This window comes from Mus musculus, chromosome 14, assembly GCF_000001635.26.
Source record: "Mus musculus strain C57BL/6J chromosome 14, GRCm38.p6 C57BL/6J".
Taxonomy (NCBI): domain Eukaryota; kingdom Metazoa; phylum Chordata; class Mammalia; order Rodentia; family Muridae; genus Mus; species Mus musculus.
This window is the reverse complement of record NC_000080.6, coordinates 108,160,563-108,448,920: the sequence shown is the minus strand read 5'-3', so window position 1 is coordinate 108,448,920 and position 288,358 is coordinate 108,160,563.

Below are 288,358 nucleotides of genomic sequence, written 5' to 3'. Positions count from 1 at the left end.
CGGGTGGAGACAGGCAGATCTGTTCAGTTTCTTGGCTATCTAGTCTAGCTGAGTTACTGAGCTTCAGGTAAGGTGATAGACCACATCCCTAAAACTTAAGGTGGATAACATGACCATTTAGCCAAGGAGCAGTAGTAGGTTTTTCCTGTAGAACCTAAAACTTCTCTAGCAGTGGACTGCTGATCAGGTAGGTTTACAGCACCAGCTGCTTTACCTGTCAATATAAACACAAAGCAATTGGATACCCTTGGAAGTAAAGGATCACAGTTATGCCACAAGGTACATCTTGCTTGGCATTTTGTAATTGAAACTGACAGGATTTAGAGCTGAGGAGACTCTTGATGACTTTTTAAAGAGTATTAATCACAAGTTTCAGTTCTGTGAATGTTAGCCAATGTGCCTGTTCTTCCAGATCAGATTCATTTTGATTCCTCTATTTTCCCTGTGTTCATCCATAGGGTCAAAACATGACTTCTCAGTTTGAGGCAATAAGGAACAATTGAAAATAGTACATATTGCCTCTGTGACCTATGCATTCTCTCTAGCTAACAGCTCATAGGGATTTCAGAATTTATTCTAGGATTTTCATTTAATTATATATTGATTCTGGGGAAATGTTATGTCAAAATGGAAAGCACTTTTTACTTAAACTCCTTGAAATCATAATTGTAATAAGTTTTGAATATAAAAATTTCATTTTTTTTCTTTTTATATGTAGTTAATTTTAGTTGTGCCTCCCTTTACCCTTCTTCAGGCTGATCCTCCTCCTACTTTTTGTGTGTAGGCATTTCTACCATCACTTTCATTTCCCTTCAGTTCCATGTCCTTTGTGCTCTACTCTCCCTTCTATCTGAACACAACATTTTAAAATAACCTCTTTCTATAATGACGTTAATCTTCCTGCCATTTAAAACTAAATACACTCAAGATTTGTAGGGGAGATTATAATGGGGGGATTGGATTTTTTTTTTTTTTAGGGACCAAGTAACCTTAATCGATATTACATATTTTCCTCTAAATTTCATATTTTAGTTGTTCATTGCATATATGCACTGTATTTTACTACTTGATTCATCTGTTTTGATGGGTATCTAAGCTGGTTACCTTTCCTGGCAGTGGGGATATAGGAACAAAGGAGATGTATGTGCAGATGGCTCTTTGCTAAGGCAGAGTCTTTTTAGTGTGTGAAGGGTAGTGAGGTGTGTGCTAATACATAATTCCGGTTATAGCTCCACACAGATTTCTATAATGGCTACACATATATACACATGTAACAATAGTAAATCCAGATAATCCTTTTCCACATTATCATTCGAATTTCTTTTCATCTGTTTTCCTGAAAATATCCATTCTGATGAAAGACAGGAGTACAGAACTTTCTATATTACTTTTGAGTAGAACTAATTTTTCTAGGGTTTGCTTTGGACATATTTGTCAAACATAAAGGGACACAACTGGTCAATTTTTTTCTGGTGCCTGTGCTCAGTTTCTTGGTGGAATATCTTGTTTTACAGCAGTTTAGACTGTCTTGTTCATTATAGTTTCAGGCTTGGGTTGCGGGAATCTCTAGGAATTCCTAGAGACTTGGAATGGAGAAAGCTCTCAAGAGTGAATGTTGGGGATCCCTTTAGCTGAGATGCATAGCAGTGGGGATATGGAACCTGAAGAAGCCACCTCCCAAATAGCTAGGCAGGACCTCCCATGGAGGGATAAGGATACCAAACCACCCACAAAACTTTTAACCCAGCATTTGTCCTGTCTATAAGAAATGAAGCAACAAAGATGGAACAGAGGAGAAATGGCCAACCAATCATCTGTCCAATTCAAGACCCAGCTCATGGGTAAGAACTACTCTCTGACACTATTAATGATACTCAGTTATGCTGACATACAGGACCATAGTATAACAGTCTTCTGAGAAGCTCTACCCAGCAGCTCACTGAAACAGATGCAGATACACATAGCCAATCATTGGTCAGACATCCAGGACACCTATTGAAGAGTTGGGGGAATGATAGGAACCCTACAGGAAGACCAACAAAGTCAACTAAGGTGGACCCTTGGGAGCTCTCAGAGAGTGAGCCACACCAACCAAAGATCATACACAGGCTGGACCTAGCATCCCAAACATGCAGCAGATGTGTAGCCTAGTCTCCATGTGGCTCTCCCAACAGGTAGACTGTGGGCTGTCCTTAAAAGAGTTGCCTGACTGAGAGAGAAATCTGTTCGAAAATATGTTTCCTTGTCTCGCTTCAGTGGAAGAGAATGTACTTAACCCTGCAGGGACATGATGCTGAGGGGGAAGGGGTGAAGCCTTTCAGAGATAGGGCATGGGAATGGAAGGAGGAACTCTGTGTATATGTGGCAGGGGGAATCCAGGAGGCACAGCAGAGACTGGGATGAACATACATACATAAATACATACATACATAATAAGTATTATTTATGGCTAACTATATTGATATATCACATAAATTGCATTCCACAGGCATTTTGTTTATCCATGATCATTTGTGTTTACACATAAATACTTGGGTTTTTCTTTTTTGTTCAAACTGCCAGATTTTTTATGGAAGTTTAGTTTAGTCTGTACATTAGTTTTGGTAAAATATACATTCTAGTAATATAAATTATGCCATAAAAGTAGTGTCTATTAGGCAGTAGTAGAATTTGAGATGAAAGTAGAGTTCTTAAAACAGATTCTAATGGAATAAAGATTATTAGGAAATACTCCAAAAATGTATTTCTAAAAATTATTAGATAAAGAAATTTAAAAGTTACTAAATATGTATGACTAAAGGAAATCAAATTCAGAGGATGGAAACAATTTTTTAAAATGAGTAATAAAAGTTAAGCTTTAATTATAATCTCAAACAAAAACAAATCCAGAACCAAATCGTTCTCTATTAAACTGTGGAAATTCAGTGCAACCCCAGTGCAAATATATGCAGCCTTCTTTAGACAAAAGAAAATTATAAAATCTAATGTGGACTCAGAAGAGACCTTAGAGAAGCAAAATAGATCTGAACTCTTAACAATAGATATTGGATATGTATCAATATCTTATCTAATTATTTTAAAGAAATTTAATATTAAAGTATAATTACATAATATCCTCTTCCCAGTTCCTGCCTCTACCCCTCTTTTCTTGCTTTCAAAGTCAACTCGTTTTCATTAATTTTTGTTATAGTACAGAAAACAATAACCAACCCAAATATGGTGATGGTGAACCAATTTACAGTGGATATGTCTACATCATTACCCAGGCAATCAATTCAGGGATCATTGAAGGGGAGGTGGAAGATTATGAGAACCAAAGGAATGTGGAATTTTCTGTGAGTTTCTGTCTCCTACAAAAGACCAAAGCATTTTCCATTAAGTTTTTATCTAATTTGAATATAATTACCTTTTCTTTTTTTCTTTATAGATGATTATTTCTTTATCAAAAATTGGTGCAAATATTCATATTTGCAGTTAGGATACTTTTATTTATTTTAAAATAGATAAGAGTTGTAAATACTTCTTGAAAATATGGACCTCAGTGTTCTTACTGTTGTATGTTCTTCATTCAATTATAGTTGGGACATTGAAGCTTATATCACTATTGATGTATTTTTGGAAACTTAATGTTATTTATCTCTCACCAGGAGAAAAATTGGATTTTTCACAATAAAATGGTTGACAATCCCTGAAATGAATTTGAAGTCGCTCTGAAAGCCACACCACTGCAGCTGTTAGGTTTAACAGAAAGCTGAAGGAGCAGAAGTTCTGTTACCAGCATTGTTTCACGTGCTTGATTACAGTGATTTGGCTGAGGAACTAGGGCAGACTACTTTTCTTGATACTATCCAAACAAAATTACAGAGGAATCCACTCCAGCGTCAGTTTATAAAAATGTCTTTTTAGGAGAAAAAATCAAATGTGCAGAAACAGACTTCTGGCTATTACCATGGCAAGACACCTTGTGTTGTGGCAGAACTGTACACATTGTCTCTCTTAGCCTCATAGATGCAGTAATACATATATTTAAGTTCTTTCCAGAGGAATGTCAAAGAAATCAGCTAAAATATTCCATTCTTCTTGTAGTTTGACTTGATGAGAAAATGGTTTACCTTTTTACAAAAGTAGTTATGTTGATTATAAGCAAATCAAAATTATATTACTTTCATAAGTATTTTTTAAATCAGTAAATAACAATTGTCTACTGACTTTGCTTTCCTTTAGAATTTTTAAACTTTTCCTAATGAGCTGTACTACAAACATTAAATAAATATGTAAACTTCTATGACAGATATTCTTTGCATTAAATATTACTCGTTATATTTTAATATTTTTATAATACATAAATTGCTTTCTACTAAAATACATTCTTAATATTGCTATAAACAAAAAACATAGAAAGTGTCTTAGTTTGGGTTTTATTATTGTGAGCAGACACCATGACCAAGGCAACTCTTAGAAGGACAACATTTACTTGGGGCTGACTCACAATTGCAGAGGTTCAGTCCATCATCATCAAGCCAGGAACATGACAGCATCCAGTCAAGCATGGTGCAGGAGGATCTGCGAGTTCTACATCTTCATCTGAAGGCTGCTAGCAGAATACTGGCTTCCAGGAAGCTAGGATGAGGGTCTTAGAGCCCATACCCTCAGTGACACACTTCAAGTGTCTTTTATGGATCATTACTTTAATGAAAGGCATCCTACTCAAAATTTTTGATAAATTAAAGAATTAATTTCTTCTACATATCATGCAAATGTATTACATTTGGGACAGAATTAAATTTCTTTTTAGTCTTTTATATAATAGCTCATAATGCAGGCATCACTTCAGAGATCAGCTCTATTAAAGTTCACTCAAATCATCAACACTGCATGTGACAAATGGAAAAGGCATCTGTAGTTACATTTGAAACATTTTTATGACTTTTATCTTACTTATGAATGTCACATAAAAAAATAAGATAAACAACAATGGAGAACTTACTCTTTCCAGACAGTTATTATTTGAAAAAAATGAGATCTTTTTATTATTTATTTTTATTTTAATATATGCAGACACTTATGTGGCATCAGGAACCTTAAGGTCTTGTGAAACATCAATGGTCGCTATTGAGCCTTGTCTTAGGTCAAGACCTTACTGAAGATCCTTCTTTTCACTAGTGTCTAACATCTAATCAATAATTTTTTTTATGATGGAAACAAATTCCTCTGTGCCTATTATATTGAAGAATGGACACTAAGTGGAAAATATTCTCCGCTGGATGTTATCATAACCACAGATTTAATAGATGAAGGATGTATGCTAGTCACCACCTAGTCTGCGTAGTTTTATGTCAACTTGAACAAAGCTAGAGTCTTTTAAAACTCGAAATACCAATTGAGGAAATGCCTCCACCATGACCTGTGGGTTACCCTTTAACACATCTTCTTCCCTTATGATGGAATGTGTGCGTATGTGTGTGTGTAGGAGGACAAGGAATCAGCTCACTGTGGTCAAAGCCAGCCTGGGCTAATAGTCTTGGATACTATAAAATACATATGGAGCAAGTCATGATGCTCAAGTCACTAAGTAGCACCCTTCCATGGCCTCTGCATCAGTCACTGTTCCCACCTTGAAATACTGCTTTGGCTTCTTTGGGTAGAGGATTATGATGTGGAACTGTATGCTTTCAGGAGCCCCTTTCTCCAAATGTTTACTTGGTCATGAAATCTTCTCATAGCTATAAACACTCTAAGACAGAAATTTTTACCAGGAATGGGATATATGACAAATACGATTCAGTGTTTAAGGGAGTTTGTAGTAGAGTTTGAACTTTGGACCAGAGAAACCATTAAATGTTTAGAGAATAATGACATTGTGGGGACTTAGGAGATAATACTGGGAGAATTGTAAAAGATTGGAACCTACATTACAAAGTGAAAAGATAAGCAATCCCTCAAAGGCAATATCAGGATTATTTGTGTGAACTTTTTGTTGAGAATCTGTGGTGTCTGGTCAGAAGGAACAAAATAAATGGCTGTGATTAACAAGGGACCAAGACCAGTAAAATGAGACTTCTGCTTCACTAGGGTAATTGATACTAGTCATGTGATGATGACAATTGAGGAAGAGTTAAGGAGAGAAAAGTGTCACTGAGACAAAAATCTTTGGGAAATATCTTTACAGGGTCAGTATACAAAAGCTAGAGTTCAGATGGAGGCAAGTCTGCATCTCTCACCAGAGGACAAACATGATAAGAGTTTGGTAAGACACTCTTGGCAAACATGGTAAGAGTCATCCAGGAAGCACTGGGTTTGATATCATGAAGGGTAAACCAAAGGCACTGAGGCTTGGCATTGTGGACAGAGCAGAGACAGTAGAACAGTACACATGAGATATGATACAATATGGAAGATGACATTTTTGAAATAAAGATTAGAAGCCATTTTAAGAAATGGATGACCATGTCCTCAAAACTCTTCCCCACTTGGCTGTCCTGGAACTCACTTTGTAGACCAGGTTGGCCTCAAACTCAAAAATGCACCTGCCTCTGCCTCTCCAATGCTTGGATTAAAGGCATGTGCCACCACGCCCGGCTAAACCCAGACACTTTTGTGGATGCCAACATGTGCTTGCCGACAGGAGCCTGATATAGCTGTCTCCTGAAAGACTCTGCCAGTGACTGACAAATACAGAAGTGGATGCTCACAGCCATCCATGGGCATGAGCTCAGGGTCTCCAATGGAGGGACTAAAGTACCCAAGGAGCTGAAGGGGTTTGCAACCCCATGGTAGGAACAATATGAACTAACCAGTACCCCAAGAGCTCTCAGGGACTAAAACACAAACCAAGGAGCACACATGGAGGGACTTATGGCTCCAGCTGCATATATAGCAGAGGATGACCTTGTGGGACATCAATGAGAGGAAAGGTCATGTGAAGGATCGAAGCCCCATTGTAGGGAATGCCAGAACAGGGAAGCAAGAGTAGGTGGGTTAGTGAACAGGGGAAGTGGGGAAGGGATGGGGGGCTTAGAAGGGGAAAGGGGATAACATTTGAAATGTAAATAAAGACAATATCTAATAAAAAGAAATGTATAATCAATGTTTCTAAAGAGTCAAATTTATAGAACATTCATGTCATATTTACTCTCTCACTATAACAATTCTTTGGAGACTTTTATTGGAATAATTGTTCTGAGTTTTGGGACAGACAGAATATTGCTGAACTGAGAAGTCAATGTTACATTGGAGACCAGACACAGCAAATATCAAATGTTCAAAAAAACAAGTCTCTACAGGAAAATTACAGGAAAATTTGATGATATGTGTCTTCCTCAGCATAAAGGAAATGTGTTATTGTTACGGTTCTAAATTGGGTCAAGTTTAAATCACTAACAGGCAGGAAGGGGGAAGATATTTACTAATTATACCACGATTTCATATAAAAAAGCAGAGTATACTAGAATGTGAAATAGAAATGAATAGCTTACTTTAATGACAAAATAGTCTTCATTTTATTTCATAGTTTAAGGAGAATTTAATAAGTTCACGTAATGTAGGACACTTTCACCATCTGAGTGCATCATATGCCTGTGAGTGGTCATTCTGTTTCCACTACTATATCCATCATACAGGAATATAAACCTATAAAGAGTGGAGACATAGCTAGGTAGTTATATGGTTTTCAGGTTGTACTCTGGTAGCATCCAATGGGGAAAGCCTGTGGTAGAGAAATAAACTCATCTTCTGGTGATTACAGAGCAAAGTACAAAAGGCTAGATCCTACTGACACCTATCAGGACACGGTCTCTGTGATCTAATTTCCACAAATTATAGCCAAACTATTAAAGTTCACTACCTCTAATAACACCAAGGAATGAAAAACTATTAAGACACTCTGGATGAATTTAATACTAGATACATTTCCAGTCACATAGAGAGTTAATAGAAGCAACATTTCCCTGCCTGTGTATTTATGCCAAGTTATCAAAGTGTTTATCTCTTGGAGTATAAAGTCCTGTAGATTTTGCTTGTTTGTGCTTTGTGAGAGCTGTACTATCCTGGGATTTAACTAATGCTCTATGGCCTTATAGCATCAACAAGAATAAATGAATAACAATTTTAAACACAGTACATGAAAGGAATCATAATATTTAAGTAAATGAATTAGGCTAACTTTTCTGATTCAAAGTTTCTAGATGATTTGTTTTAAGAATAATCTAAGTAACCCAGGTGTGGTGGCACACCCCTTTAATCCCAGCACTTGGGAGTCAGAGGCAGGCGGATTTCTGAGTTCGAGGCCAGCCTGATCTACAGAGTGAGTTCCAGGACAGCCAGGGCTAACAAAGAAACCCTGTCTCAAAAAACAAACAAACAAACAAACAAACAAACAAACAATAAGTAAATAAATAAAATAATCTAAGTAAACTGCTGTATTCACAAGATATAATAGCTGAGAAGTCCTGAATAATTGATAGTCTCTCTCTGATGGTCATCTGATTCTTAAATGTTTACAAGTGTAGACTGAAGACATACAAATAAAGTTTGAAAATGTATCTTAATTTTTTAGTATTGTATATACTTTAAAATTAACCAGAAAGTCTATAATTCAATTACTCTCACTCATAAAATGTCTTATCAAATGATTATTAGATATCAATTTATATAATCCTATGGACTACAGGATTTAGAATGTCCTTTTGAAATACTTTCTTTCTTGTGATATTTTATGTACTTCCTTGTGTGTACCTTTGTATGTGTTTGTGTGTGTGCATGCCCACTCTCACTCATCTGTATCCTCCATTGCTTGCATATTGATATCTGGGAGAACATGGCGAATTCAGTTCTCTCCTTTCACCACAGAGGCCCAAGGGATTGACTCTGTTTTAGTCAGGATTTCTATTCCTGCACAAACATCATGACCAAGAAGCAGTTGGGGAGGAAAGGGTTTATTCTGCTTACACTTTCCACATTGCTGTTGATCACCAAAGGAAGTCAGGACTGGAACTCAAGCAGGTCAGAAAGCAGGATCTGATGCAGAGGCCATGGAGGGATGTTACTTACTGGCTTGCTCAGCTTGCTTTCTTATAGAGCCAAGACTACCAGCCCAGAGATGGCACCACCTACAAGGGGACCTCCCCACTTGATCACTAATTGAGAAAATGCCTTACAGCTGAATCTCATGGAGGCATTTCCCCAACTGAAGCTCCTTTCTCTGTGATAACTCCAGCCTGTGTCAAGTTGACACAAAACTAGCCAGTACAAATTTATTATATGGTTTGGTGACACACACAATTACTCATGGACACATCTTGCCAAATGTATGAGCCTGGCACAGCATTGCAACATAAATATGGATCATATCTTTAAAATGTTGTCAATAAGTACATGGTAAATAAGTAATTGAAATTCACTAGCAAACTTTATTATATGCTAATTTTCAAGGTAGTTATAAGTTGAGAACACTTGACAGTGATAATCATCTGCTTTTTTTCCCCTTACAGAATGAGTTACATCTCAACATGTTTTATAAGACTACAGTCTAGAAACACAAGCTGGAGCAGAGATACTGAGTTCCAAACTTATGCACAAAAAGAGAAAAACAAGTAAATCCAACAAAATTTATTTATGTGAAAAAAATAACGAAAAAAAGATTAGCGTAACTTAGTGAGACTTGTTTTTACATGTTGCTAGCCAGCTTCTTGCATATATTATTCAGAAAGACAGAGTACAGTAATAAAAGACAGAGGCAGCCATAATTCCTTTCTTTTAAATAATTCTGTTGGTTATTTATTTACATTTCAAATATTATGCCCCTTCTTGGTTTCCCCTCTGAAAATCCCCTATCCAACTCTACTCCGCCTTACTTTTATGAGGGTGCTCCTCCCCCCCTATGCTCCCACTCCTGTCTCACTGCCCTGGCATTCCCCTATGTTGGGGCACCAAGAATCCACAGGAACAAGGGCCTTCCCTCTCATTGATGTCCCATAGGATCATCCTCTGCTATATATGCTGCTGGAGCATGGGTTCCTCCATGTGTACACTTTGGTTGATGGTTTAGTACCTGGGAGCTCTTGGTCAGGGGTGAGGAGGGCGTTGTTGGTTGATATTGTTATTCTTCCTATGGGGTTTAGCCTTAATTCTTAAAGTTGGCAATAGCTAAATGACCATTTACAACTTGTGATGTCTGATGAGAATGAAAGCACCAAATAAGGCATATTGCTTATTGACAGTGTTTCTTTTAAAGATTTATTTCTTTTTATTCTGTGAATGTGTTTGCCTGCATATATATGTATGTACCATGTGTGTGCTTGGTTCATAGAAAGGCCAGAAAATTATGGAGCAACTCCAAGAACTGCACATGGAAAGTTGACATGGGTCTGGAAACACAAACCAAGTCCTCGGTAAGTCCTTCTAACTAACAACCTGTCTTTCTGTTCCCAAGAATGAAAGTGTTTGTAATGTATAAATAGCCAGCGTTTTGATTTAATAATCATAAATAACAAAGCAAAAGTAATGAGTTTTCTGTGTCCTTTCATTAATTTCCTGTGATTTGCCTTACAGGAAGCTAATTATAATATACTGTCATGGCTAATTTTGACGATATTATGGAATAATTTTAATTTATGATAATTTCTCAGAAACAGTTAAGACAATGATCCTCAACCTGTGTGTTGTGATCCATTTAGAAAGTGAAAAATGTCAAAACCTCCACAGGGTTTGCATATCAAATATCCTGTATATTGTATATCTACATTATGATTCATAATAGTACCAAAATTGCAGTTATGATATAGCAAAAAATAATATGGTTTGGAGTCAGGACAACATGAAGTTACCAGGATTAAGAAGGTTGAGAACCTCTGACATAAGTAAGCTGGATTTGTAATACTCTGACTTCCTATTAGTTTTTCTGATAATTCCATAGATTCTTCAGGTTAAAAAAAGTGATTTCATGCTATAAAGGCCAAAATTTTATTATATGTAACTTATTAGGATGCACACACAAACACACTTATACCAATATCCCTGTCAAGCTATCAGATCTGTGTGTTTGTGTGTGTGTCTGTATCTCACTGTATGTCTCAGTCTCTGTTTCTGCCTCTCACCCTCTCTTCTCTTCCTCCCCACCCCCTCTCTCCCTCCCTGTCACCTTTTCTCTCATTCTCCCTTTATGTCTCTCTATCTCTCTGTCTATCTGTTTCACATACTCTATTAGGATATGTTCCAAACCCTAATAAATCTCTAACCTGAGATTTGTTGCATGTTGTGACTTTGTGGAATTTCTTGGCTCCAGCATGTCAAAGTACCTTTTGCTACTTTATCCTAACAGTGACTAGAGATTTTTTTGTTAATATGTTGAAAATCTGTAACTGCAATTTAAAATAGATACAATTTCTATTAATGTCTCTTTAAATTCTTCTATTTTCCATGTGTAAAATATTACTGTCAAGGGAAGAAAACCCAAGCAGGTATTTAGATAGCTGTATTTTCTAGCTTTATTTTTCTCTCAAATGTACATTAACATCAATGTGTATGGAACCCACTAAAACTTACTTAGAGAAAACTCCTCATATTCCACATAACATGAAAAAATATATCCCCATATGAGAAAAACTAATTATAAACAGAATTCCCCACAGGCCTTATTAGCTGGATTTGAGTCTGAATCAACTCTTTGCTCTTTTTGCTCTCTATGGAGCTGCTTCAGTGGGGCGTTACATTTACATAATCAAAGCTTCCTATGGCTCCTTTATAAACTGAAAGTAGCTCAGTGGGAATGAATAAAAGTAAGAAACATATGAGCAGAGAAGCCAAAAACAGAGAAAACAAAGCTAAACCCTTAGACCTGACACTCACAAAGAAAAAACAAACACATTGCAGTCTGAATCCACCCTGCTCAGTACATGCGTCTTCCAATAAATGTTTCTGCCTTTGATCAACAGAGAAATTCTACAACTGCTTATATTTTTTAATGGGAGAAAATTAACCTTCAAACACGTATGTTATTCATCAAATAACAGAGCTAGTAGTTAAATCTATCAATACATTGTTTCATCAATACATTCTAGCAAAACTATTTTATGTATTTTTATTTTTATTTTCTTATGTGTTTTATTTCAATATACTGTGATCAAGCTTAGGATTTTGCAAAGTTATCTTAAAGTCTAGTGTGAGAAGGTAGTAATATGTCCGCATCTATTATACCATTCAATATTGTGTGCATATTGTCTGGGGTACTTGAGTATGAAGAGGAGAACATTTTTCAGTGAGTCTTATGGGGCAAGGACTAATTTTATTTCAGTTTCATTTTAGTGAAACTAAATATTAATATTTAATATTCTTTAATATTCTATCTATGCCATGACCACTCAGATTGTGACTAAAAGACCTAGATGGAACCAAAAAATAAGAATGAAAGAAGTGGTTTGTGTAGAAAGATTCAACTATGCAAATACATTGTTGTCTTAAGACTCAGTAAAACCACTTAGTTGATAAAGGCCTTTGCTTCAGCACAGAAAAATCTAATGCAACAACAATATATATATATATATATATATATATATATATATTTAGCTTTGCTTTCATTAAAAGAGGAAAGAAATTTATAATAATAAAGAAGATTGATATATACAGGATGGTTAGTGTTTGCAGGGTAAATACACAGAATAAAAGAGTTCCATTAACCTTCAGCATTTCACTTTTGCAGCATCAAAGGACACTTCCTCTGAGAGTTTGAGTCATGTTGATTTAGTGCCAGAGTAGCTGAGATTGATCTCAGCGTATTCTGCACCTTCATCATAAGCAGTAGAAATGCTCTTTGGAAAACTCCTCAATGTGTCTAAGATACTGTCAGTCCTCAGCTCTATTTTATTAACCTTTAATGAAATCAATGAATCATAAACTTCTGAAATTATTCTCACAATGAAACCATTGTGTAACTAAGGCTATTATGGGCCCATGCATTATCTTTATTAGCAAAGAGAAATATAAATTTGATTTTGTGTATCTCAGCATCTAAATATTTAATAGGCTCAAAGAAAGAGAGTTTATCTTTAAGACATCTGGGTATAAGATGTGACCCAATGTTCTATTTCCTTTTTTCCTTTAGGATTTCTTCTTTTCAAGTCTGCAAAATAAACTCCTTCTAATACAAATTATTGCCACTCCCTCAAAAGTTTGTTTAAATAAACCATACTTATGCTATAAAGTAGCAATAGTTTGTATATACTTGCTACTAGTTTCTTAACAAACGTTTAAAATAAACATAGGACCACCAGTTGATAATTCTGAAGGGTCTGTATCGACATTCAACTTATCCATGGTCAATTAGTTGTACAGATTTTGTTCACAGGAATGGGGTCTCTCTGTAAATTTGGGGAGAGCAACCAGTAGGCATGACAATAGCCTGTGTTGTTTGGGGATTTCCATGGGACTCATTGGCCAACAACTTGATTAAATGTAAACCAATATCAGTACTGGGAGCTTCATTTGAGATATCCACTTTGGGATGTGTCTCCAAATTATTTGATATTTTTATTTACTACACACACACACACACACACACACACACACACACACACACCCATATGTATGTGTGTGTGTGTGTGTGTGTGTTTATGTGTGTGTTTGTGTGTGTGTGTGTGTTCCAACAATCTTCTACTATATCAGGTTTCCAAATGACCTTTCACATGGACCTTCGTTTTGGATGTCCCTCCACATATCTTCTCTCTCCCCTCCATTTTCTGCTTCATGCTCATTTGATCCTCCCATTTCCTGCCAACATAGGTAAACACCAAACTGGCTCTACACATTTTGAGCCACAGTAATGACCTGCCTCTGCTAGTACAATATTGGTGCAATATCTGTGGGGCGGACCAACTAATAACTGATCTTATCTGAGACCCACTCTATGAGATGGAATCTATCGTCAATACTGCTTAGGTAACTAGACACCTGGGATCAGATAGACTAGAGCACTGAGGGGAGAACCAAATTACTACTCTACTACTGTTCTGCTAGAAAGACTATATGAGCCAGAAGACATGGAGTTCATGAAGGAAACAAGTCTAGATGGAAAGGGGCAGGTGCATGGATGAATTCAGAGAACAATCAGATAGCCCATCAGCAAGCACAGGCAAAGTAGACCCAAGTGCAAGTATCTAATTCAGATGTTATGCTACCTCTGGTGGATAACCAGTTCTAAATGAAAAGCTGGGCCTCATATCAAGGTGTTTGTCTGTTTGTTTGTTCTGCCTTGTAGGTCTTTTGCATTTATTTGAAGCTTCTAGTTTTGTGTTTCTATGGGATTCCTGTGTGTGTGTGTGTGTGTCTGGGTCTATATGTCTAGATGGAAAGGGGCAGGTGCATGGATGAATTCAGAGAACAATCAGACAGCCCATCAGCAAGCACAGGCAAAGTAGACCCAAGTGCAAGTATCTAATTCAGATGTTATGCTACCTCTAGTGGATAACCAGTTCTAAATGAAAAGCTAATTATTATTAAGCTAATAACTGATCATATCTGAGACCCACTCTATGAGATGGAATCTATCGTCAATACTGCTTAGGTAACTAGACACCGAGATCAGATAGACTAGAGCACTGAGGGGAGAACCAAATTACTACTCTACTACTGTTCTGCTAGAAAGACTATATGAGCCAGAAGACATGGAGTTCATGAAGGAAACAAATCTAGATGGAAAGTCTAGACTTTCTTCCTGTGCTTGCTGATGGGCTGTCTGATTGTTCTCTGAATTCATCCTTTATTTATTTATTTATTTATTTATGTCTAGTGCTTTTTGTTGGGGGAGAGGGGTTCTTTTCCAAAGTTTATTTGTTTTGTCTTATTTCACCCTGTTTGCTTTTTTCATTTTATTCTATTTTACTTTATTATTATTATTTCAGTGCCTATTTGCTTTCTAATGAAAGGGTGTAGGTTCAGATGATGGGCGCTTAGAAGAGTTGAGAGAAGAAAAATCCTAATCAGAATATTTTGAATGAAAAAACAATCATTGTTTTTTCAGAAAAAAAAAAAAAAAACCAAAATACGGATAGAAGGAATGATAGCAAAGTTAGAAATGTCAATAATAAAATATATGTGTTCACCGCTTTCTAAAAATAGCTGCAAAGATTTAGATGTTGTATGTTAGAAAGACATAGAAAACTCAACTACCAGACAAGGTGCATTATAAAATAAATCATTGATAAATATTTTTTCATACTAATTATTTCTTTATTATTAATTTATTTATTTTGTACTGGGGCTAGAATCCACAGTCTCCTGCACTTTAGACAAGATATCTACAACTGAGGTATGTCCCGAAACTGCTCCATTTTGGAACATCTAAAAGAGCTAAGCACAGGTTCTCTCTAAGGACTTACTCATAACTACTGGTCTTTCTTCCAGGCCCAGATTCTACCTTCTCAAAGTTATGATTAACACATTATTAATTAAAACAGTAGTTATTTCATAGGAAAATAATCCTGACAACTTTAAGCAAGTATGTTCCAAGCCCAAATATCAAATTCACACCTGGAAATTGGAAAATACATTTAAAATACACAAAATAAATTACAATGTTGATGATATGTTACACAATTGTGGATTTGAAAATGGCTTTATCATTCTATGTATAATGATTATATTGCCTAATCACAATTTGATTAACATCAAATGAATAATCTAAGTAAATGTACAATGGTGAGAATTTAACGTGTTTCAAAAGGTTCTTGACGCTGACACCACTGCATACACTAGCAAGATTTTGCTAAAAGGCCCCAGATGTAGCTGTCTCTTGTGAGACTATGCCGGGGCCTAGCAAACACAGAACTGGATGCTCACAGTCAGCTATTGGATAGATCACAGGGCCCCCAAAGGAGGAGTTAGAGAAAGTACCCAAGGAGCTAAAGGGATCTGCAACCCTGTAGGTGCAACAACATTATGAACTAACCAGTACCCCGGAGCTCTTGACTCTAGCTGCATATGTATCAAAAGATGGCCTAGTCGGCCATCACTGGAAAGAGAGGCCCATTGGACACACAAACTTTATATGCCTCAGTACAGGGGAACGCCAGGGCCAAAAAATGAGAATGGGTGGGTAGGGAAGTGCGGGGGAGGGTATGGGGGACTTTTGGGATAGCATTGGAAATGTCATTGAGGAAAATACGTAATAAAAAAAAAAGGTTCTTGAGTGTTTTCCTAATAACGTAGTGATTAATTTAAAACATATGCCAGTATAAATTAAATTATAATGTGTAAAATAAAAATGACAAGCTTTTATAACTTTAATAAAACTTTAAAAAATGTTTAACAGTGACAAACACATGTAATCACTGGATTTGTGTGTGTGTGTGTGTGTGTGCGTGCGTGCGTGCGTGCGTGCGTGCGTGCGTGCCTGCCTGCCTGCCTGCCTGCCTGCCTGCCTGCCTGCCTGCCTGCCTCTCTGCCTGCCTGTCTGTTTTCCTGTTTGTCTCTGCATGAGTTTCCTTGTGCATTGTAGTCTGACTATCCAGTGCCAATTTTCCTTTCTGAAAATAGAGGCTTGCATTGTAATGTTGAGCTGTGCCTTTTAAAAAAAAATTAAGGTATTAAAAATGATGACATATCCCTGGGTCAGAGTAACACAAATTTTTATTCCTCAATTAACAGAGAACATTTTATTTCAATGTCTTCTTGGATGTTTTAATATTAAATAAATATTTAAATATTTAATATTAAAAAAAAAACACTGAAGTAGATTTTTAAATAAAACATTATCAAGAAAGTTAGTTGGAGTTTTTGCTAGGTGGGACATCAATGAAAAAAAAAGACGAATTTCCTCCAAAAATGTGTACTCCGTTAGCACAATACGGGTGATTGAAAAAAAGGCGCAGTAGTAGAATAACATTACCAATAAATTGTTGCTTCCATGATGAATAAAAGTTTACACTGCTGGCATGACACAGAATATTCTCCTAAGTAGCACAATCCCTCCATCACAAGTATGTGAATAGACATTGTTATGAAATTGAATATGAGCGGCAACTCACATAGAAATAAATGATGTTTCCCGTTTCCTTCAACTGATAATTTGCTAAACAGATGGAAGTACAGCAAAGCTCAAAACAGAGGTTCATGCTGTTAATTAGTCTTGTTTATAACAATAACTGTTCTTGTAGTTTACTTGTAAAATAGAAGCAATGTGGGGTGGGTGGATATGGGGGACTTTTGGTATAGCATTGGAAATGTAAATGAGTTAAATACCTAATAAAAAATGGAAAAAAAAAAAAAAAAAACACATCAAAAAGTTTACTAACCACAAAAAAAAAAAAAAAAAAAAATAGAAGCAATGTTCCCTGGACAGACTACAAGAAAGCAAGAAAGCATTATTATTTATCCTGTCTCAAAGAAACTAGAGAATGAAGCTAACAAACAAATAATAAAATAAAGATGAAGTTCTTGCTGATTTTATTCTGTGTTACATTTGGTTTTTGAAATACACTGTGATGTTGGCTGTAGCAAAGCAGCCACCCTTACAACATTGAACTTACCCATGAAAGTTTAAGGAGGATGAGTTGATTAACTGTCTAAAAGTGAATTATAGATTAATTTTCAGTATATACCTCTCCAAAATTGTTTTAGAGGAAAGAATTTTTGTTTTTGCTTTTTTTTTGTTTTTTATTTTGTTTTTGTTTTTTCAAGGGTTTTGTTTGTTTGTTTGTTTTAAGATCAGAGAATGGTAGACATCATCTCTTCAATTATAGATGGCCTTCTTTCCTGGACTAGGAAATGAGTTGGCCATCAAAAGCATCTTCAGTACAAAGTTCAGCTTTTCTGTTTGCTTCTTCCTGTACATTTCGAAAAAGGAGTCTCTGTATGCCTGGAATGAAATGAAATAAAACTATGTCAGGACAACACAATCCTGCCAAGCTGTCAGAATGTTCTGTAGCTGACCTCATGAACTAGCACTTTGCTGCTTTCAGAACTTACAGGGAAAAGGAACAGGTATTGTTGCTTTGGCTTTGTGACTAAGTTTTTAATTTGAAATAATATCTAGTGGAACCAATAGGATACTGTTTCTGGACAGTACTGCTTTAGTATTATCTACACAATATAAGAATTTTAGTACATTTATGGTTTAAGGTAAGAAAATAATATTCCTAAAACAATATTGAGAAAACAGTATTCCAAAAATATGAGCTCATTGGAAATATAGGACAAATTTTAAAGTGAGTTCCTTCACAACGTCTTTCATAGTTACTGTTTTTTCTAAGTATTTTCTAAGCATTTGTTCTATGAAATATTCCTTTGATGTTTTTGATTTTTGTAAGTCTATGGGTAATGGAGATGCATTATAAACCTAAGTAGCAAAACTTCATTTCACATTTTTTTCCTGTATTTCTCCCCTCCACACTGCCCACTTACCTGTTTTTCCCATTCCTTACTTTAAAGCACTTTCCTTTCACACCTTTTATTTTTCTTTTCCCCTCCCTAGACCTTATTCACCCGTGGTTATTTTTATATTCTTGTTTTCTAGTGTTGTTATGGGTTATAGAATCACATGTGAAGACTTGAAGTTAGGAATAAATATTGTGCTGAAGAAAAGAAGGGGGGAAAAAGGCACCTCTGCAAGTGGTTACAGATACAGCTCTGAAATCCTACAATCTAGAACAAATTCTTGATAGTATTCAGGTTTTCTACTTGAAATAGACATACTCTTTAATCAATAGGCATCAGGCCTGAAAAGGTTTTTTGACAAAAGTCTGACTGAGGGCTGTTACTATTTTGATGCAAATAAAACTCAATTTCAATACAGTTGGAGAATTTCTGTGTCTACACATCAAGTCAGCTTCGTGTAGACAATCCTGCTGCTTCTGTTTTAGAGACAATGTGATTGATAAAGACAAAAGCAAGATCTCCACAGGAGTCACAAGTTTTTTGCTTTTATTGTCTCTACAATGTATTCTATTAGAGTCATTGTGTCCACTTTTTAATGATTAATAATTAGATCCTTTTATACAGTTATCCCAAAATGCCAATGAATATGTATTTCACTAAATCATTAATTTAAATGATAGCTCTAACTTAATATCTACAATAATGGTCTTTTTTGAAATTCATTGAGTCTGAATTTGTTTAATTGTGAATTCAGAAGAAATAAATCAATGCTTAACATTTAGATAAAATTTTACCAATTAGTATTCATTGGAAAAGTTTGAATTGACTTACTAATAACTAAATGATAGTACCAGGAGAAAGGAAGTGTGATTTTTTTTCTGTTTCTTTACACTGACACACACAGACAGACACACAGACACACAGACACACAGACACAGACACACAGACACACAGACACACAGGTGCAGACACACACGCTCACAGACACACACACACACACACACACACACACACACACACACACACACATTATGCTAGTTGGTTAACTTCCTGTGATTTGCTGTGATCCAAAAGCTACTTAAGTTAAATGAAGAGAGTAAATATTGCTGTTATAAGAGTAATTTATTTATTTCATTTTTCTATGTTTCTTTTTAAATGAGTGATCTCATAGATTGAATTGCCTCAACTCACACATTTAAAACATGAATTCATATATTATGCAGGAAGTACTTGATTTACATGCAGTATAGTCACACATGCACAGGTAACTTCCTATAGTTAAATTATGGAAACAGAAATGTCAAGGGCTGCAGCTCTGATGAAACATATGGGTATGTTTCCTTGCAGTGATTTTTTTCTTTTAACCAAAGCTCTTTTCCTGCCAATTTTTAAATGAATTGTTAACATTTCCCCAAATTAACATTTTAAAAAGTTGTTTTATTAATATATTTAAACATATTCTCTAGCCTTTAAGGTTCTCCAAATGCATGTATGAAATTATGCTTTGTGAAACTCAGCAAAGGCTTTAAAACATACATATTATACCGTAAGGATGGTTGTTCTTTTTCAAAATTTGAAATTCATTTCTCTAGCTTAAAAGTAAATTTTTTTTCATACTCATAACTGGCATTGCTCATTACTCTATAAAAATGCCAGAAAATTAGATGTAATGTGAACAAAATTTTCTGTTAAAATTGCAATAATTGTCAATGTTCACACAGATATTCATCATACAAAATTATATTGGATTTTACTCTCACAAAACATTTGTTTATGGAATTGACATATAAATTCTACCAAAATAATTTGATTCCAGGTAAATCCTGAACTAAATGTAGAATCCTAATTGAAAAACAAAGGGAGGAAGGAACAAAGAAAAAGAGGAAGGAAGGGAGGAGGGAGGGAAGGAGGAGAGAAAAGAGATCTCATGCTTTTTATGTATTAGAATTTTTCATAAATTTATAATTGAGAAAGGAACAAAATGGGTATAATGGAAGTTTTTACAACAATGTACTTTAACATTCTACTAATAAATACTAATAAAACATAATTCAATATACAAATGTATCATTAAAGATAGTATAAATATTTTATGTTAAAAACCTATGTTGAAACAAGTCTGTGTAAGATCCCTGTCTTTCAGCAGAACTGTGACTAGAATTTATTGCCATTTTTAACAATAATTTCTAAGATGTTTTGGAAGTGTAAATTTTTGTTTCCTAAAAGATGAAAAAGAATATCTCTTGGGAATTTTGTGTAATTTTGTTAAGATATGAGCCGTGTGACTGTGTGTGTGTGTGTGTGTGTGTGTGTATGTGAGAGAGAGTGAGGTAGGGGGGAAGTTGGAGAGAGACAGAAAGACAGACAGAGACAAAGGTAGAGAGAGACCCCGCGAGCTGTGGGTTTTCTAACTTTCAGGTTTCCCTGTTACATCATGGTCCTTGCTTATTTTTCTGACATCACATTCTCTTCATATGGCTCCATGAAAGATTTATTGCTATCTGTGCTTCACCCCCACAGTCTCTTATCTATTCTGATAGTATTCAAAACATTGACATATCAAGCCTGGAAAACTTGAAAGTAGAATTTTATATGCAACCTTTAAGGACTATTATTATTATTATTATTATTATTATTATTATTATTATTATTATTATTATTATTAAACGTACTAACTTTACATCATACTCACTGCCCCCCTCTTGACCACACCCTCCCACAATCCTTCCTCCAAGCCTCCCTCTACTTCTCCTATGAGCAGGTGGAGCCTCACTTGCAATTCCCCCACCCTGGCACCTCAAGCCTCTACAAGCACACATCCTCTCCCATGGAAACCAGATATATGACAGGAAGCAGACTTTGGGATAGTCCTTGCTCCAGTTGTTTGAAACCCACAAGAAGACCAAGATGTATATCTGTTATATGTGTACAAGAGGCCTAGGCCTAGCCTGTGTATGCTCTTTAGTTGGTGGTTCAGTATCTAAGAGAACCCAAGGGTCCAAATTATTTGAGTCTTTTGGTCTTCCTGTGAAATTTCTATTCGCTTTGGAGCTGCAATCCTTCCTCCTATTCTGCCATCACATTTTGTAAGCTCCATCCACTGTTTGGTTGGATTTGTCTACATCTGTCTGAGTCAAGTGCTGGATTGGAGACTCACAGAGGACACCTATGCTAGGCTCCTGTCTGCAAGCATAACAGAGTATCATTGATAGTGTCAGGGTCTGATGTTTTCCCATGGGCTGGGTCTCAAGTTGGGAGGGCGATTATTAGGCCATTCGCTAAGTTTCTTCTCCATTCCCCATCCTTGTACACCTTGTAGACAGGATTAAATTTGAACTGAAAAGTTTGTGAGTCTTTTGGTGTCTCTATCGCTCCACTAGGGTTTCTACTTGGCTATAAGTGATCCCAAGTTTCATATCCCCATTGCTGTGAGTCAGAGCAAAGGGGACCCTAATTGATTCTGGGGCATCTCACTTACCCCAGGTCTCTGTCTCGTTCTGGAGATGACACCCACCTCCCTATCACCATCAGTTTCAGATTTCAGATTTCCATTCATTCTCATAACAGGTCATTTCTCCTGTACCTTCTCACACTGGAATCTGAACCCTCTCCCATTACTTTCCCCATCCTCTGTCCCTCCCAGTCCCTTTCCCATCTGCCTCTTATGATTATTTTATTCCCCCTTCTAAGTGAGATTCAAGCATCTTATCTTGGTGCGTCCTTCTTGTTTAGCTTCTTTGGGTCTGTGGAGGATTGTGTATCCTGTATTTTATGGCTAATGTCCACTTATAAGTGAGTGAATACTATGCATGTACTTTAGAGAACATGTTACCACACTCAGGATGATATTCCATAGATCCATCTATTTGCCTGCAAAATTCACGATGTCTGTGTTTTTCAAAGCAGAATAGTATTCTATTGTGTAGATGTACCATATTTTCTGTATCCATTTTTCAGTGGGGAGACATCTCAGATTTTTCCAGTTTCTGGCTTTTACAAATAAAACTGCTATGAACATAATAGACCAAATGTTTCTGTGGGGTGGTGGAGCAGCTTTTGGGATATCAGCCCAGGAGTGGTAGAGCTGGATCTTGAGGTAGAACTATTCCCAATTTTCTGAAAAATTGCCAAGTTGATTTCCAAAGTTCATGTGCAAATTTATATTCCCATTAGCAATGGAGGAGTGTTTCCCTTACTGCACATCCTTGCCAGCATGTGCTGTCAACTGAATTTTTGATCTTAAGATTAGCAAATCATCTTTAACAACCCTACCTCTGCTATGGGGCTAATATCCAAAATTAATAAAGAACTGAAGAAGTCAGACATCCAAGACCTAAAATAACCCAACTGTAAAAATGGGGTACAGAGATAAACAGAGAATACTCAAATTTCCTCTAGGTATAAATACCATTTTCTGTCTCTGTGTCTCTGTCTCTCCGGCTCTTTGTCTCTGTCTCTGCCTCTCATATATATACATATAGATACATATAGATACACATATATGAGAAATGAGAGGATATATATATATGTGTGTGTGTGTGTTTGTGTGTGTGTGTGTATGGAGGGAGAGTGAGTATGATCAAGATATATTAAGATACAGATAGAGTATACACACACACACACACACATATATACACATGCATACATACATACATACATTCATCTATTCTCTGTTTTCTTGTTTGTGTTTGTCCTAAAGTTTTTCTGAATCTTAATCTAAAAACACCCTTAGTTTTCCCATTAGAAAAAAGTTAGCCTATCTATGATTTTTTTAGACATCCTTTTTATGGATTTTGAGCACATAGATCTTTGTGGCTGAGTGAATTCGATTTCATACGATTGTGTGTTAAACACATGTCCCATTCATATTTCTGCATACATTGTTAGTAAAAGTGTCAGTTTACTTTGTTTCTAAAGAGTTAGCCAAAAAGTGAAAGATATTGTAAGTGGAAACAGTGTCTCCGTGACACAAGAGATGTTTGTTATATTGCTTAGTGAAGTTAATGACTGCAAAGATCATTATCGAAAGGAACTGTTGAATGGACCAATTATCTACTATGAATTGATTAATTCCTTCTTTAAGTCAGGCTTTTTACATGATATAGTAGATAGTACTGCGCATAGCAGACATCAGAAAGCTTTTTCTCTGTGCCCAGAGGCATATAGAATAATGTTCCTGTGATTAATGTAATTAATAAAATTCATTTTCTCTGCAACATGTTTCTTAAATTTTTCTTCTTACACACTAAATCACAGCAGGCGAATTGAACAACAATCTCCGACACTGTCATGTTCTTTAGAACATTATTGCCAAATCTTTTAAACTTGTGTGTTCTTTCTAGCAATTAGTGCTTGTATCAGTTATCATTACTTATCTTTAAACAGTTGAATTGCCACTGTAATAGTAGTTACGGATTAGGATAATACTTCACAAACATTCTTTTTAAGGTCTTTGACACTTCACAATTCTCAGTTCTCCTTCCCTCTTTATCTTTATTCCCATACGAGAGCATTACCACCTGTTTGTAGAAAAATAAACCACTGAAAGTTTCATTTTTCCCCTCATGTCTAAATCGATGAGCCAGTATTTCAATCCTTCCTTATGTTTTCCTTCCTTATGTTCAAGTGAAAGAATTGCTTCATTTCCTATGGCTTACAGTATCTCTACTTATTCTTTCTTAAAAATATGTGCACATTTTGAGATCATCTGCCATACAAAGCGCATATGTCTCCAAAAGGACTGATCAATATAAGCCAAAAAAATTCTTTATACTTTTATTCATTTCCTAATTCATATCTATAAATTAACATTTTTATTTCTACTAGTTTATTCACTTACTTTATATCCCAATGAGACTTCCCTTTCCTCTTTTTCTCTAAGTCCTTTCCTCCAACCTTACTTTCCCCCATGTCCCCTCCTTTTCTCCTCAGAGAAATGGAGGCTTCCCAAGTATATCATCAACCTGCTCAGCATATAAAGTTGCAGGAGTACTAGGTACATCTTTTCTTATTAAGCCTAGACAGGGCAGTCCAGTTAGGAGAAAGGAAAGGGGTCCAAGGGCAGGCATCAGCATCAGTACAGCCTGAGCTCCACTTAGGGGGCTCATATGAAGACCATGGTGAGCATCTGTTATGTATGTGTAAGAGGCCTAGATCTGTCCCATGCATGCTCTTTTGTTGGTGGTTCAGTCTCTGTCAATCCCTATGTTTTTATGTTAGTTGATGCTGTAGGTTTTCCTGTGCTGTTCTTGATTCTTCTGGCTCATTTGATCCTTCTTCCTGCTCTTCCACAAGGTTCCCCAAGCTGTCTAATGTTTGCTTATGGATATCTGCATCTGTTTCCATAAGCTACAGGGTAAAGAGTATCAGAGGAGAGTTATGCTAGGTGGCTGCCTGTAAGTATAGTAGAGTATCATTAATTGTGTTAGGTGTAGGCTCTCATGACATGAGTCTCAAGTTGGACCAGTCCTTGATTAGTCATTCCCTCAATTCCTGTTTCATCTTTCTCCCTGTGTATCTTGTAGACAGGACAAAAAGTGGGTCAAAGTTTTGTTGGTGGTTTGGTGTCTTCACCCATCCATTCCAGATATGCTTAATATAGAATTTTTGGTAAAATTCATTTTCATTCTGAAATGTGTGTGTGTGTGTGTGTGTGTGTGTGTGTGTGTGTGTGTGTGTATCAAGTGCAGACAATTTCACATGCTTGTTTTATTTGTATATGCTTGGTATTATTATATATTGATGATGAAATATTCATTCCTGAGGCAATTTTTGATTTGGGGTTTTGATATTAGACTATCTCCCTAACTCTGATATTTCACTGGATGCACTTTTCAACTGGATTTGTAGATCTTCATGAACACAAGCATTTAAAGGTAGTTTATCCAATGCATATTAATGCAATAGTAATCTGATGCTTCCTAGTTTAGAGAAATCCTTGACAACCATAGATACATACTAACTTTTTTCACTGTGGGCCTTTATCCTTCCTTCCTTCCTTCCTTCCTTCCTTCCTTCCTTCCTTCCTTCCTTCCTTCCTTCCTTCCTTCCTTTCTTTCTTTTTTCCTTTTTGGATATTTTATTTATTTACATTTTAAATGCTATGCCCTTTCCTGATTTCCACTGTGGAAACCCCTATCCTGTTCCCCCTCCCCCTGCTTCCATGAGGAAGCTCACTCACCCATTCCCCACCCATTCCCCTACACTGGGGAATCAAGCCTTAACAGGACCAAGGGCCGCTCCTCCCATTGATGCCTGACAAGGACATCCTCTGCTACATATGAAGCTGGAGCCTTAGGTCACTCCATATATACTCTGTTTGGTGGTTTAGTCCTTGAAAGCTCTGGGGGATCTGTTTGGTTAATATTGTTGTTCATTTTACAGGGTTGCAAACCCCTTCATCTCCTTAAGTCCTTTCGTTAACTCCTCCATTGGAGACCTCATGTTCAGTACAATGGTTGGTATACTGATTTTTTATGCTTATTTATTTATTTTTATTTATTTTTATAATATTTTTATTACGTATTTTCCTCAATTACATTTCCAATGCTATCCCAAAAGTCCCCCACAGCCTCCCGCCCACTTCCCTACCCACCCATTCCCATTTTTTGGCCCTGGCGTCCCCCTGTACTGGGGCATATAAAGTTTGTGTGTCCAATGGGCCTCTCTTTCCAGTGATGGCCGACTAGGCCATCTTTTGATACATATGCAGCTAGAGTCAAGAGCTCCGGGGTACTGGTTAGTTCATAATGTTGTTGCACCTACAGGGTTGCAGATCTCTTTAGCTCCTTGGATACTTTTTCTAGCTCCTCCATTGGGGGCCCTGTGATCCATCCAATAGCTGACTGTGAGCATCCATTTCTGTGTTTCCTAAGCCCCAGCCTAGTCTCACATGAGACAGCTATATCAGGGTCCTTGCAGCAAACGCTTACTAGTGTATGCAATGGTGTCATCGTTTGGAGGCTAATTATGGGATGGATCCCTGGATATGACAGTCTCTAGATGGTCCATCCTTTTGTCTCAACTCCAAATTTTGTCTCTGTAACTCCTTCCATGGGTGATTGTTTCCAATTCTAAGAAGGGGCAAAGTGTCCACACTTTGGTCTTCGTTCTACTTCAGTTTCATGTGTTTTGCAAATTGTATCTTATATCTCGCTATACTAAGTTTCTGGGCTAATATCCACTTATCAGTGAGTACATATCATTTGAGTTCTTTTGTGATTGTGTTACCTCACTCAGGATGATGCCCTCTAGGTCCAACCATTTGCCTAGGAATTTCATAAATTCATTCTTTTTAATAGCTGAGTACTACTCCATTGTGTAAATGTACCACATTTTTTGTATCCATTCCTCTGTTGAGGGGCATCTGGGTTCGTTCCAGCTTCTGGCTATTATAAATAAGGCTGCTATGAACATAGTGGAGCATGCGTCCTTCTTACCGGTTGGGACATCTTCTGGATATATGCCCAGGAAAGGTATTGCGGGATCCTCCAGTAGTACTATGTCCAATTTTCTGAGGAACGGCCAGACTGATTTCTAGAGTGGTTGTACAAGCTTGCAATCCCATCAACAATGGAGGAGTGTTCCTATTTCTCCACATCCTCGCCAGCATCTGCTGTCACCTGAATTTTTGATCTTTAGCCATTCTGACTGGGTATACTAAATTTTTACTGGAAGCATATCACTTTTAAATTTTGAACTTATTCCTTCTGCTAGGTCTGCTCCAGGGACATCTTGTTCTGATTTAATGCATTTCTATTATGGTTAAGGGTGATAAATATATTCACATATATTATTTTAATGTTCTTTTGTGGTAAATCACATATCTTTAATGTTTTTGATCATTGACATTGTAATAATTGGATTTTAACATCATTTTATATGAACACACACTCACACATACATGTTCATACAATAAAACTTAAGAGTTTTATATACACGGGTTAACACTTTAAGCTTAAATTAAGAGTTGTGATTTCTAGAACTGCAAGGAGACATTTCTTCATATTGAAAGCACAATTTTATGATAATTTTCTCATGATATTTCATGAAAAGAAAATATGATAAATATTTTAGACTTCATAACAAATAAAATGAAATGAAAGTTAAATATTAAAGAAATTAAATGAATGTTTGAAAGCATACCACAATTATTTAATAAAATTCAATTGCACGGACATAATTCCAAAAGGATAAGGTAACTTTGTTCAATAAAAAGGGATATGAAAATTTTACATATATGCTCTTTCCCAGACACAATAAATATAGTAATATAATGTCTTAAAATGAAGAATATAAGAGAAATGGCCTATTTTCTTTGTACCAGTAAAAATTAGAAATGGAATGATTTACATCTTCAGTTAAATAGATGATAAAATAATTATACATTCAAATAATGTAATATCACACAAGTGTCAAATAAATAAATAAATATTAAGAATTGAAAGAGCATTGATGGAACTAGAAAAACAATCAATCTGAGTGCGATAACCCAGAACCTAAAGGAAAATATGACATGTTTTTCTTATATATGTGAATGTTATCTCTTTTTTTCCATTTTTTATTAGGTATTTAGCTCATTTACATTTCCAATGCTATACCAAAAGTTCCCCATACCCACCCACCTCCACTCCCCTACCCACCCACTCCCCCTTTTTGGCCCTGGCGTTCCCCTGCACTGGGGCATATAAAGTTTGCGTGTCCAATGGGCCTCTCTTTGCAGTGATGGCCGACTAGGACATCTTTTGATACATATGCAGCTACAGTCAAGAGCTCCGGGGTACTGGTTAGTTCATAATGTTGTTCCACCTATAGGGTTGCAGATCCCTTTAGCTCCTTGGTTACTTTCTCCAGCTCCTCCATTGGGAGCCCTGTGATCTATCCATTAGCTGACTGTGAGCATCCACTTCTGTGTTTGCTAGGCCCCGGCATAGTCTCACAAGAGACAGCTACATCTCGGTCCTTTCGATAAAATCTTGCTAGTGTATGCAATGGTGTCAGCGTTTGGATGCTGATTATGGGGTGGATCCCTGGATATGGCAGTCTCTACATGGTCCATCCTTTCATCTCAGCTCCAAACTTTGTCTCTGTAACTCCTTCCATGGGTGTTTTGTTCCCACTTCTAAGGAGGGGCATAGTGTCCACACTTCAGTCTTCATTTTTCTTGAGTTTCATGTGTTTAGGAAATTGTATTTTATATCTTGGGTATCCTAGGTTTTAGGCTAATATCTACTTATCAGTGAATACATATTGTGTGAGTTCCTTTGTGATTGTGTTACCTCACTCAGGATGACGCCCTCCAGGTTCATCCATTTGGCTAGGAATTTCATAAATTCATTCTTTTTAATAGCTGAGTAGTACTCCATTGTGTAGATGTACCACATTTTCTGTATCCATTCCTCTGTTGAGGGGCATCTGGGTTCTTTCCAGCTTCTGGCTATTATAAATAAGGCTGCTATGAAGATAGTGGAGCATGTGTCCTTCTTACCAGTTGGGGCATCTTCTGAATATATGCCCAGGAGAGGTATTGCTGGACCCTCCAGTAGTACTATGTCCAATTTTCTGAGGAACCGCCAGACTGATTTCCAGAGTGGTTGTACAAACCTGCAATCCCACCAACAATGGAGGAGTGTTCCTCTTTCTCCACATCCTCGCCAGCATCTGCTGTCATCTGAATTTTTGATCTTAGCCATTCTGACTGGTGTGAGGTGGAATCTCAGGGTTGGTTTGATTTGTATTTCCCTGATGATTAAGGATGTTGAACATTTTTTCAGGTGCTTCTCTGCCATTCGGTATTCCTCAGGTGAGAATTCTTTGTTCAGTTATCTCTTAATCCTTCAATAGGAATGGTACAGTTCATGTCACCATAGAAGTTAAGTACAGAGTAAGGGACCAGGCAAGTAGAAAAGAACAAATAGTATATATGGTTATGAAGATATGAAGAGATTGCATGTGGCAACATTGGAAAGAGAACATAGAGTATTAAACAAAAACGAAGGGAAAAAACAGGTAAGGGAAGGATTATGGGGAGAACATATAGCCAGAAGGGCCATTTGAAAAGTCATATAGAACCTAATATAGTACAAACTTATACATATACAGATGCATATATATGGAAGAAATCTGAATGGAATTACCAAATTATATTGGTAGCATAGCCCCAACAAGACATCTCTCCCTACAAAACTAAACAAAACAAAACAAGCCCAGTGAAAGAAATGAATTACATCCAAATGAGATGTTTGCCAAGCAGGCCCCAAAGAAGTATAAGCCACTCAGTTAATTGCCAAGACAATTGGTTGTTCTCCATAAAGTAATGCAATGCCCTATTGTTGAAAAACACGTGTATATGTCTCATATGACAGAACGAATTTAAGCAGGTGATTAACCATAGCTTTCACTCTAGTGTTCGTGAATAAGGTAAACACAACCTAGCAACAGGTCCTTCAAATTAAAGTGATGACCTTCCTGCAGGATACGCTGTAGCAATAATGGCAGAAACATTGTGAGAGTAATCAAACATCATTTCATTACATTTAAGACCAAGTCAATGGAATGGAACTTATGTATGACCCTGCCCAGGTAGCCAAGAACCTGAACATAGACAGATTATGACCTTGCGGAGAACCAATTATTATTATTTTGCTACAGGAATATAGAAATAAATAATTTCTAATAATATTATTCTATACATATTGTTCAATGTCTTGCTCAGTCATCATCAGAGAAGCTTCCTCCTTCAGTAGATAGGAACAGATGTAGATACTCACAATTCCACAATGTGCACAAATTGAGAAACCTTCGAAAACTCAGACCTAAGATGTCTTCATCAAATGTCTCCCCTCAAGACTCAGAGAGCATTGCAGAAGAGGACAAAGCAAAAACCAGTGGTGATGGAATAAACCAAGGATACAATGATTTTAAGACACAATAAGACTGATTCACATAGGAACTCAGACAATGGAAGCATACCTAATGCCTGCTTATGGGGTCCACACACTGAGAGAAGTACGGAAAATGACCCTGATCCTTAAATAAGAGGCTTTGTCCAATTAACAAATGCTCACAAAGAAAAAAGGCACCAAAGATGTCTTACTGAATAAACAAATCACAGTTAAGGACAGGCAGCATGTCCAACAAGATGGCCAATACATAATGAATGTAATAGTATACCCGCAGATGTTTGTCTCATAATTCTTTGTTTGTGCTTTTTTTTAAAAATTTACAACTTCTTTAATTATAACGTATCATTTGTGATTTTATACTTTTACAAGTGTGTGTGTGTGTGTGTGTGTGTGTGTGTGTGTGTGTGTGTATTTATGTATGTGTATCTCTGAATAAATGTGTTTCTTATGTCTTTGTTTTTCATATTCATTTTCTTTTTTAAATTGCGGTCCTTTTTAAAATTTACACATTTGTCATATAAAAGATCACATGAAGTGGGTGGTAAGATGGGGATAATCAGGGAAAACATGAGGAAATAGAAACCATGCCAGGCACATGCCTTTAATCCCATCACTTGGGAGGCAGAGGCAGGCAGATTTTTGAGTTTGAAGCCAGCCTTATCTACAGAGTGAGTTTCAGGACAGCCAGGGCTACACAGAGGAACCCTGTCTCAGAAAACCAAAAGCAAGAAAAAAAAAACCAGGAAAGAGAAACCATGATCAGAATATATTCACAAAAGAAAATATTTAATAACATTAAAAAACAAAATCCAAGGGTCAAAGCAGCTGCGATGTCATAGATTAATTAATTTCTCTCTACCGGAAAAGGAACTTATCATATATTCTAGTTTATGACTGTCAAAATCACTCTATAAAGCAAAATATGTATTTGTGAAATCTATATACTAGGAAAAAATAAGAATCTGTCTTCAAAATATGCTTGGATAAAAGACAACCTCTTGCCTGGAATGGTGGCGCACGCCTTTAATCCCAGCACTCTGGAGGCAGAGGCAGGCAGATTTCTGAGTTCGAGGCCAGCCTGGTCTACAGAGTGAGTTCCAGGACAGCCAGGGCTACACAGAGAAACCCTGTCTCAAAAAACCAAAAAAAAAAAAAAAAAAAAAAGACAACTTCTTGGACCATTAGCAGCAGCATTTAAAGGCCGCATATATGAAATAAAGCAACTCATTTCCCCCCAGCAGTAATCAATTGCCAATAGTTCCTCAGTGAAGGGAAGTATTTTGTGAATACTTCTCCCATTCTCACGTGAGCTTTGGCTGTTTGAGCTTGTCTGGGACACATGGTATTAACCATCATCTTAGAAAAAAAGAAACTTTCCTGGTGAAAAAAAGAAAGATGTACTGATTGTAGCTACAAATATAAATCATATCAGTATAATAGTATTAGATTCTTTCCTAGGATCTAGTTAGCAGTGAATTATGAAGAAGTTAATAATATGATGCATGAATTCCATACTGTGGGGCATATACAACAAGAAAATTGTTTTTGACTCCTATGATTTTCAAGCCACTACTGTAGCATTGGAAATATATTGCCAGGCCAGTAGTGATTGCAGTTCACAGGACAAACAGATAGATAAGACTAATGATTAGTACAGTAGAATATATCAAAACTTTTCAGCACAGTAAAACATAATCAAAAGGAATGAAGTTACCAAATGAATGCAAACTCAAGATTTGTATGTCCTAATTCTGTGGTATTATCTTCAACAAGACATTCTTACCATCAAGTTATGAAGAATGAAAAAGAGTATGGTGATAGCCACTAGTACTTGGGATGAGGGTATATCATATCCCACTCATGAACACTTTAAAGAAGCAACACAAACCTGTTATTAGGCTTTTATAGGATAGATTATAGTGCCAATGAGTGGTATTTGACTCCATTTTAGGGTAACTCCCACTAAGTATATTTTCATATTTATATATTTTAGAAAATATGTACAGTATTAGGTTTCTAAATAATTTATTATTTTGTGTAAGTTATATGCTCCAATATGTTCTCCTTGAGGTATTATTTGAAATATATCATTTATATATAATAGAAAATACTCGGCAAACTAATATTCTGATTCATAATGTAAATTCAAATGTCTAGCTGCTGAACACTTGTATATGCAGATTTTCGAAAGCAGGTCTTTTATACATAGATTACTATTAAAGCACATTATTAAATGCATAAATGTGACTTTCACAATTAAAATATTGTATAAAATTTTTCTCATTCAGCAGATATGTAATTTTCAGCCTCATTTCATTTTCCTTCTTGCTTAGTAGTATTTGTTGCTTCTTTATATTTTATTCAAATACTCTCCTTGTTTAGGTTTATTTTATGGCCTAAGCACTACAAATTTAAACAACTATTAGGAATAAAACACAGCTATATTATTCTTCCCTACAAGAATAACATATAAATATAATCTTATAAGTATATACTTATAAATAATAATGAATCACTTTTCTTTCATGAAATGTTCAAGTTAGTTTTTGAGATTATAATTATATTATCTCTCCCAACTTTAACCCCCCTCCACCCCTTCCTTCCATATACCCTTTATTACTCTCTTTAAAGTTCATGGTTTCTTTTTTCACTAACTGATATTGCATTCTAAATGTATCTATCCTATATCTATATATTTACACTTTATCTAAATATAACCTATTCAATCCATGTTATAGAAACAGTCAATATAAGCCCATCACTCCTATATTAAAATCTCAGCACACAACAGAAATCCAAGTAAATACCAAGCAATGAAGTTTTAATCCTAATACTTTGTATTGCCTCTATTCCTGCAAATTAATATGTGAAATACCCACTAAATTTGCTTGAGTATGGCATGCAAAGTAAACAGATAAAGCTATTTCTGAAAAAATCATACAAATTTCACATTTTTAAACGTACACCCATAATAAAATATGGATTTTGGAAATCATGAGGAAATACATGTAGAGAAACACAGTTATCACTTAAATCCTCTGAGTGAAATATTTACACTGCTCATGTTGAACACATAACCCTTAGTTTGAATGTATTTAAAGGCACAAGAGATTTACAAAATCTCTTTTTTCACTCACTGATATTGTAGAATGCTGAGTAGTGATGGATAAATAATAACTTCACTGTCTCAGGATAGATGATTTGTGAATTAAGATGTAGTAATAAAAATGTGTTCGATTATAATGACCCGTCAAGGCATCTTGTTGCTAAAATATCTAAGCCAGAAAGCAATGAATGATTATAGTCCAGTTCCATACTTAAAACTCTGGAATAGTCAATGGACAGAACATGTGTAGAATGACTGCAGGAAAACAATAAAAAGATACTCAGCACAATGAGACATGGGGAATTCTTCAAATAGTGGCTAAAAATTACAATTTTCACTGATGTAAAGCATGCAACCAACTCTATGTTCATGTTTATTAATATATACAAATAATAACAGGCTTAGCTCTACCAGAAAAGTAAATGTAACCAAATACAATATTGTTTATAGTGTAAAAACAAAATGAAATGGATAACTTATAAATATGTTTCTAACCTAATTTACTCATCTATTCTGCCATTTTTTTACCCTAAATACAATTACAGTTTCTCCTTTACATCTATCACATTTTTATTCTAACATTTACTTAGCTAGTCATGTGACTCAAATCATTGTTTGAGTCTTTATTCATTATTTGTGGTCTAGTATTCATTAGAGTACTGAAGTTTGCCTTAGACTATTCTTATTGTATTTTTTTTGATGACATCGTCTTTATTTTTGTTAAAAATGTAAATGCATGGTTTTAGTATAAGTTATACTAAATATTTATTAAAAATAAAAGCGTTCTCATTCTTATTTAAACCAATTTTTGTACAGGAATACTTAAAATGAAGAAAATTTATATATGCTTACAAAGTAATCCACAGAGTGATACAATTTTAAAATGTTACATGGTTATTTCATTAAAATTTTATTGGACATCAAAATTCCAGCATAATTTTTACAGACCTTGAAGGAGCAATATGCAATTTCATAAAAAAAAAAAATCCTCAGGAAAGCTAACTAATCCGGTATAATAAAAGAACATCTGGATGGCTTCTGCCGGGTCCTTGCTGCTGGGGCAGTCTCCTAATTGGTCTACTCTTGTGAACAGAGCACATTGCAATCCATCTTAGAGGGCCCGCTGCACTCAGAGCAGTTGGTAAGAACTGCCACCTCACCTCCACCCCCACCCCAAGTTCCAGAGCTGCTAATGGGAACCTGGTTGACTTGGATCCATCACCCACCAAAACCAGTGCCTTCCTGAATAGCACTCCCCTTCTGTCTCTTCCACCCCTTCTGCCCATTCCTTTCCACTGGGGCAGACTCATAGTTGGTCTGTTCCAGTAAAGACACCTTATCCCGATCCATGCTAGAGGACCCCCTGCACTCAGATCAGTTGGACCCACTGCACTCACAATAGTTGAGCAGTTGAGGAGACTCTACACTCAGAGCAGTTGAGGATCAACTTCACTCAGAACAGTTTAAGATCAGCTCCACCCAGGGCAGTTGGACAACATCTTGAATGCTCCATTGAAGACCAAACATTCTGAAGGCTTCCCAGAGGATCTACTGCAGCCAGGGCAATAAATCAGCTGCTTTTCTGCCCCTGTGAGAAGCCCCCCAGCAGGAAGGCCTCACAGGTGGTCTGATATAGCCAGGGCCATAAGCCTAACAGGAGACCTAAAGCAACCCAGGGACAAAAGAGGCAGATTCCAGTCACCCAGACCAACAAACACAAGCGATATCAATATGGCAAAAGGCAAGCACAGGACCATAAGCAACAGAAGCCAGAACCCAGTTCTCCCACCACAGCAAGCCCTGAGTACACCAACACATCTGAAAGTCAGGATCTGCCCTAAAATCCTATCTCATGAAGATAATAAAGTCCTTTAAGGAAGATGTCATTAACTCACGAAAGGAATACAGGAAAGCACAGGTAAACAGGTGAAGGAACTGAATAAAGTGATCCAAGATCTAAAAGTGGAAATGGAAACAAAGAAAACACAAATTATGGCAAACCTGGAAATGGAAAACCTAGGAAAGAGGTCAGGAATTACAGATATAAGTATCACCAACAGAATACAAGTGACAGAAGAAAGAATCTCAGGTATAAAAGATATGGTAGAAGAGATTGACACAACTGTCAAAGAAAATTCATAACATAAAAATCTCCTAATACAAAGCATCCAGAAAATTAAGGACACAACGAAAAGACCAATCTAAGAATAACTGGAATAGAGGAGAAGGAAGATTCCCAGCTCCAAGGACCTGAAAATGTCTTCAAGAAAATCATAGAGGAAAACTTCCCAACCTAAACCAAGAGATGGCCATAAAGGTACGAGATGCCTATAGAAAACTAAACAAATGGGATAGAAAAGAAAATCTTTTCTTTACATAATTATCAAAACAGAAAATGCACAGAACAAAGAAAGAATATTAAAAATTATAAGGGGAAAATGCCTTACATACAAAGATAGACCTATCAGAATTATACCAGACTTCTCAACAGAGACTATGAAAGGCAGAAGAGCATGGTCAGAGGTCATACAATCTCTAAGAGAATACAAATGTTAGCTCAAGCTACTATAACCACCAAAAATCTCAATCAACATAGTTGAAGAAACCAAAATATTCCAAATTCAAACAGTATCTATCTATGAACCCTGCCCTGTAGAGAATAATGCAAGGAAATCTCCAAAACAAGGAAGGTACCTGCACCAAAAAAAAAAAAAAAAAAAAGGACAAGATATTAAGCATCTTACAACAAGACAAGAGCAGAGAGCCACAAGTGCATAAATCCACCTACAAAAACAAACATATCAGGAACCAACAGTCATCTCTCTTTAATGTCTCTCAATATTAATGGACCCAACTCAATTATAAAAAGACATAAGCTAACACACTGGATATGCAAAAAAAAAAAAAAAAAAAAGATCCAGCATTTTGCTGCATACAAGAAACACAGCGCAATACCAAAGACAGGCACTATCTCAAAGTAAAAGGATGAGGAAAGATTTTTCAAGCAAGTGGTTCCAGGAAACAAGCAGGAGTTGCCATCCTAATATCCAATAAAATAGACTTTCAACAGAAAGTCATCAAGCATGATGAAGAAGAACACTTCATCTTCATCAAGTGGAAAATCCACAAAGAGAAAATCTCAATTCTGTAATCTATGCCCCAAATGCAAGAGCACCCGATTCATAAAAGAAACTTTACTAAAGCTCAAAACACACATTGAACCCCGCACAATAATAGTGGGAGATTTCACTAATAGATAGGTAACTGAAACAGAAATTAAACAGACATAGTGAAACTAAGAGAGGTAATGAACCAAATTAATTTAACAGATATCTACAGAACATTTCAATGTAAAACAAAAGAATACACCTTCTTCTCAGGATCTCATGGTATGTTTCTCCAAAATTGACCATATACTTGGTCACAAAGCAACCCTCAACTGATACAAGAAGATTGAAATAATTCCATTCATCCTATCAGATCATCATGGCCTAAGTCTGGTCTCCAATAACAGCAAAAAATACAGAAAGCTCATATAAATGTGGAAACTGAACAATTCGTTACACAACAATAACTTGGTCAGGGAAGAAAGAAAAAAAGAAAAAGAGAGAGAGAGAGAAAGTGCCACAGGCCCTCTGGTCCCTTGTGCCTGCATAGGAAAGAGTCTCTAGAGTAGATGGGCAAGATAAGATGTAGTGACAGACAGATACACGAGAGTCGTGTTGAATCTGAATGTAATTTTCCAGTCGAGCATCAGACTTTTATAATACAGAATAAATTGCAGAACAAGGCACATTGAATTTTTCCAGGTGCAAAAGGAGTGACTTCAAAAGGAACCAGATAAATGTATAACACTAGAAATTAGCACAGATGCAAGGGGAGTGACTACAAAGGGAATTTGTAGGGACCAGATAAATGTTTACATTAGAGATTAGCACTTTCTGCCAGGCAAGAGTTTTACACTTAGAGTTAATTGCCTCAGGGTAGTTAACTCTTGATATGCCTCAAGAATAATGTAGTGTCACTGACCCCAAAATTCTCTAGGCCTCGTTAATTCTTATCGATATCTGAAGACTGTCTATTTTCAGTATAGTATACTAATTTGCTCTTGGCATGGAATGTAGTCTGTAATAAGAATTTCTATCTCAGTGAGAATTTTAGTCTCTATCTGTAAACAGCTGAGTAAAATGGCAAGTTCTTAATTGTTTACTGAATGGGTAAAGCTCCTTGCTGCTATCTGGAGTCTAAGAACACTGGGAAAAGGCTTTAGCTATGTTAGAATACAATCTTAAAAGGCATTTACTATAAGGTAAAGCTATATAGAGTGCACGTGGATCCATACACTAGACTAAAGTGGATTTGGAAAATTAATTTTATGGGTTAGGGAAATAGCCAAAGATCCGGGAGTAAGTTTCCTTGAAACTTTTTTCTCATGAGAAAACTTTCAGACTTTCATCTGTTAAGCTGACTCCACCGGAGTCCCTGGCAAGAAAGAGAGAGAGAAAGAAAGAAAGAAAGAAAGAAAGAAAGAAAGAAAGAAAGAAAGAAAGAAAGAAAGAAGAAAGAAGGAAGGAAGGAAGGAAGGAAGGAAGGAAGGAAGGAAGGAAGGAAGGAAGGAAGGAAGGAAGGAAAGGAAGGAAGGAAGGAAGGAAGGAAGGAAGGAAGGAAGGAAGAAAGAGAGAGAGAGAAATTAAAGACTTCCTGGAATTCAATAAAAATGTTGACACATCATACACAAATTTATGGGACACAATGAAAGCAGCACTAAGAGGGAAGTTTATAGCACTAACTGACCTAGGGATGAAACTGGAGAAATCTTACACTAACAAATTAACAACACACTTGAGAAATATAGAACAAAAAGAAGCAAACTCTTGCAAGAGGAGAAAAAGGCAGAAAATACAATACAAAGAATCAGCAAAACCAAAATCAGGTTCTTTGAGAAATCAACAAGATAGATAAACCCCTAGCCAAACTAACTAAATGGCAGAGAGGCAGTATCCAAATTAACAAAGTCAGAAATGAAAATGGAGACATAACAACAGAAATGGAAGAAATTCAAAAAATTATCAGATCCTATTATAAAAGCGTTTCTATTTTCACATTTCAACAAAATGTGAAAATATAGATAAAATGTATGGTTTTCTAGACAGATGATACATAATAAAGTTAAATCAAGAGCAAGTAAAATATCTAAACAGGCCTATGTCACACAAGGAAGTAGAGGACATCATCAAGAATCTCTCAACCAAAAAATAAGCCCAGGCCAAGATGGACTTTGTGCAGAATTCTACCAGACCTTCAAAGAAGACCTGATACCAACTTTCTTCAAATTATTCCATAAAATAGAAGAGAAGGAATACTGTCTATTTCTTTCTATGAAGCCACAATTACTCTGATACCTAAACCAAACAAGGATCCAACCAAAAAAGATAACTTCAGACCAATCTCGCTTATGAATATCAATGCAAAAACCAAGAACACGTCAAAACCATCATTCACCATGATCAAGTAGGTTTCATCCCAGGGATACAAGGTTGGTTTAATGTAAGAAAATCCATTAACATAATCCACTATATAAACAAACTCAAAGAAAAAGATCACATGATTATCTCTTTAGATGTTGAAAAAATATTTGATAAATGCAACACCCCTTTGTGTTAAAAGAATTGGAGAGATCAGGAATTCAAGGCCCATACCTAAACATAACAAAAACAATTTACTGCAAACCAACAGCCAATATCAAATTAAATGGAGACACACTTGAAGCAAGCCCACTGAAATCAGTGACAAGATAAGGATACCCACTTTCCCCATATCTATTCAATATCATACCAAATTCTTAGCTAGAACAATAAGATAACAAAAAACAATGAAGGGAATACAGATTGGTAAGAAAGAAATAAAGATGTCACTATTTGTAAATGATATGACAGTATACATAAGCCAATCCAAAAATTCTACCACAGAACTTCTCTAGCTGATAAACAACTTCAGCAATGCGGCCAGATATAAAATTACCTCAAATAAATAAGTAGCCTTCCTTTATATAAATGATAAAAAGGCTAAGGAAGAAATTAGGGAAACAACTCCCTTCACAATAGCCAATAATAATAATAATTAAAAAATAGCTTGGGGTAACTGTAACCAAACATGTGAACGACCTGTATAATGATATCTTCAAGTATCTCCAGAAAGAAATCAAAGAAGATCTGAGAAAATGGAGAGATCTAACATGCTGATAGACTGGCAGAATTAACATAGTGAAAATGGCCATCCTACCAAAAAAAAATCAATGCAATCTCCATCAAAATCCCAACACAATTCTTCAAAGACCTAGAAAGAGCAATTCTCAAATTCATCTGGAAAGGCAAACAAACAAACAAAACAAACAAACAGAGAAGAATAGCGAAAACAATTCTTAACAATAAAAAAACAGCTGGGGGAATCACCATATCTTATCTCAAGCTATACTACAGAGCAATAGTGATAAAATCTACATGGTATTGGTACAGAGACAGACACATTGATCAATGGAACAGAATTGAAAATTCAGAAATAAAACCACAAAACAAACAAACAAACAAAAAAGAATAGCGAAAACAATTCTTAAAAATAAAAAACAGCTGGGGGAATCACCATATCTTATCTCAAGCTTTACTACAGAGCAATAGTGATAAAATCTACATGGTATTGGTACAGAGACAGACACATTGATCAATGGAACAGAATTGAAAATTCAGAAATAAAACCACAAAATAAGGTCACTTGATCCTTGACAAAGATGCCAAGAATTTACAATGGAGAAAAAGAAAACATCTTCAGTAAATGGTGCTGGTCTAATTGGCTGTGTGAATGTAGAACAATGAAAATAGACCCATATTTGTCACCTTGTACAAAGCTCCAGTCCAAGTGGATCAAGGACCTCAACATAAAATCAAATACACTGAATCCAATAGAAGAGAAATGGGGAAAGAGTCTTGAAGTCACTGGCACAGGGGGAAATTTACTAAACAGAACTCCAATGGCTCATGCTGTAAGATAAAGATTTGATAAATGGGACCTCAAGAAACTGGAAAGCATTTGTAAGGCAAAGGACATAGTCAATAAGACAAATAGGCAACCTACATATTGGGGAAAAAATCTTCACTAACCCTACATCTGATAGAGGCCTAATATCCAAAATATATAAAGAACTCAAAAAACCAAACAACCCATTCAGTAAATGGGGTATAGAACTAAACTGAGAATTCACAACTGATGAATCTCAAATGGTCTAGAAGTTTCTAAAGAAATGTTCAAAGTACTTAAAGATCTGAGAAATGCAAATCAAAATGACCCTACACCAATCAGAATGGGTAAGATCAAAACCTCAGGTGACAACACATGTTGGAGAAAGATGTGGAGAAAGAGGAATACTCCTCCATTGCTGGTGGAATTGCAAAATAGTATAACTACTCTGGAAATCAATCTGGAGGTTCCTCAGAAAATTAGAAATAGATCTACCTGAAGACCTAACTATACCACTCTTGGTAATATACCCAAAGATGCCCCATCAAGCTACAGGGGCACCTGTTCTACTTTGTTCACAGCAGCCTTATCTGTGATAGCTACAAGCTGGAAACAACCTAGATGTCCCACAACAGAAGAATGGATACAGAAAATGTGGTTCATTTACATATGGAATACTACTCAGCTATTAAGAACAAGGACATCCTGAGTTTTGCAGGCAAATGGATGGAACTAGAAAATATCATTGAGTGAGGTAACTCAAACTCAAGAAAACATGCATGGTCTGTACTCACAAATAAGTGGATATTTGACCAAAAAAAAAATATATATATACACATATATATATACATGTGCGTGTATATATGTGTGTGTGTGTATGTATATATATGTGTGTATATGTATATGTATGTATATATATATATATATATATATATATATATATATATATATATATATATATATATGGAATACCCAATATACAGTCCACAGAACTCAAAAAGGTCAACAAGCTGAAGTTCCTAAGTGAGGAAGCCTCAGTCCCAATTGAGAGAGAGAAGAAAGCAATCACAAGTAGGGAGGGAGGGAGGGATCTGGGAGGGAATGTGGACAGCGTAGGAGGGAGTAGGGGGGAGAGTAGTATTGGGTGAGGGAAAATGACTGAAGTGCTGATGGCCAGCAGAAACAATGGAATCAAGCAACTTCAGGAGATAGGATGTTGGGGGAAGGGGGCTCCAGAGTGCACCAGAGACTCTCAGGACTCAGAAGAAGAGACTTTAAATGAAATGTCCTACAGTAGGGAAAGGGAACTTTATAGATCCCACCTCCAGCTGGAAGACAGGGCATCAAGTGAGGAAGTGGGTTGCCATTCCATAGTCACAACTCTGACTCCTAATTGTTCCTGTCTGAAAGAACTACAGGGATGGAAATGGATAGGAAATGGAAAAGAAGTTCCAGCGACAGGCCCAAAGTGGGATCCATCTTGAGGGGAGGTCCCAAGGCCTGACAGTATTACTAAGGCTATAGAGTACTCACCAAAAGGGACCTGTCATGCCTGTACTCCAAAAGACCCAACAACTAGCTGAAAGAGTTAGATGATTTGCACCCAACTGACATACAGAAGCTGCTGATCCCTGTGGTTGAATTAGGGAAAAGCTGGAAGAAGCTGAGGAGGAGGGTGACCCTATAGTAGGACCAGCAGTCTCAATTAATCTGGATCCCTGAGATGTTTTAAACACTGGATCACCAAGAGGCAGCATACATCAGCTGATATGAGGCCCCCAACACACATATAGTAGAGGACTTCTGGGTCTGTGTTTATGCAGAGAAGATGCACCTAACTCTCAAGAGACTGGAGGCCCCAGGGATTTTAGAGGTCAGGTAGTGTGGGTGGTGGGGGCATCCACGTGGAGGTGGGGTGGGGCTGGGGAAAAGGTGTGGGACATGAAGCAGTTGGAGGGTGAATGGGGGGCAGGGGATTTAATATGAAGTGTAAAAAAATAAATTAATTAACTAATAAAAAGTTTTTAAAAACACAGAATGATTCATAAAACATAAAACAAAAGAACATCTGGATGTATAAGCTTTGCTGAGTTCAAGCTCTACTACAAAGCTATAGTAATATAAATTACTAGGAATTTGTAGCAAAACAGAGAAGTTGACAACAATTCCATAGAATATCTTTATTAAAAACGGGGTTAATAATATGTTTTGCAAACAGTCTTTGGTTGCAAACAGGCTGAAAGTGAAAATAATTTTTCTGAGTCATTTTATTTTTCCAGTATGCAGACACATTTACAGTATGGTATTATGGTTTTCCTTTCTCAGGAGCAAGTTTCAACAGTGTCTCCATCTATTGAACAGTGGAGATAGCCTCAGGCTCTGCTTTGACAAAAGATATGCAACAAATTGACTATCAGAGAAAATTGAGAACAGGCTTCTGGAAATCTTATATACCCTCCTTCAGGGAATTTTGTTGAGTCTCTGTTTTCAAACAAATATTTATTAAATAGTTAAGTCTCTAATAATAAATTTTAGCCATAAATCTTTCAATTAGCAAAATTGATGAGCAAAATAAAATACAGCACAAATTGGTGGATATGTATATCAAAAACTATAATATGACTTCTGCGATTCCCACACAAATATAAAACTGCTTTAGACTTAAGATTTTTAGTGAAATGTTTGGAAATAAAAAAATAAAAAACAACTGTCATTCTTCTATTGTGAATTTCAACCACCCATTTTAAAAGTGGGAAAATATTTTGAGGAGAAAGCAAAGACCACAGTAAATCAGATTGAATCTGTTTTTTTCCGTTACCAAAATATTTGTTAGATAATTACCACACATATTTCTGCTGGGTTAAAAAAATTGAAAATTTCAGAGAAACCAAAATTAAACCTGTATTAGATTGCATATATAAAAACAAACAAACAATAAAGAAATATCACCAAAGCATGTTTGACTGTTTGACTAGTTACTAAAATAGTCATTACTATCATCAAATTGCTTTCTTCTAAAACTATGAAACTATTTTCCCTACATAGATTAGGCAAACTGAAATTTCACTTAATTCCTAGAAAGCTTAAGATCATTTAGCTATTGTCACAAATCCTTGAGCTTAAGTACACCTAATTAAATTTATGCTAATAGAGCTTAATTCTGTTAATTGCACTCATGCTGCCCCTGATGCATTAACTACTGCCATCTGGCCTCTCAGTTTCTAGATCCTATCATTTCTGCTGTATCAGAGTACCCGCCCTAGTGCGTTTTCACCCTGCCCAGGCTTGCCACACACAGTTCAACACCTACTAATACAAAATGAGCCTCTCAATGTTTCAGAAATTAAAGCTCTTTTGGGAGAGATTCTTAGGAGCTGCTGTCCAGTGTCTACATAATATAAAGACTTCAATATTACAGCTATCATGCATCCTTACATATTTTCTTTAACCACACAAGGAAATAGATTTTTTTGCATTTTTAAGCAATATCATATTTGTCAAAGGCCAGATTTGACATCACACTGTAAACCAAAGCAGGTTTGGGGGGCATGACATTGACTATTGAGCACATGCTACTAGCAGTTTATGGGGACACCTCTGACAGTGATAGGTGATTTACAGGTTCATTAGTACTAACAGAACAAAATTTAATTAACTGGGGCTAGCAAGAATGCCCAGTGAGAAACTATGAACTCTTTTAACTAATTTTTTTAAAGATTTATTTATTTATTATATGTAAGTACACTGTAGCTTTCTTCAAACACCCCAGAAGAGGGCCTCAGATCTCATTACAGATGGTTGTGAGCCATCATGTGTTTGCTGGGATTTGAACTCATGACTTTCAGAAGAGCAGTAGGTGCTCTTAACCCCTGAGCCATCTCTCCAGACCCCTCTTTTAACTCAAGTGTACATATATGCAGACATACAGATACACATATGTTGGAAGGGACAAAGCACCAACAGTCACACTTGATTCTTTCAGCCTCTTTTACAACATTTTAGAGAAAAGCTCTTTATAAAATTATCTCATAGATAAAATGTTACATAAAAGGGCTATTACAGAAGAATGTAGATAATAAGTTCAAAGCAGTATTTTATTCTATAAGTTCATTATAAGTTCAAACCAACAGTTTCATATTGCCTTGATGTATCATAGTGCACATCTATGGTTTATCTTTGGACCTATTCTCTAATGAATGTTTTTCCTTGACCAAAAACTTGTTGCCGGGCGTGGAGGTGCATGCCTTTAATCCCAGCACTGGGGAGGCAGAGGCAGGCAGATTTCTGAGTTTGAGGCCAGCCTGGTCTACAAAGTGATTTCCAGGACAGCCAGAGCTATACAGAGAAACTGTGTCTAGAAAAACAAGACAAAACAAAACAAAACAAAAATTGTCCCAAGCCCAATTCTCTTCTTAGTGCAGTTTATGAAAGCTCATTGGATTCCTTATTATTACTTACTATTCTGTAGGGAAGGAGCACATTCTGGTATTGATTCTAAGTTTATTATATCTTTCTGGCAAAACAATTAAAATTATCTTTTTAAACTTTCTTCTTAAAATGATTTCATTCAAATTATGAATGCTATGAACTAATTAATTCATCTAAACAACATTAATACATGAAAGTTTATCTTCATGTTGATCTGCAGGAAATTTGCCTAATAGAGTGGGCCCATGTCCAGAAATCATCAGGTTATGTAATAATGGCAGAAAATGCACATCAACATTAGGGAGCAGGCTTGGGACAACAAAATCTCTGGGGCTTTGCCTCTCAAAAGTACAGCCATTACAACCATGCAAAACAGTAGGACTTCTCCAGGAAAATTACTTGCTTGCCATAGACTTTCCTAGGTTGTGTCTGCCACATTTGAGCCTCATTTGTATGTATAATCATTCGTCATTAATGAACTAATCAGTTTACAGCTCAAACACCAAGGTCTCCTTTGCAATATATTAGAGCAAAACAAGTCTTTCTTCGATTCCCTTTGGTGTACCTCTCTGTGTTCTCTGGTTGTAATTTTTTTCAATGCCAAGATAATTTTCCTCCTGGCTGAAGAAATGTACTTTTGTTTAAGAATAGTGATGTCTTTAATTTTAATTAGGGATTTCCACAGCAATGAAAGTTAGATGGTTCATTTAACATCGTTGAGCCCAGTTTTTAAAGAAACTATTTTGCATGTAGCCATTCCTAGATAGGGATTGTAAGCAAAAGAAAGTTTAGAATATCTGGAAGTTCAAGATTTCTAAAGCCATCTAATACACTGTAATTCGTCTAAATCTGTGTTAGTTATTCTCATGACTGTTGTGCAGAATGATACAAATAGTTATATAGAAAATGCTTCAAATTATAGTTCATGTAATTCTTATAGACACTCTTGTAGGTTAACCAAAATTCTCTCAAGTCATCTCTGTTATCAAAACTGACAGTAGTGAATACAGCTTCTGGTTCAATTCACGTTCTTATTTTCCCATTGTTAATTACTACATCTTCTCTGTATTTTTCTCAAGTACTGTGGGAAGCAAGCAAGAAATTTTACACTCTTTATAATCACAGAAGTTGCCATGGTAACTAAGCTTGATTCACTTTTACCAACAATTCATCATATGTTGCTGAAGATGCTAATATGAGTTGTTGTGAGACCTGCTGTTCTATACAGCAACTACCAGTTTGAATGTGGATTTCTCTTAAATGTTAGAACAACGCAAACCTAGTTTCTGTTATGTTTCTATTTTTAGAGCTATATTTAATATCAGGTTTGTATCAATTAGAATAGGAACTGAATAAACATATCAGTGCTACGTGACTTTATGGTACAATGTAGGGTAAAGGTAACTACAAAGATTAGTAGAAATTTCTAAGATGAAGAAAATCTGAAAGATGAAGAAATAATGAGGTTGATAGGATATATGTAAGGTGAAAAAAATAAAGAAAGAAACATGAAAATCCCAAAGCTCCTGTCTCTAGCTACAAATGTAGCAGAAGATGGCATGGTTGACCATCAGTAGGAATAGAGGCCTCATGGTCTTACAATCTTTATATGCCCTAGTACAGGGGAACACCAGGGCCAAGAACTGGGAGTGGGTGGGTACGGGAGCAGGGCAGGGAGAGGGTATAGGTGACTTTCAGGATAGCATTTGAAATGTAAATGAAGAAAATATCTAATAAAAATTGAAAAAAATCTAATAATTATTATAATAATAATAAAGAATCCTATCCAGGCAGAAAGAAAAGAAAAGAAAAGAAAAGAAAAGAAAAGAAAAGAAAAGAAAAGAAAATAAAAGAAGGAAAGAAGGAAAGAAGGAAGGAAAGAAAGAAAGAAAGATAGAAAGAAAGAAAGAGAAAGAGAGAGAGAGAGAGAGAGAGAAAGAAAGAAAGAAAGAAAGAAAGAAAGAAAGAAAGAAAGAAAGAAAGAAAGAAAGAAAGAAAGAAAGAAAGAGGGAAATCTAATACCTTGCTATGAACACAAGAAATCCCGGTGAATTTTACAAAACAATAATTAGTGAAATAATGACATCACCCCAAAAGAAAAGAAGTAGAGTAGAAACCACTGATGCAAGTAAGCAAAGACATGTGAGGCAGAAAGCAAAATAATAATAATAATAAAGGAGGCTGCTTCTTTCAAAACTTTTCTGCATTCCCATGCTCCCCAAAACACAACTCAGTCTCAAAATGTATTTCCTAATACCTAGGCATTTCTCTAATTAGATATAACTTAAATTATCCCATTTATTCTAATCTACATTCTGCCATTTGACTGATTACTTGTGCTCAGGGACCATGTGTGCGTCTCCTCACCTCTTCCAGGGCTAATCCCCATGCCTGGCTCTATCCCAGAACTATTTATGCCTCTTGAATGCTTCACCTTCTATTCTACCTTATTCTATAGGCAATAGGTTTTTAATTGACAGTTGATACATCCATACAATACATAGGATATTCTCTTTACACTTTCTGTTTATCTGGGATTATTTTTATTATTTGTATTACCAAGTAAATTTTTTTGTCATTTGTCAAAATTCAATACATCTGTGGATTAATATCTAAGTCCCCTGTTCTATTCCTTAGATCTATGTTTCTGATTTCTTTGAAAGCAACTTCTTACTTTCTGACTATTACTCTTTGGCATAATGAGTATTCAGATATTATTCACTCAATGTTCAGGATTACTTCATCTTTCTATGAATTTTAGGGTTTTTAATTGCATTTCATATTTCTCTGAAAAATACTATTTAGCTTTTCTGTGGATTGCAGCGAATTTGTAGGTAGCTTTCAGTAGTGTAGCCATGTTCATGACAACAGTTTCAAAATGTATGAAAATAAAGTATCTTAACATAAGCATTCTCTACTCCAGTATCACTCTTTGTTGATTTACAGATCCCCTCATGAAAGTGTTTTACCATCATGTTGGTTCAAAAATCGACCTAGAATATGAACTAAAGAAATATTAGGAAAAAAAAAACAGAGAAATCAAGTCAAATGGCATTCAGAATAGCACTCCAACAGCCACTAAATTAAGAATGGTTATTGACAAATGTGACAATAAAATTAAAAAAAAAAATTATCCACAGGTCAAGAAAGAGACAAATGGTGTACAGTTTGCTCTCTTGAACATAAACATCTCTAAATTGTTGGAACAAATACTGGATCATCTACCAGTAAGACATATTTAACAGGAATTGCTTACATTTATGTATTATTTCATTTAGTATAATAATAACTTGGAGGGTTATATAAAGATTATTATGTGGTATTCAAAACCTTATATATGGAAATCTGACTTCCTCTTCTTCTTCTTCTTCTTCTTCTTCTTCTTCTTCTTCTTCTTCTTCTTCTTCTTCTTCTTCTTCTTCTTCTTCTTCTTCTTCCTCTCCCTCCTCTTCCTCTACCTCCTTTTCCTCTTCCTCCTTCTCCTCTTCCTCCTCCTCTTCCTCCTCCTCTTCCTCCTCCTCCTCCTCTTCTTCTCTTCTTCTTCTTCTTCTTCTTCTTCTTCTTCTTCTTCTTCTTCTTCTTCTTCTTCTTCTTCTTCTTCTTCCTCTTCCTCCTCTTCCTCTACCTCCTCTTCCTCTTCCTCTCCTTCTCCTCTTCCTCCTCCTCTTCCTCCTCCTCCTCCTCTTCTTCTCTTCTTCTTCTTCTTCTTCTTCTTCTTCTTCTTCTTCTTCTTCTTCTTCTTCTTCTTCTTCTTCTTCTTCTTCTTCTTCTTCTTCCTTTTTTTTTTTTTGTTTTTTGAGACAGGGTTTCTCTGTGTAACCCTGGCTGTCCTAGGACCAGGCTATCCTCGAACTGACCTATCCACTCTATGTGTCCAATAGCAGGTAATTTTATGGGATTCATATAGCAAAAGCAATTTCATATATATATGTGTATATATGTATGTATATTTGTATAGATGTATATACATATATGTATGTGTGTATATACATATGTATATATGTGCATATATGTTAGTATTAATAGTTAATCACTTCATTTTAAGATATTGCACATACGTAGGTGTAGAAAGTTTGCTAATTGACAAGTACATTCAGAGAACAATGAAGCAACCTTTGAATCTTTGAATGTATTACTGAACAATTAAAAATATATCTACTGTGAGGGTATGCAAGTAGTTTGAAATTGTATTTAGGAAGCTGGGCTTAGGTATCCACTCATTGGGAATCAAATATATAAACTCAGTAGTCTTCCCACTGCTGCTTCTTTTTTTTTTATTAGGTATTTTCCTCGTTTACATTTTCAATGCTATCCCAAAGGTCCCCCATACCCACCCCCCCAATCCCCTACCCACCCACTCCCCCTTTTTGGCCCTGGTTTTCCCCTGTACTGGGGCATACAAAGTTTGCAAGTCCAATGGGCCTCTCTTTGCAGTGATGACCGACTAGGCCATCTTTTGATACATATGCAGCTAAAGACAAGAGCTCCCGGGTACTGGTTAGTTCATATTGTTGTTCCACCTATAGGGTTGCAGTTCCCTTTAGCTCCTTGGGTAATTTCTCTAGCTCCTCCATTAGGGGCCGTGTGACCCATGCAATAGCTGACTGTGATCATCCACTTCTGTGTTTGCTAGGCCCCGGCATAGTCTCACAAGAGAGAGCTATATCTGGGTCCTTTCAGCAAAATCTTGCTAGTGTATGCAATGGTGTCAGCATTTGGAAGCTGATTATGGGATGGATCCCTGCATATGGCAATCACTAGATGGTCCATCCTTTTGTCACAGCTCCAAATTTTGTCTCTGTAACTCCTTCTATGGGTGTTTTGTTCCCATTTCTAAGAAAGGGTAAAGTGTCCACACTTTGGTCTTCGTTCTTCTTGAATTTCATGCGTTTGGCAAGTTGTATCTTATATCTTGGGTATCCTAAGTTTCTTCTTATGCAGTCCTTAGAATCAAGTTCTTTGTATGCTGTAGGCCAGCTCTCTACCAAGGAGTCATTCTCCCAGCCACATCACCTACTAAACACAAAATTTGGTGAACAGCACTGTTTTAAAATTCTTCAAAAAGTGAGAAAAGAGTAGAATTTGACATAAAATGAAAGGGTAATAGAAAAAGTAATATATAAAATTTAAATTAATCAAAAGCTGTTGGCTTTGATCATTGCCATACATGTATTATTTTTAAAAGTATAGTCTGAGAATCATATGAAGGAAGACAGTAAACACATTTATGAAGAACAAAGGGCATTTGAAAGGGAGTGGGGAGAGACTCTTCTGTGGGGAGTTTTCTGCAGGGCTAGAAGATAACATCTGTCTAATATGCAGAAAAGTCAAACAGTCTGGCAGAGAATAGCAAAATGAATGAGTTTGCTAATGAGTACTAATTAACCTGTTTGGGTGGAAAATTTAGTTCAACTCAGTGGATCTACCACATGCTGCTATCTGACTAAATTTTAATACTGAATTGGGCTATTCCTGATTTATTTTTAACAAAGATTGAGTTTATAAGCATTTATGTAATGATATTTTATAAGGAGATATACAAGACGTTTTAAAACTAGCTATAGCTCCACAACGTTTAGAGAACCATATTTTAAATATAGATTATTAAATATTAAAAATAATTAACTACATGTATGTGTTTGTATTTATATATAGATATGTGCAGATGTGTTTAAGTGCCCATAAAGGTCACAAGAGGAATCTGGTCCTCTGGAAGTGGCTTTGCAGGCAGTTGTTTGTGCTCAGCACTGAGCTCAGATCCTCTGCAGAAGCAGGAGTGCTATAACTAAGGAAATATTTATCCTGCATCCATTGTAGATTTTTTATGAAGAGATTTAAGTTACTTTTGACTAAAATGTATGATCAAGTCAATAATGCAACTTGAACAACTGAAAATTGTTGATATCGCCCTAAAAAACTGAATTAGCAGTTTGCATATTTTGGGTCATTCTATGAATGGCATTCTGATTTTATGTAGCTATTGGTTTTAGCTACAAAGCTTTGGTTCCGTGCATATCACATGAGTGTACCAGGGAAGGAACTTTTTTTTGGATGCATAAATGAAGCACACACACAAACACACACACTTAGTTTTAAGTGCTTTGGCTACCTCAAAGCCTGGTCACTTCTAAACCTTCTTCTGCTACCCTAGTGGCTGCTTACCTAAGTCTCACATGGTTGGTTGACTTTATTTCCTGCCACTCCTGCATCACATTCTTCTACCCCATGTCATGCTGAATCTCCTCGTTCCCCTCTGTGTCCTCACCTGCACCTTTGGCATCTTTAGTGACCTATTAAAAACCAGTTGGGGACAAGGGCATTTAGCATTTTGGTATGCTGATTCCAATTGAATCAAAGCATTAGAACCCATCTCGAACCGTTGTACACACACATATTTGAATTTCTGCACTATTATTTATAAAGAATTTCAGAATAAAAAAGTTTCAAATTCCATAGTATGACATATTTATATTGGATGTAAATTAAACTCACCTACAAATAAGCACTATAGTAGTTATTAAGTATCTTTCTCAATATTTCTCAATATTTAACCAGATATTTTTGATTGCATTAAAGTATTAAGCAACCAATTTAAAAGATTTAACTTGGCTCTGTAAGCGTAATATATTTGTATATCAAACTATAATTGTTTAAGTCAATGTTCTGCTGTATTAGTACGAAACTCTTAAGGAGGAAAGCATTTTATTGGGGTCTTGCTTACAGTATCAGAGACTTAATTCATTATCATTTGGACAAGGAGTATGGCAACACACATTGAGCTGGAAAAGTAGCTGAGAGCTACATCATGTTCCCTAGGCTAGACAGTGACACAGGCCTAGCTTCTGCTTTAGAAACACCAAAACCCCCCAAGTAAAACACCTCCTCCAACAAAACAACACCTACCCCAAGAAGTGCACACATCTTAATCCTCCTAATCTTTTCAAAGAATTCCACTTCATCGTGATTAAGCATTCCAATATATGAGCCTATGGCACCATAGGCTTTTTAATGGTACCAAAACAGTGTGTAGGTGGATTAAATCTAATGTATAAATACAAGTTTTCTTTAATCTGTTTGTTTTCCTTATAAGAATCCTTTTAGTCTTTGTATTGCCCCAATATTATTTTACCAACATAAGAATACTGCTGATATATAACTATTTTGTTCCTTAGGACACATTCTGATCATATTCTATGCCTTTGGTTGTAAATATTATATTTCCTTTGCCAATCTATAATAGTTGAAACTGACGTTGTTGAAAATTTTATAGAGGAAACTTTTTTGTAAATTTTGCTAATTTTTCAGTTTTTAAAAATTAATTAATTTATTTTACACTCCATATTTTATTCCCCACTCCCAGACAACCCTCCTACTGCTCCACATCCCATACCTCCTCCCCACCTGGATGGGGATGGATTTTCCCACCCCCACCCCCACCCCACCAGTCCTCTAAACTCCACGGGACCTCCAGTCTCTTGAGGGTTAGTTGCCCCTTCTCTGACTGAACCCAGACCTGGCAGTCCTCTACTGTATATTTGTTGGGAGCCTCATATCAGCTGGTGTATCCTGCCTGTTTGGTGGTCCAGTGTCTGAGAGATCTCGAGGTTCCTTGAAGCCCCCATACAGTGATTTAAAAGATTTAGTTTCAGAGTTTATTATGTATTTTATTTTCAGATTTCTGATTCCGTATATTTCATATGCATTGCAGCAACAATTAGGAAAAAGATTTAGTTCAGGGAAATGAACTATCCATGTATATTGGAGAATGTTGACCTGAGCTAAGATGATGACCATAAAAATAGAGGACAGGCAGGTTTTAGGCTTTTAAGCATTGGGTAGGTGAGTGGACTGAGTACCATCAAACTTTTCCTTTTCCCAAGCTTATTCCTTGTGCATCTGGACAGCCTGAGGTTTCAATGGTGCTAAAGAATACGTAGGATGATTAATTTCATCATTTTACAATTTCATAGCAAGATTTCCTTCTTAGTGTTCCTTTGGGAAAGTTTCTGCAATTCATTTTATTTATTTGAAATATGTGTGGCTGTTAGATTTATAAGGGAATGTTTTCTGTTTTTTGTTTTTAAATAAAATTCTTGGTATTAGGTCTCCTTTGAACGTCTGGTAGAATTCTGTACTTAAATCATCTGGCCCGAAGCTACTATTGGTTGGAAAGTTTTCATGACTGCTTCTATTTTCTTAGGGGTTATGGGACAGTTTTTAATAGTTTATCTGATTTTGATTTAACTTAGATATATGGTATCTGTCTAGAAAGTTATCGATTTCATCTAGATTTTCTGTTTTTGATCAGTATAGGCTTTTGTAGTAGGATCTGATGATTTTTTGAATTTCTTCAATTTCTTTTTTTATGTTTCTTTGTTTTCATTTCTGGTTTTGTTAATTTGGATACTGTCTCTGTGCCCTTTAGTTAGTTTGACTAAGGGTTTATATATCTGGTTTTCTTAAAGAACAAGCTCTTGGTTTTATTGATTGTTTGTATAGCTCTCTTTGTTTCTATTTGGTTGATTTCAGTCCTGAGTTTGGCTATTTTCTGCCATCTACTCCTCTTCCAAGAGTTTGCTTCTGGTGAGTGGGTGAGGGAGTAGGGGGAGGAGACCACCCTCTCAGAGGAAAAGGGGAAGGAGATGGGGAGAGAAATTCTTGGAGGGGGGACTGGGGAGGGGTGATATTTGGAATAAATGTAAATAAATCAAACAATAAAAATTCTTGGCTCTGTTTGAAAGTCAAATATACTCTTGGTTCTATCTTTTTGTTCTAGGAGAAAGTATTATTAAAAACCAAATATGCTCAAACTTATCTTTCACATATAAGTGATAAAGTTTTTTTTTTGTTTTCTTGATGTTTAAGTAAGTTATTATTATTTTTTTAATGTACTGGAATATCACTTCCCTGAAAGAACACAATCAAGTGTGCAGTGTCTTTGTGCTACTGTTTTCCATCAAGTTTATGGAGTGGATTTGTTTCATCTGATGGCAAGTATAAAAGTCAAAAACTGTTCCCCTCAGTGCGGGCATGATTAGGACTATCAGGTGCAGAAGCATCTTACTTAGGCATTTGCAATTTAAATGTAGTGTAGTCCCACATACACTGATCATAAATCAATGCTTTATAGCAGCAAGACATTGCAGCATAATTTGATTGTCATGTCACATCCCTAAATGCCTCAGTGTTCAGACCCCACAGTGCTCATAAATAGCAAAGGTTGAAAGTCTTTATCTTTGCGCTTGAGTATGGATACTGTGTTAGAAGGGGTTTGAAGTTTTTCAGCCTCCGTGACATGAGATCTCTAGTATTTGAGGCTTTACATTCATCCACCACCATGGCTTTCTTGTTTTTTCTTACCTTCTCAAACTCCTCATTCCATCTCAGCCATTGCTAATGGAGCTGCCTCATGATATTCCCCCAATTCCTCTTTCCCCCTCCCTTTTCTCTTAGTGTTCATACCATACTACAGCCACTATTAGTAACTACGTACTAGTTGCCAGAGTGTCCTCTTCATGCTATGAGGTCAGAACACTCAACTAATATGTAAGAAAACCTTACTTAAAAGGAGCCCTATGTATTAAAACCAGAGCCACCATGACTGTCAGTGAAAAACTACACCAGTTGCAATGCCAAAAAGGCTTTAGTTGTTTGGAGATGGCACAGTAAAAGATCATGTGTATGTGTTCTGATTACAGAGTAGCTTCCAGTTCTGTCTCATACAGAACCTGCAGCATGCCCACTAAGAATATTATATAAAGAAAAGTCACAAGTCTTACACTAGACCAATCAGGGTACAACAGTTGAGCTGCCATCTTGATCTGAGAGAAAATACGTCAAAGACAGCAGCATCACCCAGAGTTCATCAATGCTTGCCTGGACGTGGGATTTTATAAGGCACATACCTAAACATAATCTTGCTGAAGGAGGAATTATTAGTTAGCAGCTACCCATAGGTTCTGCAGAGTCTCTGAGAAGAGATAATATGTGCAAAGTATCTGGGCTGCATGAGGCCACCTAACAGATAAGGAGATGCTGGTCCAGTTGTCCCTCACTGGGAGATGTCAAGCATAAAGGCATGTTTAGAAGTTTCCATATGAAGGACCAGCAATGCTATTCTGGACAGTTTTGTTTATTCCTTAAATGCAAACAGATTATGAGTCTGTAAATAAAGATTATGTATATGAATATGTACATATATACACACATATATAGACACATATACATAAACACATATACACACACATATTTATACACACACATTTATACACACACATATATATACACACTCATACACACACACACACACACACATATATATATGCTAAATATTCTTAAAATATTTAAAATAGTTTGCCAGCTTTTAGAGGAATTGGGGACTCATTATCGTGCCTCATAATTTCAGTATTTTCAAACATTCAAGGAAATTCCTTTCATTCATATCACCTAGTAATCAAAGCTTCTTCCCAACCTTAAACCTAGACTTGGTCACCATTGCTAAAACAGGCAATTCTTTTTGTGGTATGAATTTAGCCAACTTGCCTTAAAGTGGGAAAGAGGGTTCAGGACACTCTGACTCACAGTTGTATAAGCCAGTGAAGAGGAAGTTGGGAAGGAGAGACGAGTGGAAAAGGACTCCAACATAAGCTTCATCAAGCAGGAGCTGGCCTGCAATCCCCAAGTGTTGAAGAAAGAGAAAATAGAGAAAAGCTCAGAAGTATGTCAGTTGGCTGCCTTGGCAGGTCTCATAGAAAAGGTACTGTGATCCAGGGGACACCCAGTGAGCTCTCCAAGCTCTTGCCACTCAGGACAAAGAGTTGTATCAGGCACAGAGAAGTTAACAGAAACGGACCATATATTAATAAAAGGCATCCCTGGGAATGGAAGTGGGCTAGTGAGCTAGTAAATTATATACACACAAAAGGGTTGTGGTGAGAGTTTCATAAGCAACACAGTGCCTGCCTGCCTGTTGCTTCCCTGTCTTGGGTTTTTCTCACTCATACTCTGGTTCATGAAGGCTTTGTGGGAAAGTCTTTTCCAGTCCTGGGTCACGTGGCTTCCTTTGCACATTAACCCCATTCTTTTTCTCATTATACTATCTATTTGCATGTTGTAATACTTAGCACATTTCCATTTCTCCCTGTCTTTTGTAACCTGTTTTTAGAGATACTTAAATCATAACTCTAGTTGCCATTTATATGTTTGCTTTGTTGTCTTTTGTAATATTTTGTTTTGTCTTGTATTTTGGTTGTGTGGTCCTAGATCTAAGAATTCTTAACTATTTGCAATGCTAGCTTAGCGTACTCTCTCTGCTTTACACAGTTTGTTGTTGTTATTATAGTATCTGGCAAGCTGCTGCATGCGCTCCAGAGCACTTTCTGTTTGACACTAACTATGAGATTTGAATTAGTACTATTCTTTTGTCCTTTTCACATGTTTCTGTGGAACTTGAAAACTGGGTCAGTCTAAGTCCCACAGAAGTCTGGTGCCCTAAAGTATTACAGCTTACTTGACCTCTTTGCCTGCCTTCCTCTATGGGTTTTTTTTTTTTTTTTGGATTTGTTATACATGTCTACTTGGGTCTACAGTCTTTTCCTTTTGAGATTTCAGTTTTCACTTCATTAATTATTCAAGTTGATAGCATTCTAAGAAATGTTTTTTAAATCATATTCAATCCTAATTTCCAGTGGAATCAAGTTCTAAAAGAATTAAGCGTTGGAGCTTTCACTAGAGAATGAGAGACACATGGGGCTTCCTGTTGGTAAGTCTTTACCAGCACCTCAGGAAGAAAGAAAAACAAAACTTAAAACATCCATTTTCCTCTCTTTCCTCCCATAAGCCTTTTACATACATATTGGTTGCATCCAATTTCCAACATGTAAAAGAATATTTTGTCTGTCTGTGATTGCTCTTTCAGGATTTTGAACTCAAGCTACAGCAAAATAAAAAACAAACAAACAAACAAACAACAACAACAACAAAAAACAAAAAACAAATAACTATGGATCTGCCACTATTTCAATCTTCTGAAATACCTTTTCTTATAAAATAGTGAATAAAAAACACACAACAGCACTGAAATAATGCTGTCTTAGATTCTAATTTGTATTGATAATAAAATTATTCACAATGTTCAAATGATTGTATTCCAGTGTTCACATTTTGCACTATGAAGTTTTTACTATGTGAAAACAAAGCATCATTTTAATAATTATTAGTGCAAAAATGTTTAATTTGTTAGTGTGTGTATATGTGTGTTGACTTGCTTACTTACCCTAAATCTTTTAAACTACAACTTAGGAGTTGAAGTTTTTCATGCATTATTTAACATCAAACCTCAACAGAGCACAGCATAACAAAATAGATCTCCACATTGTAAAGTGAATAAAAACTGAAAGTAATGCAAGGGTGGTGTTAGGCTGAACACTCTGCCTTGATATGAAGAAGGATCCATGTCAAGCAAGGAGTGATAGGACGAAACATTCTCAGCACAGTCGACACACTTCTTCTTGAATGTTTTGTGTTAGAAACAGAAAAATATGATAAATATTTAGCATAGACAACATCTAAGATTAGCCTGAGTATTTGAAGGATCAGGCAACCCGGAAGTGATTGCTTTTACAGTCCTTCACCAGTCGAAGCCTTTTCTTGATGTGTAATAGGACTTAAAGCTATGTTATCATTCCAACACTGTATAACAACAACTTATGCAGCAAATGTGCTCCGCTACTGCTTCTTCTTTATTTCCTATACTAAATACATTTGGCCTTTCCTCCTTATCAGAGGACAGTTTCTAGATAAAGAAGAGAAAACAACCATTATTGTGTAGATAGAAATTTTATAGGCGTTTCAAAAACAATAATTCTTAATTGCTTTAATTTCATATATCTTAAATTTTACCTGCCAAAGATAGAGGTTATTTTACTGGCTTTTGTCTGAATTCCCATTTTACAAGTAAGCACTTATTTTTCAAAACCAATGTTATTATATTATCCTCTGTCTTACTTTGTACCTGATAGAGAACAAGCAGGAATATTTGATGTACGTTGACATGTTTACATGTTATAATATTTATTTCCTGAGTAAATACTTAACAGGTAATTAATATGCATTATAGTCTTTCTGCCCCCCCCCCTTTAAAAAATCCTAGGGGATGGCATAATTAAGTTGCATCTGAGGGAAAATATTTTAAAAATAATGCTTTGCTCAAAAACACTGCTTGGATGTGGCTAGGAGTTGTGAAAACAAACATCAGTGTTATGCAAGACATCTCACACTGCACTGCTCTTATTTACTTCCTTAGAAAGATTTTGTGTATTTATGTTGATTCAAACTGAAGAATCATAACTTTGTACTGGAAACTGTTTTGTTGGAAAAACCTGAGACAAATCATTCTGCTCTAAAAGCTACAAAATATGGAAAGAAAATTGTAAATTCGGTATAATAAAAGTATGGATATCATTAGTTGAGAAACCTGAGTGTTCATCTTTCTATTGTTAATGGACTCTGCACTTACTTATGCTGGTTTACATCTGTCATTAGTCAGGTCAAGGTTACATTAATATTAATGGGTATCTTTGAGATAATGGAGCAACTGTTCATGCCATCTGATGAGAATAAATGTTTTGGTCAAATTAAGGATGCTTTAATTTCTGTCAGATAGGTTTATTTCCCTAAGTCTATGTTTGAAAGTATAGCATTGAACACAGAAAAAAAAAAAAAAGTAGGGCCTACTTAGCCCCACACACCACAAAAAAAAAAAATAGTTTTTAAAGTTTTGAGGGATTCCAGAGGAATATTTTTGTTATATAGGACTTGGCTGATATTTTTTAATTTCTTTTATTTTTTTAATTTTTTAAAAATATTTTTTATTATTACATATTTTCCTCAATTACATTTAGAATGCTATCCCAAAAGTCCCCCATACCCTCCTCCCCCACTTCCCTACCCACCCATTCCCATTTTTTGGCCCTGGCATTCCCCTGTACTGGGGCATATAAAGTTTGCGTGTCCAATGGGCCTCTCTTTCCAGTGATGGCCGACTAGGCCATCTTTTGATACATATGCAGCTAGAGTCAAGAGCTCCGGGGTACTGGTTAGTTCATAATGTTGTTGCACCTACAGGGTTCCAGATCTCTTTAGCTCCTTGGATACTTTCTCTAGCTCCTCCATTGGGGGCCCTGTGATCCATCCAATAGCTGACTGTGAGTATCCACTTATGTGTTTGCTAGGCCCTGGCCTAGTCTCACAAGAGACAGCTATATCAGGGTCCTTTCAGCCAATGCTTGCTAGTGTATGCAATGGTGTCATCGTTTGGAAGCTAATTATGGGATGGATCTCTGGATATGTTAGTCTCTAGATGGTTCATCCTTTTGTCTCAGCTCCAAACTTTGTCTCTGTAACTCCTTCCATGGGTGATTGTTTTTAATTCTAAGAAGGTTAATGTCTTTTTTTAATTAGGTATTTTCTTCATTTACATTTCAAATGCTATCCCAAAAATCCCCCAGAGCGCCCCCCCCCCACTCCTCTACGGACTCACTCCCACTTCTTGGCCCTGGCATTCCCCATACTGAGGCATATAAAGTTTGCAAGACCAAGGGGCCTCTCTTCCCAATGATGGACAACTAGGCTATCTTCTGATACATATGCAGCTAGAGACACGAACTCCTGGGGCAGTGGTTAGTTCATATCCACCTATAGGATTGCAGACCCCTTTAGCTCCTTGGGTATTTTCTCTAGCTCCTCCACTGGGGTCCCTGTGATCCATCCAATAGCTGATTGTGAGCATCCACTTCTGTGTTTGCCAGGCCTGGCATAGCCTCACAAGAGACAGCTATATCAGAGTCCTTTCCGCAAAATCTTGCTGGTGTATGCAATGGTGTCAGCGTTTGGAGACTGATTATGGGATGGATCTCTGGGTATAGCAGTCTCTAGATGGTCCATCCTTTTGTCTCAGCTCCAAACTTTGTCTCTGTAACTCCTTCCATGAATATTTTGTTCGCAATTCTAAGAAGGGGCAAAGAGTCCACACTTTGGTCTTCATTCTTCTTGAATTTCATATGTTTTGCAAATTGTATCTTGTATCTTGGGTATTCTAAGTTTCTGGGCTAATATCCACTTATCAGTAAGTACATATCATGTGAGTTCTTTTGTGATTGTGTTACCTCACTCAGGATGATGCCTTCCAGGTCCATCCATTTGCCTAGGAATTTCATAAATTCATTATTTTTAATAGCTGAGTAGTACTCCATTGTGTAAATGTACCACATTTTCTGTATCCCATTCCTCTGCTGAAGGATTCAAGGGGATACAAATTGGAAAGGAAGAAGTCAAAATATCACTTTTTGCAGATGATATGGTAGTATAAATATATACGTGACCCTAAAAATTCTACCAGAGAACTCCTAAACCTGATAAACAGCTTCAGTGAAGCAGCTGATATAAAATTAGCTCAAACAACTCAATGGTCTTTCTCTACACAAAGGATAAACAGTCTGAGAAAGAAATTAGGAAAACAACACCCTTCTCAATAGTCACAAATAATATAAAATACCTTGGCGTGACTCTAACTAAGGAAGTGAAAGATCTGTGTGATAAGAACTTAAAGTCTCTGAAGAAAGACATTAAAGAAGATCTCAGAAGATGGAAAGATATTCCATGCTCATGGCTGAATATTTCTTAATTATTTCTCAAAGTATCTTATCAGGTATACTAAAGGTATAGGACACACTCAATATGGTGGAGAATATGTCAAATACCAGAAACAGGTTAAAGCATGGTGTACTTGAATTTTGTAACACAAAGAAATGAACTTGTTCTAATCTTACAATAAAATGGCTACCTTCCTTAAGATGGAGTCAGGCTGGTTCAAAATAACAACCTTCATTCACCCATAAAAACAATGAGAAAGTTGAAATGCTGAAAAAAAAAATGAGTTTTTTAGAATACAATGCTGGAAGCTAAAAATATAACAAGTAAAATCTATAGAAAGTATCCATCCTCAATAAAAGGACCATAACAAAACAGCAAGTTTGGCAATATTGTTTCTTTTATAGTCTAGTTTTCTACTCCCTAGCTTAAGTAGTAGTTTTAGAAGAGGCAACAAACACTGTCTGCAATGGTACAAATGAGAGCATTTTTTTTTTTCTGATCTATCTGATGGATCTCTAGAAGACTGACTTACAATGGTTGACTTGACCTTGTTTAAGTAAAGCATGCCCAGTCTTAAAGTACTACACTGGTGTGAATTCAAAACCAAACCAAAACAACAAGAATAACAAAAACAAATAAACAAACAAAAAATAAACAAAAAAATCATAGGCAAAGGTTTCAATAGGTCTTATAACTTAATGGGTTGCCATCTCTGAAAACATAGACAAAGAAGAAAAGTCTAGAAGGAAAGTCTGGTGAAAACAATGTTTTGATGGCATAAAAATTTTGAAGAGAGCTCACATAATTTGAGACAATTTATAATCTCCGATGAGGCTCAGGAATTAAGAATCTGGGCTTCTTAAAAATCATTCAGTGGAAAAAAGAAAGCATCTTCATCAAATGTTTTAGATCTAATTAGATGTTTGCATATAGAAGAATGTAAACAAATCTATATCTATCACCCTGCATACAAATCAAGTCCATGTGAATCAAAGTCTTCAACATAAAACCAGATGCACTATATGTAAGAGAAGGGAAAGTGGGGAATGGCCTTGAACATATTTACAGAGAAGACTACTTCCTAAACAGAATACCAACAGCTCAGGCACTAAGATAAACAATTGATAAATGTGACATTATGAAACTGAAAAGCTAAAAGAAAAAAAAAAAACATAAGCCTACAGAATGAAAAGGATCTTTATCAACCCTACATCTGACAGAGGACTGATATCCAAAACATACAAAAACTCAGGGAACCAGGCATCAACAAGCCAAATAACAATTAAAAACAACAAAACAAAACAAAACGGGTTATAGATCTAAATAGTAAATTCTCAACAGAGGCCTACAAAAGGCACTAAATTAAATGTTTAAAAGTCCTTAGTCTCCAAGTGAATAAAAATCAAAACAAATCTGAGATTTAATTTTATATGCTTCAGAATGGCTAAAATCAAAGACTCAAGGGACAATAAATGCTGGCTATGATGTGGACCAAGAGAAACTCTCCTCCATTGCTGGTGGGAGTGCAAACTTGTACAGACTCTTTGGAAATCAATGTGGCAGCTTCTCAGAAAGTTGGGAAAGGATAATATCTCAAGATCCAGCTATACCACTGCTGGGCATATATCCCAATGATGCTACACCATACCACAAGGACACCTGCTCAACTATGTTCATAGTCACTTTATTTATAGTAGGCAGACTCTGGAAACAGTAAAGATGTCCCTCAAGAGAAGAATGGTTAGGACCAAATCACCTGAAGGAGCTGAAGGTTTTAGCCCCATAGGTGTAACAACAACATGAGCCAACCAGTACCCCAGAGCTCCGAGGGACTAAATTGCCAACCTTAGAGTACACATGGAGGGACTCATGGCTCCAATCGCATATGTAGCAGAGGATGGCCTTGTTGGTCAACAATAGGAGGAGAGGCCCATGGTCCTGTGAAGGCTTGATGACCCAGTATAGGGGAATGCAAGGGCCAGGAAGCAGGAGTGGGTGGATTAGTGAGCGGGGAGAGGGGGAGAATATAGGTGTTTTTTGGAGGGGCAATCAGAAAAGAGGATAACATTTGAAGTGTAAATAAAGAAAATATTTATTAAAACTATTAAAAAAAAGAAAAGAAAATGAAAATGTGGCACATTTACCCAATGGAATATTATTCAGCTATTAAAAAGCTATTATTACTCAGCTATGACATCATGAAATTTGCAGGCAAGTAGAAGGAGTATTCTGACCTAGAATCAGAAAGAAACATATGCAGCAGAAGATGGCTTAATCGGCCATCATTGGAAGGAGAGGCCCTTGGTCTTGCAAAGATTATATGCCCTAGCACAGGGGAATGCCAGGGCCAGGAATCAGGACTGGGTAGGTTAGAGAGCAGGGCAGAGGGAGGGTATATAGGGGACTTTGGGCATAGCATTTGAAATGTAAATGAAGAAAATATCTAATAAAAAAGACACATATGGTATGTACTCATTTTAAAAGTAGATATTAACCATAAAATATATCATAATCATGCAACAAAACAGTCCCAAAGAAGCTAGACAACAAGAAGGCCCAAGTGGGGACTCTTTAATCTTACTGAGTACTGGAAATAGCCATTGGGGAAAAACAGAGGGAGGGAACTGCATTGGGCAAAAAATTTATAAAGAGGGAAGAAGGAGGGATGTAGTTGGGGGAGTATAAAAAGAGAAAGTTCTGAGGTTGAAGATTGGAATCTATGGGAAGCATCTCTGGGACTAGCTAGAAATCTATGTTAATGGAAATCCTAGCGATGAGAGTGATCCTAACTAAGACTCCTAGAAATAGTGGATTTGGAATCTGAAATGGCCATCACCAGTGAAAAGAGTTCCAATGAAAAGACTTCTAATGGAGGGATTGGGGCACCAACCCAGTGCTAATCCTGCACTTAAGATATTGTATAAACTTGTGATACCTGATAGTAAATTATTCATAGTAAATTAAGTATTTAAAGGAGACCCACAAAAGTACAGCCTCCACACACATATAGAATTTATGTTATTTCAAAAATATGCAATTCAGATAATCAGTCAACTACCATAGCTTCGTTAAGTTTATTAATCCTGTGATCGTGCCACAGACAATATTTCACAGCACTCCTCTCTACCCTCTGACTCTGACACTCTTCCCACCCTGTCTTTTGTTATGATCCTTAATTCTCAATACTCATGGTGTTAATACAGTTGACACTGGCCTAGATGAAGAGATGGTATCCCATCCTTATCTCTTAATGTACAGCTAATGTCAATTATTTTTTTTGGTGGAGGAAGAATAATTATTTAAGGATATGCCCAGTAATAGGTTTCTTTTGTGCCAGTTGATGGCCAAAACCACATCCTTAGATAAGCAAACTTAACTGAACATAGTATGTTATTTTAGAAAAAAAAAAGGGAAAATAAAAGAAATGAATTGGGGTAATTGATTTTTTGAGGGATGTTTGGAGAAGTAGAGGGATAAAGAGACAGTAGATATAATTATTATTTTGATTTACATGTAGGAATTCTCAAAAATAAGAAGTTTTAGAGTATATGGAGCCAAAGTGTTTCTAATTATGAAGCTGGCACACTTTGAGCAATAACGTAATTTAGTATTAGATTATACTTCTATGAATAAAATAAGGATTCACCACCTACAATGTTTGTGGACAGATGAAAAATAGAATAGAATGAACAGGCATTGTTGGCATCAGAATTCCCAGGGATTAATATATCATTCACATCAGGAAGAAGAAGTGCTTTCCTTTGTCTTATGTGAACTATGTGCATAAAGATGTGCCATCAAAGAACACAGAAGAGAAAGGAATAATGAGGGAATCCTACAGGGTTGAGGCACAGTAAGTAGTACCTCAAGCAAATGGTCTACTACAAAGCCATAGCTTATGTCATAGTCATACAGATCCCATAAACAAGAGACAGTGGAAAAGGTTGGTTTTCTTCTCCAGCTTTTTATGCCTTCTAGAAAGGAAAACATGGTATAATAAAGAGAAAACTCATAAAACTCTAGCTGAAGAACATTTTATAATATTCCTCAATTTGATGAAGACAAGCGTGGTAATCAAACTAAAAGCATATATTCATATGTGCTTCCATGTAAGTGTGAAAATACATGCATGTATACATTTTCAATGAGTAGAATTCTTAGAATAAGATTTTTTGTGCATGTGGTGACATTTTTGTATTTATAAGCTTTGACAATTTTAGCCATATTTCATAAAAGGTGAAGAGTAAAGAAAATTCTTCAGGTTTAATACTTTTATTTCCATTTTAACAGCCAGAAGAAGTTATAGAAGGAAGTTATGGAGGAAGAAAAGGCTCTCTATGCATATGTTCAACATCATTCAGTGCATTTATTTCCAGTTTTTAATGACTCTTACCAAAATAGTGTGAAATTTTGAATTCTATGTATTTCAATTTTTTATTTAGTTTCTTCCTTACAAAATCTAGGGATTAAAATATCTTATTTGTTTTCTCCTATCATTATTAAATAAACCTAAGGAGTATCGATTACTGGGATGATTGTGAAAACCTGCTTTATTTGTCTTGTTTTGAAAAAAGGACTCACTGTGTAGCCCTGGATAGCGTTGAAATCCCAGAAATTCATCTGCCTCTGTCTCTGAAGTGTTGGGATTAAAACCATACACCAGCATACTTAAAGTATCTAATCTATTATAGCACTATTTTTTTTCTTTCTGAATACAAAATTAGAGAGAAGAGAGAGAGAGAGGGAAGAGGAAAGGGAAAACATAGAGGGAGGGGAAAGAAAGACAAAAAGAAAGAAAGAAAGAAAGAAAGAAAGAAAGAAAGAAAGAAAGAAAGAAAGAAAGAAAGAAAGAAAGAAACAAAGAAAGAAAGAGAGAAAGAAAGCCAGAGAAGGAAGTTATGGAGGAAGAAAAGGCCCTCTATGCTTCATCTATGCTATGATGTTCAACATCATGCTGTTCCTCTTGTGATAATCATAATGAAGATACCTTAGTAGTCACTTTTATTGAAATAAAAGAAAATAATATATTAGTATAGAGGAGATATCCATGAACTCTTGAGATTAGTCTTTTGTTGCACTTGAAGTTAAGAAATCGAGTTAAATGAATTATGCTTTAAGATGGTCAAACATTCATTAAAAAAATCTAAATGAATCACAAACATATTATTTCTAAAATACACATAGTTTTCAAGAAAAGTTCTGAGGAACATAGAATGCTTTTGTAAGCTTTTATTCCATCTACCTCTTGGGTTAATCAAGCTGCTGCAAATGATTTTAAATTGAAGAGTTCTGTGACTTTAAACTCATGAAGGCCTTCGTAATCTTTCAAGAAATTAAATGAATGTCAAGGACTTTTAAAATCTTGATTGATTTATCAAAGGCTAGCAATACCTCTCACAAAATATTACCCTCATTCCCTTTAGGAGGGATGGGGATAAGCTCAGGCTGGAAAGTAAATTAATAAATATATTAATGAGAAAAAAGAGAAAAACTGAGAAAATTTCCATCATTTTAATGCTGTCTACATATGACTAATTGTATCTACAGTATTTGAACAAATTACCCTTACTCAGTTATCATGAAAGTAGGAATTTAATAATAGAAAAAAAGTACCTTTTCATATTAAAATTGAAATTCTATCCAGTGTTATATGTGGAAGGAATGAGAGCACAAATGGATTAGTAACATACAAATGATTAAGTAATTTTATTTTATGCAACACCTAGTCATTTCACAAGGACTCCACAAGGGTCTCTAGTATCTTTTCAGGCAAAAAATCAAACTTCTGCAATCTTACATTGTTTCTAATATGATAAAGTATTATTATACTATTTACACTTACGAGCTTATATAATTTTTGAAGCAATGTATTTGACATTATAGACAATATATTTAAAGTCCTGTGATCAATATATCTGGTTTTGTCTATCATGCTGATTTTTTATTCTCAATTATTATTTGTTGCTCTATCTGAACAACAGGTTTTCCCTCCTGTTCTACCTGGAGTCCCTCCTTCCCATCTCGCCTATTCACCCTCCTTCAATCTAGTGCTGCTCTGATTCACTTCAGTAAAAGGCAGGTCTGCAATGGTTATCTAATGGCTAAAGCAGAACAAGTTGCAGTAAGACTAAGTATCTTCTCTCTTATGAAAGCTGGAAAAGGCAATTCAGCAGAAGGAAAGGGTCCCCAAATCAGGCAAGAGTCAGATAGACCCTGATCCCATTGTTCGGAGTCGCACAAGATCCCCAAGCACAACTGTAACAAATGTACAGGGTCCTAGGTCAGTCACAGGCAAGCTCCCGTGTTGGTGGTTCAGTATCTGTGAGCCCCCTCCTGTAAATGATCCTTTTATTCCCTCAGATGATAGAACTAGAATAGAACCATACTCAAGCTGTACAAATGCATGGATTGGGCTGAGCCCTAGCTTTTCTTTCTCTACTTTATCCCTAGGCATGGGCATCAAAGCTTCTAGCCTCTATACAATCTAGTCTTCCAAGATGACTGATTCCACCAGGCATTTTTCAGCTTCTGACTGAATTGTTCTGATTTAGCAATATGTTCTAATCTTTTGGCTCCTTCCTATTCTCTAGCTCATACGGTCTTCATCTGTGTCTACATTGTTCTCTTTGCAAGCTTTCCTGGTAAAACTGCCATACACATACACCACACAGCTATCCCCTTTCTGTCTTTCACTGCTCTTAAGTACTCTATTTTGTGCTAGTCTTGGTGAATTGGGTATCCTGCCTCTGACTCATTCTGTCAAATCTTTTAATGATTTGTCACTTTTTCTGCCCTCAGTGAGACATCACTTTCAAACATGGTTGCTTCCTTCTAAAAATAACCCTAACCTTCATTGTTAGGTATTAAAGGTGTATACTAAGGGAGTGTCTGCATCCAATTCAAACCATTCCGAGTTCCAGGGTATGTCTACATTCTGGCCGGAGGGGTTAAAGAGCTGTCATTCCACTCAGATCACACAAACCTATATTGTCTATGAATGTGATATCTTGTCAGAGAAGTCATGTAGTTTGATTAAAATTCCTCTACAGTATTCCAAAGTGTCTGCTTAGTTCCCCCAGGGAATGGAAGCAGTATTTGAAAAGCACAAGGCCAGCTACCATTCTGAGATTAGCAATAGACATGGAGGACTGGAAAGAGAGGTAAAAATATGCAGTTAGCTTGCCTGCTTCATTACCCAAAGTGGCCTTTGGGTTTCCAGGGAGTTCTTGCTGGAGCTGTGGGCTTGCAGAATGCAATGGGTGGGGAGAGGAAAGTTGGTATGGAACTCTCTTATGATCTCCTGAAGAGACAGGCTGTCAAGAAAGGGAAGGTACAGCACTTGGTCTGCTTCAGAGCTGGGGTGAGATTGCTGTCTTGAATTTGGAAGAGAGGATGCAAAGGTAAATATTTACAGTTAGTCTACCTGTTTTTCTTCTTGACATTTACAACAGGATTTTACCCCTAATTTCTAGAGGGTAAATAAGAATAGTGACAATGTCTTTTTTATTGGGAGGGCGATTTACCTCACTAGCCAACATCTTCTAAAGAGGCAACCCATTCCCCCCTCCCCCACACACACACCTGTCCTCTCTCTCTCTCTCTCTCTCTCTCTCTCTCTCTCTCTCTCTCTCTCTCTCTCTCATGTACTCTATAATATTCACATATACACAATGTAATATGTGAGAGAGAACCTGTGAATGTGTTTGAGTGTGTGTATTTGAGAGAGTTTGTGTGTGAGTGTGTGTGTTTATTTTAGGAAGCTTCTATACTATTAAGTTTCCATACAAAATTTTGAAAAGACCTGCAGTTACTCTTTTCTGTATCACATCCTCTATTCTGTCTTCAAACTAAGACCTTTTAAATTTAAAGAAAACCTTTTCTCTTTTTTTTTCTACCATAATTTTTTTGTTATTTTATTTATTTACCTTTCAAATGTTATCCTCTTTCCTGGTTTCCTCTCTTAAAACCCCCTCCACCTATCCCCTCTCTCCTCCCCATCCTCACCAACCCACCCACTCCCACTTCCTGCCCCTCACATTCCCCTACACTGGGGCATAGAGCCTTCACCAAGGGCCTCTCCTCCCATTGCTGACCAACTAGGCCATCCTCTGCTACATATGCAGCTGGAGCCATGCATCCCACCCTGTGTACTCTTTGGTTGGTGATTTAGTCCTTGGGAGCTCTGGGGGTACTGGTTGTACATATTGTTGTTTCTCCTATGGGGCTGCAAAATCCCTTCAGCTCCTTGGGTCCTTTTTCTAGTTTCTTCATTGGGGGCCCTGTGCTCAGTCCAATGGTTATTCCCCTTTAACCTCTCCTTAATTGAAAGTCCCTAACCACCATGGCATTTTACTAATGTACTTATTCTATCAGATAAGAAATATGTCTACAAATGAGAAATTTGTGACTATTGTCTTTCATGTTCTGGGATACCTCACTCTCATTGTGAGATAAATTAATCTGTGCATTTCGTGATAATGTCAGAATAATATTCCATCATGTAATTGTACCCCACTTTCATTATTTATTCATCAGTTTATGGGCATCTAGTTTTCCCTATTTCAAAGCATTTATGAACTTGGAGTTCTGATGATATTTCTTGTAAGAGGACTTGTTTCACAGCACTCCTGGCAGGGCTTAGGGATAAGTGCAGAAGAGGGAGCAGAAAGATCGAAAAAGCCAGCAACAGCAGTTGACTAGAAGGAAACAGTGTTCCCTTCCACAGCAGGGTAGTTCCACATAAGAACTTATATCAGGTGTGATATCAGTCAAAATCTAAGACCAGGAAATGTTCAAACAGTGAAAGCAGAAATGAGCTTGCAGTCCCTAGGTTAAGTGCTTCTAGAAACTATTACTTTCTAGAAGAGGAAGAGGAAGAGGAAGAGGAAGAGGAAGGTTTTCTTTAAGTAATGGCACACAGCATGCTGAGTTTTCCTCAGCAAAGCCAACAAACCCAAGACTGTATGAGCTGCACAACTCTAAGTAAACTGTACAGGTTTAAGTAAAATTTTAAAAAATAGAAGACAATTTACATAGACGGGATGGGGAAGCAGTCCTTGGAGCAGTTGGTGGTAAATAGGATTAGAATATACTCTAAGATATTTTTAAGGAACAAAAATAATGTTACAAAAACTTACTGAGAGGCTGATGTTTGCTGATAGAAAGTAGAGAAGCAATAGATCTAGGGGAGAAGGGAGGTGGGTAGGAAATGAGAGTAGGTGAGGGAGCTGAAGGCTACCATCAAAATACACTGCAGGAGAGGAGAAGAGAGAAAACAAACGAGTACTAAATTGATAAGTATTTATTTCAAACCCTCTATGTTCTGTGCAATTTATTTCTTTTTAAATTTTCTTTAACATTGATTTTTGATTTAAATATTCAATTTAATAAATATTCAATTCAATGAAATCCATCTTGGTTGCCAGCTATAATATCATGGATATTTTAAATATTACATGCAGTATAATATATATTCAATATAATACAGTTACCTACCAACTGAACACTTAGTAAGACTATTCAGAATCATTTTTTGGACTTATTTGAAACCCGCCATGAATTGTATTTAACTCTAGCCATAACTCTGTGTAGGTAAACATTATTTTCTGTTTAAACTCTAACATGCATACTGATATAAAACTTCTCAAATTCCATTCAAACTGACACTTCACCACATGTAGTAACTGTTGTTCTGTAGTTTTCTGTGATATCAATTTATTTTGAAGGTTCTGCATATAGCTCTTGTGTTCTTTCTTCGTGGCTATATATTGCATTGGCTGAACACCTCCTAGACTCTTCTCTGTCGTGAGATGTCTGTCTTTCCATATGGTTCACCTTACCATATACACCATTACATTTCTTTATCTGTTCATTCACTGTTGGACACTGAGTTCAGTCCTTATGTCTTGGTTATTTCTATGTTTTTGCTGGGATGTTTTATATAGTTTTCATCCTGAATAGATTCAAACTATACACTATTTAAATTGGAGTGCCCTAGCTTGTCACTTTTCTATTATTTGTCCCACATATTTTTTCTAAAAAAGTTACAGTGTCTCTACAATTCACTATTTTTCTGATACATATATTATTTATCTAAGTATCCAGCACAAACGATAGAGTAGAGCAAGGTTAACTCTCACAGTTACCTTCACCTGATATACTGAAATAAACCGGAATGCAATTTCCGCAGACTATTTATAAGTGTTTTATATTCAGAATTTTGACTATAAATTTTCTTAGGGCTATTATGTCAAGCAGAGACAATATATATGTTTGCTTAAAAAAATAAGTATATACTCTGAGGTCTCAGCTACCAAAGCCTGAGTTTGCCATATTATGAGCAACAACAAACAAAAAAGCTTTCAGAAAACCAAATGCTTGCACTGCATAGATAGCAAAATTGCAAATGTGTTTTCTGACAATCATGTGGTTCAAAGAACTCTGTTTATTGCTTAGTTAGAGAATGACTTGAGGTTACATGGTTCACATGTTCACAAAGGCTAAAGAATTCCATTGTGTAGCTTAAAGTATAAACTATTTAAATCTGACCAGGACTGGCATTGACTATACATAAGCACATGAAGGGTGTGTGAGACTGTGGTCAGAGTCACCTAATATAAAAGCAGTACACTTTTCACATACTTTTCCATACAGATTAAATTCCATTTTAAGATAATTCCACCTAAGTATTATTAATGCCAAGGGAGATGTTTGCTTTTTACCATTACATAACTCCAATTTCTTGCTTCTAATTATCAAAATACAAGAAACAACACTAGCAAATAAAATATGTCATATGCAGTATTTATAAAATTTTAGTGCATTTCTTTATAAGATATGTTAGTTGTATAGTTTATATTAGTATCTTAATTAAAAGGAAAAACTTCTATTATCTATAATCTATTACATTTTGTAATACCTTCAAATACGGATTTAGAGGAAGTATGAACTATTGAGTATACAAATAAAAGCTAAAATTAAATACACCAATATGTTAAAATTATTTTCATTTCCTCTTCTGAGTTAAAAAAAATATAATCAGGTACTTAGGAGTATTTTCCCTTAGCAAGGTTAGTATAAAATATCCATATAATCAATTGACAGCCAATGTTTGCCATGGAACATTGAGAGATATGATATTTCTAATATTATATATCATTACCTTAAAACGTTGTCTCAGTCATACACAGCTTCTATTTGTTGCCCTTAAAATAATACATTTTCTTTGCTACTTTTAATTTAATCTAGTTGAATTACTTCAATTAAGGGAACTTCTACTGGACTGTTGATATAATCAATTGACAAGACACCATAATCAGATAGAATTAACAATTAATTTGAAAGCAGATTCTGCCTTTTACCTTAGTGTAAACTAATATAATTATTCATGTTTTATGTTGAATAGTATGTCCCTTGGGAGTAACTGGAATACTTATTTGTCTATACAAAAACGTAAAACTTTTATTTTATTTTGCTTTGTTAATGTGAAGATCCCATTTTTCACTAATTGAAATTTTTATATAAATTCACAGTGGAACAATAAGGTTCCTTTATTAGCCAATCAAGTAAAATACATGGGGAATAACTTCCAAAGAATTTAACATTCAAGAATTATAAAAGGAAACCATGCTAACACTGTAAGTGAGCAATATGCTGGTTACTTAGAGACCTTTGTTTTTTACTAGATAAATTGTGTCTTTCAGCACTAAGTATAAAAAAATATATATTTACAGCATCATGTTTGTATTTAGTATTAGACTTGCTGTTGAGTAAAATTTTCAATATATATCTACAAATTCTTGATTTTATTTACCATCAATATTTAAATGTTATCTGGCTCATAAGTTCAATTTGTGGGCTTTATTAGTCACAATCTTAAAATTATCTTCAGATAGATAGATACATATAAATTTTAAATTACATAATTATGTATCCACAGTTTACATGTTTATTAGTCAAAATCTTAAATCTTAATTTCTTTCTCATTCATTTCTTTTCAAAATTAAAAAAATATATGTAGTTCTTGTTTAAAATTAGTTCATGCTTGCATATATATATTGGCCATATATTTTGCAAAGCTGAATGTGTATTCATTGTAATAATATGACTTATGTATAAACATACTTAGAGACCTATGTTTCTTTTTTCTAGATAAATTGTGTCTTTCTGCAATGAGTATAAAAAATTATTTAATTTTTCACATAATGTATTGTAATATAATTCTTCCCCCACTCCTCCCAGGTCCTTACCACCTCCTGACCTATCCACTTTTAATATTTTTCTAAAACAAACAAACAAATAATAACATCAACCAAACTGAAAACTAATAAAAATCAAAGCAAGCCAAGAACAACAACAAAAAATTCCTCAGAATAAAATTACCACAAAAATTAACAAAAAGTCCCTACAAAAGTAACATAACATAAAACAAGCAAAAACACAAAAACAGAACAAAGCAAAAGGCTGTGCCCAGTGCCTACTGTGCATGTAGTTGCTATGGCTAGGAATGCTCCTTTGGAGATTTTCTTTTTTCCTTTTCCAGCTAGCATTCATTGCAAATCACTTCTTAGTTAGGGGCTAGAAATTTTGGCAACTCCCCAGTCTTGATGCTGGAATTCACCTGTTCTAAACTTCTGCAGGCCTTATGTATGTATGGTGGCTCCACAGCCTCTGGGATTTCATTATCTGGAAGATGCTGTTTCCGTGGGGTCATCGACTTTCTCTGACTCTGTAATCGTTCTAGTCCTCCTTCCACATAGATCCCGGAACATTGAATGGAGAGGCTTGAGATAGAAAACCCATTCATGTCTGAGTGCTTCTGTCTGTCACATCCTGCACATTGTCAATCTCTGGTCAGTTTTCTAGAAGTCAATTTACTGCTATGTTAAGAGAAAATATCTTCAAGTTATTTTAAAACTGAAGTCATCTGCTTAACATTATTTGGACAAATGAAGAGTCCAAAATTCAGAGGGTAAAGTTAACTTTTCAAAGATCACATAAATTTTAAACACTTCTTCTTATCAGTAATATACATCATTTTGTCTGGAAGGTACAGATTAAAAATATGGCTAAATAAAATTACAGGTTACGTAAAACAATGTTGCCTTAAAATTTTCACATACAGTCAGGCAGTGGTGGCACATGCCTTTAAGCCCAGCACTTGAGAGGCAGAGGCAGGAGGATTTCTGATTTTGAGGCCAGCCTGGTCTACAGAGTGAGCTCCAGGACAGCCAGGACAGCCAGGAAACCCTGTCACAGAAAAAAATTTTAAAAAATTAAAAAAAAAATTTCACATACAATATTCTCCTAAAATTTCCAAAATTATTATTTATTTATTTATTCATTTACACTTGGAATATTGCCCCCGTGCCCTGGTACCCCTTCTCTGAATCTCTCTCCCTACGCCCCTCTCACCTTTTCCTTTGAGGGAGTTGGACCCCCACCCCTACTCCATCTGGATATCCCCTACCCTGGAGAATCAAGTCTCTGCAGAATAAGCACATTGTTTCCCACTGAGGCCAGTCAAGGCAGCCAGCCCTGTTGCGGTTTCCACAGTCTGGCTGTTGCTTAGAGAAAGCCTCAGCTCCAGTTGCTGGAGGCCCCACATAGAGACTGAGCTGTATGTCTGCTACATATATACTTGGGGCCTTGGTTTGTGCTGTTTGATTAAAAAAGGCTGCACACTCCTATTATTTATCATTTCTTTTGGTTTTGAGATTATAGTTTAAGACACTAGAAATAATAAAACCTGATTTTCACTGTAGATGGAACTTCTATAAGAGGTATTTACCACCTAGAGAAAATTTCATTTCTTTTCAATTTCCATACAGATTAGATGCTTTATACAAGTTTTTTTTAAATCATTATATTTAACTTGTAATTAAAACTTCTATAATATAACATACTAGATTTCAGGTCTTCATTTCTTAAATGGTGATTGATTTCAGTTTATAAGGCTATTCCCATTTTAAGGAACTTTCTCATCCGGAAGACATTAAAACACACCATATACACCCCAGGTAGATATAATCATTCAATGATCAATTCAATTGTTTAAAATTTCCTATACACATTTAGTTCTTTGATATTTTCTTTCTTCTGCAGTATATGTTCTGAAAACTCTGTTACATACTGATCTTAAAAAAAATCTCTGACCTAGAAACAAATTTAAGGTATCAAAGAATAAATTCTCTTGTGTACACATCATTCCTAAGATTAAAGGCTATGAGCAAAAATATATATTTCATTTATAAGGCCCTCCAGCTTTCTCTATGTGTGGTATTCTCAAAGTCTTCACTGTCTTTAAATGGCTAAAAGAAAAGGAAACTAGCAGACTTGTTATACAGACCTGGGAATTTGCATAAGAAGCAAATCAGGTGCTTTTGTGGCATTGGAGTATAAAGCAGGCTCACTTTTAGCAAGATGTCTCCTTTGATCTGTTGTCACCTTTTATGTGGAAGATTGCACAGTAAGTAAGTAGGTCAGCTCTGGGGCACACATGGGAACTCTTCTTTGCTGTGTCTCACATGGATAAAAAGTTCTCCATTCTCAGTTTATATCCCCAAGTTTGAAAGTTATTTCTAACAAGATAATGAGGAAATAAAAACCTGCAACACATGTCATTTTGTGACTTGCTGTAATCACCACATACATTGTCTTTAAATATAACTTAAGACAACTAATAAAGATTATTTTTTTCCAGCTTAGTGAAGGTGACACATGACTGTAGTGCAGCACTCTGGAGGCAGAGACAGGCAGGTCCCCTTGAAATCAAGACCAGCTGGTCTACAGACTGAGTCAAGAGAGCAGGGTTGCACAGAGAAACCCTGACTCAAAAGCAAAAGGAAACAAAAGAAAACCTAAAAGCTAACAAACAAACAAAAAATTCTTTCTACTCTTTTGTGCTCTGCTTATATTCATTGTTCTCGCCAAACAGTATTGACATCATAGTGACATACAGTATCAATAAAATAAAATAAAGGTCATAACAGAAGAATTAAGCACAGGAGCAAAAATCTTACATTTTTTTCTCTTAAATATTTTGCAAGTCTGGAAGTGTTATATCAAGGATTAGGGTGGTCAGTTAATCAGCGTGTATATCCTGAGTATGAGAACTCTTACTGTCTTCCAAGATTCCTGGAGGGACCACTCAAGTGGCAACAGAATAAATGTAGAGTTTTTCCATTCCCATTTTGATATGAGGAATTTTTGCAGATTTATATTAATTTTTATTATCCTTAAGAGTGTGAAAAACCAAACTAAGAACAGCATCTAATTGTAACAGAGAGACACGTGTGTGTGTGTGTGTGTGTGTGTGTGTGTGTGTGTGTGTGTGTGAGAGAGAGAGAGAGAAAGAGAGAGCACTTACCAAATTATGAGTCACTCAAATAAAAAATAAAACTAAACTGTATTTGAAATATTATTAACTAAAGTCACAATAAAAAACTTTGAAAAATGAATTGCATCAAGTACAAAAGAAATATTTTCTATGCTTCTTTGCATTTATTTCATGAGTTTAACATCAATAATAATCAGTAGAGTTTTATATAATAATATCCAAACAAACTTAGAACTCCTGACTTTAGTTAAAATCATGTGTGGATAACTTCTTTTGCCTCCACTGTCAATAAAGAAAGGTATGATATAATTTTCACTCATGTAGTATCTTGATTAATTTTTATATCCACAAATATAGCAATGTATTACTTTAACATAGTTTTAAAATAGCATTTATTTATTTATTTATTTATTTATTTTGGTTTTTTGAGACAGGGTTTCTCTGTTTAGCCTTGGCTGTCCTGGTACTCACTCTGTAGACCAGGCTGGCCTCAAACTCAGAAATCCACCTGCCTCTTCCTCCTGAGTGCTGGGATTAAAGGCATGTGCCACCATAGTAATATTTTTAAGAGTAAAATCTCTAAGTATAATTAATTTCAGTTACTTCATTTAGGACACAATTGATTCTAAGTTCTACAATCCTAAATTAAAATTTAGACATTTTTTTCTCTCCTTTCAAAGTAAACTCAATTGCTTTATGTAATCTGAAACTGATTGAAAAATGCACAAATATCTAATGATTTTGAAGGCAAGCTTGTGTTATCATTTTATTTTTTAAAATATGTCATACATAAGCACAGAAGTTGCATCATTTCTGTATTAGGTTTTTTCTTTTCTTTCTTTCTTTCTTTCTTTCTTTCTTTCTTTCTTTCTTTCTTTCTTTCTTTCTTTCCTTTTCTCTTTCTCTTTTTTTCTGTGAAGAGACACCATGACTATGATATCTTTTGTAAAGAAAATCATATAGTTGGGTCTGGCTTACATTTCAGAGGTTTATAGTTAGTCTATTATCATCATTGCAGGAAGCAATGAGGCATGCAGGCAGACATGGAGCTGGAGGAGCTGAGCTTTCTACATGTTGATCTGTAGGCAACTGGGAGACTGTGGCATAGTGGTCAGGCTTGAGATTCTGAGGCCCCAAAGCTCATCCCCTAATGGCACACTTCCTCTAACCGGGCCACATTTCCTCCAACAATGCCACATCTTCAAATAGTACCGCTTCCTATGGCCCTATGAAGCAATTTTTAGTCAAACCACCACATTTTTTATGTCCCCTCTCCCCACTCTGACACCATTAGCATTCTCACTATGTCTCTAGTTTATAACCTTATCTATAATTCTTTCTACACACATGTATGTACATGCATACACCCTACTAACCCAGTTTAGTTTTGCTCGAATGTATATGTGTATAATACTGAGCCCTGGAGATTATATAACATTACAGTAAAGAGTGAGCTTTACTTTCTTTGTAGCATTTGGGTTTTTAGAGTTATTTTGGCTGGAGTTATCCAGCCCCAACAGTCATACCTATAAGACCACTTCTGCCCCTAACACTCAGGGGAACACAGCTGAGGTTGGTAGGAAAGATTGCAAGTACCAAACAATTGGAATTCTTGCCTGTCTCTAGATAGTGTCTTCTAGACATGACAGAATGCTGTACCAAGAGGCCTCAAAAATGTTACCATATTAAGTCATATGTAGAGGAATTTCATATTCATAACACCAATCTACACTCCAATGTGGGTAGGAAAAATTCCACATGCCCTACTACTAGATGAAGAAATCCAGACTCATTTTTGAGCTCATAATTTTTGTACCTTACTGACTGGACTTTGGATCCCTAAGAAAATTTATCAGTCAAAACAACTCTTGCTCTAATTTAAATGTATTTAGCTTTGTGTTATTTTCATCCATTTAATCTAAATATAAGGTAGGAAACAAATCTACTCACCTACACCATGCTACACTAAAGTGGGTAGCTCACAATCTCTCTGTATAAAAGAAAATTCTGCATGAAAAAAAATGAAACACAAGAATATTGAAACTGGTCTCTATATGATTTACTTTCTACCCACTGCCTTTCTTTCTCAATTTCTTTTATTAAATACTGACTGCATTAGCAACAAAGTTTTCAGCCCTTCAATAGAACTATGCAATTTAAATGTTAAGTCTCTGGTTTCTGTATGATTGGCACCTCTTAGGTGCAAAGCATATATTTATTAACTTTTAAAATTAGAAAAATCTGCTTGAGCCAATTAGTTACTGAGAAAGACATGAAATTTTCTTGGTCCTGACTCATAATTCTATACTTATTTTAGAAGTGTGCTTCTCATCTATATTTAAGAGGGCAACTGCTCTATAGGAATCTTTTACTTTTATTTTTTTCCCTAAGTATGGTGAAAGATTGCTTGGAGCAATTGCTTGGGGTTTGAGCCTCACCTCTTTCCTTTCACAAATAATATTATAAATAGGATGTACATTTTTGTACAAGATTTATAGTTTTATAACCCCACTAAAATCACTGGTATCTAACATATTAAATGCAGAGAAAAAAATGTTTCCTAGCCTTGGCAAAAATGGAAGAAAAACCTAAGAATCTTTTAAATTAGGGGAAAAATATTTCAGTTATATAACACAATGTTTTGTTTTTTTTTTAATATATAAGGGTGGAAAAATGATGTCTAAAACATTGCTTATGATTTAGGATAAAATTAACTTGAGTTAGGATAAACAGCATTAAAACAGCATGGAAAGACCTAAAAAGAGAATTTTACTGTTTTGGAATTCTCTAAAAACTACAAAAACTAAACATAGTGCATTTCACCAATGACCAAAAATATGACCAAAAATATTGAGGACATGTGATGAGCTGAACAGGGTAAACAGAGAGTTCAATGAAATATTTATTCTTTTTCCTTATTTTTTATTATTTGTTCTTGATGTATACATATGAGGTACTTGTATGAATGTCCAAGGATAGACATGCACGTATGAAAACTAGAGAACAATCTCACATGTCAAGCTCTATCTTCCAACATGTTAAATCTGTTGTTCATCACTGAACATACTAGACTATAAAATCCTGAGCCTCCATGGATTGCCCTGTATCTGCTTCTCATTTTGTGTATGAAAATGGAACTACAGAGTTTTGCTATAGATTGCTTTTGGTAGATTCTGATGATCCAGCCCACACTGTAAGAGTAGAACAAAATATACTTTATCTACTGAGCCACCTCTTTAGAATACCAGAGTTTTCTTAAACCTTCACCCCTGTATAGAAGTCAAATTTAAATAGCTTTATTTAAACTACAAGTATACATATAGTTTGATAGGTTCTTGGAATCTGGAAGTTTATTTTATACTCAGATCATCTATAAACAATGACTTCATTTATAGACGTTCAAATTACATTTTTTTTTACTATTTATTAGTAAAGAGAATATTTGCTAATGCAAATATTACTTACATACTAATTAGTTAACTCTTTGTTACTGGTATCCTTTTCAATAGTATAAAATGTAAAAATGTCTATCAAAGCAAAAGCAATTTATAGACTAAATGCAATTCACATTTTCAAAAACATTTTTTTACAGATCTTAGCTTTATGGAGGTATAAAAAGAAACACAGAGATATAAATAGATGATAGGTAGAAAGATAGATAGATGATAGATAGATAGATAGATAGATAGATAGATAGATAGATAGATAATAGATCAATCCTGAATTATAGAAGTCCTAGAAGTGTCACAATCCCTGATGTCAAATTGTACTGCAGAGCTACAGTAATAAAACTGTATAATTTTGGCACAAAACAAGCATGTTCCTTTACGGAATTTAATCAAAGCCCCAGATATAAATGGATACACCACTAACTAATATTTTTATAAAGAAGTCAGAAATACACACTCACACACATGCACACACACACACACACACACACACACACACACGACATCATCTTCAACAAATTGTGCTGGTCAAACTGGAATTCTGTATATAGAAGAATGCAAAAGGATCCATCCTTAATACCTTTCACAAAACACAATGACAAGTGGTTCAAAGAGCTCAATATTAAAACCATATACACTAAACATTGTAGAAGAGGAAACAACCTTAAACTCATTAAACTTAAAGTCATTAGCATAGGAATAGCCTTTCTGCATGAGACACTGATAGTTTAGGCAATAAGATAAACAATATATGGAATCTCGTGAAAATGTCATACTATTACATGCCAAAAGACAATATGGTTTGAAGAAATCAGCTATCTACAGAAGGGGAAAATATTTTTACCAACTGAGTATGTAATAGAGATCTAGTTTCCAAGATGTATAAAAACCTTAAAAGATAAATTAAGAACATGAATAACAAGATTTCAAAATGGAGTACAGATGTAAACAGAGAACTCTCATAAGAGGACACTCAAATGGATGACATCATTTTGAGAAAGTTCCAACATCACTAGCCATCATGGAAATGGAAATTAAAATTACATGAGATTTCATTTTATACCAGACAGAAAAGCCAAGCTCAATAAAAGAATTGACAATTCAAGCTGTCACTGATGTGGCACAGGAGAAACACTCATCAATTGTTGGTGGATGAGAAACGTGTACAGCCACTATGAAAACCATTGCATCAGTTCTTCAGAAAGATGTGAATCAAACTACCTCAAGATGCAGCTATATTACTCTTGGGCATTCGAAAGATGCTTTATTTTACAACAGAGATGTTTGCTCAACCATGTTAACTGTTGCTTCATTCATAATAGCAATAAATGAGAAATAAATTAGATGTCTCTGAAAGGATTGTTTATTAGAAAAAAGTGTTAGTTAAAAAAATATGATTTTGGCCAGCAGAGTCGCCTGACACCCGCAAGGGCCCACACAGGATTCCCCACGGGATCCTAAGACCTCTGGTGAGTGGAACACAGCGCAGGCCCCAATCCAATCACGAAGAACCTGAGACTGCGGTACATAGGGAAGCAGACTACCCGGGACTGACCTGGGGCACAAGCCCCTTCCTCTCCACTCAAGCCCCAGGCGACACCTTGCCAGAGGAGTCGCCTGACACCCGCAAGGGCCCACACAGGATTCCACAAGGGATCCTAAGACCTCTAGTGAGTGGAACACAACTTCTGCCAGGAGTCCGGTTCGAACACCAGATATCTGGGTACCTTCCCTGCAAGAAGAGAGCTTGCCTGCAGAGAATACTCTACCCACTGAGACTAAAGAGAGTACTAACCTCCCAGGTCTGCTTATAGAGGCTAACAGAGTCACCTGAAGAACAAGCTCTTAACAGAGACAACTATAACAGCTAGCTTCAGAGATTACCAGATGGCGAAAGGCAAACATAAGAATCCTACTAACAGAAATCAAGACCACTCACCATCATCAGAACGCAGCACTCCCACCCCACCTAGTCCTGGGCACCCCAACACAACCGAAAATCTAGACCCAGATTTAAAAACATTTCTCATGATGATGATAGAGGACATCAAGAAGGACTTTCATAAGTCACTTAAAGAATTACAGGAGAGCACTGCTAAAGAGTTACAGGCCCTTAAAGAAAAGCAGGAAAACACAGTCAAACAGGTAGAAGTCCTTAAAGAAAAACAGGAAAGCACATCCAAACAGGTAATGGAAATGAACAAAACCATACTAGAACTAAAAAGGGAAGTAGACACAGTAAAGAAAACCCAAAGCGAGGCAACACTAGAGATAGAAACCCTAGGAAAGAGATCTGGAACCATAGATGCAAGCATCAGCAACAGAATACAAGAAATGGAAGAGAGAATCTCAGGTGCAGATGATTCCATAGAGAACATCGACATAATAGTCAAAGAAAATACAAAATGCAAAAGGATCCTAACTCAAAACACCCAGGAAATCCAGGACACAATGAGAAGACCAAACCTACGGATAATAGGAATTGATGAGAATGAAGATTTTCAACTTAAAGGGCCAGCTAATATCTTCAACAAAATAATAGAAGAAAACTTCCCAAAAAAAGAAAGAGATGCCCATGATCATACAAGAAGCCTACAGAACTCCAAATAGACTGGACCAGAAAAGAAATTCCTCCCGACACATAATAATCAGAACAACAAATGCACTAAATAAAGATAGAATATTAAAAGCAGTAAGGGAGAAAGGTCAAGTAACATATAAAGGAAGGCCTATCAGAATTACACCAGACTTTTCAGCAGAGACTATGAAAGCCAGAAGAGCCTGGACAGATGTTATACAGACACTAAGAGAACACAAATGCCAGCCCAGGCTACTATACCCGGCCAAACTCTCAATTACCATAGATGGAGAAACCAAAGTATTCCACAACAAATCTGAATTCACACAATATCTTTCCACGAATCCAGCCCTTCAAAGGATAATAACAGAAAAGAAGCAATACAAGTACGGAAATCACGCTCTAGAACAAGCAAGAAAGTAATCCCTCAACAAACCAAAAAGAAGACAGCCACAAGAACAGAATGCCAACTCTAACAACAAAAATAAAAGGAAGCAACAATTACTTTTCCTTAATATCTCTTAATATCAATGGACTCAATTCCCCAATAAAAAGACATAGACTAACAGACTGGCTACACAAACAGGACCCAATATTCTGCTGCTTACAGGAAACCCATCTCAGGGAAAAAGACAGACACTACCTCAGAGTGAAAGGCTGGAAAACAATTTTCCAAGCAAATGGTCTGAAGAAACAAGCTGGAGTAGCCATTCTAATATCGGATAAAATCGACTTCCAACCCAAAGTTATCAAAAAAGACAAGGAGGGACACTTCATACTCATCAAAGGTAAAATCCTCCAAGAGGAACTCTCAATTCTGAATATCTACGCTCCAAATGCAAGGGCAGCCACATTCATTAAAGACACTTTAGTAAAGCTCAAAGCACACATTGCACCTCACACAATAATAGTGGGAGACTTCAACACACCACTTTCATCAATGGACAGATCATGGAAACAGAAACTAAACAGGGACACAGTGAAACTAACAGAAGTTATGAAACAAATGGACCTGACAGATATCTACAGAACATTTTATCCTAAAACAAAAGGATATACCTTCTTCTCAGCACCTCAAGGGACCTTCTCCAAAATTGACCATATAATTGGTCACAAAACAGGCCTCAACAGAAACAAAAATATTGAAATTGTCCCATGTATCCTATCAGACCACCATGGCCTAAGACTGATCTTCAATAACAACATAAATAAAGGAAAGCCAGCATTCACGTGGAAACTGAACAACACTTTTCTCAATGATACCTTGGTCAAGGAAGGAATAAAGAAAGAAATTAAAGATTTTTTAGAGTTTAATGAAAATGAAGCAACAATGTACCCAAACCTTTGGGACACAATGAAAGCATTTCTAAGAGGGAAACTCATAGCTCTGAGTGCCTCCAAGAAGAAATGGGAGAGAGCACATACTAGCAGCTTGACAACACATCTAAAAGCTCTAGAAAAAAAGGAAGCAAATTCACCCAAGAGGAGTAGACGGCAGGAAATAATCAAACTCAGGGGTGAAATCAACCAAGTGGAAAAAAGAAGAACTATTCAAAGAATTAACCAAATGAGGAGTTGGTTCTTTGAGAAAAATCAACAAAATAGATAAACCCTTAGCTAGACTCACTAAAGGGCACAGGGACAAAATCCTAATTAACAAAGTCAGAAATGAAAAGGGAGACATAATAACAGATCCTGAAGAAATCCAAAACACCATCAGATCCTTCTACAAAAGGTTATACTCAACAAAACTGGAAAACCTGGACGAAATGGACAGATTTCTGGACAGATACCAGGTACAAAAGTTGAGTTGGGATCAAGTTGACCATCTAGACAGTCCCATGTCACCTAAAGAAATAGAAGCAGTTATTGATAGTCTCCCAGCCTTAAAAAGCCCAGGACCAGACGGGTTTAGTGCAGAGTTCTATCAGACCTTCAAAGAAGATCTAATTCCAGTTCTGCACAAACTATTTCACAAAATAGAAGTAGAAGGTACTCTATCCAACTCATTTTATGAAGCCACTATTACTCTGATACCTAAACCACAGAAATACCCAACAAAGATAGAGAACTTCAGAACAATTTCTCTTATGAATATCGATGCAAAAATCCTCAAAATTCTTGCTAACCGAATCCAAGAACACATTAAAGCAATCATCCATCCTGACCTAGTAGGTTTTATTCCAGGAATGCAGGGATAGTTTAATATACGAAAATCCATCAATGTAATCCATTATATAAATAAACTCAAGGACAAAAACCACATGATCATCTCGTTAGATGCAGAAAAAGCATTTGACAAGAATCAACACCCATTCATGATAAAAGTTTTGGAAAGATCAGGAATTCAAGGCCCATACCTAAACATGATAAAAGCAATCTACAGCAAACCAGTAGCCAACATCAAAGTAAATGGAGAGAAGCTGGAAGCAATCGCACTAAAATCAGGGGCTAGACAAGGCTGCCCACTTTCTCCCTACCTTTTCAACATAGTACTTGAAGTATTAGCCAGAGCAATTTGACAACAAAAGGAGATCAAGGGGATACAAATTGGAAAAGAGGAAGTCAAAATATCACTTTTTGCAGATGATATGATAGTATATATAAGTGACCCTAAAAATTCTACCAGAGAACTCCTAAACCTGATAAACAGCTTCGGTGAAGTAGCTGGATATAAAATAAACTCAAACAAGTCAATGGCCTTTCTCTATACAAAGAATAAACAGGCTGAGAAAGAAATTAGGGAAACAACACCCTTCTCAATAGTCACAAATAATATAAAATATCTTGGCGTGACTCTAACTAAGGAGGTGAAAGATCTGTATGATAAAAACTTCAAATCTCTGAAGAAAGAAATTAAAGAAGATCTCAGAAGATGGAAAGATCTCCCATGCTCATGGATTGGCAGGATCAACTTTGTAAAAATGGCTATCTTGCCAAAAGCAATCTACAGACTCAATGCAATCCCCATCAAAATTCCAACTCAATTCTTCAACGAATTAGAAGGAGCAATTTGCAAATTCATCTGGAATAACAAAAAACCTAGGATTGCAAAAAGTCTTCTCAAGGATAAAAGAACTTCTGGCGGAATCACCATGCCAGACCTAAAGCTTTACTACAGAGCAATTGTGATAAAAACTGCATGGTACTGGTATAGAGACAGACAAGTAGACCAATGGAATAGAATTGAAGACCCAGAAATGAACCCACACACCTATGGTCACTTGATCTTCGACAAGAGAGCTAAAACCATCCAGTGGAAGAAAGACAACATGTTCAACAATTGGTGCTGGCACAACTGGTTGTTATCATGTAGAAGAATGCGTATCGATCAATACTTATCTCCTTCTACTAAGGTCAAATCTAAGTGGATCAAGGAACTTCACATAAAACCAGAGACACTGAAACTTATAGAGGAGAAAGTGGGGAAAAGCCTTGAAGATATGGGCACAGGGGAAAAATTCCTGAACAGAACAGCAATGGCTTGTGCTATAAGATCGAGAATTGACAAATGGGACCTAATGAAACTCCAAAGTTTCTGCAAGGCAAAAGACACAGTCAATAAGACAAAAAGACCACCAACAGATTGGGAAAGGATCTTTACCTATCCTAAATCAGGTAGGGGACTAAAATCCAACATATATAAAGAACTCAAGAAGGTAGACTTCAGAAAATCAAATAACCCCATTAAAAAATGGGGCTCAGAACTGAACAAAGAATTCTCCCCTGAGGAATACCAAATGGCAGAGAAGCTCCTGAAAAAATGTTCAACATCCTTAATCATCAGGGAAATGCAAATCAAAACAACCCTGAGATTCCACCTCACACCAGTCAGAATAGCTAAGATCAAAAATTCAGGTGACAGCAGATGCTGGCGTGGATGTGGAGAAAGAGGAACACTCCTCCATTGTTGGTGGTATTGCAGGCTTTTACAACCATTCAGGAAATCAGTCTGGCAGTTCCTCAGAAAATTGGACATAGTACTACCAGAGGATCCAGCAATACCTCTCCTGGGCATATATCCAGAAGATGCCCCAACTGGTAAGAAGGACACATGCTCCACTATCTTCATAGCAGCCTTATTTATAATAGCCAGAAGATGGAAGGAACCCAGATGCCCCTCAACAGAGGAATGGATACAGAAAATGTGGTACATCTACACAATGGAGTACTACTCAGCTATTAAAAAGAATGAATTTATGAAATTCCTAGCCAAATGAATGGACCTGGAGGGCATCATCCTGAGTGAGGTAACACATTCACAAAGGAACTCACACAATATGTACTCACTGATAAGTGGATATTAGCCCCAAACCTAGGATTCCCAAGATATAAGATACAATTTGCTAAACACATGAAACTCAAGAAGAATGAAGACTGAAGTGTGGACACTATGCCCCTCCTTAGAATTGGGAGCAAAACACCCATGGAAGGAGTTACAGAGACAAAGTTGGGAGCTTATATGAAAGGATGGACCATGTAGAGACTGCCATATCCAAGGATCCACCCCATAATCAGCATCCAAACGCTGACACCATTGCATACACTAGCAAGATTTTATCGAAAGGACCCAGATGTAGCTGTCTCTTGTGAGACTATGCCGGGGCCTAGCAAACACAGAAGTGGATGCTCACAATCAGCTAATGGATGGATCACAGGGCTCCCAATGGAGGAGCTAGAGAAAGAACCCAAGGAGCTAAAGGGATCTGCAACCCTATAGGTCGAACAACATTATGAACTAACCAGTACTCCGGAGCTCTTGACTCTAGCTGCATATGTATCAAAAGATGGCCTAGTCGGCCATCACTGGAAAGAGAGGCCCATTGGACATGCAAACTTTATATGCCCCAGTACAGGGGAACGCCAGGGCCAAAAAGGGGGAGTGGGTGGGTAGGGGAGTGGGGGTGGCAGGGTATGGGGGACTTTTGGTATAGCATTGGAAATGTAAATGAGCTAAATACCTAATAAAAAATGGAAAAAAAAAAAGCTCAAAAAAAATAATGATTTTGACCTCTCCTTCCACCTTCATCAGATCTGCAGATCTGAAAGAATATAGGTCAGAAGCCCTTCTTAAACCTATCTAACTGGCCTGTTGGGTTCTCTGGGCAGTTCAAGATGCTGTGAGCTGCTGGTTATCTCTGTGGACCCCCACTATTCTGCCTGTTTTCAGCTCACCTTCATCAGATTTACTGATCCAGAAACAGTCCAAGGATAACCATCATAGGCTTTCCATATCAGGATCATCAAGGTTAGGAGCCCTATCAATACCTGCTACAACAGGAAAGTTTAAGTACTGAAGCCACAGAGATGAATAAAGGCCTTTTAAAGAACATCATCATCATCATCATCATCAACAACAACAACAACAACAATATCCACAACAACAAACAGGACTATATGACACCTTCAAAGTATAAAGCAGCTGTAAGGAAAACACAAACTGAGAGAGCCTTGAGATGAGAAACCAAGTGAGAAGAACAGGAACAATAGATGCAGGCATCACCAACAGAATCCAGGAGATGGAAGTGAGAATCTCAGGCATAGAAGATACAGTAGAAGAAATTGCTACCACACTCAAAGAAAATGTTAAATATATATATATAAATCTGATACAAAACATCCAGGAAATCTGGGATACGATGGCAAAACCAAACCTACGAATAATAGAAGAAGTTGCTTCCATGAACAGAAAATATTTTCAACAAGATCATAGAAGAAAACCTTTCCAACCTAAAGAAAGAAATCCCTACAAAACATACAAGTAGCTTATAGGACATCAATTAGACTCGTCTAAGAAAGACTATCCTCTCACCACATAGTAACCAAAACACAAAATCTACAGAACAAAGAAAATTATTAAAAGTGGTAAGGGAAAAAGGCCACGCAGCATACAAAAGCAGACCTATTATAATTACACCCAGCTTCTCATCACATACTCTAAAAGCTAGAAGGTCAGGAGAGATATATTGAAACTTCTAAAAAACCACAGAAGTCAACCTAGACTACTAAACCTGGCAAAATTCTCAATCACCATAGATGGAGAAAACCATAACTGGCAAGGCAAATCTGAATCCAAATGCAAATAATAACAATCCACAAACTCAGCCATACAAAAAATACTAGAAGGAAAGCTTCAACCCAGTGAGGATATCTACATCTAAGAAAACACAGAAAATAAGTAATTCGATACCAGGCAGTGGTGGAACATGCCTTTGATTCCAGCTCTTTAATTTAATGCCTCTTGAGAGTCAGAAGCAGGCATATTTCTGAGTTCGAGGCTAGTCTGATCTACAGAGTAAGTTCCAGGACAGCCAGGGTTACACAGAGAAACCCTGTCTCAAAAACAACAACAACAACACAAAAACAATTTAAATAAATAAATAAATAAATAGATAAAATATTTAAAAATTCAATACCTGTATAAACAAGGAAAACACACACATACACAGAAACACACACACACACACACACATGCGCGCGCGCACACACACACACACACACACACACACACTCGAAAATCACCAACATGAAAATAACAAACAGCACCCATCATTCTGCTGCATAAAAGAAACACACCTCAGCCATAAAGATAGACATTACCTCAGAGAAAACATCTGGTAAAAAGATTTATAAACAAACAGACCAAAGAAGAAAGCTGGAGTAGCCATTCTAATATATAATAAAATAGACTTTTACCAAAATTAATCAAGAAAGACAGGGAAGGACACTTCATATTCATCAAAGTAAAAAGTCTACCAAGATGATATCTCAGTTCTGAACAACTATCACCAACTACAAATGTACCCATGGTTTTAAAGAAACATTTCTAAATCATTTAAATTGTACCTCAAAACCTACACATTAACAGTGGGAGAGTTTAATACCCTACTCTCACCAATTGACTAATCTCGAAAATAACTAAACAGTGAAATAATGAAACAAACATTCATAATGAATCAGATTGACCTAAAAGACACCTACAGAATATTTAATGTAAACACAAAAGAATATATGTTTTTCGCAGCACGTCATGGATTCTTCTCCAAAACTAACCATACAGTCAGTCACAAAGCAAGCCTCAACAGATAGAAGAAATTGAAATAAAGCCTTGTAAGATGACACACTCATGGATGCTAAGCAACTTTCTACTTTTTAAGATTTTTCCAGAAGTATATCAGGCAGTTAATATTTCCCGTTAATTTCTGGAAAATCAAGAGTTTGCAATTGGTCCCTATGGATCTGAACCTTTGTGAGCATCTTGTTGTTGTTGTTGTTGTTATTGCTGTTGTTGTTCACTGATTTTATAACCCAAATAAGTAAGTGAATCCCCTCTTTGCATTTTTATCTGAGAGAAATCTGCAGCCAGCAACATGGCAGAATTCTTTGTGTTTTCTTTAACATTTTCTCCAATGCATCTTTGTCAGAATCAGCCAACAAAGTGCCATCCATATAATGATAAATAATAGAGGAAATTGCCTACAAAGTATTTTTTATAGTTACTGCATAAAATATTGACATAAATTGGAATATTTAACATTCCCTTTGGAAGTAGTTCCCAATGGTATCTTTTCATTGGTTCAGATTAAGTACTGAGAAAACAAAACTTTCCCTATCCTGGTCATGAAAGGGTGTTGTGAAAAAACAGTCTTTCTAGTCAATCATTGTTATAGGCCACGACTTCAGTAACAAAGAAGGTAAGGCACACCCAGCTCTAAAGAACACATTGTTTGATGTACTCTGTTTATTGTTCTTAAATCTGTTATCATTCTCTGTTTTCCTGATTTCTTTTTTAGAAATACCAAAATTCTACTAGAGGATTCCTACAGCTGATAATTACCTTAAGCAAAGTGGCTGGATACAAAATTAACTAAAACAAACAAACAAACAAACAAATAAAAAACCCAGTAGCCCTTTATAATAATGATAAATGATAATGAAGTGGGCCTAGAAAGAAACTAGGGAAACTATACTCTTTACAATAGCCATAAATAATATAACATATCTTGCTGTAAATCTAACAAAATGATTGAAAGGCCTATATGATGTGTTTTTGAAGAAAATATCAGAAAACAAAGATTTCTTACGCTCCTGGATTGGTAGAATTAACAGTAAAAATGGCCAACTTACAAAAAACAATGTACAGATTCAATGCAATTTTCATCAAAATTCCAACACAAGTCTTTAAAGACCTTGACAGAGTAATTTTCAACTTCATACAGAAAAAGCAAAACCCAGGACAGCTAAAAACAATCCTGAACAATAAAAGAACTTCTGGAGGTGTCATTCATCCTTCCCTGAGCCCAAGCTATACTACAGAGCAATAGCAATAAAAACTACATGGCATTGTTAGAGGAATAGACAAGTTGATCAATGGGATGGAATTGAAGAGCATGAAATAAACTCACACAACCTATGGACAATAGATTTTTGACAAAAAAGCCAAACCATACAATGGAAAAAGGAAACTATCTTTCACAAATGGTGGTGGTCTAACTGGATATCTACATGTAGATTCATGCAAATAGTTCCACATCTACTACCCTGCACAAAACTCAAGTCTAAGTGGATCAAAGACCTCAACATAAAAGTAGATACACTAAATATAATTGAACAGAAAGTAGGAATGGCCTTGAACTTATTGGTACAGAAGACAACTTCCTGAACAGAATACCAATGGCACAAGCTCCAGGATCAACTATTGATAAACTATTCATGGGTCCTCATGAAACAGAAAGGCTTCTGTTAGGCAAAGGGCATTGTCGTCAAAACAAAACACCTGCCTACAGATTGGGAATGGAATACAGAGATAAACAGAATATTCTCAATAGAGGAATCTTGAGTGACCAAGAAATACTTAAAGAAATTTCAAAGTCCTTAGTCTCCAGGGAAATACAAATCAAAATGACTCTGAGATTCAATCTTACCCCTGTCAGAATAGCTAATATCAAAATTTCAAGTGAAAACACATGCTGGCATGGATGTGGAGCAAGAGGAACACTCCTCCATCGCTGTTGGGAGTACAAACTTTTACAACCTCTTTGGAAATCATTTTGAAGGTTTCTCAGACAACTATGAATAGTTCTACCTCAAGACTCAGCTATAACTCTCCCTGGGCATATATTCCCAAAAATGTCCTAATTTTAGGTCCCACAGGGACACCTGCTCAACTATGTTCATGGTAAGTTTTATTCATAGCTTTGCTTCCCATCAATGTAGCTCCCATATACAAATCTTCATAGCTTTGCTAAGAACAGATACATAATACTTTTCTAGAAGCTGCCTGGTAAAGGGAAATGTGATGTTTTACTGGATTAGATGTTTGAGAGGACACATAATGTTTAGAAAGAATAGAGTTTATTCAAGCAGGCAGTGGTCAATGTTCTTACCTTAACACACTTTGCGGTCCTTTGCTTGTCATCTTGGGCTTTGCTGAGGCTCTTGAATTGATTTGCCTTGCTTTCCTCACTGATTACCATTTGTCATGACTTGATAAAGAGTAACTTGCCAGGGAACTTATTACAGTATTCCTTCAGACTGCTTCTTTCTTCCACAGACTCACACAAATTTGTCTGAGCCTTGCAGTTTCTTCTAGATAAACCCCATGTTTGCTAATTGGACTGGACTGCTGCTACTGATTCATGTTTGATGTTTTGGTCTGGACTGCTGATATTCTGACAATAAAGACTAGGGTCTCCCCAAATAATCACTACTAAACAGTTCCACAAATCCTGCTTCTTATTAACCATTCTTTTCCCCTACCTCTCTGGTGGGTGGTGGGCTAAAAGGGAGATTGAATAGTGTTAGAACCATTACTAAAATAGATTTATAAATATCCAAGCCTACACACATCCAAAAGGACAAACATGCTATGCATTCATTTATAAGTACACATTAGCCATAAAATATAGGATAGCTGTTCTAAACTCAAAGAAGACCCAAAGAAGCTAAACAAAAAGGAAGGCACATGAAAGGAAGCTTTAATCTCACTTAGAAGGAGTAAAAATTTTTCACAGGAGAGAGATGTGGAAGGAAACTGGATGGTAGACAGGATAGGGAGGGGAATGAGTGGGGAGGTTAGGATCATATATATGGAGAGTCAGACAGATGGCCATGAGAACGAATGGAAATCTGCTGCTGGTGAGAGTGGGGATGCATCTTAAGGATGTGCAAAAGATCTGGGATAGGGAAAGCTCCCACGAATCAATCAGTGTGGCTTTAACTGAGACTAACAGCAGTGGAGATATGGAACGGGATGAGGCCACATGTTTTACCTAGGCAGGATCCGCAGTGGAGTGATAGGGATACCAACTCCCCTCACACACATACACACACCCCACACACACAAATACAAATTTCAACACCAAATTTTATCCTGTTTATAAGAAATGCAGGGAAGGTAGATGAAACACAGACCTATGGAATGGCCAAGAAATAGGTCCAAGTAGAGTCCCATAGCATGGGCAAGGACTAATCCCTAAATACTACTAATGATACTCTGGTATGCTTGCAGAGGGGAGCCTAGCATGGCTTTCCTCTGAGAAGCCCTACCCAACAGATGATTCAGACAGATGCCAAGAACCACAGACAAGCACTGGCTAGAGCTTGAGGACTTTTCTGAAAGACTTGGGGAAAGGATTGAAGGCCTTGAAGGGGATAGGAATTCAACAGGAAGACCAAAGTAATCAACTAGCCTGGACCCTTGGGGGCTCTTAGAGTCTGAACCACAGACCAAAGAACATACATGATCTAAACAGGCACCTGCATATATGTGGCCGATTCACAGCTTGGTCTTCATGTAGTTCCTAAATAGTTGGAGTATGGGTTATCTGTAAAGCTGTTGCCTAACTGTGGATTTTTTCCCCTAACTTGGCTAACCTTTCTGGTCTCAGTTGAGAAAAAGTGCCTTGCTCTGCAGAGACTTGAAGTGCCAAGGTTGGGCGATATGGGGCGCTCCATTCTCTCAGAGGGGAAGGGAAGGGAGAAAGAAGAGAAAGGCTGTGGGAGGGAAGACATGGAAGGGGAATAATGTTCAGGATATAAAGTGAATAAATAAAAATGTTTTTCTAGAAAATATTTGAGATTATATTAAAATAACTTCATTTCACCCTTTCTTTTTCATTCCTCTGAAACCTTCCATATAGTCTTTTTTTTCCTGTCTTTCATAGTCTTGCACACTTTTTCTTTAATTATTGTCACACATACATTTCTAAATACATAAATATAATAATCTCAATTAATATGATCTATATAAATGTAGAGCTGATCATTTAGTATTAGACCTGAGGACTATGTTTCCTGGTACTAGTAGACATTGTGAAAGTTTCAAAAGGAGGGATGCAACCAACATTCCTAGCCAGCTCTGACGCCTATGTAGCACAGCAAAGGTAGGGATGGCAACATAACCCTAAGTGTGTGGCAGTGGCTCACGACATTGTAAATAGCAGGTTCCTGTTGGATATAACATCTGCTCTCTAACAGACAAAGCATCCTGAGTAATGGAAACTCAGCTAACTAGTAAAGTCATGGCTCTTGACAGAGAGCCTAAAACTGTCAAGGTATTGGATAGGAGGAGAGCCTACAACTGTCAAGGTAGTGGACACCCCTTGCAATCCCACATCTACATTTAAATAGCTAGCCTTATACCTACAGTTAAGTGCAGTCCTCACCCTTCACCACCATCCTTATCTTTGCAACAGACTTAAACTATTGGAAAGCCTGAAGTATAGAAACTAAGCTATGGGAATAGAAAGTTAAGAATTATTTTTAAAATATTAGCATGTCTGTAAAGGAGTTCTAGAGTTATTAGAACTTTCGTCAAAGACTTTGAAACTTTTTGTTTATATGCTTCCCACCTTCAAAACTCAAGTCATTTTTATAAAATTATATATCACATAGAAGTGATTCTATAAATTTTGGAGTAAATGTTTTCACTAACTTGTTTTTGTTTCCTATTTTCACACTTTATATAACCTGCACGAAGCTTAAAACTTGCAAATGCTCAAGACTTTTCAATACAGGGAGTTTTTATTTCCTCTCGGTTATTTTAATAATGCTGAAATTCCATAAAATAAGATAAGCTTATAAAAAGTTATAAACAGACACTACCATATTATTTGGAAAGTTGTAAAGTATGCCTATCTTAGAAGAAAACTAGATACTCTACAAAAGGTACATGGCTTCCTTTTTCTTTGGATACTGTTCATGGTATATGTGTCACTATTTCCCAACTCATTAAAATATATAGAATCAAATAAGAAATTTATATTTGCTTCAACTTTGAAGATGTATTGGATGGGCTTATATGTCCAACTTCTTTGCAACAAACCAGAACTTTTCAGAATTTGGCTCTCTCTGTAATTTATGCAAAACTTCCATTTTTTACTTTCTTTCAACTTTCTATTTTGTGTTTTGTATGAAGGGCTGGGAAAAGCAAAGGGGACTTCCTTTTGATGTGAGGAAGGTATGTCAGCTACCACTTCTAAACTTCCTTTTATCATTTAGTAACCTGAGCTTATAATAGTGTTTATAGTAGGAGAACACTTGAACACTTGCAGTTAGTTGAAAACGAAGTAACAAGACATATTTGTTCAATATTGCTTGGATATTATTTTAATCTATGCTAAGAAAGATTGATGACATTGATGGACTTTTATTTGTGGTTAGATGACAGTTCTTGAAAGTTTCTGCTGTTAATGAAGAACAATTAAATAATTGCCAGAACTCAAATACTTGTTTGACCCATTTTAGTATTATGTGGCTAAAGAAAATTCAAACAACAACAAAAACAGTGTTATGTGTGAACAAATGAACTACATTCAGGGAGTCAGGTCTAGATCATTACAATCAGCAAAATAACTAGTCTAGCAAGGTTAGCATTCATTTTAACATTTTAGTAATTCACTGGGAATATAAAAGAGTGTAAGTACTAATATCTAACCTTCATTAAGAAACTAGGAAACAAGTATGGACTATAAAATTAAACAAAATTGTATACCAATATTCAGCCACATCATTAAGTAATCATTAAAGTAAATATTAAATGACCATTTAAATGCAAAGATGGATATGTCCTTGATTAGGTATTAATATTAATCTGAATAGGAGAACTTTTCAACAGACACACAAAAAAATAAAATTGACTTGAAAGTGAAATTATGAAAAAATATCATATAGAAGCTAAAAGCAAGAAAATTAGTATAATGTTACTATAAATAAAGATATTAAGGAAGGGTGACTGGTAGAAATATATTAGGATGTTTAATCATGATAAAATTTTGATGCCTCAGACAATTCATACTATGGTGTTAACTAGCAAAAGAAAATATGAAAATGTAAAGAAAAATTGAAACAAAATTATAAAAACAATGAATCATTGTTTTAGTACAAACTGATATACATCAGTTGGTTTATCTATGTATCCATCATAAGTTAACATACACTAAAATCACAGTAGACTAAAATAGTACAAAAATGTAATTTAAATTAACATTACTTATAAGAAGCCTATTATAAATGCTCCAATAAACAATATAATAAACACATAATAAAGTCATATTTGGCAAAAATTTTATGGTGATGGTAGAGATCTTTATTGTCAACAATTTAGAGGCAGAGGTACGCAGTTCTCTGAGTTTGATGTAGACTTGATCTACAGAGTGAGTTCCAGGAAAGCCAGAGCTAGACAAAAAAATCCTTTCAAAAAAGAAAACAGATAGATGGATGAATTGATAGATAGATGAATGGACAAATGGATGGTAGATTGGTAGATAGATATGGTAGATTGGTAGATAGGTAGAGACATACATACATACATGTAGATTATATATGTAAAGCCTCACTTTAAAAATATTATGTTTTCTCTGATAAAGACAAATGAATTAGAAATTAGTCAGAGTATGTAAAAAGCTTAGTAGATGCAAGACTGATTGTCATTAGTATTTCTACACTGAGTCTTCCTGCTCAGGTATCTGTACATATGGAAATTAATGACATAGGAGAACACTTCTATTCCCCTGGCTGAAATTCATGTAAAAGCATTATTACCTATTGTTGTTCTACAAGTATATTCTGTTTTTGCTATCAGTAGAAGCATTTTCTCATTTTTCAATAAGTAAATCACTTTCATATATAATTATTTCATGATAAGAAACTTCTAGAGCTAAAAAGATACATTACAAGAATAATGAAAAAGTTGCTTTGATTTTAGTTATTAATTTAAATGCAGTTATTTCCTCTGAAAGTAATATTCAATTCTACTTGCAATTATAAATTAAAGCTAAGGATATTTAATTTTATAAAATTTACTCTATTTATATATAATATTTTTATCGTATTACATTTCAGTAGTACTTTCTGTATGGTCTATAATTAGTGGAGAAATTTTGAGTATTCATATAAAATTATAATCTTGATCCATGTGGTAAGATCTTTAAACTCACAAATGTATTTTAATCACAAAAGCATTCTATCAGCTCACTCCGCACTACATTTTTTAGAAAGACCAATTGTGTATTTCAATATCTCATCAATTATGAAAGTCTCATTTAATTGCATAATTTCTATTATGATATTCCTCAACTCAATGCGAGTTTGAATGAAATGCAAATTTCCTCTTAATTCTCATGAAATGCTGTGTTTAATTATAATAGGAATGTAGGAAATTACTTTCATGGAAGAGACTAGCAGAGCCTAAGCACGTCAGGGCTTTGGCCATCCCAACTGAACAGGTTCAATATGACCACAATTAGCCAAGATTATTGCCACACACCAATCTAAACCCTTGTGGGCGAGATCACCATGACTTTTTTGATGGAAGAGATAAGTCAGGATATGTTCAATCAGTCTCAGGATGACCTCTTTAACAGCTTAATGATAAATATGATGAGGAATTAAAAAAAAACATATTTGGTTTGAAAAACACATGCTTTTTATATTTTGATAGTTTTAAGATGTAAATTTCACGTTAAAATAGCTATAATTTTTTAAATACATCTAAATCAAAATGCTATTGATAAAAATGATTTTGTGAGAAAAGATATATAAACAAGGGGAAGAAGAGAAAAATTTCAAGTCTGTGTGCTGGAAATGTAAAGGTACATTTTATAAGCAACACTGCTGACTACCAGCATGACTACATACATACATACATACATACATACATACTATACATACATACATACATACATACATACATACTATACATACATACATACATACATACATACATACTATACATACATACATACATACATACATACTATACATACATACATACATACATACATACATGCATACATACATACATACTATAAAAGATAGTTCTGAAGAGAAAAAGAGAGGTGGAAAAGGAGAGGAAGGAAGGGATATGAATAGAAACAACAGACAGAAACTTAGGATATTTTTACTTATTTTAGTAATACTTGAGTAAGTTACAAAAGTCCTAGTGTTACTGGATAGTTACAGTTAGAGGCTAGGATTGTCACATTTAGTTTTCATTATTTTGGTAACTGATGAGCTACTTAATAAAAAAAAGATTACAATACTAAGTAAGACATTCCAATAAAACTGAAATGTGACCAGCTATTATGTAAAACCTAGCAACTTGAACTTTAATTGATGATAAGAAGGCAAATTGGTATAAGCTTTTTTTTTTTAAATATTTTTTATTATTACGTATTTTCCTCAATTGCATTTAGAATGCTATCCCAAAAGTCCCCCATACCCTCCCCACTACTTCCCTACCAACCCATTCCCATATTTTGGCCCTGGCGTTCCCCTGTACTGGGGCATATAAAGTTTGCGTGTCCAATGGGGCCTCTCTTTCCAGTGATGGCTGACTAGGCCATCTTTTGATACATATGTTCTGGCGGTTCCTCAGAAAATTGACATAGTACTACCGGAGGATCCTGCAATACCTCTCTCCTGGGCATATATCCAGAAGATGTCCCAACCGGTAATAAGGACACATGCTCCACTATGTTCACAGCAGCCTTATTTATAATAGCCAGAAGCTGGAAAGAACTCAGATGCCCCTTAACAGAGGAATGATATAAGCTTTTTCTACATAAGATGATTACATCTTTTATGGGTAATATTTGTTTTTTTAAAAAATACTCTGTTTAGAAATTTTTGATTAACAGAGAAATTCCAAGTTTTCCTAGTCCTTCAACTTCACAGCCAAAGCTTTATTTATTTTTTTGCAATGATATCTATGAATTAAGTATAAAGGTAACTTTTCTTTATTTGTACTATTATGCATATGTTTTATACATAAAATCTTTGTCTTAGCCCTTAAAATAGCCAGTCGTAGATAATGTAAATAGAACAAAAATATTTTACTTCTCTGAAGACTGGGAAGGTCAAGGCCAAGCGCCACAGTTTTGGCTACAGGGAGAGCCTTGCATCTACTTTGACAATGGAATCTGTAGTTTTCCTTCTGCTATATGCGGGTATCTAGCTTATCCAGCACATGCTATTTGCTACAGATACTTCCCAGTGTGGTCTCTGGCATTTGTGTCAAAATTAGGTGGATATATGGTATGGGTCCATTTCTGAGTTGTCTATTTCAGACCCTGTCATTTTGGGTCAGTTCTAGGTGATTTTGTTTGTATGGTTCTTCTGAGTTTCTTGAGTCTAGATATGTGCTATATCCAGAGCTGTTCATTTCTGAAGGAGATTATATAGGCACTTTCTAGTCCTTTGTATTGACAGAAGAAGATATAGGTTTTATTTCTTTTAATTTTGTGAAAAATTCCATTGTAATTTTGATGAAGAGTGAATTGACACTGTAGTTTCTTATGCTAATGAAACAGGATACTCACATGAAGAAAAATTAAATTAGACCCACATCTCTTACTCAGTACATGGAGGACATATACATGTTATGTAATAAATGTATCAAAAGGCTTACTGGAAGTTTTCACTCCATAATAATTTAAAGAGTAATTTCAGAGACAACTTAAGGAAGAAGTTTCTTTAAAAAAACAACTCAATGGCAGAACCTTATAGTATGGAAAGAGAAGTGGAATTTATGTCATTAAAATGCTCTTTCGGAGCAAAGGAATGAAGTGACAAGAAACACTAGAGAATCTTGGGGAAACCTTGTGAGCTAAATAGTTTACAAAAGCAATATCTTAAATACACAGCTAAAAAAAATTCTAAATGAGCCAATCAATAAATGAGTAAATGAAGCAAATACTTGTCAAAATAAGAAATACTATGGTCTGTCTTTGTCCCTGAGGTTGGTTTCCACATGAAACTCAAGAATAAGGAAGAAACACAGTGTGGATACTTAGTTCCTCCTTGGAATGGGGAACAAAATACCCATGGAGAGAGTTTCAGACACAAAGTTTGGAGCTGACACAGAAGGAAGGACCATCCAGAGACTGCCCCATTTGGGAATCCCTCCTATAAACAGCCACCAAATCCAGACACTATTGCATATGCCAAGAAGATTTTGCTGACAGGACCCTGATATAGCTGTCTCTTGTGAGTCTATGCCAGTGCTTAGCAAATACAGAAGTGGATGCTTACAATCATCTATTGGATAGAACACAGGGCCCTCAATGGAGGAGCTAGAGAAAGTACCCAAGGAGCTCAAGGGGTTTGCAACCCTATAGGAGGAACAACAATATGAAATAACTAGTACCCCTAGAGATTGTGTCTGTAACTGCATATGTAGCAGAAGATGGCCTAGCCGGCCATCAATAAGATGAGAGGCCCTTGGTCTTGTGAAGATTATATGCCCCAGTACAGGGGAATGCCAAGGCCAGGAAGCTAGAGTGGGTAGGTTGGGGAGCAGGGTGGGGGGGAGGTATGGAGGACTTTTTGAATATCATTTGAAATGTAAATGAAGAAAAAATCTAATAAAAAAAGAAATACTATGGTCATTGTATATACTTAAAAATATGCAACATCATATCTAACAGGAAAACCAAATCTTAAAAGAGGTAGAATACATTCCAAACCAGTCAGAATGCCATATGGGATAACCAATATCAAATTATGATGACTTGTAAGAAAATAAAATCTTTGTACAGTGTTGGTCAGACTGTAAACTAGGTCAGCCACTATGAAAATTGGCATGTAAGTTTCCCTAAAATATGGATTATGTACATATGAATTATCATATATCTTACATATCACATTTGTGTTTATCATAAAGAGGCAATCTAAGGGAACAATAAAATAGGCATACTCATTCCAATAATGCTAAAAAAGAACAAGTGATAAAATTCTCTCATGTATTTCTCAACAGAAAAAAATGAAGAAGAAAAATGTGTGTCCATATGAAATGACTTTTACTCAACTGAGGCTCAAATTTTCTTTCTGGTCACATAATCAGTGTAGCAAGGATTCAAACATGTTTGGATATGGAAAATACTGAAATATTGTTGTATGCTATTCTACTTCATTGAAAATTTCTGAAGTTGGAAAGTTTCTGTCCTAAAAGAGCAAGGTCAAGCAGGTAAGAAAATTGAAAAATTGGTTAGCCTTAGACTTTTGCTGAGATAAAAATCTCAACAGAAGATTTGTAGGATAATTATATGAACTTTCTATACCTCAGAATATCTAAGTTTATTGAATATGGTTTAAAAAATCTGTAAAAATCTGCAACAGAATTGACTTACAACCTATAACATGTACATTGTAAGTACTTATAATATATATTAATATTCATTGGGGTTCAAGAGTCATCCTGCAAAGACTGATTAACCATGGCAACAGGTCAAGCTAGAGAGCTAAAAGCTGTAGGCTTGACATTTCTCAGTGTCAGCTTAGAGAGCCTAAGAACAGAAAACCCACAATGAGTTCACACATAGGTACTATCTGGTGGTTGACTCTCACTCATATAATCTTAGACATAACAGTTGATATTGCCCTTTAATTTAATGGGTCATACGTGAAGCTTATACTTGTTTAATTTCTTAGCAGACCTCATAACATACAGAATATAGCAGGGTATATGGTCAGCCTGACCTTGCTTTGAGTCAAGTTATTTTTCTACATCAATGTCTGGCAGGCATAATGCAGCAACAATATGAAGTAGCTGGCAGTAATAGAACAAAAATGACTACAGCTATGCTAGGGAGGCAAACTTCAACAAATTGATAATTATAATATGCACTATAATATTATTGTAGAGGAATTTTAATCCAGTAACATGGCTGCACTGGCAAGGAATCAAATCTAAAGTCATAAGCTGGCCAGAATTCAGACATACCCTGGATTATAACATGATCTGGCTGGAATAAGAATATGCCCTTAGTACACACCTTAAATCCCAAGCAAGGAAAAACTAGTTTCCAGAAGGAAGCAGCCATGTTTGAAAGTGATTCCAAATTGAGGGCCAGACAAAGTGACAAATCAGAGAAAGATTTGACAGACTGAGTCAGAGATAGGATATGTCCACCTCTTGGGAGAACAGTACAGGAAAGAGGGGCTACTGAACAGCAGTGCAGGAAGAGAGACTGAGCGGAGAGTCAGATCTGTTCAGTCAGTTGAATTAACTAAGTTGAGTCAGTCATCAGAGAGACAGTGCTGTAAGTGTGGTATAATGGAGCTGAGTTCTTTTGTGAATATGTGCAGTTCTGTGCAGGTCAGGCAAGGCAGTTGAAACCAGAGAATGAGAAGGAGCTAGGCGATTAGAACAAATTGACAGAGTTAGTTTGAGGCCAAGAGGTCAAGTTAGTTTGAGAGTAATTTATTGAGAATCTGAGAAGCCAGTTTAAATCAGCTTGGAAAGGAGATTGAGCCAGAAGAGCTGAGTTGAATCAGCCAGAGAGGGTTCAGAAAAAACTAGCGTAAGCTCATTCAGTAGTAAGCCTCTGAGATAACAGTTGCATCCTGTGAATGAAGTTATTTTCATATCTTATAATATAATATAAAATTTATAATAATCTTGAAATTCATAAAAAGTAACCTAACCATTCAGACAAAGCAAAGTCCATCATCTTACTTAGGATTTTAACTAACTATAATACATGGCAATATTTAAGGAAAATATTTAAATGGGGCAAGCTTACTGTTTCAGAGGTGTATCATTTTATCTTGCTCGGCAGACAGCCAAAAGAGTGACACTAGATCTGCTTTGAGCTTCCAATGCAAAATGGGTTTAGACCAACTTCAAAAGTCCCCATAGTCTATCACAGTATCAGCATTGTTTAAGAGTCTAAAGTTCTAAGTCTCTTTGGAGATTCAGAACAGTCTCTTACTGTAACCATTTTAAAGCCAAAATAAGAAAGCAGATCACATACTTACAAAGTATAATGACATAGAACATGATTCCATTCTAAAAACAGAAGAAAGGGTGCATCATTCAGAAACACTGAACCACAACAACAAAAAGACCAAAGCCAACTGGACAAACTCCAAACTCTGCATCAGCATGTCTGATCTCAATGTGTTCTTCAGATCTCCACCCCTTTTCAGCTTTGTTCACTATAACACACTTCCTCTTTGCATGGTTCCACTCTTTGTTTCTTCAGCAGGTATCTCCCAGCTCTGGTATCTTCATCATCTTGGAGTTTTCAAGGCAATCCAGGTTATACTTTTACAGCCACCCATAGTGGCCTCTCTAGGCCTCCATGCTGGAACACTCATGACACACTCCTGGTCTCAAGATTTAGTCGTGGAAGAAAATTCCGTAACCCCTTTCTTATATCCTTGACTCTAAAGGCAGAACCGCATAACCAAATCTTCCAAGTTCTGGGAAAACATGAGCCATAGTTGAAACCCATTTTTCTTCACTTTCTGTTTTTGATTGTTTCTTCTACTGACTAAGTTTAGCTGTTGTGGAACTTACTATAGACTAGGTTGTCCTTGAACTCAGAGCGTAACCAGCCTCAGCCTTTCCGGCACTCAATTAAAGATGTGAACTACAATGCACAACCTTAGACCTTGCAGTTTCCTTTTCCAAATTCTTTACTTTCTTTTACAGCTCATTTGGCTACACTTTTGCTCAGAGATCAAATCTCCCTTTATTCCAATTAGCATTCAGCTTTTATTTCATCTGTTTATGCTTCCTGGTGTTCATATTTTCCCAAAACTGTACATTTTGTATTTTCCCATGTTTGACTTCCTCTTTTTATTATAAATCTGCATGAAACTGTTCACTAATAACCATACAACACAGTCCACACCAGGCTTTTTGAAATCTCCTCAACAACTGCAATTAATTCAAAACTCTTTAACATCAGACAGACTTCAGAGAAGGACAAAAGTAGTCATATTTTTCACCAATATATCACAACAATAATCTCCAGGCCACATACTAATATTTTTTCATCTGAAATCACTTTGACCAAGACCCCACAGTACAAATCACCTCAGCACTACTGTCCTCAATGCTGCTACTAAGATGCCCCATTAGGTCCATCCAGAATACCAAAGTGTTGCTCCAAAGAAAAGTATGTTCTGGCCTATCACAGAAGTACCTCACTTCTGTATTAGGGTTTTATTGATGTGATGAGACTTCATGACCTTTGTAATTTAAATTAAGTTATCAAATACTGGAGAAATAATACTATACCTAGATGTAATATCCTACTAAATAAAACACCTGAGTTTTTGCCAAAGTGCATAGCCTTCCTTAAACATTATAGGCTATTGTCAATGTTATTGATTACCATTTGTTATGTGAGTGTAACAACTTATTTCCTAAGACATCACATACTTATATTGAACATGGAGAAATCAAGCTTGTATTCTACTAGAAGCTATACCCCAAAGTGACTGTAGTTCCTAGGTCTGGAAGGTAACATAAATCCTACAGGAGACAAAGTATCTATTAATCATTTTCACCTAGCTGTAAACACTGTAAACAATAATAGTAACCTACCTGAGTGATATAACTAGGGATATAAAAATTGGAACAAATATTATGTGAGTACCGAACCATCCTTTGGTTGTATTAAGGCTCATTTCAATAAATGGAATCCATATTTGAGAATGTTAGTAAGGTCAAAATCCTTAGGCTGGATAAGAAATAATTCCTAGTGATAAACTTACTATAATTATTCTGCTAAATTAACATAGTAGTAAAATGACAAAATGATATAACCATTGATCAGCACATGGTTGAACCCTAATCCGAGAAACTGCTTGTTGTAGTAACATGAAGACCGACAACTGAAGCACATAGAGAAATTGAGAGAATGTGGATCATTCAGCCTTAAATAAGAAGATGCCTACATCACATTCCTCTTGTCTTTCTATATATCTATCTATATAGAATGGAACGAGAATAGGAGCCAGAGATTTTAGATTTCTCCAAGAAAATAGAAATATTCATAAAAATGAGGGCTGATGAATATATAAACTCACCCAGACTTTGACAGCCTTCACCAGACTTGTGCAAGTTTTTGAGAAGTGGACACAAAGTCTTACCCATATGCAAGAAGATACTTGCTATTGGCCATGAGAGAGAAAAATTAGTTTTATTTAATGAAGTGACACTGGGTATGTCAACCAAACACTAGAGAGGCCTACAAACTTAGGGGTTTACATGATTTAAATCAGATCAATGATTTGCCTTTGTCTGTTGGCTTTCTATTTTGATGTTTCTAGTTCTTTTCTGATCTCTTATGCTTTTACTTTAAGTAATAGAAATTTATTACTATGGTTTAGCAGGAATGGGGAATGTAGGAATTATGTTATTCAGTTTTATTGAGTATGTTGTTTTCAATGTTATGAAGTCTATTGTTTTTATATGGTTTCTTATTCTGTGTCCATAAATGTTTAAGGGTACTCAAATTAAATATGCTGTTTCACAAAGTCCAGACCATGTTAGAACACATTGCATCTATTTCTAATTTTTACTTTCTATAAAGACATCAAAAATGATATTACTATAGTTTGTATATATTTTACTTTCTATCCTAGAATTTATAGATTTCAACTTGCTTTAACAGATATTTGAGGAATACAATTTCTTAATTTTACAATGTCAGGCATTATCTTTATGTACCATTTAACTTTCTACAGCATTTACTTTGTATACTCATAAGTTATCACTAGTACATTGTTTTTTTTTTTTTTTCATTTCTATCTTTCATCTAAGTATTTATACTGCTTTTTTTCTTTGATTTTTTTTTTTTAGTAAAACATACGTCATTTAACACATGGAATTTATGTTGATGTACAATCCTTGATTGAACCTGTATTGAACTAGAACCTTATTGAAAAGACGGACGTTGGTTCTTTTTCACAACACTGGCTTGTTTTAGATAATGCAGTCCTGTACACAGGGTTTTTCCTCAGAATTCTATTTGTTTCATTGACCTTTTTGTTTATGCTTATGTCAATATGAATTATTTGAAAATTTTAACATGTACCTAAAGATCCAACAGAGCAATCTCAGCTGGTATGTACTGTACCAAGATTGTCTTAACTATAGTTTGCATTTTCTATTTCAATATTTATTTTAGAATTAAAAAATTGCTCCCAGAAACACCTGCTGTGACTTTGTTCATATTTGTAGCATGTTTATATAAAAACTGGAGTTTTCAACTCTTGAATATAGGTATTTCAAACCAGTATAGAATGTAGAGGAAATATCAAGTCCTCATATTTTTAGTGGAAATTTTTTCTTTGTCTTTTTTTTTAATTTTATTTTTAATTAGGCATTTTCTTCATTTATATTTCAAATGCTATCCCAAAAGACCCCCAGACCCTCCCCTCCCACTCCCTCTTCTTGGCTCTGGAGTTCCCCCATACTGATGCATATAAAGTTTGCAAGACCAAGGGGCCTCTCTTCCCAATGATGGCCGACCAGGCCATCTTCTGATACATATGCAGCTAGAGACATGAGCTCCGGGGGTACTGATTAGTTCATATTGTTGTTCCACCTATAGGGTTGCAGATCCCTTTAGCTCCTTGGGTACTTTCTCTAGTTCCTCCATTGGGGGCCCTGTGTTCCATCCAATAGCTGACTGTGAGCATCCATTTCTGTGTTTGCCAGGCCCCTGCATAGCCTCACAAGAGACAGCTATATCTGGGTCCTTTCAGCAAAATCTTGCTGTTGTATGCAATGGTGTCAGCGTTTGGAGGATGATTATGGGATGGATCTCTGGGTATGGCAGTCTCTAGACCGTCCATTCTTTTATATCAGCTCCAAACTTTGTCTCTGTAACTCCTTATGTGGGTGTTTTGTTCCCAATTCTAGGAAGGGGCAAAGTGTCCACACTTTGGTCTTCGTTTTTCTTGAATTTCATGTGATTTGCAAATTGTATCTTTTATCTTGGGTATTCTACTCAGCTATTAAAAAGAATGAATTTATGAAATTCCTAGGCAAATGGATGGACCTGGAGGGCATCATCCTGAGTGAGGTAACCCAATCACAAAAGAAATCACATGATATATACTCACTGATAAGTGGATATTAGCCCAGAAACAGAATAACCAAGATACAAGATACAATTTGTAATTTTTTTTAACTTATACAAGATTATGATATTACCAAAATGTAAGTTTAAGTTGTAATTTTTGATGTGTATGCTTGTTTTCTAAAACTGAAATAATTCATGCAGTGACCTTGTATACACAACACCTACTGTTTTCTAATGTTCTAAGTTAATTGGAAATATGACTAAAATAAGGTATTTCAGTTTCCAAAGGGCAATCACAAATGTTTACGAATACTTTTGTGCACATCTGAACTATTTGTTTTCAAATGTGTATTATTATTTTGTGTTACTACACAAAATGAAACCAGATAGTGGAACAGTAGGTAATTTCATACTGGCGTGCATTGGTAGCCACTTTCAGCTTAATTCAAGTGGTGGGAATCTAAAACCAATAATAGCAATGATTCAGCCTTGGTTGGAGGCTTAAGGTCAAAAAATTTTCTGGAGAATTTCTGGGATGGCTTCACATAAAGGCATGAAAATATCTGGGATCAAATCATACAAAGACAGCTGAAGAATTATAGTGACACCAGACACTGAGAAATATGTAACAATTGGATATGATGCTTGGCTTCTGGTTTCTTCTACCATTTTTTTTTGTGTTGTTGTTTGCTTATTTGTTTTTTCATGTAAACCTCTAGCTGATTAGAAGATACAGTCTACATCCAGAGCTTGTTTTTCTCTCTTAAAGTTTTGGTCCATATTCTCAGAGATCTCATAGAAATGCCCAGAAGTGTGCTTCACTACTCATCCATACTGCTTCAATTCAATCAAAATGAAAGTCAAGATTTATAACCATACCTGTGTTATCTTTCTCCTTGAAACACTCTACATGGCACCTCACACCATGTTACCTCATTATCTCCTCTCTTCTCTTCCTCTCCATTTCCCCCCTCCCCTCCCTTCCCCCTATCCCCTCTTCTCCTTTCCTCTCCTTTCCTTTGGTTCTCTTGTCCTCTCCTGCCCTCTCCTGCCCTCTCATGTCCTCTCCTGCCCTCTCCTGCCCTCTCCTGCCCTCTCCTGCCCTCTTCTGTCCCCTCCTGTCCCCTCCTGCCCTCTCCTGTCCTCTCCTGTCCTCTCTTCTCCTTTCTTCTCCTCTCCCCTCCTCTACTTTCCTCCTCGCATCTATCTTATCTTCTCATCTATTTGTCATATCATCTGCATAAATATCTTTTGCATTTCTCCTGATTTTCTCCTGTTTCCTTTAACACAGGATTTTTTTCAAGTAATCTTCAGTGGCATCTCTTAAGTTTTTATGAGCTTTTTCAACTGTCCTTTGGTTAAATGCAATATGAAAGCCTTTATAACACAACATTAATCTCACCAATACATAAAATGCCAAGGAGAATTTCAAAAACAGTCATGTATCACATATTATTTCATGGGCAATCTTGTACTTTTAATTATCATTTGCTTATGTACAATACAGTTCCCTCCAAACTCTATCCTCAAACTAGAAAGTCTACCTGTAAATCTACTAATCATGAAATATAACTGATCAGATAGATTTTTATACTTGTAAAAAGAGATGGATTCAGAAAGAAATAAATGTATGTGTGCCTACATTGAATTTTGATATTTCTTTGGTCAGCCTCTATGATTTCAATTTTTTCAAGCATTTTCTATCTGCAGAGTAGAAATATAAGTCTTCCCTATGCACATTATCCTTTTATGAATTTAAAATAGAGAAATGTGCATACAAAACTGTAATTTGAAAAAGAGACTGAGAAAGAGAATGAGGGAGAGAGAGACAGGTTGGAGAGGAAGGGGGCGAGAGAGAGGTAGAGAGGGTGGAGAGATAGAACAGAGGGTGGAGAGGAAGAGAGATAACAGAGAGAGAGGGTGGAGAGGGAGAGTGAGCAGAGCAGAGAGAGGGAGGGTGGAGAGGGAGAGAGATAACAGAGAGAGAGATGTTAGGAGCAGGTGTGGCGGCAGTCCTAAAGGCGCCAGGGACTGTAGCTAAGTCGTATGACTTGCACCTGACTTCCTCATATAAGCCACAAACATCTTGAGAGCTGCACAGGTGTACCAGGATACAGGTGAATCCAATTTGGTGGAGATTTGCCCCTGCTGCCCTGATTAGCTGAAGCTGCGTGCCTGGTGAGGTGGCGTGGCCTGCTGTGCATGGATGGGAACTGAGAGTATAAAAGAGTGAGAGGCCCAGGGTTCGGGGGAGATATATAAACAAGGGAGATATAAACAAGAGAGATATAAACAAGAAGAATCAGGACTGAATAAACGTGTGCAGAAGGATCCTGTAGCAGCGTCGTTCTTCCTGGCCAGTTGAGCGCGCGCAACAAGTGGTGCCGAAACCCGGGAAAAGAAACATCTTCAGGCATGAGCGAAGACCCCCTGCTACAGGGAGGATTCAGAACTGCATCACGGGGAAGGAGTGGTTAATAAAGGTTCTCATAAAACAGACTGTTGAGAAGGATCCAGCGTGGATTCAGAACTCTTCAGCTGGGGAACGGTACTGATGAAGAGAAAGAAGAAAGATGAAGACTGAATAAACTGCTGTTAGAAGGACTGGTGGTCGCGTCGTTCTTGCTGGTCGAGAGCGGGCGCGACAATTGGTGGCCCGTACGGGGGCCCGACTCCCCCACCGAGTTCAGAACTTTCAGCAGTCAGTGGTTGCTGGCAGGGTAAGTTCACAGTGAGTGAAACTTGCGACCCCAGGAGTTTGGGAAGGACCTCGGATAAAATAGAGGTGAGCATAAAGTTGCCAGGAAGCAGGCACAAGGTAACGAAAGGTTCCCGGCTTTGGGACAAGTTAAGGTTCCCAGTTTGGGGACAAGTTAAGGAACTATGATAACCTCAGTGTAGTGATCAATAGATCCTCACTGTGTAGTTATGCTTTTTTCTTCCATTGACCCTTTGTGGGTAGGTCTGATAGTTTTGGTCTTGTTTGTTCTGATATATGGACTCTGTTACTGTTTGAAACTGTGTGTAGAGGCAGTCAAGACAGGTCAGAAAATCCTTACAGAGCAACAAGAAAGTATGTCGGAAGAGGAGAAGGGCTTAAAAAGAAAAAGGAAAAAGAAAGGAGACACAGTGTTATCAGGTGGACAGAAAGGACAAAATAAAAGAGCCGAGGTGGAGGAGGAAGGCGAATTAGCTTCTGCGCCTCCTCCCTATGCCTCCTCAGCAGCCACCTATAGGCGGACCTTCTGTCCGGAGATTTGGCATATTGACTCCCCAGATGAACACACAGGTGATTGAGGTTATGGTCTCATTACCACGAGGTATTGTGTCCATCTCCACTGGGGATCGACCGGATCAGGTGTTGATGTGGGCGAGAGGGTCTGTTTGTGTGTTTCCACAGGACCAGAGGGAACCTCTTTGGGTGCTGGAGAGATTGGTGAGACGCTGCAAGAATGAGGCTCCTGATTCAGTTGCCCCTGTGGATATGGTGGATGATCCCACAAGCACAAAGGATGGAGCCGAGATGAGAGATCCTTTCGGTATTCCAGAAGCCGATACCAGCTCGACATGACATTCAAATTTTTCCACGCTTTTTGATCCCTGAATTCCCCTTAAAGAGATAGCCCCGCTGGCCATCTATCCCTTGCTTCAGGGAAGATGAGCGGTGATGAGAGCCCTGGGATGTATGCTTGTTATAGTGTGTGTGTGTGTGTGTTTTGTGTTTGGCACATGTGTTAGGTGCAGAGTGTGCGGCCTGCACTTTCGCCATGGTAGCGTAGGCTTTTGCTGCAGTGGAGGCGGGACAATCTCCTCAGATTCGGTTTGCCGCTCTAAAAGAAATTATGCTGCGTTATGCCGTGGGGTGCGAGGCTAAGCACTGCACAGAGGATAGCTTGCTGTTGGCATCCTGTGGAAGGCATGTCTGATTGCATGAAGGTTCAGTGTCCTAGTTCCCTTCCCTCAGGAAAAACGACACGGGAGCTGGCCAAGACCTCTCTGGGTGATGAGCCTAAGGGATGGTTTTGTGTAGGGCCCCTATGCTTGCACACTGGGGATCAGACCTCTACCTTCACCCATGAGGCTTGCTTGCAGCAATTAAGATCTGGCCATAGGTTAATTAATATCCTGGCCTTTTGATGCACCTGCCGCAAGCAAAACACAATCTCCCCAGGAGTGGCTTGGCATGATTGAGAGGTAGTCAGTGATAAGACTCCCTGGGCATGTCACCAACCTAAGACAGGGATCAAACCAATGCTGTTTGTCACCCAAGGACGGGTAAGGGGCATGGCTGCTGGGGGCTATCTACAGACATTCTCTCTGCCAGAAAAGAAAAAAGGGGGAGATGTTAGGAGCAGGTGTGGCGGCAGTCCTAAAGGCGCCAGGGACTGTAGCTAAGTCGTATGACTTGCACCTGACTTCCTCATATAAGCCACAAACATCTTGAGAGCTGCACAGGTGTACCAGGATACAGGTGAATCCAATTTGGTGGAGATTTGCCCCTGCTGCCCTGATTAGCTGAAGCTGCGTGCCTGGTGAGGTGGCGTGGCCTGCTGTGCATGGATGGGAACTGAGAGTATAAAAGAGTGAGAGGCCCAGGGTTCGGGGGAGATATATAAACAAGGGAGATATAAACAAGAGAGATATAAACAAGAAGAATCAGGACTGAATAAACGTGTGCAGAAGGATCCTGTAGCAGCGTCGTTCTTCCTGGCCAGTTGAGCGCGCGCAACAGAGAGAGAGAGAGAGAGAGAGAGAGAGAGAGAGAGAGAGAGTTTAGAAAAATGGGGGCCAATCAAATGTCAACAAGCCAAAGCACATAACTTGCAACATTAAAATGAATATGCATTTTAAAGACTAGAAATCAGGCAAAAATCTGAGAAATGTTTGTTTTTTGTTGTTGCTGTTGTTTTTGGTTTTTGTTCTTTTTAGTGAAAAGAGGGAATGATTCTGGTATTCTAATATGGGAAGCTATTGTTATGAAGACAGCATAAGCAGACTGCCTCAGAGTTTATACTTAATATGTGCAGGCCATTGATTAAATACTTGTATTTTGTTGTCTCTTGTTGCTCCTAAGTTGAAAGCAAAGACAAAGAGGCACAAATTTTGTTAATGATTCATTATGTCATGCTACATTTGGATTAACTATGGATAACAACTAGTATTTGATTTTTTGGGGGTTAGAGTTATTAACCACAATTCACTTCCTATTAACATAAAATATACCAGACCGATATTCTGGATTGGTGGCAATAGAGAATCATATTTTACTGGTCAGGTTGCGAGTCAAAGTCCTGTTTTTATATGTGATATGGCTCTTATCCAACTACATGTTATCTCTCATAATTGTAGGTGTTGGGTTTTAGCAGATGCTCCACTATTCCCACAAACACAGATCTCAGTCCAACAGTGATGGTTTATTGAATGTGCACACCGTAAAGCTGATCAATAACTTTAGCTCACAATTGGAGGCTGAGCCATGGTGGTGAACATATTTCTCTGCCAGCTTATAAGAAAAAAACAACAACAAAACCACAAAGACATCATATGCAGGTGCAGGAAGTGCTGCCTGGTGGTTGGCTCTGACTCAAGCCATTTTAGACACAAAAATTCATACTGACATTTAAATTGGTAGATCCTGAGTATGGCTTTGTGGAATTTCTGAAGATTGACAAACTTTCCATAGAACATAAGATGTCTGTGATCAACATGACTGTCTTAGTCAGGGTTTCTATTCCTAGACAAATATCATGATCGAGAAGCAAGTTGGGGAGGAAAGGGTTTATTCAACTTACTCTTCCATACTGCTGGTCATCACCAAAGGAAGTCAGGACTGGAACTCAAGCAGGTCAGGAAGCAGGAGTTGATGCAGAGTCCATGGAGGGATGTTCTTTACTGGCTTGCCTCCCCTGGCTTGCTCAGCTTGCTCTCTTATAGAACCCAAGACTGCCAGCCCAGAGATAGCATCACCCACAAGAGGCCTTTCCCCCTTGATCACTAGTTGAGAAAATGCCTTAGAGTTGGATCTCATGGAGGCATTTCCTCAACTGAAGCTTTTTTCTCTGTGATAACTTCAGCTATGTCAAGTTGACACAAAACTAGCCAGTACAATGACCTTGATCCTAGTCAAATCATTATTATTTTTTACTGTTGCAATGATTGACAGGCATATTATAGCAAGAATATGAAATAGCTGGCAGGCATAGAACAAAATGACTACAAATATGCTGGTATTTGAAGGCAGACCTCAACAGTGCACATCCCATAAGATTTTTAATAATATAAATCAATAAATTCACTGTGTGCAACCTGTTTTAAATTGTATTCAATCTGTTGCCTAAAGACTTTTCTCCAATATGCACCCATTGGTACCATTTTTTTTTTTTAGACAAACGATGGACATAGTAGATAAGTCCATGAATTATCTACGTGTACCTCTAGAGCCTGTTTTACCTCTCTCAGCAATCAGCAGTTCAAAGACAGTTGACCACTACATTAACCTCCTGTCAGTTTCTCTAATGAATGGAGTATTTCTCCCTTAGAGATTTTACTTCTAATATTTCTTCTTCCATCTTATTTAATAGACATCTGTCTTTTTGCCCCCAATTCATCATTATAATTCTTTGCTATTTTTCACATTTTAGAATTTATAAGTAAACAAACTCTTCAAAGAGATTTTACACTGATCTTTAAGTTGATTTGAAATTCATATTCTATAAAAAATTAAAAGACGCTATAATGAGTATATGCACTCTGATTTATTGTAAATATATATCCTAACTTCAAGCTTGAGAATTTGTGACACTTTATTAGTTATATCCAAGTGTATTTAACATAGCTATAGATGATCATGAAACCATATTCTCTCAAACGATGGAGTTTTTTCATATATTATATATAAATTCATTACATGATTTATGTCTCAAAATGTATAAATTTATTAAACTTTCAATACGTATAATAGTCATGTTATATACTTATGTTGTTGAAGTAATATGTAATTTAATAGTGAAGTAATTTATTCTGTTCACAGTGTGAAAGTTTTTATTAGGTAAGTGAAATAATACTTAGCAAAACAAAGGAAGTCTGTTCTTTCATCAGCCTCTACATAAGTATATATGATTTTACTTTACAGTAAACTCTGAATACTTGTGTTTTGCTGATATCAACATTAAACAACTAACATTATTTTCTGAAATATATATATATGTATATATATATATTTCAAATTCTCAGATACACCTGGGATTTTTCTTATCTTTCTAGTCCCTTTATAGATATTTTAATTATACTTCATTAAATCTTAAAACATAGCACATTTCTTACTAAATTGCAAAATTTCAAGACCATTTAAGACTTAATTATGGGAGGATAAGGAACAGAGAATGATACACAAATCAATTAAAGAGGAAGAGAAAAAACAACCAAGAGATTTTCAACAAATAACTGTATAGAGGATTTTAATCCAACAACATTGGTACTCCAGGAAGTGATCACCTATGAAGACCCAGGTCTGTGCAGTCATCTAGAATGTAGACTCACCACACACATTTGATCTCTCAGGTTGGAATATTGGCAAACTCAGTACAGAACTCTAAGGTAAATTTAGTTTATAAAAAGAAGTAGCCATGTTTGAACGTGACAATGTCTGATTGAAGGCCATACAAAATGACAAATTAGGAAGGTGTTGACAGAATGAGTCAGAGATCTGATATGCCGGACTGCCACAAGAGTAGCACAGAAAAGAGAAGCTATTTAAAAGTGTCTCGGGGTGAAGGAGTCAGTGAGTTGGAGTGGAGTGGAGTTGAATTATTTTGTGAATTCAGGCAGCTCAGTGCAGGTCAGCTTGAAGAGGGGTTTGAACCAGAACTGCTAAGTTGAACCAGCCAACCAAAGTTCAGAAAGAACTACAAAGTGTAATCTTATTTAGCACTAAGACTCCCAGATAACAAGAAATCTGCTAAATAAAAGTTACTTTTGTATGACTGAATTACAGTTGATGTAATGCTAAAGAATACATTTATTTATACACACATCTATTGTTTAGCTCTGTAATATTATACATTTATTCTTTTTAGTATTGTGTAATTACTTAAGTCTGAAAAATTTAGTACAAATTTAGTTTTATTAATACGAGTTTGAGGAGGTCACTGTTAAAATGAGATATAATATGTATAGTTTTATGAAATGAAGGCTATCTGTTTACTTGAGTTAGAGAGTATACTCACAATAAATATTACTATATTAAGTAACAAAAACACTGTTACTGCTTACTGAATTTCTTGGTTGTTATTTATTCTTAAAGTAGTTCATAAGCTAATTAAGACAGGGATCAATCATTAACAACTTTAATTTATACTAAACAATAGACCCTTTTCGACATACTCTTTGATGAGCTATAAATTATATATATATATATACATACACATATAGACATATATACTTGACATTTAGCCACAGAAAAATTAATTGCTCTCAAGTTTCAATTAAGTTGACATATAATTTAAATTCAATTGCTTAATGTTGTTCTAAAATTTACAAAAAGAAGATATATAATCTAAAAAGACCATAATTTAGCAATATAGTGCTTTACTTTGCATAGAAACCAAAAAAAAAAAAAAAACCACACACACATTAGGTTCTTTTCTACTGGTGTATGAGAGTAATTATCAATTTCTTCTGATGCCAAAGTTCAGTGAGTATTGTCTAGTGTATTATTGACTATCATTAGTTTTAGTGTAGCTTTCCAGTGAAAGGCTGATAGCTGTGAGATTAAACATTTATCAATACCACCACAGCAATATACAATAAAGAACTGGCAAATCATATAATCCAATATTACATGTAAAATAAAACATATTATAAATTTATTTATTTTGCTTTAAAGTTACATTAACTTAGGTATGTGAAGCACATTCTGATAACAACAGCAAAACAACAAATTACTGTAGGCAACTACAAACATCAGCACATGTATATTAGAGGTGGTCTTAAATGGCTTATGAAATAATAAAACAACAAATTACTGTAGGCAACTACAAACATCAGCACATGTATATTAGAGGTGGTCTTAAATGGCTCATGAAATAATAAAACAAAGCATTGATATACCTAGACTTTATTCATAATAGTACTAAGGAGACCAAAGTAGTACATTGATGTTAAGCAACAAAGAAAAAAGTAAATTCTTTGGAAATTTCATAACCGAGTATCTGCTTCTTAAATAATAGCTAATGAGACTTAATTTAAATTAATTATGATTATTTTAGAGAACCATAGGACAATATATATATATATATATATATATATATATATATATATATATACACACACACACACACACACATACACACATACACACATACATATACATACTGATTATATAAACAATAATTTTCATAGCTATTTTTTTCTTTTTTTCCCCACTGTTCTATGTTATTTATTTATTTATTTATTTATTTATTTGGTATTTTCTTCATTTACATTTCTAATGCTATTCCAAAAGTTCCCCATACCCTCCCCGCCTTCCCTACCCACCCACTCCCACTTCTTAGCCCTGGTGTTCCCCTGTACTGAGACATAAAGTTTGCAAGACCAATGGGCCTCTCTGTCCAATGATGGCTGACTAGGCCATCTTATCAAAGTATGAGAAAGAGATTTAAGAAGGGAGCCACAAATGGAATTTGGAGACTTCAAGTCAAATAAAGTAAGGGACCTATGATAGAAACTCTGCTTCCTAGCAGCAAAATGGGATCACAAGGAAAACAGAGGTTTCCATGTGTACAGTCTTCTCCTGAAGTGTACTAATGCTCTTGGTTTGTGTTAAGCATGACCAGGGCTGTTGGCCTGGGTTAGCAAATAAGCTACAGTGAATTCCCCAAAACAACTCAGTAACTGAGAATAATAACACAAATTTATTGAAACTTACTAGGGCAACAATAAGTAGCATATGTAATTAAAGTTAGAAGATAACACTTAACATCAATTTATTAAAAACTCCTAGGTACTAACCTTAACAGAAGTAATAGGTAAAAGGAAGCTATGCTTTATATTTGCTTTTTGTGAATTTGTAGTATATACGCATGTATATGTGTATGTGTATGTGTATGTGTATGTGTATGTGTATGTGTATGTGTATGTGTATGTGTATGTGTATGTGTATGTGTATGTGTATGTATATATGTGTATGTATGAACATTTCCGTTCAAAATAACAATGAGGTAAGAATCATAGAAAAGTATCAGATACTATCTTAGAAAAGTGAATGTGTTTTTCTTTACTTATGTGGATGTATATTAAAACGGGGGTTGAGTTTTGATATGTTTGATCTGTAGTTTTGGTTGAGGTTTTTCTTTTATCATTTATTGTTTTAGAAAATAAATATTTGATATACAATGACTTAAAGAAGCGTACTATTTACTTAGAGATGTTTTTGAGTGGATTTTACTAAGAAGTAACCTGTTTTCTCATGGTAAACTCATTCAAAGATTTATTTATTTTTCAAGGTATTTAAGTAAAGGTATGCCAAGAGTGTTAAAGAAATATTTTTTCTTGAAAAGGATCAGTTAGATGAGTGACCTTTAATAGCTTCCTTTCAATTCTGTTTTAGGCCTTAATTCTGTCCTCCTACTAGAAGATTAATGCATATTTAGGGAGTTAAATGCATAAAGTTGGTCCTTTTGGCTGAGAAGTAAAAATAAAATGCATTCAGGTATTAGCATAAAAAGAAAAGAAAGAGCAGAAAAATCCATTAACATTAACAGGAGAATTTTTACTAACGTTGAGGCATATGCTTCGATCCCAATGGACTCATTTTAGTCAAATGTCACCACAGTTTAATCATCACCCTAGCACAGTGCAGAGTGGAGGAGAGTGCCTTGGATCTGAAATTACTGAACTTATCCACAGGTTCAGAGCTCTGGGCTTCTTTGTCAGAAAGGGGAATAATAGGATAAAACTAATCACTCACTTAAAATGTAGCTTCTATAATTGGCTCTACACAGCAAATAAACGTCTTAATTTTCTTCAAATAAGTACAATCTCTGTCAATTTTACAATAATCTATATACTGAGAATACTAACAATAATTCATGTTTTCATTTGACATGATTATTGTGCAAAATTTCAACATGGAATTTTATTTTAAATTGCCCAACATAATTTGTAATGTTTAAAACGGCAATTAATGCCTACAAATGAACTTCGGCAAACATCTCTTTGAGCAAGTCAAATTCTTAAGCATAAATAAATAATTAAATAGTAGAAAACGCAATTCTTATTTAAGGAATGAGATTAGACAATAAAAGATATATATAAGGCAAGAAGGTACACTATTTCTGTGACAATATCATGGATTCTGAATAAAGAAAATCATGAAATCTATCAGATTTTGCCAAACCAATTATGCAATGGACAGAAGGTTTAGTAAACCCCAGGGGAGTAAGTGCTTTTTTGATGAACTATGGTTTGGTCAGTCAGTTTTCTCTATTCACAGGATGATATGGAAGGCTGCAAAACTTAATACCAGTTATATACATGGTTATAGATCTATATTAGAATTTCCATCAATATGAACAAGATGAAGAATATTGTTTTACATGGCTCAGTTAAATGACAAGCCTAGGAGTTCACATCAAGAAATTATCACAAAAATACACCACCTATGTCCAACAATTCAGCCTAATAACATATATAATTGTTCATATTCTATTTGGTTTCTAACTCCTCAGTAAATATGTATTCTGCTCCGTTTGTTAATTACTATGTCTTAATATCAGACACTCTCCAAATGTGATGTTTCTTAAATTAGCCAAAAATAAACCTACTGGCATTTATTTCCAATTTACTATAGTATAAAACCGGAAACTAAAAATATCATTTTCTATATAACAATTTAATTAAAAGCATTCATCAAAAAATATTAAAAGGGAAATGTCTTCATAAAGCTTATGCAAAGATGACAATTTTTAATAAAATTGAGCCACTGTTGGGGGAGTTGAAAAATCAATGATTGATCTTTATGTGAAATGTCAGAAATATATTTTTAATGACTGGAAACCTATGTTGTTTATATAAAACATTTTTTCTGGAAAGTTTTAGAAACCTTTCTCTTTGTTAGTTTAGGAAGATATTTTTCTGTATTCTGCTCTCATTTATTTCCCTTTCTAATATCCTGCTGCACGGTGTGCTTGTTAGTGAGGAAAGACGTCTTTGTTAAACTCTTTCAGAGTTAGGAGGGTGGATCTGCCATCTAAACCCATATATAAAGCGTCTTCTTGCCCATATGTGGTGTGTAACACTGAGGGATCTTACAATTAGAACTCAGGGGAAGGGGACACTATACTATTATTTTATCAAACCATCTATACCTGTATTTTGGTTCTCTACTTTTAAACCTACTTTTGTTATCATTGATGGCAAATGTATGGGCATTCTTACCCCCTAAGCCTTTGTTTTTGATCAGTTTTCCTTCATTACAAGTGGATCTCTCGGAACTATTTCATAGCCACCCTAAATTTGTAAAGAAAACAGTCTTATTTCATTTCCAAGACTAAAGAGGAACTTGAATCCTCTACATATAATACTGTTAGATTCTTGGGCATATTTCATATACGTTAATGATATAATATTCATTCAGGTAACATACTCAAAGAATCCCCAAATGAAACATTTCTCTTCAAAAATGGTTTATATTAACTGTAGAGAAATTGAGAATTATGATGAAATTGTCATTTAGGCAGCACCTTTCCTAGTGCAGGATTGTGAAGCTCTTTACTATTACATAAATTGCATGTGCAACATTAGCAATTCAATACTTGGAACTATTATCAGTCTTGGGATAAATACTGCAAATGATTATGACTGAGACCTGTGCCTCCAGGCTATTGTTCTTATGAAGCTGCTGTTAGTTAGTGGAGCTTTCAAAACACAGTTTTTATGAATTTCCATATTCACTTTCATCCCACGGTTATCGATGTTGATTACTAATGCTTCCAGGATTAACACATTTCTGAGTTAAATAGACAAAGATGAAGTCGTCACTAATGTGTCTCTTACGTATGTGAAACCTTAGTTATTTACCTGGGATTCATTCCTCATTTCTATGCTCTAGAACATGATACATTAAATGTCTAGTATAAATCACCGAAAGAATTATTTTTATCTACACTGCAAGAATTTTTGTTTTTTTACTCTCTAGATATGGCGTACAGCAATCTTTACATATTTTGAATTTTTTGTTGTCTTGTTTTAAGCATGTAACTTTTTTATTGGACATTTTCTTTGTTTACATTTCAAATGTTATCCCCTTTCCTGGTTTCTTCCCCAGAACCCCCTATACCACCCTTTAGCCCTGCTTTTATGAGGGTGCTCCCTCACCCACCCACCCACTACTGCCTCCCTGCCCTCACATTCTCCTACACTGTAGCATCGAGTCTTCACTGGACCAAGGGACTATTCTTCCATTGATGACCGACAAAGCCCTCCTCTGCTACATATGCAGCTGGAGCCATGTGTCTCTCCATGTATACTCTTTATTTGGTGGTTTAGTACCTGGAAGCTCCTTGGGTCCTTTCTCTAGCTCCACCATCGGGGACCTTGTGCTCAGTTCAATGGTTGGCTGTGAGCATCCACCTCTGTATTTGTCAGGCTCTGGCAGAGCCTCTCAGAAGACAGCTATATCAGGTCCTGTCAGCATGCACGTCTTGGAATCCACAATAGTGTCTGCTTTTGGTGACTGTATGTGGGATGGTATGTGCTACACCTTCCACAACATTTATATGCAAGTCAGAGCACCTCTTTGCTGAGTTTGTTCTCTAATTCTACTTTCCATGTCCTTCTCATTTTATTTCTTTTGCTATGATAAATATTGTGATAAAAAAGCAACTTAAGGAAATATATTTAGTATAAAATTTTAACTTGAAGCTCATCTTTTCACTGAATTTGAAGGAATATAGACAAGAGCAAAGAGAGAATAGAGAACCATGCAACCCTAAATGGCTCATGCTATATCCCTCAATATACAAGACAATTCCACATGCCATGTTCAAAGGGTGTTTTTATCAGGACAATTGTCTCTTAAGAGCATTTTCCAAAGTGATGTCCATATAACTCATCAGCTATCAAGAGCATTTGCTGGTGATGGGGGAAGACATGGGTTTGGTTCTCAGTTCCCATATGGTAACTCACAACTACCTACAACTATAGATACTGAAATCAGATGCCACCATGATCACTAGGCACACATATGGTACACATTCATATATACAAGGAAATGCTCATAAACATAAACCAATACATTAGTTAATATTTAAGACTATTTTCTTGGCTGAAATGGATGTATTCTGTACATGTAAGCACATGCATCTGCACTCCTCGGTTATCTCTTTCTTATTCTGATGTCTTTGCTTTCTCATTATATTATATACTATATTTTATTATAATATTTTAGATAACTTTGTTTTATAATTAAAAAAAGAAAGGGAGTAAGTCTAGATGGGAAGAGAGGTAAGAAGCAACGGGTAGGAGTAGACAGACAAAAATATTATCAAGACTTATTGTGAGAAATAACTTTGAAAATACTGTAAATACTTTGAAAATAGAACTGTAATAACAGTTCTGTATGAATTTCAAAATTCTAATATCTGAACCAGGAACATTTCATTTTTATATAAATGTTTTATAAAAAGGAATATTGAGTTAAGGTCACATGACCTTTTTGTAACATTATCATTAGTAAGGAAATAAAGCAAACATAAAATGTTTAAATATTGGCTCAATTTTTATTTCCAATATCCACCTCAGCAAATTCATTTTTATTCAAAATATGCTTTTATAAATTTATGTTATAAATGTATCTTTTAAGGTAATTAATGATAATTTCAACAAATTTTCTTAGTTTTTTATTTCTTTTTAAAAATTTTTTTTTTTTTTGCCATAGACTATAATTGTTGGTTCTTCCTGGCTACTCATTTGTAGCCATCACTTTTTATAATGGATTATTTGGAATATTCTCACAAGCATTCTGCCTATTTAACTAGCATATTTTGCTGGATGCTGAAGGTAGAAGCATTTGTTGTTGGATTGGTTTTTGTATGTGTGCCTATGTGTCCTGTGTGCGTGTGTGTGTATGTGTGTGTGTGTGTGCCTGTGTGTGCCTGTGTGTGTGTGTGTGTGTGTGTGTGTGTGTGCCTGTGCGTGCCTATGTGTGTGTCTGTGTTGGTGTGTATTCCAGTATGGTGAAGAGCTAAGTAGGCCCAAGCTCAACGTCTCCATGTCAGTGCTTTACTCTATAGTAACCTATTTTTATTTTTTTACAGATTGTAGTTTGCTTGTGTAAAATGTAGGAGCTAACATCCGCTATAAGAGAATATGTTCAGCATATGTCTTTCTGGCATTAGGTTACCTCACTTGAGATTTTTTTTTCCCCTAAATCTATTTTTTTCACAGCAAGGTTTTTGATTTTATATCCAAATGCCTGTGTGATGTACCATTGTGTAATGTATCCTATTTTCTCTATCCATTCATTCATTGACAGACATCTAGATTCTTTCCAATATCTGACTATGAAGTATTAAACAGTAAATTTCACTGCAAAAAGCATGATTCCAAAAGATGGCAAATTCTGGCAAATTTTACTATATTTTAAATACTCTGCTCTCTTTTTTTTCAAGTACAAAGCATCTAAAGCTTCCTTCCTATCACTCTTTCCATTTGTACCTTTACCTGTTCAGCCATTTTCTGAAAAAGAAACACATAGATCAAGAAGTGACTTGCTACTTCCGAGGCACTGGTGACAGACTGACCCAAAACAAAGTGCCGTCCAACTGAGGGTCTAACATGCAGAAAATACCTGACTTGAAGTATTGTTGTGAGGATTAGAGCCAATACATAATAATATACTTAGCTCAACATGCAGCTGAAAGTGCACAAGATGTGCCTTTCTTGTGCCGTTGTTTGTTTTCTCTATATGCTCCTTCACCTTGAAAATTGCTCACAGTTTCATTGTCATTTGAAACTAATCTAATAATACATGTATATGTGAAGAGGATCCTCTTTAACAGCTGTCTCCATTTTAAGCACAACTAATCGGGAAAGATCATGAATAATGTTGCCAGTCAGAAAGCAGTCTGTTAACAGTGCTCCACATTGCCATGGTGCCAGATTGGTTTTATGTACTCAGCGTTGAGAAGACAGCTGTGAGGATTGCTGATTTTTTTTTTTTTGAGTTAGTATTTCTTTTTAAGGCAAGTTAATTTTCCCAAGGCTTAAGTATCTTTAAAATACAGTGTTCAAAAAGCATTTACTGTACTGAAGGCAAGAGCAAATACACCCTGTGTTCTTTTGTGTTCTTTTCAAAAGTTTTAAAGAAATTATTCTAGAATTCAACATATTGAAAAACATTATCTTGATTATTCGTTTAGTAAAGATTCAGACTTTACTATAGCTGTTCTTAACATAATGGAAAGGATAATACTATTATAAATAATAATAGTGTTACTTTTTAACAGTTTTTGAGATTATAATTTTATAACATCTCTCTCTCTCTCTGTCAACGTATAGCTGCTGTCACATGATAACATTGCTATCTACTTTGCTCCTGTATTATATTTTTTAATAGTTGGTGTTTTACTCAATAACATTGCATGTCTCTTAGTTCAAAATATTTAAAATAAGAAAAGAGAATTTGCACATATTTGGATATGTATTGCTTAGTGTTTCAAATTTTAATTGCTATAGAGGAATTTTAATCTAGTATGTGGATTCCCTGGCAGGAGATCACATCCAAAGACTGGCTAGGTCTATGTGATCTAGTTGGAATGACACACCTTTAATTCTTCTGACTGAGAAACAGACTTACCATTTAGTACACACCTTATTCCCAAAGAATGAACATAAAGTAAATTTGTAGAAGAAAGCAGCCATATTTGAAAGTAACTTCTAATTTATGGGAAGATAAAGTAATATATCAAATAAAGATTTGACAGGATAGAATTTGAACTACTCTCAACTGAACAACACAGGAACAAAGCTATTTAAGAGATACATACACAAGGAGAGTTGGGTCAATGAGGAGTCAGTATAGTGAGTGCAGTACGGTAGATCTGAGTTCATTTTTGGGATCATACAGTTCAATGTGAAACAGCAGAAACAGCTGAAGCCAGAAAATAAGAAGGCGACAGATTATGACAAATTGCAGGAGTTAGTTTGAGGCCAAGCAGAACAATACAGAAAGAAGCTGAGAGAAGCCAGAATGAGTCATTAAGCTTGAAGAGCATTTTGAGACAGAACAACTGACTTAAACCAGCCAGCCAGAGATCAGAAAGAACTAGAAATGATGAGCCTATTCAGCAGTAAGCCTCAGAGATGAGAATTATACCTGGCAAGTAAAAGATACCTTTACACATTGCTGTAATAAGAACAAGTTATTTCTATATTTACTTTCATATCTAGTTGTTTATTACTGCAACAACTGGTTGTAATGTATAGAATATATGTAACAAATTTTTTAAGAGTTAATTTTTTACTTTTTGATGCTTTTTATGAAAAGTGGATATAATGGTAACTTTTACAAATAGATACCTTATAGCATTTTAATTTCCCCATTTAATCTTAAAACACACAGCATACACAAAAATAAAGATGACAGATAAGATGTTACTTTTATTAATAGCACAAACTGATATGCATATCAATGTTGTTTTAGTCAGATTAGAAAAATTTTGTATTCTTGTCAATTCTTTCCGTGTGTTGTAGACTTACATTGTCTTTTTTTACATTTGCAAAACATATTTAGACTTTTATTAGCATATATCTTCTTGAAGTAGTAAGCATGCAATGCCATATAATTAGCATACAGCATGACATTGAACAGTGACACTTTAAATCTAATCATTATGCATAATAAAAATGTCATAATTGTTGAACACCAAATTAACGTTGCCTTCTTCTGCTTTATCTCACTGATCAACATTCTCCTTTCTACTTCTCTGAAATTGACCCATTATCTTTGAGATAAGAAGGTTATTCACAGGCACTTGGACTTTAGCTCCAGAGGAAAGGTAGTAGGTTGTAGAGCATTTGAGACACAGTACCGAGTGTCTTATATACATTTTCTACCATTGCAATAATATACCCTGAGAAAAGCAACTTGAGACTAAAAGGTTTATTTTGCCTCACTGTGCAAGGATTTAGCAAGTAATGACTAGGAAGTCTTGGTGGCAGATGCTTAATGTAGGTGGTCTCATCATCTAGAAACAGGAAGCAGACAGCAGTGTGTACTCATGTACAACTCTTTTTACCTTGTGATTTTTGTCTATGATCACAGCTCATGGAGTGCTCCTAACCACAACTGACAACTCTATGCATCTCAGTTCATCAAACTAGATAATCTCCCACATACATGGCACATGCAGAGCTGAGCATTTTACATCTTCATCCAAAGGCTGCTAGCAGAATACTGACTTCTAGGTGGCTAGGAGTAGGGTGTTAAAGCCTACACCCAGAGTGATACACCTACTCCAACAAGGCCACACCTCCAAATAGTGCCACTCCCTGGGCCAAGCATATACAAACCATCGTAGTCAGAGTCTCATCTAAAATTCAATGTGATCCCTTAATTGTAAGATTATTGATTTCCTATAATGCACAATAGCATGGACAAATATTTTTATTCCAAATAAGAATACTAGGATATCAAGGGATGATAAGATGATATAAAGCCTGAAATCCAGTGTGTAAAATGTGAGATTCTTTCTTTTTATTTCTATTATCTGTTTCCTGTAATAAAGTCTTTTAATCACCAAAGTCTGAATATTTCACACCATCCAGCCTTCCATGTATTGTGCATGTAGTCTTTCACTTGGGTCAGTGGTGAGTTTTTTCTACACAGTATCTATGTGTGACTAAGGCCATTTCCTTCAAGCTTAGACAGTCTCTCAAGGACATATGTGTAAGTGGAGAAACTTGACAGGGTATAATTCATATCTTAATTAAAAACAAAGACAGATGTCAGCAGACTCATCCATGATTATTCACAAGCAAAAAGTCAGCCAAAGTTAATTCCGCATTTTTTTTATCTGTACATGCCAAAGTTGTCTCAGCTTTTAGCACAGAAGGTTGTGCCTATCTTAGGGGTCCTCTTAGGATTTATGGACCTGTCATCAGTACATTAATACTAGCATTTCTGCCTTGTCTTAAGTTGACACACTTTTTTTTTAACATCAATAAAAGGCACTTTATCAACCATGGAGCAGAAAGCTGTGCCTGTCTTAGCTTGCTATCTGAAAACACAGCTCTTAACCATCATTGGTGTGTGAATAATCTTGTATTTGTGGCCTGTCTTAGGCATGTAACATTTTCAGATTACCATTAGCATTTCAGTACTAGCAGTATCAAAACCACTGAGGTTTGTATTTTTTAAACTTATAAACTCGGTATGCAGGGCTAACAAATCAAAAGAAGTAGTTTTATGCCACACACCTGTAACGTGACATTTTACTCTGGTCCAATTATACTGCTTCTCATTATACATTTTTGGAACGATACAAATCCATCGATAACATTCCAAATGGCTTCTAACTTTTATTTCTTGTACCTCATCTCCCATGATCTGCACTATGTTATTATAATGTGTCAATTCTTTGTCCTAGCTGTCTATCCAAATTCTCTTGTGTGTCCACGGAATGGCATTGGTTATATTTTCTTCAAGATGATTTACAAAACTACCTGTTCATACTTATTGTGACAAAGCTAATGGAAATGAAGAAGCACTGGCTATACGTGTTGTGAAAGCAACAACACCAGCAATGATGTGCCCAACCATATGTTTGCTCCTTGCCAGAGTGTGATTGAATTCTTTCAATGTTTGTAAGCCTTTTCCAGAATACTAGGGTTCAGATAAATTCACAGGAATCGTAATGAAGGCTGGTTGATATACTACCATTACAGATTGACCACCATAGAGTGTAGAAACACAATTGGACAAAAGACAGTTAAAACAAGGAACATTAAACTCATTATCAGAGCCAGTAACAAAATTAACATTCCCAATTAGTAAAAGATTGGGTGGGGTCAGACATGATGTTACATTTACCTTAACTGCAGAATCTGTTCCAATTTTATCTACAGCAAATATATCAAACCAGCTTCCAGTTTTTAAGTATGTCTCTAAAAATGTCCAGCGCCAGCTCTCCAAATGCCCACTGTCATTTCCTTTTGTTTCATATTGGATTGATTTCTTGGCAGGTCCATTTTTGAGTCAGAATAAATGGTCAATTTAAAGGAAAGAGGAGGGTCAGTATAACAACTTCTCCATTTGTTTGGCTTTTTGAAGACAGGTTCCACAATCTCTTGTATTCTGTCCTACAAGGTCTCAAAGCCTGAGGCAAGGCAGCTTCTCTAGTCTGGAATGTAGGCATTCCCATCTTAATGCTTTGCACTATAGTCTGAGAGATATTCTTCTTCCAAGTCTGAGGGGCCACAGAAACATATCCAGCATTGCTACTATTTCTAATAAAACAAATAGTTCTGACCTGTAGCAGTGTAATTCACCAATTTGGAATACTTTTTTTTTCTATTAGATATTTTCTTTATTTACATTTCAAATTTTATCCCCTTTCCTCATTTTCCTTCCAACCCCCCTATCCCATCCACCCTCCCCATGCTCACTAACCCACCCCCTCCTGCTTCTCTGTCCTGGCATTCCCCTACACTGGGGCATTGAGCCTTCACAGGGCCAAGCGCCTCTCTTCTCATTGATGTCTCACAAGGCCATCCTCTAGTACATATGGGGCTTGAGTCCCTCCTTGTGTACTCTTTGGTGGATTGAAATACTTTTTACTCTCAGAACAATAAAATTCTAATAGCTAAGTATTATTAGATGTCACAAGTACTTCTGACCACACAGAGGAGGTAGCAAAGGTGGGACAGAAATACATGCATGTTGCGGTAAATTTCCAACCCAAATAAGCCCGGGCAATGCAAACACAACTCAATTAAGATGAATACATGCTGTGTGCCTAGATTGGACATATCTAGCACTACACTACCTTCTTCCACATCTATGAAACCCATTATTATATCTTGTGGTTTCTCCAGGTCAGTTGCTTCTGCTCCACTTTCCTTCTTCCTCCTTCCCCATCATCCTCTCTTTTTCCTTTTGTCCTAAAACCTTCAGCTCCACCTTCCTCTTTTTCTCTACCCAATCACTGGCTCTAGACTCTATTTATAAATTAAGATGTGAAGAAGGTTTACAGGAAATCACCTAAGTGCTGACTAATTTTTTGTTTGCAGCCCCTCACAGAAGAACACAATTAATGTCAAATGCAATTAGCCCCAGAGCTATCCACAACACATGTTCAGTACAACTTTCCCATCACCATTGTCAGAGCACATAGCAAGATTCAGCATCATTCTCTGTCCCAGCATCAGTGTGTCTCACCATTCACTCAGGCAGCCACCGTGCTACTTTAGCATCCTTTGAAAAAAGCATAAACATGTTCTCTTCCCCATATTAATACCAGATCTGGACTGTGCCATATGTAAATAACTGGATCCTTTCACCTGGTCATAGGTGTGGTGAGTTGTAGGATGCCATAGACACTCAGCAGCAGAGAGTCCCTTGGCATCTAAGGTCAAAATAAGATTTTGTGGTAAAAGAATATACAACTCCCCATTTTTTAATTTTTTGCAATTGATATTTTAGAGCTCCATGAGCTCATTCCATAATTCCCCATAGATGAGAACATGAGAAATTATGCATATAATTTAGATAAAATAATATAGATTGAAACTTAGACTTAACTTATATTTAATTCATATTTTAAAAGAGACAATTAATATTTAATATAATTTTAATCTAAAATATGTAATTAATATTTAAAGCATAGAATTAATTATTATGTACAATAAGTACATACATGTATGTGTTATATATTATGTGTATATAATTTTATTTAAAGTATATACTTAATATTTAATGCATATGATTCATGTTTACTTTATATAGCATATATATATATTAATATCATATTCAATGTATGTAAATATTATTTTTACAATTTATATTTAATATGGATTATTTATATTTATATACATGCATGTGCAAATATATGTAGCTATAACAGAAATGCTTCAATGTTTATAGTTTCTAACTTGTATAATATATGTTAGTTTATATAATTTAAATGTGGGGTTAACTGCTGGATCAAAACAGGCAGGTGTATTAATCTTGAGTCCATTTGACCTGTGACAAACAGGTCCATGTCTTAGAACTCTTGATTCCCTGAAGCTTATGTAAACCTTAGTTTACAAAAGGATGTAAATTAGTATTTACCATGATATTGAAATCCATATTTTTAGAAAAATAGTTGGCAGGTGTCTGTTAGACAACAGGAGTAAACTCATGCCTTTGAGACGTAGTAAAAGCTATAGGTTTACAGCTATAGATACACTGATTGAACAGAGATGTGTTTAGCATATTGGGAAGCACATTCAAGTTTATATTCAGAAAACAACCAAAGGAAAATTAAGATTTTTAGCCTGGCAACTAAATTGTAAACTGCCAGTGTTCCATTAGCTTATCAGAACTTCACTGATTAATGTTAAAATCTGAACTTTGAAATAACAATAATGTGTGTATGTGTTTTGGGGGGGATATGAAACAATTCCTATTTTTAAAAAATCATTTCTTACATGTCTATAAATTGCATTTATATCACATAAAACAACTTTGTAGTCCTTCCAACACTTATAACTTGTATTACCGACTTTGTGTGTCTTTACTTGCATTTAGTATCTTTAAACATTTTTCGTATGAAACATTTCTCATTTCTACATCATCATCATCGAAGTACTTTTACATCATCTAGCCTTCATCACTTACATTTTCCATAAATATTTTTTTTTGTTTAGATCTTAACCTGCTGCTTTGATCATTATTCACCTGTGCTGGAGAAGATCTTTGCTCCCTCCACAGTTACCCAGTAAAGGAGGGGCATGGAAGGGGGGCGGGAGACTACTGGCTGCTGCTTAGGCACTAGTTCTTTAGCTTTTGGCAAAGTTTCCTCTCCATGCAGTATATTTTGATGATGGTCTCCCCTCCTATATCTCCTGCCCACATCCCCACTTTCTCAGTACTGGGGATACAGGTGGATGCTGTTGTTTTCTGAGTTAGTACTGCTAAGGATATGAATCCCAGCTTTCATACTTGTAATACACACACTAAAAAATTGTGCCGACTAAGAGATGTCCCCAGTCCTAGAGTTTTGCTAAAAGCACAAAGAAGAATTGGAAGTCATATTCCAAGAGAAGAATTCTACTTTCTGGATGAGTGCTTTCTTCGCTCTAACTTTGTCAAATAGTGAATGAAAAGTAGTGGGAGACACTAGAATACCATGGTTGGCTTTATCTCTCCTTCCCTGAGTGAGTAACTTTTCACACTCTGGCAGGCTGGGAAGCAAATGGCCTACATTTTATAATTCCTGCGATTTTAAGTAGCAAGAAGCATCTTGAAATGATCTTAATTGGTTGGAAATTGGATTAACTTCACTTTTGGTATATTCTTAGAAAATAAGAAATCTTCATTCTCCTGTTAGATTATGGATTGAATGAGCTGGGTTTTTTAACCTCAAACATCTACTAAATTTAGTTACTTAAAAGTTAATTTTGACTATTTGAAGACATTAACACTATTTAGAAGGGATTATAAAAATATTTTAAAATTAAAAATAAAAATATAGATAATCAAATCATGAGCAGGGGCTATAAACTGAAAGACATTTTTCAAAAGAAATAAATTGCTCACTAATCATTTACCATGGAAGGAATTACAGAGACAAAGTTTGGAGCTGTGACGAAAGGACCATCTAGAGACTGCCATATCCAGGGATCCATCCCATAATCAGCTTTCAAACACTGACACCGTTGCATACACTAGCAAGATTTTGCTGAAAGGACCCAGATATAGCTGTCTCTTGTGAGACTATGCCAGGGCCTAGCAAACACAGAAGTGGATGCTCACAGTCAGCTAATGGATGGATCACAGGGCTCCCAATGGAGGAGCTAGAGAAAGTAGCCAAGGAGCTAAAGGGATCTGCAACCCTATAGGTGGAACAACATTATGAACTAACCAGGACCCCGGAGCTCTTGACTCTAGTTGCATATGTATCAAAAGATGGCCTAGTCATCACTGGAAAGAGAGGCCCATTGGACACACAAACATTTTATGCCCCAGTACAGGGGAACGCCAGGGCCAAAAAAATGGGAATGGGTGGGTAGGGAAGGGGGGGGTATGGGGGACTTTTGGGATAGCATTGGAAATGTAATTGAGGAAAATACGTAATAAAAAATATTTAAAAAAAAAAAAACCCTTTACATGTTCTAAAAAAAAAAAAAAAAAAGAAAAGAAAAAAAAACTATGTTAAGATTCCAACTTGCTTCATTCAGAGTGATTACAATCAAAACACTGACATAAACAAAAGAGGCCACTAATAATGAAGGACGGGAGGAAAAGAAAACCTATATTATTACTGTCAAAACATAACCTAGGTAAAGCAATTGTGTATAAATCTTACAGAATGTCCATCAGAGTGCTACAGAGGAAGGTATGAATCAGTTTTTACTGGGACACTGTTGATAATATATACAATAAGGAAGCTAAGCAGAAGTCTATCAACAGATTAAAGTAAGGGGAACATAGTATATACATACCCAGTTTAGCCAAAAGGTAGAACTAACAGATTTTCTATTTATTGAAGATGGATATAATTAGAGATTCTTATTTTAAACTAATTAAGCCAAGCTGAGAAAAACAGATACTGCATAGTTTTGAGCACATGAAGTCTTTTGAATTTAAAAAAAAAATCAGTATATATATATTATATATATATGCATATGTTCATATATATTGAATACTTTTTATTCAATAGACATCATATGAGCTGCAATATCTGTTTTCTGTATATACATAAATATATAAAACAGGACAATTTTACCTCTTATAATAGTTACAAAGTATTCTATGAGGCCAAACTATTCTCAACTTCTCAAAATTATGAATTAGCTTTCATTTCATTTGCCATAAAATAAGGCAATGAAGAATATATTGGCATATATTGTTACCTTGTTGGCATCTATGTGTACTAAATATACTGATAGTGTGCTTTTAGTATAACAAATCTTGTCAACTCAATGTAGTTTTGGTTTTCCAACTTTTAAATTCAGTACTATATTGCAATGAAATACATTATTTTTTTCCTAGTGATAAAAAATATGGTATATTTCATGAAGAGTACAGGAGAAAAAGTCATAAAATTGTACAAAGATTTACATGTTCTATTTCATTTCTTTTTTTTTTTTTTTTTTTTTTTTTTCCATTTTTTATTAGGTATTTCGCTCATTTACATTTGCAATGCTATACCAAAAGTCCCCCATAGCCACCCACCCCCTCTCCCCTACCCACCCACTCCCCTTTTATGGCCCTGGCGTTCCCCTGTACTGGGGCATATAAAGTTTGCGTGTCCAATGGGCCTCTCTTTCCAGTGATGGCCGACTAGGCCATCTTTTGATGCATATGCAGCTAGAGTCAAGAGCTCCGGGGTACTGGTTAGTTCATAATGTTGTTCCACCTATAGTGTTGCAGATCCCTTTAGCTTCTTTGGTACTTTCTCTAGCTCCTTCATTGGAGGCCATGTGATCCATCCAATAGCCGACTGTGAGCATCCACTTATTTCATTTCTTAACTTGCTTATTTATTTAGTTTTTTGTTTGTTTAAAAGAACTTTTCTCATACTACATAAAGTGTTTGAAATATGTAATCACTCAATATATAATGCAAATGTTATGTAAATCATTTGTATCCACATATGTTAAAATGAATTGCAAATTAGTCTTATAAGAAACAAAATATTTAAATCTCCAGGCATATTTATTGACTACTTAAAAAAAAAACTTTGATTTTCAATCAAATTACTCATATACTTATATGAACTTGTCTTCTGTTTATATGTGATGTTATTACTAATTTTTAAAAATTTCATATAGGTCCATTTATAATTATCATATACATATATAAACTAAAATTTGTACTATATCATAACCTATGAAATAAAACTATTACAGATTAATAGATAAACTAATAGATGTTCAACAATCAAAAATATGAGTAAAGAATAAAATTAATTGACTTTCTTTTACACTTCTATACCAAATTATGTAAACATCTAAAAATATCATTTGATGAAGCATTCTTCATTAATATATTAGAATACTGTGGAGTTAAATATAACATTATTAAAATATGTCGAAAATGCCTATTATTTATACATTAAAAATCTTTTATAACTTTGTTAATGTAGACTGAAAAAATTACATAATAGAATCATGAATAGCTTTATTCTATTTAAATGCCCTTCTAATTTCAATAAAATATGTATTATGATACATTAGAAGTTTTTATCAGTCATTAATTTTAATCCATTGATTATAATTTGCGCTGCCCATATGGGCATGGATTTGGGTTCAACCATGGAGGCCTGAACCCCCTCCTTTCTAGGAGATATTAATTGTAAAAATTCTTCAGCTACAAAAGATACCTCAATGTCTATTTTCTTAGCCAGTCTAGGCTATGTATAGATATACCAGGACAGTCACAACTTTTATGTAATTGCAAGTTTCTGTTCAGAATACCATACTTCATAGCACTCCTCTGCCTCATCTAGCCTATCATCTACCCATTTTATGAAGTTCCTTGAATATGTCACTATGTGGTGAAGAAGGTTACATAGACGGCTTACTTGTGGCTGGGCACCAATAGTCACATATTCTTAATGCTTTGAACAGTTACTGATTTTTGCATTAATTATCACTTCCTGCTTAAAAGACACATCTCTAACAATGGTTGAGGGTATCAGAAATCTAGTCATAAAATTATAAATGTTTGAAAGCAGCTTAATGTTACTGCTTAGCAAAATAATACTGTCTTTCTTTGAACTTTTGGTTTCCTTAACCATGATTTTTGAACATGCTTATATTATAATACTATTTTCAGAAAGTAAGAGTGATTAAATGATTATCTTAGGGTCAGGCACCAGTTGCTTTCATATAATTTATTGGTTAGGGAAGCCACAGTGTCTCCCAATTCTTTATATCCTATTGCTTTTATTTATGATGAAAAAACTAGGTTCTAATGTCCTATTGCAGAATATTCTGTAAACTGTAGTTTCAAAAGGTAGCAGGAACCTCTCTCCTGTTTAGATTTCTTTTTATTTATTTTTTATCAAATAAATATTTTATTTATGTAAATCCCAAATGTTACCTTCTCTGATGCCCCATTCACAGAGTTCTTCCTCCCATTACCCCTCCCATTTGCCTCTGAGAGAGTGGCCCCCATATCCCCTCATATTTTGAGCATGAAGTCTCTATAGGATTAGGCACACCCTTTCCCACCGACGCCAGACAAGGCAGCCCCCCTGCGATGTAATGTGCTTGGGGCCTCAGACCAGCCTGTGTATGTTGTTTAGTTGGTGGCTCAATCTCTGGGATTTCCCACGGGTTGATTTGTTGATCTTCCTATGGTGATCTCATCCTTCCCCTAATTCTTCAGTAGGGGGGGCTCTACCTCAGTCCAATACTTTGCTGTGAATATCTGTATCTGTCTGTATAGAGCCCCTCAGAGGATAGCCATGCCAGGCTACTATCTGAAACCACAACATACCATCAGTAATAGTGTCAAGGATTGGGTACCAGCCCATGGGATGGATACAAAGTTAGGCTGACAATTGCTCAGTCTTTCAGTCTCTGTTCCATATTTGTAGGTGAATGTCTTTTAAAGACGACTAGGGGTCATGATTGACTAATGAAGATAGTCTTCTCAGTTTCCATATCCCCACTGTTGGTCATTTTGGCTGAGGTCACCCACGCTGTGTTCTAGAAACCACTCCCATCCCAGTTCTCTGAGACTTCCTAGAGGTTCCCCAACCCACAGCAGCTGCATATTTCCATTCATTCCCCTGGCTCTCTGGGCATCTCTCCTGACTCCCCTCATGCCTGATCCTGCCCCCATTCCCCCCCCCACTCTCCTACCCAAGTTCCTCTCTCCCACACTCTGCCTCCTGTGATTATTTTTTCTCCCTTATAAGTGGGATTTAAACATCCTCACATGGGCCATCCTCTTGTTTAACTTCTTAAGGTCTATGGGGTGTATGATGGGCAATCTGTACTTTTGGGGTTATTTTCACCAATCACTGAGTATATACAATACATGTCTTTTTTGGGTCTGGATTATCTCACTCAGGATGACACTAGATACCTAGTTCCATGCATTTGCCTGAAAAATTATTGATGTCCTCATTTTAATAGCTGAATAGCGTTCCAATGCAAAAATGAATCACATTCTCTATATTCACTCTTCAGTTGAGGGACATCTGTGTTGCTTCTAGATTCTGGCTATTATTAATAAGGCTTCTATGAAAATAGTGAAGTTTTTTTTTTCATCTTAGCCAATCTGATTGGTTGTAATATCAGGATATTTTTGATTTGCATTTCATTGATGTCTAAAAATTTTAAACATTTTTTTAAAAATGCTGTTCTGCAATCGGAGATTCCTCAGTTGAGATTTCTCTGTTTAGTTCTTTATACCATTTTTTAATAGGGTAATACTTTTTTAGTCTAACTTCTTGAGTTCTTTATAGATGCTGGATATTAGCCTTCTGTCAGATGTAAGGTAAGTGAAGATCATTTCTCAAACAATAAAAAACATATTCTGGAGGTATCACCATCCCTAATCATAATCTATATTGCAGAGCAACAAGAATAAAAATGATACGGTACAGAAATGGTACATAGACAGACAGGTTGATCAATGGGATAGCATAGAAGACCCAGGAATAAACTAAAATACCTATGTATTTTTGACTGGATTTTTAATAACGGTGTCAAAACCATACAGTGGAAAAAAAAACATACAGTAGAAAAAAAAGAAAAGATCTTTAGCAAAAGATGCTGGTCTTATTGGCAGTGTGCATGTAGAAGAATGAAAAATAGATCCATATTTTTATGTCTTTGTCATCTGCTGTGAGACAGTCTTTTAAATATGATGGAAAAATCTTCACTTATAAAACCTCAAGGTTATGACCTTCTAAATAGGTGAAATGTGATGGAGACATCAATTCACACACCAAAGTGAATGGGAGAAATCTCTTAAGTCCTATGCCAGATGAAGAACTATAAACAGTTATTGAGAGACAAAAGTCAAGGTAAGATCCTATGATGAGTTGCCCAATCCCATGGTTTGTCCTAAATATGTGTCAGCACCTAGTGTGTTAATGGGGTCCCAAGTGAAGGTCAAATTAACCAGGTCACAGGGGGTGCACAGCCAAGTCAGCCAAGGTACACTTTATTCAAAGTTTCAACTACTTTTAAAGGCAAAGGAGAGTAAAGATTTCCCATAGTTTCTAGTTCTCACCAGCTGCTGTTTCCCTAGCAATAGCTTATCTTGGTTCAAAGTGACCCAAGCCTTCTTACAGGCTGAGAAATCTGTCAGCAGTCCAACTCTTAGATGAATTGTCTAATTAAACTATACACAAAGTTACTTTCTCATGGGAAAATGATCCTGAAGGCCACTTCCTCAGACATGCAAGTTGATTGGCAAAACACCAGAATTCTCTGCTTGAGAAAGTATGCCTCCTTGGTCGCTCAATATGCTGAGGTTGACAGAAACATCCCAGGGTTCCTCACAGCTAACAAGTGGAATCAGTGTCCTCATGGAAGGAGTCTTTTCATGTCATTTCTCTACATCTAAGTGCATATAAACAGTACCAGAAGGATCCAATAAGTTAGATTTTCATATATATATATATATATATATATATATATATATATATATATATATATATATATATATAGTGTGTGTGTGTGTGTGTGTGCACATATGTCTATTATAATTACATATAAAAAAGAAGCATTACATTTGATGAGTGAGGAAAAAAGAGAATGAGAGGGAGAGAAGGGGTTAAACTGAGGGGCAAACATCCTAACTTCATTCACAATAGGCATGTTTCTGATTTTATTGTATTTTGAGGTGTTGTTTTATTTTTATTAGGGTGTATATGCGTGTACATTATTCACAGGATTAATGCACACCAGAGCCACATAATGACATTGGATCCCCTGGAACTTGAGCTCTGGTTAATTGTGAGCTTCAGTGCAGGTTTTGGAAACTTGACCTGGATCTTTTGGAAGAGCAACCAGTGCCTTTAACCTCTTACACATCTCTCAGCTCAATTTTGTTATTTTTAAGTTGATATTTTATTTGCCATACTTTAGTTTTAGTAACTTAATAACTATGAAAAATTGTTATTGTTGATCAATTAACATCACAAGAAGTAGAAGTATTTAAAAATTCCACATTAAATATTACTATAAATTAGAACTTTAATTATAAATGTAACACTTAAATATCTTTCCTAAGAATATACTTTCTCTGTAGAAAATGGTTTAATTATAATAATGTTCCAACCTTTCTTACTTTCAGAGAGAAGAAATGGTTTCTTTACAAAGATATTTTGTTATGACATTTTCACCTCTGTTTTTACCATGGTAATTGCTTTTCACCTAATACCATAATTTACACTGAATACTCTGTCATTTCCTATAGAGCAATTATGGCATACCTTATCTATGGTATTTTTTTTTCATATGCTACCACTAGCCTTTGTAACTATAGTGATTATGATATATACATGTGATATGAGATATGATTATATATATTTTTTCCTGGAGTTATGGTGATGTTACTTCTAGTTAGTAGTGATTATGCTTCCTTTCATAAACTTTTTATTATATAAAAATAGTTTTGTAATTCTTATGAATGTGCAAAAATCAGTCTATCTCATTAAAGAACGTTTGTGGCATGTATTATATAAACATAATTACTGTGTAATCACAACTTTTGTGTAGTAATATTATTTCCTATATATTAATGTATTATAGAGTTTGATATACTGAATATATGCTAAAATTAGCTCAATCTTTACAATTATACTTCTGTATATGTTTCAGGGCTGGCCATTTGGTATTGGACAACAAATTGGTATGCTTTATTCTGTGAAAGATTAGTCCTTCTGCTATCAGTACTCTTTACTCACTTGTGGCTTTTTTGTTTGTTTGTTTAGGGTTGGAGCTTGAATAGGTATAATAAAAATTAATAAGAGAAGCCATGAATTTTAAAGAGAGATAGGAAGTATATGGTAGCGTTTGGTATGTGAAAGGAAGGGGAACATGATAGGTGGCTATCAGGAAAATGCAAATAAAAATTATGCTGAGATTTCATCTAATTCCTGTCAGACTGGCCAAGATCAATACCACAAGCGACAGCCATGCTGGTAAGGATGTGGAGCAAGTGTATCACTCATCCATTACTGATGAGAATGCAAACGTTGTGGGAGTGCATACAGCCATGTGAATCAAGATGGCAGTTTCAACAGAACTATAGGAATTAATTTACCAGAAGACCCAGCTAGACAACGTTTTGGCATATACCTAAAGGACACTTCATTCTACCACAAGAACACTTTTTCAACCATGTTCACTAGAATTATGCTCATAAGAGCTTAAAATTGGAAACAAGCTAGTTGTTTACCTCAATGGTAAAATAGATATAGAATATGTGATAAATTTACACAATGAAGTATTACAACTGCTAAAAATAAAAATGACATCAGAAAACTTACAAGTAAATGGATGGAGCTAGAAAAGAAATCATTCTGAGTGAGGTAACCCAGACACAGATATATAATTATATTATTATATATAATAATTATATATATAATTATTCATTTATATGGGGAATTTAGCAGTCAAATCAGTATTAAACAAGGTATAATTCATAGAACCACAGAAGTTAAGTATAAACAAGTACTTTGTTCAACCATCATTAGAGAAGTTACCTCCTGCAGTAGATAGAAACAAATCCAGGTCCTCAGATCTTAGGGAACTGGGCAGAGACAGAGGTGAAGAGTGTAAGAGTCTGAGAGGATAGAGGATACTGAAAGAAATATTCACTCTAAATGAATAAAGAAAAGCTCTTATGTACTCAAAGACTGAAGCATGGATGCATGGATCCACACAAGGTTGTGTATGCATATATGTTTGTGTATATATGTATATGCATGTATGAGTATGTATATGTATATATATATATATATATATATATGTGTGTGTTGTAGCTTATTTTAGTATTTTTATGAGAATCCTGCATGTGTAAATGAGTGGGTTTACGATTCTTATGCCTTCTCTTGTGGCTTATTTCCTTCTGTTGGTTTGCCTTTTCTAAACTCATTGTGATGGCTTTTGTTCTATGTTAATTTACTTTGTTATGTTTTGTTGTTATCATTTAGAAGCCTGTTATTTCCCAATGAGAGACAGAAAGAGAGTGGTTGACATGGGAAAGAAGGAAGGGAGGAACTGGGAAGAGTATAGGTAGGAGAAACTAATCCATATAAATTTCATGAGAAAATAATCTATTCTTAATAAAAGAAAAATAATCTCAAGAGTAAAAGGAATAATTTTAAGATATGTTATTTTCATATTGTTCATATTTGTCAACACTTACATTCCAGAATAAACATCAACAAAACCATTAATACACAGATGGTATTTTTTTCCAAAGTGTAAATACCCCATGATCTTTTATTATTTTTATATTAGTATGTTTTAAATTTAAAGTACAAAATGAAACATAAAAATATATTTCCCCATCATAAAATAGTTTTTCAAAATTAACTATTTGTATTAATACTAAATTTTGAATATTTTTCTTATAGGGTTTTTACAAGATTTAAAACAGGTTACATCATTTGTTTTTCAAAATGGGTAGTCTGCTATCTGTGTTCTAGTTTTATTAGAAGTTAAATATCAAAAGAACAATTCTTAGTTGGTGATATGACTCAGTTGGTAAAGTAACTGCTTAGCAAGCATGAGGGCTTGAAGTCAAACCCAAACAAGCATTCATGTAATGGCAGGTGCTGTAGTGCCTGTCTATAACTTCAGAGAAAGAAAGATAGAGACAGCTGAATCTCGGGGGCATGGTAACCAGTCAGTCTAAGTGGGATTCAGACAAAAACTAGTTATCAATATTTGACCTCCACACCTACGCATGTGCATTAGCACACTCTTTAAACCGGTGCACATCCACATGCCCTACAAACACACACACATCTTTTTTTTCTTTCACTATGTTTACTGTTGGTTTTGAGCTCAAAATTAGTTCCTAAATTATTGTACCAAAATTATGAATATTAGTAATGAAACTAGATTTGAATTTTAAAGATTCAATATTATCAATATTAGAATTTAACCAAGGAATTCTACTGTCTTTTCTTGAAATTTTAGATATTCTTTTCAATTAAATTTATTTTAAGTTGGTTAAATATATATTAATGCATTTTGATAGTCAAAATCCTAAGGTGTTTTGTGGTTCATGGTTTTGATGGTGATGATATTGTTAATACATTTTCTCAGAATATAAGTGAATGACATAGTTTGATTCTCTTATCTGAGGGGTTATATTTGAGGACCCTCAATGGAAAAATAAAGTGAAGAGAATTGTATTTCCAGTGCCAACTTCAGTTATCCCATATAACTCTTTCTCTTTGTTTTTCATACACTGTTGCTGGCAATAATGGAATGCTCACAGTTCAACCATTTTTTATGACTGAATATTTGAAGCTCTGAATCCTCCCTATTTTAATGGAAATGCCAAGTTTCCATGGAATCTATCCACTGCCTTTCAGGTGCTATCAAATATTTTTTTCTGTTTCCTAACTTTTGATATTCTGCTCTAAGCTGCTTTTTAATCTCCTGTGAAAATGGTACAAAAATGCCTTCCAACCCTTTATCTTCTTCTCAAGGCAGTACTCCCTTAGCAACAAAACATATGTTTTGACTTGGATTTACAAACAAGAATAAAAGACCATAACCAAAAGGGAAAAAAAAGAGAATATAATAGTATAAAAGTGAATCTTGGCTGTGTAACTTTTATTCATATTATGCTATGCATTCTTGTGCTGTCTGAATATTAATAAATAGTATGATAGGCTTTGCAAGATTTAAAAAGTTACTTTAAATGCATGGATTTAGTTTTGTGTTATCAAATGTGTTCACAGCATGATTCTGATACTGAGAGAAAATGCAGCATTGGTCTTTATTCAAATATCTTAAAGTTCTCAGTACTCTGAGTTAATAGTATGGCATAATAGACTAGAGTAGAGTAGAGTAGAGTAGAGTAGAGTAGAGTAGAGTAGAGTAGAGAAGAGTAGGTACTAGTTACATCACATATGTAGAGTAAAACCCAAACCTAAGATGGATTAGGTGTCTTTAATGATATGAAAGTGGGATGACCTCTATTGTACTGGATAGCTTTTGTTCCTACTAGTTACAATCTGAGTAACAATTCCAAAACAAGTACCTGCATTTAGGTAAACAAAGCATGACTTTTTCTTGGATGACTCTTCCTATTTTAATAATTTCCACCTAGCGCCTAAAACAAAACAACCCATGAGTACCAGAATCCTTTAGGATTTGCTTGTGGTAAACTAATAAAATAAAATTCTTTGTAAAGCTTTATTTTATTCTCGCTTTATTTCATATGCCTTCTGAAGTGTTTAAGCTATGCAAGATTTAGCCAAATGTACCTCATGTTTGCCTGATGAGCACAATTTCCTTTAATTCAATTTAAACTATTGGAGAATCTAATTAACAGAAACAGGTATTTAAGAGAAGTTACATTCATGGACTGTGTAGGAAGAATGTCTGCATGGAATCCTAACAGCAATATTGAGGCAGAGCATATTCCTTGTTTACATCTGCTACTCAGAATCCTGTCAGCAATCTGGTGTGGTCCCATGATTAGTGTTATGAGCTTAAGATGTGCTCTATCTAAATGTGCTGCTGGCAAGTTTATTACTTGCTAATTGGGTTGCCTGTCCTGTTCTCTGAGACATATTATACACTCATTATCTGACACCAGGCTTATTTTCCATCTTCTACATAGAAAGAACACAAGGATAACATGGAAACTCCCCATAACCGTTCTTCTATGACCCTTTTTTACAAAATCTGTATACAAAAACAGAACACATAATTGAAACACCCCGATATTCTCAAGGTGTGTCCTTTTCCTTATTTCCCCCTGACATTTTGTTTTATTGTTTTATTTTTAATTTTTCTTGCTTGATTGCCCTCATCATCTTATCAGAAGAGATACTCTGCCAGATTTACTGAATGCTACATATGGTTATATTATGGTATTTATTTCATATCATATTCTTCCCTTTATGTAAGTAAACAGGTGTGTCTCTAGTTACCTAATAGTGACTGTGGGAATTTACATAATACACCAACCATGCTTTACTTACCAACTAATTTATGATTGCATATCCTAGACTTTTATATTTAAAACCAAGTGGTATTACTTATTTGTAAATGATTCTACACTATAATTTGTCCTACTAGGGCCATTCTTCTGCTCCAGGTGGCATCTAATGAGGCATCAGTCAGCTACGAGCTGAACGATGTTGGAATGCTCAGCTTGACCTCTGCACATGGTTCTCAAATTACGTGTTATTGAGTGGGGATGTAGTTTGCATTGCTGAGCAGAGATCGTTTTTCTTCCAATAGGTACTCCATGTAGCATAAGAATTCTGTGATCAAGGATGCTTTTCTACTGAATAACCACAGAAGTTAGGCAGCAAGATTGGTCAAATTCTGTTACTCCACCGTAACACAGAGTGAGCAAATATTCTAGGAATAGGATAACAATTTTCACTTATGGGAAAGGAAGTAGAAATTTTGTTTTTGATCTGAACTCCCAAAACTACTTTATAAAATCAAGCTATAAAGTATAGTGAATCACATTGGATCAGGCAGAGATCAGATTGTCCAGTCAACAAGTAGAAATAAATCTGGTTTCCAAAGGCTTTGGAGAGACTTTTTTTTTTTTTGCTTCAGTGTGTCTATATAAAATATTGGCTCAATAAAATATGCTTGCTTGGTCTTTAGTTTATAGAGTAATCAGAAATAATCTAATTAAAATCAGAATTATATCTAAGGGACAAAAAAGCTAAAAATTACATTTGAAAATAAATATTTTCTGATTTTTTTTCTAAGTTGGCACTTCCCTGTCATTATAAAAGGTTGTCTTTTCTGGTATCTAACTGATAATCAGGTTTAATAACATGGGTTGTTACTACTAATTTTGCACTCAGTAGGATGTTCTGTTAGCAAAATGATCCAACCTGTTTCCCATCTGTTCTTTGGAAACATTCACAGGCTTTCCTTTGCTGAAGTCCAAATCATGGAATAGATAGAATTAGGAAAAAAACGTGTAAATTTACTTTAAAACACCACTTCAGAAATATCTTTGGTGTCATATTAAAATAAGAGTTTCATGTTTGTTTTATTCAATGAACATTGCATTATAAGATGATGTGCAACTGTAATTAATATGGGTTTTAACCCCCCAAACACATGGTTATTAGTATAGTGAATTTAGCACTGTGAGCCACTTTGCTGTTACTACTGTCAGGACTACTTACTTTGCATCACTTAGCCCTCAGATATCAACAGGAAGAATGTAGAACCTTTTTCTAAAACACTCAAAGTAGCTGAGTCTGGTGGCTCTCATCCATGATCTTAGTATATATGAGACCGAAGCAGAAAAAATTCTGAGAATTTGATATCCAGTTAGGATATGCAATAACTTCCAGTTAGATTGAGTTAAAGAATAAAAATGTCTCAAAAAACAAAACAAAACAACAACAAAAACAAATAGGAAAAAACAAGGAAAATAAACAAACAAAATGACAAAACAAAATAAGAGAAAGTAAGGCAGATACATGGAGAGAAATCCTGAAAATAATTCCTCAAGTCTTAATTATTTATATAACAAACCAAATAAACAAACAAACCACCCAAAATTGCTGAAGTGTCTGTAACATGTTTGAGGGGGTGGTATTTTCAGTCAGTGTAACCCTTTGGATTTGTATTGTACATAAATCTGTATTCACCTTTTTGTTTCTCTCCTGAGAAATTACCAGGATTGTGAATATTTCACATTCTGCATCTATTCACCTGAGGAAAAAGTTCAGGCCATAGATAAATTACCTTTGTTAAATACTGAAAAGTTTTCCATGTGGTAGTGTAACATGCCTTTCATCCCAGTACTTGGGAGACATAGGCAGGCAGATATCTATTTTTAAGGTTAGCTTGGACTACTAAGTGAGGTCTAGGACAGCTAATGCTACATGGAAATCCTGTTTCAAAACAAATAAAACAAACAAAAATATTTAAAGTTGAAAGTCTGTGATACATATGAGTTGTCTGATCTTTCAAAATAACTGAATTGCTTTATAAGGTAAGTTTTTTTTATATTAAACTATTTTCTAAAAAAATGTTGGGGAAATTGGGAAAGGGGATAATATTTGAAATGTAAATAAATAAAATAACCAATAAAAATATAAAAATAAAAAACTGCTTTAACTGGCTTTGGTAGGATATAAAAATAGTGAAATGTGAGCTTATTTAATAACTTAGTCATTAACTTACAGTATAACATATTTTACTAGATAATTTTTAGATAATTATTGTATATGAATAACACCTTGTTGTACTCTAAGAAAAAATAGGACTGTGAAGATAATGTTCATTAGTAAATTTCTCATTTGTAATTCCTTACAAAGTAACTAAAAAAAAAAAAAAAGATTACCAGAAATGATCTGGTGAATGTTAAGTGAGTAGACACAATGTAACTAAGATATGCAAGAAGTACTGTGCATTACTAGAGCATATATTTTAGTGCCAGCTCTCACTGTGTTAAAGGACAATCTTTTGAAATGGCAGTCCAATCCAAGACTACATAGTAGACACTGCCACCCCCTAAAGTGATTATATATAAAATAATTTATCAAGCTATAATTATAATCAGTCCATTCAACAAAATAATCAATAGTACCCTCAATATTATTGTCAAAATCTTTATTCCTATAGAGCTAAAGAAACATTAAGATGAATGAGAAACATTACGAATTTAGATGTGGAATTGTCTTAGTTGGGGTTTCTATTTCTGTAAAGAGACACCATGATCATCTTATGAAGGAAAACATTTAGGCTGGCTTACAGTTTCAGACTTTACTCCAATCTGATCATGGCAGGAAGGCACACAGACAAGCATGTTACTGTAGAAGATATGAGAGTTCTCCATCTTGATTCACAGGCAGCAGAAAGAGACAGTGCCACTGTATGTGGCTTGAACATGTATGACATCAGAAAGCCCACTTCCTCAGTGAGACACCTCTTCCAACAAGGTCATATACCTCCTAATACTGACACTTTTTATGATGCAAGCATTCAAATATGTGAGGCTATGGGTCTTATATTTTCAAACTACCACAAAAATCATTATACTTATTCAATAAAATTCAATCAACAAAGTATGTTGTAGTATAGAATAATTTTTAATTATTTATAATTCATATTTCTAAATATATCTATATATCTATATTTCTAATTTCCCTCTATTTTCAGCTTATATTAAATACTCAAAGTCACTAAATTTATTAGAATTTATAATCTTGAACTGTATAAAAATAAAAGACAAATTAATAGTGATTCTTATAAGAATATTTTTAAAAATGTAATGAATAATATAGTGTGTTGCATATGTGTGTGTATGCACGTGCATTTGTTCATGCATGTGGGTGTATCTCATTTATATCTGTGCTGTATTAGCACATGTGTGCTTTGGTGCATCCAGTTGTGTGCAGATAGAGGGAAAAAGAGGGTACCAGTCTTTGGTTGGCCACTCCCACAAGTTCTGTGTCACTATCAGCCCAGCACATCCTTCAGGGTGGAAATATTGTACACGGAAGGTTTCATGGCTGTGTTGATATCCCAATCCCACTTTAGAGAGCCTTGCTGATTATACAAGATGGCTAGCTCAAGCTCCATATACCCCATTACTAGAAGATGTTGCTATGGGCACTCTCATAGATTCCAGGAAGTTTCCAGTGCAGTAGGTTTCTCCATATCCTCCATTTTTGACCCTCACTCCAATTCTAATTGTCTCTCCAAGTACTCTTTTCCTCCTTCCCTCCAAACTCTTGCTTAATCCTGCTCCCATAATCCTAAGTGTTCCCTGTTCACTCCCAAAATATTCTATTTTTCCCTTGGCAGGGAAAACCATGTGTCCTCTCTTGAACCTTTCTTGTTACCTGTGGGAAGCCACATGTGCCTTTGCAGAGTGGCAAAGACTACTGCTGGCCACCACGCATAAGTTTGGACAAACAACCAATGTGTACATATGCAGTAAAGTTTTTTGCAAAGACACTGACTGGCCCGGGCATGATAATGAGGCTTTGAGAGTATAACCAATCCGATGTGAAACATGCAAATGAGCTATGATAATGAGGCTCTGTGAGGTACAGAGAGAGAGAGAGTAGCCAATCAGATGAGGAACATGCAAATGAGGCTTTGTGGGGAGCGGGTGTGGCGGCAGTCCCAAAGGCGCCAGGGACTGCAGCTAAGTCATATGACTTGCACCTGACTTCCTCATACAAGACACAAACATCTTGAGTGCTGCGCAGGTGTACCAGGATACAGGTGAATCCAATTTGGTGGAGATTTGCCCCTGCTGCCCTGATTAGCTGAAGCTGCGTGCCTGGTGAGGTGGCGTAGCCTGCTGTGCGTGGATGGGAACTGAGAGTATAAAAGAGTGAGAGGCCCAGGGTTCGGGGAGATATAAAAACAAGGGAGATATAAAAACAAGGGAGATATAAACAGGGGAGATATAAACAGGGGAGATATAAACAAGGGAGATATAAACAAGGGAGAGATATAAACAAGGGAGATATAAACAAGGGAAATATAGAGAAAGAAGAAACAGGACTGAATAAACGTGTGCAGAAGGATCCTGTAGCAGCGTCGTTCTTCCTGGCCAGTTGAGCGCGCGCAAGAAGTGGTGCCGAAACCCGGGAAAAGAAACATCTTCAGGCACGAGCGAAGACCCCCTGCTACAGGGAGGATTCAGAACTGCATAACGGGGAAGAAGGGGTTAATAAAGGTTCCTGTAAAACAGACTGTTGAGAAGGATCCGGCGTGGATTCAGAACTCTTCAGCTGGGGAACGGTACTGATGAAGGGAAAGAAGAAAGATGAAGACTGAATAAACTGCTGTTAGAAGGACTGGTGGTCACGTCGTTCTTGCTGGTCGAGAGCGGGCGCGACAATTGGTGGCCCATACGGGGAACCGACTCCCCCACCGAGTTCAGAACTTTCAGCAGTCAGTGGTTGCCGGCAGGGTAAGTTCATGGTGAGTGAAACTTGCGACCCCAGGAGTTTGGGAAGGACCTCAGATAAAATAGAGGTGAGCATAAAGTTGCCAGGAAGTAGGCACAAAGTAACCCAGGAGTTTGGGAAGGACCTTGGATAAAATAGAGGCAAGTATAAAGTTGCCAGGAAGCAGGCACAAGGTAACGAAAGGTTCCCGGCTTTGGGACAAGTTAAGGAACTATGATAAGCTCAGTGTAGTGATCAATAGATCCTCGCTGTGTAGTTATGCTTTTTTCTCCCGTTGACCCTTTGTGGGTAGGTCTGATAGTTTTGGTCTTGTTTGTTCTGATATATGGACTCTGTTACTGTTTGAAACTGTGTGTAGAGGCAGTCAAGACAGGTCAGAAAATCCTTACAGAGCAACAAGAAAGTATGTCGGAAGAGGAGAAGGGCTTAAAAAGAAAAAGGAAAAAGAAGACACAGTAAAATCAGGTGGACAGAAAGGACAAAATAAAAGAGCCGAGGCGGAGGAGGAAGGCGAATTAGCTTCTATGCCTCCTCCCTATGCCTCCTCAGCAGCCACCTGTAGGTGGACCTTCTGTCTGGAGATTTGGAGAGGATCGAGTAGATCAGGTGTTGACGTGGGCGAGAGGGTCTGTTTGTGTGTTTCCACAGGACCAGATGGAACCTCTTTGGGTGCCGGAGAGATTGGTGAGACGCTGCAAGAATGAGGCTCCTGATCCAGTTGCCCCTGTGGATGTGGTGGATGATCCCACAAGCACAAACGATGGAGCCGAGATGGGAGATCCTTTCGGTATTCCAGAAGCCGATACCAGCTCGATGTGACATTCAAATTTTTCCACGCTTTTTGATCCCTGAATTCCCCTTAAAGAGATAGCCCCGCTGGCCATCTATCCCTTGCTCCAGGGAAGATGAGCGGGGATGAGAGCCCTGGGATGTATGCTTGTTATAGTGTGTGTGTGTTTTGTGTTTGGCACATGTGTTAGGTGCAGAGTGTGCGGCCCGCACTTTCGCCATGGTAGCGTAGGCTTTTGCTGCAGTGGAGGCGGGACAATCTCCTCAGATTCGGTTTGCCGCTCTAAAAGAAATTATGCTGCGTTATGCCGTGGGGTGCGAGGCTAAGCACTGCACAGAGGATAGCTTGCTGTTGGCATCCTGTGGAAGGCACGTCTGATTGCATGAAGGTTCAGTGTCCTAGTTCCCTTCCCCCAGGAAAAACGACAGAGCTGGCCAAGACCTCTCTGGGTGATGAGCCTAAGGGATGGTTTTGTGTAGGGCCCCTATGCTTGCACACTGGGGATCAGACCTCTACCTTCACCCATGAGGCTTGCTTGCAGCAATTAAGATCTGGCCATAGGTTAATTAACATCCTGGCCTTTTGATACACCTGCCACAAGCAAAAAACAATCTCCCCAGGAGTGGCTTGGCATGATTGAGAGGTAGTCAGTGATAAGAGTCCCTGGGCATGTCACCAACCTAAGACAGGGATCAAACCAATGCTGTTTGTCACCCAAGGACGGGTAAGGGGCATGGTTTCGAGGGGCTATCTACAGACATTCTCTCTGCCAAAAAAGAAAAAAGGGGGAATTGTGGGGAGCGGGTGTGGCGGCAGTCCCAAAGGCGCCAGGGACTGCAGCTAAGTCATATGACTTGGCGGCAGTCCCAAAGGCGCCAGGGACTGCAGCTAAGTCATATGACTTGCACCTGACTTCCTCATACAAGACACAAACATCTTGAGTGCTGCGCAGGTGTACCAGGATACAGGTGAATCCAATTTGGTGGAGATTTGCCCCTGCTGCCCTGATTAGCTGAAGCTGCGTGCCTGGTGAGGTGGCGTGGCCTGCTGTGCGTGGATGGGAACTGAGAGTATAAAAGAGTGAGAGGCCCAGGGTTCGGGGAGATATAAAAACAAGGGAGATATAAAAACAAGGGAGATATAAACAGGGGAGATATAAACAGGGGAGATATAAACAGGGGAGATATAAACAAGGGAGATATAAACAAGGGAGAGATATAAACAAGGGAGATATAAACAAGGGAAATATAGAGAAAGAAGAAACAGGACTGAATAAACGTGTGCAGAAGGATCCTGTAGCAGCGTCGTTCTTCCTGGCCAGTTGAGCGGGAGCAAGAAGGCTTAGTGCATAACCAATCCGGGTGTGAGACACGCCTCTCCTAGGCCTATATAAGCAGCACCAGTTCTGGGCTTGGGGTCTCTTCGCCTCTGCAATCAAGCTCTCCCAATAAACGTGTGCAGAAGGATCCTGTTGCAGCGTCCTTACTGCTGGCCAGTCCGGTGCACACAAGAGTTACCCTCTCTGGGTATGTGATCTGTAACATGATTATCTTTAATTTAAACAATAATTTTCACTTGTCAGTAATTTCATATTGATTTTGTCTTTCTAAATCTGGGTTACCTCACTCACAACGATCTTTTCTTTCCATTTCCTGCTAATTTGAGAATGTCGTTTTTAACAGGTGATTAATGCCCCACTGTATAATCGTTTCCCATTTTCTTTTCCTATTTTCCTAGGTTGATTCAATTTTCTGCCAATTATTCTTACACGCGTTCTCGCGACCGGCCAGGAAGAACACAACAAACCGGAATCTTCTGCGGCAAAGCTTTATTGCTTACATCTTCAAAGGGAGGAATGGGGTAATATTTGAAATATAAATAAAGAAAATATTATTCTATTTGTACGGAGTTAACTTTAAATCCCTACATCAGTTTCAGTCAAGTTCTTCAATAACTGTCAATAAATATTCTGCTAGTACAAAATTCTTGATCAAAAAAGCTAGAACTGGATCCTGAATTGTCATGTTTTTCTTTAAAATTCTCTCTTCTAATAGTAGCATCATAACCAAATAAGCAAGATACACTTTGAAAGCTGGCTCCTTTTAAAGTCAGAGTGTTTGGTTTGTTTCGTTTTTTTTTTTTTTTTTTTTGCTGTATGTGTTTTTATCAGGAAAATAGAAGTGTATAGGTTGAAATAGGTTAGAGTCAAATATTGAAGTGATATTTCAGTATAAACACAGTCCTAAGGAACAGAATAAGAAGTCAAGAAAAAAAAATCCAAAATTACATTCAACTGACTGTTTATAAAGAAGCCACGCACACACATGGAAAAGAGCATTCTCTTAAGAATATGATTGAAAAAAATCTACATATACGTAGAACTTTGCTTAACAATTATTGAACTATTAATTATAAATGGAATAATTACTTCAATGTCATACCCAGAATTTAAAAGTTTTAAAAAGCATAAGAAAATTGTTCATTATAGTAACATAGGAATAATTTTTTGTTCAGGATACTATCATAGGAATCAATGTTTAGTTATGAAATTAAAACCATAAACAGAAAAGAACCTAGTAAACTAAAACTAAGCTAGACTGATAATATTAAGACAGTACTGTATAATAGAAAATAAATTCCCCTACACTGGGGCACAGAGCCTTCACAGGACCAAGTGCCTCTCCTCCATTGATGACAGACTAGGCCATCCTCTGCTACATATGCAGCTGGAGCCATGAGTCCCACAATGTGTATTCTTTGGTTGGTGGTTTAGTCCCTGGAAGCTCTGGGAGTACTGGTTGTTTCATATCGCTGTTCCTTCTATGGGACTGCAAACCCCTTCAGCTCTTTGGGTCCTTCTTCTAGCTCCTCCATTGCGGACCCTGTGCTCAGTGCAATGGTTAGCTGCAAGCATCCACCTTTGTTTTTGTCAGGCACTGGCAGAGCCTCTCAGGAGACTGCTGTAACAGGCTTCTGTCAGCAAGCACTTGTTGGCATCCACAATAGTGTCTGGATTTGGTAATTATATATGGGATAGATCGTCAGGTTAGGTAGTCTCTGGATGGTCATAACGTCAGTCTCTGCTCCACACTTTGTCACTGTAACTACTTCCATGGGTATTCTGTTCCCCCTTCTAAGAAGGACCGAAGTATCTACACTTTGGTCTTCCTTCTCAAGATTCATGTGGTTTGTGAATTATATCTTGGGTATTCTGAGATTCTGGGCTAATATCCACTCTTGTTGATGTTCTTATGTCCACTATTAATTATTCTTTTTCAAACATAAATTGCATTTTGAATAAGTAAGATACATTGAATTATTCTTCTTTGACAGTTCTTTAGGTTATGAGTACCAGATTTCATTAACTAGAAAAAAACTAAAGAACTGCAAACATTCCAGCCTTCTTGTATCCTGATGATATGAGTAAGGAACATTCAGAAAATGGAGCGATCAGTCTACAAAATATCGCTTTAGACAAAGATAATTGCTGTTCAAGTCTGATTTCCTGAGGTCAATCCCTAGACTTCATGATGAATGGAGATAATTGATCAATAAATGTTGTCTTCTTAAAACTGTCATGTGCTCATCATACACAGATATAAACAGCAGCAATAATATAGACATTTCTAATAAGGGGAAGTTATGTGGAAATATAGTTATTTTACACATTATTAATATCTGGAATATATAGAAAACTAAGCAACTCATAGTGTGCTGGATTTTGTTCTCTTTTTCTCTATTTATGTTTATGTGAAATGTGTGTGTATAAACACATATAAAATAGGTAAATATCATGAGTACATGTATTTCCAGACAATGGTTACAAACATCCCATATTAATTTGACACATAATAAAACTCATCCACACTAATTGTGGGAAATTGATGGTCAAGGGATAAAGAGATGTTATCAAGAAGATAAATTGCAGATTTGTTTTCTTTTGTTTTTCTGATGTGAACCTCTGCAGGTTATAGTGTGTATTGTAATAGTCTCTATAAATCTATACATGTATTCATACAGTTATACCTGAAAGACATTTTCTTAGTGCCACCCACAATTTCTGGATCTTACAAGAGTTCTCCTTCCTATTCTGTATAAATCCCTGAGCCTCGGGGAGAGTAGTTTGATAAAATACATTAAATACACCCCATTAAGTGCTGAGTGCTCCAGAGCCTACCACTCTCTGCACACTGTGCAGCTGTGGTCTCTCCGTTATCACATATTTCAAGAGTAAGGTTCTGTGATGAGGGTTGGGCTATTATCTGATCTATTAGTATAACATTATGCCATTATTTTTTTAATTTTTATTATTTGGCAGGTTATTTTACAAATAATAGTAATAAGCTTTTCTTTCAGTCTCATGACTAATACACCCAGTCTTACAATCTAAACCAGTTTAACTGTGTTAGATATGGGTTGCAGTTCATGAAGTGAAACTATTTTCATTGATGCCTGCTGTGAAATATAATATCACTTTACTCTAATGGAGTGTCATTGAGAATATCAAACATATTCCAGAGATGACTCCATGCCCAAGAGTAGCCAGACATCACAAAAATGTACAACTTTTTTGTTTGTTTGTTTGTTTCATTGAGGTCTTTTGCTGTTATTTTGATATTCTTTTTCTTTTTCCTCTGAGAGAGAGAATATATAAGGTTGGTGAGTAAGGAAGTGGATAAGACCAAGGCTCTGGGAGTTGGTAGAAGAGGAAAGGTTATGATAACCATATATTGAATAAAATTTAAATAGAAAATTAAAATGAGCCAGGTGTGGTGGGGCATGCCTTTAATCGCAGCACTTGGGAGGCAGAGGCAGGCAGATTTCTGTGTTCGAGGTCAGCCTGGTCTACAGAGTGAGTTCCAGGACAGCAGAGGCTACACAGAGAAACCCTGTCTCGTAAAACCAAAAAGAAAGAAAGAAAGAAAGAAAGAAAGAAAGAAAGAAAGAAAGAAAGAAAGAAAGAAAGAAAGAAAGAAAGAAAGAAAGAAAGAAAAGAAAGAAAAGGAAAAGAAAATTAAAATGAAATAAAATGATAAAATGTTTAAAAAATTATTAAAGTAGTATAAATTAGTTCCATTGTTAACATCAATAGTATACATTTTCCTTAGGAAACTACAAATAAGCTACCCTTGGATTTACCCAAGCTAATACTCTTTACAACCAGCAAAAGTGAAATCAGACATAAATACTCCAGGTTTATTGAATGACTTTTCATAAAGGACAAACCAAGGAATCAACCCTGAGCTTAATCAGTAATGAATGGGTAATGTCAGTGGGAAAGACATTTTCTGGCTCTGTCGCTGTCAGTCTTGCTTTTATAAACACATACACACACACACACACACACACACACACACACACAAACACATGCACAAGTACACAGGTATGCATGCACATAACTCCTAGATTATAACCCCTTTGATTATCACAAGGTCTTTTACTAATATCACTCTCTGGAATTCTTAGCTGTTTCCCACATGCTAACTTCTACTGCTGCTTCTACTTCAGCTTTCAGGACCAGAAAACACAAGCTTTTGTCCTGTTTTCATCACCATCATAGCTACCTAGAGTTTACAAAGTCATTCTACCAACCTAACTCTGCTTTACTCTCTATACTTATTCTTGGAAAACGGGTCCCAGGGTCTCTATTGAAGTTTTGGGCCTCAGTGATTACGTCAAGAAGTAACATGTTTAAGAGCATTTTTACATGATATGCACTTTATATTAGTAAAACTTTCTTTGCTAAATGAAAAGAAAGAAAAAATTGATCTATAACATGTCTCAAAACATTTTTTCAATTTTAGAGTTAAAATATTTTATGCAGTATAATTTCGCTTTAAGAAGTAATTTGTTACTAGGTGATCCAATAGTTATTTTGCATTATCTGCTGAATGCAAAATCAATGTTTATGTAATAGGTACTCTCAGAAGAAGATATATGAATAGTACTGAAGTAGTTATATTAAACCTGAAGAATATTATCCCCTAAGTTTTAAAAGAAGCTTTCTAACATTTAGCAATAGTTAATTATAGCTGTGGAAAATGTTCACTATAATTCATTGTTACCGATAAAGGCATGCCAGTTGCACAATTAAAGAACAAAAAGCCAGGTCACAGTGTTCCACCTTGCCATTTTCTTGACTATAGGTATGTACTATAGATCCACACCCTCACATTGAACTTCGTGTTTCTGATTTTTATGCTTAAACCTTTTTAACTTAAATTATTCCAGTAGATTTCATCATGTATGACTTTTCTATCTTGTGATGTATTTAACATAATATAATAGAGGAATGTAATTTTGTTGACATTTCAACTGTTCCTTCAAATTGCTGTGACCCACGGGTCTTTAAAGATAATTTTCTTTAATGGCTCATCCCAAGCAAGCTAGGTTTCCTTTACTTTGTTACCATTAAAGAAGGCCAACACTTCACCTCTCATGTTTAAAAATGATACATTACTCAAAATGTTATGGATTTTAGAGCTCTTTTTCTGAGTTGGTTTAAAGTTAGTTAAACATTAATAAAGACATTAGTGCTACGGTTATACCAATGTAGACAGATTTGCTAAAAGGATACTTCAGTTCTTCACAGCATGAAAATCTATAGACAGAGAGATTCATCTAAGAATTTTTCACAAGCAATATTAGTGCAATTATGTTTAAAATTATATGTGGTTTTCCCTTTCTGAAATGTTCTCTGCACATTTGTTATAAGGTAAATGTCCATTTTTAAAAGAACCAGGTCATTTATTAGAAACACAAAAACTTTCCCTAATATACAATACATCTGTTCCTTTTTCTCTCTTGTCCTCCAACGTCAGATCTGTCAAATTCATAATTATGTCCCATGGTCACTATTGTTGAAAGAAAACAAATATTAGTCAGCTAATGGAATAAATGGAATAACTCTTATTCTTTTCAAAGCATTTTACTATATGTGAAAATTTCAATGGAAATATTTTTTAAAGTATTCTTTAACGTTTAAAGAAAAGTCGTTGAATTTAAAGAAATGAACATTTAATAATGTAGCATAAATTCCAAAACAAAAAGAAGATGGGAAAATTTAAACTGCAAATATTCTATAGTAACATAGAAATAGTAGGGAATATGTTTTAGCTCAATCAGCATCTTTTTTCCCAAGCTGAATACTCACTTTAAGATCTGTTAACTTTTAGCTTATATTTTATATTCTAGTGTATTATACAGCATTTTCAATTGTTTCATTTGTTCTCATTTTAAAATTTCTAAATCACTAAACTACCAGACACTTGGAATTTATGATTTTTGCATTTTATTTTCACCAGGTTTCTTCATACTTCATACACTTAATGCTGAGCAAGTGAAAGGATACATTGCTACCTGAAAATTGCTTATTGCTATCCTTGGGGTAACATCCTCGGCGATAATATTCACGAGGAACAAGTCACAATGTAAGGTTATTTATTGAATTTCTCATTTTAAAAGGATTAGAACTCAAAATTCAGAAAAATCATAACATATATCTCTATATATCTAGACATGGATATAGATACAGATATAGATAGATAGATATAGATATAGATATAGATATAGATTAGATTTAGATATAGATATAAATAAAGTTTTTCCTATATTTCTTTTCATTTCACTTCATTTAAATAACATGTTCTTTGGGTGCCTAAACCCATCAGAGAGGTTTCACTCAGAAACTAATGGAAACAGATGCAGAGACCCACAGCCAAACATTAAGTGAGGCTTCAGGTTTCCTGCAGAAGATGGGGAGGAAGGATTTTATAAGCCAGAAGGTCAAGAGTAACACAGAAAACCTACAGAATCAACTAACCTGGGCTCATAGAGGCTCACAGAGACTGAAGTACCAACCAGAGATCTTGCATCAGTCTGACATAATATATTACAGTTATGTAGCTTGATCTTTTAATGGACTCCTAACAGTGGAAAAAGGGCAGTCTCTGACAATGTGGCTTATTTCAGGGACTCTTTCCTCCTACTGGTTTGCCTTGCTCAGAATAAGTAGGAGAGGATGTGCCTAGTCGTTCTGAATCTTGATATGCCATGGTTGAAATCTTTGGGAGGCCTGCCCTTTTCTGAAGAGAAGTGAATTGGTAGGGGAGGCATAAGGAGAGGAGGAAAGGAAGGGAAAACTACAGTCAGGATAAATAAATAAATAAATAAATAAATAAATGGAAAAGAACTTATAATTCATTAAAACTTTTACCTGAGTGCAAGCATATAAATGCATAGATTTTCTTCCACTAACCCTGTTTCTCATAATTATTAAATTGTTCATCAGGGTCAGGTAAGAGCATGTAGAAAGCTGGTGTAATGCTACAAATGAGAATTGGCTCACTACTCCCACATTCTATAGAAATATGACAGCTGATAAGTTATGCAGAATACTTTATCCTTTCACATGGTAATCTTTCCTAGTTGGCTTATATAAAATACTTCCTGCTTCCTCCTCTAGTTTTATAATTCACACATCTCTTGTGGCAAATTTGAGACAATGCCAAGGTCCAAGCTTAGATTTTAACTCTGCAGTAACCCATTTACCTTGCCAAATATCATAAAACTCTATGACTTCACCCATGCTTAATCTACTCAGTCATCCAATACAGACATCTGTATTTTTGCACATGCATTAAGACTGATTTAAGGACATTCTAAACTTCTGCAAAAATTATGTATACAGTGCTGCCTCATCATTTTGTGATTATTTATGCTCATCACAAGTAGCTTTCTATATGACTTTATTATTGGAAGATTGACTAGCAAAGTAACTCAATGTACATATGGAAACATAAAGTGAAATGTAGCTTCCATTGGTTTTATGTCTTAACATTTATTCATTACACTATGAAAGTATATATTTTATTATATTCATATAAGCACAGCGTAAGATTGTAATTATTAAATAATAATCCTATTGCATATTTCTTGTAGAAGAATTCTGTGAGCACTGTATTGGTAGCCTTCATGCTGAAACAGCACATACAAATGAGTAATTTTCTAAAGTAAATTACATTATAAATGAAATGGATATATTCCCCTGTGGGTTTCTAAGATTTATAAAATGAATTATGGATTTTCTCTCAGGTGAGTCTCTATGGCGGGTCCACTCGAGAAAGAACAGGCCACAGAAGTGACAAAGCAGTTGGGACAGAGTCCTACAGGCCTACATCTTCACCCAGGGGGTGGGGCTGTTCTATAGCCCTCTGTGCACTGGTCCTGCCAGGTGAGAGCTTGCCTCCAGGGAGTGCTGACAGAGGCTTACAGACTCAGAGAAGGAACAATCTCCAGCCAGAGACAGCAAGAATATCTAACAGCAGAGATGACCAGATGGCTAAAGGCAAACATATGAATCTTACCAACAGAAACCAAGACCACTCGACATCATCAAAACGCAGTACTCCCAACACAGCAAGTACTGCATACCTCAACACACCAGAAAAGCAAGATTTGGATTTAAATCATATCTCATGATGCTGGTAGAAGACATAAATAACTCCCTGAAAGAAATACAGTAGAACACAGATAAACCAGGAGAACCTCTTAAAAAGGAAACACAAAAATCCCTTAAAGAATTATAAGAAAACACAACCAAACAGGTGAAAAAATTGAACAAAACCGTCCAGGATCTAAAAATGGAAGTAGAAACAATAGAGAAATCACAAAGGGAGACAACTCTGGAGATAGAAATACTAAGAAAGAAATTAGGGACCATATATGCAAGCATCACCACCAAAATACAAAAGATAGAAGAGAGAATCTCAGGTGTAGAAGATTCTATAGATAACATTGACCCAACAATCAAATAAAATGTAAAATGAAAAAAGATCCTAACCCCAAAACCCAGGATATCCAGGACATAAAGAGAAGACCAAACCTATGGATAATAGGTATAGGTGAGAAGAAAGATTTACACCTTAAATGGCCAGTAAATATCTTTAACAAATTAAAGAAGAAAACTTCCCTAACCAAAAAAAAGAGATGTGCATGAATATATAAGAAGCCTACAGAACTCTAAATAGTCTGAACCAGAAAAGAAATTCCTCCTGTCACATAATAATTAAAATACCAAATGCACAAAATAAAGAATATCAAAAGCAGTAAGGGAAAAAGGTCAAGTTACATATAAAGGCAGACCTATTAGAATTACACCAGACTTCTTACCAGAGACTATGAAAGCCAGAAGATCCTGAACAGATGTCAGACCCTAAGAGAACACAATACAAGGAGGGAAACTATACCCTAGGAAAATAATCTCTCAACAAATCTAAAAGAAGAAAGCCACATGAACAGAGTCCAACCTCTAACAACAAATATAACAGGAAGCAACAATTACTTTTCCTTAAAATCACTTAATAGCAATAGACTTAATTCCCCAATAAAAAAGATATAGACTAGCAGCCTGGTTTCGTAAACAGGACCCAACATTTTGCTGCATACAGGGAACCCACCTCAGTGACAAAGACACACACTACCTCAGAGTAAAAGTCTGGAAAACAATGTTCTAAGCAAATGTTCCCAAGAAACAAGCTGGAGTAGCCATTCAATATCAAATAAAATTGACTTTCAACCTAAAGTTATCAAAAAAAAAAAAAAACCAAAACAAGGAGCAACACTTCATAACACTTCATATTCACCAAAGGTAAAAATCTACCAAGATAAACTCTCAATTATGAACATGTATGATCTAAATGCAAGGGTATCCACATTCATAGAAAAAACTTTAATAAAGCTCAAAGCATACATAGTGCCACACACAATAATAGTAGCAGACTTCAACAACCCACTTACATCACTGGACAGATCATAGAAACAAAACCTGAACAGAGACACAGTGAAACTGACAGAAGTCATGAAACAAATGAATTTAGCAGATATCTATAGAACATTTTATCCTAAAACAAAAGGATATACCTTCTTCTCAGCACCTCCTGTTACCTTCTCCAGAATTGACCATATATAATTTGTCATAAAATAGGCTTCAACAGATAAAAGATTTAAATAATCCCATTCATCCTATCAAATCACAACAGACTAAGGCTGATCTTCAATAACAACATAAATATTAGGAAGTACACATATATATAGATGCTGAGCAACACTCTACTCAATGATAACTTGGTCAAGAAAGAAATAAAGAAATTAAAGATTTTTAGAATTTAATGAAAATGAACCTATAACATACCCAAACTTATGAGATACAATGAAAGCAGTCATAAGAGAAAAACTCATGGTTCTGAGTGAGTCCAAAAAGAAACTGGAGAGAGCTTATACTAGCAACTTAACAGCATATCTGAAAGCTCTAGAAAAGAAAAGAAAACAAAAGAAGAAGAAGCAAATTCACCCAAAAGGAGTAGACAACAAGAAATAATCAAACTCAGGGCTGAAATCAACCAAGTGGAAACAAAAAGAACTATACAAATAATCAACCAAACTAGGAGTTGGTTCTTTGAGAAAATTAACAAAATAGAAATATACTTAGCTAGATGAACTGGAGGGCACAGAGACAACATACTAATTAATAAAATCAGAAATGAAAAGAGAGACAAAACAACATAATTTGAGGTAGTCCAAAAAATCATCAGATCCTACTACAAAATCCTATACTCAACAAAACTGGAAAGCCTTAATGAAATGGACAATTATCTAGACAGATAGACACCAGGTGCCAAAGTTAAATCAAGATAAAATTAGCAATTTAAACTGTCCTGTATCCCCTAAAGAAATAGAAAAAAAAGTTATTAATAGTCTCCCAACCAAAAAATGTTCAGAACCAGATGGGTTTAGTGTAGAGTTCTATCATACCTCAAAGAAGACTTAATACCAATATTCCTCAAATTTTCCACAAAAGAGAAACAGAAGGTACTCTACCCCATTCATTCTATGAAGTCAAAAGGCCTCGGCTACCTACAAAACACAAAGGCCCAACAAAGAAAGAGAACTTCAGAACAATTTTCCATATCAATATTGATGCAAAAATACTCAATAAAATTCTTGACAACCAAATTCAAGAACACAGAAAAATGATGATCCATCATGATCAAGTAGGCTTCATCCCAGTGATGCAGGGATGGTTCAACATATGGAAATCAATCAATGTGATCCATTATATAGAAAAACTCAAAGAAAAAACACATGACCATATCATTAGATACTGAGAAAGCATTAGATAAAATCCAACACCCCTTCATGATGAAAATCTTGGAAAGATGAGGATTTCAAGGCCCATACCTACACATAATAAAAGCAGTATACAGCAAACCAGTAGCCAACATCAAACTAGTGGAAAGAAGCTGGAAGCAATCCCACTAAAATTAGGGACTAGAAAAGGCTGCCCACTCTTTCCCTACCTATTCAATATAGTACTTGAAATCCTAGCTAGAACAATTAGTCAACAGAAGAAGATCAAAGGAATACAAATTAGAAAGGAAGATGTCAAAATATTACTATTTGCAGATGATATAATATTATACACAGTGACCCTGAAAGTTCTACCAGGGAATTCCTAAAACTGATAAACAACTTCAGGAAAATAACTGGATATAAAATTCATTCAAACAAATCAGCGGCATTTCTTTACAGAAAGGATAAACAGGCTGAGAAAGAAATTAGGGAAACAGCACCCTTCACAATAGTCACAAATAATAAAATATCTAGGTATGACTGTAACTAAGCAATTGAAAGATCTGTATGATAAGAAGTTTAAGGCTCTGAAGAAATAATTTGAAGAAGACCTTAGAAGATGGAAAGATCACCCATGCTCATGGATTGGCAGGGTTAATATAGTAAAATTGGCTATCTTGCCGAAAGCAATCTACAGACTCAATGCAATCTTCATCAGAATTCCAACTCTTCACAGATTTAGAAAGAGCAATTTGCAAATTCATCTGGAATAACAAAAAACCTAGGGATAAAATTAACTATTTTTAACAATAAAAGAACTTTTGGTGGAATCACCATCCCTGACCTCAAGCTGTACTACAGAGCAATTGTGATAAAAACTGCATAGTTCTGGTACAGTGCCAGATAGGTAGATCAATGCAATAGAATTGAAGACCTAGAAATGAACTCACACATCTATGGTCACTTGATCTTTGACAAAGGAGTTAAAACCATCCAGTGGTTAAAACAAAAAAAAAAAAAAAAAAAACAAACAAAAAAAAAACAAAAAACAACAACAACAACAAAAAAAAAAAAAAACAAGACAGTATTTTCAACAAATGGTGCTGGCTCAACTGGCAATTAGCATGTAGAAGAATGTGAATAGATCCATTCTTATCTCCTTGTACAAAGCTCAAGTCTAAGTGGATCAAGGACCTCCACATACTACCAGAGACACTCAAACTTATAGAGCAGAAATTAGGGAAGAATCTCGAACATATGGGCACAGGGGAAAAAATTCCTGAACAGAACACCAATGGTTTGTGTTGTAAAATCAAGAATTGACAAATGGGAACTCACAAAATGCAAAAATCCTGTAAAACAAAGGACATTATCAATAAGATAAAAGGCAACCAAGAGATTGGTAATATATCATTTCCAATCCTTCATCCAACAGAAGTCTAATATGCACTATATACAAATAACAAGAAGTTAGACTTCAGAGGAAGAAATAACGCTTATAAAAATGGGGAACTGTATTAAAAAGAGAATTCCCAACTGAGGAAATTCGAATGGACAAGAAGCACCTAAAGACATTTTCAACAGTCTAAGTTATCAGGGAATTGGAAATCAAAACAATCCTGAGATTCCACCTCACCCCAGTCAGAATGGCTAAGATCAAAAATTCAGGGGACAGCAGATGCTGATGAGGATGTGGAGAAAGAGGAACACTCCTCCATTGTTGGTGGGATTGCAAGCTTGTACAACCACTCTGGAAATCAGTCTGGCAGTTCCTCAGAAAATTGGACATAGTAATACCAGAGGATCCTGCAATACCTCTCCTGGGCATATATCCAGAAGGTGTCTCAACCGGTGAGAAGGACACATGCTCCACTATGTACATAGCAGCCTTATTTATAATAGCCAGAAGCTAGAAAGAACCCAGATGCCCCTCAACAGAGGAATGGATACAGAAAATGTGGTACATTTACAGAATGGAGTACTACACAGCTATTAAAAACAAGGAATTCATGAAATTCTTAGACAAATGAATTTATCTGGAGGATATCATCCTGAGTGAGGTATCCCAATCACAAAAGAACACACATGATATGCACTCACTGATAAGTGGGTATTAGCCCAGAAGCTTAGGATATCCAAGATACAATTCACAAAACACATGAAACTTTAGAAGAAAGAAGACCAAAGTGTGAGTATTTTGATTTTTCTCAGAAGGGGAACAAATACCCATGGAAGGAGTTACAGAGAAAAAGTGTGGAGCAGATACTGAAACAATGACCATGCAGAGACTGCCCCACCTTGGATCCATCCCATATATAACCACCAAGCCCAGACACTATTGTGGATACCAACAAGAGCTTGCTGACAGAAGCCTGATATACATGTTTTCTGAGAGGCTCTGCCAGTGCCTAACAAATACAGAAGTTTTTGCTCACAGTCATCTATTGGATGGAGCACAGGGTCCCCAGGGAAGGAGCTACAGAAGGTACTCAAGGAGCTGAAGGGGTTTGCAGCCCCACAGGAAGAACAACAATATGAACTAAACAGTACCTCCAGAGTTCCCTGGGACTAAACCACCAACCAAATAAAACACATGGTGGGACTCATGGCTCTAGCTTCCTATGTAGCAGAGGATGGCCTAGTTACTCATCAATGGAAGGAGAGGTCCTTGGTCCTGTGAAGGTTCTATGCCCCAATAGAAGGTAATGCCAGGTCCAGGAAAAGGGAATGGGTGGTTTGGTGAGCACAGTGAGGTGGGAGGTTATAGGGGGTTTTCGTTGGGAAACCAGGAAAGGGAAACTTTTGAAATGTAAATAAAATATCTAATAATAAAAAAGAAAGCTTTCCCATTTTTGTTCACATACTGCAATATTTTTTATGCATATAAATATGACTAATTTTAAATTGTCTACATCATTATTTACTTATTTTTTGTTAGATATTTTTATACACATTTCAAATGCTATTGTTTACATCATTTTTGAGATATTTATTTTTAACATATAGAATGTGAACATGAATAAAATAATGATATTGAGAAAAAATAAAATGAATTATGACCTTATGATTATTTGTTTACAATCGATGAATTCCGATCATGACACCAGTGATCAATACCTGAATTCTTATGGCATATGTGTTCAGTCCCTCATATATTTCTTCCAAGGCATCAGGATCATCAATATCAAACTCTCTACAATATGAAAGTTTGCCATCCATATAGCAGCTCATAGTTCCAAAAAATTTTATTTTATTTTATTTATTTATTTATTTATTTATTTATTTTTTTGGAAATGGAGTTACACTTATTTTTTTTTTACTTTTTTTTTTCCATTTTTTATTAGGTATTTAGCTCATTTACATTTCCAATGCTATACCAAAAGTCCCCCATACCCACCCACCCCCAATCCCCTACCCACCCACTCCCCCTTTTTGGCCCTGGCGTTCCCCTGTACTGGGGCATATAAAGTTTGCGTGTCCAATGGGCCTCTCTTTCCAGTGATGGCCGACTAGGCCATCTTTTGATACATATGCAGCTAGAGTCAAGAGCTCCGGGGTATTGGTTAGTTCATAATGTTTTTCCGCCTATAGAGTTGCAGATCCCTTTAGCTCCTTGGCTACTTTCTCTAGCTCCTCCATTGGGAGCCCTGTGATCCATCCATTAGCTGACTGTGAGCATCCACTTCTGTGTTTGCTAGGCCCGGACATAGTCTCACAAGAGACAGCTACATCTGGGTCCTTTCAGCAAAATCTTGCTAGTGTATGCAATGGTGTCAGAGTTTGGATGCTGATTATGGGGTGGATCCCTGGATATGGAAGTCTCTACATGAACTATCCTTTCATCTCAGCTCCAAACTTTGTCTCTGTAACTCCTTCCAAGGGTGTTTTGTTCCCATTTCTAAGGAGGGGCATAGTGTCCACACTTCAGTCTTCATTTTTCTTGAGTTTCATGTGTTTAGGAAATTGTATCTTATATCTTGGGTATCCTAGGTTTTGGGCTAATATCCACTTATCAGTGAGTACATATTGTGTGAGTTCCTTTGTGAATGTGTTACCTCACTCAGCATGATGCCCTCCAGGTCCATCCATTTGGCTAGGAATTTCATAAATTCATTCTTTTTAATAGCTGAGTAGTACTCCATTGTGTAGATGTACCACATTTTCTGTATCCATTCCTCTGTTGAGGGGCATCTGGGTTCTTTCTAGCTTCTGGCTATTATAAATAAGGCTGCTATGAACATAGTGGAGCATGTGTCCTTCTTACCAGTTGGGGCATCTTTTGGATATATGCCCAGGAGAGGTATTGCTGGATCCTCCGGTAGTACTATGTCCAATTTTCTGAGGAACCACCAAACTGATTTCCAGAGTGGTTGTACAAGCCTGCAATCCCACCAAAAATGGAGGAGTGTTCCTCTTTCTCCACATCCACGCCAGCATCTGCTGTCACCTGAATTTTTGATCTTAGCCATTCTGACTGGTGTGAGGTGGAATCTCAGGGTTGTTTTGATTTGCATTTCCCTGATGATTAAGGATGTTGAACATTTTTTCAGGTGCTTCTCTGCCATTCGGTATTCCTCAGGTGAGAATTCTTTGTTCAGTTCTGAGCCCCATTTTTTAATGGGGTTATTTGATTTTCTGAAGTCCACCTTCTTGAGTTCTTTATATATGTTGGATATTAGTCCCCTATCTGATTTAGGATAGGTAAAGATCCTTTCCCAATCTGTTGGTGGTCTTTTTGTCTTATTGACCGTGTCTTTTGCCTTGCAGAAACTTTGGAGTTTCATTAGGTCCTATTTGTCAATTCTCGATCTTACAGCACAAGCCATTGCTGTTCTGTTCAGGAATTTTTCCCCTGTGCCCATATCTTCAAGGCTTTTCCCCACTTTCTCCTCTATAAGTTTCAGTGTCTCTGGTTTTATGTGAAGTTCCTTGATCCACTTAGATTTGACCTTAGTACAAGGAGATAAGTATGGATTGATGCGCATTCTTCTACAAGATAACAACCAGTTGTGCCAGCACCAATTGTTGAAAATGCTGTCTTTCTTCCACTGGATGGTTTTAGCTCCCTTGTCGAAGATCAAGTGACCATAGGTGTGTGGGTTCATTTCTGGGTCTTCAATTCTATTCCATTGGTCTACTGGTCTGTCTCTATACCAGTACCATGCAGTTTTTATCACAATTGCTCTGTATTAAAGCTTTAGGTCAGGCATGGTGATTCCACCAGAGGTTCTTTTATCCTTGAGAAGACTTTTTGCTATCCTAGGTTTTTTGTTATTCCAGATGAATTTGCAAATTGCTCCTTCTAATTCATTGAAGAATTGAGTTGGAATTTTGATGGGGATTGCATTGAATCTGTAGATTGCTTTTGGCAAGATAGCCATTTTTACAATGTTGATCCTGCCAATCCATGAGCATGGGAGATCTTTCCATCTTCTGAGATCTTCTTTCATTTCTTTCTTCAGAGATTTGAAGTTTTTATCATATAGATCTTTCACTTCCTTAGTTAGAGTCACGCCAAGGTATTTTATATTATTTGTGACTATTGAGAAGGGTGTTGTTTCCCTAATTTCTTTCTCAGCCTGTTTATTCTTTGTATAGAGAAAGGCCATTGACTTGTTTGAGTTTATTTCATATCCAGCTACTTCACTGAAGCTGTTTATCAGGTTTAGGAGTTCTCTAGTAGAAATTTTAGGGTCACTTATATATACTATCATATCATCTGCAAAAAGTGATATTTTGACTTCCTCTTTTCCAATTTGTATCCCCTTGATCTCCTTTTGTTGTCGAATTGTTCTGGCTAATACTTCAAGTACTATGTTGAAAAGGTAGGGAGAAATTGGGCAGCCTTGTCTAGTCCCTGATTTTAGTGGGATTGCTTCCAGCTTCTCTCCATTTACTTTGATGTTGGTACTGGTTTGCTGTAGATTGCTTTTATCATGTTTAGGTATGGGCCTTGAATTCCTGATCTTTCCATCACTTTTATCATGAATGGGTTTTGGTTCTTGTCAAATGCTTTTTCTGCATCTAACGAGATGATCATGTGGTTTTTGTCTTTGAGTTTTTTTATATAATGGATTACATTGATGGATTTTCGTATATTAAACCATCCCTGCATCCCTGGAATAAAACCTACTTGGTCAGGATGGATGATTGCTTTAATGTGTTCTTTGATTCGGTTAGCGAGAATTTTATTGAGGATTTTTGCATCGATATTCATAAGAGAAATTGGTCTGAAGTTCTCTATCTTTGTTGGGTCTTTCTGTGGTTTAGGTATCAGAGTAATAGTGGCTTCATAAAATGAGTTGGGTAGAGTACCTTCTACTTCTATTTTGTGAAATAGTTTGTGCAGAACTGGAGTTAGATCTTCTTTGAAGGTCTGATAGAACTCTGCACTAAACCCATCTGGTCCTGGGCTTTTTTTGGCTGGGAGACTATTGATAACTGCTTCTATTTCTTTAGGTGATATGGGACTGTTTAGATGGTCAACTTGATCCTGATTCAACTTTGTTACCTGGTATCTGTCCAGAAATTTGTCCATTTCGTCCAGGTTTTCCAGTTTTAAGTAGCCATATGAAGACTAAGTTTTTACTTCCTGAAATAAAGCAAGAACTTCTGGCTATCACAAGAGATAGTAACAAGTACCATTGTCAAGTAAGTTGAGAGTTGAAAATGTTCTTTGACTTATTTTGCTAGTGAATTGACACTGTGTCACTTAAGACTGCTCCAATATAGAAAACATAATTTATACTTTTATTTGATTGTTATTTTTATTTGCCATTTTATTTTTTTACATTTCAATTGTTATCCATCTTCCTGATTTCCCCTCCACAAACTCCTTATCCCATCCCCCTCCCACTGATTCTATGAGGGTGAACCCCACCCACCCACTCCTGACTCACTGTTCTAGCATTCCCCTATATTGGAGCATTGAATGTTGACATGCCCAACATCTGGGCTCCTTAGATGAAAGGGTGGACCATCTAGAGACTGCCATACCCGGGGATCCATCCCATAATCAGCCTCCAAACGCTGATACCATTGCATACACTAGCAAGATTTTACTGAAAGGGCCCAGATATAGCTGTCTCTTGTGAGGCTATGCCAGGGCCTAGCAAACACAGAAGTGGATACTCACAGTCAGCTATTAGATGGATCACAGGGCCCCCAATGGAGGAGCTAGAGAAAGTACCCAAGGAGCTGAGGGGGTCTGCAACCCTATAGGTGGAACGACAATATGAACTATCCGGCACCCCACCGCCAGAGCTCATGTTTCTAGGTGCATATTTATCAGAAGATGGCCTAGTCGGGCATCATTGAAAACAGAGGTCCATCGGTCTTGCAAACTTTATATGGCTCAGTACAGGGGAACGCCAGGGCCAAGAAGTGGGAGTTGAGGGGGGGGGAGTGGGGGAGGAGGGTATCGAGGGACTTTTGGGATAGCATTGGAAATGTAAATGAAGAAAATACCTAATTAAAAAATAACTGCATAGTACCCAAAGAACTAGGGACCCTGGCAGCAAAGTTATTGACTACAGCTATCTAGGCAGGTAGAGTGCCTTTTAGACATTAGGACAATGATGGTTACTTAATCCTATCACATTATATTAGATTTACCCAGATCACATAATCTAAGACAGACATTAAGCATTCTTAAATGGAGGTGCCTGCATTAGCAATGTTCTGAGAGAATTTTCTGAAGTGAATACACAGTACCAGGGGGAATTAAACTTAAAACTATCAGATCAAAATGTCATATATATTTTAAAAATCATCTTGCCCAATTTTCTTGAAATGACATTCTAGTGCACTCCCATGTCTATCTTCTATAATTTTAATACTTGTATCAAATATTATACAAATTTTGAGACACTAAGGACAGTATGGCAGAATAGTTGGCTGTGGAATCATTGATTTAAAAATCATATAATCATTTACTTTGTGGAAATAGAGGATGAGTAGGTTCACATGCATTGTAGGGTATCTTTTATGACATTAAGTATAAAATTCTTGTGGAATATCATATGGATCATGTTAAACTTATGTACTTCTATAATAGATATAACTTTGAAATATACTAATATCATACAATTTATTTATAGCGCCACTGCTGTCTTCCAAAATTGAAATGTCTCAACCAACTAAATAGAAAAGGTAGAAAAGGCTACAGACTAGGATAATGGGCTATATTCATATAAGATTCTATTTATAAATTTTTCCGAAAATACAACATAGCACATAACTCACCATGGCTCAATCCTATGGAAAAAATGAAAATGTTTTCATTCAGGTATTATTGCCACATCCAGAAGGAGGAGAACAGTTTGAGAATAGGTATTAGTAGCTGATGAATTAGAAGAGTAGAGCAAGAAAACTCCATTGATAATGCATTTTCTCTAATATGTTACATTGTATTTTTGTACAGAGAAATATTCACCACCATGTGAATGTCAGGACTTACCTAGGATCTTCTGGAAGACCAGCTACTGCTTTTAATGAATGAACCACCTCTCAGGTTCCATGTCATTACTATTATTTATTTTTCAATATATTGCTGGTTTTAATTTGAAAAGTGATAGTTAGGAAAGGGGTATCTGAATTTCATAATATTTTGCTAGACACCGAGCCTGTGCTTAATTTTTAGTGAAATTGGTGTTTCATTCCTAGACATGAGGTGCAAATGTTTTGTCAATTTTCCTAATTTCCCACTTGCATGGGAGACTTCTTTATTTGGCCAGGAGACTTCCAAAGGATCCTAAAACAATAAAGCCAGTGCGTTGAATCATCCAACATAACTAGATATTAAGATTCATTTAGGCATCTCAGATGCAGGAATGAAATAAATCACCCTGGAACTGAGGTGGGAGTTGTCTACCTGATGGCTAGTTTTTGTTTTGCTGAGAAAAATTATGCAGTTTTCTGGGGACCAAAAGGCACCAACAAGTCAGAATTGACTCAATGCCAGCTGCAAACCCTAGGTACTTCCATCGTGACATTCTGCAGTATCACAAACCGTATCACAATATGCTCTCTGGTATCACAGCAGCATTATTGTTTAAAGGTTAGTCATTGCTTTCTGATTGAATGTAAGTCAAACTTCATGGGTAATCATATATAGTCACTACTAATTGCCTTATCTGGCATCAGTGGAAGGGGAGGCCCTTGTTTCTATGAAGGCTTGATGCCTCAGCATAGAGGAATGCTAAGTTGCCAGGAATAGGAATAACATGGGAAATGTAAATCATTAAAATAATAATTAAAAAAATAAAAACTCATGGCTGGGAGATGATAGGTTCTACAAGAGAACTTACTTCTAGCACCATCTGAAGAGGTCATGTAGCACAAATGATTTCTGTATACTTACATTTGTAATTGATTTTATATTTATATTTATAATTTTAGAAGAGTGTTGCTTTCTCCATTGGATTTTTTTTTCAATAGATGACAGTGAACATAGAGACTTATAACTACTCATGGTGCTGATGGTCAGAGATGATGGAGTCTTTACCATAAAATAAGACATTATCTCTATTATCTGCCCCAAGGCCCAGGAACCACTGTGGAAGAAAAAATAAACAGAAGATAAGAACTGAATGGTCAGGAGGAGTGGTATCAAACCCCATGTTCTGAACATGACATGGCATATGTAACCCTGCACACACAGCAGCTGTTGGCTACATGCCCTGAAAAGTGTGCATAGGACTGTCCTTGAAGAGAAGACAGCCAAACTGTCAAAAAAGAAAAGAAAGAAAAATGAGGAAGGAAGGCAGTGATGCTGACTGTGGTAAACATCAGACATTAAATAAACGTGCGAACTTGTCCAGAAAGATAAAAAGATACAGATGTCACTGCAAATTCTGTTAATACGTGAAACTCATAGACCTCTTTTAATCTAAACAGAAAGATTACATGACTAGTTCTGATCAAAAATCATGAGCAAACACTCTGTATTTAAAGAGTACTGGTTTTTGTGAAGTTACTCTATCACATTTAGAATATATCAGAAGAGAATCATTAAAATAAGTTTGAAGAGGAGTGGGATGATGGTCCAGCACTGCAGGACACTTGCTGCTCTTGCAGAGACCCTGAGTTCATTTCCAAACACCCATGTAACAGCTCAATACTGTCTGTAACGCCAATTCGGTGATCGTCAATCCTTCCTCTGACCTCTGTGGACACTGTGCCCACACAGTACACATAAACACAGGGCAAACACCCATATAAAAATTTAAAATATTTTCTTCCCCCTACTAAGGGGGATTGAAGCATCCTCACTTGACCTTTCTGCTTGTTAAATTATTAAATTCTCTGGGTTATATCCTAGGTATTCCACACTTTTTGGCTAATATGCACTTATTAGTGAGTGCATATAATACATGTCATTTTGAGTCTGAGTTACCTCACTCAGGATGATATTTTCCAGTTCCATCTATTTGCCTGCAAAATTAGTGCACTCATTGTTTTTAATAACTGAGTCACATTCCACTGTGTAAATGTGCCACATTTTAGGAAGGCGACCCTAGAGGCAGACCAGCAGTCTCACCTCACCCGGACCCGTGGGAGCTTCCAGGCACTCAGCAACCAACCAGGCACCATATACAAGCTGATACAAGGACCCCAACCATATATAACCAAGGACTCACTGGTCTGGCCTCCTCAGTGGGTGAAGATATGTCTAGTTCTTGAGAGACTTGAATCCCCAAGGAAGTGGGAGGCATGGCAGTGAGGAGCATCCTCTCTTGGCAGGGGAGGAGGAAAGGAGGAATTCTGGGAGGGGGGCCAGGAGCTGGGCAATGGCTGGTTTGTATATAAATTGATTTTTAAAATTAAAACATTTTAAAATAATTTGGAGGAGACACAGATGGTTAAAATTCTTTCCTTCCAGTAGGCATGCATAAGGTGAAAATTAAAGCTCTATTGTCTGTAGTAATTATGTAGTTTCTTATAGAATAATTTAAAGTGAATGAAGCAAAATTAAGATACCTTTATACTGGACCAAGTATATGAAGACAGAGTAAAATATCTGGTAATACATTTTTAAAATCAGGACTATCAAATGCAAATAATATCTGAATTATTAAATTAAAAATAACATAGTATCTAATTTCCATAATGCACTGAGAAAAAGAATTGGTTAAGATTTCTTCAATGAAAATACTACATTTTGCTAAAACAATTACAAGTTAAAAAAGGGAAAATCAAAATATATGTGTGATTTAATTATCATTTATGTAGTCTGACTCCATGAAAAATATATTACATAGAGTAAAGTCATTAAAGGTTATATTAGATAATTCATTCTACATTAGGCCTATTAAGTGGGTTAATATATGGATGGTTGGGTTTAGCTTATGATTAATTTGGTTAGTGTAGCATGGCCTTTAGAGTATATAATAATAAAATAATAATAATTAATGTGCCTTTTTCACAGTAAGAATTACTTTGTTCTATTAAAACCTATATGTGGATAATGCTTCAGTAAAATAATGACATTACTAGCAACAATAAAGTAATATAAAATTGTGCAGTACTTTCTATATTATAGTGTTCTAAGATCCCAGGAGAAAATTATTGAATATCAACATTTAGTATGATAGAAAACTGGTCATAATTCACATTGATTATTAATAGATTTTTTCACATTTTGTGGTGCCAAGATCAAGTGTCTCTGTGCTTTTGGCTGAGTTTGGCTTAGCTCATAATCTCTTCATTCTTTATCCTTCTGTTAACAACAAATTGAGGTAAAAACTGATGCCTCTAAATTCATCTAGGTGCAGTTTCTTCCATTTTCTGTAGATCACTGTTCTCAGTTTTAGGATGTTGAATTATTTAAAACAAAATTCAAACAGAACAGATTCTAGGATCTACTGAAACCATGTCCTTTGCATTAAATGATTATTTAAACATGTAATTATTTTATAGGATTATTGTCTTCAAAACTCTTTAACAAACAATAAATTTTGGTTATACTAAGAAGTCATATTAAAGTATTCTCAAGGATAGTTTCAGCTAATTACTCCACCTACATCATCAATTTACTGACAAAGACTTTAGAGGACTATAGCTTCTGACTGACCTTCAATGTTCCTACCTCCTGTGGTGGATCAGTGATTGACCAAGCCCCTGTGAGTTCTAGCAAAATAGCCTATTTGGGATGAAAAAAAAAATACATTACTTCCTTTGAACTACTAAATTATAGTGTTCCTATATTAATTGAGTAATCAGACAATATACAACTTGGAGACGTAAAACAAAAAAAGAAAAAAACAAAAAAAACAAAAAAACCAAATCCTCAGTCTTTTCTCCAAGTCAATTACTACTGATAAATTCCAAAGAAACACTGATGTCCCATTAAGTTAAAAGTTTTTGAATGACTAGTTATTCTTGAGAAATAATCTTTATTTGCTGTGAAATTTTTTCCAGTACAAATACTGAAACATTTTACTATTTTTCAGGAAACCATCAGTGAATCACTTACCACTTACTCAGCAAAACGGAACAAATTGCCTAGGAAATTTAGTTTCCTTATGGCAACTTACTGAGCAGAGTCCTGGGGCTTAAACATCTAAAAAGGGAAACTTCATCCTTTATAGAAGATATGTTTCTAAAATTTGAAAAGGTTTTCTCCAATGGGCAATATTTCTACCTTATTTTTTTTTTATGGTTTAAATTTGTAAGTCTGTACATTGTGAGTATGTAGGGTAGTTCTAAAACTCAAATAATCCTATCTCCTCTCCAAATAGAGCTTGTTCCTCACAGAATGAATGTATCACTGAATAATAGTCCACTAACCTAATGGAATCACATCAGGAAAGCCATCTTCACATAAATTTTTAGCTTACTCTTTCCATGATGGCAAAGAGTTAAATAATATTATACTTTACATTAATTATTCAATGTAAAGAGAGTTACAATGTAAATTCACTGTGAAATTTTATGCAGAAACAAAATTGACCAAGGCTGAGACTAGATACCACTGATCATCCCTGAATATACTTCTCAGTACTGAGGGGTTTCCAAGTACTATTCTACGCACTCTCAACCCATGTAGAGCTTCTAGTCCTTGTTCATCAATCATGAGACAAGTAGGTAGTGGTCAAATGTAACAATCATGAATGACTACTTCAAGAGCATACTCAAGGCCATTTTGCTGAAAATGGCAATATTGAAATGTGTGCCAAGTTTTCCTATGCTGCATTCTATTATTTCAGTTACATTATGAGGATTCGGTAATGTGTCTGCATCTATATAATGGCATATGTGTATACATACAGTATTTATCAATTTTACTTAAAATTTACATAAGTGACTGAGAGATATTTTATAGATAATCATTATTCTGTATGAAATGAAGTTGAAACTGACACTGAAGATTTCATGACCCTGAATGGTTGATCATGTTTCCACACAGCTCCTGCCCAGTCACTATGTTTCTCTTTTCATATTTTCAAATGCAAGAGGTGTCTACATCTTTATCAGTGTAGTCAGGCATTGTTTATCTCCTTTAAGTCACAGATGCCAGGAAATCAAGAGGTTTCCAGGACCTAGTGGGCAAAGCATTAGACAAAATTCACAACACAGGGAGATAGAACCTGTAGAGACCAAATCTGATGGATAGGCACATCCCCTGTTTGAGGAATGGGAACCACCCACCTATCTCAAAAATTTTAACACGAAATTGTTCTTATCTAAAGAAAATTCAGGAACTGTGTGGAACAGAGGCTAAAAGAAATGCCATCCAGAGACTGCCTCTCCTAAGGATCCATCTCATTATGCAAACTCCAAATCCAGACACTATGGCTGATGTCAAGGAACTGTCAGAGCCTGACCAATACAGATGCAGATGCTCACAGCCAACCATCAGACTAAACACAAGAACCCCAAGGGAAGAGTTAGGCAAAAGACTGAAGGAGCTGAAGGAGATTGCAACCCCATTGGAAGAACAACAATATCAACTAACCAGAATCTGCCTAATCCCCCAGAGCTCCCAGGAACTAAACCACCAATCACAAATACACATGGGAGGGACCCATGGCTCCAGCTGTATATGTAGCAGAGAATGGCCTTATCTGACATCAATAGAAGGAGAGGCCCTTGATCTTGTGGAGGCTCAATACCTCAGCATATTAAGGTGGTAAGGCGGGTGTGGTTTGCTTGAGGGAGCACCATTATAGAGACAGTGGGAGGGAGGATGGGCAAGGGATCTTTCAGAGGAGAAACCAGGAAAGGGGGACAGCATTTGAAAAGTAAACAACAACACCAACAAAAAATAACCAATAGACAAAAAAAGAATTATAATCTAAAAAAATAAAACAAACAAACAAACAAACAAACAAAAACGTTGCCCCATTATGGGGAGGGTAAAGTGGAAGTGAGTGGGTGAGTAGGGGAGCATCCTCTTAGAGTCAAAGGAGAAAAGATATGGAATGGGGGATTTGTGGAGGGGAGACTGGGAAGGGGGACATTTGAATGTAAAAAAATAAAATAACCAATTTAAAAATGCTAACCCTTTACTGATAAAATTCACACAACTCACACATGTATTCTGATGGCCTCATCAATTTAATTATAACTTTACAGGATATCAGATTATACATTGATGTTTTTAGCAACATCCTTATTGATGCTGACATGTATATTCTGCAATCTATACAAACCATAAGAATGAATCAAAAGTTTTCTCTTATGGGACTAGTAATAAGAAAGCTGTGCAGATCTATGAAGGTGGGTTTTAACCCTGTAATTCATGGGGAATGGGAAAAGTCACTTCTAAATGTTGTCTTGTATTTCCAATAATGCACTATAATAATCCTGTACCCACAAATATCAAATGTTTATAATCACATGTGGATACACATGAATCTACACACACACACACACATACACACACACACACACACACACACACACACACTCACACACACAAACATAGTAGACTATTTTTATATATAAAATTGAATTCCCAGAGCTTGGCTTATACTAAACCTAAAGGTCTATGGAAAGACTATGGGAAAAATGCTATCACTAGACCTCTAAGCTGTGATGCTTATGACTCTTTAGCTTATGCAGAATAGAATATAAGGCATTCTCTGTACTGTAGTCCTAGAACCTATCCTAGTAGAGTCAGAGATGTCATAGTAGACATTACTCCTGTCCCTTTAATATGCCAGTATAAATTCTACCACATTCTAAATATTGACACTTAAATTCACACACACACACATATAATATATATATATATATAAAGTATATATAAAGCATATATATAAAGTGTATATATCCCTTCATTAAGTAACCTTATTTTTAAAGCAGACAGAGGCTTCTGAAGAAAACACTACCTAGCTTATAAGCTAGCAAAACCAGGTGATAGATCACTCATATGTAAGGCTCAGGGAACTTTGGAAGAGGGCAAAGAAAGAATTTTAAGGAAGAAATGATGGAGTAGTCTGCTGGAAAACTATGCTTTCTAGATATCACAGAAGAGATACATCCATGAAATATAAATAGTTTTTAAAACAAGACATGAATAAGCACCACATTAATTTAGGCAAAAATAGAACAGTGAAATTGCACAAAGCTTACCCTAAGGTGAAGGGTTGTATGCAATACAAATTACTGCGAGAACAGTAGTTTAGTATTTCCCAGAGACTTGTACTCTAAATAGTTACCCAATTCCAAATGGTCAGCCTTAAAAATTATATATACAAGTAATATCAAAGGGATAGACTAAATCTATGTATTTTCTCAGCTTAAGTATATACTGATAATAATATAAAAATAACTAGATATAGATTTAGATGCATGGGAAATGGAAGACGTTGCAGAAAAAGAGGCTGAAATGATGTAATTTTATTTTAAAAAGTAATTGAATAAATAATATAACTTACTTTATGTACAGTTACTAGAATGGGACAAACATTGATCAAGGGGTTGTGAGTAAACAGAGTCAAGTTAATTATAGTTCCTAGACCAAAATTAGTTTTAGTCAAATAACCAAACTGAACTATACTGGTAGTTATTATATAATATAACCTAGTCATCTACTACAATTTTTTCTTCATAAAATATGATAGATATAAATTTTATCTTGTGGAATTACTTTATTGGCTAAACATTTGTAATTCCAAGAAATACCATATTTTCCTGATTATATGATTATGAAAATTTAAAGTAATTCAAGTTGAGCTTGTTTCAATTTTATATATGATTAAGAATATTGATTGAATATTTCATTTTCTTTCAATTAAAAATATATTCTTCCCTCATATAGTGCATCCTAAACACAAAATTTCCTCTCTCTCCCTTCCTCCCAGCTTCCAACTTGCTATTTTTGTTCTCCCCGTTCACATTTCCTTTTTTTTTTCCTGAATTAAAAGAGCAATTCTTTATGGGAAAACAACCAAATGTGACAAAACAAGATATAATAAGACACCTCTTATTAAAGCTTGACAAGGTAAACCAATAGGAGGAAAAATGTCGCCAAAAGAGTCAGAATTACAACTGCTCCTATAGTTAGAAGTACCATAAACATACCAGGCTAATAACCATAACATATAAGCAGAGGAACTATGCAAGCCATTGCTGGTCCTATACTTGCTGTTTCAATCTCTGTACCCATGTGCGACCTACTTAGTTGATTCAGTGGGCCATGTTCTCATAGTGTAGTTCATCCAATATTTAGCCACACTATCTATTTCATCTTTATTCCTTAAACATTCTACATACATAACTCTATGTACATTCACGCCTAACTTTGATTTTATATAACAAGATCTAACTGACATCCCCTGGAAAAGTGAAAATACAAAATTATTTTCAATAATGTAGGCATGTCCTAAAATGTATGTAGGATTTTCTTAATATCATATGATGCTGATGTGGCCAAGGCATGAATATCCTCTTGTTCTGATTCATCAGTTTAAGTCTTTATCAATCATAGTGGAAGCTTGTATAAGATTTCATGACTAGATTTCTAAGAGATATTCCAAGTTCATTTTGACGTACAGCTGATATGTCAAGTTCACAGTTGCCTTACATTCATCATCTTCAAAATAAATTAAGCAGCATTTCTCGTGTTCCAACAGTACAGTATAGATCTCACCTGCATATATTCACAATAATCTAAGAATTACCTGAAATTAATAGTAAGCCATAGTGCTATTGCAGTTATAGCAGCATAGTCACTATGGCAAAGAATCGATTATAACAATGCAAATTAAGACTTGTTAAAAAGAGTTGCATTCTATGACCAGTTATTTAAGGCTACATGTTAGGATATAATCATTAAAATTAGTTTAAAGGAAGCTATCAATTGTCCCCCATTCCTCTATGCCATCATCATTAATGTAGGTATAATGAATATACAATGCAGAAATAATTTCAGTATTGGAAGGTAGAGAAAACAAAATCCTGTTATCTGTATATAAAATTGTCATTGTACTGATCAATATAGGGCTGATACTTTTAAATGACTTTGTACTTTAACTTTGATTCACAGATTTAGAATGTGCCAATGACCACCCATCTCCTCCTAAAAGACTGGTAATGATTTCTAGAAGATGTGGGGTCATGTTTCTCACTGTGTTGGTACTACAAAACTAGAGAAGGGAATTGGAAGGGAAAGAGAAGGAAGGCTCTAAGAGGGTAAAGGAATGAATGTAATCACAACATATTTTTTATGAAGCAAATTAGCTATGTGGATAGAGATTCATGTTTTACTTGCTTTTCCTTCCTTCTAAAATTCCATAGGAAAAATACTTTTAAAGAATGATTATTTTAATCTGAGATCAATTACACACATTCATTCATTCATTGTTCATCATTTCTTAGAACTTTTCCTTCATCATGTTTATTTTAATTAAATTGAACTCTTCTATCACTTATTTTGCAGACACTTCTTTTTATCTATAATGTATTAAGTTAAAGGATATATTTTAAGTAAACTTTTGCCTCCCTGGAAATATGAATATATAGTGCTCATAGCTCCTATAGTCATTTAAAGAGTTTTGAAAGGACATTAATATAGATGGTGGACAAATTTATTAAAAAATAAATTTCATTTTTATGCATTAAATTGATCCCTCCTACAGTAACACAATCAACATGCAATTAGATTTCAGAAAACTTTTTGAAAACAAATTATGTGCAAATAATTTCAAAGCATATTTAATATCTGACTAGATAGGATTGCATTATACTTACATTTGTAAAAATCAATTATTAATTAAAATAAAATATTGCACAGATCTGTCAAATTTATAATAATAGAAAGTTATTCAATATTTATTCTACAAATTATGGAAATTGAAGAGGAATTATCTGTAATGAATAATGATTTTTATATCTGTGTGCCTTAATTTTCATCCACTTTAATATAAGTAAAAATAATACTATTTACTTTTCATTTGGAGATTTTACTTTATGTTGTTAAGTGTATGTTTTGTTTGATTGACATTTTATGGTAAGTTCTCTCTATGTATTTTTACCTGTGTCTACAGTTTACTATGTAACCTAAGCTAGCCTTGAACTTACAATGATCTTTTGTTCTCTGCCTTGTGACTTCTGACATATAGACATTATTCACTACTATTGATATCAATCTAAATGTTTCAGTAATTAATATATCCTGTATAATGCTGTTTTTATTTTCAATGTTAATATTTAAAAGGTATAATTCACTTTATTGGCAGTATTTGTTTTGGCCCATTTGACTAAGTATTATTGAAACATACAGAGATCCATAAAATGTGTTTATATCCAAGCTGTTGTTGAACATATATAAACATGCTAAATAACATAAATGGTATTTATTTACCCAAACTTTTACACTGAATAAGTAAATTTGAAATTATTATTCTTTTATCACTTTGCATGAATTTAGTCACTAAACATTGAAAATAGCTCTTCAATTCAATGTATTTTCTTTCTTCAATAAAACTCTTATGAAAAAGCATTTATATAATTATGGACTTGCATATTTCTTTTGTAATATCCATCTTCCTCATTAGGATATCTACCTTTTGGTTATGATGTATAGAGGGCTTTATATCATAAAATAGGCCCATTGTCAAATCAAACAAGGAGAAATATCTTAGGATTTGTGAGTTGGACTATCATTGCCTTAATGTGCTAGATGAACAGGTTGTAGCATGGCACCAAATTTCTTATCCTTACACTTACCCTTGAGTTTTTAGTAGAAAAATTACAGCAAGCAAAAGCACTTTTTTTTCTGTTTGGGTAGGTGTAAATATTCGCATTTATTTCCATGGATGATAGGATGAGATGGGAGCTGCACCCAAATTGTGTGAATATACAGCTTGGGCAGAGCCCACAGTGTCTCTTTCTCTCTTCTAAATCTCCTTGGGCCATGCCTGGTAGGTTCTAGCCTCCATACAATCTAATCTTCCAATCAGACTGATTCAGTCTGGTCTTGTGGGGAGCGGGTGTGGCGGCAGTCCTAAAGGTGCCAGGGACTGCAGCTAAGTCATATGACTTGCACCTGACTTCCTCATATAAGACACAAACATCTTGAGTGCTGCGCAGGTGTACCAGGATACAGGTGAATCCAATTTGGTGGAGATTTGCCCCTGCTGCCCTGATTAGCTGAAGCTGCGTGCCTGGTGAGGTGGCGTGGCCTGCTGTGCGTGGATGGGAACTGAGAGTATATAAGAGTGAGAGGCCCGGGTTAGAGGGAGGATTATTATTCGAGAGAGGATTACTATTAGTGGGGAGATATAAAAACAAGGGAGATATAAACAGGGGAGATATAAAAACAAGGGAGATATAAAAACAAGGAGATATAAACAGGGGAGATATAAACAGGGGAGATATAAACAAGGGAGATATAAACAAGGGAGATATATGGAGAAAGAAGAAACAGGACTGAATAAATGTGTGCAGAAGGATCCTGTAGCAGCGTCGTTCTTCCTGGCCTGTTGAGCGCGCGCAACATGGTCTCTCTCAGTTTCTGACTGAATTATTCTGCCTGCCTCATACTAAGTTTGGCAATCTGTTCTAATCTTCTGGCTCCTTCTCATTGTTTGGCTTATTTTGTCTTTACCTGTGTAGCTTGTTCTCTCTCCAATCTGTCTTTATAATACTGTCCCAGCAGAATCGTCTCTGTAAAATGCCACACAGCACATGACACCTGTGTCTAGCCTCTTCTCTTTTCCCTTCTTGTACTGCTCTTAAGTTTCCTGTTTCCTGTGCTGTTCTCATGAGAGTTGGCCATATCCTATCTCTTATCTCATTCTGTCAAATCTTTCGTTATTTTCTCACCTTGTCTGCCTCTTAATTAGAGGACACTTTCAAACAAGACTGCTTCCTTCTACAAATTATCCTTACCTTCGTTAGTTAGAGATTAAAGGTGTATACTAAGTGCATGATTATACTCCAGCCAGATCATACTGTAATCCAGGGCGTGTCTATATTCTGGCTAGATCATATGGAACTAGAATGTTTTGGGATATAATCTCTTCTTGTCAGAGTGACATTTTTCTAGTTAAAAATTCCTTTCCAGATGTATGCCATGAGAAAAAGAAAGAAAGATTGATCCTGTAAATATAACAGATTATATGAGATATGGTTATAACTGTATGGGATGGAAATCCTGTTACCTTATTTCACAGAACCAGTAGGTAGAGGGAACCATGGTGTCCATAGGTATCACTGGCATTTAAAACTTAAAGACTATAGAGGAAAAAAAAAAAATAAAGCGCTGATACTCCAAATTCAGTATCAGGAAAGAAATTTGTTTTGGCATCAGACTGAATCAGCTTGAAAGTGGATTATTTAACCTTCTACGTGAGTCAATATTCTACCCAGGTCATCAATTAAACCTTTGTTAGATGCTGAGGTGAGCAATTAGCCCAATCATTCCTAGAGTTTTATTATATACAAGAAGATTAAATAGCCACATGTGTACTTGGGTTATTGGGGAAGTGGTGAGGGGGAAGCCATAATCAAAATATATTGAAAACAATCAATTTTTAATTAAGAATAAATAAATATATAAATATGCAGGTCTGCATTGAATCACTTGTTAGTACCTTTTATACAATAATACAGAAATACTTTCAATGAAACCCTGGTACCATTTTTGATTTTTAAAATTATATTTCCTAATTTTTATTTTTAATGTCTCATTTAAGACATTAATTTTGATTTTTCAATTTATTATTTTATTCATTTATTTTTTTCAAATGTTGCCACATTTCTGGTACATCCTCCATAAACCACCCACCCCATTCCCCCTCCCCTTTGCCTCTAAGAGGGTGTTCTCTCCCCTCCCACGCCCACCTCATTACTCAGAGTCCCTCTTCTCTGGGGCATCAAACTTCCACAGGACAAAGTGTATTCTTCCCTACCCAGGCCACACAAACCAATCCTCTGCTACATTGGACCAGCCCATGTATGCTCTTTTGGTTGATGGCTTAGTCCTCCAAGCTCTGAGGGTCTGGTTTATTGACACTGTTGTTCTTCCTTTGGAGTTGCCATTCCCTTCAGCTCCTTCAGTCCTCCCCCTTGATCACTCATATATTTAGGTGATTTTTATCCAGTGCTATTCTCTAGAGACTACATTCTTTTACATTCTATGTTTTAATGTTGATCTTATACATAGTGATTGATGCATGGCTTAGTGGTACCTTTATGGTTTAATGCTATTTGATATTTTGATCTGATCCAATACTAGGGTTTTTGAAATCCACCATATAAATATGCTGAAAGACAAAAACCACAGGTATGCATTAGATGTAGAAAAGACCTTTGACAAAATCTAGTACTCATCATGTTAAAAGTCCTAGTTATACTAGGAATAAAAATGAAAATAAGTCAACATAATAAGTATATTTTACAGTAAGACCACAGGCAACATCTTCATAAATGGAAAGAATTTAAAACTGTTTTGAATAAAATCAGGAACAAATAATGGTGTCCCACTCTGTCTATTCTTACGCAATGTTGTACTTGAAGTCTTAGCAAATGCAATAGATGAATCAGTCTACAGGTTCAGTGTAACCCTCATCAAAATTAGCACAATTCTTTACAGAACGTAAAAGGGAAATCTATATATTCATATGGACACACACATACACCTCAGGATAGTTAAAGCAATTCTGAATTTCTGAATAACAGAAGAACTGCTGAAAGTATCCACAAATTATACTACAAAGCTCTATTAATAAAAAGAGGATGGCATGTCATAAAACAGACTTTCAGATAGATGGATTTGAATAAAAGAGATAGACATAAACAACACATATAGCCACCTGATTTTTATTTCATTTTTTATTAGTTTTTTTTAATTTACAATTCAAATGTTATTCCCTTTCCTGTTTTCCCCTCTGACAGCCCTCCCACTATCACTTCCCCTCCCTGTGCTCACCAACCCACATACTCCTGCTTCCCGGCCCTGACATTACCTTATACTGGGGAATCGAGCCTTCACAGGACCTAGGGCCTATCCTCCCATTGACGACCAACTAGGCTGTCCTCTATGACATACCCAGCTGTAGCCATGATTCCCACCTGTGTACTCTTTGGTTGGTGGATTATTCCCAGGGAACTCTGGGGGTACTGGTTAGTCCATATTGTTTTTCCTCATATTGGGTTGCAAAACCTTCAGCTCCTTGAGTTCTTTCTCTAGCTCCTTTATTGGGGACCCTGTGCTCAGTCTAATGAATGACTGTGAGCATCCACTTCTGTATTTGTCAGGCTCTGGCAGAGCCTCTCAGGAGACAGTTATATCAGGCTCCTGTCAGCAAGCACTTGTTGGATTTGGTAATTTTACATGGGATGGATCCCCAGGTGGTGCAGTCTCTACATGGACATTCCTTCAGTATTTGCTCCACACCTCGTCTCTGTAACTCCTTCCATTGGTATTTTGTTCCCCCTTCTAAGAATGTTTGAAGTACCCACACTTTGATCTTCCTTCTTCTTGAGTTTCATGTGATTTGTGATTTGTATCTGGATAATCTGAGCTTTTGGGCTAATATTCACTTATCAGTGAGTGCATATCTTATGTGCTCTTTTGTGATTGGGTTACCTCACTCAGGATGATATCCTCCAGATCTATCCATTTGCCTGAGAATTTCATAAATTCATTGTTTTTAATAGCTGCATAGTAGTGTACTCTACTGAGTTAATGTACCAATTTTCTGCATCCATTTCTTTGTTGAGGGGCATCTGAGTACTTTCCAAATTCTGGCTATTATAAATAAGGGTGATATGAACATAGTGGAGCATGTGTCCTTATTACATGTTTGAACATATTCTGGGTATATGCCTATGTTGGTATTGCTGAGTCTTCAGATAGTAATATATCTAATTTTCTGAGGAAGCACCAAGCTCTGATTTCCACAGTGGTTGTACAAGCTTGCAGTCCCACCAGCAAAGGAGGTGTGTTCCTCTTTCTCTACATCCTCACCTACATCTGCTAACACCTGAGTTTTTTATCTTAGCCATTCTGAGTGGTGTTGAAGTGGTATCTCAGGGTTGTTTAAATTTGTATTTTCCTGATGACTAAGGATGTTGAACATTTTTTATGTGCTTCTCAGCCATTTGATATTCCTCAGTTGGGAATTTTTTGTTTGGATCTGTACCCCATTTTTAATAGGGTTATTTGTTCCTCTGGAGTTTAACTTCTTGAGTTCTTTGTATATATTACATATTTGCCCTCTATCAGTTATAGCCTTGGTAAATATCTTTTCCCAATTTGTTGGTTGCCATTTTGTTTTATTGACAGTGTCCTTTGCCTTATAGACGATTTGCAATTTTATGAGGTCCCATTTATCGATCCTTGATCTTATAGCATAAGCCATATGTGTTCATTTCAGGAATTTTTCCCAAGTGCCCATATGTTTGAGGCTCTTTCCTACATTCTCCTCTCCACTTAGACTTCAGCTTTGTACAAGGAGATAAGAATGGATTGATTAGAATTCTTCTACATGCTATCCTCCAGTTAACCCAGCACCATTTGTTGAAAATGCTGTCTTTTTTTTTCACTAGATAGTTTTAGCTCCTTTGTCAAAGATCATGTGACCATAGTTGTGTGGGTTCATTTATGGATTCTTTTCCATTGATCTGTCTGCCACTGTTCCAATGCCAGGCAGTTTTTATCACAATGGTTCTATAGTACAGCCTGAGGTCAGGAAAGGTTAATCTATCAGAAGTTTTTTTTTTTTTTTTTTTTTTATTGTTGAGAATAATTTTCACTATCCTAGGTTTTTTGTTATTCCAGATGAATTTGCAAATTGCTATTTCTAACTCTTAGAATAACTGAGTTGGAATTTTGATGGGGATTTCATTGAATCTGTAGATGGCTTTCTGCATGATGGCTATTATTACTATATTAATCCTGCCAATCCATGAGCATGGAAGATCTTTCCATCTTCTGAGAACTTCTTCCATTTCTTTCTTCAGAAACTTGAAGTTCTTATCATATAGATCTTTCACTTGCTTACATAGGGCCACACCAAGGTATTTTATATTATTTCTGAGTACTGTTAAGGGTGTTGTTTCCCTAATTTATTTCTCAGCCTGTTTATCCTTTGTGTAGAGGAAGGCCACTGATGTTTTTGAGCTAATTTTATATTCAGCCACTTTGCTGAAGTTGTTTATCAGGTTGAGAATTTCTCTGGTGGAATTTTTTGGGTCACTTATATACACTATCATATCATCTGCAAATAGTTATAGTTTGACTTTTTACTTTCCAATTTGTATCCCTTTGATTTCCTTTTGTTGTCTACTTGCTCTGGTTAGGACTTCAAGTGCTATATCGAATCAGTAGGAAGAAAGTGGGCAGCCTTGTCTAGTCCCTGATTTTAGTGGGATTTTTTCAGTTTTCTCTCCATTTAGTTTTTGGCTTCTTGTTTGCTATCTATTGCTTTTACTATGTTTAGTTTGGGCTTCAATTCCTGATCTTTCAAAGACTTTTATTATGAAGGGGTTTTGGATTTTGTCAAATGATTTTACAGCATCTAATAGGATGATCATATGATTTTTTTTTGAAGTTGTTTATATAGTGGATTACATTGATGAATTTTTGTATATTAAACCATCCCTGCATCCCTGGAATGAAGTCTACTTTATCATGATGGATGATTGTTTTAATGTGTTCTTGAATGCAGTTTGCAAGGATTTTATTGTGTAGTTTTTGCATTGATATTTGTAAGGGATATTGATCTGAAGTCTATTTGTTGGATTTTTGTGTGGTTAAGGTATCAGAGTAATTGTGGCTTCATATAACTAATTGAGTAGATGACCTTCTGTTTCTCTTTGGTGGAATAGTTTGAAGAGTATTAGTATTAGGTCTTCTTTGAAGTTTTGTTAGAACTCTGCATTAAAACCATCTTGTCCTAGGCTTCTTTTTGTTGGGAGACTAATAATAACTCTTTCAATTTCTTTATGGGATATGGAACAGTTTATATTATTAATCTGATTTTGATTTAACTTTGGTATCTGGTATCAGTCAAGCAAGTTGCCCATTTCATCCAGATTTTCCAGTTTTGTTGAGTATAGGTTTTTGTAGTAGAATCTGATGTTTTTTTTTTTTTTTTTTTTTGGATTTCCTCAGATTCTCTTCTTATATCTCCCTTTTCATTTCTGATTTTCATAATTAGGAAACTGTCTCTGTGCCCTCGAGTTAGTCTGGCTAAGGGTTTATCTATTTTGTTGATTTTCTCAAAGAACCAGCTCATGGTTTGGTTGATTCTTTGTATAGTTCTTTTTGTTTCCATTTTATTTCAGCCCTGAGTTTTATTATTTCTGGCGGTCTACTCCTCTTGTGTGAAATTGCTTCTTTTTGATCGATAGCTTTCAGGTGTGCTGTCAAGTTGCTAGTGTATGCTCTCTCCAGTTTCTTTTTTGGAGACACTCAAAGCTATGAGTTTTCCTCTTAGGACTGTTTTCATTGTGTCCCATGAGTTTTGGTATGTTGTGGCTTTATTTTTATTAAACTCTAAAACGTCTTAATTTCTTTCTTTAGTTTTTCCTAACCCAAGTTATCATTCAGTAGAGTGTTGTTAAGCTTCCATGTGTTTGTGGGCCTTCTATTATTTACTTTGTTATTGAAGATCAGCCTCAGTCTGTGTTGATCTGATAGGATGCATGGGATTATTTCAATCTTGTTGTAGTTGTTGAGGCCTGTTTTGTGACCAATTATATGGTCAATTTTGGAGAAGGTGCTGAAAAGAAGGTATATCCCTTTGTTTTAGGAAAAAAATCTTCTATTAAATCCATTTGATCCATTTGTTTTATAACTTCTGTTAGTTTCACTGTGTCTCTTTTAGTTTCCTATGGATGCCCTTGTATTTGGATCATAGATGTTCAGAATTGAGAGTTCATCTTGGTAGATTTACCTTTGATGAATATGAAGTATCCTTTATCTTTTTGATAACTTTAGGTTGAAAGTCGATATTTTATTTGATATTGGAATGGCTACTCCAACTTGTTTCTTCTGACCTTTTGCTTAGAAAATTGTTTCTAGACTTTTACTCTGAGGTAGTGTCTGTCTTTGTCACTGAGTTGGGTTCCCTGTATGTAGCAAAATCTTGGGTTCTGTTTTGTAACCAGTCTGTTAGTCTATGTCTTTTTATTGTGGAATTGAGTCCATTTATATTAAGAGATATTAAGGAAAAATATTTGCTTTTAATGGATTTTTGTTGTTAAAGTTGGAATTCTGTTCATGTGGTTATCTTCTTGTAGGTTTGTTAAAGGATTATTTTCTTGTTTTTTTCAAAGGTGCAGTTTCCCTCCTTGTGTGGGAGTTTTCCTTTTCTTATCCTTTGAAGGGCTGGATTTGTGGAAAGATATTTTGTAAATTTGGTTTTGTCATGGAATACCTTTGTTTCTCCATCTATGGTAATTGAAAGTTTTTCTGGGTATAGTAGCCTGGGCTGGCGTTTTTGTTTTCTTAGATTCTGTATGTCATCTTCCCAGTCTCTGGCAGTAGTCTGTTGTAGTTTTGATAGGTCTGCCTTTATATGTTACTTGACCTTTTTCTCTTACTGCTTTTAATATTGTTTCTTTGTTTTATACATTTGGTGTTTTGATTATTATGTGACAGGTGAAATTTCTTTCCTTGTCCAAACTATTTGGAGTTCTGTAGGCTAATTGTATGTTCATGTGCATCTTTTACTTTAGGTTAGGACAATTTTCTTTTATAATTTTGTTGAAGATATTTACTGGACTTTTAAAGTTGAAAATCTTCACTCTCTTCTATACCTATTATCCTTAGGTTTGGTCTTTTCATTGTGTCCTGGAGTTCCTGGATGTTTTGGGCTAGGATCTTTTCTCATTTTGCATTTTTTCTGTTGTGCCAATGTTTTCTATGGTGATCTTCTGCATCTGAGATTCTCTCTTCTGTCTCTTGTATTCTGTTGGTGATTCTTGCCTCTTTGGCTTATGACTTCTTTCCTAAGTTTTCTATCTCGAGGGTTGTCTCCCTTTGTGATTTCTTTATTGTTTCTACTTTCATTTTTAGATCCTGGATGATTTCTTTCAATTCCTTCATCTGTTTGGTTGTGTTTCCCTGTAAATCTTTAAGGGATTTTTGTGTTTCCTCTTTAAGTGTTTCTACCTGTTTACCTGTGTTCTGTATTCCTTTAAGGGAGTCATTTATGTCCTTCTTAAAGTCCTCCATCATTGTCATGAGAAGTATCTTTAGATCCATATCTTCCTTTTCCAGTGTGATGGTGTATCCAGGACTTGATATAGTGGGAGAATTAGATTCTGATGATGCCAAGTAACTTTGGTTTCTGTTGCTTATGTTCTTATGCTTGACTCCAGCCATCTTATTATCTCAAATTCTTCCTGCCCTTGCTATATCTGATTGGAGCTTGTCCTTCCTGTAACCCCAAGTCAGAACTTGCCAGAGTCCAGCTTTCTTTGTGATTCTGGGATCCTGTAATTCTGAGATTCTTGGTGTTTCAGAGTTCCTGAGGGTCAAACTCCCTCTGAGACCCTGAGATCCTGGTGTGACCAAGTTCCTGGCTTCCTGGGATACTTGAAGGTTAAGATCCTGGGCCTGCTGGAGCTCCTTGTAGTGGTACTTCCTCTGGGAACTGTGGGACTGTATGAAGTGTTTGCACCCAATTTTTAATACTTTTAAAATTCATTTTACAACTGGGTCACATCTGCCCTCCCTTCTCTCCTCCCAGTCTAACACTTACAAATTCCTCCCCTCATTTCCCCCTCCCCTCCTGCTCAGAGAAGAGGAATCCTCATTGTGAATCACCCAATCCCGAGGTGCCAGATTGTGCCAGTAGGACTTGGCACTTCCTCTCCTACTCTGGTCCAACCAGGCATTCCAAGTAGGGTAAAGAGAATGTAGAGGCAGGGAAAAGAAACCTAGGCAGTACCATCTCCACTTATTAGGGGCCTATAGGAAGACCAAGCTGCACATTTTCTATACATGTGTAGTGGGTCTAGGTCCAGGCTTTGTGAGACCCCATGGTCACAGGAAAATTGACTTTGTTCTCTTTGAACTGTCCTTGATCACTCCTGATTACTATTCCCCAAATTCCACATACTTTGCCTGATGTTTGGCTGTGGATCACTGCAATGGCCTCCATCTGCGGCTAGATGAAACCTCTCAGGAAACACTTGTGCTAGGTTGCTCTCTGCAAGCATAGCAGGTTATCATTAATAGTGTCAGGGGTTGTTTCTCTCACATGGGATAGTTCTCAAGTTGGGGCAGACATTGTTTGGCTGTTCCCTTAGTCTCCATATTTATCCCTGGATATCTTGTAGGCAAGACAAATTCTGGGTTGGAGATTTTGTCGGTGGAGTGATGTCCTCTTCCCTCCTTTGGACTTCCTTCCTGGCTACTTCAGTCTCCATATCTACTTCTGATAGGAATCTCGGGGTCACATTCATAGACTTCCCTGTATCTACCCTTTTTCCAGGCCTTGAGCTAGTCACTGTAGGTGTCCCCAGCCAACTCCCATTTTCATTCCTAACCCTCTCCCACATTCCTCACACCTCCTCACCATTCCTGTTCCCCTCCTCACCCCTTCACCTACCCAAGTTCCCTTTCTTCATCCTCCTGTGGTGAGCATCTTTTTCCCCTATGGTGTGATCCCTGAATCTTCCTTTGGAACCTCCTTATTACCCAGGTTCTTTGGGTCTGTGACTTATAGCCATAAAGTCCACTTACAATGTCCAATTATGTCCACTTATAAGAGAGTATGTATCACATGTGTCTCTCTGGCTCTGGTTACTTCACTCAGGAAGATATTCTTAAGTTCCATTCATTTACCTGAAAAATTCAACCACCTGTTTTTAATAACAAAGCTAGAAATACACACTGAAAATTTTGTTACATTTTCTTCTGAGATTGAAACCCTGCAAAGAATTTCCTTACAAAGAAAGGTAAACCACTCTAAGTAGACTCACAAAGTCCCTAAAATAGACCAGATTTGCTAGGCTCCTCCCTAGCACAGTAAGCAATAAAACTTAAGAGACCAAATCAGAATAGCAAACTGCAAAGACCCTGAAAATAGACCAGCATCTTGAAAGAAGCAGAAACCAACTTAGCTTCCTGGACACATTTTAGCCCAAAAGGGGGCCTTGCAGGCTGCTGGTAGAGAACTATTATCAACATTCCTACTTGGCTATGGCCTCTGGATGCTGAAATGCTGATATACAATGCAGAATGTTCTTGCTTGAGCAATAGTGGCTCGGGTGTCTCAGGTAACACCAACAGATTTTCTGTTGGGTTTAAGGCCAGTTCTACAAGTGTGAGATCATGTCTGATACTGTAAGCCATGACAACAGCCTGTGGCTGAGAAGATCATAGGTCCCAATCATGAAGCAAATTTTCTTCTTTGCTAGATAGATGCAATTTTGAAAACTGCCTTCTATGTGTGCATGTGTGTTACGCCCATAGATCACCATTGTTCTCAATCTCAACTTGGAACCACCAGTGAAGCCTCTGAGAACAAATGAATTTTGCAGCGGCAGAGAATCCGGGTTTTTAATCATAGGTGAAAAATCTATATTCACCACCTCTGAGGCTCAGATGTCACTGCAGAAAAGTATCAGAAAGATAATAAAAGCTGGTGGAAAAGGTCGAGTAATGTGTACTGTTTCTTCTGAAATTAAAACTTTCCATCTGCCGGGCATGGTGATGCATGCCTTTAATCCCAGCACTTGGGAGGCAGAGGCAGGCGGATTTTTGAGTTTGAGGCCAGCCTGGTCTACAAAGTAAGTTCCAGGACAGCCAGAGCTACACAGAGAAACCCTGTCTCGAAAACAAAAAAACACAAACAAACAAACAAACAAATACAACAACTTTCCATCCTAGAGGAAAGCTCCACAAGCAAGAAGGTTAAAAGAGAAAACAAAACAAAACAAAACTCAAAATATATTGGGAAAGTCAATGAAAATGACTAGATTCACCAGGCCTCATGAAAATAAATAAAAACTTTGTGCTGCACTCAGACAAGCCAAGTTGCAAAGGACACCCTGAGATAAGACTAGCAGCCTTGAAGTAGCAGAAATTAGTCAAAAAGAGAGGTGTAAAGCAGAGTCACTAGGAAAGGACACACTTCCATATTTTGTCCTGTCTGCATGGTATACACTGTGTAACAGGTTTCTAGATTGTGTCAGCTTGCACCAATCCTGGTATGGCCTTCAGTGATGAAGCTGTCTTTGAATCATGTCTGAACCTGTATGTAAATGCTTCAACCATATTACAGTAAGCAACCCCAATAATGATTCACAAGTTGGACTTTTGTGCTATTCACTCTTTGGTCCCCTATGACTTCCCTATTTGGGGTGAGTAATGTGACTCACAGCTGTTCAGTGTATAAAGAGTAAGAGACCTTGAAACATAAAGCCCTAAAAGAGACATCTGTATCCAATTTCCCCCCTCAGGGCTCATAGAACATTGTGGAAGAGGGAGTGTTAAGTGTTTAATTGGCGGGCAGAAGCCAAGGAATCAAGGCTTTCTAGACATAATAGTGCTGGCACACATATAACCTCACGGAAGTTGTGGAAGCATACCCAGAACATATGTAGTTCTGGGCCATATGGGGCCTCAGCATGTAGAATGACTGTGGACACAGTACTCTATCCCTACCTCAGAAGCTATTGGCAACTAATATCTACTGGAAAATGAAAAAAATATATTCTCCAGTAGAATATCATGGGGTATAAAACCACTCACAAGACTAGAGTATATCCCAAGCAATAGATAGCCAACACAAAATGAACTTAATGGCATTTTTAAAAGGTTTTTGGTTAGGACATTTTTTATTTTGTTTTTAAAAATCACATAATTGCTTCCCATTTCTGCTCTGCAGATTCACATGGAGAATACATGGAATCAAAATGCAACTTAACGGCCCCTTGTCACGATTATCAAAAGCAAAAGCTACAAGGGCAGACAGGAGACACCAATTCTCCCTTTGGCTCATCCAATTTGAGTAGAAAATGGGGAAGTTTGCTTGAGGAGATAGCCTGGTAGTCTTGTGCTCACCTATTAGAGCAGGGCTCAATTCCCAGCACCACAAATGCAGGTAAACAAAACACTCTTAACTTGGCTAGTCATACCTAAGAAACCACAGAGAACCAAAGCTTCCTTTGCAATGGTTGGGTGATTTCAAGTTTCCTTCATTGGAGAGACAATGTTTCAATACTACACACACAGGCACATACACACACACACACACACACACACACACACACACACACACACACACAAACACACACACCAATTAGAAAGATGCTAGATCCCTCTAGTTCATTCAGTTGGGTTTCAAAGTGTGACTGTGAAGCAGGGTCACAAAAATCTAAAATTTTTGTCATTTGTTTCTGTCATTTGTCCCCTGATAATATGCAGAACAAGGACAAGAGAGGAAAGACTCAGCATAACCCTTTCCAGTAAGCCTTTCTCACTGTGTTTAACACAGTGTTTAACCTACCTGACACTGTTTTAATGATAGAAAAACAGATTGAAGTCCAATAAATCTGTTAATCTCAAGATTAACAGTTTGTGAAAGTCAGTGTTGACCCATTGCCTGGTACCAGAAAGAGGAAGTATTCCTGTAAGAAATGTCATAAATAGAGGCTGTGGTGGGTGATGTTCATTGTCAGTTTGATTCGGATTCAATTAGAGCGTATTGACACATCCTATTGGCATATCTGTAGTGCCTTTTTAAAGGACTATTACTGAGGAGGGAAGGCCAAACATGAATGAGCATAGGGCACCCTCCTAGAAATAAAGAAGAGGAGAGGGGACCTATGCTGATAATGGATTTTCTGCTCTCTGCTTGCTGGCTCTCCTGACTTGAACTTGAACTTACCTTGAACTTGAACTTGAACTTAACTCATTCTGCTTCCCAGGAACTGAAGCTGAGCTTTGTCTGTGCTGCTATTTTAATAGCAAGTTTATCTGAATAATAATCTAGTCTAGAAATGCATAATTATGCCTTATTATTACATTGTAAAGAAACATAGTCAGGAGGAAAAATGGATAACTACTTAGGACTGATTTGAATCTCTGTGGAATGCAATCGATAGGTACAAATCGAACTAAATAATAACAACGATTATGGAGAGCAGATATATGTCCAATTGTAATAGTTTGAATAAGTGTATCCCCCTCAAGGATTTCATGTTTATATATTTGGTCCCCAATTCTTGGCAAATTTTGGGGAAACTTCAGGGGTTTGGCAGTGATAGAAGATTATGTCACTAGAGGTGAGATCTGAAAGTTAAAAAAATTTTGCCATTTAAATTTCTTGTTCTTTCTGCTTTCTGCTTGCAGTTCAAGACAAAAGTCACTATGGGCTCTAATACTCTGGAGCCATAAGCCAAATAAGCTTTCCTCTATAAATTCCCTAGGTCATGGTGATTTATTACTTCAATATAAAAGTAACTAGAACACCAACTGAGAGCCAACATTATTGTAGGCTATCTTCAATGCCCTTAATAGCAATTTATAATTGATCTTTGTATCTGATCTGTAGTTTTTAATGTTAGGGAGAGGTTTGAAATGTATAAAGTTAGGATAATATCAGCATCTATTAATTCAAAAGCTAAGAAGCATAACATCTTAGATAGCATCTGAAATTCACAGCAGATATTTGCCTCCATGACTTCAATCCATGTATTTCATATCCAAACCAATGTATTTGGCAAGTGATTTGATGCATGCCTTTTTTTTTTTTTTGTTCTGTGACTGTAAAAATTACATATAACCAACCTTGTAGGAGAATTCATAATTCTTATAGACGGAAATTGTTTTCATGGGGCATAGGCCCTTACACTTTGATCAGAATAAATTTAATATCTTTCCAATTTGAACAAGAATCATGTTTGTTTTTCTTATTTTCTTTTTCTTTTTTTGTTTTGTTTGTTTGTTTGTTTTTGTCAATACAAAACTTCAAGGTAAACTAGCAATATAGTTAAATTAGCAAAAAAAAAGCTGATGATGCTTTTTTCAAAAGGTAGAGACATGAAATAACAGTTATATATGAGAGAGGTTTAATAAATTAACACTGAAAACTTGAAAACTCTCCTTGCCATTTAAACACAAAGCTACCAGGCATCTCCAAACAATAATAACAAGTTAAGCCAGGTAAAATATTTCTTTTTTTTAGAAAGGCAGATATTAGTCGTAGAGATAAGGATATGTGGAGGAGGTATGGGATGTGGAACAGTCAAAGGGTAGATGGGGGAATAAAATCTGGAGTGTAAAAAAATAAATGAAAATAAAAGTCAGATATTGGGTTTATGAGAAATAATAAATGTAAATAAAATTTCAAATATATATCAGAGATAGCAGAGTAAAGGAATGTGGTCGGCATTGTGGTGGTGGTAGTTATGATAATAATGATGTCTGTGTGTCCATCCATTAGTCCATTAGTTTTTCTATCCTTCTATGGACACATAATACATATAAAATCTCTTGCTGGTTAGGACACCTTATGACTAAACATTATTAGAAGTGAGTTGTACTTTCCAGAATAGATCATTAGCAAATGAACAAATTATATTTCCTTTTTTTTGACCTAGTGACACCAAATAAGTACATGTTTCTGATTAGGAAAAACAGACTACAAAGAACTTGCATTAATACCATAAAGTCAGTAGAAAATTTTCAATATAAAATATTATTTTAGAGAAGCAATGTTTAGTGCTGAAATAATAATGTTACTTTATATTCACACACACACACACGTACACACACATGCATGCACACACACACACACGCGCGCACACACACACACACACACACACACACACACCAGAGTTCTGCTGAATCCATATTGTACTGCTCATCTGCTATGACAAGTCCCACCATTATGTGAAGATCTGTAAGCAGTTAAAGACTGCTTAGAGATTGGAGAATCTGTTTTACACAGGATGACCCAATAATTTGTTAAATAGCATTTTAGTGTTACAGACAACAATCATTTGTTATTAATCACTTCCTTTTATGCCTCTATATTGAAAATACCTAACAATGCTACTTAAGGAAGGCAACATTCATTAGGATCAGTGAATTATTAATGAAGTTTACTGCTAATTTGTCCGTTGTGCTTAAGCATAAAATCATGACAATGTGAGTGTATATTGAAGAGATCTGTTTACTTCTTCATTTCTCAAAATGCAGGGAAAAAGTACAAAAAAAGGGGCAGCATAGCACACGACCAAGAACTAAAACATATGACTTATTTTTTTGACAGTACTTTTCAAACTTTTCACAACTCTAAGTACTAACATCAGATCTGAACTCAACATTTCAAAGATGAACTTGTAATAAATATAAGATATATATATAGGCATAATAGTTTGAAATAAATATTCAAATTCATAATATTTGCCACTTGAAAATGATAGTTTATTCATTGTGTTTCATGTATGGGAGCATTTCTCTCTGAGAATATTTAAATTTAGTAAAACATAAATACCATGGTTTAATGTACAATGATGATTTGAAATCACTAAAAGTCATTGATAAAGATATTTATTACTTGGATATGCTTTTAGATGAGATGTTTTGTTAAATGTATATCACTGAAGTCATTAACAAGCTAAGGTATGTCTTATTGTGTAATATATATATTTGTGAAGACTGTGGCTTATTATATACCAAAGCTTAAAGGGTCACTAAGGTTGCAGATTAGGACATCAATTCATTGTTTACCTATTTGAACAGAGTGTGCTTTTACCAAAGTTGGCCATTTGGTAGGGCACTATTTTACCTGTAGAGTTTTTGACTGCACAGAAAAATAGCATAACCACAATTCATATTCGGTTAAAAAACAGCCTATGAAGAAAATTTATTTTTGAGCTTAAGGTATTTCTTTTTTAATTCCCTAATTCTTCTCTAAGTCTAATCCTTATAATAGTTCTTAGCACCCTCATATTGCATTTAATCCACCACTATCAACAGGAATTAAATAAATATTATTCTGGCATCAAAGAAGAAATTGCTTTGGTGGGAAAAAATAGTCTGAGATTAGCATTGCATAGGCAAAGGGATTGACGAGCCACTTAGTTCATTTTAGGATAAATGGACAACGCTGGATTTTCAGTCTATCTTCTTTCAAATGAATTGAACCATTATAACTATGCATATAAATACCTGAAAATTCATGAAGAGAATCTTATTCTGTAGCTCATGCCAGAAACTAAGCACTTTCCTAGCAGAGATTTTGTGCTATACTCTGTCACTGAAGAAGTTGTTAGGAAAGGTTAAAAGGATTTGTTTGGGTAAATCCATGGGTTAGAATTCTTTAACATAGTAATAGTATTTACTAGAAACTATGTTAAAATTGAATTATGTGAAATTGTACCCTATTATATACACAGGTCAAAAGAAATAAAAGAAAATTAATAATAATATTTAAACTACTTAACCTTATCAAAGATAGAGTTTAATTTCTTGAATTCTAACAATAAGTAGAATATAATAAATGAGAAAATACTATTTTATAAAATTCAGGTTGCAATAGTGAGTAACTAAAATAAATTGAAAGCACAACTACCTTGTGTATCCTTATGGTAAAACAACTATTTAGACAACTATCACCTTGTGGAGTAAAAATATGCATAGTAAAACATCTTCTTTGCAGATGATTGAATTAATGGTCACATTTTATATGGATGAAATTAAAACCAAAAATTCCCCATACTTTCTTTGGTCTTATTACAGTGGCCTCAATAAATTAGCACTGGTAGATATATAGAGATATACAGATTGTGTGTGTGAGTGTGTTTGTGTGTGTGTGTGTGTTGAGGGACAGAGAGATAGAGACAGAGAGACAGGTAGACACATACACACACACACACACACACACACACACACACACACACAGAGAGAGAGAGAGAGAGAGAGAGAGAGAGAGAGAGAGAGAGAGAGAGAGAAGCACAGAATTCACTTACATTATCATACTTGGTGCAAAAGTACCTGCCAGTGTGCAAAGTGCAAATGTGTTTGTTTGTTTGTTTGTTTTGTTTGGGGAGGTAAGACTTGTTTGGGTATTGGCATTTTTTTCTGACTACTAAGACAATGAATTACATTTAAGAGGTATATGAAGTAAATGTCCATGGCCCAGACTCTACCATCTTTTTAGAACGGTGCTAGAGTTGCTAACCATGCTCAAGAGTAAACGATATTACTCAATGAGAAGAAACAAGTCATGATTCTTCTGACTTGCTTCCATTCACACATTTTGTGGTCAGTTCCATTGCATTTCTAGTCAAAGGTAGTTTTATCTTCTATCTCAAACCATCTTCTCTTCCCTCTTTTTCTTTCTGAATTGGATTTGCTATACTTGCAGGAGTGCCTTGCTTAACAATAAGGAATGCACTGTTAAATAATTTTGAATTTGTGTGAGTTTAATTTAGTAAACAAAACTAGAGTCTTTATTCTTCTATACCCTTAGATTATTTGGCATCTAAGTTTGGTATTGTCAATTTCTACGAGCACTGTGATAAACATAATTATGAGGTGCTAAACTAGGTCTAAGGTGATATAACCAGGACACGCTTAACAATTCTGCACAGCGCTAGTGCTGACATTGCATAATTATTCTGCTCAGCAGTAATTGCATTTTAGACTTCAACCAAAAGTAGTGATGAAAGTATTGCATCAATACATGCTGAAATAGCAAAGTAGTGTTTTGATATAATTATGATGTGCCATATCTAATTTTACTAATATGTTTTATGTTGCTTGCAGCAGTGCAGATTTGAATCTACCACCATTAGCATTATCATACTCTGACACTTACATCAAATATGACTGTGACATCACTAACTGCAAAAATACTGGATTTATATTATAATCTTATGGAACTGTACAACATCGTGTATTAAACTTTGATTAAAGCATTTTTATAGGGCATGACTAGATTTATAAAATATATATCCCTATTAGAAGGTTAGCTTTACTGGAGTGAGGATTTCAGTAGTTTCCATCTATCTTGGTCATAGTCATATCAAAGGCATTTTAAAATGTGTTTGATGTTATTAAAAAAGAACACAGCTATTTCTTTTCTGGAGATTTTAAAATGATATCTATTCTAATATCATTGAAATAATGCACAATGATTGAAAATATTGATTCATAAAATGTTTATTCATAAATCTTTTCCCTTACAGATGGCTTTCATAGCACAAGGAAGATGCTATCCAGGTTACTGAGGGAGAAAAAGCATCAATGGTTTTAGATAGCATTCAATAATCCATGTGACAATACCATCCTGCCAAGTGTATTCAGAGACAAAATAGTGCAATGACTATCATGAAGTAACCATCCACTTTCTGATTGGATTTGAGGTCTGCGCCATAGACAGGAATTCATGTATTCTATAGTAAGATTGGTCATAAGTCCATGGCTGGGATGGTGATTGAAATTGGGTGAGCCAACTATTGCTTAGTTAAATGGTCGTTTTGTCAAAGTGCCCTCTCTGTATTCAGGTTTTCCATATAGGAAAATGGAATATCCCACAAAGGAATAGGAGCTATTCTCAACATTGCTGGTAGAAACTTCTTTTTATATCAGGCATCAGTCAAAGTGGAGTTGTATAACTGGTTAAAGTTGTGAAAATGAATGGCTTAGTGTTCAGCTGTAAATAGAACATCTTCCTTCAAGTGAACACTGCTAGGCTGTTCATGTTCTAATGAGTGGTCCTACACCCATGAAATATGTAATTAGATTTAGTGGATTGTTAATGAAGATAATTTATGTGGAAGGAGACTGAAGGAGCTGGAGGGAAAATTTGGGGTTCTGGAGATAACCGTAATTCATAGCACATGTGTATGAAACTGTCAATTATTAAAATTACATAAGTGTCAATGAAAACATCAAGTGACAATATTATATCACGTAGTGAACAAAGAGTTCAGAATTTTGAAATTAAAGAAATATAAACATAAACAAACTCATAATAAAAATTCATCTTTTTAAATAGAACATAAGACATTTCTAAACATACAAACATTCATATCATTCACGTGTGCCACTATCAATATATCCTGTTATGCTTTTAAAGTCCCAGCTACTTATAGCGGAAAAGCACATGAGCTTGGTTATATTGCATATGACCTAATATTCTTGTTATTATTTACTCCCTTAAAATCTACTAAATACTTTAGTTTTCATTTGTGTCTTTCAAACTTTGTGAAAGCTTTCATTCATTTCTTCAGTTTATAATGCTAAAATTCAACCACTTAATTATATTTTCTAGAACACTGCCAGGAATTTAAGTCTTACATTAAACTTCTTAAATTTCCCTTTGAGTATTTTTTCCTTTGAGTTTTTAACCTCTTTCACTCACTTCCCCAAATAAGATTTTTAGAGATTGATTGACAACTAGTAGTTTAAAAGTTTATTACAAAACTTTTGTAGTGATACTGTGTAAAATTGTTGTAAAATTGCATATATTCTCAAATTCATTTATATTTTTTATTTGAAACTTTCCAAAACAATTTTCATTTAAAAGTATATATCTAAGGCATAAAATAAAACTATACATATTTTTATTGATTACTTCATTTATTTACATTTCAAATGTTTCCCCCTTTCCCAGTTTCCTATCCAAAATGCTCCCATCCCATTTCCCCTCCCCCTGTCTCTAGGAGGTTGCTTCCCAACTTACCCACCCACTCCCACCTCACTACCCCAGCATACCCCTACACTGGAGCATCAAGCCTCCACAGGACCAAGGGCCTCCCTCCCATTGATGCCAGATAAATTACATTTATATCATCAAAATAATTGTGAAGCCGGGCGTGGTGGCCACGCCTTCAATCCCAGCACTCGGGAGGCAGAGGCAGGCAGATTTCTGAGTTCGAGGCCAGCCTGGTCTACAAAGAGAGTTCCAGGACAGCCATGGCTATACAGAGAAGCCCTGTCTCGAAAAACCATAATAATAATAATAATAATAATAATAATAATAATAATAATAATTGTACATAAAACCTTATATAGATCCAGTTACACAAAAAATATATTTATTTAAAATACTAAGTATATTGCTTATGTTTGTGCACTTCTTGGAAACTGGATTAAATGTCATCAAAAAGTCAGCATCACTGTTTAGGAAAAGTAGTGTGTATTATAAAAATCATACTTTCTTGTATTGTCTATTATGGATTTCAAATTATGATACATCATCTTTCCTATCTTTTATTTGATAAAGATTCTAACCATGTAAATCATTCTTGTTTTGTCTTAAAGATACTTCTGAATAAACCTCTGATTCTTGAATATTGTGAATATAGGCAACTGTTGCTACTATTGTTCTTGGTCCACATATAAGTTTAAAGAAATTATACTTTACAAAAATTATTATTATTGTATTGTTTAGGAAATTAACCTTTATTATCTCATATACATAAAAATGCCATAGACAGTTTTTAGAACTAAGTGGTTCTAAAATAATTAAAAAAATTGGTCATATATTAACTTCAAAGCTATAGCTTAATATGCGCACTCAAGCACATGAAGTTAATAAAACAAACATAATCAAGAAGAGCTGGAGAATAATATAAATATGGCTGTGCCACCTATCCATTTAAAGTGGTTATGGGGATCAAAATCATGTGGTTACTTTCTAAAGAAGGAACAACTTAGTTTAGCGTGCTCAGTGATAATTATTAATAGGAAAAGAGGGGTTGAGTGGACTAAGTTGTACCTTCTTACAAAAATTACATTTTACGAATAGAAATACTCGCTAATAGTATTGCATTTATATTTTGATATTATTTAATGCATGTTGATATTTGGTAGCATGCATATCTATTTTAAAGGTGCAAAGGTATACTTTTGTGTAAACTTTCATTTCAGCGTTGTGGGAATAAAAACAAACATTGCTTTGAAATATTAATATTCACTTATTAGTGAATACATACCATGCATGTCCTTTTGGGTCTGAGTTATCTCACTCAAGTTGATATTTTATAGTTCCATCCATTTGCCTGCCAAACTCAGAATGTCCTCATTCTTAATAGCTGAGTAGTATTCCATTGTGTAAATGTACCACAATTTTTGTATCCATCCTTCTCTTGTGGGACATCTGTTTTGTTTCTAGCTTTGGGCTATCAGAAACAAGGCTACTATGAACATAGTGGAAAGCATGCCCCTGTGGCATGGTGGGGCATCTTTTGGGTATATTCCCAAGAGTGGTATATCTGGGTCACCAAGTAGATCTATTTCCAATTTTCCGAGGCCCTCCAGATTGATTTCCAGAGTGGTTGTACCAGTTTGCAATCCCACCACCAATGGAGAAGTGTTCCTCTTTCTTTACATCTTTGCCAAATATTAAAAATATTAAAGAGAAAACTTGAAAGTTTTGCCTTTAGCAAACTTGTGTTTTGGAATTGAGGATTAATTTAAAATGTGTTTAACCTTTATTTGAATTGACAGGTATTGAGGTCTCTTGAGAAAGCAACTGCCCAATGAGCACAAAGCACATTTATTTGATCCCAAGCAGCAGGTAAAATGGGCTTGTGGCACATGTCTCTGTGTATCTAATCACAGTGCTTGCAGCTCGCTCTCAGCTTCATAACAAGTGGAGGGCAACCTATGGTAGACTGCCTTAAAGTACACACACACACGCACACACACACACACACACACACACGCACACACGCACACACGCACACACACACACACACACACATACACACATACACACACACACACACACGCACACACACACACACATACACACATACACACACACACGCACACACACACACATACACACATACACACACACACACATAATACATATATACTTAAGTATGAAACTTTATACGTATTTACATATGTACAAGGGGTATATAATAGTAAGATTGTAAAAATTTTAGTCACTCCCCATAACAGAAAAATGCTATTTCAAATGTTATAATGCATATTGAAGATTTATATTATTTTCTGCTCTAATAAAGTGTCACATTTTCATTTACATATAAACATTTTAATAGAAATTAATAAAACATTCATTTATTCCACCATTAACTATAATGTATTTCCATCAATATAGTGTCTGATACTGAGTTAGGAAAAATATCTGTAAGTGGTAAAAGAAAGATTAAAAGGTTTTGCAGCAAAATAATAAGCTAATACATTTAACAAACTGTAAAAGACATTTAAGTGCCACGCTGTCCTAAAATTGTGATCTCCAATTTTTTGTGTATAAATCTTCCTACCACATTTGTCCAAACTGCTCAAAATTTGCACAAAGAAATATGCAGTATTATTTATAAGCTAATGAGAAAATGATTTGCTATGTCAATTCAGGTGAAATCTCGGGAATTTTAATGCTTCGAAGGTAACTAATTTTGAGTTGCAAATACAGAGCTTAGTGAAAAAAAGTTTGTCTATTCCAAGTTGTATCTCTTTCAACCCGTGACAAAAATTTGAAAACCGCCCTCTGGTGACGTCTGAGGACTTCCTCTGCACCATCTGTGCTTTTGAATGTCAGCACTATAAGTGTCTGATACTGAGAACAAGCTCCACGGAGCTCACAGAAATAGGACTGGGAACTTAGATCGGATTCAGCCCACTGCTTGCATAGATGGTAAAAGAAACAGACTTTTACCATGAAAATGATCTTCCGCAGAGACTGTTAGACACTCATGGGTGCCTACAAATTTATGGGCAAAGTATTAAAATATTTTGAAGAAGAAATTATATGTAGCAAATTAAAACACAATCATTAACTTTTGCCATGAGATACTAAAGTGAATTAGGTAATCTGAAAAAGTGTAAGTAGTATCTCTTTGACGTTTTCAATGTATGTTTTAAAAAGTAACTTTAATTTTCCATACTTAATCTATATTTAGATATTGAAGAGTAAAAAAAAATTATAGAACTATATTCTGAACATTAGTCTTGAGAGAATAGTTAATAAATAAAAAAATATCTAACTGAAAGTTATTTTCTTCTGTTAGAATTCTAAGTCATTCTGCAAACAAACTTTGAAATATAATCCAGTTAAATTGAATTAGAAGTATTAAATAAATATACATGAACATATTTTTTAAGTTGCCTAAATATTTTAAAATAAAGAATTTCACACACACACGCATGCATGCACATGAGCACACATACATGAGCACACAGACACACACACACACAAACACACACACACAAGTCATTTAATACTATGTTATTTCTTCCAGTTGCAATGGTGGAAGTAATTCTCATGCTATTTTAAAACGTTAACTTTTAGTTTTTTTTTTTAATTAATACTTATTTTCTCTGTTGTAAAGTAACTAACAGTATATAAAATAAGTAAAATGTTGCTCATCATAGAGAAACTGTCACTTGATAAAATATTAGTGAACTTTGAGAATAAAATTTGCATTAAATAAACTAGTGGGCAACACTGCCTGACTAACTCACTGTAAGTTATGAGAGCAGCAAGGGACAGTGAAACAGATAGAAAAAATAATGAATGGCAGGGGTGGGAAAGGGATTGATGGAACTCCTGGGTCAATGGGTGAAAAATTGTACTCAGGTTTGATTAATATGTAGTGATCATCTGTAAACCTTACTACTTTCATTATACAGAATTTGACAAAAGATGAATTTCCTGATGTACTTTTTTTTTGCCAGAATTCAAAGGAGAACCCTCACCTTTATTTTTGAGAGGAGTTAAACTGTTTTGATGTCAAATTCGTGAATGGTGAGATTGTAACACTTCAGTCAGCTGCAGAGAAAGCAGCTGTGCCTTCTCAAAGGGTCATTGTATTCACTAGAGTTTCCTCCTTTTAAATTCGTTAACTATGAGTAATAAGTATAAATGTGTGTGTGCCCTCATGTGCATTCTTGTGCATGCGTGTGTGTATGCATGTGTGCATTGTGTGTGCACATGTGCATGTGTGCATGTATGTGCATTTGTGTATTTGCATGTGTGCCTGTATGCATGCATATGCATGTGTACATGTCTGTTCATATGTGAATGAATGTATACTTCTGTGGTTACATGTTCCTGTGTTCCTATGTTTGTGTTTTTGCATGTGTGTGTGTGTGTGCGCGCGCTATATGTGAACACGTGTGCATGGATATGTATGCGTATGTGTGTGTGTATGTGTAGTGTGATACACAACTTTAAAGGTTTATTGTTTGTTTATACTTCGTAATAGCATTTGTTATTTTAATTGCTATGAATTGAAAATTTATCTTGGGGTCACATTAGTCCTTCATAAATGCAAATATTCTAGAGTTAATTGCTAAATTTACAACTTACTAGAAAAATATTGGTGTGAAGTATGGAAAGTTTTCTGCCTATGTGTGTTTAGTACACATGTTTCTATGAGGTTTTATGTAAAAATATTTTCACTGTAGAATAGAGTTAAAGCATAAAAGGTTGACTATTTTCCCTCATTTTCATAATATTTACACTAACATATTTATTTAAATTCAATGTCTTGATAATCTACCTATAAACATAATTTCTCTAGATGCAGATAAATGGATTTTCATCATCATTATTTTTCTAGAGAAAATATTTGTATCAAATGTTGAAGAGAAGTTATAAAATGATCAATATGCCAGGCAGTGGTAGCACACACCTTTAATCCCAGCACTTTGGAGGCAGAGGCATGCAGATTTCTGTGTTTGAGGCCTGCCTGGTCTACAGAGTGAGTTCTAGCCAGGACTGCACAGAGAAACCCTGTCTCAAAACAACAACGACAACAACAACAACAACAAAGATCAATACTTTTTATTTTAAATAGTTTCTAATATTCACTTGCTGTGATGGTTTGAATATCCTTGGACCAGGGAGTGGCACCATCTGAAGGTGTGGCCTTGTTGGAATAGGTATGACCTGGTTGGAATGGGTGTGTCACTGTGGTTGTGGGTATAAGGTCCTCACCCTAGTTGCCTGGAAGTCAGTCTTCCACTAGCAGCCTTTGGATGAAGACATAGAACTCTCAGCTCCTTCTGCACCATGCCTGCCTGGATATTGCCATGCTCCCACCTTGATGATAATGGACTGAACCTCTGAACCTGTAAGCCAGCCCCAATTAAATGTTGATTTTTTTATAAGACTTGCCTTGGTCATGGTGTCTGTTCACAGCAGTAAAACCCTAAGACACTTGCCAATAATAGTCAATAACTACAGAGTCTTAGTTACATAAATACAATTACATTAAAATACTTGTACTGCTATATAGTCAAACATGTTAGAATTAAATATGAAAAGAATGAAGACTGACATTCAATTTCTCCAAGTATTTATTACACAGAGATTTTGAAATGAATTTAGTGAGTTCTCCTGGATATGCAAGTCACCATCAAAGCTTCCTTCAAGACTGTAAATCTAGGTCAAATAAAATCCACAGTGATTATTGACATGGTGTATGTTTTATGATGACATTGTTAGTCTAGGTACAATAAAGAAAAACATAATTAGAGTTCATGAAATCTCAGATTCATTAATAGACTATTAGAACTATGAATGCATATGTCTTTGTTACAGGGGCTCGTGTGGATTCTAAGAATATACTCTATACAAAATATTTGTGTTATTTTTAAACATAATAATACTGTAATTAAATTCTCATTAGACAAAACATTGGACTTGGATTCTGAAGAGGAGAGGAAGGGGCAGCTCCTGATACACTAATGCAAACAAATTAAGAATTCAATGATGTTTTTCAGACTCAGCCAATGGAAATTTGTAACTAATTGTGTGAGACCTGTAAAGACAAGAAGACTCTGGGGCTGAGCAGGTGGTTCAACAGATAAGAGTACTTGCTACTCCTCCAGAATATCTGGAGTCAGTTCTAAGTTCCCAAAGGGCAGCTCTTTATTATTGTCTGTAACTCGAGCTCCAAAGGGATCTAATGCCTCACTGGCCACTGAGAGCATGTAGTCCATAGATATGCAGAGAGTACCTAGCCAAATCACCCATATACAACGAAATAAAGTATTTAAGCCTTGAATGCATTAAAAAGAGGGTCCAAAGAGTTGTAATGCACAGAGATTGATTGTCTACCTGGATCAATGGTCATGAGAATCATGAACAGGAAAAAAACAGTGAAATAGCATTATTGATCACAAACAGATTAAACTGGGAGTGGTCAGGAGATAGCATGAAAGATAAGGGAAGAATGTTTCCTTCTTAAAGATTGTTTTGTGGCAATCCATCTTTCATGGGAATATTTGTGAAAAATATCATTAAATTCTTCCCTCTCATTTTCTCCAAGTATGTTGAATTATCTCTGAAAATTAAAATTATATAATTTTATAACTGACAAATATTTAATAGGGTGGAAACAAGACTAAATTTTAATCATCCAATAAATTTAGTTTCCATGTTATTTTAGTTTACATGTAGTATGGTGGTGTAAGAAATACATATATGAAAAATAACAAATAATTTGTATGTTTTACTTTCAGGGGTTTATACCATTGTCAGCCTGCTATTCATTAACCAATGTATTTTCCTACCATCGAGAATCACTAAGGCATCCGTATGCATAGAGTTCTTATGTATTCATATCCTGCCAGTCATTTTTCAGTTTTGACATTTCTGTATTACTTCCAAATCCATTATTATACTGCTTTATGTTGTTTAGAATCTAATATGTTTCATTTGATAAACTTTCAAGCTGAGTTTCTGATATTGTAGACTTGTTCTTACAAATGTTCCCATTTATAGATTATCTTAATTTTATAAATTAACTGAAACATGTCTACATAATTCTGACAATGAACCCCCAATATTTTATTATTTTCATGAAGAAAAATGTATAAAAATGTATGTTTAAATGTACTTTAAGCAAATGTTACAGTCATGTCCATATTTGCTCATAACGTTTAGCAAGTTGTCTTTTGGTTGTTTTTATTCTTGATATTATTATGTTTATGATATCTACTCAAGTATTTATATCTTATTAATCACTATTAATCTTGCTTGAAGATTTCCTCTCGCTTATAACATCATTAGACAAATGTAAATATCCTTATTCCATTTAAGTTAAGTTATCATATTCATATTTTTATTTTACAAATGAAATCCTATAATGTATAATGTTATAAAATAAAGAGGTTTCTTCTCTGTTCTAAAACATTTATAAAAACTTTGAGAGTATGTGAAAAAGTAATGTATTTTGAATGACATAATTTATCTCTTTGTAGCTTGACACAATTTTACCACAAAGTTTTTGGTATTCTATAATTTGCTATGTACATCTGGATAACCTCAGACTTGCTCCTGACTCCCAAGGGTTAGAACTTGAGGCATTTTTCCCATAACTCATTTTCATTTTTTCTATAAAAGTTTGTAATACTTGCTTTTGTACTAGTTTCTTTGTATAAAGGAAAATATTTAATATATACTAAATTTGTATATATAAATATAATTAAATATAAATATATATTATATAATATAATATTGGATATGGCATTGCCATCTACATATGTGTGTGTGCACATGCAAGGTACATTACTTATAGCATCATATCTAATATAATCATACATTACTGAAATAAATTTATGTCATATTACTGATTAAATTTCTGCATGATTCTGTTTGGCCTTTTGTTCAAATTATTTATTATTTTGGAAATATCTGGCCTATAAAAATTAACTTTAATTTGCTTCTATATAAAATTATCAGTCTATACTTTGTGTATATTGAAATATACTTCTGTACATCTGTTTTGTGAGGTTGGTCTGTATATTTATTTATCTATCTATCTATCTATTTATTTATTTATTTATTTATTCACATCCCAAATGCTGTCTCCCAATCTATTCTCACAAGGTTCCTCTCCCATTCCTCCTCCCCTTCTTTCATGAGAGGACTACCCACTTAGGGATCCCCCTACCATAGTGCAACATGTCTCTGCAGGATTAGGCGTACCCTTTCCCACTGAGGCCAGATATGGCAATCCTCTGCTACATATGTGCTGGGGGCTTAAGACCTTCATGTTCTTTGTTTGGTAGATCAGTCTCCAGCAGCTCCCAGGGGTCCAGATTATTTGACACTGTTGGTCTTCCTGTGGGGTCGCCACTGCCTCAGGGCATTCAATCCTTACCTTAACACTTTGATAGTGATTCCTGTCCTCTGTTCAGTGTTTGACTGTGGGTATCTGCATCTGTCTCAGTCAGCTGTTCAGTAAAGCCTCTCAGATGGCAGCTATGTTATACTCCTGTCTGCAAGCACAACATAGCATCACTAATAGTCTCAAGGACTAATGCCTACCAATGGGAGGGTTCTCAAGTTAGACCAGTCACTCATAGGCCATTAGTTCACTCTTTGCCCCATCTTGGTCTCTGCATTTCTTTTGACTGGACCAATTTTGTGTTAAAACTTTTGTGGGTGGGATGGTGTCCTTATTGGCCACTCAGGCTTCTGCCTGGATACTGGAAGTGGTTGCTTTAGGTTACATATACCCACTATTGATCATTTCAGCATAGGTCACCTGCTTTGACTCTTAGAAGCCTCTGTCATCCTAGGTCTCTGGGACTTCCTAGAGATTCTCCCCACCCTTCACCTCTGGCAGGTGTATATTCCCCTCCCTCTCTCTTCTTCCCTCTCATAAGCATGTTCCCCTCTCTCTCTACCTCCCGGGACTATTTTGTTCCCACTTCTAAATGTTATTCAAGCGTCCCTACTTGGACCTTCCCTCTTATTTAGCTTCTGTATTGTGGGTAGTCTGTAATTTTTGGTGAATATCTATTTATCAGTAAGTACATACTATGCATGTACTTTGGGGTCTTGGATAACTCACTCAGGATGGCATTTTCTAGTTCCATCCTGCAAAATTCATGATGTCTTTGTTTTTAACAGCTGCATAGCATTCCATTATGTAAATGAATGACATTTTCCGTATTCATTCTTTAGTCGATGGTCATCTGGTTTGCTTGTGGTTTCTTGCTATTAGGAATAAGATGCTATGAATATGGTGAAGCATGCGCCCTTATGGCATGGTGGAGCATCTTTTAGGTATATGCTCAGGAACAGCATAGCTGTGTCCTCAGGTAGAACTATTTCCAATTTTCTGAAAAATCACTGGATTGATTTCCAGAATGTCTGTACTTGTTTGCACTCCCACCAAAAATACAAAAATGGAGAAGTGTTTGTCTTTCTCCACATCCTCACCAGCAAGTGCTATTGCTTGGGTTTTTCATTTTTGCCATTCTGATTATTATAGGGTGGAATCTCAGGGTCCTTTTGATGTGCATTTCCCTGATGACTAAGGAAGTTGAACAGTACTTTAGATATTTTTCTGCCGTTTAAAAACCATCTGTTGAGAATTCCCTGATTATTATTATTTTTTGCCATACTTTAAATTGGGTTGTTTGGTTTTTTGAAGTGTACCTTCTTGAGTTCTTTATACCTCTATCAGATATAGGGTTGTTGAAGATACTTTTTCCAATCTATAAGCTGTTGATTCTTCCTATTGACGGTGTCATTTGCTTTTGCTTTTCAGTTTCATGAGGTCCATTTTATACATTGTTGATCTTAGAGACTGAGCCGTGGGTGTTCTATTCAGGAAACTGTCTCCTGTGCCAATGTGTCCAAGGCTATCTTCTATTTTCTCTTCTATTAGATTTGGGTAAGACAATCATTCATCTTCCTACCAAATCTTGACTTGTTCCACAGTTATTACAATAAATCTTTCAACTTCCCATTAATTTATAGTTATTTCCTACTATTCAAAAATCCATTCCGGTCTTAGGTCCATAAACAATAAAGTGGGGTTCACAGTATGCTAGTCTCCTGATAAGGTAATAGTTGTCAGTTAATTTAGAAACATTAGGGAGTCAATGCATGTTTTACAATCCAAGTAAAAAATCCTTTTCCACTTATTAACAGATATGCCACTCCAGCTTTCAAGTATTATGATCAGTATAATGTTATCAATTTAATCACCACCAAGTGTGTGAAATTCACAATGAAACTATGATTATGCTTCTTTTCATTGTTTTTTCAACACTCACTTAAACATGAACATTATTGTATATTTTCTATTTTATCTAATTTATATCTCTTAATTTTGAGCACATTTTACCCAGGTTCCTAAAACTTATCATGCATATTTAACAAAAGGGACTAAATCTTCAGGTATTCTTTTGTTTATGGTAAAAAGCCATCTTACCCATCTCTTTAAAATATTAAATTCTCTGGTTTTTAAATCTCAACTGTTATTTTCTTCCCATTTTCATATTGAGATGGTAAGTAGGACTCTTGTGCTTCTTCATCGTTGTCATAGGAAAGCTTTCCCTTTTACTGTTTGCTGTCAACCAAGTTTGAGTAACAATAGATTGTTTTAATTGGATATTTTATTTATTTACGTTTCAAATTTACCCCTTATATGGTTTCCCATCTGCAAACCCCATTTCCTCCTCCTTTTCCCTGCTTCTATGAGGGTGCTCCCCCAACCACCTACCTACCCTTGCCTCACCACCCTAGCATTCCTCTTTACTGGGGTAACAAGCATTCACAGGACCAAGGGCCTCCTCTCCCATTGATGCCAGATAAGGCCTCTTAAGCTCATTTAGCCCTTCCCCTAACTCCTCCATTGCAATCCTTGTGCTCAGTCCAATGGTTGGCTGCTATTCTTATGCTGCTAAGTATTTGACACAGCGAGAGGCTGTCTCATTTTACAACAATTCATTTCTGACTCATTTTTCTACATATGCTTTCAGTGCAATGGCATGCAGCCTGAACAGATTAAAGATAATGCCATCAATAACAGCAATACTTATTCCTGTTCACTTCTTTTGCCACCCTCAAGTCATCTGCTCGGTGTCACATCTACATGCTGTGCCCTTGATGTTCCCTTGTCCTCATTTTGGCTTAGCTTCCATTTTCTATTTGTAACAGTTTCCTTATTTGACCTTATATTATACCTGATTTGGGTTTCTGCATAAAGTTCATATGACCAGCTGATCTCAGGTCAAGATAATGATCTCTCTATCCCAAAGTATGATATGTCTGAAGACTCTTGGTGGACTGCTGATGGTAGTAGGAAAGCTCTCTTTTTAGAAACTATTAATTTATCATTACTGGACTTCATAACTTCTCTGAATATAGGTGCTACATCCCAGAACAAAGTGATTCATTAGCATACCTGATTGAACTTTTTCATCTCCTTTATGTATTGTGTGCTTCACATATTAGTTCCATCATTTAGATTCTTTCAATATTAATCTTAAAAATAACACTAAGGATAATCCTTTTCTTGCAATTAAGAAATTGAACAGATCCTGTTTCCACTATTAATGATACTCTGTTATGCTTGAAGAGTGAAGTCCAACATGGCTGTCCTTTAAGCAGCTCTACCAGCAGCTGACTGAGATGGATGCAGATATTTACAGCCAAATGTGGGAAAAAGGTAAGAGACCCCTATTGAAGAGTTATGAAGGATTGAAGGAGATGAAGGGATGGCAACCCCATGGGAAGACCAAAGGTATCAAGTAACCTGGACTCATGGGAGCTCCCAGAGACTAAGCCACCAACCAAAGAGCAGACATGGGTTAGGCCTTGGCCCACAGCTCATATGCAAAACAAGGGCGGCCTTGTTCAGTCTCAGTGGTAGAGGATGCACCTAATCATTTAGAGACTTGATGCTTCAAGTAAAGGCGATCTGGAGTACTTGGTGAGCTGTGGGTAAGAAGGGTGGGGTAAAGAGCACACTCTCAGAAGCAAAGGGAAGGGAGATGGGGTGAAGAACTCTTGGGGTAAAGAACTTTGGAGGGGGAACCAGGAAAGGTGGCAATATTTGTATGTAAATAAATAAAACAATTATATATATATATATATATATATATATATATATATAATTATTTATATATAAACAATATATAATGATATATAGTTGTTTATATATAAACAATATATAATGATATATACATATATATATATATATATATATATATATATATATATATATATATATACAAATAGATATAGATATATTTAATCGTTTCTAACATTGCCATAAGCAAGGCACGAATTAAACAGCATGGTAGTGACAAAAAAAGATGATCAGATTAACATAATCTTTCTTGTAATATATAGAAAAATTCAGGTATCTGTGCTTTGAAGTGGCCAAGTTTCTGTCCTTGCTCTATTTACCTTGAAAAGCAATCAGTGTAGAATCTTGTTATAGAATGATGAAACCTTGCATAGTTTTAAGTAAAAATGGTGAGAGAAAAATCTCTCTTTTTAATAGAACAGTTACTTTCAAGTTGTTAGATTAAATGTCTAAATTTCCAAACTATGAAGTTCTGTCCATTCCAAATAGAAAGAAGTACTGTGGACATTTAATCTCTGACTATCATTCAATTTTGGATGAGCAGGAAAATCATAAAGCTAATATCTTCTTTAATTTTGATGACCACAGGACATCAGAAATTCTTCTGAAATTGAGGACTAAAAAACATATCATCTTTATTCAGAAATCATATGTTTTTTCCAAGTCTTTATGTTCAGAAGCAAGTGTCCAAGATCATTCTAGACATTAGGATTGCATCCTTTGTCTTTTAAATCATCCGTGTGTGGGTCATTAGAAATGACACATGTATTTTAGTAATGTATGTATTGAAGGCCTTTTGTTTATTTTTCTACTATCCTTCCAATTAACATTTTAGTTTATAGTGTGATATGAGCAAGTGGCTGTGAAAGCAATAATCTCAGTATAGCAAAGTATATTATGGCACCTTGAGAGATCACTCTGCACAATCTGATAAAGATGACATTTTGTTTCTTAGATCTGTCACATAGCTTTTGATGCAGATCACTGTACTTTAGGATGTAGTAAAATTAATGTCTTATTTTTTGGAATTATTAATTTGTAATTTTTTTGTGAAGTAACACAGAATTCCAGGTATATTCTCCAATCTTTGAGGAGAATCCTCAAAATTCTCCAAGACACAACATCCAAACACAACAAAATGAAATACAATAAGACAAGGCAAAAGCCCTCAGACCAAAACTGGATAAGGAAATCCAATAGGAGGAAAAAAATCCAAAAGCAGGAAGAAAAGTCAGTGACACACCTTGTTCCATCATTAGGAGTTCACAAAAATACAAATAAGAACCACATGTAAGCAGAGGACCTGCTGTAGACCTTGCCAGCCAAATGGTGCTATTTCAGACTTTGTGAGTCCGTATGTGCCCGCTTAGTTGTTTCAGTGGCTCATGTCCTCTTGGTGTTTTCCATCCTGTCTGACTCCTACAATCTTTCCACTCCCTCTTCCATGAGATTCCCTGAAATCCTAGACTTTCTTTCTGTACAATGACTTGCTTTCTGTCTGAGCATTCACTCCCATCTGATGCTGGAGGAAGCCTCTCTGTTGATGACCAGACAAAGTACCTGCCTCTGAGTATAAAAGAATATAGTGAAGAACAATTTCAATGACTTAAAAAAAAAAAAAAAAAAAAACAACTTGTGTTTGATTTCAGAGGGCTTGTACCTCAGGCCTCTGAAATATCAAGTTTTTGGTTCTTGACCATCAAAGCATGGTGGCACATGTGCTCCCATTTGTGGAGAAGGCCTCAAATTAAATTAGACATGGGTTGGCACCTCCAACAAGTTCTATGCAACCATTGCCCCACAATATCTTGTAGTCAGGACAGATTGTAGATCCGAGGTTTTGAGGCTGGTTTGGTCTACATTTTTTCTTATTAGCATGCAGACTAAATTCTCATAAGAAAGAACCCAATTACCAGGGTGCAAACTCCTTTCAGCCACCAGCCCTTCCTGTCCATTAAAATTATGTTTATATGTAGGGTTTGGCACTGGGGCTCACTGTCATTTTACAGAGAACAACCTTATATCCTGGCATCAGCATGGTATTTTTTGGGGGATTTCCATGGGATCCCTTTGGCTAACAACTTAAACAAATGCAATCTATCCTGCTACTAGAAGCTATGCCTTGCTCTAAGAGATGGCCAGTTGAAATTCCATATTACCTATTACTAGGAGTCCTCAATAGGTTCACCCTCATAGAAACCTCAAGATATTTCCACTTCTCTAGCTTTCCAGACAGACATACAAATGCCTTTGAAATCCAGTTGTCTTTCTACATCATTTCTTCTTCCATTTAATCTCTTCTATGCACACTCCTATTCCTGTCACCACATAGCCTGAGTCCACATACAAAATCAATTCTATTTTTCCTTTCCAGAGAGATCCCTGTGTCCTCCCACTTTTCTTTACCTTACCTCGCTGGATCTACAGACTCTATCTTGGTTTTCATGTACTTAACGAGATGACATCCTCTTATAAGTGAATACTGCCAATGGTTGGCTTTGGCATCCATGCAGTAAGTAAATTGATGCAGGTAGCTGTTGGGGGTCAGTGCTTAGAGTCTCTTGTAGGCATGAATCCAGAGGCAGTCAAAGATTAGAGAATTTACTCAGCATAATTTTTTTCTGAGGTAACAAAGCTTAATTTAATGGGCCTGGCACTTTCTATGGCCAGTAGAAAATTATGTACTCTTTTAACTCCTTGGGGCTGGTGAGAAAGAGAAGGACATAGAGAAAATTTGCACACACACACACACACACACACACACACACACACACACACACACACACTGGGATGAATGAAAGGAAAAGCAGAGTTCAGTATCTTCATACACAAAGATATAATATGCATACAGACCTACAGAGAGGCATACACACTTTAACACATAGAATAGTTAGAACAAAGCTCCAGCAAGCAGGCTCCAAGTATTCCACACATTCATGCAATACAATGAATATAATGTTCTAACCGCCATTTGCACAAACTTTACACATATACACATGGTTGTTGGGCAGGAGAAATAGAATAGTCACCCATTCTTTATTCTTTGTTTCATAGCTTATATTTCTTATCAAAAATCTTTCAAGTTGTATATAATTTCAATATGATTATGTTTTAGTTTTTTTCTAGTGCATGATTATGAAAAACAACGTGTTTTCCAATACCTTCACAAGAAATAACATTATGTAGCACAGCTAAAGAAAACAAATTATTTCCCCAAGCCCACGTACATTCGTAACCAAGCAACTTGTTATAGATTAACACAGTGTAAGCAAGCAAGGTAGCTTTTTCAGCCAGTTTCTCTCTCTGGCAGGCAGCAATTTGTGTTTACAAAGAAATGAGTAATTATTTTAGTATTTACTTTAAAGTAATCTTGTAAGAATCTTAAAGAGAATCAGAAATCTAAACTTTTATATAAAAACCAGTCATGTCTAACGTAAATCCTCGCAATGCTTATCTATGCATCAGTAATTCTTAATAAATCTTATCAGGAAGCTGAGGGTAAAAATGGTTATAAGAAATCAATTATCATCATCCCAGCCTTAGTAAGAGTCATTTCAGACAGTGCTGCCATTGTTCTCATTCCGTGACCACAAAGGGACCCTAGCTTAACTAATAAGATGTGCCTTTTGAACCTCATATTTTTCCCTAAGACTTTTTTACATCAGAGCCAGTATTAAAAATCATCTCAACCTAGCTTTACTAGCAACCTTATTTTTCCAAATGTTTTTATGTGTGGTGGTCATTGTTGACAATCTACATCTCTAAGTGCTTCTTTAGGGTGAAGATAGAAATATTAATCTGCTCCAGCAGCAATGGCTGAAAGAGATCAAGCATATTCACTATGAATGCCAGATATACTGCCTGGGGAGGTACTGGAAGTCCTTAAGGTTTTCATATGATTCTTAGACTAAGAGGGATGTGAGAGCAGCAAGCAAAGCAGAACTCCATAACGGCATGAAGTCCAGAAGACACATAGTCCTGGGAGCCATGCAATACCAAGGCCAACCAATGTGGCTGTGTTATCCTGTGGACTGCATTCCATGATTCTAAAGCCATTTGTCATTCCTCCTACATTGCCCTGGACAGAACACAAATTATGTTTGTTTTCATAGATCTTGGGTAACTCACTCATGATTTTTCTGTTTTTATAGTTCCATCCATTTGCCTGCAGATTTTATGATGTCATGCCCTTTTAACAGTCAAGTAATACTCCATTGTGTAAATGTGCTTTTTTTTATCCATTTATTTTGTTTTGTTTCTTTGTTTCTTTGTTTGTTTCAGGAACATCTAGGTTGTTTCCAGTTGCTGTACAGTGAATAAAGGAACAGCCAACTTAATTGAACAAATGTCCTTATGGTAGGATAGAACATTCTCTGAGTGTATGCCCAAGAGTGGTAAACTGGGTCTTGAAGTAGAATGATTCTCAATTTACAGAGAAACTGAAAGGAAATAAAACTTGAGACCTGTGATTCATGTAATGTATGTCAAATAGCCCAAAGAGTTGTTTGTAAGCTTTGAAACCTAGGGCTGAGAACATAGCAGAACACACCAGGACATGCCCGGGCAGGCCCATCGCCTCCCTATCTCCCACCCCTGTGACCTAAGTTAAATGTTAACTGGCTGCTGATGTTTAAATGGACCAGTCATGTGAAACAGCACCAATTCCTCCCCCAGTCCCACTCCTTTTCTATAAAAACCCCTAGCTTCCAAGCCTCGTGGTCGAATCCACTGTCTCCTGTGTGAGATACGTTTTCGACCCAGAGCTCAGCCATTAAAATACCTGGTGTTGTTACATCAAGGTGTTGTGTTCTATTCGTGATTCTTGGGTGCATGACCAATCAGGAATTGAGTGGGGGTTTCCCTACTAGGTTCTTTCAAAACTATTGTATTCAATCCCTAATAGTTGTTCAAGTTTGTACTCCCACCACCAATGGAGAAGTGCTCTCCTTGATTCACATCTATAGCACCGTGAGCTGTCACTTGTATTAATAATTGTATCCACCTGAGAGTTATAAGAATAAGATGAAATCTAAAAGTAATTTTGTTTTCTATTTCGCTAATAGCTAGGGTCTTGATGTTGATCATTTCTTTAAGTGTTTCTCAGTCATTTAAGATTCTTCTAAAGGGAATTCTCTGTTTTGAGCTGTACCTCATTTTTAGTTGTGCTCTTTGTTTATTTAATATGTAATGTATTGAATAATTCATATATTCTAGATATTAGATCTCTCAGATGTGGAGTTGCTGAAGATAATTTATCATTATGTAGGCAGTCTTTTTGTCTGTTTGACAGTGTCCTTTGCTTTTCATAAGCATTTTAAGTTTTTGAAACCTCATCTACTAATTTCTGATATTAGTGGCTGTGTTATGCATGGTCTGTTTAGAAAGTTGCCTCCTGTGTCAATGTGTTCAACACTATTCATCACTTTCTCTTCTATCAAGTTCAGTGTGTCTAGATATTTCTTAATGTCCTTGACCAACTGTGACATGAACTATGTACAGGGAAATGAATATGGATCTATTTCTATTCCTCTACATAAAGATGTCCAGTTTAACCAGCATCATTTGATTAATATGCTTTTTTTTCCCAGTGTTTATTTCTGGCTTCTTTATTTAAAAGCGTCCATAGGTGTGACAAGAAATATTAGAAAGGAAAGGAACTGTCTCTTTCCTGCCTTTGTGCCTCCATCTCTCTGCCCTGGCAGACTTGCTGGCCCTGTACTGGCAGGCAATGGCCAACCTGTTTTATTTCATGGAGACTCTCACTCAGAACTCCACAATCTCTCCACCCAGCTCGCTAGGTTCCAACTGGCGAGTTGCTACAGCATCAGCCCTGTGCTTCAAATCTTCCATGGCCTTTGTGGTACATATCAGGCAAACTCAAGCTTTGCCACCTTAACTTTCTCTCTTGAACCCAGAAAATGTAACAGAAACTTAGTTCAGAAACAGTAATAACTGAATCTCTGGGCGCAACAACTAAAACCTAATCTTGTAAGCCTCATTAAAATCTGATTCACTTGGTGGCAAATCTTTGTGGATCCGCCATGAAACCAGGAAACTCTAGCAGCTTCAGCTTACCCTAACACTCTCCTGCTTCTTCTCCACATTCATCCAACCCAGAAATCCTACCTACTCACCCGTTGATTGGCTCCTTCATTCATTAGGGGATTGGTTCTCAAGAAGCGACCTGAGTGAGCATGTGACTCATTCCTCTCCTGGAGAGCAGAAATAACATATAAATACAAGCAGCACAGAACCATCCGCAACACTTAGGTGTGTGAATTTATGTTTGGGTCTTCAACTTGATCCCATTGATCACCATGTCTATTTTTATGCCAATACCATGTAGTTTTTACTATAGTCCAACTTGAAATGACGGATCAGGTGACACCTCCCTTAAATTGGTTATTACTCAAAACTGCTTTAGCTATTCCTAGATTTTTGTATTTTTCATATGAACACCTGGAAAGGATTTTCCACAGGGACTGCACCAAATCTGTTTGTATATAGAAGGATTACTGATTTATTTTATTTAATCTTATATTCATCAAATTTGCGGGAAGTATTTCTCAGCTGTAAGAGTTTTCTAATCAATTTGGGGGATTGTTTATAGTTCATATACATCCCAATTAATATCTCCTTAATCTACTTTCATTGTCTTATCACTTTAGCTAAAACTTCAAGTACTATATAAAATAGATATGGAGAGACTGTACAACCTTGTCTTATTTGTTAGTTTGCTTTGATTTGATCTCCATTTAACTGATGTAGCTGTAGGCTTGCTCTCAATTGCTTTATTATGGTTATGTATGTTCTTTATTTCTTTATATGTTCAACACCTTTATCATGAATGGATATTGTATTTTATCAGAAAACTTTCTGCATTCAATGATATTATTATTTCTGTTTTCTGGGGTTTCTTTTTGTTTGATTTTTGTCTTTGTTTTGTTTATATAGCAGAATATATTTACTGATTTCCATATAGTGATCATTGAACCATCCCTGTATCTTTGGATGTACCTACCTGATCTTGGAATTGTTTTGGAAGTATTTGTTATTCATTTTTATTGTCATTGAGTCTTATTTGTTTTGGGGGTCTATTGTAACTATCACCTCATAATATGACTTGTAGAATTTATTAATATTTGTTTGTGTTTTGCTGGATTTCTTTAAGTCATTTATCACTACAATATTCAGGTACTGTAAAAGTAGGATAGCAGGACTCTGGTAGAGACATATTACCCTGCTATTATTGATTATGGTGTTCTTTTGCTGACATCTAGGAATCTGGGTTTGGAATGATTATAGACTCAGGTGGTATTTGACAAATTTTACATTGCTGGGTAGCTGTTTTATTCTTTGGTTTCCACTTCCTCTCTGGATTTTCAGAGGAAGTTTCACTGTGTGTTGCTTGTTTTCCTGGCCTGTTCATCTGGTTTATTCATAGAGAATGCCTGCTGATGTTATAGACTGGATTGCTGTAAAGAGTAAAGTGAGAGAATAGGCTGATGAGGGGGTGAAATGTTTCATGGGATTCACAATAGATGTGTGTGGGTATGGCTGGGGTATATAGCTGATGATCTGTTGCTAGGGATGTCTCTGAGTGATTGGCTCTGGGCTCACTATTCTTGTAGCAATGCTACTTACTCAGTAATGTTTGGTACACCATACCTATTCTTCTCATTAATTTAAAGGGAATATCTTGCCCCTTACATGGTTAAATACCTGAAAGATTATACACATATTAGGCTTTAAATTTTTATATGTTTTAGCTCGTTCCAAGAAGTGTTGTTCTGTGTGATTAGTTTATATAAAATTAGCACTTCAGCCTTACTAGATGAACAAGTATAATCAACAGTGTGGGGGACTTTTGGAATAGCATTGGAAATGTAAATGAAGAAAATACCTAATAAAAAATAAAGCAATTAATTTTAAAAAAGGTATATTCCAGTTACGTGGTTGCTGAAAGCTGTTACCATTTTGGGATTGTGGCTTTAGTATGGCTGTTACATAACATCCAAGGGTTTTATTAACATTTTATCATCTAAATATGAACCAACTATAATAGTCCCATTATAAGTATATAGTAAAATAACCCAGTTCATAATCAACTTCATCCTTCCCAGTATAGGTTGATACAAAATACTGGAATACTTCCATGTTATGAGTGTCTTCCCTGCCCTATCTCACAACACCTTCACAGGAACATGATAGTGTTTGATGGTAATACTATTACTGAAGCCACAGACATAAACTACCACAACAATGTTTAGTAAGGAAGTGAAATAGAATTGCTTTTGTGCTCTTCATCATTCATATATTTTTAAAGATTTATTTTATATTTAATGTATTTGAGTGCTTTTCCATATGGCTCATTTTTCTTCTGTGTATCTGCAGGGTACAAAATGATTTATGTGTTAGGAGGTTTCAATCTCTCTCTTTCTCTGTGTGTGTGTGTGTGTTTATAATTTTGAATGAAATGATAAAATGTTATTAATGAATAAAAATTCTATATAGCAATATAAAATAATTTTGCTATAAATTATAAATGTTGTATTACTTTTAATTAATTATGCATTAAACTTTTTGAGGTGATATTTTAAATCTACAACCATGTCATAAATTTGAAGAGTTAAACCAGATACCAAGCACCTTTCGCCTACTTATATCATTCATGTATGTCTGACTTTTCCAGACACACACACACACACACACACACACACACACTCACACAGAGTGACAACTCTGAACACATAAAATATTCCAGGCATGTTTCTATCTGAATCATGCCTTCCTTTCAGATAGGAGGAAGTTAAGAATGGGAAGTGAACAAAAAGATGTAGGCCTCATAAAATCTGTTCTAAATTAGCTTTGAAGTTATCTTCATTCATTTTCTCAATGGACAGAATTGCTTCCTTTTTCCACTCTTTAGTAGGACTTTTTGAACCTTATTTATTATTAGCCACTTTCAGGAGTTCTGTGCCACCTTTGCTTAAGTAAATCATGCATGAAAGACAAATTGTACATCGAAGGTTTTGTTGCTGGGTAGTTTTCCAGTTTTCTCTTTCTGTGGCTTCAGAATACCTTTCCACACTGAATAGACTAGAAAGTAAGGATGAATGTTTCATTCAGACACCAGCTCCACTTCTCTATGTTCAATGAGCTGTTTGGATGTTGTCTTCTGCAATGGAGTCCTTTGTTAGTTTTTTGCAGAGCAAGCCTTTGTTCTAAAATCAGCCTGTGTGGTTCATGGAGGTCCACAGAACCCAACAACTAGAATGAATACAGAGCTGGTTCACCACTGGAAGCTTTGCCTGGCTAAAAAACATGACCAGTTTAGACATCATATCCTCAATTACCAGAAATCCTCACTAAGATAACCCTCATAGATTCTAGGAAGTTTCCACTGTGCTAGGTTGCATTACTGCCCCACATAAACTCCTCAATTGCAGCTGTCTCTTCCTGTACATAATACTTCTACCTGTTCCACCTGAAGCCTATTTGTTCCAATCCCTATTTGTCCCACATTCACCTGCAAAATCTATTCTCTTTCCCAGGACAATCCATGCACCATGGTCCTAGACCACTTTTCTTAACCTGGCTGAATCTACATACTGTAGCTTGGCTTTCATGTAATTAACAACTATACACTTGTAAGTGAGCATATATCATGAGTGTCTTTCTGGATATGTCGTACATCACTCAAGGTGATTTTTTTTTTTACTAGTTCCACCCTTTTACACCCAAATTCCATGATGTCATTTTTTAACAGTAGAGAAATACTCCATTGTATAAATGTACCAAATTTCCTTTATTCATTATTCCGTTGAGGGACAGCTAGATTGTTTCTTGTTTGGGGCTATTATGAAAAAAAAAATTGAACATAGTTGAACAAGTATCCTTGTTGTAGGATGGAGCGTCCTTTGTGTATAAGCCTAAGAGAGGTATAAGCTGGATCTTGAGGTAGATTGATTCTTTTATTTTTATTTATTTATTTTTTTGGTTTTGTTATTTTTTTTATTAGGTATTTTCCTTGTTTACATTTCCAATGCTATCCCAAAAGTCCCCCATACCCACCCCTACAATCCCCTACCCACCCACTCCCCATTTTTGGCCCTGGCGTTCCCCTGTACTGGGGCATATAAAGTTTGCAAGTCCAATGGGCCTCTCTTTGCAGTGATGGCCGACTAGGCCATCTTTTGATACATATGTAGCTAGACACGAGAGCTCCGGGGTACTGGTTAGTTCATATTGTTGTTCCATCTATAGGGTTGCAGATCCCTTTAGCTCCTTGGCTACTTTCTCTAGCTCCTCCATTGGGGGTCGTGTGACCCATCCAATAGCTGACTGTGATCATCCACTTCTGTGTTTGCTAGGTCCTGGCATAGTCTCACAAGAGACAGCTATATCTGGGTCCTTTCAGCAAAATCTTGCTAGTGTATGCAATGGTGTCAGCGTTTGGAAGCTGATTATGGGATGGATAACTGGATATGGCAATCACTAGATGGTCCATCATTTCATCACAGCTCTAAATTTTGTCTCTCTAACTCCTTCCATGGTTGTTTTGTTCCCATTTCTAAGAAGAGGCAAAGTGTCTTGAGGTAGATTGATTCTTAATTTTCTGAGAAACCACCATAATTTCAATAGTGGTTGTACAAGTTTTCATTCAAACTAGCAATAGAAGAATGCTCCCTTGGCTATACATCCTTGGTAGAATGAGCTCTCATTTGTGTTATTGATCTTAGCTATTCAGAAAATTATCAGAATTTCTCAGTGGTTTTAATTTGCATTTCACTGAAGGCCAAAGAATGTTGATTATTTCTTTAAATGTGTCTCAGCCATTTGTAATTACTCTAATGATAATTCTCTGTTTAGATCTCTATCCCATTTTTCAATTGGACTTTGTTGATATCTAGATGGAGGACAACAGGACACCATGGTCTACTGAATCAACTAAACAGAATTGATAAGGGTGTACAGAGAAAGAACTAGAAAGCATGGGACCTGCGAGTGTCTGCACCAGGTTTTTACATATTTGTCAGGGCTTTTAGCTTGGTGTTTTTGTAGAACTCCTACCAGCAGATGCAGGCATTTCTCTGACTACTTTGCATGTCATGGAAAACTTTTTCTCCTATTATGATACTGTGTCCAGGATCCATTTTTGGGCTTTTGCCTTGCCTTACTGGTTTTTGTTTGTTTGGTTGGTTGGTTTGGTTTGGTTTTCTTGTTTGTTTATTTGTTGTCTCTTTTGTGTTTGTCTTTGATTGTTGTCTCTTGGAGGATTGTTCCTTTCTGAAGTTAAACAGAGGAGTGGATCTGGGGAAGAGCAGAAAGCGGAAGGTATTTGGCAGGAGTATAGGGAGGGACAATGGCTAAGATGTATTGTATGAGAGAAGAATCCATGATCAAAAAAAGTAAAAAAAAAAGACATCAGCTACAAACAGTGTTGTCTCTATGTGTACGTAAGCTATTTATTTGTATCTAATCTCATTCATTCCTGTGATAATTTCAATTCCTATAATTTATTAAGTATAAGTTTCCTCAATGTAGAAAATGCTGTATAGCAATTCATAATTAATTCACAGATTATATTTAAATTAATATGGTATAATATACTAAAAACAATTTGCCCAAATGAAGCATATCACACAAAACACACCACATATATACATATATATATGATTAGATATATGTGTGTATGTTTGTATTCAATAGCAATTAATGAAATTAAAGTCCATGAATTTGAAGAAGAGCAAGGAGAGAAATATAGGAGGTTATAGAAAGGAAAATAATGAAAGAAAAATATGGTAATGATTTTACCAAGTTGAGCTAATTTTGTTATCTAAAATACAGAACAAAATATAAGAATAATATTGTATCAGAAAATAACTACATAAAAATAACTTCATATCAATAAAAAATGAACTCTTATCTAAATATTTGGATTCACTTTTCTTTCATTTAATGATGTTGTTTTTCTTTTTCATTTGTTATTCAGTAAACAAAGTTCCATTTCAAATGAAAATCGACAGTGAATAATGAAAATTGATGCTAATATCATCACTTATTGACCATTAAATTTGATTAAGCTCTCATTACTATTAATAAAGATATGTGATCATATATATATATATATATATATATATATATATATATATCTCAAAGTACTTATTCACTGTACTACCTTATATAATTATTTACCTACTTGCAGCATGTTATAGCCAGAGTTTATTTGTTTTAGAATGTTAGTGCTGTAGGTAACTTTAATTACACTGGCATTTATACAGCGAGCATCTTAAGGTCTGCACTTTAGACCTTTAGAAACAAACCAAGCACAACAGTCCTTGAGGTACTAGATATTTATTGCCTCTCCTTACAAAACTCACAATACAAGATGACAAATGTGCCCCATGCAACAAAAACATATATTTGAAATGAACATTTTAATTGAATTAGTTCATGGTTCCAAATAAACCATTTCACTTGAAATATGATTGCAATTACTCTGGCACACAATGTCTAATATATCAGCAAACAGTCCAGTGAGAGGGCAAGAAACATGGTGCTGAAAGGATTTAATTATTTTCACTTAATGGCAGTTCTTTAAAGAGACCCTATGGAACCTATCCCTGTTATCTCTGCCAATTGCTTTATTGGTTTAAAATGAGTATTCTGTGAGAATGAAGGCCTTGGAATTAAATTTTTTCAGAAGTAGTGGTGAGTCAGACAGCTGAAATTAAGGAGATTCGCCCTGACAGATGTCAACTGGGTACAGACTGACCATGGCTTTGGTCCATCCACTTAAAAACACATGCTTGGTTCATAGTTCATTTAGTTCTTCCAGCATAGCTGTACCTAAAAGGAGGACATTTTATACCTAGGAGAGATAACACCTGACTTTAGTTTTTGCATCCATAAAGATCTTGCTTTTCTTTTGTAGCTGTGTTTTAATAAATTCACTATAAGACTAACCTGGAAAAACATGGTCTGTCTAGATAGAAAGTTTAATAAGAAAAAATATTTTTGTCATCGAAGCTAGTTGTTTAAACCCACACCGTCACCATGCTTTTTAGGTGGTGCATGCTGTTCAAAGTGCCCCAGACTGCAATACTTGTGAAAGGGGTCTCTATCTTAACGGATGAGTTGACATTTGTATTTCTAGTACCATTCATCACCAGGATTATATGGACAGGCCACTTTTTCACTATTCTTTGGTACAAAGTGTGACACAAGGCAGAGATAATTATATTCTCTGCAATTCAGGGAGTAAGTCTTCTGCTTGCATCAAATTATTAGAAATGTTTCAATTGTAAAACAAATAGTCTTGTGTTTATATCCACCTGAGACTCACCATTTGTTTTTGTTGAGCTCTGTAAACAAGCAGAGTTAATCATTCTAAAATTTGCTGGAAAAACTTAAATGCAGTGGAATAAAAACTATAAGATTTATAAAATGGTTTGTATGAAAGCATGGATCCTGGCTGTCAAAATTATTGGTCATGGGTTTGAGTTAGTATGTTGGAAACAATTTACATTTTGAAGTTTGAATGTTCTATTTTATCATTGAGGAGACTAGAAATATTTTCTCATTTGAAAACCCATAAACATTCATTTAAAATTTTATATTTCCCTTTTCTTTGAAATTATTCTTTTTTTTAGAAATTTATTTTTTATTAGATATTTTCTTTATATACATTTCAAATGCTATCCCAAAAGTTTCCTATACCCTCCCTCCACCCTGCTCCCCTACCCACCCACTCCTGCATCTTGGCCCTGGTATTCCCCTGTATTGGGGCATAGAAAGTTTGCAATACCAAGGGGCCTCTCTTCCCAGTGATGGCCAACTAGACTATCTTCTGCTACATATGCAGCTAGAGATATGAGCTCTGGGGGTTCTGGTTTAGTTCATAATGTTGTTCCACCTATTGCGTTGCAGACCCCTTAGTGAGGTAACCCAAACACAAAAGATACGCACTCACTGTTAAGTGGATATTAACTGAGAAACATAGAACAACTAAGATACAATTTGCAAAACACAAGAAAATCAAGAAGAAGGAAGACCAATGGGGATATTTCATTCCTCCTTAGAATAGAGAACAAAATACCCACGAAAGGAGTTACAGAGAGAGTTTGGAGCTAAGACGAAAGGATGGACTATCCAGAGACTGCCCCACCAGGGGGTACATCCCATAATCAGCCACCAAACCCAGACACTATTGCACAATGCCAGAAAGATTTTGCTGAAGGGACCCTGTTATAGCTATCTCGTATGATGCTATACCAGTGCCTGGCAAATACAGAAGTGGATGCTTACAGTCATCTATAGGATGGAACACAGGGCCCCCAATGGAGAAGCTAGAGAAAGCACCCAAGGAGCTGAAGGGTTATGCAACCCTATTCTTTTTTCATATTACCATTTCTCCTTCCTCTTCTGTTCCCAGTAACCAACCCCACCTCTTCTTTCATCGAGATCCCAGTTCTCTTTTGTCTCTCACTAGAAAATATTGGGCTTGTGAGAGAGCCAAACAAAACATAGCAAAATCAGTTATACTGAGATAAAAACCTTCATATTCAAGTTGGTCCGAGTAAGCTAACAGATGGAAAAGTGCCACAAGAGAAAGCAGAATAATCAGAGGCTGACTCATTACACAGTCAGGACTTCCATAAAGACACTAAACTAAAAAACACAATGAATGCTTAGAGGACCTGGTGCAGGGAGGATTAGTGCTGGCCTTCTGCAAGGTGATGCAGCCTGTAAGCTCCTGTGAGCTTTCCCCAGTTCTCCTGGTGTCTTCCAGGCTCTATGGCTCTTATATTCTTTCTTCAAGGTTTCCTGATTTCTGAGGAGAGGGATTTGGTGCAGACAACCCATTTAGAGCGGAGTGTCCCAAGGACTGTCTGTCTCTATGTCTCTTTCTGTGTCTGTCTCTCTCTGTCTCTGTCTCTCTCTGTGATGCATGTGTAATGTGTACTGTAGAACTCTATATTTGTAAAATTCTTTAACTGTTTGCTTGTGCGCACGCGCGCGCGCGCGCGCGCGCGCGCGCGTGTGTGTGTGTGTGTGTGTGTGTGTGTGTATGTGAGAGAGAGAGAGAGAGAAAATGTGTATGTTTGTATATTTTTTATTTTGTATGTTTGTATTTATTATTATTATTATTATTATTGTTATTATTATTATTTGCTGGCAAGTAAAATTGCTAGCTTCAGTGACCAGATTCTACTAAATTTAAGAGTTCCAGACATTTGTGAGCTACCCAATTGTGGATAGTCAGAGTCAACCACAGGCCCTCAGCCAAAATAGCAAGATTTATTAAAAAATAATACCAGCTCAGAATTTATGTGATCTCACAGGAATTTTCTAAATCACCTACTGACACTACTATTTTATTATATTGATATTTTGATAACTATATGAAAATTGTTTGTATCGTAAGTTCACATAAAAACCATATGTAAATATTTATGTATATATAAATACATATATTTGTAATTTTTGTATCATCAAAATAATCATGAGGGATACTGTAGTTATGCTTTCCATAAGTGTTTTTTATAATTTTTGATCAAATATGCATTATTTTGAATAAGATATCACAACTATTAGCTATCCTTTTAAGGACTGTCTTACCAAAACACTGTTCAATAAGCAGTGGGTAATTTTTTAGTATAAAATAGGTGTATATTCGTTATATAATTTGAGAACAAAAAGTTTCAATTCCATAAAATTATAAAGAAATATCATATTTCATAATCTCTACATCTGTTTTCATTTATTTGTGGCACTTCAGTCTTCTCTACTTCTCCCTTAATATAGAATTATTTTAATTAATGGCGCGCATGCAAGCCCGCGTGTGTGTGTGTGTGTGTGTGTGTATCATTAAATCCTCATGATCTGAACTAACAAGTTCATCCAGAGACTAAATGCATTTTCCTGTACCTCTGATTTCCTAAGTTCAATGCCTGAAATTGGCAAAATATCAATAGAAAGCCAATATTTTTTGGCAAAAACCATTAAGTGGACTGATTTGTAAAGAAACAAAAAAAATGTTAGTGGTACTTAGGAAGAGAAAACAAGCTAATTTTGGAGATCATTTAAAGGTAATCTGTCACTTATTTTTAATAAACTAAAACAGTTTCATATCTCTGTAGTCATAGATACCTAATTTACTTTTTATGAACTAAGCAGTGGGCTTGTTAACAATTGTGATAATGTTTACAGTGTTCAGAATATCAAATGTATGAAATGACGTTTTTAATATCATTTTGCTTCTGGATGACGATATAACTTATGACTTAGGGTTTGTCTTTAAATTATTACATTCATATTATAATTTTTTTTATTTTGCTTCTGCGTAACAATTTCACTTAGGACTAAGGATATGTCTTTAAATTATTATATACATATCATATTTTGGGTTCTATATGCTTTTCAGTATATATCTTTTATAAATTAATGTTTGCTCAAGTCAGTGATTAAAAAATTGTGATGGTTGAAAAATAAAATTCTGTCTATTTTAAAATTAATTATCTAGTCACTGACATTATAAATGTATGTGAGATTTTCATTAAATAAAGGTGGATATTGCTTCTGCTTGCTTTATGCAAGTATAAATATTTTCCTTCTTCATTTACCTAAGCACGTATGAATCTCCAGCTGTTTTTGTAGTCTCATCTGGAAAGAAATGGAATTTTTTTCTATGTGCATTTGTCACAAATATTGGAAACAGGTGCAGAACTCACCTGAATACTCTCTATTCAAACCCCCAGACAGACAGGCACAATTAGCACTATTTCTTCACAGTCTTTGTGGGAGTCTGTCTTTATATCTATTCTAAACTGAAGATAAAATGATTGGCTTATCTATTTAAGGAAGTCAATTGGAACAGCCAAATTTCAGTGCATGATACATATGATTTATTTAATAAAATCTCCATACTTAATACAATCACATGACTTTTGAGAGACATATCCACCACCCTATAAAGAAAACACGTAATTGTAACCGAACTGTTTTTCTTATGTGTAAAATGGGCAAAACAAAAGACTTTTTCAACAGTAATTTTCTATAACCATTCAAGAACTGATACATGCATTTGTTTTACTATTTAGAATCCATGATTTTGCTAATACACTTTTTCCATCAGCCAAACTGAATCTAATTCAAAAGGTGATATTTTTCATTAGCTTATCTCTGGTACAGACAGATGCCAGCAGGGGAAACAACATTGCTTTACCTTAGTTAACATTTCTCTGACCTGGGAATGGAAAGATGCCTTAGTGGGTAAGAACACTGCTGCTCTTCCAAAGGATACTGGTTCACTACCCTGCATGCACAAGACAACTCAAGTCATCTCAAACTACAGCTCTGGAGCTATTTCACCCCCTTCTGGCCTTCTTAAGTATCATATCACAAATGGTACACAGGAATATTTAAGTCAAAGATCCACATATATAAAATAAAATAATAGCATTTTGTTAATTTAAAAATATTTGTCTCTCTTAAGTGTTATCCCTGTCTCCTTGACTTTCAAACCAGAAAGTTCCAGAAGACATTAGACAGCCTACAGTTTGTTTTAATTTTCTCTGAAACAAATTTCGCCATTAGGCTGAGTTCCTTGAGTCAGCTCGACAGCTTGCTGCTAATAACTCTGGAGCTTATGCTGGTCTGTATAATTTTGGTGATTTAGTTGATCTGTTGCTAGATCTTTTAATTTATTTTGGTCATTTTCTGATGATCTTGACTTAATGGAAAGTGTATAGTGGCATGCACTAAGAACAAGATAGTGCATCGCTGCAATTGTAGATCGGTAACAAACAATGAGAAAGGTTTCTAGATTCTAGATAAAGTGCAGCTTCTGACAGAAAATTATGAATAAGGAGAGTTGACGAAACACAGTGGCCAGATTTAAAGACTAGACTACTTTAGCTAAATGAATAAAGATACCCTATAAGAATAGATCCTAGACCTTAGGAGAAAACCTATCACAATTATTTTGCTAAATAGGAATAGTGTTCAAATAACTCCAAATGACATATTGCTACACCTGTAGGTCAATGAAACTTTAAACCCTTTTTAGAAAAGCTCATTTTATGGTAGATAGCCATTACCATAAATAGCCTAAGCTTATCGTCAAGCCAAAAATAAGAAATCATGGCATGCTAATATCTAACTGAAATGTATGTCAGCATCCTCCTTTCCAAGGCTCAGGGATAGAGCCTTCAAGGCTTTATGAAAGTAGAGTCAGAATGCTGGTAAGAGCCAGAAGTGTATGATGACTTAAGAAAGAAAGAAAGAAAGAAAGAAAGGAAGGAAGGAAGAAAGAAAGAAAGAAAGAAAGAAAGGAAGGAAGGAAGGAAGGAAGGAAGAAAGGAAGGAAGAAAGGGAGAGAGAGACAGAAAGAAAGAAAGAAAGAAAGAAAGAAAGAAAGAGAGAGAGAGAGAGAGAGAGAGAAAGAAAGAAAGAAAGAAAGAAAGAAAGAAAGAAAGAAAGAAAGGAAGGAAGGAAGGAAGGAAGGAAGGAAGGAAGGAAGGAAGAATAAAAGAAAGGGGGAGAGAGAGAGGAAGGGAAGAAAGGAAGGAGAGAGAAAGAAAGAGAAAAAGAGGAAGAAAGGAACAATGTTTTCTAGACACAACAAGGCAGATAAGAATATAAACTCTTAGTAAAATTCTGGAACTGGAGGTGAGCAGCCTGGCCTGAAATTCTATGTAAGGAGATAGTGTCACTTTAAAGCTACTATAGAGAGAAAAAGAAGGTAGGAGAAATAGAAGAGCGGGAGGGAGGGGGAGAGAGAAGGAAGGAGGAAAATGTCTTCATTACTGTTGTTACAACTGTTAACTCACAACACACACACTCACATGCACACACACACTCACATGCATGTATGGGCACACACAGAGGAGGGAGGGTATGGATAAATAGGGAGAGCATGGATCTGGAAAGAGACCGGTAAACATGATCAAAATATACTTATTTTTCACAGAATTAACGTGAATATTACTTATCTTACAAAACTCAATTTGATTGGTTAATATTGTTGTTCTTTCTGTGGGGTTGCAAAACCCTTCAGCTCCTCAGTCCTTTCTTTAACTCCTCCAGTGGGGATCCCATGCTCGGTCCAATGGTTGGCTACAAGCATCTGCCTCTGTACTCATTAGGCTCTGGCAGAACCTCTCAGGAAACAGCTGTATCAGACTCCTGTCAGCAAGCACTTCTTGGCATACACAGTAGTGTCTGGGTTTGGTGACTGTATGTGAGATTGATCCCCAGGTGGGGTAGTCGCATTACCTTCAGTCTCTGCTCCACATTTTGTCTTTGTATTTCCTTCCTTGAGCATTTTGTTCCCCCTTCTAAAAAGGACTGAAGCAGCCACTTTTTTTTTTTTTTTTTGGTTTTTCAAGACAGGGTTTCTCTGTATAGCCCTGGCTGTCCTGGAACTCACTTTGTAGACCAGGCTGGCCTCAGAAATCTGCCTGCCTCTGCCTCCTGAGTGCTGGGATTAAAGGTATGTGCCACCTAGCCCGGCTGAAGCATCCACACTTTGCTCTTTCTTCTTGAGCTTCATGTGATCTGTGAATTGTATTTTGGGTATTTCAAGCTTTTGGACTCCCAGGAACTAATCCACCAACCAAAGAGTTCACATGGAAAGACCTATGGCCAGCCCCATATGTAGCAGAGGATGGCCTTGTCAGGAATAAATGGGAGGAGAGGCTCTTGGTCCTGTGAAGGCTCAATAGATGACCCAGTGTAGGAGAATGCCAGGGCAGGGATTCTTGAGTGGATGCAGGAAATCCCTTATAGAAACAGGAGGAGGGAGGATGGGATAGAGCGCTTCAGGGGGGACCAGAAAAGGGGATAACATTTGAAATCTAAATAAAGATAATATCCAATAAAAAGGGGGACATCGATTTCAGATTTAGAAACACTATCTTTACACATAAAAAAGAATGATTGCTTTTTAAGGTGTTGGAGGTTGTACTTAGAGTCTCATGAATATTACATGTATCTTACCCAAACCTATATCCCCAGCCATAACACTGAGAGTTTCTTTAGAATAGTGAAAGACTTCCTTGAAAACTATAGAATCTATAAGTGATCAAATGCTTCTACTCATGACATTTTAAAGGATGTTCATACAGTAGTCATGCAGATATCCACTTGAAGAGTACAGCAAATTTAAGTGTTATGTTTAAGGATAAGTTAATTTTAAATTTGAATTAAAATTTCTTAAGTAGCTATGAAAATGTCAGTGTTATATTTAAAACAATGAATCTGTAAGTACTTGGGGACTTGCTACAATGAGAAATAAACAACCTATTTTATGATACTCTAAATGGAAAACAAGTATTTTTCTTAGAAGAATCATTGTTGTGTAAAGAATTAATGATTTTTCCAATCGTGCAATGTTATTGTCTGCTGCAGTATACAAAGCATTTGTGCAGTTTACGTTACCTGAGACTAGTAAGGCAGTCAGCAAATTCTTGTTTACCTGACCCAAGCCAGGATGAAGGTTATGTTACAATATAAAGACAATGATTTTCAACTTTACCCAATAAATGGTGATATCTGTCCAAGTAGTATTAGTAGTAAATTTGTCAAATACATTAATAAATGCATGAATGAATACCTGTTTATAACATGTATATACTAACATATTTATTTACATACTTAAGAACAGAGGAGCACGACCAAGACTTCTCCAAGAACAAGCTTGCTGAGCTCTGTGCTACTGAAGGAGTACATAGTTAGACTCACTAGACTCACTATAGTTATGGCACCTGGTACTGACTAGATTTAACAAAATAATTTTGCTAGAAATATAATCCTGGTTCTTTCTGTGATTTTCATCACTTAGGCCACAGATGTCTCAATTTATTATTATATATGCATTTTTGCTTCTGTAGTCATATTATCTTACTCTATATAATGTATATCTATATATGTAATCTGTTTTGTGTATCAGGGATGTATGTGTATGTATGTTTGTATGTGTGTGTTTGAGAGAGAGAGAGAGACAGAGAGAGAGACAGAGAGACAGAGAGAGACAGAGAGAGGAGACAGAGAGACAGAGAGACAGACAGACAGACAGACAGAGAGACAGAGACAACACCAGAGAGGCAGAGAGGCAGACAGGGCGAGGAAGAGGTAGGGAGTATTTTTGTTTTACAGTGTGGTCACACATGTGTCATGACATACATATTAAGGGAATTGGATAATTTTAAACATTATTCCTCTCAGTCCACCTTTTATGATACTGCCTTTATTATTTATTTTTTGCACTGTTACATAAGCCTGACTAGAGTATCCTTGGGTTTCTTTTATCTTTGCCTCCCATTTCACCATAGAATTGTGCTTGCCTTTACTTAGGAAATACTTCACTCAGTGAGCCACTTTAATTTTATCACTAGACCAACACATTTGTAAATTCATAGCTGAATGGCAGTACAGATTTGGAATCAGTTTGAGGGAATGGGTAACTGAAGGTGTAATTGGAAGTCTTTATCTCGTTCCTGGGTCCACCCATTAACTCTCTCTGCTCTCTGACCACATTGTTGTAAAAATATTTTCCTTCCATGATACTCTGCTTCATGGATACCCAGAAACAAAAGAGTCAAGTGAAAAGAGGATGACCCCATCAAAAAGAAATCACTTTATGTGTTAAAATTTGCTGTATCAGTTATTGTCACAGAAACAAAAGCTGTCTGGCACATAATGTAACAAAAGTTGCTTAACTCTTCACCTTTTAAAGGGCATTGGTGCTTAATCCATACTCTCTCTTTCTCTCTTTCTCTCTTTCTCTCTTTCTCTTTCTCTCTCTCTCTCTCTCTCTCTCTCTCTCTCTCTCTCTCTCTCTCTCTCTCTCTCTCTCTCTCTCTCTCTTCCTGTATCAAGTACAGCAGCTGGAAACATTGCTTTTGTCATTTTTGTCTGATAAATTCCCAGTGCTGCTGTTCCAGCTTGTGCATAGTCTGGTAAGAAATTCACCTATTCTTTTCAGGTTTCTGTAAATTTTAATTGCATCAGCAATATATAACAGTAATTAGCTTCTCTTAACTTTCTCTGAACTTGGTGTTGTTACCTGCTTTTTAAATTTTTTGAATTGCCAAATAATATTCATAATTCATTGTAATACATGATCATTTAATTTATTCTTTTAGTGAAATTTTATTGTTGTTCTAAATAACTTTTACAAAAGGACTCAGGGTTGTTCTTCCTTTATGTTTCTACCTCCAAATCAATATGATTTCAAAGTATACACAATTATGATGTTTACATTGTATTTCTAATACAAGTCTCTGAAGACTAAGATGATTTTTTAACATTGTTACTACTTGATATGATACTGACCTGGAACAAAGTGATATTTTTATGAAAGGAAATAGTTAATTGAAACAGAAATATATAATTAAAAATAATTTAAAAATAATTAAACTGTATAATTTAGAGTGAGAACCATTATTTATTCATTTGAAATTTTTGATTTTAAATATTGAATTTTGTTCCACTAGAGTTCTTTCCTATGAAATAAAAGTCACTAACATTTCTTATGACTCTCTTGAGTGCTTTATGTAGTAGTTTTGTTTGAGTAATACATATTTCAGAGTGTTCAGACAGTGCTTTATCATAGTGCTAAATCAAACCTACATGGACACAAAAATTCTTGACATACATTCTTTAATACAAATAAGGCTTGAGACAATTTTATGGTTTACAATTATTTTACTATTACTCAATTAATAAATAAAAGTAAAACAACATTTACTCTTTCATCTTTATTTTGTACTAATCTAATCTGTGATTTTATACTCTCAGCGTGTGTTTACATCATTTAATTTACATCAAATTTTAATTGTGTTTCCAAAAATTATTGAAAGCCTCATATTTGTTGATTTTGTAGGGATATAAATCATACAAGTTCAATATTTGGAAGGATAATTGTACTGCTTAAGAGTAAGCAACAAGTAAAACAAAATTCTTATAGGTATATAGCTCTTGTTAACTATAAATACTCCCTCACTTATGAGAAGGTATATTGAATAGTAAATCCATAGAAAGTTAATATCATTGCACTGCATAAAGGATTCATTTAATATACCTAACCTATCATGCATCATATATTTGAAATATGGTAGAGTGCCCTGGACCACTTATTCATTAACTGAAAACAGTGGATCACTATTGCTGTCTAGCATTCAGAGTGTCATACTATAAATCACGGGTCAGAATAAAATATAAATTCAATATGTCAAGTATGAATACATATAATTAACTATAAATTACATTTAAGACAATATAACATCTAAAACTTATAAGTCAAACTATAACTCTAGCATCTTCTGTAGCTCAAATTAGTGTGTGTATGTATATATAGAGAAAGATAGACAGAAAGATAAATAGATAGATAGATAGATAGATAGATAGATAGATAGACAGACAGACAGGTAGATGATAGATAGATATGGCCACTCACACCTTATTATTCTTTAGTGTTACTAAGGTCTGTTGTAATTATCATTCATTAATTGATTCTTTTCTTTTTTAGATTTTTTGTTTAGGGTTGGGAAGATCAAGTTTAGTAGATTATGCATTCTAATTAGAGCTTCATCAACAATATTAATAGAGCAGTTTGCTCTCTTAATCATCCTGTGCTGTGACTATCGTTAATACAGTGACACATTTTTCAGTGCTGTATTTGTGATGGACTTGTTGTTGCTATATTATTGAGAATTTTCTTCATGTATATGTACTTGATCATATCAAAATCCAATTTTTATACACATCTACAATAATCTACCTTCTGAGTTCATGTGTTATTTTTATAAACTCACTGAATGTACTCAATACTGTCAATATGTTCATGTCTATAGCATCATCTTCTGAATATGAATAAATTCAGGTTATGGCTGAACAATTAACAGTATATTCATTACATGCTTACCAGTCCTTGTTTTCTATGTTAATGGTTACTGTTGCAAATAGAATATTCTTTGATGAGGGTTAATCTACATATATGATTGTCTTTATGAGTCACTTTAATAGTATGTCCATTTAGCAGAAAAACAGCATATTTCCTTTTATGGATTATAATCTATGTAACCATTTGAATTTGTTTGTCATGAGTCAGTTCCTGTATCGCTGGTTTTACATACTACCAGAAGAGGTTGTTTACTTCTATATCTGTGCAACTACTGTATGAACTGCTCTATCTTTCTAAAATACTTGTTACTGTAGCTTAAAGCACTCACATTTTAAACTTATTATTACTTTTCTTCCCTAACAGACTGCATAAGTACTTCCAGCAATGTGAACAAAAGCAAATAGAGATGAAGTTTCCAGATTCATTTCTTCACAATATAAGATTCAACTCTGTGCTTTAATCAGCAGTTGAGTATTTCCAACAAGTACTCCGGTGGAACTGAGAACCCTGAAAAAGAGACTCTAATACTGGGAAGTATTTGTAACCACCATTCACAACTTCAAAAGTTCTAACCTGTTTCTGTTATATGACTTCTTCACCAACCTATGGTACTCTACAAAGACATCTAACCTCCCCCTGTTGTGGGAATGCATTTATATTTTTTACATGCTTGTATTTTAAGCAGCCTGTTATTCAGCTTTTTATTTACATTGTGTTGGTTTGGCAGTGCCTGCTGAAATAATATAATTATTGTTAGTAAAAAGCATTTAACTGTTTAAGTGCCTTGAATGGCATGTGGCTACCTCTACTGAGCCATTTGTTCAGCATCATTTGTTGAAAATGCTATCTTTTATCAAAAGTGTATGTTAGTGCATCTTCATAAAAATTCAGGTGACTGTGAAAGAACGGCTCATATCTAGATTCATTGTTATACTTCATTGACTAATGTGTCTGTTTTCATAGCACTCTTTGATCCCATTACTACTATTATTCTACAATATAAATAGAATATAGAAATGAAGATATATCTAACATGTTTTCTGTTAAGTTCAGGACTTTTTTGGTGATCTTGAGATTTTTGTGTTCCATGTGCATCAGTTTATATACATACAAAAATTAATTAGTTTATACCATATATGCCAATAACAGCTTTTCTTTTCCCATTTCCTCCCTATGTCCTTACCCACACAACTACAAATGAATTATTTTTTTATTTTTATTAGAAAATAAGCAGACAAACCAAAAACATACCAGAAAAAAAATTGATAACAAAAAGCACAAGACAGACAGACACAGACAGATGAATTTGAGGAGTGGGTGTGGCCGCGGCCCCAAGATGGCGCCCGGGACTGCTGCCAAGTCTTATGACTGGCACCTGACTTCCTCATATCCGTCAAGATAGCCACGTACCTTGAGCTGCATTGCGCAGATGCACCGCGACATAAGATCGGATGATGTGATGAATGTAGTCCTGAGCCAATGAGCTGTGCCTACGTGGACTGGGGTGACGGGGAGTAGACTGGAGGGGATAAAGGGGGATGGCCGAGAGAGGTCGGGCATTCTTTTTCCTACACATTGGTGAAGTTCCTGAATAAACTGCCTTGAGAAGGACATCGGTTTTGTCGCTTCTTTTCTGCTGGTTGGAGACGGTAGCGACAGATGGACAGGCACATACAGAGAGAGCAAAATAAAAACATAAATTTAAAAACTGGAAACCAAAATGTACAATTAAAAGACCAACGTAAAAGTAACTTTTCTTTGCCAGATATTCATTCATCTCAGAGGCTTATTTCTGATAAAACATACCCTTTCTCTATTTCTGGTCTCTGGCTTGATGGTTCAACTCATCAGTTCTGGTTTAAATTTCTCTTCAACTACTCTGGTTCAAACTTGCTTCTCTGAGCGTGTCCCTGAATTTCTCTGCTTGGAAAAACTTCCTCTGAACTTCACAGACTGAACTATTCAAAAAGTAGCTGCTCTGCTCTGACCTGAACATAACCAAACCAAACTGAATTGAACTGCTATGAACTGAACTGAACACCACTGGACTCAACTCTCTCTCCTTTTAGCTCTTTAAGTTGCCGTTCCTGTCTGTTCTCCTGAGAGTTGAGTTTATTCTATCTCTGACTCATTCTCTCAAACATTTCTCTGGTATGTAACTTTGTTGTCCCCTGAATTAGAAACCATTATTTGGGATTAAAGTCGGTACTACAGCGATGACTGTATTCCATACAGAGGAATTGATGGCATAAGGAATTCCAGTTTGATTACACAGACCTAGAAGGTCTTCAGATGTAAAGAAACGTAACAATAAAATGTCTCCTAACAATATTCTACTATTTCCATTGACCAGTGTCTTGGTCATCCTTCATCTTTTGCAGTAGATGGGATGCAGAGACCCACAATTATTTTAAGTGCATCTTTTTCACCTTTGTGAATAATAGCATTGAAATTTATATGTGGTGTACATTATATATGCAGATCATCTTTGGAATTATTGCTGACATTCTCCTTATTCACGAGTGTGGAAAGTTTGTACATCCTCTAGTATCTTCTACAGTTTATTATTTCATTGTTTTAAATTTTTGATTATGCAGTTCTTTTATTTCTTAGGTTAGGATTATTCCAAGATAAGTAATTTATTGAGGTGATTAATGTAATTGCTTCCTTGAATTTATATGTCTCAATAAGACATGCAAGGTGCTGATTTTTGTGTATAAATTTTGTATACTAAATTACTAAGTTCCTGAACGTGTTTATTAATTTTACCAGTTTTCTTGTGTAGTTCATAGAAAATTTTATGTATATAACATTATATCATTTTCAAATTAAGATAGCTTAACTTTTCCCCTTTTCCTATTTATATACTCTTTATATCATTCCATTATTGCTATAAATAATACATCAAACATCAGCTAGAACAATTATGAAAAGAATGCATATTTTTGGTTTTTAAGTATTTTTTGTTCAAAATAGTTTGGCAAGTTTTCCTACATTTAACATAATGTTGGCTGTAGGTCATTTTTTTCAGCCTTCTTATGTTCGGATGTGTTTCCAATATCTCTTAGTTCCTTTGGTAACTATATACTACATATAAGACAATACTCTTGGAGGCCATTTTGTATATAGCTCAGTAACAAAATTTGTTTTCTTTCATTTTCCACCATCCTTACAAATGAATATGTAGCCAATTCATTCATGGGCAGAGGCAAATGGTGAGCAGCTGCAGAGCAGCTTTCCCATGGCGCCTTCCTGTTAGCTCTCTTCCCTTTTGTCATAAATGTCTACCTCATTTTGAAAGAGTTCTTGGGGATAGAATTGTTTATGTTCATATTTCAAAATAATCTCTCATTTCAACATCTTAAAAAAGTACAGAGTTGCTTTTATCTGCAGAATGCCCTGTATTCAAAGGATCCAACTTTAAGGATATAAACATTGCAGAGGACTTATTCTGTGATAGGACTCGTCTTCACATACTTAAAAGGCAAAAGATCCTGTGTTTTACACATCTTGAATGACACTGGTACACATGTCAAAATGGACAGGAAAAAGCCCATGGAACCTCAACCTTAGATGTATTGGGAACTGAGAAAGATGGGAGCAAGAGAAGAAGAGAAGTGACCAGTTCCACAGAAGATCAAACCAAGTGGTTGTCTAATGGCAGTCAGCTCTGAAAAATTACATATAACTTAGATTATACAGACTGAATGGGTTATACTTAGGATATATATGCATATACATACCATATACTGTTCAATAACAGTGTTATTATACAACAGTGTTATTATTAATAATATATATATATATATATATATATATATATATATATATATCAATAACAGTGAAAGAGGAGGCCATGAATTTGAAGGAAATTGGCTGGGTGGGGGTGCAGTTATTTGGGAAAGTTTGGAGGGAGAAAAGGGAAGTAAGAAATGTTGTAATTATATAATATCTGAAAAGAAAAGGTAAAATTCACATAAAGGAAATGAATCCACAAAAAATGTGAAAGTAGAACATTTTGAGAGAGGAAACTAAGTCTATTTGTCTTCCTTTGTCAAGAAAAAGCATCTCCTGAATGTATATCATATGTTACACTTCATATAATTAAGAAAAAAATTCTATAACAATTGAAATCCTACTTTTCATGTTAAATATGAATTAAAATTTATTCATTCGTTTCTATAAAGACCAGATTTCTCCACACACTAGATTTTGACCTTTTTGTTGTTGTTGTTGTTGTTAAGTTGTTAAGTTGTTAATGGCAATTCCTGTTAATTTCAAATAAAGACGCATATTTTATTTTTCATTCATTTTTTCTTCGAATATAATTGTAATTGAAATAAAATTATATCACTTTCCCCACATTTTCCTCATTTCTGTCCCACTTAGGAACCTTCCTTCAAACTCCTCTCATATTTCCCCAAATAATGAAGCCATTTAGTTTTTTAAAGAAAGACAATTGATGGTATAAAATTAAAAAGAGAAAAAAGAGAACTGAATAAAAGAGAAGAGAACAACAACAACAACAAAAACTGATCTAATGCTACCATTGGATCCTGAAACACATGGTCTCAGAAGAACTACTTATATCCACTGTCTCCTTATTACTAAGAGATGTGCTCTTATGCATACTTGGTCAAATTTACTCTATGTTGTTATATTTCTCGTAATCTAATTCCTAAAAAGCATTTGTGTTCTTATTAAGAAGTGAAAATTTTAATTTATGAATGCAATCACGTTGTCATTTTCTAAGGCTTTAAGTCTAGGATAAGTGATTCAAACTATTTAAGGATCTGTTTTTGCAGCAAGCATCTGTTCATAGTGCTGTCCCTTGCTGCCTTTGCAGCAGAACCATTGACCCTGGAAGACAGATGGATTTGAGTGCCCATATGGAAGCACTTTCACTGACCCTGACAAGTGGATTTTAGTTCTATTATCTCGCATATGGAAGCATTTTGCTATCAATGTCTCATTTATCAAGCAAATTTATATCAAGTTTGCTCATGCTGTTTTAGAGGGGTCTTATTTTCTTAGTCTCCTTCCCCTCTTGTTTTTCCTCTTCTACAACTTATCCTGAGCTCTAGAAAAATATTTTTAAAGACCCCCTTCTCTCTCTCTCTCTCTCTCTCTCTCTCTCTCTCTCTCTCTCTCTCTCTCTCTTTCTCTCTCTCTCTTAGTGTACAATACCTATGTGTGGGTTGCTATAATTATAGATAGATAGATAGATAGATAGATAGATAGATAGATAGATAGATAGATAGATAGATGGATGGATGGATGGATGGATGGATGGATGGATGGATGGATAGATAGATAGATAGATAGATAGATAGATAGAGATAGTTAGAGATAGATAATAGATAGATAGATAGAGAGAGATAGAGAGAGAGAGATAAATAGAGATAGATAGAGATAGAGAGAGATGTAGGTAAAGATATAACTGTCTCCATATGTGTGTACATAATATAGATAACTATATAATTGTCTGTATGAATAATTATATATAACAATCCCATTTGCTACAGGATGAAGATTCTTTGATGATAGCTGAACAGGTCATTTTACCACTATATTGTTTTTCTCTTTTATACTAGTGTTATTAGCTTTTTGCTTGTATTTTTATTGGTTTATATACTTGGGCTATCTAGTTCTTGGTCACCTACGTCATCAGAGTTGGCTATGGGATACATCTTGTGGAGTAATTCAGTTATAAATCAGTTAATAAAATCAGTTATTGGTTGGTTACTCCCACAAACTTTGTGCCACCATTACCTGAGCATATTTTGTATGCTGTAAACCTCTATATGTAAAGGAATTGTGATTGGATTGGTGTTTATGTTTCTTTTGGTAGCAAGAAGATCACCTCTCTATACCAAAGGTTCTGGGACATGGGGGTGAAGGATCTATATCGATACCAGGTCAACATCTTCATGTTTAATATAGGTATCTTCTACAGTAAGGTCTTACAAACAGTTAGTGGAGAACAACCTATAGCCTTGACAAGAGCCTGCTGGTTTGGAGAATTCTTGGTGCTCCTTTGGCCAACAACTCAATTAGATATAACCAGCTCTCTGTACTGGAAGCTATTGGGAGGTGGTGAGAAGAGATGTATAGAGGGAGTTGTTTCTCTCCCAGTATTTGGTAATTTCATTTAGATTGCCTACATAATATGTCTATATTTTAGAAATTTTGTACCTTATTATGTTTCCATACTATCCCGCAAAATCCCCTTAATTTTAACTGTTTCTCCCAGTATTTATTTTTAGACTGTCTTATCCTGGACCCTCTTTTTTATTCCTTCCAATTCCAGTCCCCGTTTCATGCATATCTATATATTTTATTTATGTTTCCTAAGGAGATCTGTTCCTTCCAGTCAATTACTCTATACCTATTCTCCTTGATTCTACAGATTGCAACTTGGTTATTATTTCATAGCTAATATTCTCATAGTGGTGGTCTGAACCGCTTCCATAGGCTCATTTATTTGAATGCTTAGTCTTTGGGACTGGAGCTTCTTGAGAAGGATGAGGAAATGTCCCCTTGATGAAGTAGGTGGGACTTTATTTGAGAAATTGTGTCTAGGCAACTGGAGGTAGCCTTTGGTTTTCAAAAGCCTAAAGTCAAGCCTTATGGCTTTCTGAATCCAGATGTTGACCTGTCTACCACCATGACTTAATGCATGGCAACAGAATTCCTGCTGTTAGGGTCTAAGATCACCGGAAAGTGATACCTCAAACTCAAATAGTATGCCGAAGCAAAGAGCAAGGATCTCCTCACTTGGGAACACAGACACTTAGTGAACTCACAGGCCCAGATTTTATTGTCAGGGCAATGCCAGGTTGGGGTATGTGCCCATTTACCTTGATTGGGTAGCTCTATCTCTAGATGTCTGACTGAGTCTACAAATGGTTAGACTCTAATGACTTCTCATGGGGTTGCTTATTCATGCTACCTATTCTTACTTCCGGCCACATGAAAAGGTGTCCTCAGGTTGACTGCACATGGTTATGGTTGGCTGACCACAGATTCCTTCCTCCAGGTTTGCATTTCTGGGAAACAGAAACCTAGGCCTAGTTACCGGATCTGCCAGTTTGCAGCCTGTGATGGAGTCAGCCTGACTCTGGCTAGCTCAGACTTCTCACTTCTCACTCTTATATTATTCTCATATAAGAATAATGAACTAGTTTGTATCTTCCTTCCTATCCAGCCTGCTTGAGTATTTTGACTGTAGCATGGTCTTCTTGTATTTTATGGCTAATATCCACATATAACTGAATACATAGCATGCATGTCCTTTTGGGAATGGGATACCTCACTTAAGATGATATTCTCAAGACCTACCCATTTGCTTATAAATTGCATGATGGCTTTGTTTTTCATAGTTGAATAGTATTACATTGTGTAGATGTACCACATTTTCTTTATGTATTCTTCAGTTCAGGGACACCTAGGTTTTTTCCAGTTTCTGGCAGAGAGGGGGCTATCCCAAAAGCTATTAACTATATGTGGAATACGTTCTTCTAGCTGGGCTACCTTATACGGCCTCAGTGTAGAGGAGGTTCCTAGCCTTACAGAGACTTGAAGTTCCATAGTGGGGAAATAAACTGAGCACCCTTCAACTACTCAGAGAAGAAGGGGATGAACAGATTTGGGATTGTAGCAGGCGATATAGGGAGGTGGGTGCAAGTAAGTTATAAATTAAGTAAAAAGAAGAGCAGGAAGAGGAGGAGGAAGAGGGGGAAGACAGAGAAGAAGAAGAAGGAGAAGAAGAAGAAGAAGAAGAAGAAGAAGAAGAAGAAGAAGAAGAAGAACAACAACAACAACAACAACAACAACAACAACAACAACAACAATAACAACAACAAAAGTATGAAGAAGAAAGAATGGACTAAACCTCTAAATCTATAAGTGAGGCCCAATTAAATGATTTCCTTTTGTACTGGCAAGTTTTGTGTGAAAACTTCACACAAACTAGACTCACCCCAGGAATATGAGCACGATTTGAGTGCTCACCCAGGAATATGAGCACCTTCATGAAAACCAGCTGTAAGCCATTTTCTCCATCAGTGATCAACGGGTGAAGGCTAAACACAAAGTGGGTGGTACCATCCCTGACTTGGATCTCCTGCGTTTTATCAGAAGGCAAACTGAGCAAGCCAGGGGAAGTTAGACAGTAAGGAGCACTCTCCATGGCCGCTGAATTAGCTCCTGCCTCCCAGTTCTAGTCCTGTTTGAATTGTTGCTCTGACTTCCTCCAGGTAAGGATTGTGACCTGGAAGTGTAAGCCAAATAAACCCTTTCTTCCACAACTTGCATTTGTTCATAGTGTTTGGTTGCAACAATAAAAATGCAAAAGTAACACACCTTTATAGAAAATGGTCATGAATTTGCTTCACAGCATTAGAACACTGACTAATACACATATAAAAGGAAATACATACCGTATTTCTTTTTTTCCTTTTTTAATTGGATATTTTATTCATTCACATTTCAAATGTTATCATCTTTCTCAGTTTAAACTCCAAATCCCCTATCCCATCTTGCCTCTCTCTGCCTCTATGAAGGTGATCCCCCATCTACCTACACATTCCCTCCTCCCCACCCTGACATCCCCCTACACTGGAGCATCAAGCTTTCACAGGATCAAGGGCCTCTCCTCCCATTGATGTCCAACAAGACCAGCCTCTGTTAAATATGCACCTGGAACCACGGGTCCCTCCATGTATACTTTTTGGTTGTTGGTTTAATCCCTGAGAGCTATGGTGGGTCTGGTTGGTTGATATTGTTGTTCTTCCTTCAATTCCTTTAGTCCTTTCTCTAACTCCTCTATTAGGGACCCTGTGTTCAGTCCAGTGATTGGCTGTAAGCACCTGCCTCTGTATTTCTCAGGCTCTGGCACAGCCTTTCAGGAGACAGCTATATCAGGCTCTTGTCAGCAAGCACTTCTTGGCATCCACAATTCTGTCTGCATTTGGTAACTATATATGGCATGGATCCCCAGGTGGGATAGTCTCTGGATGTCATTTCCTTCAGTCTCTACTCCACATTTTTTTTTTCCTCCCTTGAGTATTTTTTCTCCCTTCTAAGAAGGACCAAATAATCCACACTTTGTTCTTCCTTCTTGTTGAGATTCATGTGGTCTGCGAATTGTATCTTGGTTATTCCGAACTTACGGGATAATATCAGTGAGTGCATAAAATGTGTGTTCTTTTGTGACTGGGTTACCTCACTCAGGATGATATTTTCTAATTCCATCCATTTGCCTAAGAATTTTATGAATTTATTGTTTTTAATAGCTAAGCAGTACTCCATTGTGTAAACATACCACGTTTTCTTTATCCATTCCTCTGTTGAAGGACATCTGTGTTCTTTCCAGCTTTTGGCTATAAAGTTTCTATGAACATAGTGGAACATGTGTCCGTTATATTTTGGAGCATCTTCTGGGTATTTGCCCAGGAATGGTATAGTTTGGTCCTCAGGTAGCACTAAGTCCAATTTTCTGAGGAACTGCCAGATTGATATCCACAGAGGTTGTATCAGCTTGCACATTTTTCTTCTGTATTCTGTATGTCACTCAGGGTAAATGTTTCTAGTCCCATTAATTTGCTTGAATTTCCTAATATTTTTTAATAGCTGAGTACTACCCCATTGTACAAATGTACCACTTAATTTTTGTCCATTTTCTGTTTAAGGGCTATTATGTTGATTCCTGGATTCTGTCTATTGTGAATACACAGCAAAGAATATGCTTAAGCAAGCATCTCTGTGGTAGGATAAAGCATCCTTCGGGTAAATGCTCCATAATTGCATAGCTGGACCTCAAGGTAGATCAATTCCCATCTGTAGCACAATGTTTTGTACACTGTGTAAAGATTAGCATTGGGTTATTCAAATGCTATTTTCTCTACCCACAGGTCTTCTTTCGTTCTGGACATGTCATTGTCATACTTATATCAAGATTCTCCTGTCTTAAGTTTGGGCAAACAGTTATTTATTCTCTGCCTTGTAAATAGATGCTAATCATCCAATGGCTGGGCAGAGTAGAGAATAGGGTGGGACATCCAGAAGAGGGAGGAAGGAGAGAGGAAGATACGGAAGAGGATGGAAGGATAGGAAATATGGAGATTATTCATTTTTCTAAAGAGCCAGATCAATAATAATCTGCAAGTACCATGGAATGAGGCTGTGAGGTAGCTAGATTAGCGCATATGTTTAATCCTTTAACTTCTCAGCTACTGATAAATTTCAAATAAATCTTAATTTCTCTGTGAAGCTACTTGGGATTAGCATAAGGTAAAAATATATATAGCTAACATATACTCATTTTTTATTTTATTAAATATTGTGTTTAGTACCATAAAATACAAAATATTTTGTTGTATTAAAAATAAATAACTACACTTATCCTACTTATGACCTGCCACACCTTTTCATAGTGGCTGACAAGTTTGTACTCAGAAATTCTTAAAATAAAAGACACTTGTCCAGTGGAGGTTATATAACTTTTTCATAGTTATTCTGGGCCTTATTCTGTGTAGCAAATGTTTATGTCACATATTTTAGATGAGATAGGTAGAGAAATAGGAAGAGACGGAGACAATAGAGATAAAGATATACATAAATAGAAATAAATAGACATAAATATAAATATGTCATACAGTACATATATAGTACCTGGATTTGCATCTCCTTTATGAGAAAGTACTGGAACATTATTTTCAAAAGTTTGTAAATGCTATGTATATCAATACTCAAAATATAATTTAATATCATTAAGGCAATGTTGGTTTTATGAATTTTATATATGAAAACAGTGAATTAAAAGAATTATTCTAAAAGCAAAGTCTCATATTAGTTATTTTTATGATAATTGGAAAAATAATTGCAGATATATTAGTTGCTTTTATTTTATCTAATATATATTATATAAATATATCTTATTTATTTTATTATATTAACATGCATTTATGATGCTATATTATATTACTTTATATATTTGTACTATTATATTAAGATATATATAATTATACTATATTATGTGTTATGTATAATAATTTTATGTATATGCTTTTATGTAATACTATAGGTATGTATAATACATATAATATATTATATGTTTCATATAATATATAATTACATTACTTATTTATTATACAAATTACATAATTCATGTGCTTTATATACTGTAATAATGTATTAAAAGTGAATAATCAAATATTTTGTGAATTATGTACAGTTTAATTTATAGTGTATTTCCATTATATTATAGATCACATAATATATTACCCTATTATATATTTTGACCCTAATGAGAATCTGAAGATAAACAAGAGAGATACCAAAGCCCATTTTGTACATATTCATTTTATATATTCTATTTGTGTAGTCTTACCCTCCTCTATCCGCTCCCAAAAGCACATTGCCCTTATATCTTCTCCATCATTTCTTTCTCCTTTAAACATGCTTATTTCAACTTTTGATAGGATATATTTTTATCATACCTTAGATACTCCCAGACTCTCCATACCCTACCCAATTAACTTCATGCTTTTTAATCACTTTTTTAATTCACTGAGTTCAATGAGTGCTGCAATATGGCTTTGAACGTAAGGCTGTCCACTGCTTCAGAGATAATCTCAGGGGTGATAATGCTGCAGATTATCTTTAGAATACCAAATGTCATGCCAAGGAGGCAATGGCTTGCTCTTGTATATACAAGGTATAATATTCCAATTAACTGTTTTAATTGCTTTTTAAATAAAACCAAATTCATTTAATTAATTTAACAAATTAACTGTTTTAATTAATTTTCATAGCTTGATACACAAATTGGCTAAAATAGCAATTCTCATATGCTTTCTATTAATTAGGTGTTATTTATTCAAAGGAAATAAAATATCATTTACAGAGTATAACTCATATGTCCAAATATAAAAATAGTTACTTTAGATCATTTCTAACTTACACTTGGCTTTATGTATTCTCTGATATTTATGATAGTCAAAATTTCTCTTAAATTGCAAAATATATATTAATATTGATAGAAGTCTTATTCCAATCTGAAACATTTTAATAATTATTATCAATGAGAATTGATTAATCTTAATTTTACTTGTTGCTCCCTTCTTTGCTCTGGTCAATTCTGCACATGGTTATCTGGAAACTATTCTTCTTTAAGCTACCTGGAAAATTATTTTGTTTCAGATGTTTAAAACAAGGGCAAATCCTAGTCACAATCTTTGTCAAAGTGTCACAGGAATGGTCTGTAGGCCACTTACTAATATTCTTTCCGTCTGAATTTTTATTTTTAAGCTAGACACACAGAGTTTAAATGCTCTGGACTGAAATACTCATTGCTGTCTTTCATGCTCCCACAAGCATGGTCCATTAAGTCCCACTTAAACCATACATCTCCTTTTAAGCCCAATATCCCAAAGTCTCCAGTATTCCTACAACAAACACCATAGGTCATGCATGGCAGAACAATATCTCGTTCAAAGCTCTGTTTTAGTTACTATATTATTGCTGTGAAGAGGCACTATTCTCTCAGGAAAGAAAGTATTTAGTGGAGGGATTGATTCCAGAGGTTTAATTCATTATCATTGTGGCAGACAGTATGATGGCTGGCAGGCAAGAGTTGGACCAGTAAGAAAGCCGTATCCTGATCCTGTCCACAGAGACAGAATGTGACCTGGGTCTCATTTGGGCTTTTGTAGCTTCACAGTCTACCCTCAGTTTCATAGTTCTTCCAAAGAAGCAACATCTCCTAATCGTTCTAATTCTATGAGTGAGTTCTACTCCTGGTGACCAAGTATTCAAATATACGAGCCTATGAGGGTCAGTCTCATTCCAACCACCGCCTACACTATATCTCATAAAATTACAAATATTGTTTCCCAATTGAAAGAGAATAAATAAAATTCCACCATAATTAAGTTAATCCTAGCAGTATGTAAAGAGATAATTTGCTATACTTTATGTAGGATCATTAAAATATCAAATGCAAGAAAACAATGGAAAAAAAACATTATCTCTGCACTGATGAACATTACAGAACTATAGCAGAATTATTTTCCAGTGAATCTCTGAAGCATACATAAATAACAATAAGGTGGGAAAAGAATATATATATTAAGAAATATTAAATTAATATTTCTATATTTGATGAAGTTACCTAACATGTAAATAAATAATAAATAATTTACTTTTGAAATGATTTTAGAGAATTTAGATAATTGTCACTTTTATATTGCTTGCATATCAAACCTACTCCATAAAGAATAAATGAAAAATAGAATAGGCAATCATTATCATAAAATAAAGTACTCCATTTTCCTGGGAATGCCTTTAAGCTTCCAATTGCTTCGTCATTGTTGCTGTTTTGTATTTTGTTGCAGAATGATAATAACACAGGAAAAATGGAAAAAGGAAAAAACTGGCAGATAATGAATATGTTATTGTGTATAACACAGATGTCATTCAGTTATAACAAATTGGCTTAACCGACTAATCCCTGTGTGAACATTTGCCATGTATTACTTCACAAATAAATAATAGTATAATCACTAATAGAGATGAATATTTTGTTTTTTGCAGAAAATACCCGTGCAGAAGCACTTTCCTAAACAGCATGCACATGGCTACTTATGTACCTATCATTTTGTGTGGATTCAAACAGTCATCTTTACATGCTAATTACAGGTTATAGCTAATTAACGTTGTGTAGTAATAACTACTTTCTGCTACAAATCTTTTTGTTGCCTCAATTCATTTAAGGTTCTTTGATTTAGAATGCATGTAAAAATGTTATTCACTGAAAATAGAAAGAAATAAGATTTTTATTTACTTAAGCATGGATTCATTCTGTGTTGATTGAAAATGATGTGTGCAAATGTATCTGTTACAAATAAATGAGAATAAAATTTCTTAGGTCATTAAGTGATAAAGAAAGCGTTAAATTATCTAAAGTTAAAATATAAATTAGTCCTCAAAATATGCTTAGTATATGTCAAGTTATTTTGTTCTTGTGTTGTAGTTTAGAAGCACTGTTTAGACTCTCAACCCCCAAAGGGGTCATGACGCTCAGGTTGAGAATCACTGGTATAGAGAAACCTATCTCCCACTATACTAAACATGTATCAAATATTTAGAATGTATAATTAACATTTAGTCATTATTTTAAAGCTTCTTTGTTGACTGGAAAAGATAATAGCATTAATGAGAAGAAAAATAACATGAACTTTAAAATGTCTTAAGACTGAATTAATATCTGGAGAGATGTCTGTACATGCTTTTCTTGCAGAGAAGTAGAGTTAGTTCCTATTAGCCATGTCACATGTCTCATGGGATCCTGTAACATCTTTTCCAGGGGACACAAATCATCATGTTTTTCCCCTCTCCCTCTCTTCTCTCCCTCTCCCTTCCTCCTTTCCTCCCTCTCTCCACCCCCTCTCACAATACACATCTATCTTTCTATCATCTCTCTGTTTCACTTATATACATATAAATAAAAAATGAGAATCTTTTAAAAAATACAATTAATTGAAATTAAATTTTGCAGCACTGCTAAAATTTCCTCCATACTCATCTAACCACTTGTTTATATTAAGACATGCCAAACAATATTGTTTCAATAATAACTATAAACAATACTTTATAAACATATAAAGATGACACAAAGTCAATATATTCTGTTGCGGCCGGCTAGCAGCTCACATGTCCGGGTTCGAGCCTGGGAGGCAGCCTGGAGCTGGAAAAGAAGAGGGAATCTAGGCTGGTAGAGAAATAATGGAACCAAGACATGCTAGGCTGTTCAAGGTTCAAATGTTTAATGATAAAATCTGCACTTATAAAGAGGGGAGCCCATCCCCAGTCACCCCAAGTTTCTTGTGAAGTTGTCAGAACAGCCTTTTAGCAAAAACTTACCAAATTCACAGTTTGCTGACAACTCCAGAAAATCTTGGAGAACCGGTTAGGCCTCAGGCAGGTGGCAGGCAGTGTCACATCAAAGGAGAGGGATGAGAAGCAGCACAGCGGGTGGCCCCACCTCAGTGCCAAACAGGTCTGAACCAGCCTGCCTAGGCTGAAGAAGGGTACAATATTCTAGGCCCATTAGTGACAGCAGTAAGAGTTCTAAAACTTCCTTTTATTGTTTATCATATTCCAAAAGTATGCATTCTTCTCAATTTCTCTAACAAAAATGTTTAGTAATCATGTGCAGAATTGAAAGACATTTGTGTTTTAACCATGGTTCATGGGAAGTCATCAACTTGGTATAGTTGTGAAAACAACCACTATGCAAGGAGACAGAACAGTTTGAGAGGACTCTGGTGTGAATTGAAGACTGAATTAAGAACGTGCAGTAGGATTCATGGGGAAATAGGAACTGGCATTGGTCCTCTCTGACTACCTTGCCTCATGCAGAGCATAGGCATGCAAGCATGACACTCATGCATAGCATGTATGGAATTAAGGCAGTTTCTGATGTTTTTCAAGTGTAAATTAGGGTACCTATATCATCTTCCACTAAACTCACATACAAAGCATATTTGTATGCTTTTACAATATCAGTATTGATTTTTTATCTGAAAAGTTTGTTGTAACCATAAATTGTCTTTAGGCTTTTTTTTTTATGCCAGTCCAAAGGTAATAACATAAGCTTCCTGTCTTTTCTTTTTCATTAATTTATTTAGTTGCATACAATATTTTAATCATAATTTTACTCTCCTCCAATTTTGCTGCATACATTTGGACAGGTTTAAAAGACTGAGTTTTTAATCATTGTAGAATGTGGCTAAAAACTTAAATAATTTATAGTGTTACTGTTGGAAAAACAAAGTAAAACATGAGTTGCAAATTCTCTATGAAACTAACCTCAAAGTTAGCTGTGATGTTATTAAATATTAATGAAAGAAAAATGAACTTGTACCTTGAATTTGTCTAGTGGAAGAATAACTTTTGGACAAATATGGGCATGTGTAGTCATAATTTTGCATTGCACCTAAATATAGTAACTACATTCCAAGGTCATCTCCTGCAATTGCTCAGCTTGTACACATGCATAAATACCATGTTGTGGGTCAAGTTCAAAATACATTAAGTTTCCTTGATCAAGCCACACATTCTCCTCTTCCAGGAGGAATAGATGATCTTCCTGCAACAAAAATGTCTTATGCATAATAATTCGTTCACATAACAAAAGTAGGACCTTGACAACTTGACCACTCTAAAGCTAGCAATTGTTTCTAGTGTGTATCAGCCTTGACTTGACTCAGATACTGGCCGAACATGCACATTGTTCTCCTTAAATAAATATAAGGAGTTTGAAACTTTTTAGCCATATTAAAACTATTTATGTATTATCATATTTAGTGTACCCATTGTTGTAAAGACACTATGTACATTATAAAGGTCAACACTTAATTGGGGCTGGATTACAGATTCAGTGGTTTATTCCATTAACATCAAGTTGGGAACCATGGCAACGTCCAGGCAGGCATGGGGCTGGGGAAGCTGAGAGTTCTACATCTTGTTCCAAAGGCAAACAAAACAATCTTTACACAAGTGAAACCCTGAAAGACTAAACAAAGACCAAAGAAAGTATGTGCATGCACAACCACACAAGTAGACAACACACACACACACACACACACACACACACACACACACACACACACACCAAAAGTAAAAAAATGCCGTAGAATCTATATTGTGTTGATCAACTACTCCTGTTTATGGGACACACACTGAACTGTGTTTTACTCAATTATATTCCATTAAGGAAAATTGAGTTTCCTTTATCCCTTAGAGATTCATTATAAATAGTATCTTGGTTATGGGTGGAATTTGTGTTTAATTGCCTTTCTCCATGTTGATATTTTATCTAATTTGAAATTGTGGAGGTCTTGTGTTCACTGTCCCAATCTCTGTGAGTTCATATGAGAATCATCCTTGTTAAGCCTGAAGGTGCTGCTTGTCTAAAATTACTTACCACCTTTCTATCTTTCATAGTTTCAGTCTCCTCTTCAGTATACATTTTGAACAATGAGGGAAGAGATTAAGGGTTTGAAAAAGATATTCTGTTAAAGGTTGAATGCTGCAACATTTCTCATGCTCTGCCTACTGTCCACTTGCCAGTCCCTACATTAATTACCATGTAGGGCAAGAAGCTTCTTGGATCAGGGTTGAGTATATGAAAGAAATTTTAATGGAGTTACTCTACAATGACAGAAATAGAACTAAAAGAGACATCTTATGCCAGCAAATAAAATCTCAAGTATCAGTAATGTGTTACAGCTCATTGAGTTATTTGCCAAATGGGTCAGATACCATCGCAGGGTACTGACAATGATTTGTGAAACACTGCAACCTTATGGTAAGATCCTATTGCTGAACAACATTTGTTTATGTCACTGAGAGTAAATTAAACAATCTTTTTCCCAACTAGAACTTCTGTTCTCACTGATTGGCATTTAATATGCAGGAAGACCCTTACTATGGTGCTAGAGCAGATAAGCAATCATCATTATTGCCTAGCTACAAATCCTGTGATCTACAACAGCAATCTGCTTGCAAGATTCACTGACACAAGAGTGGAAAGCAATGGTACAGGAGCAACTGACTGAATTCTGATTGGAGTAAAGGGTCATTCCACCCACCAGAGGTAACCCATACCTGATACATTGATAGTTGCCAGGAACATGAGTCTAGATAGGTAATGTGTCTCAGGGTAAAACCCACTATGATTGTTATGCTAACAGGTCATAGCAAAGAAATCACTTCTGAGGTCATCTTGGTATACACGTAGAACAGTTTGCCACTCAATCCACAGAGTTCATCTTAATTTTTTTTGTAACTAGGAAGTTTAAAGGATGCCCTTGAAGGGCATCTTTGCAGATTCATTTCCTTAAGGAATAGTTTTCAGTGATTTCTTCTGTTAAAATTTGGAAAAAAGTTAGGGCTACCTTTGTGTACTTACTGATCTAAGATATGAGCCTTGCCTTATTAAATTTCACTCTGGATTCCTCATTTCTATTATTGACTTCATGAAAAAGATTTATATGTATAAAGAAACAGAAATGACCTCAGATATAAAAGATGCTGCTACATTCTTACTGATTGTTATATTAAAACATGTCATGTGGATGTGACTAGTGTTAAGAAACAAGGCAGTAAACTGCGTTTTAGTTGGTTATGGTTTTCTATAGTTGTCTCCATACAGTACAAAGTGAAGTTCCCTTGGGGAAGATTGAAAACTATCCTTAGCTATTAATATACTAAGTTATGTTCAACTAAATAGTTTATCCCTAGATACACAGAATTTGTTATTTTATGTAATATCTTCATAAGTATGGTAAGTATCAAGAATGCAATCCTAGTTGTTCAATAGAATGAAGTGTTAAGTTGTGTTGTAATGGAACAAAATATGAAAGCAAAATTCTAGGCCTTTAGGCCCAGGCTTGGGAATGTGACCTCTGTGCCTCAACGCTCCAAGGAATGCTAATCATAAAACAGATAGCAACATTCCTCCACCCACCTGGGTTCAAAGAGTGTTCATTCAAAGAATGTGCTATTGTTAGGGGCTCTTAGAAACTGTCTTGAGAGATAACCCGAACAATTACCAGGTATTCATTGTGACTCTTGTGACTTTGCACTTCCCTGTGACTCTTAACTGGTATCTTTGGTATTTTCCAACAATGCCCTTCCCACTTCCTTGAGTTGTGGTTTCTTCCTTTAAATACCCCCTTACCCAGGTACTCAGGACGCCAAGGTCCTCTACCCCTGCGTGGTGTATGACCATGGGCCCGAGAGCTCTCTTGAATTAAAAGTCCTCTTGCAGTTTGCAGCAAGACCATTTCTCGTGAGTGATATGGGGTGTTGCCTCTCCTGAGTCAGAACGTGGTGGAGTCCTCACATCGTGGGTATTTCATTAACAATAGAGTTTGGCTAATTACAATTTCATAACTTGAATATATGGCAAGAAATTCATTTAACTTAGTATCAAACACGTGCTTACCTTGAATTCAGCATGTACATGCTCATTTTATCTTAGTATTGCTTTTAATGTATACCATATTAACATATGTTAGTCAAGAATGAGTTATTTATAAAGTAGGTATGTTACTAAGTTACTGCAGTCCCAATAACTCAGGAGGTAGACAGAGGCAATAAACATGGAGGTTCCCAGCATTAAAGTCCAACTATCTTTTAAGCTAAAACAAACAGAAAATTTCAATTCAATAGCTAATTAATTCAATAATTATTCCTTCAGCACAATTGTTGTCAAAGTAAATGTGCAAAAGTGAGAAAGTGCATATTAATGAAGGTAAAATTGTGCCACGCATAATATTTTCATATGGAGTATAAATAGCCTCTAAAAATTAGTCATGATAAATTTTTGGTCAACAGTTTATGGTAGATGATAAATGCAGAATTTACACTCACACATATGAAACTGTATGTGCAGCACAACAAAACCCTTGTAAACATACTTGTGATAAGATGATAATGGATAATATTTAATACTTTTTAACTTAACTACTATTTTTCAGTATCAAGTTTTTGATACAACTGTCATTTAATATCACAAATATGTGGTCATATCCAGAGATGGAACATATTCAGAGAAAAGTAAGCCACGGTAGTGTGGCCCTAGGTTGGGAACATTTGTTGTTTCTTTTCCCTTTGTGACAAGCATTACTTAAGCTGACCTCCATTCACGTGAGCTTCTGCTATAGCACACTATGCTGCGACAACCAAAAGACTGTTGTACAAGTAACCAGGAACTTAAGAAACTATGACTAAAATATAGCTGTTTCGTTTTTCAAATTTTTAGGCTCAATCATGTGAAAGTGATGAAAATCTAGCAAAACACCTTAAATATTTAAAACATAAGAGCCAATTCTAAGGTTTAAAAAAGGCAAATAATACAACTTACTTTGATTCTTTTTTTTAATAAAAAAGTACTTAGTATGTTATTTAGGAACATAATATCTGTCAATAATTAAACTCCTCTGTACTGTATTAAGATTATCAAGTACTCATTCTTAAATATGATAGTCTTCCCCAGAGAAAAGCACACTATCTGGTTATCCTATATCAAATCCTATATATCATATATATACACAAACACACACACATATTGATGTAACAAAAATAAAAAAGGAGGCTATGAACTTTTGAAAGAGAGCAAGGACAGTATTTGGTAGGATTGGCAAAAACAAGGCAGAGGAAAATGATCTAATTATATTGTAGCTCAGAAATGAAAGACATAATTTGAAAAAGTGAATTTGCCATAGTTTTATTTTTAATTCACTGCAATTAATATTACTAAGTTGTGTGTTTACACATATATCTAAAAATGTGTGTGTTTGTAAAACACCAATACTTGAACATATGCTGAATTTGGGGAGCAGGGGTGGAAAAGCACAGAGTTAAAGCAGAAGAGATGGGACTAAAATTTATATACCAATACTCAGGCTTGAAATTCTCAAAGGAATTAATAAAATAAGTGTAATAAAATAAAATGAAATGAAATAAAGACAAACGGAGCAATGTATTTAATTAATATTTAGAAAGCAATTTTCAAGCAAAAACTTTAACGTAAATGCTCCTGATTATTTTGATTTATGTTCAGTGGAGATTTTTTTTAGAGATTTTCTTCATTTACATTTCAAATGCTATCCCGAAGGTCCCATATACCCTCCTTCCACCCTGCTCCCCTACCCGCCAACTCTCACTTCTTGACTTTGTCATTCCCCTGTACTGGGGCATATAAAGTTTGCAATACCAAGGGGCCGCTCTTCCCAATGATGGCTGACTAGGCCATCTTCTGATACATATGCAGCTAGAGCTCCGGGAGGGTACAGGTTAGTTCATATTGTTGTTCCACCTATTGGGTTGCAGAGCCCTTCAGCTCCTTGGGTACTTTCTCTAGCCCCTCCATTAGGGGTCATGTGTTCCATCCAATAGATGACTGTGAGCATCCACTTCTGTATTTGCCAGGCACTGGCATAGCCTCACAAGAGACAGCTATATCAGGATCCTTTCAGCAAAATCTTGCTGGCATATGCGTTAGTGTCTGTGTTTGATGATTCGTTGTTAAACTGAAACATAATTCAGTTATACTTTAAGTCTATTTATAGCTGAAAGATTAAAGTGCATTATCTCAAGTAACTAATACGTTGGTTTTCTCATGCTAAGGATAAAATTCTGCATTTTGAATGTATAATTTAATGTAAATAAGCATTTTCCACTTTATTTCAGTAACTAAAATTGAGTAAGAGACAGATACAGAATTAAAGTCTCTGATACTAAGAGTATTAAATAAGTAGTGATTCATGATGTAATTATCTAATATTTTCATGTCAGTTGTTAACTGAATGTGTCATTAAGGCAAAGCTTTTGATAATGATGGATTATTTAATATTTATGAGAAAAATATAAATTGATAAATATGCACTGAGAACCTGTGTTATTTCTACTAAGAAATGTTAGCCACTTGTAAGAAAGTTAAAAATGTAAAAAAAAAAAAAAAAACCAACCAACCACCAACCAAAAACTCCCAAACTATCATAATATTTAGTAGTGCCCCTGAGTACTAGGCCAGATGTGAACGCATTTTTCTAATTTTTTTTTTTTTTTTTGGTTTTTCGAGACAGGGTTTCTCTGTGTAGTCCTGGCTATCCTGGAACTCGCTCTGTAGACCAGGCTGGCCTCGAACTCAGAAATCCGCCTGCCTCTGCCTCCCAAGTACTGGGAGTAAAGGTGTGCACCACCACGCCCGGCTCTTTCCTTTTTTATTTTTTTCTTCATTTTTCTAATATTTAATTTATTACTTTTTCTTTATCTTTCATTATTATTATAATGTCAAAAAGATGAATATGTAGAAATGCTTTTCAGTATACAGTAACCTACTCAAATTTTCCTTCTACTTTCTACATATGGCATGGTTTTCATTCTTTATTTATATAAAATAGTTTTTAATTGTATGGCACATACTTATCAATAACTCAATAATAAAATGAGCTGACTTACATATTTCCTAGTATCAACTTTCTTGAAATGTCTTAGTTTATGAAGAGAATACATGTGTATGTAACACATAAAGGAGTCATTTTGACAATGTATCGGGGGAAGCAGAGGAGTTGATAGGATTCAGTTAGAATAAACAATAGAAAAATGTGATCTATGCTTCTGTAATTTTCAGGTTAAATTTACTGTGGCTACATATGTTCATGTATTTTCATAGATTTCACCTAGAAAAAAGGAATATCCGGCTCTTTTGTGTGAAAATGAATAAATTTAGTTTAAAATGTATGAATAAAATAACACTGCATAAAGAACCTTAAAACTTATACGAGGAACAGTTTGGGATGATAAACATTGATGACCAAGTTTCTTATAATTGATAAGCTGACCTCAATTTTTCTTTCATCAACCATATAGAAAATGATTATTACAACTTTCTATGTTTCTATTTTTTTCAATAAAATATTTTATTTGCCTCATATACCAGCATATTAATAAATATCTTTGAATTTAAAAAGTAGTTCTTTATAACCTTTTATTTCACATACTTTATTTACAGATTACTAAGAATTCAGAAGTAAAATAATTTGTAATTATATATATTTATATAAGTATTTAATTACAAAATTAAAAAACAAAAGAAAACATGCAAGCTTAAATAAATAACACTGTACAGAAGACAAGAAAGAAGGGGAAACAGTAAAAATAAAAAACTTATCATTAGGTAATTTGTTTAACATCTGAAATCTCTACAAGATTTAACAGAAAATGAAATCATTTTAAAAATATCAAAACCTTAAGTCTGAGCCTGGTAGCTTTCTTTTCATTGATTGATTGATTGATTGATTGATTTACTTTATATCATTACATCTCAATCACAGTGTCTCCTTCTTTTCCTCCCAGTCACCTCCCTGAGCCTTTGCTCCTCAGAAAAGGGAATGCATTTCATAGATATCAACCCACCTTGCCATAGCAAGTTTCATTATGAATAGGCAAATCTATTGTGGTTTTACAAGCTCTGCCTGAAGTTTAACTGTGAGTCTCTGATTCTGTTTCAATCATTCACTGGGTGAAGCCTCTCAGACGACAGCTATACAAGACTCCTGTCTGCAAGTACAGCAGAATATATTAGTAATCATATTCTCTCTCTCCCCCTCCCTCTCCCTCTCCCTCTTTTCTCATGGCATGATGACATGGGATGGGCTCTCTCTCATGACATGGATCTCAACTTAAGCCAGTCATTGCTTGGTCATTCCCACAAATTAAATTCCATCTTTATTCCTCCACATCTTGTAGGCAGGGAAAATTTTGGGTAAATTGTTCTGGGTTTGGTTGGTGTCCCCATTCTTCCATTGAAAGTCTTGCCTGGATAAAGTAAGTGGCTATTTCAGGTTCTACATCCCTAATTGCTTTATGTTTGAGCTACAGTCACCCTCAAAATTTCCAGGGAGTTTCCATTGTGCTAACTTTCAAGCTTACCACAGAAATCCCTTGACAGACCAAAATCTCTCATCCAATTCTCTCTGCTTCTGTCTTTCCCACACTTGATGCTTCGTTTCCCGCTCTCTACCTCTTCTCCCACCCATTTCCACCTCTCCATCCACCCCAATGTTTATTCTAGTCACCCTTATCATTGAAATATAATCAACTCTCCTTGGGGCCTCCTTGTGACTTAGCCTCTATGGGCCTGTGAACTGTAACATGATTTTATTTTACTTCACAGCTAATATCCATTCATAAGTGAGTACATACTATGCTCTTTGTATCAATGATCTGTCCAAGACTTTTATTATGAAGAGGTATTGGATTTTGTCAAAGAATGTTCTGCATCTAATGGGTTTATCTTATTTTTTTCCTTTCAGGTTGTTTATATGGTGGATTATATTGATGGAATTTTATAAGTTGAACCACCCTTGCATCCCTGGAATGAACCCTACTTGATCATGGTAGATGTTTTTGATGTGTTCTTGCACTCAGTTTGCAAGTATTGTATTTGTATTTTATATCAAAGTTCAGAAGGAAAATTGGTCTAAACCTCTTTTTCTTTGTTGATTCATTTTATGGCTTAGGTATCTGGTGACTATGGTCACACAAAATTAATTTAGCAATGTTTCTAGAATTTCTATCTTGTGGAATAGTTTGAGGACTATTGATATTAGCTCTTCTTTTAATGTCTGGTAGAATTCTGTTTTGAAACCATCTGGCCTTTGGCTTTTATGGTTGGGAGATTTTAATGACTGCTTCTTTTTCCTTTCAGGTTATAAGTCTATTTAAATTGTTTACCTGATCTGGATTTAACTTTGCTAAGTGGTATTTACCACGAAAATAATTCATTTAGTTTTTCCAAGTTTTGGAGTACAGGTTTTGAAGGTAAATCTTAATGATTCTTTGTATGTCTTCATTTATTGTTGTTATGTTTCCCTTTTCATTTCTGATTTTGTTAATTTGGATATTCTCTCTCTACCTTTTAATTACTTTGACTAATGGTTTATCTATCTTGTTGATTTTGTCAATGAGTGAACTCAGGGTTTAATTGATCCTTTATATTGTTCTCTTTATTTCTAATTTATTGATTTTAGTATTGAGTTTGATTATTTCATGCCATCTACTTCTCTTGGGTGTGTCTGATTCTTTTTGTCCCATAACTTTCAAGTCAATATTATGTGACATTGCTAGTTTCTTCAGAAACATACTTAGAGTTATGAACCTTCCTCTTAGTTCTGCTTTCATTGTTTCCTATAAGTTTCTGCATGTTTTGTATTTTCATTGAATTCTAGAATGTCTTTAAGTTTCTTCTTTAATTCTTATTTGACCTACTGGCCTTTCTGTAGACAATATTTTTATGTTTCTATGAGATTGTAGGCTTTATGCTATTTCTGTTGTTGAAGTCCAGCTTTAATATATGGTTGTCTGATAAGACAGAGGGGGTTATTTCAATTTTATTTTATCTGTAGAGACTTGCTTTGTGACTCAGTGTATGGTCAGTTTGGGAGAAAATTCTATGAAGTGCTAAGAAGAAGGTATATTCTTTTGTGTTTGATCAAATGTTCTGTCGATATCTGTTAGATCTATTTATCATAACATCTTCTAATCTCATAATTTCTCTTTTTAGTTTCTGCACCAATCCATTAGTGAGATGGAAGGAGAGTGGGATGCTGAAGCATCCCACTATCAAAGAGTGGAGTTCAATGTGTGATTTAAGCTTTAGTAATGTTTATTTTAAGCATATAGGTTCACTTGCATTTGGGGCATAAATATTCAGAATTGAGAAATGTTCTTGGTAGAGTTTTCCTTTGATGGGATGAACTATCCTTCCTTATCTCTTTTGATTTATTTTGTTTGAAAGTCTAAATAGGTATTTGAGCATGTACTCTGACTTAGATCCTCGGTCGATTGATTTACTTGAAAAATCCTTTTGTACCCTTTACTCTGTGGTAAAATCTATCTTTGCTGCTGAGGTGTTTTGCTTATAGCTAGAATGATGAATCCTGTTTGTGCATTCATTCTGCTAGCTTGCATAAATTTACTCTGTGTGATCACCTATCGCTAGGATGTTTTCAACCTCTGGTAGTGACTACTGAATAATCTTACCCTTTCTAGATCTTTCCGAACTCTTGCTGGCTGATTCAACTCAGCTGTTCAAATTCCTCTCCAAGCTAACTGATCCAAATGCGCTTCTCTCACCTTCTGAATTAAATACTGTGCTTGGAAAATCTGCTTCTGAACTCCATGGCCTCCATTGCTCTGACTGTATTCATGGTAGGAACTGAACAGATCTTCATGAACTCAACCAACCTCAACTTTCTTCAATTGAACTGCACCAAACTGAACTGAACTGACTCCCAGCACTGCTCTTAAGTAGCCTCTCTTTCCTGTCTTTTTGAGAGTTAGGCTATCCTATCTCTGACTCCTTCTGTCAAATCTTCTTCTGACTTGTTATCGTGTCTGTCTTTCACTAAAAGTCATCCTTAGATATAATTAGGAAGAGCATGTCTGTATTGCAGCAGAGGAGTTAAAGCTGTGCCATTGCAGTCAGATCACACAGACCTAGAAGGTCTTTGGATGTCATTCCTTGGCAGAGTATCTATGCTGCTGGATTAAAACCCCTCACATTCCCGTGTGAAATTATTTATTGTGTCTTCTTGGGTGTAGTTAATATGCTTAGGTTGTGTTTTCCTTCTTGTATCAGCTGTAGGGCTGTTTTTGTGGATAGATATGGCTTAAATTTGGTTTTGTCATGGAGTATCTTATTTTCTCAATCTATGGTTATTGAAAGTACTGCTGAATATCTGGGATAATATCTGTGGTTTCTTAGAGAGTATAAGACAGCTGCCCAGTAACTTCGGGATTTTCAAGTCTCTTTTATATGTTACTTGGCCTTTTCCCTTGCAGACTTTAATATTTCTTTATTCTGTAAATTTAGAGTTCTCTTAGCTTCTTATACATTTTTAAGCATCTCTTTCTCTAGGGTGGATAAATTCTTTTCTATAATTTTGTTGAAAAAATTTTCTGGCCCTGGAGTTGGAAATCGTCTCCTTCTATTGCTATTACTCTTAACTTTGTTTTTTTTTCATAGTGTCCCAGATCTTGTGGATGATTTGTGACAGAAACATTTTAATTGACTAATGTTGGTTTATTTTATTACATCTTCTACAGCTAAGATTCTCTCTCATTCCCTTGTATTGTGTTGTTAATACTGTGTCTGCAGTTGCAGTTCTCTTACAAAGTTCTTCTATCTCCAGATTTCCCTCAGTTTGAGTTTTCTTTATCTCTTCTATTTCCATTATCAGATCTCGAATAGTTTTATTCATTTCCCTCACCTGTTTTAGTATATTTTTATGTATTTGGTTAATTTAAGAGATTTATTCATATACACTTTAAAGTCCTCTATCATCTTCATAAGATTGTATTTTAGGTGTGTGTGTGTGCATGTGAGTGTGTGTGTGTGTGTGTGTGTGTGTGTGCTTTAGCTGTGGTTGTAATATACAGCACTTGTTGTAATAGGTTAGGTTAACTGGCCTCTTGTTAATTGTGTTCATGTGCTGGCCTTTAGTCGTTTGGTTGTCCCTAATATCAGCAGGCCTCCAGGAATGAAGCCCAGAAAAATGGAGCTCAAGGGACATGGTGTATCTCACTGCTTCTGGCCCTGGCCATAGGGACCCAGCAGGAAAAGAAATTGGCGTAAGAGGTCTCATTTTGTTGACACTACTGCAGGCAGGCTGGAGGTTTTTAAATAATACCTTTTATTCCTTAACTCAGCTTTCATGCAAACCTGTGCTTGGATCTGTTTTTAATAATCCACAGGACTCCACTGGCTAATAATTTTATAAGCACTTGGGACTATCCTATTTGTTACAATATACATTTAACTTTCTAAAGCAATATTTTATAATGAAAGAAAATAATTTAAATTTTTGTTAGAATAATAAAAAATAATTAGTTTTCTTAAGTTAAAATTTGTGGTCACTTATAAATGTTTATTCTATAAGAACATACCTCTCAAGGAGGTTTACCCTAACTATAATCTATTTGTCTTCAAATATATATGAAGTTTATGTACTATTCACATTAAGCTGGAATAAGAGTTAGGTTGTATGATATTGGATATATTTTTAGTTATTTGATAAATATTGTATATTCCAATATATTGTATATGATGCTGTATGCAAAGTATGGACAGATTTTTTCCTTTTCTGGTAAAGTAGAAGTATATAATTATTTATTTCCTGACTGTACATAAACTTTCATTTTCTTTTAGTGTCATTGTCTTAGTTAGGGTTTTACTTCTGTGAACAGACACTATGACCAAGGCAAGTCTTATAAAGGACAACATTTAATTGGGGCTGTCTTACAGGTTTAGAGATTCAGTCCAATAACATCAAGACAGGAACATGACAGTATCTAGGCAGGCATGGTGCATGCTGAGCTGAGAGTTCTACATTTTCATCTGAAGCGCTGCTAGCAGAATACTGGCTTCCAGGCAACTAGGATGAGGGTTTTATAGCCCATACCTACAGCAGCACACCTACTCCAACAGGAACACACACCTTCTAATAGTGTCACTCCCTGGGCTGAGCATACACAAACCATTATAGTCATTAAGTAGGAATTAGTAACATCATGGTGAAGGACAAACTCAAAATATAGTTTGTTTGTTTTTTTTTCTTTTTTTAATATTTTTTATTACGTATTTTCCTCAATTACATTTCCAATGCTATCCCATAAGTCCCCCATACCCTCCCCCCCACTTCCCTACACACCCATTCCCATTTTTTTGGCCCGGGCGTTCCCCTGTACTGGGGCATAGAAAGTTTGTGTGTCCAATGGGCCTCTCTTTCCAGTGATGTCCGACTAGGCCATCTTTTGATACATATGCAACTAGAGTCCAGAGCTCCGGGGTACTGGTAAGTTCATAATGTTGTTCCACCTATAGGGTTGCAGTTCCCTTTAGCTCCTTGGGTACTTTCTCTAGCTCCTCCATTGGGAGCCCTGTGATCCATCCAATAGCTGACTGTGAGCATCCACTTCTGTATTTGCCAGGCACTGGCATAGCCTCACAAGAGACAGCTATATCTGGGTCCTTTCAGCAAAATCTTGCTAGTGTATGCAGTGGTGTCAGCGTTTGGAAGCTGATTATGGGGTGGATCCCTGGATATGGCAGTCTCTACATGGTCCATCCTTTGTCGCAGCTCCAAACTTTGTCTCTGTAACACCTTCCATGGGTGTTTTGTCCCCAATTCTAAGAAGGGGCACAGTGTCCACACTTTGGTCTTCATTATTCTTGAGGTTCATGTGTTTAGCAAATTGTATCTTATATCTTGGGTATCCTAAGTTTTGGGCTAATATCCACTTATCAGTGAGTACATATTGTGTGAGTTCCTTTGTGATTGTGTTACCTCACTTAGGATGATGCCGTCCAGGTCCATCCATTTGCCTAGGAATTTCATAAAGTCATTCTTTTTAATAGCTGAATATTACTCCACTGTGTAAATGTACCACATTTTCTGTATCCATTCCTCTGTTGAGGGGCATCTGGGTTCTTTCCAGCTTCTGGATATTATACATAAGGCTGCTATGAACATAGTGGAGCATGTGTCCTTCTTACCGGTTGGGACATCTTCTGGATATATGCCCAGGAGAGGTATTGCTGGATCCTCCGGTAGTACTATGTACAAGTTTCTAAGGAACCACCAGACTGATTTCCAGAGTGGTTGTACAAGCTTGCAATCCCACCAACAATGGAGGAGTGTTCCTCTTTCTCCACATCCTCGCCAGCATCTGCTGTCATCTGAATTTTTGATCTTACCCATTCTGACTGGTGTGAGGTGGAATCTCAGGGTTGTTTTGATTTGCATTTCCCTGATGATTAAGGATGTTGAACATTTTTTCAGGTGCTTCTCTGCCATTCGGTATTCCTCAGGTGAGAATTCTTTGTTCAGTCCTGAGCCCCATTTTTAATGGGATTATTTGATTTTCTGGAGGCCACCTTCTTGAGTTCTTCATATATATTGGATATTAGTCCCCTATCTGATTTTGGATAGGTAAAGATTCTTTCGCAATCTGTTGGTGGTCTTTTTGTCTTATTTCGGTATCTTTTGCCTTTCAGAAGCTTTGCAGTTTAATCATGTAGAAGAATGCGAATCGATCCATTCCTATCTCCTTGTACTAAGGTCAAATCTAAGTGGATCAAGGAACTTTACATAAAACTAGAGACACTGAAACTTTTAGAGGAGAAAGTGGGGAAAAGCCTTGAAGATATGTGCACAGGGGAAAAATTCCTGAATAGAACAGCAATGGCTTGCGCTGTAAGTTCGAGAATTGACAAATGTGGTTTTTTGTTTTGTTTTGTTTTGTTTTTTGGTTTTTTTTTTTTCAAATTGCTGAAGATTCAGGACAGGTGTGGTGCCACACACCTTTAATCTCAGCTCTAGGGAGGCAGAGGCAGGCGTATTTCTAAGTTTGAGGCCAGCCTGGTCTACAAAGTGAGTTCCAGAACAGCCAGGGCTATACAGAGAAATCCTGACTCGAAAAAAAAAAAAATTGCTGAGGATTCATTGTTTAAAAATGAATTTAACATGAGAAAAACACAAAACCATTATTTTGAAAATACCTTAAGAATGCTCAATGATTATTAAGAAGTATATTATTAAGAATGATTATTAAGAATAGCATTTGAAAACAAAAGGTCTGATCTATTGAAAACATAATATGTTATTCATTTAAAGAGACATAGGGGGCCTAGCAAACACAGAAGTGGATGCTCACAGTCAGCTAATGGATGGATCACAGGGCTCCCAATAGAGGAGCTAGAGAAAGAACCCAAGGAGCTAAAGGGATCTGCAACCCTATAGGTGGAACAACATTATGAACTAACCAGTACCCCGGAGCTCTTGACTCTAGCTGCATATGTATCAAAAGATGGCCTAGTCGGCCATCACTGGAAAGAGAGGCCCATTGGACACGCAAACTTTCTATGCCCCAGTACAGGGGAACGCCAGGGCCAAAAAGGGGAGTGGGTGGGTAGGGGAGCGGGGGTGGGTGGCTATGGGGGACTTTTGGTATAGCATTGGAAATGTAAATGAGCTAAATACCTAATAAAAAATGAAAAAAAAAGAATTTTATGATCTGGACAACAGTGGTGATTGTTTTTAATTTCAACCCTTGAGAGGCAGATGCAGGAGGGTCTATTTGAGTTCTGTGTTTGAGCCCAGCCTACTCTACAAAATGAGATCTAGGACAGACAAATATACCCAGAGAAACTAACTTTTAAAAAGAAGAGTTTAATGAAATTTAGGACAATATGGCGATAATTAATTTTGTTCCAATATAAGTGAGGATTGAGGTACCATATTATAGAGTTTTAATAATATTTAAGCATTGTTTTTAATTCTTAATGTTCCACCCACTAAATAACTCAGCAGTCCTATTTAATGAATTGCTAAAAAGGAATACTCAGGCAACGAGGATATTTTCAGCAGTATGTAGTAGAATTTAATATACCAACAGCTGAGCACTTTTCCTTGTCCTAGAAATGAGGTCAGGATATCATTGAACACAGAAAGAAATATCTTACAGTGTATTTCACCCTTTGTCTCAGGGTACAAGTGAAAAATTTCAGTGTATTCTCATATCTGGAGGAAACAAGCAGAGATTACAAACCTACTTGAGTGAAGGTAGATTATAATCCCAGTTTTTATGTCAAGATGTCAATAGTGTTGTCAATTTGTTTCAGATTCTTAATAACAAACACGCAACTTAGTAGACCTTACACCTAGCATACAGACTTAGAATATATGTCTCCTCTGCAGAGTGAATGCCTTATTAATTACCCTAGTAAGGGTCCTATGTCTCTGTAATCGAAGGCATAGGAAACAATATAATTTTCCAGGTAGCTTAAAGAAGGAGAATAATTTCCAGATAATTATGTGCAGAATTGACCAGAGCAAAGATGGGAGCATCAAGTAAAAATTAACACGAATCAATTCCCACTAACAATAATTAATTATTAAAATGTTTCAGTTTGGAATAAGTCTTCTATCAATATTAAAATATATTTTACAATTTATAGGAAATTTAGTCTATCGTAATAATATTTAGCCTGAGGTTAAATTTTAAAGAAGTTTTCGATGAGTGGCTTTGACAGAGCAGATTCCAAGAGAGTCAAGCATTAAGTGAGTAAGTGGTTCCCAGTGCTCACTTTTATGCAGGAGCAAGTGAAGCAAGGATAAATACAAAATGGACACTTGGAGAAGCAAAGGTGCACCAAGAAAAGTAATGGAGTTACGTCCAGTGTTCTAGGAGGGAAGAAGTTGATAGAAAAATCTGATTCTATTAAGATAAAGGGATTACCGACCTCAGGACAAGATTTATCTAGCTAAGTTTCTAACTTGTGGAAGGGAAACAAACAAACAAACAAACAAACACCAACAGCTAAAAAAAAAATCAATCAAACAAACCTGAAGACCAAAAAACACTGTTAACATTGTTACAGAAAGCTGTTTCAGGTATAATTGAACAATAGGGCAACTTTAAGCTCCATCAAGCAGCAGAACTTCAGGCCACTTCAGCCCCATGGTTCTGACTCTAGATTTAAGGAAACAAGAAGGGGTGCTGGAATCTCCTCCAATGACTAATAGCCACTGCCAATGTGTCTGTGTGTCCCTGTGTGGAGTTACAGAGACCTCATTATGTGAAACTGTGAAGGAAAACCTAGATTTCTCTAGAGACTGCTATATGTTGAAGATATCAGAATCATGGGATAAATGTCTAGGAGAACTGCAGACTGGGTCTGGTACCAGACTGTGAGAAGAATGTTATAGTCTACATAGCTGAAAGGAGTTAGATCTTTTAAGTGTATGTTGACATGAAAAACCATTATTTGGAATTTGCCTTACTGGGTTTAGTTCTTGTTTGGATTCAGTGCTTCCATACTAAGCTCTCTTTCATCCTTTTTGAAATGATAATGTATATTCTGTGATATTATATTTTGGAAGCATGTGATATGATGTTTTACTATGATTTTATAGAGGTTAAAGTTGTAAGACTGTGAAGAGTCCTAGAGACTTTAGTGTTGAAATGGAGATAGATAGGGACTTTTGAAATTGAACTGAACACCTTGTGTGGTTTTTTGTTTTGTTTTGTTTGCATTATGAAATAGTTACCACACCTATGGGGATAGGAACTAGAATGTGGTCATTTAAATAAGAATAATTCCTCCATAGACTCACATATTTGAATGCTTCTTTACCAAGAATTGAAATGAAAGTGAAATTCTTTCATAGGTTTAGAAGGATTAGGAAGTATTGGCCTTGCTGGAAAAATTATGTCTCTAGGGCGTTGTGGCTACAAAAGCCCAATCCAGTCCCAATAAATATCACACATTCTCCATTGCTCTGTTCTCAGCTACGGCTTCATTCTGCCTGCATCCTGTTATTCTCCTTGCTATGATGATGGTAAAGCAAATCTCTGAAATTATGAACACACATTCCAATTAAATGCTTTCTTTCATGTCCATGTACTCTTAAAATCAGGGAAGCTAAGGACTCATTCCAGCCAAGGACCAGAATTGTCTTGGAGAGAGGTTCTGAGAGAAGGGGTGTCTAGGACCAGAGGAAACAACTCAATGTCAAATCATCGGCCTATGTTCTGCTGGAGATGGCTCCCTGAACAACTCTCTGCAGATAGCTCTTGGCTCTGTAATCTTCTCAAGACAGCTTTTCAGATATCTCTCTCTCCCTCTCCCTCTCCTTCTCTCTCTCTCTCTCTCTCTCTTTCTCCGTGTGTGTTTGTGTGTGTGTGTGTATGTGTGTGTGTGTGTGTGTGTGTGTGTGTGTGTGTGTGTGTGTGTGTGTGTGTTCTGCTCTTCTGCTCTGCTTTTTCTTGCTATTCTAGAAAACTATCTGGTTGAGACAAATTTCTCTGGTAGTAAAAATTCAAAAAGTCCTCAGATAGCTCATAGGTTTTTGTTTTAAAAGAAATGTGTTGGCTCTGTAACTAATTCTTCAGATTTCTGACTATAATCAGAAATCCTCTTATAAAAAAATTCTAAAAGATCTATGAAATATTCTAAAAAGAGCTCTGTTTGCTTTCCATGGATGTTCCAACCAAAATCATAAATCCTGTTAGAAAAAATTCTTGAAGAGCCGTGTTTGCTCTTCAGAGATCTCCAGACAACTCAGTTCTTGCTAGGGGAAAAAAGAAGCCTAAAGAATTGCCATTACATTTTGCTGACTCACTTTCTGTGAATCTGTATGCCATGACCACAGCCCTTTGTTTCTTAGGAGCCAGCAAAAGAATTCAGATATCTTCCTTCCTCAGTTAAACACAGATGGTAAACTAGCTGGGTGGCACCTTGTCCTGAGAACACCATTCCAACCACACCTAGACCTAAATCAGCTCTGTCCCAGGCTGACCTTGAACTCACAAATCTGCCCACATTTGTAGGAATATAAATACAAACAAACAAATTTAGCTAGGTGGGATCTTGCCTATCTTAATTTCCTAAAACTTGTTATCTCTGCCTTTAGCATCTCTCTGACAAGCTGGTTTATACTCTGCCTCTGTTTGTTTAGATCTGTGGAACCCCTTATAAGATGCATATTGCATGCTTATATTTTTGCACAGTTGAGTAATTATACATTTTTGAACTCATGGTTTTAGAGCTCTTTTCTGAACTCTAAAGGGCTGTTCTGCAGGCCCCCACCATTTTGCTGAGCTATTAGCCACACCTTTGCCTCCGGGTCTCATGTTGTCTCTGACTATCACTAAGTCCTTAACATTAATAAGGAGGATATTCCTCAGAGGACCATGAAAATATGTACATTATTATAGAAACAAGCTTTATGCCCACACCTACTGGCCTTGTCACTTGGGAAAGAACCATGCCATTCTGTCTGTACCAGGGCCATGCTGGACTTGGCTCATTCCCGCCCTAGTGTAAGACATTACTACAGCCCTTCCAGAGAATGTTAAGACTAAGAGACATTAAGGTTTCCTGATCCACACATAATTTTCAATGAGTTCTCACTCAGGGTATGAGACAAATCTCTTTTAGAAAACATTTAAAATATTAAAGCTAACCAGAAATACCTTTACAGGAAATGCTGTGTTCTGGTTTGAATATTACATTTTGTCTGGGGGTTCATGGCTTTGAATGCTTGATTTCCAGCTTCAGGCAGTTTGGGAAGGTGGATTCAGGATTTGGAATCTCCCGGAAGGAGGTGAGTCTGGAGAGCGTGACCTTTACATGACACAGTCCAGACACACACCACACAAGCTATATATTTTCTACACCCTGGACCCCCGAGGAAGGGGAATCCTCTGCAGCTTTGTTGATAGCTGCCACCATGCTTATCCCACATGAGCAAAATAAATTTATCATCTCTTCTCTTGCTTCTTGCTAGATGTTAAGCAAAGGGAACTTATACATACAAAATAATAAGTAGCGAAGCAAACACCTACATTGCACAGAACCCTGTTATCTTGATGCATAATTTAGTCACTTCTTCCTAATACCAATAAATGCATTTATTTTTCCCAATACTTAACATAAAATACTGTCAGAGAGCACTTGTTATTACCTGTATTATACTTTATCTTCATTTTCTTCCTGTGTTTCTACTTAAGATTGTTTTTGAAAGTCTAGGATTTTATAATTCTTCTTTTGGTGTCTTCCTGTGAAAACGTATGGATATGCTTCAAAATATTGAAATATTGAATATTGAAGTAGAAGCAGGATTATTTTCCAATGTGTTGCTTTATGTTGCTCATAATGTATAGTAGGCAGATTACCTAAAAGTTTGGAAATGAAAACGGAGTATTTATAGTATATATCATATGTTGCTAAAGGAATAAAGTTTAATGTATACAAAAACTTATAAAACTAGATTTCGTGTTTTAAATAGTTATTTAAATTTAGTGAATTTGATCTTCTTAGGTTGTGAAAAAATATAAAACTGTTATATATGCCAAATGTGTGACTCTAAATTTTTTTCTACTCTGTGAAAATGTTCATGTTGATAATTCCATAAAAATAAGTAAGTAAATCCAATTCATTTTGTTTGTAGGAAGAAATATATTCCTATTTTCAGAGTTAACAGGGGGTTAATAAAGAGCAAGAAGGGAAATTCTTATTTTAGCAGGCCACTTTACAGATGTTCTAAGAAAATTTGTCAATCTTGTAAAAACCATTGATAATCACTCTTGTTTTGTCTACTTTACATTGTGTGTGTGTGTGTGTGTGTGTGTGTATACACACAGCAATCATTTAAAAATTTGTATATATTTTGTTTTATTTCTAGTCTGGAAAGTTACTGTGCTTACAATTATTGCAAGGTTTATATTCTATAAGAGGTATTTGTGAGGTATAAGAATTTCTCATTCAAAGTGGCCCAATGCTAGTCCTTAGAAATATACATATCTCTACACAATTTCAAAAAATAATTAAGGGTATAAATGGTACAATAATATGACAATTGGACAATATGGCTATAAAATTGGAAGATTAGTATGGATTTTCCTAGCTGGCCTGTATTAATCACAGAGACACAACAGTATTGAGTGAGGGTTGAAGAATAGGATCTCGGTAATATGCCAAAAGAGGGAAGGGTAGTTTGGTTGAAAAAGATGAGAATAATCATGTATAAATGCTATGAAAACATGCTGTAGCCCACTGAAAACGACTAGAATTTTGTCTTAGAGTAAATTAAGTATGAAGATAGAATTAACTTGGGTATTTTATGCTCCCAACTTTGTTATCCAAATGTATGTTTAACTCAAATCTTTTTGAAAAATGTAAGCAAGGGAGTCAAAGAGGAAGAGATAAAGATGCAATGCATAGAGGGAAAAGAAGGATGCCGCCAATGTTCTTGACCATGGAAAGTAACACAAGCAATGTGTAAGCAGGCTCTGAAAGCAAGAAACATTAAGGAAACAAAACCTTGTCTAAAATATTAGACAAATAAGCTTTTCCAACATCTTAGTTATAATCCAGTAATTCTGTTGTTCCATATTTGCTTAAAGAACAGCATCATTTTTTTCTTGTATTTAAATCTATGATTTTTTTTTTAAGACACTGTAAAACTAGGGTGGGGTATTTTCTAAAATTTTCTTAAAACTAACTCCCTATTTAGAGTAAAAAGTATCATTTGACTTTAAGCACTTAAATAATTAACTTTTTTTTCTTTTATTGACTATTTTCTTTATTTACATTTCAAATGTTATCCCCTTTTTTTCATTTCTCCTCTGGAAACTCCCTATCCTATATCCCCTCCCCCTGCTTCTATGAGGGTGCTCACCCAGCCACCCACTCTGATCTTTCCACCCTAGTTTTCCCCTGCATTGAGGCATTGAGCCTTTACAGGACCAAGGGCCTCTTCAATGGAGGACTTAGGGGAAGGACTGAAGGAGCTGAAGGGGTTTGCAACCCCATAGGAAGAACAACAATATCAACCAACCAGACCCACCATAGCTCCCAGGGACTAAACCACCAACTAAATGTTATACATGGAGCAACCCATAGCTCCAGCCTCACATGTAGCAGAGGATGGCCTTGTTGGGCATCAACTGAAGGAGTAATTAGCTATTAAGTAAATAGGGTCAAATTTTAGTGGTGCTGAAAGACATAAGACTTATTTTTGTTTTAATGTATGATAAAATGCTGAATATGGACTGTAGGGCAAGAATTGCTACTTAATACATTCAAAATGACCTGAGGCAGGTCAAATCTGTTTTTGTTAAAATAAACATCTACTGATAATAATAATATAAACAATACAGATTTTAGAATTAAACATCATAGGAATTAGTTTTCAAATATTACAAATGTAAAATCAGTATACACTTAAAAGTAGTAATAGAGAACCAGAGTTTAATAAATGTACTATTTGAGAAGATCATACAATCTATACCAACTACATATGAAAGACTAAAGAGAACAATGCATTAACAATTTTTTCATTACATAAGATTTTCAGATTGGATTTAGGAATACACTGATATTTTATAAACTGCCCAGAAAGAAACTAATATATTTTGGAACAATGAATGGAAATCCAGCTTATTTTCCACATCATTCAATAAAATCAATATCCAGGTTTCCACAGATGGGACCTAAAGCAGGACTAATCATAACACAGTGCTTGTGACTAGAAAACTTTGGGACTCTGTTTTGTAATATCTTTGCTGTTTGTGTGAACCAGTGACTATTATTTATTCATTCATCATGTATGTCATTAATTGACTCTCTTATCCTGTCGGGGCCTAACTACTCAAGCTTCAATTATATGAAGTATTATAAAGTAATTTAAAGTAGAAATATTTGAAATTGAATCATGATTAATAAATGCAAAATGTTATGGATGTCATTTTCAAATAAAGGTTTTTGTATACAAATCATATTTTTATATTTAGATAGTACAAAGAATTAAATAAGTAAACCTAAAAGTACAAAAGTTAATATATTCGTAATCAGAATGTATAAAATCATATAAGTACACTGTACATATACTCATGCTTAGCATTTATGTCTAGAATCTGGGAAGAGGGCTTCAGATAGAAATCCTATATTATTCAAAGGTGAGTCCCAGCCTCTGGCATCTCAGCATCCATGTACAAACCAGGCAGGGTATTGCAGTGGCTGCCTGTAAAGTCAACATTCAGAAGCAAAGATGATCTCCCAGGGCAGTCTGGAGAACTAGACTAGTTAGAGTCGATGGACTTTGGGTTTATTGAGAGACCCTCCCTCACGAAACAGGAGGACTGAGTGATTGAGCCAGGCAGCTGGTATCATCTCCAGTTTTGCTGGAGTTTCACATGATTAAAAACAAGCATACAGGTGAAGACACAGTGTACACATGTATGCACAGAAAAAAAACAATAAACTTTCTGCCTATATTTCAAAAGAATAAGAATTATAATGTACATGTATTAAAATTTAACACATACTCATAATTTTACATGATTAAACTTTTATGTATATTAATGTCCTATTCACACTAAGGAGTGGCTTATAATCACCAAATTTGTGACATTATATAATTTACTTTGTGCCTCAACATGGAGAAGTCCCACCAGTGAACACTACTATTTCAGTATCTGATCATTTACATCACTCCCTTTGTTAATATGCATCTTCAAGTTCATGTCATAAAGAATCTCTTGGAATTTATTCCTCTGACTACCTCAGTGCTCACTCAGCAGTTCTCTTGTACTCAATTTTAACATAAATTCTATGTTAAACATGTTTTCTCTAGCAATTAAACTGGAATGAATTTTAGCTCTCTTAACGGATTAAAACTCCCGAGGGACCAAATGTATTTGTTCTGCTTCCCCTTAGTTTGTAGACTTCATTGCACATACAGCCTGTTTAATATTCATTTCCTGATGGCTAGGAATTGGGATGGGCAATGGGATTTGCAAGAGCTTAATAAGGGTTGACTTGTAATATTATTAATATATTTTTATGATTGCAGAAATGGAGCTGGTAATTTATTCCCAGCTGGAATGAGTTGAAATGGGGGTTCTTTGTATTATCTTCATATTTCTTTCTTTTATCAAATTCTTCTTAGGACTCAGATACATAGAAATCTCCAAGGGTTAGGGAGATGTTCTCATTTTGCAAGTAAATGAAAGGAAGTTCCCACAACTTATGCAATATGCATCATAAACTCCTGGTGAAAATTAGTGTGAAGCCGCCTGCTTTGCTCTATATCGTTTTTATAAAAAGTCAGGTTTGGCATAGCTTTCAAAACAGTCTCCACGTCACTGATGATGTAAGAACTCAGTGTTTCCGGTAAGTTGGACCTCCTCTCTTTCTGTGTTAATACAGTTATAAAGATTTAGTGATGCATTAATGGAAAGTTAATATAAACTTCGCTATAGTCAAGAAAATCTAGATTTACTGCTGTCATGAAAGTCAAAGAGCTGCTGCTAAAGGTCTCATTGTTATTCGACGCGTTCTCACGACCGGCCAGGAAGAACACCACAGACCAGAATCTTCTGCGGCAAAGCTTTATTCTTACATCTTCAGGAAAAGAGAGCAAGAAGCAAGAGAGAGAAGCAAGAGAGCAAGAAGCAAGAGAGCAAGAAGCAAGAGAGCGAAAAAGCAAGAGAGAGAGAAAAGCAAGAGAGCGAAGCAAGAGAGAGAGAAAAGCAAGAGAGCGAAGCAAGAGAGAGAGAAAACGAAAACCCCGTCCCTCTTAAGGAGCATTCTCCTTCGCCTCGGACGTGTCACTCCTTGATTGGCTGCAGCCCATCGGCCGAGTTGACGTCACGGGGAAGGCAGAGCACAAGTAGTCATAAGATACCCTTGGCACATGCGCAGATTATTTGTTTACCACTTAGAACACAGGATGTCAGCGCCATCTTGTAACGGCGAATGTGGGGGCGGCTCCCAACATCTCCCCCTTTTTCTTTTAATAAGAGCAAATAGGCCACCCATATTAATGAGAGTGGAGATAGAGGTCAAATCCCCAGTGTGTAGGTAAAGGAGCCATGTACAGGATTAGCTCTTAGGCTTACAGGCTTTTACCCAGAGCAACCCTGACCTGCTCCCGTGTCGTTTTGCCTGGGGGAAGGGAACTAGGACACTGAACCTTCATGAAAGATGACATGTCTCCCTAGAATAGGCTCATATATGCCGCAGAGCCTTTCCATTGCAGTGCTTAGCCTTGCAACTCTCTCGGGCTGCTGAAGCACACTCACTCTATCCCGTGCAATGAGTCTAGCCTCGTGAGATATAAGAGCTGAGTGGCCAGCGACCTATTGCCTAAGCATAGATATATCAGGGGAAGCTCCATGTTCTAGTCCTGCAAGCGCCTGGGCAATAACCACCTTGTCTCTCCTAGTTTAGGCCTTAAGCTTACAGACCAATCAAAGAAGCAACACTAATCCACAGCAAAGTGTATCTCCAAATAATATTAATCCCACCCATTTTTTAAAGAAAGAAAATGCTGAGGAGATCCAATTGGGTAATCCTTTGGTCAGCGACAGGTCCAAGCGCGTGGAGTTGACCTGAATGATGGCAAGCCTCGAAGGGTCTGTTCAAATTCAGCCATCCAATTCTGTAACATATACTGAAAAAGACTTTTTGACAAATTAGCTGCCCTAGTAAATTTAACATACTGAATGGAAATAACACACAATCCCGGAAACTTTTGTTCACATCCCTGCTGAGTTATTTGTCATAATACATCTAGTTGTATCTGGACAAGATCTATGAGTTGATTAACCAGCATGAGACCTCTCTGTATCTTGACATTAGCTGAGGCCTGTTTATCTATGACTGTAGTCACTGAGGCTGACAAAGTGTTAATGGTGTCAGTCATCTGGACCTGTCCAGACAGAACCAAGGCTGTCTGAATTAAGGCCAAACCCAGTTCCCAGTTAGTGGTAAAAAGGCAGGAGAATACTTGAGCATTATACATCACCGTCATTGGGAGTGGAAATGTCGACATTATCCCCCAACGCTGCTCTCTCTTTATTATTGACGCCCTGGACATCACCAAGACGAGGGACATTAGTATTCCCTTGGTCAGTCTGGATTTTTCGGGTGAGTCTTTCTGGTACCCAAAATGGGTTGTCTTCATTCTGTGGGAAAACACAGATAGCTCCCCTGGATCTTATCAAGATAGGATCCGGGCCATACCATTTATTATCAAGGACATTTTTCCATTTAACCATCTCATTGGGCCTATCTGGCTCTGAACAATGACGTTCAGCCGCAGTATGGCCATGAGCATCAATATTTAAAAAATTGAGTGTAAAGAGTGCCAAAGACACCGACACTCTTGGTGCTCGGGGTACAGTCTCCTCAAAAGTTCCCCTCTTCTGTTTTATAAGATAGGCTTTGAGGGTGCGATGCGCACGCTCAACAATACCCTGTCCTTGAGGGTTGTATGGAAGTCCAGTCAGGTGGGTTACGTCCATCTGACGGCAGAACTGCTGGAATTTTTGAGACGTATAAGCTGGTCCATTATCAGTCTTAAGGAGTCTGGGTTTCCCCCAAGCACTCCATGCCTCAAGACAATGTTGAATCACATGTGAGGCTTTTTCTCCAGTTAACGGAGAAGCAAACATGATGCCAGAACATGTGTCAATGGACACATGGAGATATTGAAGTTTTCCAAAGGAAGAAACATGTGTAACATCCATTTGCCAGACCTGTAGAGGTCGAATACCGCGTGGGTTAATTCCCACATGAGGAACTGGCAAGAACTCACAGCAGCTTTGACATTGAGTAACAATGTCACGGGCTTCTTTTCTTGTCAAGGAGAAACGACTGCGTAATGTTTCAGCCGTCACATGAAAATTATTATGAAAATTTCTTGCAGCCTCTACCGGGGATGATAGGGCAGCAGCCACCACTTTAGTGGCCTTATCTGCCAAATCATTTCCCAGAGCCATGGGGCCAGGTAGGCCTGAATGGGCTCTAACATGAGTAATATAAACAGGAGATCCTCTAGATAACAAAACTAATTGTATCTGCTGAAAAATATTGGCAACTCTACTGGAAGGCTTAATCACTCCAGCCACTTCTAAAAGATTTACTGCATTTACCACATAACAGGAATCTGACACAATATTAAGGGGTTTTAAAAAGGTTTTTAAAACTTCTAAGACCACTAAACATTCTACCACTTGAGGTGAATTTTCATTATATTGTTTGGATACCACTTTACCATTAGCCACATAGGCACCTATGCCAGTTTTTGATCCATCAGTATATACCACAATCCCATTTTTAAGTGGGTTTCTTACTGTTATTTGTGGAAACACAACAGATTGATTTTGGGCAAACTGTAAGATTGGATGTTTTGGATAATGGTTATCTATTTTTCCTGAAAAGGAGGTAACTAAAACTGCCCAATCATTAGATGCGGCTGCCAAGGTTTGAACCTGTGCAGCGGTATAAGGTACAATTAAAAGATATGGACTTTGCCCAAAGTGGGTGATTGCTGCTTTTAGGCCTTTAAGGGCAAGCTGTGCAATTGCATCAGGATACCAATCTATTATTTTAGCTGGGGATACGTTTGGATGGATCCACAACAATGGCCCATTCTGCCACAAAACTGCAGTTGGCAATTGTGCTGTCTTAAAGACACACAAACTGAAAGGCTGCGAATCCTCAATACGTTGTAATTGTGCATTCTGTAAGGCTTTTTCCACTTTTTGTAAGGCCTGGTTAGCAGCTAGAGTAAGAGTCCTAGGGGAGGAGATATGAGGATCTCCTTCTAAAATACTAAACAAAGGCCTTAATTCAGCAGAAGGAATCTTTAAAAAGGGTCTGAGCCAATTAATATCTCCCAACAGCTTTTGAAAATCATTTAAGGTATGGAGGTGATCTCTTCTTATCTCTACCTTTTGGGGCACAATCTTATCTGGGGACACCACAGAGCCCAAGAATTGTCCTGTATCAGAAATTTGGACCTTTTCTGTGGCTATCTGTAAACCCCACTGACTTAAAGTTTTAAGTAGAAAAGGATATGCCTTTTGTAGCATGGTAAGGTCTTTATGGCACAGGAGGATGTCATCCATGTAAAGGAGCAAAATTAAAGAGGGGAATTGTTCCCTCATTGGCAAAAGAGCTTTTTGTATATAAAGCTGGCACATTGTAGGACTATTGGACATCCCCTGTGGTAAGACCTTCCATTGATACCTCTTATCAGGTTTAGCAGAATAAGCTCTCTGACCCGTTAACAAGTCAAAAGTCCAATCTCTCTGCTCTGGAGTTAAAGCAGCAGCGTTTGCTCGGTCCTGCGCCTGTGCAGCCTCTCGCCACAGAGATCTCCATTTCACATATTTGCCCATACTAGGGAGAGCGGCTTTTGCAATCATTTGCCAGTCGGCAGGAGTTAGTGCCATGCTGGCAAGCCTGTCTAACTGCACCAAGGTAAAATTAGCATTGATTCCATATTTAATCTGCACATATTCTACCGGAGCGTGGACACGCCCACCCTCGGCTCCTTCAAAGACTGGAAATGCCTGTTGTATTTTCCTTTGTTCCTCTCGGGGAATGAATGAGTCTGCGCACTGCCTTTCTGCGCACTGCCTCTCTGCGCATTGCTGACGCACTACGGGCTGACGCACTACGCAGGGCGGGGACTCCGCATAGGGCGGGAGTGCACCTGGTAGCCGATTGCCCTGAGGCCAATTAGCAAACTGGCCTTCGCCAGCCGCTTTTGGCTTTTTTCTTGACCGATTAGCTGGCTGGTAATGGGCTGCTTCTTCCTCCCAGTCTGTTTCCTCAGAGGAGGATTCTTCATCTGCTTCAGAACTACTAAGAGCTGGCTTCCTGAGCTCATCTAGTGACGAGTATCTCCTAGAGACCTCCGCTAATCGATCTTTTTTCTTCTCCCTTTTTCCTCTTTTTCTTCTAATCTCTCTCCAGGTATTCCTACCTAACCTTAACTTTTCCTCGGGTTCAAGACCCTTGGAAAGGCCTGTATACTTACCGTTTCTCCTTGTTCCTACTCTCTCTCTCCGCTTTACTTCTGATAGACTGTCCTGAATTTCCTCTAGAATTTTTAGCCCTGCCTTAAGCACTATATAACATGTGAAAAGGAACAAAAGGGCTCCTAACACTAGAAAAAATTCAAGGCCAAACATACTCACTGGTACTCTCGTTCCCCAGCTGAAAAGTTCTGAATTCATACAGTTGAATCCTTCTTAACAGTCTGCTTTACGGGAACCTTTATCACCGTCGTTCCCCAGCTGATGAGTTCTGAATTCGGCAGTTGAATCCTTCTCAACAGTCTGCTTTACGGGAACCTTTATCACCGTCGTTCCCCAGCTGATGAGTTCTGAATTCGGCAGTTGAATCCTTCTCAACAGTCTGTGTTACGGGAACCTTATAACCTTGATTCGCAGTTCTGGTTCTGGAATGAAGTATCCCTCCTGCGCCAGTCCGGAGTTTTTTCTCGTCCCGGATTTTCTCGTCCCGGAATTCGGCACCAATTGTTATTCGACGCGTTCTCACGACCGGCCAGGAAGAACACCACAGACCAGAATCTTCTGCGGCAAAGCTTTATTCTTACATCTTCAGGAAAAGAGAGCAAGAAGCAAGAGAGAGAAGCAAGAGAGCAAGAAGCAAGAGAGCAAGAAGCAAGAGAGCGAAAAAGCAAGAGAGAGAGAAAAGCAAGAGAGCGAAGCAAGAGAGAGAGAAAAGCAAGAGAGCGAAGCAAGAGAGAGAGAAAACGAAAACCCCGTCCCTCTTAAGGAGCATTCTCCTTCGCCTCGGACGTGTCACTCCTTGATTGGCTGCAGCCCATCGGCCGAGTTGACGTCACGGGGAAGGCAGAGCACAAGTAGTCATAAGATACCCTTGGCACATGCGCAGATTATTTGTTTACCACTTAGAACACAGGATGTCAGCGCCATCTTGTAACGGCGAATGTGGGGGCGGCTCCCAACATCTCATGATGTAAGTTTTCCTACAAACAAGAACATGCAGCCTTTCCTTCTCAGTCTCATTGAGCCTTATACCTCAGTGGGTTTGCAGCGCTGTGGTACCCAACACAACACTTAGATCTCAACCAATCTCATGGAGCAATCTATAAGAGACCTGAGAATCCTTGCTCACTGAGCTGAATCACAGCTGTTTTTTTCTGCTCTTTCCTCACTCCTATTGTAAACATGTTTAGTCATGTAGCACACTGTCATAAGTAGCACACTGGAAAGTATTAAGCTCTATGTACTTGAAGTGATTTAACAACAAATATATAAAATCTTCAAAAATAAGATAACAATAAGCTAGGTTGCTTTTCATTTGCACAGTTCAGTTATTTTCTTCTTGTTGTTGTTTTGAGAGGAGGAATAATAAATGCTTCTTTAGCTGGAAGCAATCCCACTAAAATCAGGGACTAGACAAGGCTGCCCACTTTCTCCCTACCTTTTCAACATAGTACTTGAAGTATTAGCCAGAGCAATTCGACAACAAAAGGAGATCAATGGGATACAAATTGGAAAAGAGGAAGTCAAAATATCACTTTTTGCAGATGATATGATAGTATATATAAGTGACCCTAAAAATTCTACCAGAGAACTCCTAAACCTGATAAACAGCTTCGGTGAAGTAGCTGGATATAAAATAAACTCAAACAAGTCAATGGCCTTTCTCTATACAAAGAATAAACAGGCTGAGAAAGAAATTAGGGAAACAACACCCTTCTCAATAGTCACAAATAATATAAAATATCTTGGCGTGACTCTAACTAAGGAGGTGAAAGATCTGTATGATAAAAACTTCAAATCTCTGAAGAAAGAAATTAAAGAAGATCTCAGAAGATGGAAAGATCTCCCATGCTCATGGATTGGCAGGATCAACATTGTAAAAATGGCTATCTTGCCAAAAGCAATCTACAGATTCAATGCAATCCCCATCAAAATTCCAACTCAATTCTTCAACGAATTGGAAGGAGCAATTTGCAAATTTGTCTGGAATAACAAAAAACCTAGGATAGCAAAAAGTCTTCTCAAGGATAAAAGAACTTCTGGCGGAATCACCATGCCAGACCTAAAGCTTTACTACAGAGCAATTGTGATAAAAACTGCATGGTACTGGTATAGAGACAGACAAGTAGACCAATGGAATAGAATTGAAGATCCAGAAATGAACCCACACACCTATGGTCACTTGATCTTCGACAAGGGAGCTAAAACCATCCAGTGGAAGAAAGACAGCATTTTCAACAATTGGTGCTGGCACAACTGGTTGTTATCGTGTAGAAGAATGCGAATCGATCCATACTTATCTCCTTGTACTAAGGTCAAATCTAAGTGGATCAAGGAACTTCACATAAAACCAGAGACACTGAAACTTATAGAGGAGAAAGTGGGGAAAAGCCTTGAAGATATGGGCACAGGGGAAAAATTCCTGAACAGAACAGCAATGGCTTGTGCTGTAAGATCGAGAATCGACAAATGGGACCTAATGAAACTCCAAAGTTTCTGCAAGGCAAAAGACACCGTCAATAAGACAAAAAGACCACCAACAGATTGGGAAAGGATCTTTACCTATCCTAAATCAGATAGGGGACTAATATCCAACATATATAAAGAACTCAAGAAGGTGGACTTCAGAAAATCAAATAACCCCATTAAAAAATGGGGCTCAGAACTGAACAAAGAATTCTCACCTGAGGAATACCGAATGGCAGAGAAGCACTTGAAAAAATGTTCAACATCCTTAATCATCAGGGAAATGCAAATCAAAACAACCCTGAGATTCCACCTCACACCAGTCAGAATGGCTAAGATCAAAAATTCAGGTGACAGCAGATGCTGGCGAGGATGTGGAGAAAGAGGAACACTCCTCCATTGTTGGTGGGAGTGCAGGCTTGTACAACCACTCTGGAAATCAGTCTGGCGGTTCCTCAGAAAACTGGACATAGTACTACCGGAGGATCCAGCAATACCTCTCCTGGGCATATATCCAGAAGATGCCCCAACAGGTAAGAAGGACACATGCTCCACTATGTTCATAGCAGCCTTATTTATAATAGCCAGAAGCTGGAAAGAACCTAGATGCCCCTCAACAGAGGAATGGATACAGAAAATGTGGTACATCTACACAATGGAGTACTACTCAGCTATTAAAAAGAATGAATTTATGAAATTCCTAGCCAAATGGATGGACCTGGAGGGCATCATCCTGAGTGAGGTAACACATTCACAAAGAAACTCACACAATATGTATTCACTGATAAGTGGATATTAGCCCCAAACCTAGGATACCCAAGATATAAGATATAATTTGCTAAACACATGAAACTCAAGGAGAATGAAGACTGAAGTGTGGACACTATGCCCCTCCTTAGATTTGGGAACAAAACACCCATGGAAGGAGTTACAGAGACGGAGTTTGGAGCTGAGATGAAAGGATGGACCATGTAGAGACTGCCATAGCCAGGGATCCACCCCATAATCAGCATCCAAACGCTGACACCATTGCATACACTAGCAAGATTTTATTGAAAGGACGCAGATGTAGCTGTCTCTTGTGAGACTATGCCGGGGCCCAGCAAACACAGAAGTGGATGCTCACAGTCAGCTAATGGATGGATCATAAGGCTCCCAATGGAGGAGCTAGAGAAAGTAGCCAAGGAGCTAAAGGGATCTGCAACCCTATAGGTGGAACAACATTATGAGCTAACCAGTACCCCGGAGCTCTTGACTCTAGCTGCATATATATCAAAAGATGGCCTAGTCGGCCATCACTGGAAAGAGAGGCCCATTGGACTTGCAAACTTTATATGCCCCAGTACAGGGGAATACCAGGGCCAAAAAGGGGGAGTGGGTGGGCAGGGGAGTGGGGGTGGGTGGATATGGGGGACTTTTGGTATAGCATTGGAAATGTAAATGAGTTAAATACCTAATAAAAAATGGAAAAAAAAATAAATGCTTCTTTGAGATCTCAAAACACTGGTACCAAGACGTTAATGGATGTCCCTTAATAAAGTAATAGTACATTTAATTTCATCAAAAAATCGGCTTCTTAGTATAAGACTAGTTTTAGCCAGTTCCTCTTACATCATTGGAGTAAGGGTATCTGGACTTTAAACTTGAGATATATTAGTCTTTTAATCATGTTCATTTTCTAATAAATTATCATGTGCCAAATTTAATTACCATTCCACTTATAGATTCCATATTTTCTTGACTTGTGTTCCTATAATTCTCCTTACAATACCTGTAGTCCTTTAGTTCCACCTAGTCCTGAATTCTTACTAACTTTTTCCACCTTCTAGAATTTGATTCCCATAGAAGCTGAAACTTCACTTGTTTGTACATTCTGTTCACATTCTCAAACTTTCAAATTTTTGTTCAAGTTTCTGCTTTTAACTGTGATTTTTAGAGACGATTATCGCTGTAGTTCTCTTTTACTGATTTATTTATTTTTTCTTTTTTTTTAATTAGGTATTTTCCTCATTTACATTTTCAATGCTATCCCAAAGGTCCCCCATACCCACCCCCCATTCCCCTACCCACCCACTCCCCCTTTTTGGCCCTGGTGTGCCCCTGTACTGGGGCATATAAAGTTTGCAAGTCCAATGGGCCTCTCTTTGCAGTGATGGCCGATTAGGCCATCTTTTGATACATATGCAGCTAAAGACAAGAGCTCCCGGGTACTGGTTAGTTCATATTGTTGTTCCACCTATAGGGTTGCAGTTCCCTTTAGCTCCTTGGGTAATTTCTCTAGCTCCTCCATTAGGGGCCCTGTGATCCATCCAATAGATGACTGTGATCATCCACTTCTGTGTTTGCTAGGCCCCGGCATAGTCTCACAAGAGAGAGCTATAACTGGGTCCTTTCAGCGAAATCTTCCTAGTGTATGCAATGGTGTCAGCATTTGGAAGCTGATTATGGGATGGATCCCTGCATATGGCAGTCACTAGATGGTCCATCCTTTCGTCACAGCTCCAAATTTTGTCTCTGTAACTCCTTCTATGGGTGTTTTGTTCCCAATTCTAAGAAAGGGTAAAGTGTCCACACTTTGGTCTTTGTTCTTCTTGAATTTCATGCATTTGGCAAGTTGTATCTTATATCTTGGGTATCCTAAGTTTCTGGGCTATTATCCACTTATCAGTGAGTACATATTGTGCGAGTTCCTTTGTGATTGGGTTACTTCACTCAGGATGATACCCTCCAGGTCCATCCATTTGCCTAGGAATTTCATAAATTCATTTTTTTAATAGCTGAGTAGTATTCCATTGTGTAAATGTACCACATTTTCTGTATCCATTCCTCTGTTGAGGGGCTGGGTTCTTTCCAGCTTCTGGCTATTATAAATAAGGCTGCTATGAACACAGTGGAGCATGTGTCCTACTTACCATTTGGGACATCTTCTGGATATATGCCCAGGAGAGGTATTGCGGGATCCTCTGGTAGTACTATGTCCAATTTTCTGAGGAACCGCCAGACTGATTTCCAATTCTGATGATTAAGGATGTTGAACATTTTTTTCAGGTGTTTCTCTGCCATTCAGTATTCCTCAGGTGAGAATTCTTTGTTCAGCTCTGAGCCCCATTTTTAATGGGGTCATTTGATTTTCTGGAGTCCACCATCTTGAGTTCTTTATATATATTGGATATTAGTCCCCTATACGATTTAGGATAGGTAAAGATCCTTTCCCAATCTGTTGGTGGCCTTTTTGTCTTATTGACTGTGTCTTTTGCTTTGCAGAAGCTTTGCAATTTTATGAGGTCCCATTTATCGATTCTTGATCTTACAGCACAAGCCATTGCTGTTCTATTCAGGAATTTTTCCCCTGTACCCATATCTTCGAGGCTTTTCCCTACTTTCTCCTCTATAAGTTTCAGTGTCTCTGGTTTTATGTGGAGTTCCTTAATCCACTTAGATTTGACCTTAGTACAAGGAGATAGTAATGGATCAATTCGCATTCTTCTATATGATAACCGCCAGCACCATTTGTTGAAAATGCTGTTTCTCTTCAGATCGTATAAATCTTTCACCTTTTACTGATTTATTCTTGTTTAGCCCTTTTGCTGTTGACATTTTAAGCACGTTATTCAGATTCCCTTTTTGCTGGCCTCTCTGGTAAGTATCTCAGCCTTCCTTGAGATACCCCCTTTGACTGTTAGCGGTGCTATTGTGGTATGGTTCTGAAAATAATTAATGGCTAAGGCTATACTGCTCTCACCTTTGTTAAAGATGGCTAGGGCACAGAAAAGTGCACCTTAGTTACTTGATATATCTTTAGAAAGGAAAAAAGAAGAAGAAACAAAAAGCAAAGTAAAATAAACAAAAACTGCCTTAAGTACAAATGTTCTTTCTGTCTTAGGTTCAATTTACATTCTTTCTATTTATCCTAAGAGTGTATCTATGCTTTTTAGGCATACTTTCTGTTTCACTATTTCAAAGTATGTGGGAAGTCTTTAGAGCCATTAAGGCATTAGAGAAGTAATGCCTTATAATCCTGTTTGCCTGAATGTAACTATAGATAGAAGGAAGCTTTCTAGTCATAGGGTATGGACACTCCTCAGACCTGTGGTCTGTTCTCTATGCATAAAACCAGGCTACACTCAGTCTTAAAACCTAGTTGTTTTTTTTTCAGGGGTTCCAATATCAAAGATAAATGGATAAAAAGTTTTGAATCTTTCTGTAGTGGTTACAAATATGAATTTTTCTATCTTTCAAATAACTGTCATCGTCCTCTGTTACAAAGAAGTCTCCCAGAATATTTTGTTCTGGCAAATACATATCACTAATTATCCACACGACAGGCATAGATCTGAAGAATTTTTCAGACCACAAATCTGAACATTGGGCGAGGCCATCGTCCCTATATCGGCAGAAGCTTCTACTGTCATTCATCTACTTTAGGTGTAACATTATATAATGTGTCCTGATCCAGTAAGAGCAAATGGAGGAATTAGAAACTGTGAGTGTTTTGCTTGAAAATGAAAAAAAAAAAATAAGTGTCTGGGTGACTGGGTGTTCAGAGATTTTCAATCCCCATGGAATCAGGCTATTTCATCTTTCTAATTAACTTGATTTGATCTTTTGGCAATGTGGGCTCAACATGCAGGACAATTTCACTGTTAGAAACCTAATGACCAAAGAGGCAAATGTAAAAGTCACATACTGCTTCAAAACCTGACAGTCATTTATGGCTTAGTCTGCAGCACATAGGTATGTGTCATTTTAGCATTCTGTGATTTAGTTGCTTATTCTGACTTGTTGCATTTTAATACATTTTAGGAAATATGAAAATAAATGAGTATAGATAAAATTAGCCCTTTGAAGTGTCAAAAGCTGCAACGTCCAACCGTTTTCCACTTTCTAGTTGTTAATTGCTTAGTTTTCCCTCTCCACATGCAGTGATATTTGGGTATTGGTTTAGCAAAAGAACGTTGGGAAAAATATCTAACAGAGAAATCTTCAAAAGTTTGAAGGCAAATATTTCAACATTTTGTAGCAGCTATAAAACATTTACTTATAAAATAGTACAAATTAGAATTGAGTTGGGTTTCTTTGAAAGAATACAACAGTAATACCTCACAACCTTTGAGAAATGTATGAAAATTATAGGTTGAATATAGAGGACTGCATTTGTCTTAGTGCCTGCCTCAAGAAACATTGACTATTGCAATAAATTTCTCAGTGGCATACTTTGTGAAGTAACAACTGCTTTTTCTCCCAACACATATTTTAGCATGACTTCTGAAAGAGAAAATCCTAGATTTTGAAAAGGTCAGTATGGTTGAAAAAGATGATCAATCTTTTGGAAAAACTAAATGTAGGTAGGGCTGATGTTATGGGCCTGAAACTGTAGTTTCTTGAAAGACCTACATATAAGAGCGAACGTTTAGGGGCAGAATAGACTACAGAGTGAGTTCAAGGCCAGCCTGAACACTGAATGTGACTGTCTCAAGTAAAATGTAAAATGATGGAGGAGAGAGATTAGTAAGAAGGCTGACTGATCATGAGGGTAGCCGTACATTTCTCAGAACTTCGTTGAAAATATATTTGTACATGTGTGATAATTTCTCTGGTATTTTATAATAACTATATAATTATATCTGTAATACTAATAAATACTACATATTTTGTAGTTTTGTTTACTTTTCTTTAAAAATGACATTCTAGGGCAACTTTTCTCTTTTAATTAGTTGTTTACCTTTAATCAGAACCCAATTTCATCCGACTTTTGTAAGCTAAAATCATGATTTTAATCGTGATACCTTTGTTTATGAATTTTTATATATTTCTGAGATCATAATTGTATCATTTTCCCATTTCCCTATTCTCTATATAAACACAAGAATTTGATTCTCTGCCTTTCCTTTTTACAAATTAATGAGTTCTTTTTCTTTAATTTGTAAATTTTAACAAAGTAAATGTGTCTGATATTTAGAGAGGATCACATAAGATATATTTTGTAGTGTATAAGTATATAAATGTACAGTATATAACTAATAAGTATATAAGTATAGAGTATATAAGTATTTATAAGTAATTAAGTGAAAATAGGACTTTATACACTGTCAGGAAAATAAAGAGAGAATATTATTGAAAGTAGGCATATGCAAAGAATATGTGAGTTTATGGGAATTTATGGGAAATATTTTGAGTACCAAAAAGAAAATTATTTATAATTTTTATCACTTAAAATTATCTGGAAGATAAGAGAATATCTGGGGATTTCTGTCCAGATAAAGCATAGGTGCTACTAACCCACAGGCCGTATCTACCAGATATAATCCCCAATCTGCCAGATACAATCCCAGCACTCTGCAGCAGACCTACCCCACTCTGCTCCTCCACATTTCTGGGCTTCCTCACCACTTGGCTCTCACCTTCTGTGGATCTCACAGATTTTTCTTTTCTAATCTCGTATCACCACAATTCCCTAATTTTACCTAAGCGAACTCCAACAGGGATTTGCTTCTAACTCAGAGGCCGTGCCTGCCAGAAGAGCAGGTAGGCTGCCTCTAGCCCATCTCTTTGCAGTTCTCCTAATCCCAATGCTCCAGTTTTATTCCCAGTTCAGCATCAGAACTCTGTCAGCATGTTCACTGGCTCCCTGAACCACATCCCTGTGGATTCCTCATAGACACCCACAGACACACAGTTGTCACTTTTTCTCAGACCCCAATCACCACAGAGGTCCCCCTGCTCACCCAAGGGTTTCTCCTTCCAGGCCAAAAAATAGACTGACCACTAGTCCTACTGCCCTGAAGACCCAATAATCCCAGTTGCATCCTCAGTTCTGTAACTAGAAAACTGCTGTGCTCTCCCTTTTCACCATGACCCCATCCACAACAGACCTCAAAGACCTCACAGCCTCTGACATTTCTTTCTCCAATTCGGGTAATCGAGCCTCCAAAAACCATTGTGAACACACCAGTTGAACAGGGTAGGAAAACAGGCAACTCCAAGCCATCATATATGATGAAACTTCAGGTAAGAAACAAAAAGCAAGAAAAAACAAAACAAAACAAAACAAAAACACCACCCAACAAAGACAAATTTAGAAATCAGTAACTATACGTGTAATCATTCAAAACCTATATGGCTGAATGGCACATATGCAATCAATAACACCAGGGTAATATGTCTTCATTAAATCCCATCTATCTTACTGCAACAAGCCATGAGTATTCCAGTATGGCTGAAGCATAAGATAAAGACTTTCAAAGCATTTATATGAAGATAATAGAGGTTCGTAAGGAAGAAATACATTATTTAAAGGAAGCCAGAAAATACAAAGACTTGAAGAAAATTAACAAAACTGTTCAA